The sequence below is a fragment of the Thunnus maccoyii genome, chromosome 14 (assembly GCF_910596095.1).
Source record: "Thunnus maccoyii chromosome 14, fThuMac1.1, whole genome shotgun sequence".
Lineage (NCBI taxonomy): Eukaryota > Metazoa > Chordata > Actinopteri > Scombriformes > Scombridae > Thunnus > Thunnus maccoyii.
Window position 1 is genome coordinate 5,472,856 of NC_056546.1, and position 288,358 is coordinate 5,761,213.

Sequence of the window (288,358 nt, forward strand, 5' to 3'; positions counted from 1 at the left end):
CTTAAGAAAACATGTTAATAGAGCCAAGATCTGTAAATCCTTTTATAGCAGGTCTTTGACTTTTGTTAGTTTTTTGACTTTTGTTTGTTTTGCATTTGGATATTTTGCAGACAGATTGTGCCTTCAAAGATATTTACTAGAACAGTTATTCATCTAGATACAGGTGTAAGTCCTTCACCAGTTTTCCTGCGTTGGATTTGTTCATGTCTGTCCACCTGTTCTGCTTCTATGTGTTTCTGTTTGCTCCTTAAACTTTTGTCTTTCAATCTTGAATCTTCTTCTTTACTTTCTCCTTGTTTTTCTTTCAACATCATTACATCCCGCAATTCTTCCTCGCTTCTGTCTCCTCTCTCCTTTCTTCACTCGCTCTAAAAATGTAAAAAAAAACAACCTTCCTTTTAAAAGTCTTGACAGCATGATGCAAAACTTAAACTTGTATGATGTTAATTACAGTAATTGTGGACAAATAATAAACAGTGGGAATGCATCAGCAGTCAAGCTATCCAAACTATAAAGCTACATTAAAGTCCATGTAAAGCAACAATAAATATGTATTCTGAGTTTGTCACATCACAGAAAAATAGTGTAATTAACCACCCAGCCAGATTTGAATGATTAAAAAAGTATATAAAGTTAGGTTTCAAAATTATGGGAAAATGAGCAATATTCTCTGCTCTGAAACACTGGGGGCGTTTGTAGGTTTAAGGAAAGCAACATGGATGATATTTTAAAAATTAAGTAACGTTAGGAGCCACTGTTTAATTCGGCGCATATTTTGTAGGTAAATGTGGGCTTGTTTCAGTAAAAAGTTGACTTAAATGAGTCGTTAACAAGCGATCCATCACCAACCATCATTATGTTAAATTGTTGGTTTTTTCCCCAAAGGAGTTCAGAGCACTTAACGTTACTCATAGCTCTGCTGAAACGTCCTTTGCGGCTTCATTGTGGCCGTCGCACTTAGAGCAAAAGCCTCTAACGCTGTGCTTTCTGGTGAAGTGCTGCCCAGCGAATGCTCTCCTTGTGGCCGGGGACCTCCCAGCCGCAGAGTTGATGCTAAAGCCGAAAATAAAATCAGAAGATTATCATCGAAAAACATTTCAGAATTCAAAAAATATCTCCGTGAAATAAAATAATAAGATTCCAAGTGTATTGTCAAACATTCATACATTCATATTTTATTATAAGCTTGCTTTTTTTTAATGACTTTTCTATTTTTCAGTTTCAAAGTTTTAAAATACAAGTGTTTCTTTTTTCAGTCCAGGTTTTGTTTTGATGCCAAAACTTAAAGTCACTGTTTCGGCTCGATAAACCTCCTCTGAATGCAGACTTTGTCGCTATATATTGACATTATCTGATTTCCTTGCTTCCTCACAGTTATTACAACCGCCAGTCACTTGAATGGAAATATAAGTCGTTTTGGGCCGATGGAAATTATGACCTATTGTGTTGTTTTTCTTAGGAAGGAAGGTAATTTGAGCCATTGTTGCTTCACTATCGGTATGAAACCTGAAGAGAGTCTGCAACCCAAATAATATTTTAGCACATAAATTCGCTTGCCAGGTATATAAAATCACTATTTCACCACAGGTGTGTCTCTGCCGGAGACTTTAGAGATGATTTAGGTTCCATCGGGCGCTGAGTGAGGTGACCGGCGGGCCAGACTAAAGTTGGTGTAGTCGTTTACATCACCCGGAGTCACGGGAGGTGCAGGCGGCGGTGACGCCAGCGTATATCCAAACGACTGCAGAGGAATGTCTGTTTAACACACACACACACACACACACACACACACGTACAGTATGAACACACACGTGGACACACACTAACATGCACACACAGCTAATCTCTACCCCTCACACACACACACACACACACACACACACACACACACACATAAAACTCCTCATTCTCTATTCCAGTAGCTTGCCGTCTGGAACTTATCGATGCCCAATCAATATTTCCTGATCGATTGACCCTATCACCATGGCAACCACCATTTAGCCCACTATCTTGGGCCATTCATTATAAAAGCCATTAAGCCCTGTGTGCATGTGTGTGTGTGTGTGTGTGTGTGTGTGTGTGTGTGTGAGTTATTGCTACCATTAGAGAAAGAAAGAGGCTCCTGCTGTCTGTAAACTATGCTTACAGAATCACAACACTGAATTTTAGCAGCAGCTACTTCATGCTGAACGCACCACAGAGGCATGTTTTATAGTGAATACAGAAAATCGGAGGCCTTGAGTCTCTCACCTCCCACTGAGGGCGACGGGGTCCGACGTGAATTCACTATTATTTGACAAAGTTAAATCCACACTGTCAACGGAGGTTTCAACATTTGTGTGTGTGTGTCTTCATTTTTTTTCTGTGCTCCTCTCGCTGGTTTGAGGTGTTAGGGACCGTGTTCTTCCATCTTCCAATCAGATTTTAATCATTTAGGAACGTTAATTTTAACAACACTTATTGAATTGTTCTCTTATGTTGCCAGGGAGACGCCGTTGTCAATCACATCTGATCAAACCACACACACACACACACACACACACACACACACAGTCCTAAAGAAGCATATTAGCTGTGTTTTTAACTGTTGCATCATTATAACAATCCTGTCACCTTGAAATTACATTTATATATGACTAAACTGTAGCAGCAAATATGTTTTGCTAGAAATGTAATGCATGTTTATTTCTCAACATAATGAGAAAATGTTGTCAATTAACATATTTGGCAAGTTGCAGAAATGTTGATACTGAACATAGAAGTAAAAGGTTCAGAGACAACAGTTCTTTTTTTCTACCAAAATGTATGATCTCGCAGTATTACAGTATCTTTTCACTAGTAGTATCTACAGTAACATTAAACTTTATTAGGATATGTTTGGACACTGGCAGGACTCGGTTATGGCACAGATTGTGGTCTTGGTTTAATACAATGCACTGACTTGAATTACAACATATTTATTAACAATCTTTCACTAAACCTTAACTAACCTTTGTTGCCTAAACCAAACTACACACAGGCCTCAGGATGCAAACCTGGGTCCCTGGTGTCAGAGTCCTGCGTCTTGTACACCGAACACCTTCCTCTGACTACAGTGTGATGTATAAATGTAGCGTTAAGATGCTGCCTGTGAACATAATTCAGGCAGCGATTAACTTTGCTAATACAACATAAATTGGGGAAACAATTAAGCTGTAAATAAACATAATTTCCAGGCGACAGGGCTGCTTGAAGTTATAACTAAGGAGTTAGAACTTGCTCTTTTAGTAACAAATATTTTATGTTAAAAGAAAAACACTTGATATACTGATTATGTCAACGGTGTCATACCGTTTCTCTGACATAGCGTCAGAGAAATACTGAATTTTTAACGTGAAACTGCTTCATACAGTGTTTTTATCGGTTTTAATCACTGAGTCTGTTTGTTTTAGAGAGGAGTCGTTGTAACAATGAAGACAACAACTCCCATGATCTCACACTACTTCACGACATCATCAAACTCCGTCCTTTAATATTGTTTTGATTGAGAAACCCCATAGCGGCAGAAAACATATTGTGCATTTTAAGACAAATTTCAGTCAGTTCATTGCTTCTATAAAGTTTTTTAACTAGTTTTAAGGTTAAATTGTGTTTTATAGTCACTATATTTTTATGCTAGAAAACTTATGACAAGCCAAAAAAGGCTGATACCGCTTTAAGACAACATGTAAACTGATCCTCTTCTGTCTTTTACCCTCATGTTCACTGTGTTGTTTCAGGTACAAAAAATAAAGAGCCAGAAACATCAAACTGAGCCGTATATATCAAGCTTACTGTACACGCACAGCGAGATAGGAGTAATGAGGTCCACATGCCCATACGCATTGATTATCACATTGTTAATGCATGTGATTGATTCATTTCACTGTCACTCATGTTTGGCTTGTGGTTTTAACCTACAGTTTTTGTCAGTGCTTGCAGACCTTCAAAACAGGAAGTCTATTAACATAATTGATACGGCACTCTGACATTTTCACTATACTTTGAGTGTGCAATGTGCAGCGCTAATTGGCCTGCTAAACCCTTGTCAAATTCTGCCTGCCACTACAGATCAGTGAGTATCACACCGTGGAGAATACAGGATGGTCAAATAACTCACTATGCAACAGAACACACACTAAAATGCAGTGTTAGAAACGCTTCTCTTCCTCACTTCTTTCTGCCTTCTCCTCTTCCTTCAGTCTTTCTTTTTTTTTATTTGCCAGTTCCACATGTGTTTTTTTGCCGCCCTGCTAGCAAACGGGTCTACAGATGTCACTGTCAGTTGTTCTGTCTGTCTGTCACGCTTCGGTCCAGAGTGAGATGTCCCCAAAAAAAAAAAAAAAACAGATTGCCATTAAATTTGCTCTGAGTATTCAGTCTCCAGAGAATGATTCCTAATGATATCGGTGCCCTCCTGACCGCCGGAGCATCGGGCCAAAATTTCCACTTGTACACAAAAAAAAAATTTAAATCGAATGGCCAGATTGCCTTGACATTTACTCAGCTCATTCATGACTTATTTTCACACTCAGTGAGCTGTCCTGTAGTACCGACCTCAGGGAAAAAAACTACTTTTCTTACTTTTGTTAAGGCTCAAATAATAGCGAACTCATCATGTTAATGTTCATTTCCATTTCTTTTGCTGGCAGGTGAGATATGTCCGTCTGAATTCCACCTGAATGTGAGCCTGATTCCTTCCTCGCCACAATGATGTAAGTTACCACAACATAAAATGCTACAATTGGTCCAAATCACAAGCGGTCTGTTGATTTGGTCATTTTAATCTGGAAAAGTTGAGGTAATTTAGCAAAATTGCGTGCTCAATTACTTGTGATTGCAAAATTTCCTGGAGGGACTGAATGAAATAGGATCTTTCGTTAGGATCTTTTGCACAGTATTCTTCTGTATTGTATGTATGGTGACAACATATAGAAAGCAAGAGATTTTCTTTATTTGTGGCATTCATAAGTCATACAACATGCAAGGTGGGTCTGACAACTTGAAAGGCAAAAAAAAAAAAGCTTCAGTAACCATTTAGATGAAGCTTTGGCTCGTAACATGAATCAAGCCTTATGAGCAAACAGAAGCGACGGGTGTAATTTGGTCAGAGCATGACATCGCCCAAAAATAGATACCAACTGGTGACAAAATAGTCCTTCGACCCCAAAATGATCCTGTAAGAACAGATTTTTAAATATCACTTCAAGGCAGAAGTGTGTGATTCAGAGGGGAGAGGGGGAGGTGAAGAATAAAAAAAAAAAAAAAAAAAAAGCCTGGATTGGCCTGTTTTTCTCTCTCTAACACACTCCTTTACTCCTCTTAATGCTTACTGAATAGAGAACCACAGTCAAACCAGAACTTCTGGATTCGGTTCCAGAAGTAAGAAAACCTCGTTAAAAATCCCTTTGACTTTTGTAACTCTGCTAATAACTAAAAATCCAGGCTCGGAGCAGAGCTTTTCTCAACAGTACATCATGCGGCTTCCTTCATATGTTTAGATAAGGACGGGACTTTCTGAAATTTAATATCGTAGTTTATTCAATATTTATGTTTCTTTTTTTATCTGCCTTTAAAGATCACTGTTTCCCATAAGTCCTGGACGTTTGCAGGCTAAAGCTCATAGCACGACAGAGCAGACGAGTCCATTAGCGAGTGGAGGGGTCGCGGCAAGTTCAGTCTGTAGTATATAAAAGATGGACGTAGCGAGGTGTGATGTCACCCGTTGGTTTGCATTGGAGCCGATTTCTAAGTTGCAGCATCATCTTTTCCGTTTGGAGCCAGGACCTTCAAAATAAAAGAGTGCGGGGTGTTACCGTTCATGCTCTGGAAACACGCCCCGCTACCTCGGACTGGAGCGAACGCTATCTAGTGGCGCACGCTTGGGCTAACGTTGGCTGCTACCAGGTTTCTTATCAAGTAGCATTAAACTCACTAAAATATCATGACCATAGACTGTATATAAAGATGGACGTCATGACAGCCCCCCAAAAGTGAAGCCAAAACATCTTGAACGCCCCCTGGTGGCTGGCTGCAGTATAAGTCATAAGTTGAAAAAAATGATTGACTTAGTATTTCTAGAGAGAAGTTGATGCTTTTTGAATGAGAGTCAGTTGGAGCATCTAGTGGTCGTCGATGGCATTGCACTTCACAACCTCAAGCCGTGGTAGTCGCTGCTTAGTTCAGACATGTCTGTAATAACAACAGAGGAGCTAACGCTGTCTTTACACAGCACAAATTACTACAAGAAAGCTGAGAAATTATTTTAAAAATTACTTCTTCAACGACAGCTGTATTTTTTTGATGAAAACATGAACTTTGTTAAAATGACAAAGTGAACTTTGTTAAAATGATGCTGACAGCAACTGCTGTAGTGAAGCCGAGCTGTCTGAGAATATGGAAATAAATATAGTTTCATTATAATGAAGACTTCATGATACAAGTATTGTGTGTTTATGAAACCCTTGACATGTGGGGTGGGGGTGGGTATAGGGGGTGGGGGGGGGGCATTGTGTGTGTGTGAGAGGGAAAGAGATGGCATTTAGTCTCACCAGCAGATAAGGCCAACTGGACAAGTTGGCAGAGACAGAGGAGAGAGAGAGTGTATATGTGTGTGTGTGTGTGTGTGTGTGTGTGTGTGTGTGTGTGTGTGTGTGTATGGCTCAGTGGGAGCTTGTCATGCCCAGTTGTCTATGTCCGGCAGATTTCTACTCCCCATGGGAGACACACAAACACACACTCACGCAGTCACACACACACACACACACAGTGCCCTTCTTGCTGACACTGCTTTTTAATATTTCACTACATGCAGGGCTAGCCATATGCTGCCCTGTCATTCACCTACACACACACACACACACACACACACACACACACACACACACTCACACACACACACACAGAAATATGAGCACTTGCACGTACACATGCAGCAGAATTTTTTGCATTACTGTATCTGTGAAGACACTTAATGTCATTGAAAACTTCTCCCAAAACTGTCACCTCTGTTGTCCTCAACACTAACTTCAAATAAAATCCTAAAATGCTTCAATTTAACTGCGTTTCAGCGTCATTGTGAGGACACTCGGCAGTGACGGAAACTACTCACACTCACAAAAACACACACACACACACACACACACACACACTCCTACATTTTTTTTTTTTTTTGCTCTGCAGATTTGCTGTTGCATTTTTTCTAGTTTGGTTCGTTTATGTTCACTTTGCCCAATTACCAGTAAACCAGAGCTTGTAAACAAGTGTAAAAAAAAAAAAGCTCCTGTGCTCGGCAAAAAAAGAGAAACTGCTCATTTTAAGATTTTGGCAGTGGGGAGGAGGAACCTCTTGCCATAATATCCTGAAGAGGAAACAGCTCAATACGAGCATCAGTCCAGACTCAAGTGTTTGGGTTCCTCAAGCTGCTGTCTGTCAGACGCCAACATCACTTTATTTACATTCATGAACTGTGCGTTAAAGCTGTTTTCTGTTGTCGGTTTGCATTTTATTTCTACTGTCAACAAGTTTCAACGTCATCATTCCCAACTGCAATCTGAAAATATGTCTTTTTCTTTCCGTTTTGGCCTTAAATGCACACAAAGCCGTTATTTTTAACGCCCTAAAATGAAGCTTTTTGAAAGAACACTAGAGATAGTGTGGGTAAATCCAAAAAAGCACTCTGGTTTTAGCGTGGGCGGGGAAACTGATGACGTATGCCTGCTCAGACATGGTTGGAGGCAGCGTGACAGTAAAGACGGCATTGTAATCACACTACATAGTCGTAATTAACCTCCATTTATTTTATCAGACGACTTTGTGATGATAAAGAAGTGATTTGATAGCAACATACAAACCCTTAATCCAGGTTTACATGTACATCAGTGACAGATGATTAATGATGCACAGCTGGATCAATTTGGAGCTAGAAATGTAATCCTCTATATCATCACTGTTGTATTTGTATTTTGTCTTTTTTTTCCACAGGCTACATTTAAAACAGACAATGTTGGTCCCTTTACTCACTTCACTCCTCTTATTAACAACATTACCGTCCACTCCTTCTTCATTTTACTCTTGTGATTTATCCTTTTTTGTTTGTTTTTCTTTTGACTGTCCATTTTTTTTGATATGACTCAGCAAGACTTTCTAGTGTGCCAGAACTTAATCGTAATTGTTACCTTTAAATAAATACTACAACCCAGGCAACTCTGACTCTGACTCTTTGAAATTATATTTACATACTACTACATTCTTTCCTCAATTACATTGTATGAGAAAAAGTCCTGTGTGTGGTTTGGTTTAGGCAACAAAAGCGCTTTGGTTGAAGTGGCTGTAATCAAGATGTTTCATAATAACGATGTATGAAATGACAATTTATAATGTCAGAGGCGTTTCAGCTTGTTGTTTAGCTGTCCGGCTGCAGCTTTACTGTTTTGGTTCACTCAGCGCTCTCATGGTGTCGTTTTTGGCTGCAGCAGACTCTAAAAAGCCACCGTACGCTACCTAGCTAGCTAAAGAGCCAGACATTTCCCCCGATAGAGAGCAAAAACAGAGCTGAAAGAGAGTGAATATTAGGCTTAAATTCACCAGGTGGACAGAAACACGACTCCAAATGATTGATAATGTTGCTCCGTAACTGCTGGATGTGGAAACAAGCAACTGTTTGCTAACAAGTTCAACATATCAACTTAAAAGGTGATGATATGTCAGTGTTGTGTTCACAGCTTCTTTCTGCTGCCCCCAAGTAGCCAGTTAATGCAGGTTTAAGATTGGTGAAAAATTGTGGTTTTGGTTAAATGTTATTAAATAAACATGTCAGGTCTCGTGTTTAAAGTCACTTTTTATGTATTAAACCAAAATCATGATCTTTCCTTAACCTTCACTAAGTGCTGCCAGTGCTTAAACATAACCAAACATAAGTTAAATAATGCTACCAGCGGATATTATACTGTAAGATTGGATATTTTGACAAAAAAAAAAAAAAAGAAAAAGCCATATATGTTCATTAACACTTTCTATTTATGTGACAGAAAAACTTCAGGCAGCATTATGTTCCCTTCAAAATGTTGCTGTTGCAGTTTAATAGTAAATCACCATAATTTCTTGGAGAAACAGTTGATCTGAGTCATTTCAAATAAACAACTTCAGCTCTTTAGAAGCTTTCAAACCGCTACATAAAGAGGGTTCATAGTATCTACTAATGGCTAATGTGTCCTTTATAAGCAGAATGTTCCAATATTTGTTTTGATCACCTCCGTCATGAAGATGGTTTTAAAGTAAAACTGAAAGCTTGAAAGAGCAGAACTCTTTATTTCATTATTTGTAGAAATCTCTTAATGTCTTAATGCTTTTTTTAATAGTAGCTGAACTCCTGGTTTCTGAAAGCTCATTTACTCAAGTACTGTACTTAAGTACAATTTTGAGGTACTTGTACTTTATTTGAGTATTTCCATCTCATGCAGTTTTATATTTCCACTCTACACTACTATACATTTCTGTGGGGAATATTTTACTTTCTACTCCACTACAATTAGTTTTCTTTTCTTTTCAAAGTGTGTTATGTACTTTAAGCTGCATTTGTGAGAAAAAGGTGCTTTATATATATATATATAAGTGTATTATAAATCATCATCATGATTATTATCATTATTATTACAAAAACATATGATATACTTGCAGTACTATTACTATTAATGTACCCAAAGTATCTAAAAATGGCTCAACATTGATGAACTACAACATTAATTTGTTCTTACATGTATTTGTTAGTGATAAAAACAAACAATACACTATAAAAGAAAGTTACTTTTGATACTTTGAGTATATTTTGCTGATAATACTTTGAATTCAGGACTTTAACTTATAATGGAGCATTTTTAGACTGCAGTATTTTTAAAAGATCTGAATACTTCTTCTACTACTGCATGAATATACAGATAAATGATAAAAAGGAGGCGCATATATGAGTAATACGACCAGAGGGAGGCAAAGAAAGACTGAAAGAAAAAAGCAATAAAACAAGACGAGAGAAGCTGAACGTCAGGAGGAAATACCACTCATCCAAAGTCAAAGTTTGGTCTCACCAGAAGTGCTAACGCTGGAAGTAAATGTTTTAAGTTCCTGAGTGACTTCTGAGCTTTTTTTTTTTTTTTTTCTGGGTTGAATGAATTATTGATATAAGGTCAAGTCAGTATGAGATTATACTAAGAGATGGTGGGGAATCTGTGAGCTTAAAACAGAATACCAAAGCTTCGGTGTGTATGTTTGCGCTGATGGCAGGGTGCACCTTTTCCTCTCTTTTCCCTTCACTCCTGTAAAACAAATTAAACTGTAATAACCTTTAAACATTTCCACTGTTTGTACTTATGTGTAACAAGATAAATATGATCACCGAGGGGATTAAACTGGGGAGGGATTCGCTGTATATATATATATATATATATATATATATGAGTGTGTGTGTGTTTGTTAGAGTAGAATAACTTGGTTGACAAGGTCAGAGCAGTGTGTGGTGTCAGTGCGAGAGGCTGACAGGTGCTTTAGATGGAAGAATATAAGCCTTTAGATCTTTATGGAGCAGTCAGTTAGTCGTGCTTATAGAGTCAGAACCAAAGACGGCAAAGCTGCATTAAGCTGCTATTTATTCAGGACACAGGCACAACTCAGGCCCCACTTACACTTGACATTTCAAGTGTCTCGTTTCCAGATGTACTCCACAAATATGCATCTATTGGTCAGATCCCAAATTTGACTGCAATACGTCTTGGTTTTACTGAGCAACATTGCAAAAAAGGAATCGGCTCTCTGAAGCTGTAACTGACAAAAAATCCAGAAGAAGAATAACTTGTGCACTTCAGCAGTTTGCTGCAACAATTCGTTATTAATCAGCAACTAATTTGATAATCGAACAATCGTTTTAGTCATTTTGTTAAGCAGAGATGCCAAATATGTGCCAACACGTTCTCACTCCCAACTCGTCACATATCGACGCTTTGTCAGGACCTCCTGGTGTCACGTTTTAACGCACGGGGTACCCCTTTAGCATCATTTTTCATAGCACAGTGTCACGGCAGTCAAAAATAGTTATATTTTATGGTGTGACAACGCTGTGGTTCAGGTCTGGTTAGGTTCAGGCACAAAAACCACCCGGTTGGGGTTAGGAAAAGATCATAGTTTGGGTTAAAATAAAAAAGGCGAGGTGGTCTCGAACCGTGCTCTGTGCTGACTCTGACACAACATTACAACATTACAAGCCATCCACCGACACCTCCACCTCCTAATCAGAAAGTAAGTCAGCTTATCCAGATGTCATGTGAAGTAACTTACGTCACATCAGAAATGTTGATATGATACGTATTGTTAAAATGTTAATATGCTCCGTATTACAGATGTTGAAATGTACATATTCACGTATCTGTGGTTTGCAGAAATGTACAACGCCAACGTTTTATTCTGGCGACCAGGCTGAAATTTGTCACCTTATACAGACGTCTTTGGTCTCATAGCGTCTATTTCAGATGTTGTGGGAGTTCAACAGAAGTCTACCCAGTGTGTTAAAAAGTGACACCACAGGGCCCTGACCAAGCATCGATATGTGACGAGTCGGGAGTGAGAACAGGCTGTATGTGCTGGTTTCAGCTTCTCAGATGTGAAGATTTGAAGCTTTATTGTGTCACACATGATAGTAAACTGAATTATTTGGATTTTGGACTGTTGAGCAAGACATGTGAAGACATATATTTGAAATTATTACAGGCATTTTTCACTATTTTCTGACATTATATTAAAAATAATGCATAGTGAAAATAATTGTTACTTGCAGCCTTATAGTTACAATAACAGTTTAGCTTAGCTAGCTACAGATCATTTAGTGGTTGCACTGATCAGATAAACGCTAACAGCTCGGTGCACCTTCTGTATGATCATATGTACTGAGATCACTGGAGACACTTTTATCTGTCTCAAGTAACGAAGAATGACTAATTTCAGTGTAACTTCAACTGCCATTATCACAGAGAACAGACTGTGAGTGCGTATTTACACAGTAAACAGTAAAAATACAGCGTTCATGTTACAAAGTAATCAACCAGGAACATGTGACCCCCTCGCTGGATGATGATGTTCTGTGGTCCTGCAAAAAGGTTAAACTTTTAAAAAACTTTTCAACTTTTCAACTTTGCTTTTCTTCTCAGCGACCTTATTCAGATGAACCGGGGGGCTTCGTTCTTTCATGCAGTGTTATTGTCTGTTTGAACAAAGCCAAAGACTAAATGGGATCAAACTTCCTTATAATCACCAGTGTGCACCATCTTCATCCACTTTCAAATCTAAATTAATAACCTTTTTCTCTTTCTCATCACCTCTCATGACTCTTTCTTCTTCACTTTTATTTCCTTTACCACATTTTCACAAATTTGTCCACTTTAATCGGTTTTATTATCCTCTGCTGGAAAACGTCGTTCTAATGACTTTAATGATTAATCAATTATGCTGATAAATTTTAAGATTAAATGACAAATCGTTTCAGCTCTGTAATGCATTTCCTTATTCTGCTTAACTTTGAGTCGTCTCTGTTTGAAGATGCTCCCGTTAATGTTTTAGTTGTGGAACTTTGAAAAAGATGAAAACCCCTAAAATACACATATCTGCTGCAGGTATTCAAACCCAAACGGCAACCATGACAACTGAGCGGTGATATAACTTCTGCTTGTGCCTGTGAGTTAAATAAATATAATATGAACTAATATCTTCCCAGAACCATAAAATAAACTGCTCACGATGCACATATTAAATCTTTGAGGTGCAACAGAACATCTAAAATCGTCTCAGTTGCGTCTGTATTTCCTCGTCTTCGGTTGAACCTGAGAGGAAGGAAAATCAGTCACAAATACTGTAGTTTATGTTTTAGTGGAAGGAAACTTGTTATTTCTTCACGTCCGCACCTCCCACACAGTTCTGTTCACCTGCTGGGAAGTCCTAACAGGTGAGGACAGCTGAGCAGCACACTAAATCCTCAGAGGGAGGATTTAGTGTGCTGCTCAGGTGTGATTTAACCTACAAGGTTAAGAGAGTTTATAAAAAGCTTTTAGTTTCACTCCTAGAAGTAGAACTAAATATGTTTCACTTGGAGGATTTTGAGACAGTCAGGACTGACAAAGCTTGATAAATATTGTATATTTTGTACACAATATGATCAGTAATGCAACCTGAGTGATGTTCAGGTCTCCAATCTGTGTTTATTCTTGCTTTCTATTAGTTATAAACTGTTGTTTTTCTAGCATACATAATGTCCCCTCCATTCATTTGGATTTGTTGTAGATTATCCTGCATTTTATTCAATGTATTCACAAGATTTTCTATGTGCAAGGTTAGGAAATTCATTTTGTTTGGGTTCTTTTCTCCCCTTCAGTCTCGCCTGCTTTGCTTTTTGTGAGGGACACTGAATTTCATGACCTCTAAGTGAGCACTTAGAGACATTCTGCTCCAAATTAGGGCTAGCTGAACCAAACATTACATCCGAATAAGTCAGTATTGACTTATTGAATATTGATTTTGATCATTAAAAACACCATCTTTGAATAGATTTTCAATAAATGCCCAATAATAATAATAATAGTTTGCAGGTCTTCACAGAAATCAAGGGCAGGCTGTCAAGAAAGTTTGGATTATAAGTAAATTTCACAGTGTCTCTAAATGGACAATACAAATAAACCTGAATTTACACAACTTGGTGGCGCTACTGTTCCCATGTTTTTACTATGTTAAGTATTTCCACATGGGACATCTGTCTGTGTAGTATGAATACTTTAGCACTTTTAGTTTTTGAGATACCACCTTGCAAACATTCCTCCCGTAGACTTTCTGTTTTTGGACTTTCTGTTTTTGGACTTTTTGGTTTTGTTTGTTGCAGATGAGAGATTGTAGTGTTGTTTGGGTTGTGTTGATTCATGTTTATCCTTTGGCGGTTCTATGCAGGTTGGTTTATTATGAAGAGTTTTGTGTTTTCTGGGTTTTTTTGTTCTCTTCTATGTTCCTTTGCCTGCTTCGCTCATCTATACACCTGCCCTGTATTATAAATAAACCTTTGAACATTTAAGCCGTATTTTTTATGAAAACCATGCGGTTCTCATGGCGTGCTGACACTTGTTGTTGTTGACAGTATTTACAACAGTGAATAAACAACAGATGAGACAAATTATACAACTTCAAGGTATTTCTCTTAAAACCACGTATCACTTTATTAACATTTTAAATGAATGATGATAAACATTTCTGCACAATTAGAAAGTAATAGAAAAAAAACCCCAAAGCATGGCGCTCACTCAGGTAATTAAACATTCACAAGTCATTTAAAAAGTAAATAAACAAGAAGTGCAGTCTGTGTGAATGTTGTGCACAAATAAAGACATAAAACAAAAAATATCAACATGCTCCTCTAACTGTTGCATGTGAAAAGATGCTGGGAAGCTTGAACTGGAAAAATGATATGGTTTAAGAACAATGGGACAGCTTTAGTGGGTGCATATCTGTAGGAAGCAGCCTGACAAGAATGTGATGTTTGGTGTATTATTATATTTTATTATTATTATTATTATTATTATTATATAGCACATCCATTCTTCAGTGTTGCATCCATCCAGGGATTACACGCTGCTACACAGACAGCAGTGGGACATTATCTAAATAAAATTAAGTCGTTTGGAGACGTTGGCATATAAAACAAAGTAAAAATGAATTTGGTAATTTGGAAATCAGGAAAACAATTTGAGCAAAAACTCCAAATCATCAAGATTGGTCAATAAGTCAGAAAGAATCGATCACAGGCTTAATGAAAATGTATATACTAATAAAATAGCATTTTTTTGTGATCGGATGGCATGGTACCAAATCATTATTATGATAAAAGTCAGGGCATGTAGCACAATTCAAATTGATTGGAAATGTGATGTATTTTGCCAATGCGACCAAGCAAAGCAAAAAGGACTCACCTACTGATTAACTGGATGAAGATGAATGAAAAATCATCCTCCGCTGTGCAGACACACAATGTGCCAACTACTCTACTGTAGAGAGCTGCTGCCAGCTGCTGCAACAATAGTGTGATTGCTTGCAGTCACCACACTAATTATGAGTCTTGACCTACAGTATTACATACATATATATATATATATATATATATATATATATATATATATATGCTGACACTCACACAGTTTAGACATGGGGATGAAAGGATTGTTTTTAGTACAGTCACAAAAGTTAAGAGATATTACAGCACCGTAATATAAAGCTGCCTTTACTCAGCATCTACTGATCATCACTGTCTGTCTCTCACCCCTCGTCTCCCTCATTTGTTGACCCCCCGGTGTTCTGTTCATTTTTGTTATATAAATAGATAAATGGGCAAAAACATTCAATTAAATCAAATCCTAAAGGATTTGGGGTCAAAAAGATGTTTGACGAGATAGGAAACAAGAAAAATGAGACATTTCTGAAACCCTTTCTGGCTGTTTACAATTATTTGCTGTTTTACTGTGAAATAAAGTTTTACCTGTGAGGAAGCTTTGCCAGAGTGTCAAGGAAGGTGATAAGAGACAGACTCAGAGACGACCAAATGAAAACACGCAAAATCAAACTTACCGTAACACAGCTACACTGACATCCTCTTTCGTTTCTGCTCTCTCACACACTAACATCTCTCCCTTTAAATAGGCCCTGAAATCTATCTAAGCAGAACCATATTTCTATCAGGGATGTCCTTTCCCTTAGACCAACAACTGGTGAATGACAATGTCACTTGTATCAGTTAACATCGTTTACACACAAATCAACCACAGCATTGTTCCTTACCACAAACCAAATTAAGTGCAAATAACATAAATACAAAACCAAACAGTTAACTAAATAAAATAAGTTCCCCCGTACTTGGTATAACCCATGACATCATTGGTGATGTCAGCAAGATCTTAAAATCAGGAAGTGGTTCAGTGCGTCCCCCTTTTGTCTCTTGGAAAGCACGGAGGGTGAGTATAGTAGGTTATAACCCAAGCAAACAATAAATAATGACCTTAAATACTTTTCTGTCTGGATTAAACCACCAATGCAGATGTAAATGTAACAAAACAATGATAAACGCAAACAAAATGCAATGTGACTGGCTAAACAAACAAATGACAAGTGGGGCAAGAAATACAAAGTGAAATTGAGGAATACTTTTTCACAGCCTCTAAAAACAAATAAACAAATCCTAGAACTACTTTCCTCCTTTGATCTGAGGATCTGATATATTTGATACTGAAATAGTCAAAACTAGGAAAAATTAAGCTAAATAGTTTGGTTTTAGATATAAATAGCTTGACTGAACCAGTGAACTGTGTTACTATTGAACATACTGTATGTTTGTATGGTAAACCCTTACATCTGTTGTCATGTATCTTTCCTCTTCAGTTCAACAAGACCAAATAAATTAAATTGCTCACAACTTCAAACCAGGGTTCGACTAACGATTGTTTTCTTGATTCATCAATTAATAGTTTATTCTATAAAAAGTCAAAAAGTACGAAAAAAACGCCAATTTTAGTGTCATTTGCAGAAGCCCAAGTGAACTTCTTCAAATGTCTTGTTTTGTCCGACCAACAGTCCAAAACCTGAAGATATTAATTGACAGTGATGTAACACAGAGAAAAGCAGCAAATCTGCATATTTGAGAAGCTGAAACCAACACATTTTTAAAAAAAATCATAAAACAATTATATAAAATTAAAATATAATTGCTGATTAATTTTATTCTGATAAACTTTATCAACTAAACATTGTAGCTCTACTTCAATCCCTGCAACATTTTTGACATTTTTGCTTGGCCTTAAACTAATCAAAAGTTCACATTCATGTGTTTTGTGCACACCTAGGACTAAATCACTTGACTCACCAGAAAGCAGCCATTGCATTAGTATGTCAGATAAATAGTTACATTTTGTATTTTAAAAAATCACTTAAACATTTCATTGTGAAGTCCTTGTTAACTCAGTTCACGATGTTCACAGTGTAGTAATTAATACCCTATTTTCAGGAGCTTGGGGACCCTCCCACAGACAAAGGGGTTAGAGGATGGTAGTGAGACTGCTGCAGCTTGGCAGTGGGACAGTCTAATGGATGCTGCACTCCAGGGGCAGACTAATCGAGCGTTGCCCCGTTGTTGCAGTAAACCTGACTGCCACTATAGGTGGCACAGTCTGCACGCCGGCCTCTGCCCCTTCTGCAGAAGAATCCAGGGTGAGCCGGCCACGCAGGAAGAGGCCCTGGGAGAGTCTGGATTTCATGAGGGAACAAGCTGAGAGGGAGAGAGAGGCGATAGCAAGAGGAGAGGGAAAGGGCAGCAACAGAAAAAGTGCAGCTGTTTGAGAAGCTGGTTGATAAATTCTAAATAAATGAACATATACAACACATGTGCACACACACTCACACACACACACACACACACACACACACACATATATATATATGTATTTCTAGTGAACATGACGGTTTACTGTCTAGATGTAATCATGTTCACCCAAACATGCAGGCAGTTCTGCAGGAGCAGTAAGCCGGGCAGCAAGCCTTCCTCGGAGACCGTTCCTCAACAGCTCCCTCTCATTGGCTTCTGCGTTGTCTGTGTCATCCTCGCTGTCACCTGGGCCTTCCTCCTCCTCCTCCTCCTCCTCCTCCTCCAGGATATCACCTGCTGCCACACAAATGTTGTAGAGGATGCAGCAGGCAGCAATTTCCTTCGGGGCAAACAGAGGCCGGATCTCCAGGGCCCTCAAGAGGATGGAGCGCCAGCGTGTTTTCAAGACCCCAAAGGTGCGCTCAATAATGTTTCTTGCTCTTGCTTGGTGCCTGTTATACCAGGCTTCAACTTAGCCTGTTAATCAAAGTTCATGTAGAAAATATATGGTGTATTTCAAAATGACCAAAGTAAGAATTTGCTGTGTGTGTGTTAATGTTCTTACTTGCCACAGGCTGGCGGTATGGTGTCATAATAGCAACAGGACGCTGAGGGCATGGGTATCCTCCATCTATTAGTGGAAAGTACCCAGCTGGTGCATACATGAGGGATCTGCATAGGACATGCGCATCATGTGCAGATCCTGGTTTTCCAATGTACACATCTATAAATGCGCCCTTGGCATCACAGATGCCCTGCAGTATCACAGAGGGAAAAAGTTTTCTGTTTCAGTAAAACTTCTTCTGTGGCTCTGCGGGAGGAAGAATCCTGATGTGGTACCCATCGATGGCACCGGCAGCACAGCAGAATACCTCATGGCGAGCAAGGCGAACAAAGCCGGCCCCCATCTCCTCTATCTCCTCTGGTTTGGGGAAACGAATAGCCTTGTGGAGGATGGTCAACGTTTCCTCCACGACGTAGCGGACGGTCCTGCAAACTGTGGCTAGTGGCACGGCAAAGATGTCTGCAGTTACTCTGTACGAGGCTCCATAGGCAAGCTAGTAGACGGTGGCCAGCACCTTAATGTCATGGCTCCGTCCATGGGCTTTTTGCTGGGGTTTGTTGGAAAAAATAGGCAATAAATGAAAAGTGCAAAGCAAAAGAAACATCTTTCAAGTTCCGCCCTTCATGTTACACGCTGTGCTGTATAAATAGGAAAAGGTCTGTCTGCAATGAGGCGAGGAGTAAAGTTTTAGTTCAGTATTCAGCGCAGTCGTCTATGATCTGGGAGACTCTAGTCGAGACCCCGTGTGGGGACCTCCTTCATAAGGTAGTTTATTCATTAACGCTTATTGTAACAATTTAATTTTCTAAAATTAAAAACAGGATTTTTTAACCTCTTTCCACTTTTATTCAAATACAAACACAAATAATTTTGCTGCCTCAACAAATATAGATACAAATATAAATACTGGGCCCTCTACACATCCCTAATGTCTATGCTGTTCCTGGATAGCCTGAAGACTGGTTTCATGTCCGCTCCAGTAAAGGACATGGCGAGGATAGGGCTCATGGGTATTCATTGTTCATACCTTTGTTAGGGATTTTAAAAAGAGAGAAATCTCTTTTTAAAGATTGCTTATTAATTGTTATATTTATTATGCATTTATTGCTTATTTATGTGTTTTTACTATTTAATATTTATTCACCTGCATTCCTTATATGAATTGTCTGTGTGAAAGGTAGGCTTTCAACCTAATAATGCCACCATCTCAGTTTTCCCTCCCTCTGCCTCTCTCTGGCAGACACACACTAGCCTGGAGACTATTGTCTTTTTAAGAGCAGATATATAGAGGCAGCACACAGATCTCACTCTTGATGCATTTTGTCCCATGTGGCTAGGGGAACAGGCTAGTCTCCTGGAAGGTATGTTTTAAAGTTGACTTTGTTAAACCTTGATGGAACATTTTTTGAAGACTTTTACTGATCAGTTTTACCTCTTCGCTACAGGCACTTTAAACAACCTGTTGCCCAGGCCCTGCAGGCTGGATAACCTGCTTTGAAGGTATGACTAGCGGCTTGTCTTAACGCTAGATGACACATGGCAGTAGGTGATTTTAACACTTGTAACACATTTTTTTATATATAGGTAGCTGTTGTACCGGAGCTCATCACAGTGAAGGCATTGGAGGTTGATAATGCCACTGAGGTAAGAGTTACCTTGTAGTTTCAGTCATTCAGTGTGTATATATTGGCTGTGATGTATAATTTTGGTTTATATTATACTACAGTTGCCTGTAGTTGCTTGAGATAGCACTGACCCTGGATCCAGATCTGGGTTGCCAGATACTATGTAGTTTGTAGGTAGGTCTAGATAAAGCTAATTTAGTCTAATAAAATAACCTTGCAATAAATGTTAACCTCAGCAAGGTTAATAAGTTGTTATGTAATCTGTTTTTGAGAGGTGTTTGTCCATCTCATATATATATAAATGAGGACTTAATATTAGAAACACCTCATTAAAACCCAGTACAGTTCAACAGCACCACAAACTACAGCTGACACAAAAAAAAAATAAATGAACACCTCTCTAATAAAGACTTTATGTAATATTAAACTGCATTAGTTTTTATCTAGGTGTACCAAGTGAACTGTCACGTCTACATGTAAATGGGTAGACTGGTTAACAAAAAAGCATAATGATTAGACAAACGTACAAAGTTATAGAGACATGCTAGATTGGCCTCTCCATCCTCCGCTGCATCCTCGCTCTCCTTTGATGGATTCACCTCCTCAGTCGGGCAGCCTCCTCTTCAGCGTCTTTGTAAAGTGTACCGATGAGAACGACAAACCAGCCTCTGATCCATTTCGATATGATCTGTCTAATTTTCCACAAACTTTTTCCCGCCACTGGCTGCTTTTATATGTAGGCTACAGATCTTGGAACACAAAATATATACATATTCATATTTTTTAAAATGAAAACAATAAGAGGCAGGGTTGTGTTTTATATCATATTTCGTTTTATTATAACATACATTACAGTGAAAATAACCGGAGTAGACACGTACACCTATTGCCAAGACAAGCTGAGACGGTGACGTCCATCGCCCACGAGTTTTTACTCCTGAGTCGGTACGAACGACTTCTAGTCACATTAAAATAATTTTCAGTTTGAGCGACCCGAGTCTTCAGTGGCGATACTCATGTAGGATATATGTCTGTATGATTTAAGATAAAGGAGCTGTGATAATTTATATATGACCATCATCTCTGTTTTTGACAGAGTTTCATGAGACTGTTAGACTGATAGCACTCTCTGTGCTTTTGGGTGATTTATTCAAAAACCATGAGTCCTATGTTAATGGAAGTAACATTGGATGAGAGAGGAATAGTTTGTCTACATTTCTTTGTATAAATTGTGTTTGTTGAGTGTAAGATGTGGGAGTAAGATCATAATATGTTAAGCTTTTTGATAAAATCTGAAGTGCATGTCACTCATGACATCATGCACTCTGACTCTGAACATTTCGCGCAATACACACTAATGTAAAAATCTGACAAGGGTGGAAAATTTCATGAAACTTGAACTGTGATTGTGTAAAAACCATAAAAGATATGAAAAAGCTGTACACAAGGTTAATAGCTGAAAGTCTTGTGACCAGTTTAAAGGTGAAATGAAGTCTCTAGCTGAAAGTATGTGGAGGTAGAATTAAAGTGGAGTGGGTTGAAGAGGATTTGAACCGTCTGTCCATTTATTTCAATGGCAGAAATTTTTTGAAAAAAAAGCTCAATATTTTAAAAAGTATAAAAGGTAAAAAAAAAAAAAAAAGGTTTTTAAACTATTTATATGAAAACTGACATTCTTAATTTCCAATATTGAAAAAAACTTCACACTGATTGTCTATTCAAAAACTGTGCAATGTGTCAGTATATAAAAACTAAAACTCCACTGACCGTTGAAGTTCCTTCTTGACTTTGGAAAGAGACGTTTGACCAATAAAAAAAAAAGAAAAAAAAAAGAATTCAAGGTCCACTTGACCTTGTAGTTCGACGCTTTGGTCATATGACAGCTCCATCCACTGATGAAGACCTCGAGATGCACTTGAAAGCTTTGGAAAAGCTGGTGAGTGGACCTCGAGTTAAGATTTTTGTCCGATCACATACAGATCTTGTGGGTGGTGAAGTGGATCATTGGTTAGCACTTTTCCTAGGTGTGCATGTGTGTTTTCTCTCCCAGCAGTTTCATCCCACAGCTTAAAGACATGCAGGTCAGGTGAACTGGGGAATCTCGATTGCCCTCCCAATTAAGCCCCCTTTTTGACCTAAAATTCGATGTACTTTGAACCAGAGGAACCAATGTCAAGAACTAAACTTGGAGCTAAAAGTCCTGTTTGTGTTTCTACCGCATCTCAGGAACCAGGTAGATCATACAAATTAGACCCAAAAAATGAGCGGCACTTGAAAGGCAGCATTCACACATGAGAAAAAAAAAACACAGATTGGTCCTGTTGTTCTTTGTATTTACTGCTGCATGAGTTGGATGTAACGAAAGAATGAAAAATGCCAGTTAACGTCACACACCGACACGCCGACCCAGCTCTTCATTTTAATAATAGAAAACTATAAACAATACATTATTTTTGACTGCAGTAGGACTTTAAAGGTTAGAGAACACATGCTGCGCCCCACACAGGATCAACTGGGATGGATAGACGAATGTAGTTTTTGTTTCCTATTATTCCAACCATCTCTACAGCAGTCTGAACCGCTAAATAACCTCTGGCACGACCCAGCGTGTGCTACTACAGAGTGGGAGAACTGCAAAACTCAAACAAGGCCTGAAATAAAGACTGGAAATGTAACGTGGCAGTTTCAACAGCTTATTTATTGAGCTTTCACTTTTAGCCTATTTACTGAGCCTTCACTTCTAGCCTCTGCTCTCTCTGCAGCTTTGACTGATGGCTGTAGAAATGATGGAGAAAGGAATTAGAAAACTCCCAGCTTGCCTCCTCCACTCCTAGTGAGGCCAAATAAATCAGGCAGTCACGGTAAATGACACAAGCTTGTCATAAAACTTGACTCCAGTTGGAGACTTTGCCTCCTGTCATGTGCATTTAATCTGATTTTATTTTTATGTTCTTCTCTAATAGCAATGCAACATTGCAAGCGAGTAACCACCAAGGGAGACAATAACAATAATGCCTCCCTCTGGCTCTTGCTGTCACAGTATTGCCTCCCGTCGGGTTGCGCTGTATTCACTCTGCTTAAAATTCAAACATTCTGTCTTGACATACCAGACTCTTTTATTGAAGTGTTAATAAAATTCTAATCAATTTTTTTGTTATTAGAGGAGACCTGCCAGAGAAAAAAAAAAACACACACAGAGAATGTATACAGTTGTTTCAAAGAGAGAGAGAGAGAGCTGAAATATTTGGTCGACATTCAGAAATGGAAATATATTTTTGTTAGTTTGAAGGACTAGTTTGACATTTGGGGAAATATGCTTATTTGTTTTGTTGCAGAGTTCAGTTCAGAGGATCAATACCACCATCGTATCTGTCAGCGACTTAGCTTAGCTTAGCATAAATACTGAAAACACTGTCAAAAGTTAACAAAGTTCACATGCCAACAGCCTTAAAGTTGGGCTGCAACTGTTATTTTCATTATTGATTAATCTGCAGATTATTTTCACGATTAATCATTTTGTCTATAAAATGTCAGAAAATAGTAAAAATGTCTGTGATCAACAGTCCAAACTCCAAAGATATTCAGTTTACTATCTTGTTTGACACACAAAAGGTTCAAATTCTCACGTTGAAGAAGCTGCAACCACCAAATATTTGTCATTTTTTTTAAGGATAAATGGCTACAATGATTATTCAATTACCAAAATAGTTGCAGGTTAATTTTCTGTCGATTGATTAATAGACTGATCTTTGCTGCTCTACTCTAAAGCTCACTAATTAATTAAAAAAAAAAGAAAGGTTGACCATGAAAACGATGACCGGACTGTTAATGGAAGTGTTAATTTGGCCTGAGGGAAGTACGATACCTACAGTATGTGTTTGATTTACAATAAAATAGTTGTCATAGTGAAGAGTGGTGATGTTAAATGCTACTACAACACCAAAAATGCCCATTTTGAACAAAACTACCCCAAAAAACACAGATGTAAGAACCACAAAACTAAACCAGTTGAAGTCGGCAGAATAATTGCAGATAAGAACTCATTAATGAACACTTGCACCAGTGTCTCCACCTGGACATCACACCTTTTAAGGACTTGGTTACACAATTCAGGTGTCACTTCTTACAATAATGCTGTTAATTTACACTGAAATATTATGTAATGCAGCCTTACTGGACCTTTGACATGAAGGGAATTTGGTAAGTGGCATTAGTATGTTTGTCTAAACTGTTGCATTGATGTGTAATAAAATCAGTTGTTGTATGTAAGTAGATGTAATTCTGTCACTTCATGACCACATTTTTAAAAATCTGCCACTGAAAAAGCTCCTGTTTTCTCTTGACATCTCTCAGTTGTTTTAGGACCTTTGGGTCTGCCTTCACAAGACGTTTAGAAATTCCAGACGTGATACAGTTTCATGGTTCCCACTGGTATGTAAGTCAAAATTCACCACTGTTGTCACAAGATGTGTGTACTGTACCTCTGTGTGTGTGTGTGTGTGTGTGTGTGTGTGTATGTGTGCATGGGCACCTGGTTATGTTTTAAATGGGGCAGCAAACTTGGAAAGATACATATTTGGCAGTGAGGTCTGGGGGTCCTCCAGAAAAAAAAATTGTAATTTAAAACAAATTTCCTGAATTTCCACACCACCTAACCTCTTGGATTAACCTAACCTAAAAACCTATTATTGGCAATCGCAAAAAAGTTTCAGAGCGTTAGAGCAATGGTCTGAATAACTCACTGCTGCTCTGTCTTGTCTGTCTGTGCGCTGTCGGTGTCCTCTTATCACCCCATGACGTTATAAGTTATGTTTCAGTTTTCACGTGACGTGTGGCATTAAAGCATGTGCCAATTGCTTGAGTCTCACGGTTAATGTGTGAGAGCTGATAGAGCTGTTTATAGCCAAGTTACGACTCTGATTCGGCTCCCTCGCGATCATCCCATCTGCACAGACGAATCCTGTCCAATCAGTGAGCTGACAGTAGATTGGCAGCGTGGCAAATGGTATTTTTTTTTGTAAACAGTCAGACTCCTGTTTGGACTGAGTAAATTGTGATTGACAGCCAAAGCATGCTGTGGCAACGATCGGTGATGGATTTGATTGAACCAACTCAAAGGGTGGTCCAAAAAAATGTTTTTATTACTTGTTTTTGTCAGTTGAGGAAAATAGTAAAATGATACAGGCTTTTTAAATATAATCACCTGATTGTGGGGATTATGTGATAAGCTTATTTTTAAAAAGACAAAGCAAAACCATAACTTTACTACCCCTAATTGAATAATGGGGATGCATTTGCTCCACTTGCTCCTTTGCTCAGTCACCTATGTATGTGTGTGTGTGTGTGTGTGTGTGTGTGTGTTTCCTGTGTCAGTGAGCCTGTCCTCCCTCTATATGAGCTGAATTTATGGTCCATATTTTATCATATTTATCACACTCATAACACTACAACTAACCTCGACTGACTTTGATAACTCCGCATGGTACTTATGACTTGTGTGTGTGTGTGTGTGTGTGTCAGTGTGTCTGTGTGTCTGTGTGTGTGTGTGTGTGTGCATAAGACAGAGTTTGACTTTCAGAGCATCTGCTGGGTGCGGACATGGCAGGGGGGCACAGGTGGTATATTGTTTGTACCCACACACACTGATGAAGCTCACAGATGCTGACCTTGTAAGAGGCCAGACTCCTGGACTGTCAGCACTTGTCACACACACACACACACACACACACACACACACACACACACACATGAAGACGAGGTGCCCATTTACTCAGGGCTTGTCAGAGGCTGCCATCTTTCCCAATGGGGGTACGTGTGCTGCCGGTGAGGGAGAAAGGGGGGGGGGGGGGTCGAGGTGGGAGTATTGATGAATAATGCTGCAGGTAATGAGATGGGTGATGATGGGGACAGAAACCCGAGCAGCCAGGAACTTGTTTATATGTTCTTTGCTGTCTTATAACTTCTTGAATTATTTGTGAAATTGGTGCAGAGATAAAACCTCGCACACAGAGGCGGGAGTGAAAGCCACGATGCAGGAAGAGTATTCACACCAACCCAGCAGGGTTACGATCCTTAAGGTGCTCTCAAGATAAGCGCTGCATCACACTGTGCACTGCGAGAAAGCTGAGATCCCAGCATTTACCGTGATTTCTCACCAAAATCCTCTCCTGAAACAAATATCTCCTGATTATCAACTTCTCAGCCTGCAGGTGTTTGTTTAATTTATTTATTTATTTTGCTAAAATATCAGCTTACAGCTCTTCTGTGTAAAAAACAACAACTCAGTAATCATCAGTAATTCATCAGGTGGAGCATCCGGAGAAGACAGCTGTAATGTCACAACGACATCCTCGTTTGATGCTATTGTGTGTCTGTAGCTGAAATAATCGTTTAAATTGTCCGTCCATCGACGGAAAACCAATGTTTTCTGTTTTGATAAAAGATTTCAAGTCATTTTACAAGCAAAAACATTCAGTGGTTCCTTTTGTGATAGTAAACTGAATATTTTGGGGGGTTTTGGACTGTTGTTCAGACAAAATCAATTTGAAGATGTCACATTGTGCTTTAGGAAATTGCTCTTGAGAGAAATTTTGTCTGTTTTATGAAAGAAAAAACTAAAGAACACGTTAAATAAACACATCAGTTGTTAAATTTTAGCAAACTGATTTTGTGGCTGCTCGGGCAAGATGTGTTTTTTTTTTTTTCATGCTGTGTCTCGGGCCACACCAACAGTAGACGGGGAACATGGCAGTGAGGAATTGCAGCATTAACTTTTTTTTTTTGCATAAAAGTACGACAATAAAAAATGAGAATATGAACCATTTATAAACCATTTCTTGATGAATTGACCACAATGTCTCCTTTTTTAAAATTGAACTAGCAGGTTTCTCAGGAGAAAAATATGCAACAAGTCCTCCGAATTAAATGACCCAATACATCGTTTGACCACACGACTCCAGAACGAGACATTTTCTAATCTGGTGCCTCTATCGGCAGTAAACAGCAGGACGACGTAATTTATCTGTGCTTTCCAAAACCGTTACAAATCACTGTTAAAAATAAAGATGTTTTATGATGTGACAGCGCTGTGGTTAAAGTCTGTAGGTTGGTTAGGTTAAGGGAAAGGTCATGGTTTCAGATTAAAACAATCACTTTGTTAAGGTTGGAAAAACACGGTGTGGGTTAAACTGACCACTTCCTTAAAGTTCGGTGACCTTCGTCATCATGGCTACAAGGTTAGGTGATGATTGTAGTTGCATTTTATAGTTGCAAACAGGAAACAAACAGTTAATGCTTCCATCCACCCTCTTTCCTCCTCCGAATGTGGTAATTTGTTGACATATACAGACAACTGCACCACTGCTCCAGGTCATAATTATGGCATCTGTCACTCAATTGTAACTATAGGTCGTTTTTTGGGAGAGTGACATTGCGACTTATTGTGTTGTTTTTCTTGGGGAGGACAGTCTCGAAAAGTAATATATACCCAGAAAGTAATCATTTAAAAACCACTAGAAAACATTCAAATCTTGCATCCAACCAACCGGAATGGAAGGCGAGTGAATTACTGCTGTGTTACAAATGATGAAATATTCATTAGGTATTCAGTTGCACTTTGACTTTGGGAGAAAATCTCTCGTCTTAAGAAGTTTCCAACATATCAGGTGTACCTTGTGTGCATGGAGATCCTGTCATGTACCTGAACGTCTGTACTTCTCTTGCAGTGACAAGCTCAAAGACGGACCATGTACACTGCCTGTCATGAGCAGCAGAGTAGAAATTACACTGAATCCCAGTTGTGGATTGAGACTTTTAAACGTGTTTTTGTATATTTCCCTTAACTTTATTACAATTTCAAACTTATGTGCATAATGTGACTTCTGCCTGCCCTCTCTTTTGTACCCCGTAGCTACACGTCAATCTTACTGGGAACTGCCTCCTATCTGAAAGCACCTTTTATACCACAAGAGCAACTGAAATAATTTTTATTATGCTCGATATAAACCAGACATGTTAATTACACTCTTGGTTACAGTCGAGGTTCAAAATTACAGCCCATCAAGAGGAAAATGGCAGTAAAGTTTGTCTTTGGCAGATAAATCAGTCAGGGTCAGCCGGAGCACTGACTGACTGTAAAAGTCTCTGTTATATTCAGTCTTTGTCAAACGTTGCAGACTATTAGATATCTCTCAGTCTGTAATTAAAGTAAAACAAGGACCCTGTATTAAACTTCTGTTTCCCTCCTGTATGGATGTTATCTAATGTTGGTAATGTTGATTCCCCTTAAAGTAATGTTTTGCAGAGCGCTTACATCAGTGGTGTGGGTTACAGTAAGTGGCCAAGGTTCGGTTATATTTAGCTGTTAAGTCCAGTTAAACCTGCATTTACTTATTTTTAGCCACTAGGGGGCAGCAGAAAGAAGCTGTGAACACAACACTGACACATCATCACCTTTTAAGTTGATATGTTGAACTTATTAGCAAACAGTTGCTCATTTCCACATCCAGCAGTTACCGAGCAACATTATCATTCATTTGGAGTTGTGTTTTCTGTCCACCTGGTGAGTGTAAGTCCAATATTCACTCTCTTTTAGCTCTGTTTTTGCTCTCTTGAGGGAAATATCTGGCTCTTTAGCTGAAGCGTTTGACAGCTGGGATACCCGGAGCGCAATGGGTTACAATAAACAAATGAGTGGAAATGGATTTGGCAAGCTTCCCTTAGCCAATAGCGATCATTAAAAAATGCAGAGATCGACTCTGATATAGATCCCACAGATCGGCTCTGGATGTAAAGCTCTGGGAGCTGCCCAGTCCAACCCCTGCTGGCTACTGAGCTGCTCTGATGGAGCAGCTGGAGGTTAAATATCTCAGTCAAAGCAATCCAAAACAATTGGTTTTATGAAGAACACATAAACAAGTGGAGATTAAAAAAAAACAACATAATGGATTTAATGTTCTGTCTACCTCTGGCTGGACATTTTAACGTTTTCCCTGCAGGAGAGTAGGAATAATCAGCCACTGTATTAGCTCCTCTGGGGACCCACAGTTGCTTACATTTATTTTAAAAACATAGAAAAATAACATTTCTAGGACATACTGTATACAAACGCAGGAGAACCATGTAATATTATTTCTCTCGGTGCCCAGGGTCATACTTTTCAAAAGGCATGTTCCCCTGTCTGCACATATTGATACTGAGAGCTACAGAAAAAGCCACAGCACACCAACCTTGAGTTTCTGTAGGAAAAAAAAAAACACACTCAGAATAGGCTGAAAGAGATAGAAATTGATTTTATGTACTATTATGACTGCTTGCCCCCTCACTGCGAAACTTCTGCTGCTGTCATAAGCTCAGCTGGTGACTGAGAATGAGAATGAAGCTCAGAAACAACAAAGGAAGAGTCAATGGCCAATTAGTTAACTGCAATTATGTGGCTCAGTGGTTCAGTGAAACCTGTTTCCTGAGACTCAGTCTTCATGTCATAATCTAGACCAAGGAAAACCATTTTATATTCTATGATTCAGCATTTATGTCTTTCAGCTGTCATAATATAGGAATATTGATAATAAATTTGTATTTATTAACTCTAAGGCCTATAAACACTGCTATGCAAATGCTAACATGACTCAAGAGTATGTCTCTATATTTCCTTATAGTCAACAAATCTCATGTGCAGAGCCAAACCAACAATGAATTGATCTACTCACAAGTATTGTATGTCTATCCAAAGCCTGATATATCTTATTCCTCTGTGTCGTAGTCCTCCGTTGTTGTCTAAAAACTATTAAAAACACGTCAGTGAGCCACATCGCTGCTCTGGGTGACATGTTTCTCTGCACAAAAGATTATAGTCACACACGGCTCCAAAGACTAATAACAGCGATCATGTTTTCAGTCTCCCGAGAGTAGTTCTGTGTAAGGTGGACGTCAGTACACATGCGCAGGAACGCGGTTCCGTGCACAGAGCTCCACAAGCATGTTGTGCTACATTTCACAACTTCTGGGCTTTGATGTCGCTCTTTTGTTTTGTCCTCGCGGAGCTCCACAGAAGAAAAGCATTTCAAATGTCTTCAGATATCAGCATGAAATTTCGACAATCTCTTTCTTTATATTGCTCCTCTGATTACCCGCGACAAGAGCGGCTGTCACACTGAGGTAGTCAGCGACTGTGATCACTCAGCAGTCATTAGCAGCTGCAGCAGGTACACTCGTGGAAGTGACTTCTTCTCTTTTTGTGGCAGTTCAATTTGCAGCATTTGCATCTCGCGCCTACACTCGATAAATTTAATATCAAGATGCGTTCGCTATAAATTACATCATTTCAGTGCTCCTGTTTTTGTGTTGGCGTGTACGGTCATGTTTCATTATGTAACTGATTAATATGTGTTCAGACAAATCAGACAGGTGATCTAAAAAAAAAAAAAAAAAAGTATAAAGTGAAACACTGTGTTGTTTTACCATCATGATCTTCTGTTGTTTTCATACTGTTATAATGTTGGGTGTCTGTGTTAAACATGGTCAAAGGTCCAAAACTTGAGTTGAATGTATGTAAAAACGCTCCCTGAAAGTCAGCCTGCACTGAACATTTGCAAAGTTATCTCTACTGTACTTTCCCATCGAAACTGACATCAGATCATCACACATGCAAACAAACGGCCAACCGCTCTGTAGCCTTCGTTGCTATCTTGATTTGTTGTTAAGGTTGTTCTACGGGTTTTGGATCAGATTTTGACACAAACATGTACAGATACATTTGAGAAGTAAACATTTCGAGGAAGAACGAGAAAAAGAAGTGAAATCCTACTACTATTTTTTTGTTTATGTAGGCTCTTGAGCTGCTGGAAGTCTGCCGAGGGGCAGCTTCTGGAGACAAACTAATCAGAACAGAGTGGGTTCATCAGGAGGGGGGGTCTTAAAGAGACAGGAGCTAAAACAGCCTGTTTCAGACAGAGGCTGAACTGAGAGGCTGCATAAAGCACCGGTATAAGATAAACAAGCAGGTTTTTTTAAACTATAAATCATGCAAAGATATTCCAGTAGAGCCCCAGAATATAAATATGGACCTGGAAATGTGCAGAATATGTCACCTTCAGCAAATTCAGTTCCAATCAAAGCATGTATCAAATACATGACTACCAAACTCCTCCTATCTAGAATCTTAATACACTAAAAGACCTTCAATATTCCATTATTTATTATAACTAATCCCACATCATACAGCTCAGCATAACAACAAACCAGGGAGGACAGGATTCTCACAAGCAATTATCAGACATTTTGCACAGACAATCATTCACAAATCACACACAGTCAACAGGTGACTGAACAAGCAATAAAGGCAAAATTGGGGAAATTCCAAATTCATTCACAGCCCAGCAGTCTCTGTCACTGCTTACTGCGTGTGTGTGGACAGCAGCTAGAACACAACAGCTTCATTGTCCAGACAAACAAAGCACAGTGTGTAAATTAAACTCCATAAATTCAAGTTCAAGTTTAGTTTATTGTCATTCCTCTCCTTACAGGTTATGCAAAAAGCAGAAACGAAATATAATGCACCCGTGGACCATAATGCAATACATCAAAACAACATCTCATCAACACCCCGACCGATCAGCAACTACACAGCGAGGAGGTAAATGAACACAATGACGGCGGGACGTTTAAACATCAGTAAAGACACCAGCAAGCAAAGACAGACAGACAGTGTATCTGACTTAAGTTATTTGAAGATGACGTCTGATATTTTTATTTCCTTCATGGAGTTTCCTCCTGCATTTGTTGCTGCAATACTAAATTTGTGCACTTTGACAGAAGTCCTCATTTACATCATCGCTAGCAAACTCAGTAACTGATCTTAGCAAATGCTGTAAAACTAGCTAACTTAAACTGCCAACTGTCTATTTTCTTTCCCGACCAGTCATCTGACAGTGGACGCATCTGAATGTTTGATACTACTTTGTCTCGACTTTAGCGGCGTAATATCACTTTTCAACACACAGGCTGACTTACATTTAACAGCCATTACAACCAGTGGGGGCGCTGTTTCACTACTTTAGAAAACTCAATAAAAACTAGAGAAGAATGGAGGCCCATTAGATGAAAATAAAAATACACAGAAAAAGAGTAACACCTGCACCTTTACTCCAAAGCCACTGTTTTAGTTTCACTTCACATGGACAACATTTCGATCCAAGTCGGATCAAAACGTCCATTTTTAAGTCAACTGTGGCTTTGGAGTAAGTCGACGGGCGTTACTCTTTTCCCATTGATGCTGTCTTTCAATAGTCCTGCACCTACATGATGTGAGTATAATTACACCCCTTGAGATACTAAATCAGAATTTCAGCTTTTTAAGTTCGTCCAAAAAAAAAAGTTTTGATAATGTCGAGGTCAGGGAATAATTATTTTGTAATCAGAAGAAAAGTGCACATAAAAAATTTATATATATTGGCCTCTGTGGCAGAGATCTTTGGGTCCACTCAGTTTCTAGTATTTTATATTAAATCTAATTGGCTCTGATAGGGTCTTGTTGCATTGATGTGGGCCTCAGATCTGCAGAATGTAACTCAGTACATTTACTCAGGTATTGAACTTATGTCCTATTTTGAGGTAGTTGTACTTTTGCTTGAGTATTACCATTTTACGATACTTTCTACTTATAATAAATGCAGTAAAATAGACATTTCAAAGGCAAATATTGTACTTTAACCCCACACACACACCCCACACAGGGGTTTTCAATTACTCTTGCTGATTAGACCTCTAGTCAGGTATAAGTTGTGTGGAGCTTCACTGGGAATTTGTGTGTTTTCACCAAATCTATGTACTAATAAGAATGATAACAAGGTAAACTATCCCAACGGGTGCAACAAAATCTGCAGGGGGTTGAAGGAGATGAGTCCTGAGAAGAGCTTTAATTTCACCAGTGAAAAACACCTGAGTCCGACGAATATATATGATCATCTTAAAGAATATGATGCATTATTATTGATTAAACTAGCAAACCGTATAATAGGTTGTTAGAATTTGCTCTATCTCAACCAGCTACAACATCAAAATGCTGCAGTGATATATAAACACTGACAGGGTCTGCTCTGCATAATGAGTACTTTAACTTTTGATACTTAGAGAATATATATATTTTTTAATAATCATTCAAGTAATATTTGTAATGCAAGACTTTAACTTGTGATTGAGTTTTTTTTAACACTGTGGTATTTCTATACTTTTACTGAAGTAATCATCTAAATATATCTTCCACCACTGCAGGTTTATGTGTCAATATGTCATATATAAATTATGCTATTTCCCTACTGGATCCAGGTTGACATTCTATCAGCATTGATCCTGCGGTGGATTGTAATCATCACGGGAGAAAAACATGTTTTTTTTGAGTTGAGTGAGAGAGAGAGTGCTTGAAGAGTGAAGTAAAATGACATGTATTGCTGCTTTTTCCGACTGGGGCTGCTAATTATTTTGGTGGCTCATCGTGCTGCTGTTGCTGCCAGCAGAGGTGAGACAAAGTGATTTTTTTTTTTGTAAGTAACAAGTCTCGAGTCTTGGTTATGAAATCCTGAGTCAACACAGACAAGTCCAAGTTGTTGTTTCAAGTCCTGAACAAGTCATTATGTTCCCCTTAGAGTTGATTCTCTGCACATCATTTTTGGGGAGTTTGGGGAGGATATCAAGTCAAAAGGGTGAAGTCCAAGTGAAAGTCTATATTTTTATCATGTCAAACCTGCTCGTAGGCCATGACATGACATGGCAAATAAAAGAGCAAGACACTAAAACTGTGCTGAACTCATCTATTTACAAAAAATGTAAGTAAAATTTCAAAAGAGGTGAGATTTGGAAGTCAGTGAGGTCAGTTGTGTAATGTGGATGTTAGTGGGAGAGAGTCTCTCTGACAGGAGTGAGGTAATGGTTTTTATAGTGGCTGGGAGCGTTGGTGTGACCAGCTCTGCCCACCAGTTACCTGCAAGTCATTAGATGCATGACTCAAGGTCTGACATGAGTCCACACCCAGGCGGCAACTACCACGACTTGAGGCTGTAGCCAAATCGGAAGTACCTTAAAGTGCAATGCCACCGACAGCCACTAGATGCAACGGGTCCTCTAATTGGTGGTGGTTGTTTTGGGAATTATTGCTCCATTAATAAGATTTAAAGACTTATAATAGCTTCGATGTCTGCCGTGTGGGCGTTGATTGACAGCTGTGATTGACAGTTGGGTCACCTGCTGCTCTCCCTCGGCTCCAAAACTTACACACTGAGTCGTATTGTCACAATATTTCAGTAAGTTTAATGTTACCTGATTACGATCCTTGCCCTGTTAGCAAAATTTAGCTAAAGTAGCTAACATTAATCCAAGTGTGCAGCGCTCGGTGTTCCCAGTAAACTAGCGTTCAGTCAGCTTCAGTCCGAGGTAGCCAGACGTGTTTCCAGAGCGTGAAAGACAACACCCTGGACTCCTTATTTGGAAGGTCCTGGCTTCAAACCAGTGCAAACCAGTAGGTGACGTCACACCTCGCTACACCCATTTTTTTAATGTACAGTCTGTGGTCCACACCTCTGACTGCCTGTGTTGGCGTTCTCTCTCTATAAAGGTCTGCTCAGGTCAACAACATTTAGAATCTTTGGTCTAATTATCAAAATTTGGGACACATTAAAACTTCTACTCTGCTGGACTCCACAGTAAAAACATATAGGAAGAGCGAAGGTAGCAGTCAGTGATAACACACACGTCTGTATGCTGCGGTTAGATAGACGCTCAGCAGGTTTATCAGTCTGCGTTTAATCTCAACCTCATCGGGGAGCTCGGACAGAAAATGTCTTTTTATCACCTGTTGTGATGCAACACGTGACGTTCCACTAAAAGAAGAAGCATGTCATCCAATAACATACGCACACACACACACACACACACACACACACACACACACACACACATGAATGCTCACACAGATACAAATGCAAAGAGTGCCTCCCACACATCCATTACACACACACACACAATCAATGAAGAAGTACATTCACATCACACAAGGGAAGAGATGGGAGACACTGAACTGAAACACACACTTTCTCTCTCTCTCTCTCTCTCTCTCTCTCTCTTCCTCTCTCACTCTCTCACACACACACACACACACACCATTGGGAGTTTGATCGCCTCTCTATGTCAAATCAGTGCATTCCTTATTAACGGCCTTTTTCTTCTCTTTCCTCCTGCTTTCTCTCCTCTCTTTTTTCCTCTCTTTTCTTCCTCCCTTTTTCCTCTTTCCTCGCCTCCCCTTCCTTCCCCGTTCCTCTCCTCTCCTCTCCTCTCCTCTCCCTCCTCTCCCTCCCTCCCTCCCCTCCTCTCCCTCCCACTCCTCTGTCAGAGAGCAGATCTGCCTGAATAATTTCTTCCCCCTGGACCAGCTCTGCTCTTTAATTCATGAGCCAGAGTGCGAGAGAGAGAGAGAGAGAGAGAGAGAGTGTGTGTGTGTGTGTGTGAGGGAGTGGGATTGTGTCAGAGAATATGTGTGTGTGTGTGTGTGTGTGTGTGTATTTGTGTGTCAGCAAGTGAGAGAACAAAAAAGAGCTAGTGACAGAAAGTGTGACACTGTCTGTGTGTGTGTAAGCAGAGTTTTTGTGTGTGTGTGTGTGTGTGTATGTGGAAAATCTAGAAAATGTAATTGCGATGTTTTGAGGTTCCTGCATCCGTGTGTGTGTGTGTACGTGTATGTGCGTGTGCGTGCGTGGTGACACCATGTATACCAACATACATGCACAAAGCCTCTGCGTGTGTGTGCGTGTGTGTGCATGTGTGTGTGTGTGTGTGTGTGTGATCTTCTTCAACCACAGAAAGTCTATTTTTAACTTCAGGATGAAACTGGCTCAGAGTCATTTAGAACTGACTCCCCTGAATGAATCACTTGCTTCCATTCAACATTAAGCTGCTTCCACTTCTGCTTAGATGAATCATTTACTTCTTTGCCACTTTCAAAATTAATCTTTTAGCGCTTTTTTTCTTTTTTTTTTTGAACGCTTCCAAATTAATTATTTGGTTTATTTCAGTTGTTCTAAATTGGGCCATTTAGCTGATTGCAAATCTTAACTGAAACGCTCAGATCATTAAAGCAAGAGTTCATTTCAACTCTAATCAAAATAGTTTTAAGTTGAGCTGAGCGCCGTTCGCACGAGACGTGACTGGACTTCAGAAAAGGATGATTCCCTTTATTTATTCAAAGTTTCAGAAACAGTTTATGTATGTTAATTATCAACGCTTCCATGTTGCTTTAATAAAAAACAAAAGCATATTAAAATGCAGGCATGCCTGCGAGGCTCCGACAAGCTGTGAATGACAGCAGGTGAAATGTTCATCTGTATTGTTTTATTGGCAATAACAAGAGCCTCAGTCATGGATGTGAACCTGATTTACAGGTTTCATTTCAAGCCGCAATAAATTTGTCTCCACTGTCTGAAATTCCTCTGTTAATATTTCAGAAACACAGTTTATTAAGTCCTTAAATCGTAACAATTTGTCGAGCAAACGTGACATGACTCTTAACTCTAATAGTGCTGAGTTTTACTGCCAGCAATCATCTGCTGGTAGATGTAGAAATTTTTTTTTTTTTTTTTTTCCTCTTTTTTCTCCAAGTGGTAGATGTCTAATTTTGGAATGAACATCTTCATTTCTTATTTAAGAGAAGAATTCTAATTATTTCTGGCATTTTATAATCTGCGAACACCCGACAATCATAATCTGGAGCAAGTGGACTGAGAATTGAATTAAACAAAAACATGATTTTCTTGTAGAGGCTGTTACAATATTTATTCCATGTAATACTTTTTTTCCCCCTCTTACTGTTGCATCTTATAAACATTTCCTCTCTCGAATCCATCCGCAAAGGTGCTGAGCGGTTTTTGGTGCATTATCCTCGACTGTGTCTTTTGGTATCAATAATGAAGGAGGGCTGAATTCAACAGTGAGACAACATATACATTTTTAATGTGAAGACATTTAGTTATCTGTCAAACATAATCTAATCTAGAGGAGATCTCTTACAGTCTTGACTTGTGGCTGATGTGGGGGGGATACCCCCCCTTAATGAAATTAATCACAAATTAGTTGTTTAAACGTATGCATACTGTAACACTTTGTCGCCTGACGGTCAGAATGAATCGCCTTCTTTCGCTTCATTATTCAGTCTGACATCATGTTCGTTTTTAGCCGTACATGTCCAGTCACTTCTAATTAACACAAACACTGCTGGAGCTATTAGTGGGAGCAGTTAACATGTCATTGTTCATGTCAATAGCAGAATACTTGATTGATAGATTTCACTATAGTTTAAGAATATTTTTTCTGAAATGTGTGAAATGTGCAAAGGTTTCACACAACTATCACTATAACTATCAAAACACAACATTTAACAAGCTCCTTTCGATAGCTGTTCTGGAGCTTTTGATCATATCACATGATCTTCATCAGCAGATGTTTTCCCAGTTGTCATAGAATTGTAGACTTTCAAATTGAATTTTTTGAGCACTTGACATGCGTTTTGTGATTTTATGTCATTTATTTAGTGATATAATGTTGGATGTCTGTGTTAAACATGGTCAAAGTTCCAAAAACTTGAGGTGAACGTATGTAAAAACGTCACCTTCAAGTCAAAAGTCAGGGCTTCAGCCTGCTCTGAACGCTTCATTTGCAAAGTTACCTCTACTTCCCCGTCAAACTGACGTCAGGTTGTTCACACATGCCCACAAACGGCCGTCTGTTCTGTAGTCTTTGTTGCTAAGGTTGTTCCATGTGTCGTTCACATTGTCCACTTGCATATTTCAGATCGGATTTCAGCTCGAACATGTACGGATGTATTTGAGAAGTTTCCATTTCAAGTAAAGAACGAGAAAAAGAGGTGAAATCTGACTATTCTTGTTTGTTTACAGAGCTGGAGGAAGACTGTCAAGGGACAGCTTCCAAAAGCTAACCAATCAGAACTGAGTGGGCTCATGGGGGCCTTAGAGAGACAGGAGCTAAAACGGCCTGTTTCAGACAGAGGCTGAACTGAGGGGCTGCATAAAGGATAAAGGATAAGATAAATAAGGAGTTTTTTAAACTCTAAATCATGCAAAGATATTCCAGTTGAGCCCCAGAATATAAATATAGACCTGCAAATGTACATGTTATGTCCTCTTTAAGGACTTCTTGTCCATGTTAGCTTAAAATTGACGTGCTAAATTCACCTCATGACCTTGGGAAACCGCAGCTAAGAAAACATTTAAGTGGCTGTTTTGGGGTTTTTGATTATGTCACATGATCTTTCAGAGCTGTCATCTCAATTAGTCAACTTACAACAACCTGGAGGCTACAGCTGCATCTTATCCACACTTGATGCTATTTTCATGACAATCTGTAAGTCACTATTTTTCTGGCTCTGGTGCAGGAAGATGAAGTCCAAATTCTTAATCCCATCTACTGGGGTGTGCTCCAACACCCGACGGTGCTGCAGCACGGATGTGATTTCAAAACTCTATTTCAATTCAGCACACAAAAAACGCTTATGCTGACTTCAATCAATGGCTTCTGCTGCAATTAAACAAAATACCACATGTACCGACAACACTGTGAGCGACACAAGGTAATTAACACTTCATCACATGGTTTGTGATAGCTGAATCCAAATAGAGAAAGGTAGCGTGCTGTCTGTGCAAACACTTAAAAGCTGTCAGAGGATGAAGTTAAAGTTTACCACAGCATCTCCACCACCTGCTGCTGTTTGAATATCAGCTGAGATGAGATTTAACATCATACCCGCCACCTCACATGCTGCCCGCACTCCATTTAAGTGGGTTTTTCTTACACTTGCCAGTCGGTAATAATAAGAACACCAGACTTATTTGAATCAGGCAAAACATTTTGATTTTTTTTCCCAATGCAATATCACTAATTCAGCTTTTTGTAGCTTCTTATATAACACCTTACACAAATATTCAGCATTAGAAGCATCTCTTATGCTATTACCCTCCACTTTAATGCTCTCATTGTCTCCAGTTATAAGCCAGTGTACCACCAATCCCCATTTTTCTGTGAGTGACTCAGTGCAGTTCTCTTCAATCTTTATTGTCCCCTGAGATGAATATGGTTAGCAGACGGAGTTAACAATAAAATGATGAAATAGAAAGGCACAATAAGTTTAAAAAAAAAAAAAAAAAAAAAAAGCTTTGTAGGAATGCAACAAGTAAAAATCACAAAAACCCAACCAGCAGTTTTATACCACACAGACAAGCATGAGCTGATAAAACCCTGCAGGGAGTCAATAGCTGAATATACTGCAATAAAATAACTCAGTCATCAATGCTGCTGGTGCCTCCACCAAAATGAATTGGTGGTAGCACTTATGACTGACAGTAATAAGGTTTACAAACAGTTTTATTCAATTGTGAGAAGGCGTCTACACTTGTTTTTTTTGTAGAGATTGAATAATTGGACAGCTAGTTAAAGAAAAAACATCATGCATTGCTGGGTCTGTCCTGTTGTTTGGTGCTTAGTTTTTCCTGTGATAACTGTAGATATTATGAGATAATTCCTTTGCAGCTACAATGGAATAAAAAAAGAAAAAACTACAAATGCAGCAGCAAATGTTTTCACTTATCTGAAACATCAACAGTGGGCTAAACATCCCGTTTTTGGTGTCAGGATTATCGAGCAAAACGCTCCTTTCTAGACTCCTCGTTTTGCAAAGACTTTCAACCGTCACACAGGGAGAAAGAAATCCACCAAGAGATGAGGAATACACAACAATCTCTCCACCGACAGTAGCCTCAAGGGACCGGAGTACAATGCAGCCAGCAGACGAGTTGTGTTATCAGTAAAGGCATACGATTCTCCCTTTTTCTCGGATGAAAAAAACCTGTTCTCTTGCTGTCAGTATCACTCCTGCTGCTGCTATTGCTCATTACCTGAACATAAAACACAAAGCTAAATACAACAAGTTCACACCTGTTCTCTCGGGGTTATAGAAGTCATTGTGGGAAATGCAGGAAATCATCTAAAGTAAATGTAGAAAAGGCAGGCTGAGGGATTCTCTGAAAAGGAAGAAAAAAAAAAAAGGAAATTACAACAACTACAGCACAAAATAACTCCTGAATTGGAAGAAGCATCACAGACTGATGAGATCTCAGCGGTGTGCAGGTAAAAAGCCGGTGAGGTGACGGGAGGTCTGGGTCTTTATACAGCAATACACTCTGTTTCCATCCAGAGTGAAGTTTTATTATTTTCTTTTAGAGCAGGTAGTTACCTGGGTGGGCCTGGTTGGAGGCAATCTTTCCTGCCCTTTTTTGCGCCCCTGGTGTCGTGCAGCTCCTTGATGGGAAGCAGCTGACAGCCGATGACCTGCTCAGCAGTCAGCAGTGCAGACAAGGTGCTGCAGTTTGTCCTTGGAAGCAGGAGGAGGCCGAGCCAGACAGAATACCAGGATGCTTTTGATTATTGCCTCAGAAAAATTGGACTGGAGAAGGTTGTGTGGTGTCAAGTTTTCTCAGATGCCACGGGAAGATCGACTGTTGTGCTTTGCTAATTAGGCAGGAGATGTTTTCTTTCCATCTGCAGGCGTTAGTGGATTCAAGTGCATTCATGTGTGTGCTTGTGTTTCTCTGTGTGTGTGTGTGTGTGTGTACATGACATGCATGCCCTCTGCAGAAAAGATCGATGTTTCTATGAATATGAAGAAGGTGGTTATAGGGAAAAATGGTCTTGCAGCAGATATAGTGATTTATTAGACTGCTCTCACACAGACAAAGATCCTCTCAGAGAGGGAAAAAGAGGGAGTGGGAGCAAGAAAAAGAGAGAAACACTGAGAGAAAGTTTGCTCGAGGCAATATTACCCGCCTCTGTTGTCTTAAAATCTAGCCTTCAGCCATGCAGTCAGGAGTTGTGTCAATATAGGTTATTATATACGCACGCACGCATTCGCCGGCTAACTGAGCTGCACGGTGGAAGGTGCCATGCATGACAAACATGTCATAAATAAGTATCCTTCACATCAGATGAAATAAAACGAAGCAACATCAGAGAATGTGAGCAGAGAAGATGCGAACACAAGGCTTGATAACAGGTTTGCAGCCAAGGATCCGATTACTAGAGTAAATTCATTGTCTCACTCTGGGACTCATTAAAGCACACTACTAGTACTGTCATTATATGGGCACCCAAACTGAGTAAATGTTGTCCCTTACCCTCGAAAAACCAAGCCTCATTAAAACACATGAGAGCAAATGAGAGCCCAAAAGGAGCAGGCGTGTGTGACCCATTTTGGCTCGTAACGGCGCGGTAGTTTGCCGTACGACACACACAACCGCACACACATATCCCGAGCACTGAACTAGCTGACTAACTGAGACAGGATGTGGATGCAGGCCACACATGTCAAATGCGCCAGATGAAATCACATTAGTAACTTAAATGAAATCTAATTAAATCAAGTTGAATCAGCAGCCGAAGCGGTAAATCCCCTGCTGGTTGGCTCTACGCCCTGCTGCCATGACAGGATCTCACGACTCTGGTTATAAAAGGGGGGTTTTCTTCTTAGTAGGAGTTCAAACACAAAAGACTGCGGCCCTGCTGTTGTTCCTCTTCTTCCTCTTCTTCTTTTTGCTTTTTCCTAATTTCTCCCCCAAAGCGTTTGGAGCTCAGAGACCAGTCAAACTACAGCAGTCAAGCTTTTCCAGCTGAAATCTCATCCAACAAGCAATAAAAGACATACCGGGAGTGTTTTGATAGACTGATGGTCTATTCTATCAAACTATTAAATAGAGGCAAAATGCTATTAAAACAGTCTTATGTCCATTGGCCAGATGGTGGCTCTGTAACGACCTTTTTATGTTTGTAAACCATCAACAATAGAAACACAATTATTGTTCATGATTTCCTTGCACATGCTGAATCACCAACATCAGCTTCTGCCATACTGTATTTTGCACAAATGTTTCTTTTCCTAACACTATAATAGTGTTTAATTTACTAAATACATTCATCTAATCATCCCCAACTTCGGCATGCAGGCAGCATCTAAGGACTCTCATGATTCAAGCCACAATTTTTGACTTATTTGATAATTTGTTGATCCCTTTTTCGTTTTAAGCAACATTTCTTACCCTTGTTCTCACTCAGATATCAAGCCTGTGCTTTCTAAGGGTATATGTTGGAATTTTGGTCATACTTGACCACTTAACTGGTCAGTACCTCTCTCATCTGTTACGTCTCATCTCCACCGGCAGATATTACAACACTGACACCTGGTGGTTAAATACTGAAACTGCAATGAAACACAGGAGGGCCACTTGCTGTGTGAGTTACCAAAACATTGGCAAAAAATGCAGACAATATATATAAAGCATATTTTATTATGTTGAAGATCTTTTTCTGGCACATCAATCATATAAATGGATGTTCCTTCACATTCTGACATTTCACTATGAATGTACCTGATTTTAAATCTAGTAAATTCCTTTTAATTACATAATCTATATGCTCTTTTATCCTCTATGTGAAATTATTGCCTATCAGTGTTGTCTGTGTTGTTTCAATTGCTGCGAGGCTCTTTGGATTGTAATGTCAGTCTGCCGCTTTGGTCCAGACTGAAATATCTCATCAACTTATGGATGGTTTACCATGAACATTGGTTGACATTCATGGTCCCTGGAGGACTTCGGTGATCACTGACTTTTAATCCAGCACCACCAGCAGGTCCAAGTTTTCACTTATTCTGTGAAACATCTCAACATCCACTCGATATATTGGCACAAAAATGCCATTCAGACATTGATGGTACCCAGTCGATGAATCCTGATGGAGACTTTTCCTTTAGCGCCTCCATGAGGTTGACATCTCTGGTTCAGATAGTGAAATATCTCAACCACCGTTGGACGGATTTCCATGAAATTTGGTACAAACATCACTTCAGAATCAGAATCGACTTTATTGGACGAGTGTGTTTATGCATACAGGGAATTTGTCTCCGGTTTCTAGCGGCTCACAATGTGCTTACACACAAAAATCTTCAGAAAGATAAACAAGAACAACAAACCGAACAAAGATAATTAAACATATCACTATTATGTACAAGCAAGTGGGTGAAAAAAGTAGATACATACATATAGAAGCAACATGGACAACAACATACAATGTTTATATAAAAGTAACCCGTTTTTGTAAACAGGATACAAACAGTGCAAATGTGTGAAAGAGTGCTGAAATAAATATTGTATGGTAAAAAAGTTATATACAGTATATACAGCCTGCTCAAATATATATTTAACAGTAATGAATGATATGTAGGCTTCGTGTTATTGCACATTTTGTTCTTTAAACTAAAACAAATATATATAATTTGTAGGTACAGTTGGTATTATAGTGTTAGAGAGTTATTGCACAGTGACTGAATTAACTGTTCATCAGAGTGACAGCGTGTGGGAAGAAACTGTTCTCGTGTCTGGTTGTTTTTGTGTATAGTGCTCTACCAGAAGGTGTAGCGCCTACCAGAAGGGAGAAGTTGGAACAGGTTACGTCCAGGGTTCTTTTTTAATTTAGCACCATCAACAAGTAAACATTTTAATTTGTCCAATACTTTGGTTTATGACTAAATACTTGCATAACTGATTACATTTATATCAGCCTCATCTGTAATTTGTCTTTTAGGCAACTTAGCAAATGTTAACATGCTTAGACGCTAACTTAAACTAATAACCATTGTAAACATTATATTAAATCAATGCCTGTTAGCATCAGCACAATGCTCAAAGTACTGATGTTACGTACAGGGTCACAGCTTAGCATGGCTGGGCTGTAGTCTTGTTTTTATGCTGTCTTCTTAGGCAAGTCTCTCTTGAATAAGATATTTTAAATTCAGTTACAGTTTTACTTGGTTAAACAAAGGTTTAAGAGAATAAAAGTTGCCACAAAACAAAATAGAAGAAAAAGTAGACAAGAAAAGGCAGAATTTGCAATACTGTCTTGATGGAGGTAAAATCAGTAGGGAAGAAACTGCACACTCAAAACAAAAAACAATTATTTTAAATTCTGACTTTAAATCAGTTCTATTGGTGTGCCCTGGGATGTTCAAATGATTTAATATTTCACAAAAAATAAAAGATTAGATAAAAAGTCCAAAAACTGAGAACAGACTTGTGTATCAGAACTTTGTTTTTTCTTATTTCCTCTCCCATTAATCATCTCACGGCCTCTCAGATTTATCTGGTGACCCTTTGGAGGGGCCCGACCCGTAGGTTGGGAACCACGGGACTAAACTAGCTAACTTTATATAAAGTAGTTGAAACTAGCTCCACCTCCAGCAGCTACAACAGTAACATGCTGCTCTAACACTGATGCTTCACTATTAATAATCTAATGATGTCATATATAATAATATATCAGTCAGAGGGACCAAACCACTACTTTTACTACAATACTTTAACTACATCAAGCTGCTAATACTTATGTACTTTTGCTTAAGTAGGATTTTTCATGCAGGTCTTTTACTTGTAATGGAGTATTTTTACATTGCAGTTTTAGTACTTTTACTTAAAGGTATAATATGCATGATCTTCTAAAAAAAACAATGTTTAGACTCATACAAAAGTAATCTCACCCTCTCAATCACTAGAAGTGTGTGGCAGTGTATGAATCTAAGAGACTCTGCCCTCTGCCTGTATTTTCTTATTTTCCTATTATTTTGCTGTGTTCAGGATGTTTCTAGGCGTCTATCTTTGGGCAGTGCGTGTGCAGCCCGCAGCCAATAACAGCCTGCAGGGTGTGAGGTCGGGACTTGTAGTGTAGCAAACAGGTTACATCGCTGTCTCCGTCTCTCTCCTCTGCTCTGCTCTGCTCTCTGTCGCTGTGTCATGGATGTATAAAAAGCTGCAGGTCTGTGTGTCCGCTTGACTGAGGGCTGGGCAGAGCTACACACACTCAGACCAGAGAGGCCACAACAGGATGCATTCACACAAAATCCGGCAATGCGGCACCTTCCTGCAGGGTTGTACGGATGTGTGGGTGTGTTTATATGTGCTTTAGAATGTAACCGCCATGAAACAATCAGAAAACAACATTTATTTCTCTGATTCACGGCTTTGTTCTCACCAGCACTGCTCCCTCTCTTCATTCACTCTCTAGCTTGCTCAACCACCGCTGCTTTCTATCTCTCGCTGCTCATTGAGACAGGGAGGAGGGTCCGACTTTGAATGCTGTGTGTTTACAAACAGAAACTGACAAATCCTGCATAGTATGCCTTTAAATAAAGGATCTGAATACTTTTTCCGTCACTGTAGGTTTTAGTTATCTGGATAACTCATTGTTATCATATGTATATACATTGTGTAGACTTGTTAGCATATGTATATAGTCAGCAGCCATACCAACATGTACCCTGTTTCTGCTGAATGACTGAAGCTATGCAGGCACGGGCTTGGTTAGCTCTTGGATAGGAGACCTCTTGGGCAAAAACTAAGTTGCTGCTGGGAGTGGTGTTGGTGGGCCAGTGCACCCCAGTGCAGTGATGGGAACACTGCTGTAGGAGATGCTGTCCTTCAGATGAGACGTTAATCTGAGGTCCTGACTCACTGTGGTCATTAAAGATCCCATGGCACTCATCACAAAGAGTAGGGGGCTCCCCAGCATCCTGGCAAAGTTCCCAACCTGGCTCTCTCCATCTGGCCACCTAATCATCCCTCAGTGTAGCTGGCTTGATGATTCCCTCCCTCTCCACCTCAAGCTGTGGAGGTGTGGTGACCCTTTTGGAGCAAAATGGCTGCTGTGCGGCACTCACGTGGGCGCTATACATTGGTGGTGGTTGAGGGGAGTTTCCCCCCCTTTCACTGTGAAGCACTTTGGGTATCAAGATAAAGCCCTATATAAATGTGATCCATTATTATTATTATTATTATACACATTGTGTAGATGATTCGGGTATCAATATTTAGTACACTCAATTCTGACATCCATGGGCAATCATGCACCTTACTACCACAGCAATATCCACCTGACCATTATATTATTTTTGGTCTATTTATTTTTAATATTAGAGTTAGTCTGTTTAGTTATTATACATAATTTAGCCTTAGATTGCGTTTGTTTCTTTTACCTTTTTTACCTCATTGTTGGCTGCTGTAACATTTCAATTTCTCTTTGGGATTAATAAAGTATCTGTCTGTCCGTCTGTCTGTATGCTAAGATAACTTTGATTCTCTGTAGACTACAGTACCCGTCATGCCTCTCGCCATGCGTGATGACGTCATAGCACATCAACAACTCACATGTGGCCTAAGCGCGCCGTTGCTGTGCCGCGTTAGCAACAACTGGGTTATGTGGAGCTGGCTTCCCAACTGAAACCTCACATCAAAATAAATATTACACCGCTACAAGCGCTTTGTACACGGCTAAACCTGAGCCAACATGCCTCCGAAGAAACCCGCTCCGGCCGCGGGAAGTAAAAAAACTCAAGAGAAGAAAAAGGAAAAGATAATTGAGGTAAAGAAAAACACGAGTTAGCACGTCGGCGTTTAGCTTTAGCTGAGGAGCTAACGTAACACACGTAGGCTGGCTAACACAGGAGCTGACAAGTTGACGTTTGCTAAAGTTACACTGGTATCTGGAAAAGTGTCAGCGTTTCTCAAATGCTCAGTACTCGTTTTAATGTCCTTGCCTTATAAACTAAAGCGTTAATCACTATAATTCAATCTGTAGCCAGCCAGCTGTCAGGAGGCCCACTTAGTTCATCTTTGACATGCATGTAGCAGGCGGACAAGCTGCTAGCAGGGCCGTGCCGCCTCAATAAGTGACCACACTTGTACTAGTGAGGTTCATATATGTCCCTCAAAGTCAGTGGCTAAAGTCAGAAGCTTTAACATAACGTTTTTATAACGTATTGTATGATAAGCGTGGTTGTCCTTAAACATAAGCGGGCGATGGGCCTGTTTCTGACGGGCCCGACAGGACAGATGAAGGACCAAATATGAGCCAATACATAAGTTTATATGTTATTCTTAACCTAATATGTGTTTTGTTAAAAGTAGGAGTGTTGTTAATGTCTACTTTACTCGTTAATAACCAACAGTTGACCCAGTAGCTATAAAAACATCCGTCACATCCTTCTCTCAAAACCGGCTCGTCAGTGTTGGCCGCTGTTGTGCACAGAGAGGCACAGATTGTACTGTTACTGTTTGTGAAGATACCAGATTGATTATCTGTGTAGTTAGATGTTTTGAACTTGTTACAAAGAATTTGTAGTAACTTCAAATGATGCCTTGTGCAATAATTCATAAAGGAGCATGTTTGATGTCACCTCAGTGACAGAGTTGGAAAATATCTTTCACTTGTCTGAGTTTACAACAGGTCTTTGGTAACACTGTATGTACATTTCATTGCCTGTTGCTTAAAGGATAGGTTCACAATTTCTCAAGTCTGTTTTAAAACAACAGTCAGGTGCCAAAGTGAACACTGAAAGAGGTTTTCCTCACTGTAATCATTCCTCCTGTTTATACTGGCTATCAAAAGATCCCCTTCAAATGTGCTTTAAATGTAAGTGATGGAGGCCAAAATCCACAACTTGTCCACACAGTCATTTTGTGCAAAAACACGTTTAAAAGTTGATCTGAAGCTTCTATGAGGCCTCAGCAGTCTGAGTTAGTCAGATCAAGTGGATATCTGCCACATTTACAGTCTTTTTAGCATCAAATTCCCTCTTTGTTTCCGCGGACAGTGTTTCCCTGTTAAGCTGTAGTGGAAGTATAGTAACAAAAAGAGGGACTTGGGCACTAATAAGACTGTAAAGTTGAAAGATATCTACTTGATTTGACTAATTTGGACAGGCACCTGACCATTGTTTCAATATAGATTTGAAAAATTGTGACCCTGTCCTTAAATCTGATCTAAGTGGGAACCAGTGGCCTTTTTGTTTCGTACCACAGACAGTTAAGGGAGGTCAGAAAGTTTTGAGAGACAGACTAACACACATTGATGGTTATAGTCTCAGCAGGGGTTTTGTTGACAATAAGAAAAACAAAGAATAACGCCAGTCATAACTTTCAATTTCAACAACTGTGTTAATCTAGAAGTGCAAGTAAATTTCATCACATAATTTGTGCAGTGTGTGTAAATATATTCTGAATTACAAAACCGCTCCTCTTGGATAATTGTCAGCGCCGTGTTTCCTGACAAGTCAAACAGGAAAACACTTGACTGATTATAGCTCTGCCTCCTCTTAAAGACTTAAACAATTGCTGGAACAGATTGTTGTTGGCCCAGTATTTGTTGTTGTTGCCATCTTAAGAGTTGACAGATTATAGCAATGAGATGTAATGAATGCTACTTGCAGGGTTTTTTTTTTGCTCATATAACCCAGAAAAGTATTGGAGCTTTAAACAGATCAAATCAAATGCAGTTTTACTTGAAATCTCTTTGTAACCTCTAACGTGTCACCATGTTGGTGGTAAAATATCTGAGTCATCCTACCAGAGGCCCCGACACACTGTATGATAACAGCATGTCACGTTGTGCAAAATGGGTCTAATAAAACCATAATCTGTTTCTGACTGAACAATGTCAACTTTGAAGCAGGTTACAGTTTGTTTTTTGTAACTTCATTCAGTAATGACAGTGTTGCATCAGCCTGTGTGTTTTGCCATTTTATTCTGTATTCAAGAGCTGCAACAAGCGGTCAACAAAGGGAAAATTAATCGCCAACTATTTTATAATCAATCGTTTTGAGTCATTTGACAAAAAAAGCTTCTTAAATGTGTGGGTTATGGACTGGTCAGTTATGGTCGGGGTGAAAAGAAGACATTTGAGGACGTTTTCACCATTTTTTGACATTTTAAAGACCAAACGACTAATCGATTAATCAAGAAAATAATTGATAGATAAATAGATAATGAAAATAATCGTTAGTTGCAGCCCTACTGTCTTCCTGTATTTGCTTGTAGACTTGCAGTCACCTTGTGAGAACTTTTGACGCCGTTTGTCTTCTGTCACCGATGCTCTCACGTGTCCCGCTGTGTAATGTAGAATCATTGTTCTGGATTAATAACAGCCAAAGATTTCCCCACGTTTCTGACACGATCGTCAACTTTTATCTGGGACAGCCCAACATCACAGTGTGTGTTAAGCTCTGTGCTGCTACAAGCCTCCCTGTCATCCCTTGTATGGAAGTACTTGGACTTGGATGTTAATTAGATAATTGATAATAGATTGACATGTTTTGTTTGTTGTTTTTTTTCCCCAGGACAAGACATTTGGCTTGAAGAACAAGAAAGGAGCCAAACAACAGAAGTTCATCAAGAACGTTACTCACCAAGTCAAATATGGACAACAAAGTGCCAGACAGGTGAGGAGGAAACTCTTCTTTCTCCATCTTCTCATACCTCTCACTATCTTATGCATGAATTGTCTGAGAATTTACTGTTTCTGTACTTATCTCCTCTCCTCCAAATAATTTGAAATGTCAGCTGTTCAAAAAAAGAAAAAGACGATTGACTGTTAACTAGAGTTGAGTGTATTATCTGTCAGGTGTTTGTGGTCACTTGGCTGCACGGTGGAGATACCGCTAAGGATCGGAAACATTTGCCACCCATTGAAGATCAAATAGTTTTTAAATATATCTTCTATCTTTGTGTGTTTTTTTTTAATTGCCCAGACTGAGGCAGACAAGACCAACAAGAAGTCTGATAAGAAGAAAGAGTTGGATGAACTGAATGAGCTGTTCAAACCTGTAGTTGCTGCCCAGAAAGTCAGCAAAGGTAAACAACACACAATCAAGAAAGATTAACTATTTTTTAATCTTGCTAATCTTTTATTTCAATTGTTCATGTCTATAATTATTCACTTTTCTCTCTCCGTAGGTGTCGACCCGAAGTCAGTGCTGTGTGCGTTCTTCAAGCAGGGCCAGTGTACTAAAGGTGATAAGTGCAAGTTCAGCCATGACTTGTCTATGGAGCGGAAATGTGAGAAGAGGAGCGTCTACGTGGATGAAAGAGATGAAGACCTGGAGAAAGGTTAGTGTGTTGTGACATTTATATTGTTATGTAATACAGCTGAGAGATTTCCTCATGATTGTAACTTTAGAAAAATTGTAACAATTGATATAATGGCCCCTTGATGGCTGAAATAAATGAATAAGTAGGCTGTCTTATAAAAATGTCAGCAGTTTTGGGAATGGCTCACCATTTAATATTACAACAGGATGAATCATAAGCATACTTAATGGTGGCTCTGTCATTATACGATGTTGTATTTCTGTTGATATTAATGAAAAGAAACTTGTTATTTGAAATGATAGTAAAGCCTTAGTTACATGAGACAGAGCTCATAACATCTCAAACTTAATAAACCACTTGAACAACAGTCGTTCCTGTAAACATCAAGGAAACTTTTGTTTATTAGGGTTCGAACCCCGAAGGAGTAGAACCCTTCTGTGTTTGTGCAGGTTTATTATTATTATTATTATTGTTATTATTATTATTGTTTTATTCTGCGGCGGCTCAAATTGCTGTGAGCTGGAATGAGCGAAAACCTTGAAACTTGGCCCAATAACTGGAAATGATGTGCATGTGCTTCCCAAGAAATATGAACCCAATCGGCCAGATGGTGACGCTGTAATTAAGGCCCAAAAATTCAATCTTGCAAAGACCACGCACAAGAAAGACTCTTGGACCATAAAAGTGCGCCATGATGGATTTTTTTTGCTAATTTGCATAACGTGAAAAACAGTAATGTGACATCTACTTTTTGGATTTTGACTCAATCAACATCAAATGTGGTATACTTGGTCCAAAAACATGGCCGCCATCAACCACAATATCTTTGGGTGGGGCTCAGAGAATATTGGCCATAACTCATTAACCATTTGTCCAATCATCATAAATCTTGTACTTAACTTCAGTCCATGATTGGGAATAGGTCTGTTAAAGGATTTTGAGCCCAACCCATAGGGGGCGCCACAAACGTGTATCTGAAAACCTGGTGGACAGAACTTCACCATAATTGGTATGCATGCTCCGGTATTAACCAAAATCTGAAGTGCCTTGTTGATTGGTGAGTGTGGCCTATCACATATTACCAACTAACTAACATAACTCAATCCTGATTAAACTCACTGAAGATGTTCTGCACGATCATCCTGAACACACACACACGGTTTCATTCACATCCAATAAAGGGAGGACGAATGGTGGAACTGTGAGTGTGCAGTTATTGAAATGCTGCAGGCTTTGTGATGATGAAACAAGTATGTGATTGGTCTCACTACTTCTTTAAACAGAATTAAACTAGCTGAAGTGACTTTGCTCACCTTTTGTGAAGCCTGAATCTGAAATGTAATTTTGGCCAGTTGCTTCCCTCTGTTGAGCACAAAAAGGTTTAAACCCACAAATCGCCGCTTGCAGCTGTATTTTTATTGTTTTTTTGTAAAATTTGTTGAACAACACTGTCTGAACTACTCACTTCTGTGACCTGCGATTAACATGAGGTCTGTTGTGTTTCTGTTCAGACACTATGGAGAACTGGGATGAGAAGAAACTGGAGGAAGTGGTCAACAAAAAACACGGAGAGGCCGAGAAGAAGAAAGCCAAAACACAGATCGTAAGTCTGTTCTGATCAATGAATGAAGTTGGGAAAGATGAAGAGGTAGATGAACGGAGGGAAACAGCATTTGTCATTTTCATTTGATGGAAAAATTGTAATCTGACTGTCGTAATCGAAATTGTAAATGGAAAAATTAAATCATGTTATAGACATGAAGACAGAAAAGGAAATGAGATGAAAGATAAATATGGTGTTCAGGAAGTGTGGAGATGAGGCTTCAGATTAGAAAAAGGGGGAAAAGGAAGCACAACAAATTCTATAAGAGCGACCGTGAAATAGGGTTGGGCGATGGCGGGGGGTACACGATTAGATGAATCATTACACAAATCTCTGACCTGTGATGTCCTGTTATTGCTGGCGGCATCCACAGTCGGGCCAGAGTCCAGAGAATTAAAGCCTAACTGGCCATTAACTTGGTCACCTGCGAAGCCTCAGAAAACACTCAGATTAGGGTCATTTAAAGTGTCAGAGGCGGTTAAGAGTTTCCATCAGGGATGGATTCAGTTGAATTACCAACCATATGGACCCAGTCAGTTAAAGTTAAGATTCAGCCTGTTCAATAAAGTGACAATAGAAGATGCTGTCTGTCTGTTTTCTCTTCCCCTTCTAAGGGTTAACTACTGTTTTTGTCGTCTGCAGGTGTGTAAGTACTTCCTGGAGGCCATAGAGAATAATAAATACGGCTGGTTCTGGGTGTGTCCAGGAGGGGGCGATAACTGCATGTACCGGCATGCTCTGCCGCCCGGCTTTGTACTGAAAAAAGACAAGAAGAAGGAGGAGAAAGAGGAGGAGATCTCGTTGGAGGAACTGATAGAGAGCGAGGTAAGGATGGACGCTTTAACGACGGGCAGTTTAGAGATCCGGGTGACATCATGAAGGTCCGTGGAGAACTGGGAGTGTGCACAAATGATTACAGGAGGAGGGTTTGTGTACATAAATTCATTAACGCAGGTTAGCTGTAGCCTCAAAAAGCTCTAGGTTTCTAGTGGGCAGTGTAACAGTTACTGATAGTATTTGACTTTATTAAGTTTTTACCTCACTAGAGACATCGGTACTAGTATTTATTAAGTAAGCGACTTTATTTTTTATGCACTTTTAAAAACACAAAACAAAGTGCTTTACAAATATACAGAAAAATATAATGTGATAGACTTCAGTAAAACCATTTTAAGATGAGTTGATAACAACGCCGTCCTATACAGACAGACCAGGAACACAAGAAAGATCATTGATCAGTCAAAAACAACAAATAAATCTAATCTGATAGGGACAGGTTAGATGTTACGAAATGTAACCAGATGTCAGATTTTGTCACCCAAAAGATGAGGAGCCTCCAACATGGCTGCCAGACGCGGTCTGACGTCAACCACTCTCTAAGTACTCTGACTGATTTTACCCTGGGAGCTCTCTTGTCTCGACATGTCCTGACTTCTCTCTGGCTCTCTCCTAGCGTGCAGCTCTGGGTATCAACGTGACTCGGATCACCCTGGAGACTTTCCTGGCTTGGAAGAAGAGGAAAAGGCAGGAGAAGGTTGGAATATGTTCTATTAACATCTGCATCTGATGAAACAAGCTCTTCTGATGATTCAGGACATTGTCACATAAGTTTTTATCATGACTAACTGGCTGCTGTTGGTTTAACAGGTGGATAAAGCGAGAGAGGAGATGGAGAAGAAGAAGGCTGACTTTAAGGCTGGAAAATCGCTAGTGGTGAGTTTGGCTCCAACAGTGATGCTGAAGCAGGCGTTTCCAGAGTAAAACATGATTTAATGAAATCGCTCGTATCTGTAGGTGAGCGGCCGTGAGGTGTTTGAGTTCCGTCCAGAGCTGGTCAACGACGACGACGACGAGGCTGATGACACTCGATATGCCAACAAAGAAGATGAAGACGAAGAGGAAGAGGTAATTATCAACATTTTTCTAGTGTATTTGTGGCACACACTCGCTGAATGAGAGGGAGACCTCCTGCCTTCTGAGCCGATGCTTCTCCTCTTGCAGTCAATGGTTATTTAGTTTGGCTTTGTCTGACTTCCTATTGATTTGTGCTCGACAGTCCTCGCGCTGGAAGTGAGATGTCTCAAAACAATATTTGTGCACCACTTCGGTTGGTGTCTAATATAGTTTGCACTATTGATATACAGTATCTGCAGAAAAGACACAGTGTAAATTAGAGCTGCAATGCAGGAGAAGACACTGGGGAACAGTGATCAACATTTTCTGATATTTCATAGACTAAACAACTAATTTTCTAATAAATCAAGAAAATTAGAGACGGATAATCGATCTTTTCTAAACCATGATGTGTACCGTTTTTATTTCAGATTGATACTACAGAGATCCAGGACATAGACTTATCCCGCTTTGTTCCACAAGAGGTCGACAACACAGGCATTACTGTAGCGTCCACGGACCGTTTCACTTCAAGGAATAAGACTCAGCCGACGGGAGCGGACAACGGTAAGAAAAACTCACCGATTACAAAACGTCATTTCTGCCTCGTTACCTCCTCAGTGCCTGTCAGTCAGTAACCATCTAATACATCATGTTCAAATCATCACTTAAAAGACGAAAAAGCAGAATATGAGTACTTCTGATGCTCAAATAACAAAACTCTGTCTGTCTCTATATTTTTCCTCTTTCCTGCTTCCATCTTCCTCTCCTCTTCGCCCCGTCTGCAGAGGAACAGTCAAACGGAGCTTGCGGCGGCGACGGCGGCGCCGAGGCCAACGGGCTGTCGGGCGCCGAGGGAGGCGGGGAGGACGGCGAAGAGGAAGAGGAGGTCCCGGTGGACGAAAACCTGTTCACGGGAGAAGATCTAGAGGAACTGGACGAGGAACTCAACACACTGGCGCTGGAAGACTGAGAGGGAGCGCGTGAGAAGGGAGGGAGCCGGAGATGGAAGCTAGGACGGACTAAAGTGACTAAAGGATGGACTGATGGATGCATGGAGCTAAACAACAAAGACACCCGATGTTTGAATGATTTTAAAATGACAGAGACTCCAGTAATAAAGCCTGACTATATAATGACATCACTGCCTGTCTCTGCCCCCTCTGTTTTCTGTATCGCTCCTCTCTCACACCCCCCCACCGTGTCTTCAGGTTGTCTCCATTGGGTGTCAGATTTCCTCAGCAGGGCCAAATAGGGTTTACCAGGGCCAACTCCACATGAATGTTGCTCGTCTGAATTTCCATTAAAAGAGACTTTGGCTGCTGTTGTGCACTTTCTGTTGCTCGACGAGCTCGCTGGCTTTACGTTGGAACAAATTTTACTTTCAAATAAATTAGGCTTAAAGTGCTTTTCTACCCAATCACAGTCAAATATTGAATATAGTGATTTGCAGAGTGACACGTTACAAGGGCTTGAAAATGAAAGCACTGTACTTAAAAAAGATTGTACTGGGGGAAAAGGTTTCAATAAAGTGATTATTATTGGTGGATGTTTGAGGAAAATGTTGTAAACGGAGGTTTTTACAAAGCAGGAAATGAACAGGAGTGATTCTGTTGTAAGAAATTCAGTCTGTTCAGAGCTTCACCGGTTCTCACCAAAATCAAAGTCAAATTGTTTAACGGCCTTCGCACTTTTTTTCTTGTCAAATTCTAGTGAAAATTGTTGTATTCAGCTGAAGTTAAAGCCCTATTCTTGTGTTTAATGGTAAATTCATGGAACTTTCTAAAAAAGAAGAGTTAGCTTCTGAAACGTTGGCCCTATTTCTGAGACCAGATTAGCGCTATTATTAAGCCCCAGCAGGGAAACCAAATAATCCCATTGCCAGCCCAGTATTGTAAATAACATTCTCATGAGATGCCTCCAGGAGAAATAAAATATTACTGTGCATCCATTGTGTGTCTTCTTCTTGGATGATGCCGAGTGCCAGGTTATATTTGTAACTGTACACATTTTTCTGCTCTTTATGTTTTAAAGGTTGTTTATCGTGATAGTCTATGCAGGCTAAACACATTATGCAGCTGATCCCAATAACACAAACTGAACCATTTAATAATAGTCCAGTATTCATTTTTTTTTTATATGCCCACAATCCATCCTCTCGTCCCTCAGAAGCTACCAGAGTGTGACAAGAATTTTCTCTTCACTGATTCATTTGCATGTTTTAATGCGAACACACTCATGTTTCAACACTACTGTTGCTGTCAAAATGTCTGTTTGCACCATTAAAAGGCTGCAAACCAGTGTGCTCCAGTCTCTTCTATCTGTAGTTTGCTGTCACTGATCTGACTCAGCTGCACGTTGCTGCTTACTTGCTTAAAAATGGCATCGATGTAATTTAATAGGCAGCTTGTTACGCGTCTGATCAACTCTACATCTTACAGGCTTTTATCCCTGTAATACAAAATGAAAAGTGATTTGTTGTTCACCACTAAAAATAAGCAAAACACACATCATCAAGAGATGAAAGCAAAACAAGAAATGATAAATTTAGGTGCAGCAGGAAAGTAATCAGAAATTCATTTTAAGTTGTTCGGGGAGCGTTCAGGTGATCGAGCAGACCAGATGACGCTACAAGGTGCTCTAACAGTTATTATCTTTGACATTTCAAATCATAGAAATGTGTGTTTTGTTTTAAAAACATGGACAACAGTCCTGTCACTCATCAGGATGCTACAAAATACAAGACAATACAAGCTGAACGGTGTGTTGAATCCATTTTTATTTTTACCGAGACAAAAAAAAAAAAAAAAAAAAAAAAAAAAAAGCTCACAGTCAGTCTGATAAACACCTTTGATCTGAGCTCAACATTGGATTACAAGGCATACCATATGAGAGAAAATAGAAAGAGCCAGATCAGAACTAAAAAAAAAAAAATTTAAAAAGAAACCGTCTAGATCCAGCTTGAGGAATCTAAATATTCAGCTTATCAACAGGCAGCAGCCTCCTGCCCACAATACGAAAACGCTGCCAACCACCCAAACTACATGTAACGTGGCTTTTTTTTTAACTTAAAATACAGTAGTCTGTTAATCATGTGGTGCTACTGACAAGAACCAAAAGCAGTGTCAAAGTTGAAATTATGCACTTAAAAAAAAAAAAAAAAGCATAAAAACATGACACTGACCACAACTATACATACATGGACTTAACTGTTCACAGACTGTATATAATGAGGTTCAACTTCAGTAGTGGATGCTACGGTGCACATGTTTAAAATCAGTGGGTCACAGCAAGGTCTCTGACCAGAAGTAAGGTCAGACAGTTGTCAAAAGGTCGTGTCAGAGGTCGGGGAGAAGGTCTTGATGTCTGTCGGTCGGTCAGGTCAGGTGTCATTGTGTCATGACAACAGTCGCCTGGGGAACAAGAAGCTCAAGAGTTATTCAGGAGAACAGGAAACAGAAACTTGTTGACATCTTTACGACAGACAAACAAGCCAGAGCTGTCATTAAAAAAACAGTGAGTACACAGTCACAGGTGTATGAAGAGGGAAGAACTCCCACACACTGTCTACTGCAAATGCAAATAAAGCAATTTTCACTGAGGAATGACATTATTTTAGAAAGTTTATGACAGGCTTCGTATTTTGTGTGCTGAAAGTGCATCATAATGTGCGTCTTACACCCTGTAATGAAAGAGGAATAGTGGGGTTATGGTTGTAAAGTGTCAACAGTACTGTTCAGCTCTCAGACATGCTCGCGTCCGTCGTCCCTGAACAGACATTGATATGGTGCATTTTTTACAAACGGAGGGTCACGAGTCTGCATGATCTTTCAGCCAGGAGGAAGACTCCGATACGCTCAGCTGGAGGGTCCAGTGGACGTATATTTTACCTTAACTTAAGGTCTCTGGAGTTGAGCAGAGGTTCACGCTACTATTTCACCATGAAGGATTAGAGAGTATTAGAAGATATGTATGTTCTCCACTCAGAGCTCCAGCTCTTATCTTCTAGCAGAGTCAAGGTTCCTGAGAGCAGGTTGAACATGTAATGTAGATGTTGGCCATGAGGGTTATGCAATATGTCGCCGTTATCAGTAGGTGTGTATGTGTACAGGCAAACCGTGCATGCGTATGGAAGCCATGGACTGTTAAGACATCGATGCTATGCAGTATGTATGATTTTATTTTATCTTCTGTGGAACCGAAGGACGGAGTCCAGAACTAAATTTCCCTACAGGGGCATTAAAGTATATCTTATCTTATCTAGAAGTAATATCTGTAATAATCTGGTAGGAGTCTCACTGGAACTGAAACTTGCAGACTCCTGGCCCTCCGCAGCACACCGACTGTCTGCCTTTGCTCCAAAGCAATACCTGGCTTTATGTATTATTTATATGTGACACCAGCAGACGATGCAAAGCAGTACGTTATATGTTAGTCATAGTAAGTGTGTCCTTCAGATACAGTTGGATAGGAGGGGTTTATTTTGGGTTAGATTTGGTTTTCTTTAACTGAAACTGGTTTAGATGGAGAGAAGATATTTTTATTTTTAAATTATGCATATTCCACTGCGTTTCTATCATCACACAGCTGCAGTGAGGTGTCACTTGATTGTACAGCAGGATAAATTCAAACAGTCTCCTTTGACTGTGTCACAGACAGCGAATTAGTTTGTACATGTCAAATGAACTGCAGACTTTTTTTGATGTTTGTTAACAAATTCTTTACCAGTTCCTCAGTCAGCGCTTCTACCTGACACAAACTGGTGTTGCAGAAATGTGCCTTCTCTGCTCTCTGTGTGCTTGTGCGAATTGACAAATGCTTGAGAACGAAACGTCCGGTTAATTATTCCGATTATTCCCTGCGGGAGGAAACGCGGCACTTACCAGTCATCTCCGTCACACGCTCCTAGTAGGTACGGGGACGTTTGTGAGATTCCTCTCTGGGAGGATCGGCCAGCATCACCTTCATCTTTACCCCGTTGACGATCCGACCGTGGAGCGCCGCCATGGCCTCGTCTGCGCACTGAGAGACGAGAGACGAGCATACAGAGGGGTGAAGAGGCAGCTTTATTTAGGGAGGAAGACTAGGTTTGACACTCGCTCAGCCTGCTCCACTGTCTCCCTCCAGACTGTATTTACTCAGACACACCAAATCACATCAAGTGTCACCCTTTTATCCTCCATTTCCTATGTCTTCAACTTCTTTTCCTTCAGTATTCAGGACGTTTCCCATCAGTTCAGAGTCTCACCTGTTTGTCTGCGTACTTCATGTATCCGACCTTCCTCCCTGGAACCAGATGGACTTCAATAAGGGAACCAAAGCGACTAAAGAGGCAGACAGAGAGGAGACACAGTAGGAAGAAAGAAACATTTAACGTGCAGCAGAAACATTTGTTAATGCTGATTCTCTGGAGCATTACTGTGATAGCAGCATTACATTCTCATTTAAGAGCACTTAGCTGGATGTTCTCATGCAGAACGATTCGCAGTGACTGAGCTTACAGTCGTGATCGAATGAACCCTTCACCTCCCGGCTAATGGACGATCAGTCTTACCATTTGGCCATTGTTTTATGTATTATGTGACATATATATATTATACAGCGTGTATATTTAACTCATCAGCACATTTTCACTGTGTTATTATTATTATTATCATTATTAAGTACAATTATGAGTCACTGCATGGGTCATTTACCAGAACACATCCTCTAGCACATCCATAGGCAGCGGGGAGGGGCTGAACACGACGAACAAGCGCTCCTTTGCCTTGCTGTCGGGTGGCGCGAGCTTCTTCAGAGGAGGCAGGTTGACGTCTGTCTGAATCCGAGAAATTGAGGAGACAGTCGGGTAACCCTGGAAGATACAAACAAACATTTCTAATGTTTACACGGTATGGAGATCAGTGTGCAAATAAGACTTTTTGCAGGTTTTTCTTAATCTTCACATCCAGTGTTTTTGGTCCCTTCGATACTGGTTCAATAAATGTCTTAAATGCAGGAGAAATGTGCAGGAAGTAGGCTAGTGTAATATAAGTTTGTAATTCAGGCATTGATTTAACGTGCTATATATTTATGTGAGGACTTACCGGAGGTTTCATTACTTGGCTGGTGGAAGGTCCGTTCCACACTGCTGACATCATCTGGGCTGCTACAAACTGCATGGCCATTCGACCTACAGGACTACACACAACAAAACAAACACACTGCCTGTTTAAATGTGTTTATCGATGGTTCATAGTGAGACTAGAACCGATACGGACAGAAATGGAGCCTCTCACTTACACATCTAATCTCTAGTGTCAGATACGGAGTGCAGTACTTCTGTGTACAACACTGAGCAGAAACTGTTTGTGTCCCTTGATTTTTATTTTAGCATTTTTAAGATACTTTTACTCAACATTTGTACTGCATACTAGCAAATAAGAAGTCAATCTGTGTCACAAAGACTTTATAAAAGTGTACAGTCAGTGACATTTAGTTGACTCCAACTAGACCTGCTTTTGATCCCAATTTCTTCATTAATGCATGTTTAAAAAGGACATGAAGCTTCATGAAGCTTTTTATCATACTGCAGACTAAGATGAATGTTGATGTGTATATACACATGCATAAATGTGTGTGTACCTGCTGCGATCCTCTCCATCATCCACAAAATTGACTGCCAGTCTGTTGCCTGGTGGGTATTCAAACCCATTTAGCTTTTCCTTGGCGTAAACAGCGGATCCGAGGTTACTGTAGCGAATCAAAGCATGACCTGGAGGCACAAATACAACAATAAGCTGCTTTTCTCTGTTTACTATCATTAAAAACATTTTCAACTGTTGGACAGATTAGCAGAAAATGTGTAACAGTCATTTTCTGTTGTTTTTTTATCATATTATAGCTTTCACACCTGTAGTTTGGTTCCTTCGGTCTGAACCTGTCTTTTAGTTTTGCTCTGATTTGTGTTCACAGTCTGTTCATGTTGTGAAAAAGTAAAATGACATAAACCAAGAGGCAACTCTTTCATTGAACATTTTGGTGATGTCATCATTAAAACTGGGTGATGCCAGTCTGCACCAGCTTTCACACCAGCCTAAACGAACTGAACTAAAAGGGCAAAAAAGCACCAGAGTTTGTCTGAACTAAGCCAAACTGTTTCAGTGTGAAAGCACCCTAAAGAGGTAATTATGTTCTTATACTTTGTGTTTGAAAGCTAACCTTTGCTCATCCCGTAAGCGTCTCTCTGCAGCTCACAGTACTCCATGCCAGGAATGATGTCAAACAGAGCAAAGATTTGCTCTTGGGTAAGCGCAGCCCGTGTTGACATCATCAGGCAGCGCGTGAAGTCACCGGAGCGATAGTCCATGACAGGATAGTTACCAGGATCAGCTGTACAGAAAGAGGAACAACAGGATCAATAAAAAGACACAGACAAATGATGTAAAGGACTCCCAAATGTGTTCCTTTCAAAGACCAAAGTCTACAGTTTTTGCTACACAAGATTTGCATCATTTTATAATCATTTTTTTCCTCTGAAGGTTGTTGCATGAAAGAAATAATGAAATAAAATAATCCTCTTAGCTGGTTAGACTTTGAACCTCCTCATTCACATCTTGAATCTTATTTCTCCCCAAAATGACAAAGTTTGTTTCTCTTCACAAAAACCTACAACAACTGCAGCTATGAGTGCACCATCGATTTGAATGAGAAGTAACGCAAAAAAAAAAACAAAAAAAAGTTTTTCATCTTAGCTTGAAAACAACAATATTCCTTTTTCCTTCTTGTTGGTCTTCTTCTTCTTTTAAATGAGCGCACAAATTGCAATGTGATTGTTCTGTGTACCCATGCAAATGGTGAATACTTCATAACACACTTGAACTTGAACACTTAGCTGCTTGAATTTCTATTTTGGCTGTAAATTATTTCAATTATAGTTATTATTCTTTTGGGGTCACCAACAGACTGATTTATCCTGTGAAGTTCTTCTTCTTCTTCTTCTTCTTCTTCTTCTTCTTTTGAGGCCCAATAAACATGTTAAATGCTTTTCCTTCTTTGTAAAAAGTTTGCAAAGCCAATTTAAAAAAAAAAAAAAAAATCTGAAACCTTCATTGTTTATATCTGTGTTTACTTGCTAGCTGTCTTCTTCCCTGCCTTTGATGGCGCATTGCTGCACTTCTTTGTACGCTACCACCACCTGTAGATCAGTGAATAGTGTGAAACTACTCATAAAAACACCACTGGGTACCTTTTAATGATAGCGACTAATACTTATTTTGAGCAGTCCCACAATACATCCAAGTGTGACCTTAAATATACATGATAAAGTTATAATAATAATCCCAAATGAAGACAAAAAACATCTTCCCTAGTGCCATAATGCCATCTGACAGCACACACAGTACAGTAACTGACTTGACTGCTGGTCAGGGATTCAAAAAAACCTGTAAAACTTCCACCTAGATATGACAGATTAAGTGTAAAGAAATACTAAATTACAATAATCAGGCGACTGCGTACCCATTGGGAAGGCATACTGGTTCATGGAGTCAGCACCGCTCATGTAATCACCTCTGGCTGTTCCCCCGGTGTACTCTTCTGTTGTTGAAGCCTTGGTGCGAGGTTCAGCCAGGATGGCCCTGTAAGCTAATAACAACAATGTCCACAGCGGTGAGCAGCCGTCATGGCTAGAAACATACCTCACATTCTGTTAACTGTATACCAGTTCAGTTATGAGTGTGAAGAAATTAGAGTCTCTCCTTTACATTTTCCCGTTGCTACTTCTACTATAAATAGCGAGTCATTAACACAGTTCAGCACAGTCTTACTTTTGTCACAGTTCTCTATGGCGACGGCGGCTTGGGAGGGTTTGTAGTATCTCACGTAGCCCAGACCTTTACTTTCTCCTGTGAACTTATTCTTGATGATCACACAATATTCAATATCTCCATATTCCTGAAGGAGAGACAAAGAAGCAACAAACAGGGTTAAAAACATTTTTATTCTTCCTTCTAAACTGGTTATTTGAGATTATAAGTCATTATTTAATATCTCCGGTTGGGAAAAGATGGCAATAGCAGCCGGTATGGTGTATTTTGGGGTACCTGTGAGGTTTAATCTGTCTCGCTTTATATGTTTAGATAAAAGAGAAAATATGAGACAAAGTGAAAAGTGGGTGTAGTTACTTTGAATGTGTTTTTGAGATCCTCCTCTGAGAACGTTTTGGGGATCATGACGAAGATCCTGGTCAGCTCTTCATCTTCTACGTCTCTGTGTCTCGTTGATGACCGTGACTGGGCGATAAACACCTAAACAACCAATCGGGCAAAGAAAGACAAATGTTAGAAATAATTGTCACAACAGCAGCACAATAACACATTCAGAAATTCAATTCAAAAGGAGACTGTTGTTGGTGAAGAATGTGGATTATCCTGAGCAACAGAGACCTCGTTTCTGGAAAGTCGAGTTTCTGTTGAGTTTGTGTGTGTGTGTGTGTGTGTGTGTGTGTGTGTGTGTGTGTGTGTGTGTGTCACTTCAGCCTCAAACACTTCTATTATATTGAAGTGGAAACAGATGGATATCTCAAAACTTCAAATAAACACAAAACTATCTGCCTGAACTGACCATTTTCAAAAAAGGATTGAACCCAATTTTTCACGTCTGTCTTAAAACAACAGTTAGATGTCCATTTGAACAGTGAAAGAGGTTTTATTTTCTGCAAAAAGACGTTTAAAAGATAATCTGAAGCTTCTATGAGGCTTCAGCAGTCTGAGTTACTCATATCAAATGGATATCTGACACATTTACAGTCTTTTTAGCATCAAATTCCCTCTTTGTGTTTCCTCGGACAGTGTTTCCCTGTTGAGCTGTGGTGGAAGTATAGTGACAAAAAGAGGGACTTTGGCACTGAAAAGACTGTAACATTGAAAGATATCTACTTGATTTGACTCATTTGGACGCTGAAGCTTCACATTAGCTTCAGATAAACTTTTAAATACATTTTTGCACAGAAGGAGGACTGTGGATTTTATCCCCCCATCACTTATATTTTAAGTGCATTATGAAGGGTTCTTCTAATAGTCAGTATGAACACGAGCAGCAAGAAAAACATGATTCAATGTTCATTTGTGCTCCTGACTGTTGTTTGAAGACAAACTCGAAATACTGTGAACCTGTCCTTTAACACAGGACTCGCTCTCCAACGTAGCTAACGCCACTTGTGTAGCATGTTGGTAAGCTATTAGCCTATCTCCTGGTAAAAATTGTCTCTTACAAAGTATAAACCACAAATTTACATCGTTTGTTTCAGCTAGCCCATCTCTCTAACCGTTACCTTGATAGGTTTAGTGCCGTCCATCAGCACTTTGCCGTGCATTTCCTCCATGGCCAGGCAGGCCTGCGAGGACTTGGAGAACTTCACATAGCAGATACCTTTAGACTCCTTTGTCTGCTTATCTTTAACCACCCAAACCCCCTGGATGTCCCCAAAGACGGAGAAACTGTCCCTAAGTTCATCTTCCGTTATGGACCGACTGGTGACGACGAACAGCCGGCTGTTGGGAGGGTCATCCAGGTTTTCAGTGCCTTGTTTTGTTGGGTACTCCTCCATCTTTGCTGCCTGCTGCCTGTAGCCGTTGGTGCTACCTTTAAATGCTCCCCGGAACTTCCTGTTCCAGTCCGGAACTTTTTTGCTAATCAAAACATGCAGCCCCAAACCCCCCCCCCCCCCCCCCCCCCCCCCCCCCCAAAAAAAACAGCTACAATTTCTAATGTTTAATATTTAGTTATTTATTTATTTTCTGGTGTTTGACTATGTTTGACTCCATACATTGTGTAAGAGGCCATGTCGTTCACACATAAGCCTAGATATTTAACTTTTGACACACACTTTCCAGAGGTAACACAAAATAAGTTTCATGGAAAAGTTGCATTAGCAGTGGTGGAAAGTAACTTTTACCTCTAAACTTCTTACATGGTTTCAATTCAATAAATGTTCAAAGGATCCAATGTTTCACCAAAAATCATTAGAGAAAAAGTTCAAAAACTGAAAACAGATTTGTTTATCAGAACCTTGTTTTTTCTTCTTTCCTCTCCCATTAATCATCTCACGACACCTCAGATTTATATGGTGACCCTTTGAATGGGCCCCACCCCTAGGTTGGGAACCACTGGACTAAACTAGTTAATACTGCACTTTTACTTATGCAGGATTTGTAATGCAAGACTTTTACTTGTAATGAAGTATTCTTACATTTCCGTGTTGGTACTTTTATGTAGGTAAAGGATATGTGCACTTCTTCCACCACTGATGTTATTGAGTTTTGGCAATTATGTCACATGAACATTATAATTCCCACATCGCTGAAGGTATCAGTGGAGTAGATAGTGAGCGGTTACTGCCATCTACTGTACAGGAGATATAAAAGCTGAGGCACCACCCGGTGCTGCACAATCAATGTTACAAAAGGATGCTGCAGAGACGTTTTGTAAGAGTTGAGATTTAAAAAAAAAAAAAAATCATTAAAAAAAAAAAAAAAAAATTCACCTGAATATCTGAACAGTGGGCTGTCTAGGCCTGTTGCATGACATTTTACAGTAGGTTACCGCAGAAAAATTGTATTTAATATAATAGCCTAATAATATTTAAGTAATATAATGTAGGCTACGTCTATACCAACGATTAAATATATGAATTGAGTATGTATAAAATAACAAAATGTATTTTATTTATTAAAAGTAAATAAATATGTACCGCAGGGGCGGTGGGTAATGTAGCCTATTAGGGTCGGACAGCCTCACCCGCCGCCTATGACGTATAGTAGGTTATATGTAAATTATAGTACGTCACAGACTCACGTAATACATCCATAAAACTGTCAGCTGATCATACGGCGTCACAGGCTTGTGACTGGTATGTCGAGTAGTGGGTGGTGGGGGTCTCAGGAATTTTCTATATATATGCCACCATATGCTGTGTGTGTGTGTGTGTGTGTGTGTGTGTGTGTGTGTGTGTGTGTGTGTGTGTGTGTGTGTGTGTGTGTACACCAAACAGGTTATAGGCTTGACAGACATATAAATATGAACATTATGTAAATATAAACATAAAACGTTTGGTAACAAGTGTGACATGAAGATTCTCCTCTGTACAGATGTGAAGTCTGACAGTCTAAATATTTGATAGATAAATGATGTAATGTCTATATCTGCTCCTGTTCTCTTGCATTTTGAGTATTGATTGGTGTTTTTACTTTATTCCTTCAGTTGTTTGCACATTACAAAATACATTTTTAATAAAATATTTAAAGATTTTATATGTACCCAAAGTCATTCACATATATATTACAAAAACAAACCTGCACACATTGATTTAAAGTAAATACACATTTTTGCAGGAGAGGCAGGAATCTAAAAGCTTAAACTGAGACATCTCCCAAAAACTCAAGACAAGATCAACAGAATTACATTGAATAAAAGTATCTGGAAAGAGATTTGAATGAGTTTGACCAGTTATTTGATTTATGGTCAGCATGTTAACCACCAGGTCATGGTCTGCCTGCTATTGGTTGAATTTCTATGTAAATTAATAATATTGGAGATTACAGAATAAACACTGCTTTGATTTTCACAAAGTCATTTTCATATGTCTATAACTAACATACAGAACACCGTGACTGAGTGGATACAAGCTTGAGTAGATTGATCTGAGAGCATTTTATTAAGTCAGGATCATATATAACAGGATGTAACTGTTTCTGTGACTTCCTGTATGTTCTTTGAAAGCTGCAGGAAACTGTCTGACTTGACTGCAGTTTTTTGTCACCGCCCCCTGCTGCTGCCGCCTGATCTTGTCCACTTTCCAGGAGAGGCGCAGTTCACCTCGAACTTGCCTGTTGAATGACCCTGTTAAGGACAAACTTCCTTCCCTTCCCTTCCCATTCACTGCCAGCATGTTCAATGTCTAGTTGATACAATTTTTAAAAATTTTTTTCCAACAATCTGCAACTGCATTAAGAAAATGACAGTAACAGGTTGTGAAGCAAAGTCTATTTATTACTCTACAGCACTAAACAGAATTATATGACAGAGTTATGGTAGTACAAAAAAATCTACCAAGTCACCCCAGTTGAACTTGAAAACTGAAGGTGCCTTTGAGTTTGTGTTGTCAACTTTAAAGAGCAGCTCAAGACGTTCCTGTGTAGACTTGCATTTGTTTATGTTTATTTAATTCAATCTCTTATATTATGTCTTTATTTCAAGTCCTCCTAATGTATTTTTATGTTAGTACATTGAGACGTCTACTCTAGGTGAAATGCTTTATGTACGAACTTTTACTTTACTATTACTAAAGTACTACTTCACATTTAGTATTATTGAACTACTATAAGATAGACTATAGTTAAAATATTCCCTCTGCCTGTTTTTAAAGGCTAGTTACAGTTAGGCCTGAATGCTAGTTGTCTGAAGTTATTGTTTGTGAAATGTGAATGAATGTCTCTGCTGACTTGACCATCTCATTCATATTAAGGATAATTTATCCACCCATTTAAAAAGTTTAAATGTTTTATGCCAACAGTTATATCCAAAACACAAAGACCCCAACCTAAAGGGATATTTTGTTGGAACTGGAATATAATTGAAAGTTTCTGTACAGCTAAAATGATGTTATCTACAATAATAGTAAAGAAATGTACATTTGATGTAGGTATGTATCTCCTTATAAGGCTACTCCAGCAGGTGCTTTTTGTCCCAGTGTGGATGCTAGGGAATGCGACCAGATGCGGGGCAGTACCAAAACAGACTTTTCGCCTCACTTCCTTGGATCCTTGTCTCCTTCCCTACGTAGCAAACAAATAACCGGCGACCTTGTATGATAGATATTTGAGGTATGAAAGGTTGTCAGTGTGTATATGTGCCTTTCATCCGGGAAAACAAACACTTTAAGTTGAAACAAGTTAACAACTATAAGATTTGAATATCAGGAGAGGACACATCTCTTTGTAGAAATGAGACTGGATGGGACTACGTCACGATTAAGAGGAAATCGCCCGGCACGTGATTGGACGGTGACGTCAAAAGCCGGTGCCTCTAAAGTGAAGTGACCTTCTTTACGACCGACAGAAACTGTTCATCGGCCTGGAGAGGCGGTTGTAACCCACCCCTGAGTGATTTTAATCCGTCGCATTTTCATCAAAAGGTACATTTTATTCTTCATATTGAAATGTTAAAGCAAGTAGAGAGTGTGTTTGCGATTTTTATTGTTCAAAAATGATGCTTAAATTAGAACCGGAGAGATAAAAAGGGAGATGCTGATAACGTTAGCGCCCATTGTGGTGAATAGCGCGGTTGCGCTTTTTGCGTAAACTCAAGGGCTTTATTAACCTAGCCTGTTATTCAGTGGTAATGCAGTAATTACGTTATTGATTGAATAGATTTTCTAATGTATATATAAGATCGCCAGGTGTTGCTAGTAATCTGTGGAAAGGTGGCAGTTTAAGGTTGAAGGCGTTAATCTGACACCGACATTGAAGCATCCTTGACAGCCAACCCCAGCAGCGGGGATATACAGGCCAAGATAACCGCGGATTTTATCTCACAGTACCTTATCAAATAAAAAAAACCCAAAACAAAAACAAAACAAAACGTGAGCGTAAATACAACAATAGTTGCTGTGCCTGCATATGAAAGCTGCTTTTAGTTTTTTATGGTGGGAAGTAGGCTACTGAATATCATTGATTTGCTTCATTTGAAGGAGAATGAAAAGTGGCCGTTAATAAAATGACCGTTAGCTGCGCGTTAGCTGTTTTGTAAATGAACGTTATTTATCTGATTCAAATGCAACTGAAACTTGCGCTTAAATCAATTACTAACGCCACGTCTGTCAGTCTTGTCTGCACTGCAGTCACGTTAGGTCACGTTCGGTCAGTCTAACCGCTCGTCTTCCCAGGGTGTTGCACCGAAAATTGATACCCCTCTTAATCTATTCCCCCTAAGGACTTTAAAAGTTTGATTACGACTTTATTTCAAGCAAAAATAAGCATCTTAACAGTGAAAGTGTTCACTCTTCTCAGATGGAAGTCAAGCTGATTTTGCAGTAATTGGCTTTAACACCGCTAACGCTTCCTCATCGGTAATTTGAGAGCAGAATCAGGAACGGAGACACATTTTTTCATAACACCCACCAGTCTTCTGCTCAGTCTAGTACATGAAAGTTAACGTTAGCTCATTTAAACTCTTGTATAGGCTTAACTGTAACAGCGACACATTAAATCTGTTCTGTGATTAACTTAACGCAAACGGTATTTACTCTGAAAGATGGCCGCTTTTCTTCCGTTGTAACCCCGGGCTGCGAGACGTTATTAACGGTAATATAACGTTTAACCGCTAGGCTAACAGGTTCGATGAGCGCTGTTTTCTTGTCAGGTTACCTTCAAATGACCTCAGCAGGAGTTTGCCAGGACACAGAGGGGAAATGTCATAACTAGTCTGAAAGCAAAGTAAAGAAAGAAAGCGGTGCTACAGGCGCAGACAAAGTTATCACCTTAAACGACCTTCACAAGATGGCGCCGGTCAAACTTGTCATAACCAACGTCTATGAATAGAAGCAGTTTTATTTATGGATCGAAATTCATACATGTATCTTTACCGTTGTCAGTAATTAATTTAGAATAACTACGTACTGTAAACTTCCTCTTTCCTCTCCCATTAATCATCTCATGACCCCTCAATGACCCCTTGGACTGTATATACTGTACATAAAGTAGTTGAAACTAGCTCCATCTCCAGCAGCTACAACAGTAACATGCTGCTCTAACACTGATGCTTCACTATTAATAATGTAATGGTGTCATACATAATTATATATCAGTCAGAGGGACCAAACTGCTACTTTTACTGCAATACTTAAACTACATCAAACTTTTTCTCTCTGCCTGTGTGTTTCTCCAGCTGACTATGGGAGACGTTGCAAAGGGAAAGAAGACTTTTGTCCAGAAGTGTGCTCAGTGCCACACAGTAGAGAACGGGGGCAAGCACAAGGTGGGCCCCAACCTCTGGGGTCTGTTCGGACGTAAGACCGGGCAGGCGGAGGGCTACTCGTACACGGACGCCAACAAGAGCAAAGGTCAGTTCAGTGGTACTCAGATGTGCCTCCTACTTGATATAAAATTAAGATGGGAGCAGGGCTACAAAATTAGCACCTTCCGAATGCAGGTAAAATATGGAAGCGGCTTCACTCAGCAGCCAACAAAACAATGGCTGGTAAAATTTGAGCTGACATAAAAATATTTGACATATTCTGAGTGGTAATAGTACACAACTACAAAGTGAGGAATGTCTCTAAAATAAAATGAAGCTAGAATGAAGCTAGTGCAAAGCAGAGATAGTTAAATTAAGATATAACTACCCCTTACAAAAATGCATACATGATTAGTCAGTTAATCGATTGGTTTCCATCTATTTGATTAATCACCAACTATTGTGATAATCGATTAATCATTCTGAGTCATTTTTATAAGGAAAAAAGTCATAATTCTTTGATTGCAGCTCCTTAAATGTGAATATTTCTGGTTTCTTTAGTCTTCTGACAGTAAACTGAATGTCTTTGGGTTGTGGACAAGACATTTGAGGACGTCATTGTAGGCTTGATGATCAACTTTTTTTTTTTGGACATTTTATCAACCAAACAACTACTCGATTGAACAAGAAAATAATAGACAGATTCATCGATAATGAAAATAAGTTGCAGCCCTGTAAATGATACATTCCATACATTATTTAAAATGTGTCAAATAAAACTGAACTTTATGTTCAAGGCTGCAACTAATGATTATTGTCTTCAAATATTTTTCTAACCAGCAGTTCAAAAACTCAAAGATCTTCTATTTACATAATAAGATAAGATACTGAAACAGAAAAGTCACATAATCCTCACATTTGAGATTCTGAACTTAGCAAATCTTTACAATTGTGGTTGCTATATGACTTAAATTATGAATCAGTTATAAAAATTATAGTTGAATAGTTTTTTATCCATAAATTGAGCAACTAATCATCTCAGCACATTATCAGTTCTATACATAAAGCTTTGAAAGGTTGCGTACAGGTGGAACTTTGACCCCTATTATCTGACTGTGTAATCTATCTAATCTCTCATCACTGATCACATGTCTTTTCTCAGGTATCGTGTGGAACGACAACACCTTGATGGAGTACCTGGAGAACCCCAAGAAGTACATTCCTGGAACCAAAATGATCTTCGCCGGCATCAAGAAGAAGGGAGAGCGCCAAGACCTCGTCGCATACCTTAAATCAGCAACATCATGAAGTTGACATAAATATCAGAATATTTAATGTCATTTTATTGTGTTTTTTTTGTTTATGTTTAGGCTTGCACTTGCTAATTATATGATTTTATGTTTAGACATTTGTACGAAGGTTAATTTATGTCGTCCGGAGGTTTGAAAAATGGTACTTCTTGTGAGCTGTTCACAGAAAGCTCCGCTTTCTTTTAAAGGTCAAGGTGCGAGCAAACGTACAAGTGGCCAAACATAAAACTACAGTCATCATCTTTTTTTTGTTTGTTTCTGTTTTTTGACTCAAATAAGGAAAAAAACAAAACAAAAAAAACTAATCACATTATTTAAAAATGCTAGCTTCGATAGGTTGCCTGACCTGTCACTCATTCTGTTTTCCATGACAACACGTGTCTGGCACTTTCTACTAGCCGGACCATCCACCATCAACCTCATTTTTAACTATAACTAAAAAAAAAGTGGTCTAATACCCATGAAATCAGTGAAACAGGGTGGAAATCTTGAGATTTTTTGGTGGTTAACTGGTACTGACACTGAATAAGCCCTCAGTTTTCATCCTAACTGGAGTTTCTGAGCTGTTTTTAGGAGTAGCACATGAGCACAGAGTGAATTTTCAGCACTGCTCTTCAAGATTACCACAGATCTTTTCTCTCCTGTCTATCCTTATATCTTACCAGTCAGAAACTACAATTTTCCATGAATGCTTTGGGAATTTAGGTGCAGACTGAACATTTTGTCCTCTTAAACTTCTGGATAAAACCTCTTGTTGCGTTCCAGATCTCCTGACGGAGCCTTATCTGTCAGATTACTGAAGCAGCCCCTCTATGCTCCTCTTTTTACTCCCCTGCTAGTCATCAGACTCTATATTGAGTTTTTTAAAAAGTTGTGCTAAGAGTGAAACACTGTTATCTGCCTCCTTTTATAGCTACAGGGTATAAATATGTACCAATGCCTTGAAAAACACCACCATGCTGAGATCCCAGCTGGCATCCAATCGCCAATGCTGAACAATGTTCTAGAGGTATTGATCTTATAGAAAAAACTTATCAATCGCACCACCTGGGGTGAAGGAAGATTTTGTTATTTACCTGGTTTCACAGGCCTGAAAGAGTATGTTTTAACTTATTTTACTGTAATCCGACATAGTGAAGCTGTAAAATATTGTCACGGGGCTGCTTTGCTGTCAGTATAGGCGCAGCAATATACTGTATGCACATAAATTATAATATAATGTGGTAGCTATGTTGTGTGGTTGTGGACAGGATGGTTGAAGGATCAATAAAAAGAAAACGTCCAGAAATGTAAACATGGCTGGTGTGTCTTCATTTCAAGGTGTTGATTTTTGTTTTTTTGTTTTTTTTCATCTAACTTCTGGCAAGATCAGACAAATTCTCTCAGCGACAGTTTAACAGAAGCTCATATTTTGGTATTTATTTATTACTAAGTGATTGTTCTTTAATGGTAAGAACACAGAAGCCAAAAAAAAAAAACTACATAAATAACTGGTAAAAGCTGAGCTACAAGTTTTATGTATTAGTGAGGAATAAGCAGACAACTTTGCTGCATTTATCTTATTAAACTTCTAGTTACATTTATTTGTAATTTAAACTGTAAAACATGCAGTTGGAAAAACTGGCAAAATGTCCAACAAATCATTAGAACATCAAGTAAAAAACATGAAATATGTAAAGTGGTGTGTTAAAACCTGAAGGCAATAATGGTTTAAATATGTTCAAAGTGCAAATCACTGACTGAAAGTGACTTTTATGGCTTTTTGTGTCTCAGTCAGCTTTGTTAAACTTCCTCATTTTTGACCTGTAAATATAAGATTTGTGTCTGTGGTGAAGCAAATCTGATCTCGTGATTCTTTAAACAGAACAAATCTTAAAATGTTTACTGTCTAAATAATGTCTGAATAGTCGAGAGAAGATTAAATCTCTACTACTAACCAGTCAAAGTGGCTTTTTCTGCCCTCTGTCCTGTGTGAATACAATCAGCAAAAAACTGATTTCATCACTTCTGGCTGAGTTGGACTTTACTCCGAGGGCCACACTCAATCATATACTGACTATGTTATATAATCCTCCGCTGCTCATGAAGTCTTTCTAGGAACTGAGCCAGCTGAGGGCGGCCTGAGTCCTGCTGCATGTCGTGTTTCTTGTTGGTCAAAGGTCAGTTTGCATTAGAGACATGACTGGATCTGTCCTCAAACAACCTGCCTGCTTACGGAAGCAGGAGGACATTTAAACTCAGGAGGATATAATTAAGATAAACAGCTGTTGAGGATTATTCAATTCTATCCTGATTTTATACATCTACAGTTACTATACCCGTTTTTTTCCATATTGAACATATTTTACACATGATCAGTATCTAAATGTAACTTTTAGAGCTTTATTGAAATTGATTGATGCCATAATGTGCATGGAAAAGGTAATTGTTTATTAGTTTATCACATTTTTAATGCAGCTAATGGTTCTCACATTCATTTCTAAATGTTTCTTCCTTCTCTGGTATCTTTTCCACCTGTGTAATGTAAAGAAAGGTGAGGCACATAACTGCTCCAAGGACGGACTCATAAGTGTTTAGTGACATCTAGTGGTCATACTGGTGAGTTATACAATAAAAAAAGCATTTTGTAACTCTGACACCTTTTGTAATGAAGGACAGAAGAATGCAGGTCTTATAACTGGCATATCAGGAAATAGGACCCAGAGGCAATTTAGTAATAATAGTAATTAATTTTAATCCTTGTTGCACAACATGTTCTTTCTTTTCATATGAGAATAAATCACTTTTAAATAAGCCAAATAAACACAGAGAATGAATATGTACATGTAAATTATTTCAATTGGAACGAGCTCTAAACCTGTAAGCTTTTTACTGATTTCCTTACAGACAAAGGGGGTCATTAAGAGGAGCATCTTAGTGAGTAATTACATGTACAAGGAAGAAGGAAATGTTTTTAAAATAAATACATCTGAAAAGACGTTGATACCGATGAAATTGTCATCTTGTATCAAGAGGGAGTCATTTGAGTAAAGTTTGCATAGAAGAAGAAAATCCTTAAAACCAATCTACAGACTATCATAGATGACATCTAGAGGCTGCAGGAGGAGAAGACTGACTGCAGGAGGTTGGAGACTGGAGGAGCAGAGGAAGAGGAAGATCTGGGTCAGAGGAAGGTGGAGACATTATCAGGTTTACAGCAGCAGTCAGGTGTCAGACCCCCCCAGTCGGGAATCCGGTGATCCCTGCTGGTCGAAGTGGGTGTTTCACAACAGTGAAATGCATGTAACCAAGGACAAAAGCAAAGTGATGTAATTGAACTAATTACCAAACAAAAACCTTTAAAGTTATACAACATAAACAGTAATATGTGTTTTACATCGTGAGCTGTGGCAGTTTGGTTGGCAGGATAGAAAACTACAACATGTAATTGGACATTATTGTACATCTATTGACACGGAAATGGGATTTAATCTGATAAATTTCCAGGTGCGTCAAAGGAACCAAAGTTTTGTAACGTCGTATGACTCAGATTTGAAACAACATGTGCTTGTGGTGTCAGGCACGGTACTCCAGGGCCTCCCTTTAAAGATATAAATACAGCTGACATATGACCCAAATGCAGGATTATGGGTGGCAAACAGCTGTGTGTGTGTGTGTGTGTGTGTGTGTGTGTGTGTGTGTGTGTGTTCTCAGTGGCTCACAAGACTGATAGCACAGTTGGCAAAGACCATGCAGAGACCTCAGTGTACATCTGAGTTCACGTGAGGTGTTACGAGGCCAAAATATTATTGTCACAGGTTTTTTTCAGGGTTAAAATGGGAAAGGTCAGTGCTGCTTTGTTCCCCCAGGCGGTCTGACTACTGAATGAAGATAATAAAACCTCTGACTCTTTTTTTAATGACAATATTTGCACAAATTCATGCACCTTGTGTCCACAAGCCACTCCCAGTATTCACTCCCATTAATTACAGGATGTATTTCACGTGTACATGACAAATGAAAACCTTGAAACTTGAACCTGAATTAGCTGAATCAGTGTGCTTCAATCCAAATACACACATATGTCACAGTCTTCACTTTAAAGAAAGCAGCATCAGTTTGTTGTTTTAGATGAGGTAGGATGTTCTTGTATGTGTGTCCGTACTATTGTTATTCACTGCAGTGAATAATTAATTCATTAAATATGTCTGTATTTCTGTCAACCTGGTGTTGATGTTTCATTCATGATTCATTTACTACCTGAGGAGAAATGCAGGTTCATTATATTTTCCTTTGTGTTGGTTAAAATGTGTTAAGAGTATTCTGATGATTTAGAGGAACAGGATTTAATACCGCCAGACTATACATACATACATATATATATATGTATATATATAAAGCATGGTGTTGTGTGGTCATTTTAACACTGCAGTTATATATTTCAGCCACCAGAGAGCTCTGTTGTCCACGGTATTGTCCAGTTTTGGCCAAAATCATTTTGCTGAACAGTGTTTTTCAGTGATGGCAGCACAGAAGACTCTTCGTTTCTTTATTTAACTACTAAAATGAGTTATTTTTTTAAAATAAATATTTCTGGCTTTCATTTTCCATTAGCCTATAACTGTCATTTTAAGCTTCTCCAAATTGTACATTTTCCATTTTACTGCATTGTAAATATGTTCCCTTTTATATTGCCATTTTAAATGTAAAAGATCCCCTCCAGACATCTATTACTTATGCTTGAAACAATAAAATATCAATGTCCAAATAAATTTTTTGCCCTTCCTTTACCTTTTTAAGAATGAATCAAAGCCAGACTTTTATTAAAGGACAGGTTCACAGTTTTTCAAGTCAGTCTACAAACAACAGTCACGAACCCAAATGAACATTGAAACAGGTTTTTCTTGCTGTAATCATTCCTCCTGTTCCTACTAGCTATTAAAAGATGTGTGTGTGTCTGTGCAAAAATGTATTTAAAAGTTTACCTGAAGCTAATATGAAGCTTCAGTCGTCCAAATGAGTCAAATCAAATAGATATCTTTCAACGGTACAGTCTTTTTAGTGCCAAAGTTCCTCTTTTTGTTACTATACTTCCACTGCAGCTCAACAGAGAAATCGATTTATGTGCCATTTTCTATATGTAAAATGTTTATGTTATTTTTTTTATCTTACCTTATTGTTGTGAGTAATTGCAGGTGAGCATTAGTCGTCAAATTTAAAACACCTGCTGTGACATCACTGGATGGGGAGTGGCCAGAATCGCAGCATGCATCAAAGTTTGAAACTACAGAGAGCAGGTTTGTTAGGTTATGTGATTCAGCACCAGTCTGCCTTTCAACATGACGGACAGTGTTATTTATGAACTAATATAATGGTGCATAACTGTGATTTATCTGAAGTTGTTAAACTGGAGCGTCAGAGTCTTTCTGGCTGTGAAGCAGGATTGTGGTCTGAACATGGCTGCCATGCACCGACGGGTGAAGATAAAACCCCCTTCAGTGTTTCTGTTCCCAAACATTCCTGATATATTCGGATGACCCCCCTGGGAATTTTCCCATCAGTCCCTGTTCCAAACTGGACTTTTTCCATGGGAACCAGGCAGGATTTTTTTTTGTTTTGTTTGCCCCTTTCTCTAACTATACACTGTTTCTCAGAAGCCTGTCTGTCTACTGTCTGTCTACTGAATGTCTCTTATGTGCATCTCTGTCGGTCAGAAATTAAATTCTAAGTATCTTCAGGTGATGTAAGGTATCACAGGCACGTTTTTTTCCATAATGTGTGTGCACGGATTATAAATTCATACCCTCGAACTTCACAAATCACTTAGTTTGTTACCTCAAACAAGTGTTGAATTGTTGTAGCAGTGAAGACTGAAGTTACAGGCTGTTGTAGTTTTAGAGCGTTATGTTTAAATATAGAGGTGCCCATGAAATACATAATGAATCCCAAGTAATCCATAAAGCACAGTTTTGATGCTGCAATGGTTAGTTTTAGCAATGTGAGCAAATGCTTTGTTTTTTCGCCATCTATCTTTAGCTGTTGGCTGCACATGTGTCAATGCGTGATGCAAAATAAACCAAGTTTTCAGATTGTAGATAATCTTCTGGCTTGACCGCTGTCTTGTGTGGATTTTGGACCGAGATGCAGGGAAATACTTGAGGTTTTGATATTTTAAATATGATGTTGTGTTTCTGCTCCGTTAATCATGTCACACAAGTGATTGATTTGAGAAAATAATTTATTTGAAGTTACAAATTGCTAATTCATATCCATTTAGCCTCCTCACTGAACCTGCACCTTCATCAAACAAACACTGTGAATGAACTTGGTTTGAAGTGTTACTGAGCAAAAGCAAAAGTAGCTTTGTAAATTGTGCTTTTAGAGACTTTTCCACATATATCACATAACATAATATCACAAAGAAAAAAAACCTGCAGGGACGATGCACCAGCAGTTCAAGCAGTGACAAAAGTACTTTACATTAAGGCAGCTGTTTGATTAAATACATATTAGCAATAGGTTTCAACTTTCAACAACAACAACCTGCAGAGGTACAACGAGTCCAGAGAGTTGCTGCATGTTGGAAATCAAACTGGTGAGTACTTCCAGGCTAATGTGTTTCTTTGTTCTGTTTCCACCCTATAAACAACACTGTGAATGTTATCTGTGTGTTGCAGCATTTAGAGAAAGAACAGACTAACAGTGCCAAGTTTTTGCAAAGTTTTTTTTTTTAAAACTTGTGTAACATTCACATTATTAAACTGGAATAATAAATACAAAACTAATGCATAAGAAATATTCAACAATTTTAAATCACACTGATCACTTGATAATATGTAGTCTGCTGTGCTGTTAAGCGACTGTACAGTCTATATTTCAGATTATAGAGATTGTTGTCCACTGTGCTCATAGCCAGAATGAGATATTGCCACAATACAATAAAGTATAGAGACTCACCGCTGGTCATCCAAACTGACTACAGTGTCTCACACACAATGCAGTGTACGCATGGTGAAAATATTCCGGTGGCAAGACGCCATCTGATGCATTTAAGCTTCACATTCTCATCCACTGATGAAATGGTTTGGACTAACGTCTCTATCAACCAGACACTCCTGCAGTTAAAACTTAAACAAGCTCGAGACGGGTTAGACTCTTAGGATATACAGCAGCCTATGAGTGACAAACAAAAGTTTTCTTTGGTATCAGTTTCACAGAATTATGGCAGTTTTTGTTTGCGGAACGTTGAAGTCGACGCTCTCAGACGAGTGAGCGGAGTTTCAACAGTTTCCGCAGGTATAACGCAAGGTCGCTGGAGGCATCTAATGGCTCCGAACACCTTCAGTGTCGTAACTACCACAGATATAAGGCTCAGTTGTTAATTTCCTGGGTAGATTCAAGGGCTGTAAACCATCAGAACAACCACTAAATAACAGGCATTGCTACAGCTTGTCAACAGTAGAACAAAACTAGACGAAGGATAGAAGTTATCCAGTTAGTTTTTGACCACCTAAACCTTTATAATCTATTAATATAGAAGAAATGTTTGCTTAAAGTTGCAGCATCTGACTCATATTTGTCATTTCTGCCCCGGTATGCTATGATGTGAACCTCTTACATCAACTATGAGCTGCGATCAGAAGACGTTTGAGAAAGAGAAACGGATTATGCGGCCGTATAAAGTTGAAAACTTCTCATAAAGTAAAAGTGAATCTTTGGCATTACTGTACATTTACCATCAATTCGAGTGACGCATTTGGCAACAAGGCACTTAGGTTGAGTACACTTAAAACATGATGGCGGATTCAGCTTGTTAGACTGCTGTACTTCCTTCAAACTTCAAATATTTAAAACAGTGTTTCTCAATTTTTTTTATATCAAAGGACCCCTAAACTGAAACAAAAGTCTGAGAAATGCTTGTTCACTTGTGTTTAGTCTTTCTGCTCATACAGGTTTCCTGTAAGGGGACTTTAATTCCCTGACCTGCTTAACCCTTTAAGAGAAGAAGGAGTGTACTTCCCCTTTAAACTGTCTGTGTGTAATATCAGTCAGTTCCAAAGAAGGGAATGTCTACTTCTTTATCAACCTCATTAACAATATGCCTCTTGAGAGGATGAATTTGATTAATATCATTGTAGAAATTGAGTAGAATTGAGAACCATTTGGCTCCGAATGAGGGGAGATCGATGCCAACTGGGTCAAAGTGGCACTAATTCCAGAGACTCTCCCTGTTTGGCCTCAGACAGCAGGTTAAAGGGTATAAAAGCTTTTGGAAGACAGCGAATGGGTTGGTCTGTTTTTCTCTCTCCAGGAAAATGGAGGCAGGCCAATGTTCTGGTTTTTCCTACTAATTACATGCAGAGGACCCCAAATGACAAACAATTATTGTGTGCGTATCCAGAGCCTGATATATCTCATTCCTCTGTGCCGTAGACCTCTGCTACTGTCACCCAAAAACTATTAAAAACACGTCAATGAGCCAAAGCGCTGCGCTGCGTGACATGATCTTTGTCCCCGAAGAGCTGTAGTTTTTTTTAGAGTTGACTCCAAAGACCAATAACAGTGTCAAGTTTGCACATTCAAAACGCATCAACACACTCTGCTGCGAATCTGACGAGCTTCAGTCCGGTCGGTGTCTTTGTGTCAGCCGCCAGGAATTTAAAGTCATCTTCAAGTTCTCCATTTGTGTCTTTTTTTAAGGCCACCATATATCTAAAGAAGCGATTTGTTTTAATGACAGTGAGAACAAAACAGACAGGATTAAATGGAGGTTTTGTGTAGTGATATGTATCATTTGCATGTGTTATTGTGAATAAAAAGGTCATACATGTGTGTGAGTAGTTAAATCTGTCAGTTTCTGCCTTATTTTCTAAACGGCGAGGTCGTCAGCTCTCGTTCGGCTGCTTGTTCCGCTGGTTCTGCTTAATCTGCGTTTGTCTTTCTGATAGAGCCCTCCATTTTGGATCTGAGGGCAGCTGATCTCCCTGCTCCCAGGGTTGTAGCAGCCAATGTCGGCCCTCAGGTATTCGTCGTCTTGGATCTGACCGTTGCCGGTCTTCTGCCATGCGGGCGAGTAGGAGTTCATCTGGAGGAAATTTTCGTCTTCCGCAGAGGAGGCCATTTTGTGCTTCTCGGTGGCCATGTTGTCTGAGTTTTGTTGGTCAGCTAAGCGGTGGTTGGGGAAAGGGAGCGACAGGAAGTGTGAGGAGCCAGTCACACATTGGTTGAAATCTGGAGGCGGCGTTGATGGTGGCGGAGGAGACAGAGAGAGCTGCCGAGCCGGCAAAGCATTGGCGGGAGTGACGGTCCTCCTGGAGAAGAGTAATCGCCTGCAACAAAGAGGTTCATACAATTTTTACCATAAAGAATTAGATTAATAGTGAATATGAACGGTGAAAGAGGTTTTCCTCGCTGTAATCATTCCTCCTGTTCATACCGGCTGTTAAAAGATCCTTCAAATGTGCTTTCAATGTAAATGATGGAGGCCAAAATCCACAGTGTGTCCACACAGTCATTTTGTGCAAAAATGCATTTAAAAGTTGATGTGAAGCTTATATGAGGCTTCAGCAGTCTGAGTTAGTCATATCAAGTGGATATCTGCCACATTTACAGTCTTTTTAGCATCAAATTCCCATTTTGTGTTTCCCTGTTAAGCTGTGGTGGAAGTATGGTAACAAAAAGAGGGACTTTGGCACTAAAAAGACTAACGTTGAAAGATATTCACTTGATTTGACTCATTTGGACACCGAAGCTTCATATTAGCTTCAGATAAACTTTTAAATACATTTATGCACAGAAGGAGGACTGTGGATTTTGTCCCTCATCACTCACATTGTAAGTGCATTATGAAGAGATCTTTTAATAGCTAGTAGGAACAGGAGGAATGATTATGGCAAGAAAAACCTGTTTCAATATTCATTTGGAGACTGTAGAACCCATATGTGAGGCTGATATTAAGTTATGAAAGTATTTGAAGTTGGCTAATCATACTCAGAAGACGTGGGCAGTCACGTCTCAGGTCAGCTGACAGTTTGGTCTTAAAGGTTATTGACAGGAAGTAAAAGCTGAATCACTGAAGGCTTAAAATAGTTACTTGTAACTGTAGGAAATGTACTTCTAAAGATGTTGCAAGAGCTTTGTTTTTTTATCCTATTTGAAAAAACTAATACAAAGAGCCTCTCTACCTAAATAAGCAATACAAATCCTTATATTTCTATAGCCTACACATGAATACCTTTCACTGCTTACTAATAAGGTGAACCTAAAACACCATAACATAACCATATCCTCTTCCTTAAACTAGAAGCATGTGACAAAGTAATAATCAGAATTAACCCTTTATAAAAGTTCACTCACTCTGGTTTTGCATCTTTAAACTTTCATAAAATTGGGGGACTCACAAGACAAGAGACACATTAAAGTCCACTTCCTCTCAAAAATGAGTTTAGCTTATTGTTACTTCACTTGGATGTTTGAGCTTCACTGTGCAGAGTCTGTTTTCACATTCATATGCTGAAGGTGCTCACGTCTCACCTTAACTGTGAGTTAAAGACGTATGTACATACGAACAAGATTTGTGACATCACAACTAGTCTGGAGCCAATCATGGTCCAGTATTCAATTTGTACAAGTGTGATGTTGAAACTGACAATGTGCAGCCAGTGAGAATAGACTAACTTATGTAAGTAAGAGACATCTTGTGTCCAGCTCAAAGATGATTTTTTCTTAGTGAGGGAGTAGTTATGCTTTTAATTTAACCAGTTATTATTCAAAACGTTGTGCTTTGAGCTTGTATCACAGGTTTTACAGTCTTTGCAGTCTCCAAATCCAAGCTGCGATAACCCTGATGACTCCTCATGATGAGTAAATTTACCTTCATATGTAAAACCAGTGGAGTTCAACTTTGCTTAAAAATTGCACATTGTTTACGACTGACAGCATAAATTTTAAGATTTATTTCCTCCCATTTAAATGTAGCCTCAGTTCTCATCTGTTTCAATCAAGTTTAAAAATCAACTCGAACATTTATATCACCTATTGTAAAAAAGGACTGATGACAGAGGTGTTGCACTGGTTTCCAGATAAGGTTAAACACTGCAGGTGTGCGGTCAGACACAAAGAGCACGAGATGAATCAATGGATCCCATCCAATTAATAGTTTATTGTGAAGTTTGAATATTGACGATGACTGATAACTTATTTTCTATATTCACACAGTCAAACAAAGGATTCACACCTGAACCTTGTCCTCTTTTATGGGCTGCTCACTTCCTCCTCCCTCCTGCACCGGCAGGTTAACCCTTTCAGTCTCGCTCTTCTCAACATCTATGTTTTCATTTTTCGATTGAAATAGAATTATTTTTGCTTGGCTGGGAGAGGAAAAAGGTCTGCTGGTGCTTTCAAATAAACAATTCAGCCACCAAGTTGAACAAAAGGCTGTTTTGTTGTAAAACTTTATAATTATAATAAACTTTATAATAATATATAATTTATAATTTTAGATTGCTGTTCAGCAGCAGATATTAGGTCTTGCATTTCAAAGCTTCATTTAACTAACAGACAACAAACAATGATGAATTTTGACTGATAAATATGTCACTAAGTTGGATTATTTATGTCAGATTTGTATCAAAAGTACAAGTTGATTTCCATAAGGTAAAAGCACAATCTGAAACTAATGGATGTCTGGAAAATAGTAATAGTAGTAGTAGTAATAGTAATATACTACTATATATACTATACTTGTGTTCTGTAAGTTGTGCTGACGATGGCTCTTTGACTGAAATGTTCACTTTTTGTCCCATTTTTCACCGCATCGTTTTTTGCAGATAGATTCTTTTGCATCTTCTACTTTTTCATCAGCATGCAGGAAATCTTTTTTTATGAAATGTGTCTGGAAAATAGGAAATTACTCTAAAAATCCAGATGCAAATTGACGACATCCAGAAACAGCACCCCTGGTTGGTTTTATTAGTTTGACATATAATGACAGACGACACACTTATTCTTAAACTAACTGCAGTCATGTTGGTAATATGCAGTTCCCACCTGCAGCAGTGTCTCCATGCCAGGTGATACAGTTCCAGGACACTGAGGACCAGAGAGACCCCCGACACAGCCAACATAAACACTATGAAGACATTTTTCTCTGTTGGTCTGGAGACATAACAGTTGACTGGATGTGGACACGGCCTGGCCTGAGAGAGAGAGAGAGAGAGCAGAGAGAAAACGACTGTAGGTCTGAATACGATGTTTTATAAATTCATTTTAAAATAATGTTTTGATATATATATATATATATATATATTTTTTTTTACCTGGCAGACATACAGAGGATTGAGGAAGATCCCATATAGGAAGTACTGGAGACAAAGAAACACCACCTGTATGGAGACCAGTCACAGTGAGCTACATTCATTTATAGTTTTATACACATGTTTACAGGTTTTTTTTCATTGCCTCTTTCTTTTACTTCCCTTCTCTATTTACCTCAGTTTCTGTCAGAATACTTTGGTTCAAATATGACGTCATTATATTAAAATGTTATATAATATCCTGTATTGTCATATATAATTGAATATTCGATTAGAAGATAAGATTATACATCATTTTACATTCATTTGAATTTAAACAGTTTAAATTCAAAGGGAGGAACCTCTTTTCATCTTAAATCTACAGATAAACAGATTAAAAATACTGATACTGTGGCTACTACTATGATTATTTTTATTGGACATAAAAAATATTAATTAAAATCTATTTTATAGGACCAGTGGGCTGCACAACGTAGAAGCAAACCCCAAAGCTAGAAACTATCTTGGCTTATGCACCAAGTATTTGGTGTTTTTCATTTTTCATTCGACTGATTAGGCGCCATCTTTGAGTCCGGTATCCAGTTCTTATAATGCATTAATGGTCGAGAGTTTCCCATAAGGTTCGTCATCTGGCTAACATGTTAGCAAATGTCTATTTACATCCAGCAGACACAGAGCAACATTAGCAATCATTTTTAGTTGTATATCTTGTAGGGATGTGCAGAGATCCCAGTATTTGTATTTGTATTTGTATTTGTTGAGGCAGCAAAATTATTTGTATCTGTATTTGTATTTGAATAAAAGTGGAAAGAGGCTTAAAAATCCTGTTTTTGTTTTTATTACACTTTTAATTTTAGAAAATTATTATGATTACTGAGCTAAAACTTTACTCATCACCTCATTGCAGCCAGACCTATCTATTTGTACACCCATAACACAGAGACAGCCTAACTTTGTGGAAAGGAGAAGGGGAACAACAGGTTATGGAGAGGCTTTAAGAGCACTTTGCTTGTGTCAGTAGCTCAACTTTATCTCTGGGAAACATCCCCAACAAATACTTTTTAAAATATTTGTATGAAACAAATATTCGTATAAAACCCACTATTTGTGCTTTGCTGAGTAATGTATTTGTATTCAGGCACACCCCTAATATCTTGTCACCTAATGAGTTTAAGTCCAATACTAGTTTTACTTTTAGCCCTGGTTTGGTCCTCACCAACTCTTTAGCTGCTAGATGTTCCCCTTGAACCAAACTGTAAATGAACCACAAAACCAAAACAATGAGCTAAAAGTGGCTAAAAGGTGCAGTGGAGTTAATATTAGTATTCACCTCCATGATGCTTCGTATCAGTATACTCAAAACGTAGGTCTGCAGCAGAGCTCCCCTCAGACGGAGTCGACCCGTTATTGGACTTTCTCTTTTTTCCTTTCCTTCGTCCTTCTCTCCTTTCCTTCCGTGATTCTCTCCTCCTCCTTCTCCCCCTCCCGGGTCCTCCTCTCCCCCTCCCCCGTCTCCCCCTTCCTCCTCTCTGCTCCTCTTCTTCTCCTCTCTGCGGACGATGTGCATGGCGTGGCCCATGTAGATCAGACTGGGAGTGGACACAAACACTATCTGGAGCACCTGGGAAGACATTGGTGAGATTTATAATTAAAAACATTTCAATTAAAAGGTTAGTGAAGCAAAATTAAACCTCATTTTTAGATGTTTTCTTAGGAGTTGTAGGAGTTTCTTTGAATGCATCAGTTTAGTTTAAATATTTCTGGTAGTGTTAATAGTATACACACACTGGCCACCCTATTACCCAATACAACAGCTCTGCCATTAATTCTACTTTTACAAAGCTTATACATTTTCAGTTTTTGTTGACATTGTCAGAAAGGTGATTATTCTGCTTTGTGTTTATTATTGAGGTTGTAGTGGGTGGTGGTGGTGTACTGGAGTGCATTATATTGGAAACTGCTCCTAATATTTTGTCCATCACATTGACATAAAAATAGTAGGAACACTTTTTAAATGTGAAAAATGTGAACATGCTGGTGATACTAGAGGAAAAGTCACTCATTAAAGGGGACATATTATGCTTTTTCTGGTTTTATGTTATTTATATACTGTTATGATGTCAGATGTCGTTGCTAAACATGGTCAAAGTTCCAAAACTTGAGGTTAACGTATGTAAAAATGCTCCCTGCAAGTCAAAAAGTTCTCTGAATGCCTTGTTTTTCTTTTCTTGTTGGCACATCGTCCATGCCCATGTGCTGTCTTTTTGTCCGCTCTCATATTTCGGATCGGATTCTGGCTCGAACATGTACAGATGTCCAGTATTTGAGAAGTTGACGAGTGAAGAACGAGTCTGTTGCATGGTTTGTTGACGTACTCTCTTGAACAGCCTTAAGTTGGCCGTTACGCAACTTCAGGAAATAACAATCAGAGCAGAGTGGGCTCATCGGGAGGTGAGCCTTAAAGAGACAGGAGCTAAATCAGCCTGTTTCAGACAGAGGCTGAACTGAGGGGCTGCATAAAGGGTCAGTATAAGATAAATAAGGAGTTTTTTTGAACTGTAAATCATGCAAAGATATTCCAGTAGAGCCCCTTTATTAAATATATAGGCATGAAAATTTGCATAATATGTCCCTTTAAAATTCATCCTCTGGGAACCATGAAAGTCTGTCCCAAATTTTATGACAATCAATCCTGTAGTGGTTGAGAGATTTCAGTTCTGTATAAAAGCCATGCTGCTAGCCTGCCTAAAAATGGTCAGTGATACTGAAGTGTTTACATCATCATCATCATCATTAAGCTGTCTTACCCAGTATCGTATATGCGCTATAGGGAACGCTTGGTCATAACAGACGTTCTCGCAACCGGGCTGTTCAGTGTCACAGTCAAAATCTTCCTGTTCGTCACCCCACGATGACTCAGCAGCCGTCCCGAGTACCAGGATACGGAAGATAAACAGGATGGTCAGCCACACCTGTGGAGCAAAAAAACACAAAACGGTACATCAAGCACACATGTCAAAGAATATGGGAATAAATATGGTATGCAAATAAGGATAATTTTCAACAATCTTGCTTCAAATATGAAATAACTTCTGTGAAAAAAACATTATTTAATGATTCTTATTTTGAGGGAGATTTTTTAGAATATAGTTTTAGACTTAAACAATTTCTGAAGCATTTCTAAGATGTATTAAAATGTCGCACATGAACATAAACTTAATATCTGTTTATTATAAGAAGACTCAGACACCAGGGTCTGGAATACCCAAAATAAACAGGATGATGTGGAAATATATTGATGTTTAATTTATATTGAGCGTGTGTATATGTCTGAGGAAGTCTGGAAGACTGGTGCCTCGCTGCCCTGGCATGCAACTTGTGTATAAATGTTTGTGTGTGGTTATGTGTGTGTGTGTGTGTGTGTTTTTGTGTGATACCTTGCCAATGGAGGTAGAGTGTTCTTGCACTTCCTCAAGGAAGTTTCCCAGCAGGCTCCAGTCGGCCATAATCAATCACAGCTCAGCACAGATTTCTCAGTACCACTCAGCCGTCACTCAGCAGGTTTCAAGATTCACCTGAGGAACAGAGCGCACGGGTTTCATAGCTGCGACTGGGTCAGGTGGTGCTAGGAACTCATGCCTGCTTTATTTCAACAAAATAAGTTATATAAACACACAAATACTCTGTTCATGTTTATGATTTACATACCAGAAATGTGAAAGAAGCAGAGGGAAACTTAAGGAAAGCTCAAAAAGTAAGTCTTTTTGCTTCATTTTGCAAGTTAATAACTTAAAATATATTTTTGAGAACAGACCAGTGTGACTTGGATTCTCATGCACGAAACTTAGAAATGTTCAGTCATTTGCATCCAAATTAGTTTAAATAGTACAAATAGTTCACAGTAGGGCTGATAAATGTGTTGGATTTGCAATTGTGATATGCTATCAAAGACTCAGGTGCACAGTTTTAATTGGTCTCTGATTGACTGTACATGTTGCAAATAGGGACCCTGAAGTAAAAAGATGATATTGTTGTTAAGTTTTTCATGGCAGCTCAAAATTAGCAAGTAATATTTCGAGAAAATAATCTGCTATTGAACAAACTATTGAAGAATACAGTTTGTGCCTATTGTTTAATGTAATGTCGGTTTTTTGCTATGAGTCCTTTTATCATCTTCACCCCGTGACCCCTCTCTCCACCCCGGCCCCCGACCCCATTAATAAAAACGTCTATGCCCGTGTCTCAGTTTAGCTTCACTCTCGCTTTCCCACACTCCCCCCTCTGTCTGCCTCTGGGGAAGGAAAACTACGTCTACTGTAAACACTGCTGGTACCACACACACACACACACACACACAAACACACAAACAGCCTTTTATTAATGCATTGTATACTACTACTTCTATTTTTTTCTCTGTAAAATACAAACAAGACTAAAAGTTTCACTGTGAACGTAATTTCTCAGGGACAGATTTGATACTGGACCGTGATTGGCTCCGAATTGGTTGTGATGTCAGAAATCAGATTTAAGGTGAGCACAGAGAAACTTTGCCCTCTTGAGCAACTCTGCACATACATCATTCTGCACAGAGAAGCTTGAACATCCGAATGAACAATGAGAGGAAACACATAATTGAGAGGAGGGGTACATTAAACGTCTAATTCACTGCAGCAGAATTAATCACATTGATTTGTTTCATTTTGTCTTTAACCAGGACAAACATCACTGACCATTTCATCTCGCTATAGATGCTGTCTTTTCTCTGTCTATGTCATTTAACTTCAACGTGTACTTTTAACCTTCTTAGCATTCAGTTTCTGAAGTTTATTTCAGGATCTGCGTCGTATAAAAGATGAAGAACTACGATAAGATGAACTTTATCTGCCTGCAGAGAAAAAAGCCATTTAAACCACATCTTAAGAGAACTGGAGAGTCTCGAATCAAAGATACTTTTTAAGTTGTTCTTTTATTTCTTAAATGCCCCTAAGCCTTTAATGCCCCTCCCTTCCTGTTATTGAGAAACCGAAAAACTTTTAAATCACTGTGTGTTTGTGTGTGTGTGTGTGTGTGTGTGTGTATATATACGTATTAGTGTGTGTATTTATGTCTTTCACAAGTGCTCCCTGCATCATTAATAACAATATTACTTCCTTGTATAGACTTTCGCCTGACCTTTGTGTGCATATGTGTGTATGAGTTGGTGTGTATGTGTGTGTGTGTGTCTGTGCCCATTATCCAGCACTCAGTATTGTTCTGCATCCTGTCTTGATAACATGCACACACACACACACACACACACGCGCACACACACACACACACACACACACACACACAATAGGTATACAATAATTAAGGATGGACCACTGACATCACTCAGACCTGAGGATGTTTTTAATCCGATAAAAAATATTTATAACTTACACTATTAATAATCAGCAATGATAAGTATTCATAGGTCAAGAAGATAAAAATGTGAGACATTCATCAAAAACGGGGGAGTTTAGAAACAAAACCGACAAATAAATCAAGTAAGATTGTTCTAAACAAAATTTCTAATTTAATTTAGATGATTTTCATATTTTAAATGTCAACTTTGACATTAAATTACCTGAGTTCAGTGAATTTTCTTCACTTTAAAGCTTTTCAAACCCACCAAAATAAATCAGTTTTTTAAATGTAATTCCTGAAAGTTTATATTTTGGGTTTCAGAAGGTTTTCTGTTTGTTTTATTTATTGTCAATGCATTTTAAAGTGTAATAAATTATAATACAGTGATGAGTTTTACTTTAGATATTATTTGCCAGAATCTTGTTGAAGGAGGGGTTCACAGTTTTTGAAGTCTGTCTTCAATCAACAATCAGGAGCCCAAATAAACACTGACACACATTTTTCTTGCCATAATCATTTCTCCTGTTCACACTGACCATTAGCAGATCTCATAACGCACTTACAATGTAAGCGATGCGGGCCAAAATCCACAGTCCTCCTTCCATGCAAACATTTATTTAAAAGATTATTTGACGCTAATGCGAAGTTTCAGCCGTCCAAATTAATCAAATCTAGTCAATATCTTTACGGTCGTTTAAGTGCTTAATTTCCTCTTTTTGTTATAATCATTCCATTACAGTCGAACAGGAAAACGCTGTCTGAGGAAACACAAAGAAGGAGTTTGATGCTAAAGACTGTAAATGTGGCAGATATCCATTTTATTTGCCTGACTCGGACTGCTGAAACCTCATTTAAGCTTCAGATCAACGTTTAGTTTCATTTTAGCCCAAAACTGTGGATTCTGTCCCCCCAACACTTATATTGTAAGTTCATTATGAAGGTCAGAATGAACAGGAAGAATAATTACAGCCAGCAAAACCTGTTTCAATGTTCATTACACCTGTCTGTCCCTGGCTTCCTGAAGGAAAACTGATTTGGTCTTTTATGCAATATCAGATATCAGAAAGGAACTTCTTTCATGATGACATCAGCTCCTTCCTGACCACAGCGTCACACAGTTTAACCTGTAATTGTTTGCTGTCTTTGCACATTTTATTACTGGGGGGAGGGGGAGTCTTTTACAGTTCCTCGACAGTTTGAATGATACATTGGAGAAATTTCACAAATCTGACTCCAACAGATGTCTGAAAATTCTGTTTCAGAGAAGTTTTCACCCAAACATGAATGAAATGAATCTGATCAGGTGACAAATTGATTCAATGAAGATGCTTGAAATTGGTGAAAGTGAATCTGTAAGTGAATACATGGTGACTTTAGCCTAAAAAGAAAGCTGGAGACCAAGTTGAAGACCTCATGTTATGTTAAATAATCCACCTCACACACACACACACACACACACACACACACACACACATGCACACTTTTTTACCTGATTTAGGATACGTTAGTGGGATGTGCAGATTACAGCCTTGAGCAGAGTGGGTTAACTGGCTGCTCTCCTCTTCCTCTTCCTCTCACCAGTTGTTGCTGAGCGAGGAACTTCTCAGTGACCGGCAACAGGAGACGTTTATATGTGATTTGGTTGCACAGGTCCAGATGTCTTCCAGTGGTCTTACAGTGTATAATAGCGAGTCTCCAGTCTGGAGTGGTGAAGTCCAAGTTTCTGTCTGAACTTGAGGAAGCTTCAGGATCTCAGCAGAGAGTCAGACAGCCAGAGAGATGGATAAATGCAAAGAGAGAGAAAGTTGAACTGAGTCAATTTGAGTTTACAGAGTGACGGTCCAGCAGCAGACAGATCAGAGCACAGTCTGTGTCCAGAGGTCTGAACTGAAAGGAGTGTGAGAGTGTCGTTTGTACCAACCTCCCACCCCGTCCCCCCCCCCCCCCCCCCCCCACCCTCTCTCTCCCTCTCTCTCCCTCTGTGTCTCTCTCTCCATCGTCTACATCTCCAGAGGAAGTCAGCCCGGTGCCTCGCTGCCTGCTATTCAACTCTCATGTATGTGCTTGTGTGTGTTTGTGGTGTCTGGCATCTAAAGGAAGTCAGATATTGTATTAGGACACAATGGCTGCAGGTTCCAGTCCTGCCTTCCTCTTTGTTACTCTATTCTTCTCTATACGTCTCCCTTTGTCTCCCTCGGTCTCTAATCACTGAGCTAATTGCTGTGACTGTGTGAAAACTTAAAATATAAACGCAGTTCCCACTTTCAAACCACACTGTGCGGCTTGAAGACACTCTGTGCCTGAATGTGGTTCATAATTTTCATCCAAGTTCAGCTTGTATTTTAAACAGATTTACAAAAAGTCAGTAAAATAAATTCTTGTGTATTTCTGTCAGCTAGTGTTTCTCTCAAGAGGTGATATGAGCAAATTTTCTGTATCTCTCAGTAAATCATGACAAACATTTTTTTGGCATTTTTGTGGCTTTCTCATTCTTGTTCCTTAATTCCAAAAATCAGCTTCCATCACTCTTCATCACACTTGAGGTATTAAGTTGAATCAACGAGTGTTCAGTCACATTGACAACAACTCACAGTCAGATTTGCTTTACATTTACATTTTCTCAGTTTGTCACATTAACCATAATTTCTGGAGCTGCTAGAACCACTTTGTACAATCACAAAGCTGCTGATAGTGACTTAATTAAGTTAAAAATGTACAGCGGTAGTGAATTACTGATACTGATCTCCATTGTGGTTTGCATTGTTTTCACTGTAACAAAAAGAAACATTCATGACTTATTTTCTTAAAGACACACAGCAAGTTTCCATGATGTATGTTTTCTTAACTCTGGAGAGTTTGGAGAAGTCTTAAACAATGCATGCTGGGAAATCTGCCGATATGCTGATTGTGTTTCTTTAAAAACTTAATTTAACAAGTTTAGTGAAGTCTCAACAGTTCGTTCATTAAACTCATTTCAAGTTGAAGGAATTCAAGTCAGGTGAACTCGTTTCAGAAGTCAGTTTAGAAATGGTCTGAAAATGAAAACTAGACATTTGAAGTTGAATTAACTTGAAATAATAACTTACATATTTAATGTTTGATGTTTTACAGACAGTGTTAATGGGTGGGAAGCCGGTGAGGGATTGCGTCCTTGTTTGATGCGCTGACTGCATGACTTTGGTAATTCCCTCGACTTTTCCTCAGGCATCATCACATTAGTGGTTTTGGTTGAAATGCCTCATGTGGTTCACACATTCATGCTCAGGGTGAAGTGATGATAGCAAAAAACTATCTGGCTCCAAAAAAACAAGATGGCGACGGTCAAAATGCAAACTCGAGTCTTCATAACGGGAGTCTACAAACCAACGGGTGACATCACAGTGGCTATGTCCGTTATATTTATACAGTCTATGGGCGCCAGATAAGAAAACGCTCCTATGTGTTGTTCTGGATTGTGTGGTCAAATGACATATTTGGTTGTTTAATATGGAAGACTTGTTAAAATTTGAATTTGTCTGATACTTTATGTTTATGAACAAATACCTGCAAAAGTGACCTAAAGACATTCCCATCAACCTCAGCTGCACTTTGTGTTCAGTGCTAATTAGCATATGCTAACACCCTTAACTAAGAAGGTGAACATGGTCACAATTATACCTGCTAAATATCAGCATATTAGCATTCAGTAAGTCTCATTTCAGTTCAATGCAAATCTGACTCAGTTCAATTCAATTATGAACGTATTGAAATCCAAGTGCAGTTCAACTCAGGTCACTTAGATTTGAGTTCAGTTAAGAGTCCTTTGTTTGCCTTTAAATAAAGAAACAATATCACCAAAGTTGGTATGACACACACTTTAAGTGGACGTGCCAGATCACAGCCAGTTCATGACTCTGGGATGACACAGAGGTCAAATATTATGACAGAATAAAGCTCCAGGCTTCTTTAATCAGCATGGAAAGTTTTTAGAGGCTATGTGTTTTTTTTTTCCAGAGAACTTGTGATAGTGTCAAATGCGCCCTGGTTTCCTCCGGGGCTTTTATCAGTGTGTGCGTGTGTGTGTGTGTGTGTGTGTGTGTGTGTGTGTGTGTTGTTGTGAAGGGTACAGTTCCCCTTGATTCATCTGAAACAGCGGTTTCACCATGTGACAGTAAAAAACCAGACAGGGAGCAAAACCACACAACCAGAAGCAGTTTAGTTTAAGTTTATTGTTGTATGCTGATCGTTATGCTTGAACTGTGAAGTCGTTTGTCCAAATGAACTGTGACCTCCAATCTCATGAAAGTTATTTAATTAGTCATACAGTGATCGTAGCAATGCTCCTCGAGGTCAAACATGAGCAATAAAACACTGGAAAGCTTCACATGCTTTGAAAGCTCATGTCAGTTTTTAATCTTTGGCTATAAAAAAAAAGCCTTCCTCTTCAACACATGATCTTCATCAAAGCTGAACTTTTCAACAGAGATTTTCACAAAGTCTGCACAACACTACAGGATCGACAAAAGGCTTTATCTTCTGTTCCAAACAGCTTCAGGTGATGGGTCGAACTCACAACCACTTCAATGAAACGTTTTGTGGAAGTTTCTGCCATCCTGACCTGAATTTGGGAGAATTTGATCCAACGAACTCATTGACTCATTTCATTGAACAAGATTTTACAAGATATTTGATGGTGTGTAATTTAAAACAAACACCTCGGAGAAATTTGCCCATTTTCTACTGGTTCAGCACAGTGTAGCAGTGACATTTCACAAAGAATTGTGTATAATTTTGTTTGATTCTGATAGTGACTCTGATTTCTGAGTCTCTTATCAAATTGTCTTTCCAATTCCTACCAAGAACATTATGTGAGTCTGAAAAGAAAAGAAAATATACTGAAAGCATCAGATCGTCACTATCAATGAACGATCTGGAGTTGGATGCACATCACCCGATTCAAGGGGAATCACATCTTAGTTACATTTTAATTTGAACTATTATAAGAAATACATCATGTTTACCATCAGATGTTGATGAGATTTCAAAGCTTTTACATCTCAGCAACTCAGCATCTCAAACAAAACAAAAAATACTGTCTGTCATAGTTTTGTTTTGCTTCTTATCTTGTAAAACTGCGACAAGTACTTTTATATAACATTGATTTTTATGAGCAGTGCCATTATGAGCCTGGAATATGGCATGAAAAGAAATATTTGTATATGTTGTAAAACGTGTCTGGAGGCGATCTTTAAACTGTCACAGTTCACAAGCTACAGTAAGTACAAACTCAACCTCAGGGAAGAGTGTCGTTGTTGTAGGGCTGCAACCAACAATTATTTTCTTCAGCGATTCATCTTTGGATTATCTTCCTGATTCATCTATTGGTTGTTTTCTCCCAACCAACAGTCCACAACCGGAAGATATTCGGTTTACTGTCAGAGAGGACTCAAGAAACCAGAAAATATTCACATTTAAGAAGCTGGAATGAGAGAATTTTAGCATTTTTTCTTTAAAAATGACTCAAAACAACTTGTTGATTATCAAAATTGAAACTAATTGACTCCTTGTTGCAGCTCTAGTTTGGAGCGCTGCTTTAAAACTCATTTTATACTTTCATTTGCATTTTTTAAGTAGTTTATGAAGCATACCATGACGCTTTGTGCTGTATAGCACTGAAACAATTGTCAATTATTATTATTTATTATTAGATAATTGACAGGCAATTAAATTACAACAAATGATACATTCAAGTCATGTATCTACCAAAAAAATCCAAACATTCCCTGGTTTAAACTTTTGGGATTTGAGGATTTCCTGCCTTTCTTGTAAAATGAATATCTTAATGGGCGGGTTCACTATTTTCCATGTTTGTCTTAAAACAACAGTCTGGTGCCCAAATTAACATTGAAATAGTTTTTTCTTGCTGTGATCATTCCTCCTGTTCCTACTAGCTATTAAAAGATCCCTTCATGATGCATTTACAATGTAAGTGATGGGGAACAAAATCCACAGTCTTCCTTCTGTGCAAAAATGTATTAAAAATTTATCTGAAGCTAATATGAAGCTTCAGTCGTCCAAAAGAATCAAATCCAGTAGATATCTTTCAACGCTACAGTCTTTCTAGTGCCAAAGTCCCTCTTTTTTGTTACCTATCCTTTAAGAAATTTGAAGACATGACTTTGAACAAATATACTCATTATTTGCAGCTTTTGTGCTGCATAAATGATGTTAGAAAGGTTTATAAACAGCATGTTTATAACAGACTAATAATGGATCATCTCTTGTTCTGTTTTGAAATAAAGAGAGGCTGCATTATGTAGAGACACGAGGAAAGAGTGTGAGCAGACCTCTAGTTCTTGTCATCATCTCCTCTTCAGTTATCAGACCTCACATTCATGTTTGTGTGAATGTGTCTGTGCATGTATCACACCTCTGCTATCATTAAGAAAGATAAAATACCTTCCCTTAAAAGAGCACACACACACACACACACACACATGCAAATGTGCACACACTCTGGCTGACCTCCCTGCTTTATTTTTAGGAAGCGCTCCATTGGTGTTGCAGCACACACCAGCTGGGTGGGTTTATCTGAACCTCAGCACCTCCTCTGATACACAGCTGACCGTCACCACAGAGAGAGAGACAGGAAAAGAAGTACGAAGTTGAACTTGACTGAAATTAAAATACTTGATAGAGAGAGAACAGACAAAAACATCCTGTCCACAATGAGCTAATGATTAGTTTGAATACGCAGAATATAAAGTATTGGCGCTTTAATCCTACTTATGTGGCAGGACTTTGGGAAATTTGCTCCTCAAATGACCTGTTTTTTTTATTATTTGTTTGTTTTAGGGGAAAACACATTGTTATACTTTTCTACATGCTCTCCTTCAACTCAAACTAATTTGCTCTCAACTCTCAAATCCACTCTCCTCATCTAACTAACGTTTATGTCTTTTATGTTTCTGTTGTTATCAGCAATACTGATGCTCTTGGAAATGTAAAGGTAAAGCTGCACTGTAAAAAAAAAAGTTATGTCACAGAAATGTACTGTATTATTTTACAGTTTTTTAGTGTAAATGCCATAAAAACACAGTAAATTATTTTTATTGAAAATATTCACCATAAGGCTGTAATCTGTAAATTAATATAATGTAATATTATAGTTTTTTAACGGGATTATTCAATTACTTAATGGTCTTGAATGTTAAATTACATTGAGTTCTATGTAAAAATACAAAAAATACACATCCTATTACTGAATGTAAAATTAAGGCAACTTTCTGTTTTTTTTACAGCAAAACTTTAAATTTCATGTAAAAAAAAAAAAAAAGTAAAAGAATGGTAATGGCACTTTATGTCAAACAACGGTAAAAAAGTCCTTTAGTTATTCTACAGAGAATTAAAAAAAGAAAAAATACAGATATTAACTGTAGACATTATCTGCATTTTTACAGTCCAACTGTTGTAAAATTAAAAAAAAAACATTATAAAATGAGCGGAATAAGCTGAATGAAACTTAGTAAGTCTTATGTCCACTCTACTGCTGTGTTTTTTTTAGATATATATTGTATGGTCTGAATATACGTTCATATTTCTATCTCCAGTGGATTGGAAATGCGTTTTACTTCTTTAGGGGAGATGTCAATCAAGGACAGTCTATACAGGCCCACACACTCCTAAGTAGAGGTCTAATCAAGCAAAATAGGCAAGAACACCTCTGTGGGTCTATCATTAGGGGCCTTTAAACTGGGAGAAGCAGAGGAACAAGGGACAACAACAAGGGATTTTGCAGCCCTTTAAATGTTTATTTCATAGTTGTGGTTTCAGGTTGAGTTAACAGCAAAATAACAAACAAAAGAGAACTAAAGCTAATCAACCTAAAATTACCTATTTAAACATAAAGAAACAAAAAAACAAATCACTGACATAACTCCTAACTTAACAGAAACAGGAGAAAAGATATTAAACAAAAATGCCATCCACCCTTACAGAAACTGGGCTGTTAAATATATTTGCAAAGTTATTTACAATACTGCACACAGAAACATGTTGGCTAGTTGGAAGAGTAGAGAGGAGAGCCTGCAGGAGCTGGGGAAAGCTGGCTGTTAAATCTCAAGCTCTGAGGCCCAAACATTGATGAAACACGATGCCCTTCAGCCTTTAATAATTGATGATTATAATTGAATAATAATTTATTATTATATTCTTACTGAGAGTTGTTTTATGACCTACAATGATAAAAATGTCTTCCATATCAAATGAACACGTCTTTCATTTTCAATTGCAGCGATGCAACAGTGTTTTATTATATGACTGGATCATGTGCAGCTGATTGACCATAATGCATCATGTCTATTTTGAAAACTAAAGCACTTTAGTATGCTTTCTTCAGGAAACTCTGAAGAAAAAGTCTGTTATCAATAATTACAAAAGTAAATTATTGATAACAGACAGTTAAAGTCTGTTATCTATAATTACAGAGATCAATGGCATAGAACCAACAGCAAGCACGCCAAAAGTAGTTACAAAAAATGACCAGCAGGTGTCGCACTGAGTGAACCTCCTCATCAATAGATTTGTACACTTATTGTCTCAAAAAATAAATAGAAATAATGTGGATATGTTGACAGCTTGACAAAAAACAGGCATCAAGAGAAAGGCATTTATGCAGTGACTAATCTACACAGACAATGCACATCATATGAGGTGTCAACTATTGTGCAGTAAATCAGTTTGGGACATCTCATCCAGGTAGCATCAGTTAGAATCAAGCTCTCACTGGACAGTGGCCTCCATCAGCTGTGATCATGTGGAGCCACTTGATAACTGGCAAAACACACTCAGTGTAATTCTGCAGACCGGTTAGAGATTCATCTGATTCATCACCTGACAGGAAGGGACTGCTTTATGGCTATTATGATAGGACAAATAATTTCCGCCTTCTAATAACATTTGACATTTGAATGTTGTATTGAGATAGACTTGAAAAAGTCCAAACCTATCCTTCAATCTTCTTAAATTTTAAGAACGCTATAGGAGGGATTCAAGTTTGTTTCCCATACAATATGTTATGTCAACACTGTACTGATAGATATTGACATTTCTGTGAGTGTACTGAGAAGTTACACTGCTTGTCTTGAAGAACTCAGAGACCCCTCGCGCTGATACACCAGAAGACTACGAAGGGCCAGAGTGCATCTCATTTTCATGAACATTTTGTTCCTAGACTGAAAGTGAAAAAATAATAATTATTACACAAATAATTATACATCACACAAACATCAAGCACAAAACAGTGTAACAGTTCTATCAATGTAATTTCCAAAAAACTACTGACTTGCAGTATTATAAAGTGCTATGCAGTGTTTTGGCATCTGAATTGTCTCAAAACACATGGATCTATCCCTAAAAACTGGACTTCTTGTATTATATTTCGTCATCTCACTGCTACCTGAAGCAACATGCCAACACTAACACAGACCATTTCTGGTCTGAACAGGGTTCAGACAGATTTCCAGTCTGGTTGTTTTGTTTTTTCTTGTTTCACAGGAAAAAATGCCAAAAGTGTGTCCGTTCCAGCTTCACAAATATGCGGATTTGCTGCTTTTCTTTATGTTACATCACTGTGAATTGAATATCTTGGGGTTTGAGACTGTTGGTTGGCCAAAACAAGACATTTGAAGAAGTTCCCTTGGGCTTCTGTAAATTACACTAAAATTGGTGTATTTTCCTACTTTGACGGTTTATAGACAACGCAATTAATTGATGAGTCAAGAAATAATCATAAGTTAAAGCAGTTTAAATCAATGGTAAACTATATATTACTGTTAAGTTGCACTTTTCACAAGTGGCATACTTACAGATTTTTACTGTAAACTCCAAAATGTGCAACATACTATTTGATAACAGTGAGGACTACAGTGAGTTTCAATCAACAACAACAACCCAGTTAAAGCATGTCTCAGGTTAAAAAAATGAACATATTTCCACTCTAACTTCTAACCTTTGTATCCAGGCAAGCTTGTGGCATATTTGCAACAAGGTGGTTGACTAACAAAACATATATACAACTAACTGCATCATTGTTTAATGTCCCCAGAGAGCCACATGCTAGAGGATGTGAATAAGTGTGTCATTGCTCTTCAGGAGAAAGATGTTGACGGTTTGGATTGCACCGCTGGGGCTATTCGAGGCCATGCTGCCAGAGTTGTCCACGTGGTCACTTCTACGAGTCCACGAGTCTACACAGAGAAGGTCTTGGAGGCCACCAAGCTCCTCACTAACACAGGTACCACACAAACATTATGTAATGAAACCAAGAACAGTAATGTGTTGGTTTCTGCCAATAGAAAGTACACTTACACTATTAACACATGTAAGTAACTATTATCACATGATCTTATTCTTTTGTACAGTATAAAACCAACATTTACCAGGGATCTACTGTAAATAGATTGGATAATCACATAAAATAAAAGCCTAAATCTCTCAAGATACCATTAATGGGTGGTAAAGGAGGATAATTTGAATGTAATTTTACATAATTTTTCTGTGTTTTACATCCAGAAATCTGTACTTTGATGGGGAGTTGTAGTGGATGGATTGAATAATCCTATGAATTTACCAAAGATTACTGTATAAAAAACAAGAATCTTCATTTAAATTAAGTCATTTTAAGGTAGTTCTGCCATCTTTTTCATTTTTTATGTAGATTTATACATTTGTTTAACATTCTAGCGATGTTTTATAATAGATTATTATTATAGATAATAGATTTTCTTTTATTTTACAATGGTTGGACTGTAAAAATGCAGACAATGTCCATCGGAAATACCTGTATTTTTTAAAGCAAGCCCCCATAATGTAAGTGATTACATTTTAGGGTTTGTGTATGAATGAGACAGTGATTACAGTATTGATGAGAATAACTACCACCATGGAGACTCTGCTCTCTGCTGGTCACAGTGTGATACTACAACAGACAGACTTTGATTTACTGGAGGGTTTAAAGGATCAGGCTGACAATTTTCTGTATTTTTCCTTATTGTCAACAAATTGCTCATGTGCAGAGCCAAACCTACAATGAATCGATCCTACTCACGCTATAGATAGATAGATAGATAGATATGTGTGTGTCCAAAGCCTGATATATCTTATTCCTTTGTGCTGTAGACCTCTGTTGTTGTCCAAAAACTATTAAAAATGAGCTACATCGCTGCTCTGTGTGACATGCTCCTTGTCTCTGAGGAGTGTGGTTGAGTTAGTTTGTTTAGAAATGGCTCCAAAGACTAATAACAAGTCAAGTTTTTGCTCACTGGAAAGTATTTCTTTGTCAGGAAGAGGCCCAAAGCCAAAAGTCTTGACTTTGTACTAAAATTCTGTATAGTGAATGTCTGGGTCAGAGTCTGATCAATATGATGAGGTGATTGTTTAATGTAAAGATGAGCGGTGGCCTGTTCCTGACATGGAAATACTTTCCAGAGAGTGAACAACAACACTTTTGTTTGTTATAAACTGGTGAAAAAAAGGTTTACTTGCACCCAAATTGCTTTGTTTTGTATAATTGTTAATATTTTATTATTTTTTTAAGTGCTTGGTTGTCAGGTGACTGCTTGAGCACTTGAATACTCACTGAATGAAACTCAAACTTCTCTCTTTTATCATCCTTTAATAATCCTTTTCTTTTTAAAACAGTTGATCAAAAACATCCACTTTGACAGTATTATATTATTGTGTGTGTGTGTTCACAGCCTCAAGAAAAATGTGAGTAAAAAATGTCACAAAGTTTTAAAACTGTACAGCTGGTCAGAGGATTTCATTTTGTTTTGTCAGTCGGGACTAATAACTTACCGCTGCTCTCTCCCCTCGGCTGTGTAACGCTGTCTGAACATGTCAGCCGGTCGCGTGCCTTTTCCTTATCATTCTTCAAGAAGACAGCTCATGTGTGCTCATGGGGCTGGAGGAAGGAGGGGGGGCGGTGTGACTCTGGACAGCTGGTCTCTTTTCCAGCATCTCTCCTCCTCCTCCTCCTCCTCCTCTCTCCTCTTTCTTTTTGTTGCTCACTCAGACATTGTTTCACTGCAGAGCAAAGCAGACGCTGATCACTGGCTGGATATAAACTCTCTAAATGGATTCTTGTGTGATTTATTTTTCACTGCTCTTCTTTTCTTGACTGCTCAAAGAGGAACTGAACAAAAACACTGTGGAGTGACTGATTCCCTGGATTCTGACTGACAGGTTCTTACAGTTTTTAATGTGGACTGGTTGATTAAGGATTAACAGCAGAAACTTAAACTGGCACGGTATGGCTGCTTCATTATTATTATTGTTATTGTTATTGTTATTGTTATTGTTATTGTTATTGTTATTGTAATTGTTATTGTTATTATTATTATTATTGTTGTTGTTGTTATTGTTATTGTTATTGTTATAGCAGTAGTATGAGTATTTTATGTAATTTTATTGTCATTGCAATAGTGAAATATTCAAAGAGTTTCATGACTATATTATTAAAAACCCTCCTCTCCTCTCCTCTCCTCTCCTCTCCTCTCCTCTCCTCTCCTCTCCTCTCCAGATGTTGACCCTCTCTGTGCTCCTGCTGCTGCCGTTGCTCCTCGCCTCGCCTCCTGTCTCCTCCTCTCCTCTGGTCAAGGTAAACTCAAAGTGTGAATGATTTATTTATTATTATCTTACAAACAAAAATGGCTCAGATAGAATTTCAGTATCTGCACCTCAAAGCTGAAGATGATGTGGATAAGGACGGCATTGATGGTGATGATGATCAAGTTGTTCTCTGGAAGAAGATGAGGTCAAGGTTGAACGTTCAAGCTCAACTTGAAAACAAGGTTGTTTTTCTCAGATCCTGACAAGCTGAATTCATATAATATTACTTTAACTAATCATTCAAGCATCGCAATAGTCACTGCAGTGTGTTTATATGGATTTTAGCTGAATTCCAGTAAACCTGCACAGATTAATGGGCAGGTTCCTATTAAATCCTCAATTTGGTGTACATACACAAGATAACAGCAAGAGCATCTTCATATATCTTCTGTGGAAAAAAACAGATGGCTGACAGATATATTGATGACTCTAGGCAGCTGAAATGCTGCTGAAATGTTCCATCCTCCAAAACTGGTGTAAATCCATCACTGATAGTCAGTCAGGAAAGACTGATGTTCACCTCTGACTACAGGAAAAGAATATAGAATATCCCCTGGAGTGTGTGTGTGTGTGTGTGTGTGTGTGTATGTTTTGGGGGTATAAATGATCTTTTTTTTTGTTTTGGCTTAAAACCTGTCCGACAGTGAGCAGGTTCTCAGGTATGTGTGTATCTGCTGATTAGGGCTGTCGGCAGCTCATCTCTAATCTCGGCCCTCCAGCTGTAATTCTAGTTTAAACACACTCTGTGTGTCGGTTTGTTCAGACAGTGTCCTCTGCAGCTGTTTTTATCACCTCTGACTCAAAAACATCTATTAAAGACAATCGAGATGTGGATTCATACAATGAAAAGTCATCAAAGTCGGCTAAAACTAAACATTAGATGACAAAGACGGCTGCTGCATGTAAAACTGAGAATAACTTGTGCTGCAGCATTTTGCCGATTTAATGTTTTCTGCAGAGAAATTGTGGATAGTTTTACTGAACTGAAGTGAAAAACGCATGTAAATATGCATGTAAATAACAATTTTTAACACAAAATGTCGTTGTCTGAAATATAAAATAGCTGGTCTCAACTTTTTTTTTTTTTTTTTTTTTTTTTAAAAAAAAGCCTTCCAGGAAGTATTAAAACCAAAACTACCAGCATGCAGAAAACTCACTGAAAGTAAACATAATTTAATAAAAATATTCAAAATCCTTTCAGGCATTTCAGCCCATGACTTTAAGAGATAAATCTTAATGATCCTGTGGGGAAAATCATGGGAAAAAATCGTTCAAAAGAGAGAATAATGTGGAGGAAAAGATGAATGTAAAAGTGAGAGTGAGGGAGGAAAACAGAAGAGAGAAGACCGAGAGGAGGAAAGATTCAGAGCGAGGAAGACAAATTGCTCAACAGCCAAACAGGGTCAGACATGAACTCATAATTGCACCCAAAACACAACCGTGCATGTGTGAGTGTGCATGTGTGTGTGTGTGTGTGTGTGTGTGTGGTTTGCTCCAGTTGTCTGGTCGCTAACAGCAGGTTTGCAGCGCAGCAGATGTCAGCTGGAGAGCCAACGGGTGACAGATGTGCTATCTATTGTGTGTGCGCTCTTGTGCATCTTTGTGTGGAATAATTTGAGTTTTTCGGCCGTGGGACTGATCTGACATTTGGCTGATCTTCACTTCTTCAACATTTAGTCTCAGGTTCATGTTAGAGGAAGAGTTGGAGTCAGCCTTGAGGTTATAATAGTTGAGTTCAGAAGCATGTGTCTGGTTTTCTGACCTGTAAATGGAGGAATGTGTGCAATGCATTTTTGGGAGGATTTACATCTCTAATCTGAAGCCTGTGTGTGTTTGTGTGAGTGTGTTGAAGTGTGTTTCTACGGAGAGACAAAGTGTTCAAAATTCATCAAACTCATTTCATTTTCCTTTATTTAACCAGGTGAGAGTCTCGTTGAGATCAAAATCTCTTTTTCAAGAGAGACCTGGCCGAGAGGGTAATAAACATTATTAGACAACGAAAAACAAAACACATGAACAGACAAAGAAACTGTCACATTACAAGCAAGTAAACTCAATATATGTTAAAATGCAGTAAAAAAGGAGACAAAATCCAGTTAAAATGCATAAACAGGTATGAATTTTCAAAACTACCTAAAGTAAGAATGATACATTTAAAAGCAACTACAATTAAATAAATAAATAAGACATTAAGAAATAAATAATCATATGAATAAATATATAATATAGCCATGAAACTGTGAAAGTTATTTCAAAATGCCACTTTTCATCATAATAATGAGCTGAATTTTGAAAATGTGTTTGATTATTTTACAATTTCATGATAATATTTTTGATTTGTTTGTGTTTATCCATATGATTATTTATTTATTTAATTTTGGACACTTTGGGACTCCATATTATCATCACCTTGGTTATCATTCCTTCATTTCCTTCTGTATTACTGTGCAAAACACACATAAGAAAGTGATATTCCTTATGATGCTGAGAGCAAGAAGAGAGCTGCGATAGGAGCATTTTCTATATTTTACGACTTACACTGAGAAACAGCAGGCACCAGCAGGTCAGAAAACACCTTTATTTGAAATGTGAAACCAAAATCAACATCGAAGTCCAAAGAGTCTGCTAAATTTTGTTGACCTACTACATCGTTTATTAGTCCAGTGGATTGTTGTAACATCTTCATGTGCTTTTACATTTAATTTCATTTTCACATGGTGAGTCAGGTGACTGGGTTTTAATTAAAACTTAATGGTCTGACCCTTCATGTTACTTTCCTTAATGGACTCTGCTGATGTCATCACATCCTCTGATCTCAGTGATGAACTTACTGATTGAAGTTTTATTACAACTGTCAGGAATGATGACCAAAGCACAAAAATAAGATGAAGATTTTTTCAAAATGACCTCTACTGCTGGCCAGCTGCCTCAACAATGAGTGTGCGTGTGTGTCTCTGTGTGTTGATTCATTGTCATTCAAAACAGCATGTGTCTCTCCCAGTGGGAGGTTAAAGGTCACCATCTGGAGTCTGGAACACACACACACACACATAGGCTGTGTCCGAAATCACTGCCTATTTACTATATAGTGCACTAAATTTACCCTTCACCATTTTATTTGAGTGTCCGAATGCTGAGTGTGTAAATATATATACATATATATGTAATAAAAACAAAAACAGGATTTTTAAGCCTCTTTCCACTTTTATTCGAATACAAATACAAATAATTTTGCTGCCTCAACAAATACAGATACAAATACAAATACTGGGCTCTCTGCACATCCCTAATTGACACAAAGTGATGATGATTAGTTAGTGTCCGAAATCTTGATTTACTGCTCACTATTGAGTAAACTATTAAGTGTCTATTATATGGGGAATAGTGAATAAGGGAGTGATTTCGGACACAGCCATACTCGTATTTACTATTTCTTTGTTTCTATTAACTATATAAAATCGAAATACCATGAAAATGCAGTGACGATAAACTAAATAAATTCTCTCCTTCTATTTTGTGTGTGTGTGTGTGTGTGTGTGTGTGTGTGTGTGTGTGTCAGGAGCAGTCAGTGTGTGCCAGGACTTCCTGCGGTGCAGGTAGAGAGTGTGTATCCACTGACAGAGGAGAACCAGTGTGTCGCTGTTTACAGGTAAAATTACTGATTGATTTCTACACTCGTTGCACTTTTATTTAACTAATTATGACTTGATTTCTGTTCTCTCAGGTCTAAAATCACATTGTAGTGACTAAAAATTTTGCCTTAATTATCTTTTACAGAAATTCATCTGTTTCTCTTTAAAAAATTTAAAAATTCTCTTTAAAATTAAAATGATGATCTTTATAAATGTGTATAACATTTTTTAAAGGGGACACATCCTGCACATTTGCAGATCTATATATTTATTCTGGGGCTCTACTGGAATATCTGCATGATTTAAAAAAACTCCTTATTTATCTTATACTTGCCTTTATGAAACAGGCTGTTTTAGCTCCTGTCTCTTTAAGGCCCAACTCCTGTTCTGATTGGTTATCTCCCGCAAACTGCTGCTCAGCAGACATCCACTGGTGATGGAGGCCACGTAAACAAATCATGAAACAAACTATAGTAGCGGGATTTCACTACTTTTTCTCATTCTTTACTCTTAATGTCAGCTTCTCAAATACATCTGCAACAAAGGCTACTGAACGGATGGCCATTTATGGGTGTGCGCCATGAGCTGCTGTCAGCTTGTCTAAGCCCTGGATTTTGACTTGCAGGGACCATTTCTACACACGTTGACCTCAAGTTTTGGAACTTTGACTACATACAGTAGATATCCAACATCTTAACAGTATATAAATAACAGAAAATCACAATATGTCCCCTTTAAGATTTTTCTGCCAGTTTTGAGAAATATGTTTCTCTTATAGCTGTAACAATGTCCACTTCTTTTGAGTTTTGTGCCTTATGCTGTTTCCATATAATTCCACAATTTCTTGTCTCTTTTCTAGTCGTAGTAGAAGTGGATATTCCCTGTGTTCTGCTCTGCAGGCCATATGTGAGACGTTTCTGGTCTTTGTTCTCTGCAGCAGTGTGATGTGTCAGAGCACTGGGTGTGTGGCAGTAATGGCAGATCCTACAGAAACCACTGCGAGCTGCACAGAGACGCCTGCATCACCCAGACCAAGATACATGCGGAGCACAGAGGACATTGTCTGGGTCTGTACATAAACACGCTCTTTTAAAAAAACATGTGTTTATGTGAGTTGTGACTGTATTCTGTGTGTTTTTATTTGCAGAGAAACCAACAAAGACAGGTGGTGTGAGTCCCAGTAAGTCTGCAAATGACACCACAAAAACATGAATTTTAATTAATTAATGAGTTTTTCAGAGTATTTTCAGAGTTTAAGGCATTCAGAGAGCTCACATTGCAGCCATGTTGTTTTGCCTGCTCATGCTTGCAGTCGTGTGTTTCCTGCCTGATCGTGATTGGCTGAGAGAGAGAGTGATCCAGTGGATTCAGGAGGAGGTGGAGTCTGATAACTTGGCCTCAAATGTGTCTTCAGCGCATGATCTGCTGCAAACATACTTTCAGGTTAGACCTTTTCACGTCCTCTTACTCTCACTGTTTTATGTGACTTGTTTACAAATCACATGAATATATTCTATTGGAAAATAACTGAGAAATGTTTTTTTTTAAAATGTGTTGTGTGTTACAGATGTACGATAACGGGGATTTACAGCTTGATTCAAAAGAGTTCCTGAGCTTCCTAAAACATAATGACACCGCCCTCAACCTCACATACTCGAATACTGTGGAGACTAACCTGCTACTGAGGTTTGGACTAAGAATTTCATTTGTTTTAATTTTCTGCTAAAAAAAAAAGTGCATATTTTGTGAATAAATCCTTGTAATCAACATCCATTAAGTTCTCTTTCTGTCTCTCAGGTCTCTGTGTGTCGATGCTTTGATTGAGCTGTCGGATGAAAATGCAGACTGGAAGCTGAGTTTAAATGAGTTTATCAACTGTCTGACTCCCAGCTACCATCCGCCTGAGAGAAGTAATCACACACACACACACACACACACACACACACAAACACCCGTATCATCCCTGTTATCCCTAAAGAATCTATTTATGAACAGTAATCCTGATAGTTGAGAAATACTTTTCACTTGTATAAAAACTTTCCTGCCTCCAGAACCTTGAGAAAATCATAGATAATATTTGGTAAAATTCCAACATTATAATAAAAATAATAATAAAGTTGGTTTATATAGCACTTATCAAAAAAGTGAGTTTCCAAAAGCAACTTAAAGGAAAAAAGTGTGAGATTCTCAGACAGGTTGTTCCCTAATAATTGTGCCCTGACAGAAAAAGCTCCGTCTCCTTTAAAGGTGCAGTGTGTAGAATTAAGTGGCATCTAGCAGAATGGACTTAGCAGAAATGGAATATAATATTCATATATATGTTTTCATTAGTGTATAATCACCTGAAAATAAGAATTTTTGTGTTTTTGTTACCTTAGAATGAGCCCTTTATATCTACATAGGAAGCGCCATCATGTTGCACCACCATGTTTCTACAGTAGCCCCGAGTGGACAAACCAAAGGCTCTAGTTTTTTGCAAGTTTTGTGGCCACCATAGGTTCTCCTAAATGCTTGGAGGGGGGGGGGGGGCTGGTGATGGTATTCAGTGTGTTGCAATCTGCAACCTCACTGGTAACCTTTAAGTCCTCAACCTTGCATTAGTGAACAGCTAGGAGGTTCCTTCCTGTTGATAAGGGGAGGGTAACTCAGAGATGTAATCTGGGGTCATTAAGTGCATTAAATGCAATGAGCAGGATCTTAAAATCAGTTCTAAAACGAACTGGCAGCCAATGTACGAACATTAAAACAAGAGTAATATCTTTTCTTGGTCTGTTGTTGAAGTCTGGCTGCTGCATTTTGTGCAATTTGTGAACTGATTTCTGTTTTATGCCAGCTAAGAGGCCATTGCAGTAATCGAATTGTGAAGAAATGAAAGAAAACATTAAAAAAATATTTAAATCCAGTCTGAATCTGACAAATTAAATCGTTAGAGACACATTTGGTTCGGATAGTACAGAAAATTTGGTTAAACACATCAATATCTGATTATCTTTTCAGATTTTTGTTTTTATTATATGTCTGTTTACCCTCTTGGTTTGTGTGTGCGTGTATGCGGTGTGTGTGTGTGTGTGTGTGTGTGTGTGTGTGTGTGTAGAGTGTGCTCTGGAGGATGAAGTGTTCGAGGACGGAGCTGAGACTCAGCTGGAGTGCAACATGTGTGTGTGTGCCTGTGGGAACTGGGTCTGCACCGCTCTGACCTGCAACGGTGAGAATACACACGCCACAACACTCCGACATTCACAAATCAATCCACACGTAGACGCGCTCACACACTCTACTTTATATTTATCACACGATCCTCTATATATTCCAGCAGAGCATCAGGTCGAGGAGGATGTGAAGGACGGAGGAGAAGAAGAGGAGATGACGGAGGAGGAGTGGAGCAGGAGAGTGGCTGAACTCAACGCGTTACAGGTGGACGGTCGACACTGAACTGCTGTGTTGGAGAAATGTAATAAAATACTTATTACTTTCCCTCAATTTACATTAGATTACTGTCCTCAATACTCACCATTTTACTTTTAGGTGGCTTTCAGAATGTCATTCAGATGCCCGCAGACACAATTTGTGTTTGTAAAAAATTGCCTGAAACATAATTTAACATAAAGTCCTGACATTTGAACACAATAACAATGTTGGTCCGCCCTTGAATGCGATACAAAGAAGAATTTTATTCCATTTTCAAAGGATGATGACACAACTTTGAGAAAAAAGTAAAGCTGATGGGTCAAATTTTAACCCAGTGATTTTTAGTTTATTTTAAAATGAACTTCTTTTATTGTTGAACACAAAGGGAATGAGCGATACTTCCTTCTTATTTTGACAATGTTGCTTCCGTAAAATCTTGTGATGACTTAAACTTTCATAGTGTGTGGAAGTAAAGACCAATCAAGCGGTGTCTAGAAGTAAGCGAATGTCCTCTTTTACCTCTTCCTCCAGGAGACCTTCACCATGGAAACCTGAGGTCACACCCACTGCACCCCAACCGGCCAATCAGCAGCCAGATAAGAGGAACAGCTGATGTAATCACAAACCTCTGCAGTATCAAGCTGAATCAGATTTGTATACAGACAGATTTTTTATAGTGTTACCATGTCAATATGATTGATGTCAGTACTTCTATGTCTCAGCCTAACATACAGAAGGTTTTACTTTTTACTTTAACTTTGTTTGGTATGACTGTTTCTATTTTATCATTTTTAGGATATTTAAATCTGTTAAAACTTTGAACTTTTTGTATTTAAGAATAAATATTTACAGCATAACTTTTACATATAATTCAAGCCCTTTAAACGAGTTCACACAATGCTGATTACGCTTGTCACCACCAGGTAAATCTCGCTGTATTTCACAGTTTACTGGAGTTTTTAAATATGGCGTCTTGTGGCAGACTCAGTCCTCAGTGTGCTCCAACCACGTCGTGTCACAGGGTCGCGTTGTGGTTTTAAACTTTTAAAATTTAAGTCACTTTAGAAAATGTTTGTGAAATTCCTTTTAGAGGCCGGTCAAAGACTCATTATTCAAGGTTCTGGGTTCATTGTGAGATTGTTAATGAGATGCTATATTTTGTATGTTCTGAATGCTGTTTTTTAACTTGTTGCTCTAATAAACTCTTCTGGTTTGAAATGTTTACGCTGTGTAACAAATTCATTGTAAAATCCTTCAAGACTTTAATAGAAAAGTAGAAACTCCCTTTATCACTTTATTAGATTATTTATTTATTGTTAATGACAAATTCTAATTAAATTGATTAAATAATCAAAAGTAATAAATAGATAGATAAATAAATTATAATAATGCAATAAATAAGAACAACTTTATCAGTGCAGTGTACACAGATAACTGAAAAATGTCAAAAGAACAAAAGTTTGAAGATTTTTCAGGTTTTAAAAACAGACTGATAAAGAAAACAAAACATTATCTGTGTCCCAATTCAGAGGCCGCATCCTTCGAAGGCTGCATTTGGAAACCGAATGTGTCTCACGAAGGGCATGCCTTTGTAGACCGCGTCCTTCGAAGGATGTGGCCCCTGAATTGGGACGCAGTTACTGGGCAGTGATCAATAAGGCCTCCAGACAGGCTCCTCCCCTCTGCTAGAAAGACACGCCCCTTCAATATAATTGGTTAGCGCAGCGGCAACATTTCGGTCCTCCCCCGCGGTTTGGAGTGATTGGTTCGGTCCGTAATAGAAGCTGCCCGGCTGGAACGGACCACTGTGGCTGACTGAAGGAGGAGGAGGAGCAGACAGGTAGGAGCTGTATGGCGGAGGCTGGGTGGAGTAGGAGAGGGCAGGAGGTACGTGGTGCATTCTGGGACTTGGAGTGAAAGGAGAAGTCAGAGAGGTCACCTGACCCAGGAAGGATGGCTCATTGGTCCAGAGAGAGGAGGAAAAGGATCTACAATCTGGAGAGAAAGAAAGACTTTTAAAGTTGATTTAAATGTTTTTTTTTTTATTAAGACAGTTTTATTAAATTTTTTTCCATTTTTCCATAGTTCTAAAAGTAAATTTACTCCCAAAATTTTTCAAATCCTACAGCTTTAAAATAAAAAAATATGGATTGCAGTGCCCTCCTCTCATACCTGATGATGCTGCGCTGCTGCAGGATGATCTGAAAGCTCCTGTTTTCACCTCCTTCTGCCTCTGTCCTGAGAGACAGGAAGAAATGAAGAAAGTAAGAATGACTGAAAGCTCGGGGAGGAAAAACAAACAAACATGTGAACATATGACTTTTTCCGTTGTGTACTAACGTCTCGGCAGCCGTGGTCCGTCCACAGTGACCTTGATGGCGCTGCGTAATGTGGCGATCTGAGGGGGCGAGGTCAGTACGTTGATTGAAAGAGTGAAAGTCTTTCCTGGAAAAATAACACAAAAAGACACATGTACAGGAGAATTAAAACAATTTAAAGAGATTTAGCATACCGTTTGATACAGATAGTTGGAGGGGCCCTTATTATTTCTGTTTATATTGTGCTCATAAGTTGCATATATGTAAATAAAGATGTCAAATTACCACAAACAAACTGACACACAGTAAACATGGGACCAGGTGAGAGTACTGGTTGGTCTTGTGTGGGGTCCACAGGGGCCCAACAGCAAAGTTTTGCTCTTGGGTTCCCTAATAGCTTAATCTGGCCATGTAGATTACTCTAAATAGATAAGACAGCAATTAGGATCCTGAATGCATAGTTTACTTTGAATTTCACAAAAATCTATCCCTTCTCCCATTTAATTTAATTTAATCATAATTTATATTTTCATGTATTTATGTATTTTAATGTCTGTTGATATTGTATCCCTGCCGCTTGTCAGTTACCCTGTATGGTTTTTAACTCTTTGTGGTGAAGACCTTTTGATGTTGAACCTCCAGTATGGGGTCTCTTTTCTCATAACATCCAAATACAGGCCTCTGTTCGCTGATGTTTATGTGAATCAAACATCGCTTCAGTCTCTCTACCTCTCCCGCTGCGACCTATGAAGCGGAGGTCATTAAAGTGGGCGTATCCTTGCTTCATGGTCGCTGTGGCGTTGCGTAGCTCAGCGCTGCTGTTGTTGTCGTTGCCAGCCATCAATGTGACAACCACGCCGTCTGGCACGTCGTTGCCCAGGGAAACCACCTGGAGGACGGAGAAAAGTTAGGACTGGTCCTTTAACTTTGTGAAAGGGGGGTAGGGTTTGTGTAGTCAGCCTTGAAGGCAAAAACTGGAGGCAAAAAGTATCTCTGACTTTTTTAATGACCTTTAAATTGAATTAAAGCAAGTGTTGATTAGATGGATAGATGATTTCTCACAGTGAAGGTTCTGGGAAGGGTCTTGTTACACCTCCAGTGATGCGGCAGGCTACTGCAGAGGAAGTTCGGGCTGTCGGTCTGCACTAGGCCTCTGGGTGGCGCTGTGCTGCGCTGGTGGAGGTTGTCCAGTTGGCGGTTAGTGGGCGATGGTGGTGGCCGACGTTTCACTACAGAATCTGAGAGGGAACAATTGACAGAGATATTGTTTTTTTTGTGCCTTATCCATCTTTAATATATATATTTTTGCTGAAATCTAAATTAATGTGGTAAACACTGTCTAAAGAGTTATAATACTAAGAAATAAATACAAAATACATCCAAGTTCACATTTACACTTTAAATGATTGTCAGATAGGCTAAATGACTGTAATCTACCAATAAAGAAACATAAAACAGCAGAAGAAGAGACAGCTAGTCTCCTCACATTTCCAAAGGGTTTTGGGTGGCATGATTTAAAACCTTTCATACTAACATTTAATTCAGATAAATATCAAACTTTCTTTTGCATAAGAGATCTAATTGTGAAGTACTTTCCCTAATTGTGGTTTGGAGCCTTTCTATAATATATAAGTATTTTCCTGTAGGATCCAAAACTGAGCAAATCTGATTTTGTTGTGTAGGGAAACTACACAGTCCATGGATGTATCATAAGAACTTCTTAAAATACATTAATGCTTTGTCTACAGAGAAATGTAGAATAAGTGTGATAAAACTCACAAGTTCAAATGTTGATAGACTGGATTATAAAATTATGTAATTTAGTAGAAATTATGACCTGCGTTTTACAAAAGATATAAAGTAATAAAACACATAGATTAATACCTCGGGCTGAAAACCTGATTGTTATTTGTGTTACTGGTCATTAACAATCGTATCAAGCTAGTTTAAACGTTGAATTGATATAGTATTGGTTTGGATATTGATACAATTATAGCTGCTAAACCTGGTGTATTTAACATATCGCTTAGTTACTGGGTGTTTTCTGCCTTCATCCCTCTTCCACTCGATATTTGTGCAAAAATACAGCGATAAATATATTATTAATCAAGAGTGAGAGGACGTTTTTGATACCAATCGGCAGAAAACTACAACTACCAGTGTTCCGTGGCGCTGCCGAGATCGATAAACGTCATCAAATCGCGCCGAAGAGCGAACCAAACGAAAAAGTATCAACAACAGCAGCAGCAGCAGCAGCGGCAGCGTTTTCCTGAACGAGTCTGGTGAGTATTTATACTTATTTTGAGCTCAGTCTCTGGTTTTCTGTGGTTCTCCTCCTCTTCCTCCTCCTCCTCCTCCTCCTGTCCGCCTTTTTGTTTCATGCATTGTGTTTTATTCCCCGCAGTGTTTGAATAGGAGGGAACTGCGCTGTATTATCATTCAGATTTCACTGCCGGAGGGGAAGTTACTGCGGTCACACCACCTGTCCCGTGTGTGTGTGTGCTTGTGTGCGTGCGCGTGCGTGTGTGTGTGTTGATTCGCCTCAAATCTATTCTGCTACCTTGCTATTTTAGGCTCTATTATGCAGAGCTGAATAGTTTTGTTTTGGTTAAATTATCCCAAAAAATATCCAAAGTGTTATCAGCACGTTTATAATAGTGGTGGAAAGTAACTAAGTACATTTACTCAAGTACAACTTTGTAGTATTTCTAGTATTTCAATGTGATGCTACTTTATACTTCCACTCCACTAAGTTACATTTCAGAGGGAAATATTGTGCTTTCTACTCCACTACATTTATTTGACAGGTTTAGTTACTTTTCAGATGAAGATTTGACACAATGGATAATATAACACATTGTTAAAGATGAAACCAGTGGTTTCCAACCTTTTTGGCTTCTGATGTCTTACAAGAAGCAGTGTGTAGTCTGGGTCACATTTCACGTGTCTATGAGTTGTTAACAGCTCCACCAAATAGTGATTTTTCCCTCTAAACTTCTCACATGCTTTCAATTCAGTAAATGTTCAAATGATCCAATATTTCAGCAAAAATCAAAGATTACAGAAAAAAATCCCAAAACTGAAAACAGATTTGTGTATCAGAACTTTGTTTTTTTCTTCTTTCCTCTCCCATTAATCATAAATTTCTGTTTATGTGTACAAAAATGAGTCTAGACATGCAAAATATTTTTTAGATAGAAGATTAGACACAGAATATGTACATGAGGTGTGATGGTGAGTTAAAAGGCTTCTTCAGTTCATTTCAATTTCTGGTTTAATGCAGCTTTATTTCATTGTTGTGTTTTATGTCTTAAGGTAGGTGAGGTTATGAGCAGTCCCATGGCTGGCTCCACCGCCTCCAGTTCTAAAGACCGTCCTGCATCCAGGACCAGCTTCATCCCCGAGCTACAGAGCATGATGTAAGACACACACACACACACACACACACACACACACACACACACACACACACACACACACACACACACACACCTGCTTTCTCTGTGAAATTGACAAATGAGAGTAAACTCACCCCAGTACAGCATCGGGCTGGTGCTGCTGAACAGACTGTTGGAAGCCATGGCAGCCTGTTAAACCAGTAACAGAGCCACAATAATTACACTGGGAAGTGTTTTGGCTCATGATGCAAAAACAAACAGCCTCAAGGAAATACAGGAAACACAGATGATGTAAAAACAATACACAATACTACAAATTATGTTACAAACCATATAATAAAAGGGAAATATTGTTGCTCAGTGAAATAGAACTAGTTCATGAGTATGTTAAAGAAATCTTACAATAACATCTTTCCTAATCAGAGCACATATAAGGTATCAGCAGTAGACTAAAGGTCACTAAAAATGACAAATAACTAACTGATAGAAGAGCTACAGCTGTGCAAACAAATGTTCAGTAACATTCCTGAAATATGAAACAGTTTAACAGCAGCAGGCAGTGTGATGGTCAGTGGACAATAAAGGTGATTCTGATTCATGAGTCTGAAGAAGAAGAAGAAGAGGAAAGACCAAAAAAAAAGTTATTTCCTGAAATAATAAGAAAAATAATAAGAAAATGAATTTGCTGAGAGATTGTGAAATTGTAAATGAACTGAAAATCAAAATCTAAAATGAAAGAAAAAAGGTAGAAGATAAAAGATGTTGGTATAACTTCTTACTTTTATTTAGTGTTTTAAATAAATGCAGCTTTCCCTTTTTTTAAATAACTTAAAATATTTCAGTTAAATATGTTGGTATGTAGTTTACAGATAATCTTAACACAATACATATTTGCAAAGTGCGGAGAAACCCCCCCCCACATGGAAGTGTTTTTATCTCACGAATTCAACCTTTCTGTTAGTTTTTCTAAAGAAACCACACACATTCGTGGCCTGCCACAGGTGTGTGTGTGTGTGTGTGTGTGTGTGTGTGTGTGTTTGTTTTTGGGGTACTCACCTTGTGTTGTGTGTTTGCTCTCGAGATGTGTTGTTGGTGGTCAGAGAGGTTGAAACCCAACTAAACCCCAAAACCTAAACCAACACTCAGCCTGAAGCCAACCTCCGAACCTGAGGCCAACCTTCCCACAACCCCAAACCACTCACCTCTGTGACTGACAGCTGCAGCCAGCCAATCACAGCACATGGGTGGGGGGGCAGGGGCGGGTTGATCGGAGGGGGGTGGGGGGTGTTGTGGTGAATGTATGGAGAGAGACAATAGGAGGAGAGACAGAGAAGGAATGAGTGAAGGAATGAGCTTCAGGATGTGGGTTCAGGTGAGTCTGTCATCATGGAAGTGGCTTCTCTGGATGCAAATTGAGGTTTGACCAAACTGTGGTCAAACCGTGTGTGAGGCCCCCTGGACCTCACCTGTGTGTATGTGTGTGTGTGTGTGTGTGTGAGAGGGCAGGAGAGAGTGAAAGATAGAATGAGATAGACGGAGAAAGACATGTACGTATACATTTGTAAGAACTGTATTTATTTGGACAGCAACAAAAATTGACCTTTTAAGATGTGAGGTGACTGTGAGGATGCAGCCTTGACTTCAATTTTTATTGTTGTTTCTAATTTGAGTGTGCATGTTCTCCTGTCTTGAGGTGCTTAGTTTTAGGCAGATAGAATAACTTCATTGATTACTCGTTTTATCTATTTAAATGTCATAAAATTGTGAAAAATTCCCGTTGTAGTTTGTTAGAACCCACGGTGACATCTTGTTTTGTCCAACAGTCAAAAATCCAAAGAAATTCAGTTCACCATCACGTGACAGAAAAATAAATACTCACATTTGAGAAGCTGCAACCAGCAAATATTTGGCATTTCTGTTTAATAAATGACTAAACTGATTATTTGAATATCAAAATAGTTGCCGCTTAATTTTCTGTCGCTTGACTCATCAATTAATCGCCTAATTGTTGTAGCTCTATTTTCAATACTTGTGGTGATAAATACTCTAGTCTCAGAAGTACAGATACCAAAATTCTACTTTTTCTATACTATATATTCAAATCAGGCAGAAGTTGTGCTATGTGTTCTTCAAGAATCTCCACCACAGTTCATTCTCACAGTTTATTAAGTGCAACTTGGTTATTTCTACTGTATAGGTAAATGAAATAACCCATATATATATTTACATATAAATAAATGTAATAAATGTCTACATTGCTTCTATTTAAGGACCTTCATGCTTGATGTTTGTTGTATTGATGCAGTTTTATAATCTGGCAGCAGTTTGAATGAAATAAATGGATGAGAAGTGAGCAGTGAGCATTAACATGAACATCCAAGTAAAAACATGACACAGCACTATTTGATTAAGAGGTGATCTCTTGGAGCTGTGGTGTAAAATCACCACAGCAGTGAACGTTTAGCACCTGCGATGCTGCACAAATAAATCCAAACAAAGAGCTTTGAAGGTTCTTAATGAGCAACAACTTTTTAACGATTAGCAGCTCATTAACACCTGCAGACTGACTGCGTCTCTCAGAGGATTCACTGGAAATACAGCTCGGCTCTGCAGTACTGTGTGTGTGTGTGTGTGTGTGTGTGTGTGTGTCAGTCAGGCACTCCTCATGTTGTGGGGACAAAAAGCAAGTCCCCTTATCGTAAATCATGAATTTTAAGGTGAAGTTAAGTTTAGGGTGATGTTAAGGTTCGGATACGTCTCCAGGAAATTGATGTAAGTCAATGTAATATCCTCTGTAGTGATGGAAACACGACTGTGTGTGTGTGTGTGTGTGTGTGACAGGTTCGCTCTGGGAGATGCTCGCAGGCCACTGCACGAGACAGCAGCTCTGGTGGAGGACATTGTGCACACGCAGCTCATTACCATGGTAACCTACACTTGTCTTGACATAATAGTAGAAAAAACAATGAGTAAAGTCAGAGGGAAATATTTATTAAGGCCATAATCAACTGTAAATATAACATTTTAATCAGATTTTACAACAGAATAATTTGTCATTTTCCTTTATGTCAAACTCCTCTTACAATCTGAACTCATCCTTTGAAAGTGTCTGACAGATTTTTGAGATTCATTTTATGCCAAATACCTTTTATTTGCATGATGCAACACTGATTAAAACCTCTACTATCTATACAGATTTCTATGTGGTATCAATTGAAAGACTAAAATCCACATTTATAACAGGATTTCTTTATACTTTTTTATATATGACTATATATGAATGAGACTGTTTGTTAACATTTTTACTGTGACTTCAGGAGAACAGCAGCTGCCTGTAAACCATAGATGTCTGTTACATCTGATGTTCTAATGGCCAGATGTTCTTCTCTCTGAACATTTGTGTAACTCACACTGCGATGCTAACTGGGTTTATTTATTAGCTGCATCAGGCCTGCGAGGGGGCGTCTCTCCGTGGGTCGAGGGTCATCTCAGTGGAAGACATCTTGTTCCTGATGAGGAGAGACAAGGTAACTAAACACACAAAAAGCTCCCGAAAATACGCTTAAGACACAATTTAACGGAAGAATCGCTCTTGCTGCTGATAAATTCTAACTTAGAAATAATATTGTGTGTTTGTAGTTATTGACATGAATGACTTTGTTATTTCTGTCTCTGGTTCTCTTTCTCTCCGTCTGTCTGTCTTCTGTCTCTCGACCAGAGGAAGGTGGCACGGTTATTAAAATACCTCCAGTTTAGAGATTACAAATCCAAACTACTCAAAACTCTCGAGGATGACGACATGCAACAGGACACAAGTGTGTACAAACTCACACATACACACATATGAGTCTGTTGCTACCTGACGCATGTTTGCTGTGTGTTTACATATTGATCTACTGGACATTTTCTCAGGTGGTGCAGGTGCTGCTGGTGGTGTTGCCGGCGGTAACCAGCGGAGGCAACGACTGGCCCAGGATTTCCTGGTGTGGTTAGATCAGACGGGCGAGCTCCTGTCATTGGCCGATCGACAGGAAGTAGACCCCGTCAAACAGGAGCGGATGGAGGTCAGAGGTCATCATGATGTCTTCACAGGTCAGTTTTTATTGAAGACAGGGATTATTATTATTTTATTAACTGTGTATGTGTTGTGTGTCTCTGTATCTTCAGCGTTTAGAGCGTCAGACTCGAGCTATGGACCAGGCTCAGTACTCCGAGTTCAGCGAGAGTCGACAGCTGAGCTTCGGTAAGATTTTTAAAGTCCCCCTTCGCTTAAAATGTGTTTCACTTGTTACTTCACCTGGATGTTTTAGCTTCACTGTGCAGAGTTGGACACTAGAAATTAGTTTTCACATTCATCTATTGAAGGGGAGAAAGTTTCTCTGTGGATTTGTGACATCACAGCTACTGTCCTATTCCTAAACGGAGTTACGCAAACGGTATTTAGCGTTATTTTTGGCATTAAAAAATATTTTTTGGCCTGGCGGGGGTTCGTTGATATTATTACAGTAGAAACGTTGATTCAGTAAACATTCAGTAACCGTTGAGTACAGTTAGACCTAACGGTCCCCATTAGTTTGGGCGAGTTCAAAGTTGTGAAAACAGCAGGGGTGTTTTGAATACACCCCCTTTTTCACAGGTAATTTGTTAGTCTGTCCCTCCTACCGCAGGAAATAATGGATTAATCCTGGAAGGCTATTGATGTAGCACTTTTCTCCTTATGAAAATAACACAGAGATTATTCGACCAATGAGAATTTAGTTGGACAAGAGCATATCGACCAACTAATCGACCAGGAGACTTCTGCCCTAGGATCTTTAAACAAGTGATTTCATCTCTTTCTAATAAAGAATAATGACAGAGGAAAAAACTAATACCGACACCAAAACTTGTGGTCCTGCAAATTACAAAAAAAATCTTAATAGAACTGATAAAACAAGGACTCAATGGTTTTGACTTGTGTAGTTTCAAAGTTAGTATTCTTCCTCAATTGAATGGAGATTAATTTCATTTAAAATGTTTCAACATGTTGGGAATCAGTTGTGTAGTTTTAGCATTTTAAACAACACAGCTCATTTAATTTCTTGCTTTTATGTGTCTTCTTTTGTTTGTTTTGTGTGTAAATGTGAGTCCAGCTAAGAAAGCGTCCAAGTTTCGAGACTGGTTGGACTGCAGCAGCCTGGAGCTGAAACCCAACAGCATCGCCATGGAGATACTGTCCTACTTGGCCTATGAGACGGTTGCCCAGGTAACTAATGATCCTGTGACTGTCTCCTCTCTACTTTAAAACATTTCTGTCATTAAAACCATCTCCTGTCATTCTCTGTCTCCAGATTGTAGACTTGTCTCTGTTGGTGAAGCAGGAAATGGCCGCGAAGACCAATCCTATCAGTCATGTGATCTCTGCCAGCTACATCCATTACAGCACAAACACCGAGGTACACACACACACACACACACACACACACACGTAATTCTCTTAAATAATGTTGTTTTCAGTCACTTAAACCAGAGCTTTGGAGCCCACAGTTATATTTTATGTTAGTACATCACATCCTTTTTTCTTCTTTACCAGGTAAAGAAGGATCCAGACTCACCTGAGGCTACTCCTCCCTCTACTCCAGGCTCCTCCCACTCCGCTAAGCCCCTCCAACAAGGTAACGGCAGTCTGGACGGCCGAGCAAGACAGAGGAAACGCAAGAAGGTGTGTGCGCCTGCTGCAGTCGTATTTGTGAAATATTGGTTGTAGGGCTATTTATTTGTAGGAGCTATTGTCTCTATTAATCATTTAGTCTATGAAATGTTAAAAATTGTACAAAAAAAAATGCATTTACAATGTCTCAGAGGCCACAGGTATCTTCAGTCTGCTTGTTTTGTCTGACTAACAGTCTAACATGTTCAGATATTTAATTTACTCATATATCATATATGATGAGGAAAGACGTTTTAGAAGCTGGAACCATCAAATGTTTTGCATTTTTGCTTGAAAAATGACTGAAACGATTAATCAATTATCAAAACAGCTCTGTTAAATGACTAAATCAGCTTTAATTGGTTGTTCTTAGGTTTGATTGATGTCACACTGGCATATAAATACACTGACCTGGATATCAGGAGACACTAAATTCTGTTATATGATAAAAACAATGGATGCTTCTGCCACAGTGGTCAGTTTGTAACCTCAAAATATGTGTAATAGATGTAATAGTAGAGGGTCAGCTCCTCCTCAGTTTGTTAAAATCCCACATTCCCAGAAACCGAGGACATGACCTCAGCGTGTCCTGAATGGTGTCGTATTAAAACCGTGTCATGTGTTTCAGAGCTGTCCGGCTACTGTGGAACCTCCCAGCGGAGCCATCCAGCCCTGTCACATCAGAGAAGCTATTAGAAGATACAACTACAGACACACAGTATGTACAAACACACACACACACACACACACACAGCTTGGGTTTGGGTGTTTTCAGGTCTGTCTTAATACAACTCATCATATGTACATTGAGTATTATTGTCGCTGTAATTATTCCTCCTCTCCATACTGGCTGTGAATTGATCTCTTCAGTCCTCATTCTGTCCAAAGATGCTTCCCAAAGCTAATATGAGGCTTCAGCAGACTGCGTTTGTCAAATCAAGTCCTGTGTGTCGGTTTATTTCTACTGTTCCATACTGGCGACAAACCTGCATGTGATTCAGCAAGGAAGCCAAAGATTTTGCACTGGAAAGATTAACTTTGAAAGATGCTCAGTTTATTTGCTGAAGTCTCGTATGAGCTTCAGCTAAACCTTGAAATGCTTTTCTGCACAGAATGAGGACTGTGGATTTTATCCCTCATCTTTTATAGTGTAGTTCAGTGTCAGTATGGACAGGATAGATGATTAGAGCACCAGTGACTCCTGCATTAAGACACAAAAATCTGGACTTGTCCTTTAAAACACAACTAATTTAACTTACAGTGAAATTTGACTGATACATTGAATCCCTTTTCTTTCTGTCAGAGTTCATACTGGAGGAGTGGGATGGCCTTCCTCGCCTGCTGAGGATGCAACACACCTTTTCTTACACCTACCTGTACACACAATTATTATTTTTTTTTGTCCAGTCATTTTAATAACTTTCAGTAAGCCTGTCCTGTTTTTTTCAACTAGCTTTGTATCTGTAGTTTATTTATTTTTATATCGTCTTCTGTTGTGAAGCACTTTGTGACGACTGATCCAGAAAGTTGCTTTATAAATAAATTTTCCTTGCCAACAGTATGACCAATCAGATTATAACTCTTTCAGTGCAGACAATCCAGAAAAATTACAATATTTCTTCAAAACTAAATAAAGAATGTAAATTTTGAGTTTTTACACAGCAAGGAAAATCCAGCTACAGTCACACAAAGAAACTACCTCGCGATCTTGCGAAGGAATCCAAGTCCAAATTCCCTCAAGGCATTCCTGAGATATCACGTTCACAAGAATGGGACAGATGTACGGTCAATCTGTCGCCAGCACAGAGGCAGTATGAAGTGGTATCTAGTGGTATGAAGCCATGCAGATAGTTTCAATAGATTTACAACAGTTTTACATCAAAATAAGTTCTAGGGATTTCCTTTACAACATGGTTTTGGATGTTTCTGGTTCTCAAATGTAGTTTTTTCAATGCTCTAACCATGACATGAAATACAATTTATCACTTTGTTTAGATGTGATGTTTCAAATGTGAAACTATCTGCATGTCTGGATGAAAATGACTTTTCTGACCCTTCAAACTTTACTGCAACACAAACCAAAAACACCTCCAGACAAGATACTTACTGCAAGGTTGTTGTTGTTGAAAAAAAAACTTTAATGGTCACTATTACAGAAAACACAAGGGAATACTGAGCATGCTCAAAACTCAGCGTGTGACATCACTGCAACATGAGCACATGAAGGCGGGGCTTGTTTCTGGAATTGCCGCAATAATCAGAAAACGACAAAGTTTCGATTCGACGACTTAGAGGGCGGAAAAGAGGAAACTCGTGTTTCTCTGTATTTGTTTCTCAGAATGGCTGTGAGCTTGATATCAACGTCTCCATGGTGTGTGTGTGTGTGTGTAGCATAAATGTGTGATTAGATTGTGTGTCGCTCAGTATTTCTGAGCACTATTAATTAATGCCTCCCGCTCCATGAGCAGCTCTCCGTATCTCTGCTGAAGTTCTCTCTCTCTCTCCATCTGCCTCTCCACGTCCTCCCGCAAAGCCTAAAAAAATAAAAATAAAATCAGTGATCATTCATATTAGTTTTTATCATCGCTCTTAACCATCCATGAAAAAAAATACTGCAACAGCTAAATCTAACAGTGATAATTAGCTCTTTCTCCATACCAACAGTTTTTTTTTTAAATTATCAGAGTTCTGGATGTTCGACGGGAGCAAACAATCACTTTAATACACACTTATACTGTAAATATATCTGAAATATATTACCGCTTGTCTCCGGGGAATTGCAGTATCTTCTTGTTTCTTCAGCTGAGTGAAGGTCTGGAGCTCTGTGGCCGCTTGCTCCACCTAGTGGACACAGCAAGTATAACACCCTCGTCATCTTCACGGTACAATATTTCATTACGGTGTCTTAGATATGACTGTTAACCACAGCCTGCAGACAAACTGTTTACAACCTTGTCATAGACCGATTATCAGTTCACTCCATATTCAGTCGATATTTACTATTTTTACATTAGTAAAAGAAAGTTCTGCAACTGCACTTTCTAACCTGAACAGCTGATCTGTGGCATAATAAAGTGTGCGGCACGCATAGGAAGGCATGCATAGGAATAAGGAAGTTCTGCAGTTGAGAAAATGCAGTGCTAAAGGAAAGGGCTGTCTGACGGCTGAATATAGTCTGCACTTAAACTGATATTGATTTTTTTTACGTGGCTGCTGGTACTCCTGCCTGCTGCTCCAAACTGGGAGCGTGCCGACCCAAATATACTGCAGGTAATATGCTGACTATTGAGAAGTACCTCATACAGCCTGCAGAGAGCTGCAGAGTTGCTGCTAATTCATCACTATGAGCTGCACCTCTGACATTACTAATTAAATTTCATATATTGATTAAGGTCATCTTAAGCTATAATGTGCAGTAAATAACATGTCAATGGCTGTTGAACGCCAACAAAACTGACTGCAATGAGTAAAAACTTATGTTAATGTGCTTGTTGAGAATCACAACATCTCACACAATGGCCTTTAGTTAACTGGAGAAGAATAACACGTTTCCCTCTTCAGATGTGATATGGCTGTGCACGTCACATACGCCAAGACCGAAGAACAAATAATCCTACAGGAAGTCCTGATAAAGACTTCAGTACCTGTTCCCAGAGTTCACCGTGCTGCTTCAGTAGCCCTAGCGCTCTGGACTGAAACCCTCCCAGGAGGATTTTGAGTTTCTTCTCCAGTTTAGCTGCTTTCCGAGCCTCTGCTGTCATGTGACCACGGTTCACCTGAGGAGGACAGACAGGACAGAGCACATAGTTTTTCGTTTTATGAACATCTATGTCTGGGTTTCTGACACATTTTGTCTCGCAGGTGCAGAGTTTTAACAGATGTAGCTGTTTCAAAAAGGACAAATCTGTGTCTGTTATCAGTCTTCATGTGTCTGTGTGTTTTCTCACATCTAGTTTCTTCTCCAGGCTTTCGATTCGGTCTTTCTTTGATGCCAGGTTAGCTCTGGTGTATCTGTTCTGACTGGGCAGATACAGCACCTGTAGGAAGAGAGAGAGGCAGAGCAGATGAAATAACATTTATTGACAAAAAGGTAGTTTTCATGTGAGGAGAAACGTGGCTAAAAGCGGTTTATCTGCTGGTACTCGACAGACTGATGCTCACCTGTCCGTAGCATTCCTCCCACACCTGGCTGTAGGCCTCCATGCTGAGATCACCGTGGCCCATTCCTGACTTCACCACCTCCATTTCTCCTGCCAGTATCAGCTTAGCCTGTTCATTCACATGTCACACAGGTTACACTGTTAGATAGTGATCAATGTCACCGTCTTTAACACACCTTACACATTGTTATGATCAAACTAGAGCTGCAATGATTAGTAAATTAATCTATTAGTCAGTTGACATCAGTCATTTAAGTCATTTTTATAGCAAATGTGCCAAAAAATGTGATAATTTAATGCTTTTCTTTATCACACATGATAGTAAACTGAATATTTGGGGTTTGGACGGTTAGATGGTCAAAACAAGACATTTAAAAGACTCTTTGACAAAACAAAACTTAAAATTTTAACTAAATTGTAACATTTTACAGACAAAGCAATTCATCAAGAAAATAATTGATAATGAAGATAATCCTTAGTTGCAGTAAAACATCAGTGTGTGTTACCTGCTCCATCTCCTCTGTGCTGACCGGCTTGTAGGCGTGCGTTTCCAGGTACGCTATGTGTGAGGCGTTATTCGACGTGGAGGCGGGGCCTCTGGCCTTGCCGCGCTGCAGTTGGCTGCCTGCGTTGGCTGATGGGTGGTGCAGGCAGTCATGGTGTAGCATGGTGATCATTTCCTGTTTGATCAGCTCCTCTGCCAGCTGGAGGTCGGAGAGGGGCTCCATGGAGCCCGGACGCAGGACGGACTCGTTCACCTGGAGACACGAGCAGGAACAAACTGACATCATCATGCTAACACAAACAAAAGCTTTAAAAAAACAAATAAACAAACTGTGTCTTAAATGCCAAGACTTAGAATTTCTGCTTTTGTTAAACCTTTTTAATGTAAGTTTATTTATTTAGGTTTTATTTAGTTTATTTTTTATACTTAACAGCTACCAAGACTGCATGAGAAAGCTCGACAGCTGTATCGTGTTACGCTGGAGCTGAAATGTTTCCCCGATAGGCTTTAAACGCCGCCGCTTAAATTTCACATTGTTCATAATAATCAAGACGAATGAAAACCAGGCACGTTTTCTCCGCTTCAAGCAGCTGACTGGAGCTAGCGGTGAGCGAACGGGAACGCGGCCCACCAGAGACCTCCAGAGCCCTTCTGCTGTCAAAAGCTCCTGGTAAAATGAATAAAACTATCTGGAACAATTCTATGGTAGTTTTAAGTTATTCCACTGCAGGCGTGCCTGAATATATGAGTCCTGACGTTGTGGGCTCCGTGCACACACAAAAAGCACAGCTGCTGAAAAATGTCCTCGAGGCTGTGGCAGCTAATTTTTAACAGCTTTTAGGAACTTGAGTTTATCACTGAAAAATGCAAACGCAGGTTTCTGCTGATGAAATCTTAACATGATATAACTTGAACGTGAACTTGATCAAACCATCTATAAGTGTGTCTGTTACCTCAGTAGGTCTGGGGAGACTCCTTTGAACAGAAGTGTGTCGCAGCTTCAGCTCCTTCTCTCTCTCTGCATCCCGCTGGGCCTGTTACACACACACACACACACACACACACACAGTAAACCTGAGTGTGACATGCTCTATGTGAACTACATGAATACACGTTCTGAACTGGGGTTTTATGCATTTTACATGAAGTTCTGCACTCAAGAGAATCATCCTCTACATCACTACAGCCTCGTGTGTCTTTGTATGCGGCACACCCACCTGTTTGCGTGCCTGTATGTCGGCCGCATCCTCTATGAACCCGGTCTCTGTCTCGGTTTCTTCAAGTTCTTTCTCTGCGTTTTCGGGAAGAACGATCTCAAAGTCATTTTTGGGAACAGGAAGCGACATCAGGCCTTGTCTCAGCTGCTGCAGGCTTTCCCTTTGCTGTGTTTGACGGGGGAGAGAAAGAGCGGTAAGTTCGCAGGTATTTTATTTTCTTAATTTGTATTTTCCATGTAATTAGTGTTGTTTTAATTACACAACCAGTAGTACAGTTGTGATTTGTTTATGCAGGTTCTGTTTTGCTTGACTACATTCATTACTTATGACACTGTGTGACATTAGAACATCTGTTCAGTTGTTATTTCTTAGAAATGGAAAAGCAGCAAACGTAACTTTATTTTTATTTTACAAAACATTTTTAGTGTTTAAATTGATGTTTACATTTCATATATTCAGAGTTGAGTGACCGTGTGTGTTTACCATGTGTTTAGCGAATGCAGGGTCAGCCAGTTGCTCCTCACTGTTAATATTCAGTTTGTCTCTCAGCGGTGTGCGGCCGGGGGTCAAACCTGGGGTCCCGGCCCCTCGTGGGGTCATCACTCCTCCGGCTTGAGGGGTCATCCCCTCCGCCCCTTGACCTGGTCCAGGAGTTCTGATAGAGATGAAAAGACCACAAATATTATTATTTACAGTTAAAACGGGCTAGTTTGTTGCACGTGGTTATATCAGAATAAATGTGAGTGTTACCTGAACGGGGTGCTGAGTACAGTGTTGGGTGTTTGTATCTGCTGGCGCTGAGGAGTCACTCCACTGAAGTCGCTCTCATGAAGCGGGGTGTTGAGTCCTCCCTTCAGCGGAGTGTCGATGTTGGTCAGAGCCATCAGATTCTGTGCTTCCTGCAAAAATACAGAGAGAAACACAGTTGGTATCTAATGATCTGAATTTAAACTATTTATGATAAATACTCGAGTCCCACGGATTCAGGATTTTTAACTGATACTGATCGTGTGTGCTCCTGTTACCTGCAGTATCCGGTCTTGCACGGCAGGAGTGCGGGGGGTACGTAGTCCTGTTGCCATGGTGTTGGTGACGCTGTACTCTGACAGGAGGGTGGAGGAGGCGGAGTTGCCGCTTTCGCTCTCCTCCGCAGCTTGACGGGCGACCTCACTGGCAACACCCAGCTTGACGACTTCCTCCAGCTCAGCATCACTGATCTATAAGAGAAGTTTAGTTAAATATAAATAATTAACAGGTAGCAGAGAACATTACTAAGAACATACAGAGGGGGTTTACCTCCTCTTCATGAATGTACAAAGACAAGAGTGAAAAAAAAAGAGATTGGAGGAAAACAACAAAGAACTGGAGTTTTTGATGAGACCTGGGATCAAACTACAGCAAAGCTCCCTTTGTAAGTGATAATTAAAGTAGAGTAGTAAAGGCTACTCCAGCTGGAAGGATGTTTATCAGGATAAAAGTACAAACCTCTCCCCATACAATGTGTCCTTACAACTACCTGCTGTGTAACGGTAACAGACCAGTTTGTATGAGCTCCACTGGTCTGAGAGATTTATTGGATATTAAAGTTAAAGATATCAAAGTTAAAGATGTACATGTGCACCAGTCGGTGTGCGGTGGTTTACCTGGGGTGCGGGTAAAACCAGTTTGGAGCGTTTCTTGGTGAACTCGGCCACTCCGCTGGTCTGCAGGATGGCAGACGGCAGATCGCTTTCTTTCTTCTTCTTGATCTTCTGTTTGTCTTTCTTCCTGTCTCTTTCCTCACGTTCGCTACAGACAAACACAGACAGAAAAGCAAAATGTTTTACGAATGAAAAACTGTGAGGTCAGATTGTATTTAGTGTCTGTCTCATGATGTGAAAAGTGCATTTCCATCTCTTGTTGCTTAGTCATGCATGTTTGTGCACAAAGTGGAACCGCATTTAAATGAGGGTGTTATTTAATGGTAATTTATAATGTTGTTTTCTACTGTAAATATAACATTTAATATTACTGACTTGCGTAGTTCTCCATCCAGGTGCTGCTGCCTGAGTCGTTTGAAGTTTGGCTCCAGAGCGTCATACTGCTCCATGCTGGTGTCATAGAAACCCTTAAAGTAAACAAAAGTAAACAATTCATAACTTACAACATGATGTCTAGCTCAAAGACTCATTAAAATGAGCAGAACAATGAATAATAATTACTGCTGTGGGTTTCTTTTCGAATGGGATTTCAGCATTGTAGTCCACTCCTCTCTTCTTCTTCCTCTTCTTCTGAACATCGATTCCTGCTGCTCTCAGCTCTCTGCGCTTCTGCAGAGCAGCCAACCGTCTGCAGCAGAAAGTGAAGAAAAACTCAATTATGCCTTTTTTTTGTACTTGTCAGCAACTTTGTAGGCTTTCTCATCCCTAGAGCTACAACTAAGAACATCAGGCATGAGAAAATATTCCAATTAACATAAAAACTAAATTAATTATGTCATGGCTATCTAAATAATTATAAACAGGGAATACCCCCCAAATTAGCAAAACAGTGGATCAACCAAAAACTTAAATGTTTAACTAACCTGGCAAATTCATACATCAAGCCAACAAATGAATAGAAAATGAGTAACCAAAACTGTGTAACTGTAAATACAGCCTGTGTGTTTGTATGTGTATGAACTTAGTTCAACCTGGCTTCCTCCAGCTGTTTCTCTCTGGCCTTCCTCTTGGCTTTCTTGCCCTGGGTGTTGGCCAGTCGAGCCCTGGCCTCTGACAGCATCTCCAGCTCATCTACAGATAGTGAGACAAACAAAATTATTTAGTTAGAAAACATACAAAACAATATTGTTAATATGAAGCTACCATCTCCTACAGCAACAAACTTAATTTATCGAAATAAATATGACCTAGCATGATACTTAATTCTTTATATGGATAAATGAAAACTTTCACTTCTAGAAATAAAAGAAGTCCACTGTGAGAGAACAGAAGTGGATATTTTAAGGACCGGGGTTCATTCTGTCCCTCTGGTTGGAGAATCCTATAATAAAGCTTATTTGGATGTTTAGTTCAAACAAAAGTTGCCGAAAAAGTCTTGTGTTTATTGTGTATCAAGTGTGTTACTGTACCTTCATCCATGTCCACAGGGTCAGGTCTGGCAGGTTTAGTTTCAGGATTAGGGTCGATCTCTCCTGGTTTTAACTTCCTGGGGTCCTCTCCCACCTCCTCCTCATTGTCTCTTTGCGCTGCTTTGTCTCTAAACACAAACAAAAACAAGAACCATGAGCACACAGAAATACATGCACAGGTAAATCATATGATGAAGCTCAAGTTTGTGTTAAATACTTCTGTATTTGGCATCTAATAAATGATGTGTCGTGGGTGAACCTCTACTTGAATCTGTAGGAAGTTGATATCTAGAAGTTCTTCAGGGATTGTGCTTATGTGCGAGTGAGATATCAGTTCTTTAGAAAGTTCCCGTGCTGAGCTGCAGCACATCCGTGGACGGGATTGAAGTATAAGTGAAATAAAATGTACATGGGCTGTAAGTTTATGAATCATGCTGTTATGTCTTCAGTATTTACAAATGTCTTAAAATTATAAGTGCTAAGCATATGTCGTGTATAAATGTGTGTCAGCTCATATAAAACCGTACAGCAGGTATTCGTAGTGCTCCAGACACTGGGCAGCAGTGCGTCCTATGATGGGAGCGATGGTCCTCCACTGAGTCGGCATCAGCTTGGCCAAATGAAGCAGCTTCTCCTCCTCTTCTCTGGACCATTCTGTTTTCTTGATGCTGGGATCCAGCCACTCGTACCTGTAGGCAGACACAAAGCAAACTTGAGACAATATAGTTCAACAAACACACAGCAGATGATTGAGAAAGCTGTCTCTTTTATGAATGTCAGTTAATTACATCAACTGCAAGCTAAAAATTGTTACTACTGTTAAAAGCTACGTCCTCTAGACTTGTACTTAATATTATAAGAGAATGACTGAAGGGTAACTACTGTTGTTACCATCACATTTGTGTCCAAAGTATCAGACTCACCATCTTGCTTTACACTGTTTAGCAGACTTGCGGTGCAGTAGGGAGGCGATACGGGACCACTGGTTTTTCCCATATTTCATCACCGCTGCCTTGAGGATCTCATCCTAGATAAAGAAACAGACAGACATAAACTCTTAGCATCGTCTTACCAGGTATTTTATGCAAACCTATCGTACAATTAAGTCTAACTTCATGTTGTAAACAGTGATCACAATCAGATAACACCATTGCTACTCTTACTTAAAGGATAGATTGACAATTTTTCAAGTCTGCCTTAAAACAGGTGTGTATATGAACACAGAAAGAGGTTTTCCTCACTGTAATCATTCCTAATGTTCATACTGGATATTAAAAGATGTGTTTTCAACTGCACTTTCAATGTAAGTGATGGGGACCAAATCCAAAGTTTATCTAAAGCAGTCTGAGTTAGTCATATCAAGTGGATATCTGCCACATTTTTAGCATAAAATGCGGTGGAAGTATAGTAAGAAAAAGAGAGACTTCGGCACTAAAAAGACTAACGTTGAAAGATGTCTACTAGATTTGACTCATTTGAACGGCTGAAGCTTCATATTAACCTCAGTTAAAACTTTTAAATACATTTATGCATAGTAACTTACACCATAGCACACACTTATGAAGGGATCTTCTAATGGTCAGTGTGAACAGGAGAAATAATTACAGCAAGAAAAACCTATTTAAATGTTCATTTGGGCACCTGACTAATCTTTTGGGACAGATTTGAAAAACTGTGAATCCGTCCTTTGACGTCTTGCAGCCTGTCTGCAGTAATGTTTGCTAATGACATATCTAACAATTATTAAATTCGTAATATTGCACTTTAATTATGTTGTTTGTTGTTTGCGTGTACACAGCTTTACACAAGCGGTAGTAAAACTATTTGGACATAGTTGGCAGCAACAACAAAACCAAACTTGCTTAAGCGGGCTAAATCTCGTTAAGTTAGCAGCTAGCTTCATGCTAACGCAGACCCATAGGTTTACTACTGGTGGTTAGCATCATGCAAACGCAGCTAGCCATGTAAACACGTACCTCAGTGTTGCGCCAAACGCCTCCTTTTATCATAATTCGCGGCATCTTGGCGGCTTGTTTCTCTCTCCTCCTTCAGTAAAAAAATATAACGGATTCACAGCCAGTTATGAAGATAACTGGTGTTCACTATTTACACTTCACTACACAAAACCTCACAGCCAGCGCAGAACGAGCACGACCGTGGACCACACCGGAAACTCAACGGTCCACCGCAATGCGTTATGGGTAAGAAGGCAGCAGTTGGTGTTACATCGAAATCAGTATCCCCATCGCTTTTTCTATCCCCTTACATCAACCTGAGCCCAAATTTGTACCTGTCCCCCAACAAGTTGTTTGTTTTCTGTGATACTTAATCTCAACTCAACCCCGTTTTATCTCTAAAAACGCTATAAACACTCTAAAAACTATAACTAAACTAAACACCAACAACATAGGCCAACGGTACGCGGGAGACTGTTTGAATGGGAAACAGACTTCGACGTAACACCTGCAGACAACGTGATTCAACGTGTGATTCGTTTTCAGGCTTTTCACACAAATATACAGATAAACACCTTTAAATATACAGACAAGAGAGGAATTTCAATTATTAAATTAAATTATTAAAAATAGACTTATATTTTGGTGTTTACACTATTCCAATAAACCAAAACAGTATTTTAACTATATTGAAGGCACAATTTATTTGTTTATTTGGTTGACGATGCACTAGGAATTTTATACATGTTATAACACCGTTTATACAACTATGCTCATCAAGCTGCCGGTTACTGCCATTCAGCCTCATTTAGTTATTTAGCATCAGTTGCAATAGCACCGTCTGGTGGTTGTAGAATAAACCTGCCAATGCATTTGCTTTAGACCTACGCAGTAATAAAAATACAGTTTACATAGAATATATGGACTAAGGATGGGCAATTGTGTGCTTTCGAGACTGCAGGGTTTCATTTAAAAAAACCCTCTACCTGCTGTCACCTCTCAAAAGCACTCCATTAGCAATCTCATAGGCCTATTATTTTACCATGATTTTACAGTTAAGCGCTGCTTTTAGCCTATTTGCCTATAGTTTCTCTGTGCGGAGGTTAAATGTTAACCAGCAGATACTAGAGGATCCTCTAAAATCCCCATCTGTATAACCTAAAAGCCCCTTAAACAGCATATGAACTGAATAAATACATTTAAAGGCTTAACTGAATGTGATCCTTTTATGTCCATATTCAGATTGTTCTCAATCAAAAAATGATTTAGTGCAGATTTCAATTGTGCTTTTGGGATTACTGCCTGACATCATGGCCTGCTATGTTCGTCACTGCATTAGGTAAAGTGGTGTCAGTGGTACAGTCATGATGTGACCTTGGCTTAAACTAGTCACTCCTATAAACTCTTCAGGCAAGGTACATCCACCTCCAGCCCGACCGATATTTTTGGCCTTTTTTAGTTTTACGCAGATATATGGTGTCGGTATTGGTATATGTCAGTAAATAAATACAAGCACAGTCAAAATGCTGTATGTTTGAGGTGATGTACGGTAGAAACAGTGTCTCTATGACAAATATTGGCCTCAAGAATCCAGTGTTGGGGTCTTGTCTGTAGATTTGATGCCTGAATAAACACTAAAGATCAGCCAGACATCTGGTGCAATGATGTTTTTATTTCAACTTGGTTTCTGAGGTACATATTTACTGATTTCACACAAATGATACCTGGCTACATGTATGTTCTTCACACGTTAGCACAACACAGAGAACACTTACATCAACATGACAACAGACATGCACAAACAAGGCAGGGACGGGAGTTAGCGCTGGTGGCTAACTGTACCGACCAACCATTGGCCAGAACACAAAGAACCAACCAATCACAATGGGTGATATCACTGACTTGACGGGGGGAGGGGGGGGCGTAGGGGTGAGGAGAGGACGAGGGGAGAGAGAGAGAGAGAGGAGGAGGACGATGGGGGGGATGACGAGGGAGAAAAGATGAGGAGAGGAACTAAAGGAGAATAAAAGGAGGGGAGGAGAGCAGAGGGGCTAATACCTAAAATATTAAGACGAATCGTAACACTGAGCACCATAATAAACAATAAATAATATTTTCAGTATTGACAATAAATAACAATCTCAGAAATAACATTATTATCCCTTTTCAATAACATATATCCTTAAATCTGATATAAGTTGCACACTTTCCCATCAAATAGTATGATTTACCTTACTGCAGTGGACACACACACACACACACACTCTCTCACACACTCACACACACACACCGTCTCTGTTCTCTCTTTTACTTCAGTTCTGTCCAGTGTTATGAGAGCAATACTGTAGGACCAGGGACACAGGGTCATCTAAAGATGGTTTAAAGGTGATGCTTAGCTCGCTGGGGGGTCACATGCAGACTGATATGTACAACTGTAAACTCCCGCAGTCCCACCCACCCTCCCTTAATCCCCCCACGACATCTTTCCGCTTCTCTTTTCTTCTTTTTTTACCTTTTTTCCACCTTAACACATCTTTACCATCCCTGTCCTTCTCACTTCCCCCCCATTTAATTACCAATCCCCTGAACCCTGATCTTTCTTCCCTCTTTCACCCCAGTCTCCCCTCCCTTTCTCCCCTCTTTTTTTTTGAAATTTGTCTACTTCAGGTCCCCAGCGTCTCCCTGGATGGTCTTTTTGATGCGGAGGAGCATTGTGGTCAGCCACTGGTCCAGACGGGACACCGAGTCGAACTCCTTGACGGCCTCTGTGAACGCCTCGCTGTTCTGCTCCTCGTGGGCTTCTAGGAGTTTCTGTTGTGACAAAACGTAAAGATGATCCGATACATAAGCTTTAATAAAATACTTGTGCATACTCGGATTGTGGGTTAAAAGCAAACCTGATAATAAAAACTCTATGAATATTTTGTGGCTATTGTTAAGTGAACTAGAAATCAGATATAAGGTCGGATTAAAGTGAAAGTAGGATTTAAAGCTTCATCAGAGGACAGATATCCACTGCAGGGCCTGGTTATAGGTAAAACCTCATTTCACATTAATACTAGGCTTCTATACGTATGCTCACCCAACTTTAGGCACATTAACAACATTTAGCTTATCTATAAATCATCTTTAAATCAATGAAGTGTTCATTTGAGCTGAGCATGTGTTACGTTTACAAAATGTTAGAACAGAAATGGAGAGAAACTGAAAAAAAGGGAGATTTACCTTTAACAGTTTGAGCTCTCTTGAGTCTGAGAAGGCTGGAAACATCTCCTCATATTTCTCTATGGCCAACTGAAACACAAACATGCACATAAAAATGTATTAATGCAGTATTCAGTCTCCCTGTTTTGCTACTTACATTCACAACTAAGGTCACCTTTCAAAACCTGTAAATATGTAATAATATGATAACAGATCATCATGTATGTGACATATACTCATATTCAGTAGCGTGTGTGTGTGTGTGTGTGTGTGTGTGTGTGTGTGTGTTACCTTGGCATTCAGTTCGTCCACTATGAAATGACACAGTGAAGCCTTGAAGAAATACTCTTTAGCGTTGTACTTTAACAGAGGATTGTCCATGGTGCTCATAGCGACCTGAAACACACACAGTCGTTGACTTTTAAAGCTGCATGTAATCACATATGATCTTTATATTCATTCTGTATATTCATCGGATGAAAATAAAAACTGTTCTTCATTAAAAAAAGTCATCATTTTAATTTTCTTATGGCCGTTCATATTTTTTACAGTGTGATTGGTGTTTTAATTTGTGCTGTCATTTTACTCGCTCGCTCTGCTTTTACATATCGTCTAACACTTTGTAAATGTGTTCAGAAAGGAGCTACATGACTTTAAAAAATATATTGTAATTATAACCTTATCCATGCTATTACACTTCACAAAGCAACACTACCAAATAAAACATCACAAATAACCATTAAAGGTGAGTCAACAATAAGAAAACTGAACATTAAGAGTATTTAAGTAACATTTTTTGAGGGGATATTGTCTTGGTTTGCACTACTTTGCACAGATGTTATAAACTCAGCTGTTACCTGTTCGTAGATTTCAATAGCTTTCTGGTACTGCTCCAGCTGAGCGCTGTAGTGTCCGACCTTCAGGAGACATTTGTTGGCTGAGCTGAAACACACGAACAAAGCACAAAGAAAAATGAGTTAACAGATAATGAACAGATGATGTTTGTACCGCTGTTGTTTCCATCAGGCTGAACTTTCACACAGAAGCCTAATTCAGACAATGGATAATGTATTAGCCTAAAAAAAATGGTGACTTTAAAACACCCTCATAAATCCATAGGAGTGGCTGTCAGCATAATTCATTGGTCACCTCGTATTATTACAGGGTTAAACCTTTAAGTGTGACTCACTATATCTGTTGCATTGTCACCATTGCATTTAATAACGGCACAACATGTCCTCTTTATGTCCTCTTTAACCATATATATGTTTATACTGTTCAGCTCTTACAGCAGGTCCAGATTTACCTGTTAGATTCTTCTCCTTTATAGTAATCAGCTGCCTGTTCATAGTGGGCAATGGCCTGAGAACAAATATATATATATATGACATATACATCACATATTTTTAAAAAAATCTGATGAATTTTATACCAACAAAACACACTAACACACTCTGCAGGAATAAACACAGGAAGTAGAAATAAATGATTTAGTTTCTTACCTTCTCAATGTCAACCAGCTCAGACTCGTATATCTCCGCTATAGTGATGTGATGTTTGGCTGCGATGGTAAACCGACCCTGTAGTCACAAACACACACACACACACACACACACACACACACACACACTTGAAATATATCATTCAAAGATAAGAATGATTGTCACAGGAAGACGTTCAGAGCTTACCATGTCAGTGTAGATGTCAATGGCCTGATTTAGACAGTTGATGGCCTCTGGAAGGAGACAGATAAGACGGTAAGGAGGGTTTGTAATAAATACAAGGAAACTGTTCAACTAACAGGAAGGATTTATAGAAGAGAAAAAGAGTCCACTGAAGCCTTCTGAGTCTACTAAGTCAAATTAAAACTCTTCCATTTCCATTCCCTCCCCGTGTGACTACTAACCTGCTAACCCACAGTATTTTATTAAGCTCATCGCTGGGAGCCGGGAGAGCTGTTGCAACATAACCCAGATATCAATTTTCCTAGAGCAACCCAGGGACCCACTTTAATCTTCTAACAATACCACCTCAGGGTTCTGAATCCAAATGTGAAGTGCAGAGATACAGAGGCTTTCCCTCATTTTTACACTGACATGCCGGTCTTATAGTTATAAAAGAAGAAGGAGGCGGTGACTTACAGTAACACTTAATATAACAACGATTAATAACGTTACTACACTTGTTAGACTATATAGGAAAACATGACATCACCCGTCATTTTCTGATCATGTCTAGAGGCTTAAAATGTGTCTCAGAATATAAGAGAAAATGCAGATGACTGTAAATAAACTACTTTCACAACCTGCATTTCCTCTCTCTGCCCTCTTTCTGTGTCTGCTTTGCCCTTGTCTCAATGCATTTGCTGTATTATTGGATAAAGTGAAATAAAAACTCATTAAAACTAATTCAACGAGCTATCTTCAACATCTCTACTGTGTTCTGGTGTTCATCATATTCACTCCAAACAGCCTCATCCTCTCACAGACTTTAAAAGTACAATATGTAATTTTCTGCGGCTAAGGAGTCTCTCTATCAAAACAATAACAAAAGGCGGAGTTTGATGATGTCGTTAAGTAGCGTGGGATCATGGGAGTTGTTGTCTTCATTGTTAAACAATCAGCTTCTCCCAGCTTGGATTCCTTCAGTGTTCGTTGTTCAGGAGGTTTTTAGCAGGAGCCGAATTATCCGCCGAAATCTCCTCATCTGAATAAAGCAGTTTCACGTTAAAAATCAGTGTTCTATGACGGGGAGGGGCTGCGAGCCAAGCTGCCACTAACATTTGCTCAGCTTATTTCTCTGATAAGATCCAGATGTCCGATGACTAAAATCTTCCGGTTCATCCGGTTAAAAGATATACTTAAAGATGACCAAGATCTAAAAAGTGTATCATAAAAATGTGTCTTAAAACTGGATAAAAAGTCCATTTATGACAACTTCTGGCAGACAACCATTATGTTGACGGGGATATGACGCCATGGACTGCCGACCTGATGAAACAGACTGTTACCTTCACTGAAATTACGTATTTCTCTGGGTTTGAACATTGTTGGAAACATTTGGGATAATGTAAGTAACCAACTCAACAAAATATATATAACACAGGTCTAGTCGTGTTTAGACATGTTAATGCGAAAAAGTCACATATTGAGCCTTTTAATGATAATTATGAAAGCTAGAGCTGCAACTAACAATCATTTTCAATCAGAAAAGCTTCAAATCTTCGTATTTGAGAAGCTGCAATCAGGTAATGTTTAGCATTTTACTAAAATACTGACACGATTATTCAATTATCAGAATAGTTGCTGATTTATTTTCTACTTATTGTTGCAGCTCTAAAACTTCAAGTTTAGTGATGAAGAGTAGACAACTGAAGAAAATGAAAAGGAGACACTTATAGTGAGCCAAAAACAGGAGTAATTGTTATATGTGTAATGAGAAATCACATGTTTAGACACGTTAGCTTGCACTTAAAAGTATTTTACATATCTGCGTTACTAAAGTTAGGAACAGACCACTGATGAAACCTGCGAGAGACAAACAAAGACACACACAAGGACATAAATACTGAACAACTGAGTAAATACAGAGGACAGACAGTAAAATGAATGAATGAAAAGAGGATTATAATTAAGAACTGTTTCACCAATAATCACATGAAATTTGATTAAAACAAAGAGAAACTGAAAAAGGGCAACAAGGACTGTAAACTCTGAACTCTGAACAACTCTCCTTTTGCTTTTTGCCCTTGCTCTCTCGCCTGCTAACAGCTGACGTGATGCTGATTGTCCTGTTTCTACTCTTAAAAGTATCATAACAGGAACTTTTAGCTGTTGTTTTCTTAGCAACAACTAGATCAGGAATCGTTAAACAACACTAACTCTCTGATTTTATCTCCTAACTGTGAACAGCAGCTGGTCCAGACCGGATGTCACTCGCTCCATCTTGAGTCTGATAAGGAGTGATGTCCAACTTTTTATAATCTTTATTTTACCAATAAAACCTCAATGAGATTAAAAATCTCTTTTGCAATAAGACAGGCAGCAATGTAAAGTTTCAGACGAACAACGTAAAAACAAGTAGTACAGAGAAATCTATCCCAACATCTTGTTAATCAATATAAATAATAAAATCCTGAATAAAAAGAAGGTAAAACAACCTTAACACAGACTAGAACTGGACCGAGAAACAGCAGCAATTTGAAGCATTAAAAACCTCCCAGCGAGCACCCCGACACTGGCAGATAAATGATGACGCAGAGTTCCTGCAGCAAAGCTTTAAATCTGCCCAGAGAAACCAGTGACTGTAATAGGGAGCAGCATACATAAAAGCTCTTTTTACCAAACTCCCCTTGAACCTTCAGTACAGTCAGCAAAAAGATGCTTTTACCTCTAATCAGCCCAATAATCTACTTTATCTGATTTAGAAACATGATGGAAGGAAACAACATGAGATAAGCTACACCCTGAGTTGAAATATTTCTCTAGTGGTTGCATGAAACTAGTCCTCATCTTTAACATTGTAGACAGAAAGCTGCGTATCTTTGGGTACCGGTACTGTGTGTGTGTGTGTGTGTGTGTGTGTTGGTGTGCGTGTGAGGCGGCGCCGCTCACCCTGTGGGTCGGCCTTCTTGTAGGCGTTGCCGGCGTCGACGAAGCTCGTGGCGGAGTCCAGTTTGTTCTGAAGCTGCATGTGGAGCCGAGCAGCCTGACAGAATGCGTTCCCCGCAGCTACACACACACACACACACACACACACACACACATCGAGTTCGAGTGAGACAGTGTTAAATTCATGCAAGTTAAATTCATTTTCTAGTTGCTCTAAACCTGCATGTGACAAATCATTCCTGTTAAGATTTTCAGGTGTTTTTTCTCACGAATCTACTGGTGATTTAGCGTGTCGACACACATCAGGCAGCGTGACCGAATTCAAAACACACATCAAAACAGCTAAATTCTGCTCAGCATGAGCTATTATTGGCTCATCTGCCCTATCTAGATCACACATTGATTTCTGCAGCGATGAATATTCCACTTATTGGTCCACAAAGTGCATCATCAAGTTCATCTATGAATCAACTATATGTGAGTGTGTATTTAAAAGCTTTTATTGCTGTTCACGGTAATCTAAAACTTTCTGCAGGCTGTTGAATCATTTATATGCTGTGTGGGTGGTTTTATGCAGGAGTTTGTTTATTTGTGCTCAGATTTATGTGTGTAGTGGTGCAGTATGAGTCTGTGATATACATGTGTGTGTGTGTGTGTGTGTGTGTATCACCTACCACTCCAGTTCTTTGCCATCTTAAACATGTTGGCTGCTCTGGCGTACATTTCACAGGCGTCCTCCACCTTATGGTTTCCCCTATAAAACACACACACACAGATACATAAAATCATAAAATTAATCACTTCCTTTGCATTTTTTTTCTAATTCTATAACCTCTCCTTGAGATCATATTTTGGGGATGTTGCGTCACACTCTGACATTTAAGTCCAGTTATTTTAAACCAGCATGCAGGGTTTTCCAGGCGGCTGAGACTGTTCACCTTGCAGCTGAAAGCCTCTAAATTCACTATTTTCCTCCTCTACAGTATCTGATTTTGCATCCTGATGAAACTAAAATGAGTTCTGTTTCATATTTTGTTCATGTTCATCGGGGCGTCTGTATCTTATCTACTGTATATCTGATTAGCGGTCCTGTGAGAGCAGCTTGAACTAGTTCACACAGTGTTTACACTCACATGGGACACAACACCAGAAGAAACACACGGAGGACGACGAATCAAGCAGCCGGTGTCGACGGAGCCAATTAAAAATTCATCATTTTGGTATAGAAATGCATTTTCAATTGCCATAAAAGATTTTATCTGTTTAATGTGACACTTTGTTAACATTTTATTATTAAAATAGATAAGGTTCATGTTTACTAGGGTGGCAACTAATGATTATTGTCATTGTTGATTAATCTGTTGGTCCAGAAAATATCAAATGATGAAAAATGACGTCTTCAAATGTCTTTTTTTTTGCCCACAACCCAAAGATATTTAATTTACTGTCTTACAAAACTAAAGAAACCAGAAAATATTCACATTTGAGAAACTGGAATCAGAGAATTTGAGATTTTTTTTTATCAGAATAGCTAGTAATTAATTTCATAGTTGGCAACTAATTGATTAATCAACTAATAGATATACTGTAGTTAAAGGAAGCTGCTGTCACTTTAGGTGCAACAGTTGGCATCTTATAGGGAAATATTTAAGGATCCGCTGCTGTAGAAAGACATCAAATATATTAAAATGATACAAACACAGTCTGAGGCTTGTAAACTACAACAGACACGATTTCAATCCAATAAGGATCTTTAAGATGGAAACATTATCTGTTTGATAAATAAAGTTTGTGAGCCTCCTGTGTGGAGGATATTCTTCTCATTATTGACCTTTGGTGGCTTTTTTCCGACGACCGTCTCCCCTTTAAGATTTCTACAAGAAAGCAAGACATCGTTTATAAAAGATGTCAGATAAGTGCTAAATAAATGTCACATGGTTTCTACATTTGTGTTAAACACCTACAGAGATTGCAGATGTTTAAAATGTTCATTAATAATACCTGTAGCTGCAGCAGGCATCAGAGCTAAATTGTTAGTTTTCACTGATGAAATAAAAACATATCTCTTCTGATATCATAACATCAGGTGAATATACACACATTTGTGGATGGTGACGCTGCAGATCTACAATCTGCCACAAAAACAAAACAAAACAAAACACTAAATGACCCCAATTGACTTTCCTTCATCTCTTAACTTGGGGCTGAGGCTCATTAAAAAAATACACGCTGGTGCTCATGAGGGGCAAACAGATGTGACCTGGTTCAGTTCTCACACTGCCTGACTACACAACATATAATCATGTTATTGAGCTGCATCATCGATTCCAATATGTGGACAAATATTAAAGGTAAGGGTGGTAAAAGTGACAGACAGTATGATGACGGAAGAATTTCAAGGGATAAAAGAACATTACGTAGCGCCAAGCTTAAAGCAACTACAGCTAAATAAAATGAGTTTGGGTTTAAAAATTCATACTGATCAATATTGGACTGTTGGACAGTTTGCACCACCTGTTACTGATACTGATGTTACATCTACGGTAAAGATCTGCAACAGTTGAAGATTGATTCATTGCTTTTTTCAAGCAAACTTCTCACATGCAAAGATTTGTAGGTTTCTTTTTGTTTTGTAGTTGTAAATCAAATATCTTCTGGAGTTGACCTGCTGGTAGTTTGAGGACGTCACCTTCTGTATTTTCTGATGTTTTACAGATTTAATAATTAATCAATTAATTGAAAACGTCATTGCTAGTTGCAGCTCTATCTATCTTTTTCTTTTTTTAAATTAATTTTTACTTTAATTCCACTACATTTATTTATAATTCATGTATATAAACATGGAAAAATAAGATTATAAAATGTGAGATATTACATATAAGGTAGCCAACAGTGGAATGATGAAGCAGTTAGACGATTAATGTCTCTCTCTTAAAAGGGATCACTTTAGAATCAGCACTCTATCGATCAATAATCTATCTATCTATCTATCTATCTATCTATCTATCTATCTATCTATCTATCTATCTATCTATCAGGTTACATCACTACTTCCTTCATATTCCAGTGTTTCCATTTTACTTGTAAACATCACACACATGTAGGCCACCAGTCCACTCCCATCCCCTACCACACACACACACACACACACACACACACACACACACACACACACACTAAAAAGGACAGGCCCCCGCATCACCACATCACCACCGACTGCTTCCCTGCTAGGAGCCCCACAGACACACACCGCCCTGACTGCGCTGCTCTCCCCGCCTCACTGCATCTCTGGCCCGGCCACACGCTCCATCCGAGCCCCGCTCACATCCCGCAGCAGCAGAAACAGCAGGAGGAGGAGGAAGAGGAGGAGGAGGAGGAGGAGGCGATGTACCACGTTTACATTTCTCTTGCGTGACAGGCCACGGCACGCAGGCCACATTATCTGTGATGACAGCTCATATTTTCTTACTTACAGCTGTAGAAAAAGACGCATCCTTGAATAAATCTATGAGAAGGACACAATGTCACTGCGAAAGTTACCAGCTGCTATAAGGATGTATAGAATAGATCATGAGGATATTATAGTGATGAAACACAAAGCTCATTATTGAGCATTGCAGACACGTTGTGGGGAATATTATGATGCAGGAATAAGTCTGTTATCATCGTGATTTCTCCGTGAGGAAAAGCTTTGGTGGGCCCTGCGTGCAGGAATCCCTCCCCCCATACCAAAATGACACACACAGAGAGAGTAAACAGAGGCAGGCAGAGAATAATGACAGCATCCTTTACCCGAACATCCCACCGAGGAAGGATCCGGACGCTTTGACCTTTTTGTCGGCTTCAGCCATCAGCTGCATGGCCTCCTTCTCTTTGCCGGAGTTGTCCATGGCGAGCTGGGTCTGCCGCTGGAGGAGGGATGGGAGGAAAACAGGCCGATGTTCCGCAGTGGACGGAGAGGAGGAGAGCAGAGGAGATGAAGAGGGAGTACGTCTCTGCTGGTGCTGATGCTGATGCTGAGAGGCTGCGGATCCTCCTCTACGGCGAGTGAGCAGGGTCATTTGTAGCTCACTGCCGCCATCTGCTGGAAAGGATGGGGGGGAAAAACCCTGGCCTGCCGGCTTGAACACAAATTAAAGGATAGATTCACATTTTTAAAAGTCTTTAAACAACAGTCAGGAGCCCAAAGGAACATTGAGACAGATTTTCTTTCTGTAATCATTCATCCTGTTCATACTGACCATTAGAAGATCCCTTAAAATACGATGTAAGTGATGGGGGGACATGCAAAAATGTATTTAAAGTTTATCTGAAGGTAATATGAGGCTTCTGCCGTCCAAGTTAGTCAAATCATGTAGATATCTTCCACAGTTACAGTTTCTTTAGTATAAATTTCCCTCTTTGTGTTTCGCAGTGTTTTCCTGCCACTGTACAGTGGAAGGATCGTAACAAAAAGAGGGAATTTGGCACTAAAAGACAGTTATTTTTGGATTACTTTACTGTTTTCACTCTTAACGCCCATCGGTGTCATTTTTTGTCGCAATTGGCAGCTGTTTTCATTCAAAACACTCTAAACTGCTGCTGCTGCAAATGAAGTCAATGAGACGTCAATGAGAGTGGACCAAATGTGCCATAAAACCGAAACAATGAGCTAAAAGAGACTAAAAAATCCCCCCTGTGTTCTTCATATGAATGTCCTGTGCCACATAATATACTTTCATTTGATCCATTGTTAATATAAGAATATTGATTTGAGCAGCTTTAAGGTGGGCTAGATTTTTAACATGTAGTTTGGTGAATCAGAACAATCTTGAACATAACTTGAACCACAGAGGGTTTGGTTAAAGTTGCAGATATATGAAAATACACTCTTCAAAGTAAATATCAAGAATAATAAAACAATGCAAACATGTTACGCGAGTGAGCTGAGAACGGTGACAGGTAAATATATAAATAGATAAATAAACAGGCCAGTTATACAAAGATAAAAAACACAACAGTAGTCTGTGAACTGTATGCTGTATTTAGTTCATGAAATTTCTGTATTGTCAGTTAGATCAAAAAGGCTGAAACTTCTCTGTAGTTCCAGCAAATCAACTCTTCTTCGTGCCAACAACAAAAAAAACACAACAGACCATCTCTCAGCTTGATAAAAACCTCCTCCACGTTCCTCCACGATGACAGCAGAACAATGCTTCTCTGTAAAAGCCCACATTATCAGCCTCTCACACAAAATCACAGCAACATTTTGTGAACAGACACGAATGCAGCGGGTCTGTCTTGATGTGGTTGACAACAGTAATGATCCGTTACATGTCTGATCAGCGCGTCTTCCTACAACATGTTGAGCTCAGACAGCTGAGATGTTAAACTACAGCACAACAAATTATGGAGGAGAAAGCTGAATCACGACTGCTTCTGAAGTCCTATATACATTATATTGTACTCAACTTTATCTCTATTCTCTGAATTATTACTAATGTGCTTTATTTTTCTCATCAAATCCATCAGAAACATCTGACTATGTGTCATCTGACCAGGAACAATAAACACAATAAACAACTTCATTCTTAGATCAAATATTTTTAATAGTTTTTCACTCGGTCTTAAAATAGCATTCAGTAAAATCAGTGAACAATTCAACCGGTGGACGATAAAGCATGCTCAGTTTAATCACGTGCTCGGTGCATTCAACAAGGCATTTTGCCGGAGAACCTTGAGCCACTTTGCAGACACAAACATGATAATTTTGACCTGATGTAGTCGCAGGATAGTGAGGTACCTGACTGTGAATATTAACGCACCGAGTAAGCTGCTGAGTCTAAAATATTGCCATTAAAATTGCAGTGTAGGCTACCTTTATGAGGTCAGGTACAGACGTGATCATCCAATCAATCAGCGGTGGCTTGTGTTTGAATAAAAGGTTCCCCTTCCAAAAAGGTTGTTGAACGCAGCTTTTAAGCCATAGTTGTGTAAGTTCAGAGGAAAAAAAAACAAAAAAACAAACAAAAAAACATGGAAAATGTTCCAACATTTCTGGAAGATCACTGTACAAAGAGTGACGAGCTCCATTCATTTTACATTTATACAAAAAAAAAGACTATGCACTCTGAAACTATTTAGTAATAAATTACGTTCTTGGTCCTTAATTATCATGAAAATGACAATTCAGAAATAAACAGATCAATGATAACTATGTTAAAACAACCTTTTCACGTGGAAAGAAATAAATAAATCATGCAGGGGGCGGCAGACTCCGAGGCCCTTCCACCTCTCACATCAATCTGTCAGACCAGTGAACTGATGGGATGTTGTGCTGCTACTGGTGAGAAGAAACTCTGATCCGTTTTTTTGAAACTAAAAACAGGTGAATGCATAAAAACTTATCACACAATCCCACAATCCGTCTGTGTGAATCCTCTCCCCTCCCTTAAACAGTATAGAAGAAGCACGTTGATCCAAACAGTCATTCTATTAAATATATTTGTAAAGACTTAGTCAGAAATTCCCCCGTTGTCTCCAAAAACAGAGAGTAAATAAATAAATCAGTGAATAAATAAATAAATAAATAAGTAGATAAATGAATAAGATAAAAGCATGATTAAAATCCATTATTTAATGACTTAAAGGAAAAGGAAGGTGTTATTCTATCTTGTTCTTATTGTCAAAAAAAATCTCATGAAAAGATCAAAACCAACAAAGTGTGTCGATACTTTCCCATTCGTTTCCTTCAACAGCTGGGCCTTGTAGTTTTTAGCAAATCTTACTTAAAAGGGTGTAAATAGCTCATTTCTTGGGGACTATTTTCAGCAGCGAATTAATACACATTTAGTGCTCTAGTGAGTAAAATATTGGCCTGATTATAAGACGACCGCCTCTTTTCCAACAGCTGATTTTGCAAAAAAAATCAACTGTTGGACAAGTTTTCCTGAGATACTATTAATCCTTGAAGCCTTTTCTCTTGTAAAAGTGAAATAAAACCATTAAATCAGAACGTCACACTCTCATACTCTCTCCTGTCAGGCTGTTGGAAAGTTGTCAAAATCATCTATTTAGCATTTATGAAAGTGTCTTTGTGAGAACTTCATCATCTGTGACAGCTGTAGCCTCATTCTCAGCTGCTTGACAGATGATTCAGTCCTCGGTGTATTTCTGCAGTAAAGATGTCAGAAGACGCTTTGGACTCGTTTTTTTTTTATTCATCATGAAGTGAAAATGTTCACCTTCCCGCCGATCTGTCGATGCGGGAATTTAAATGTGCGAAAACAGGAATCAATTAGGAAACGTTGTCGAGGCAGCGAGCGAAATCACTGGTGTCTCTGTCAGACATTTATAACAGTCAAATTACACAGAAAGCTAAATCCATCCCATCAAATCCAGGCCATCCTCTCTTTAAGGAATTACCTTCCTGCCTTCTGGTCAGACATACAGATTTCGAACAACTCTGTACAACAGGTTCAAGTTTTCATAAATCCCGTGTGCAATAAGTGATCTTCATCCTAATACATTATAAAACAGCTTAGCACTTCATTTATTTCCTTGCTGTTAACACACATCCTTATTGTCTGAATTGCGTGTAAAGTACCAGCACTTTTACATCATGTCTTTTGTTGTCTTGCTGTTTTTTTTGATTGTGTTTTTAATGAAAAAAACACAATCAAAAAAATTTCCTCTTGTGGGAGAATAAAGATTTGAACTGAACTGAATTTATTCCCACCGTGCCAGAAAAACACGTTAAACTGAGCAAACAAAAACACTTTTAGGCGTGACTAACCTCGAAAAGATTCACTATGAATGAACTCGGAAACTCTCTCTTTAAAGCTTAGTAACATTAAGGTTACAAACAACCCAGCCAGTGTTCAAATGTAATTTCCCAGATGAAATATAGTCTTATAATGAGGTTTTCCTGCATGTGTTCATCGTGCTAAAGGAAGATGTCACCCAGTGCAACAGTTTGGCTCTTTGATTGTGTTTTTTTAATAGTTTCTTGGACAACAAAGGAGCTGTATGGTGCAGAGGAATACGATATATCAAGGTTTTAAACTACCAAACACAGCTAAATCCTTTAAAAAACAAAACACGGTGTGTATTTTCCCACATCAGTTCATTGGGTGTTCACTAGTGTCTTCTCTGTGTGTCCTTCAGTAAGACAGTAAGCAGTGATCCTGTTATTAATTTTAACGTATTAGTATCGATTCTGACCATTTATGAGACTGACTGCAGAAAAGATCACATGTAGAAGTCGCTATATTCACCATCATCGCTGACAGACTACAAAGAGGTTAAAATAGCAGCTCAGAAATGAGTCGTCTCTGCCGAAAAACATGGTGTTTGGATGCAAAGAGGGGATTTTTTTGATTTTTTTTTAATAGTTGTTAACCATCACTCCATGCAAAATGGAGCCTTGAGTTTGATGTATAGATAGATAGATAGATAGATAGATAGATAGATAGATAGATAGATCATGCAGTACAGACAAGTTTGGGTTTCAGTTGTCTGTCAAAATAACTGATGACAGAAAATAAGACTAAATGAATCTGAATTAAACGCTGAAGTACAGCAAAGTGCATGCTTGGATGGAATTAAAAAATAAATCGTTAAAGCATTCTTCCATTAAAAAGAAAAGTAACAGTCTTTATAATCTGGATTCTGTGTCTCCGTCTCTGCTTCTATCGACTCCCTTCACTATCCTTTCATCAGTGTTTCCCTCTGGTTCTTTTTCTTACTTCCTTTTATTTCGATCCTTTCGCTTCTTTGATTCACTTCACAGATCGATTCTTCTTTGTATTCTCTCGCTGCTTTCCGCGTTTTTCTCTTCGTCGCCTCCCTCAGTCTTCCTCCGACAGAGTTTCGTGAGGGGTCGACGGTCGGGACTTGCTGTGACCTCTAACCTCTGGCTTCCTGTCCTGCAGGAAGTCTTCGATCTCTCCGGGCAAACACTGGAACTTCTCCTGAAACTCGGCCTCCACGGCCCCCTGCAGCTGGAGAAAAAGACGAAAAGTGTGACTCACAGCAGCCACGTTTCTGTTCAAATGTAGAGTAAGTCTGAAAACAGCAGTCAGGTGTCCATGTGAAAACTGAAATAGGTTTTTCTCACTGTAATCATTCTTCCTGCTATTATTGTCCATTAAAAGGTCCCTTCCTGATGTGCTTACAATGGAAGTGATGGGGGACCAAATCCAAAATCCAAAAGTATTCAAAGTATGTCTGAAGCTAATATGAGGCTTCAGCAGTCTGAGTTGGTCACATCAAGCGGATTTTAGTCTAAAATTTCTTATTTGTGTTTCCTCAGTGTTTCCTTGTTGAGCTGTGGTGGAAGTATAGTAAGAAAAAGAAGAAATTTTGTACTAAAAAGACTTTAACTTTGGAAGATATCCACTTGATTTGACAATTTTGGATGGCTTAAGACTCATATTAGCTTCAGATAAACTTTTAAACAAGTACTGTGGATTTCGTCCCCCATCACTTACACTGGATGTGCATTTGGAAGAAATCTTTTAATGTTCTGTATGAACAGGAGGAATGATTACGGCAAGTTTCAATGTTCACTTGGACACCTGCTTGTTGTTTTAAGACTTTGACTTTTAAGAAATTGTAAACCTCTTATTTAACTTTAATTTCCAGAAAGAAATTATGAATTAATCAACTACTGCTATGCAAACAGGGTCATCGAGATAAACAGTTGAGGGCGCTAATTTTTCAGTTGGGTGCCGTCAAACCGTTGCAGAAGAAGAGAGCGCCACAAGATGATGTAATTAAAACAGTCAAACTCAAATGTTTTCGTCTGCTGATATTTTTCGTGGAAGCTTGAGTGGAGGTTTAAATCGTCATGACACGTTCGTTAAGTCTGTTTCCATTGCACTTTCTCTAATCTTGCTTTTATCGTCACACGTTTCCAAATTGTAAATGTGAATAACAACAGGTGGATGAAAACCCACATATTGATTACAGATCACTTCAGATTCATTGCCCTGTGAGGGTTTCTTCAGCTCGTACCATGATAGGATACTGCAGCTAAAAAGTTCTGATTACGTAAACACAGAATCAGTGAGATACATCCGAGATGAATCAGCTCCCAGTCAAAAACAGCACAGACATTCGCCTTGTTTAGGTGCTACTGTTGAGACAGATGGGCTGTACATATGGAAATGCAACCAGCTGTTGTCAGCCATTACTGCCAACAGTTGAACAGCTCCAACATGGCTGCCAGAGGGCATGTTACATCACTCAAACACGTCGACGTCAGCGCTGATCCTAAAACTGTGTGGGTGCGAAAGCAAAAAACAGCAGCAGCTTGGAGCCCCACGTATAAGAAATCTCTTTCTGTGTCAAGCGTGAAGAATGCAGAGTAGTAGGTGGTGCGTTTCACAGAGGTGAAACAAGTAATAAATTAATTTCATAATGAACAGAAACAGGCTGTTTAAATATGCTTTTTACCTTTGGTTTCTGGTCTTGAATCTCCTGCAGCAGCTCATTGTGTTGTTCCACCAGCTGATCGTGGCGCTTCGCCTGCGTCTCCTCGAGCTGGAGACAGACAGAAAAAGAGTCTGAAGAGGCGTTTTATGACTGCAGAGAGTCAGAGAAGACGGTGTTGCATCCATAAAAGTTTCATCATCCTCTATGCATTATTCAATCTATAGAAAAGCCGATCAAAAACTCTCTGCGCTGCTATAACCCAGATTCTTCATCCTCCGCTCACCCGTTTTATGTTCTGGACGACTTCATTGACGTAGGACTTATTGATCTCCATCTTCTCCCTGGGAAGACACAGACAGATGGGTTGAGCTCCGTTGGTTTTGGGCTAAATATTTTTCTCTTTTGATAAGATTAGCAAACATTATCGGCGCATGAAGTAAATGAAAGAGCTACAGCAGGTATCTAGGGGGAGATGGTGGGGGTGTTTATGGATCGTACTCCTCGGCCAGATGTTTCTCTTTGGTCTTCGCCTGGTTGATCTTCTCTGTTCTCCTTCGATCCATCTGTCTCTTCAACTCTTTCTTCTCTCTGAAGCAGCAGGAGAAACATTCGAATGAATAATAAGAGAGATGTTTGAAAAGAAAAAAAGTGCAATTTGGTATAAAAAAGTTTTTCTAACTTGGATCTGCAGCAGGTAGAAATGTTCTACAAGGGATCTGCCCAAAATATCAAATTTGATGTATTATATTGAACGAATTTAAAAGATTTGCACCTCTTATAATAAAACCATAACAGAATAATAGCCTCAAATCAGAAATGTATGATGAATATGAATAGTGTCCACACATTTTGACACCTTCTGCAAAATGTCCTTCCAGTCACTTCTAATCCAAAGCCAATAAAAATATATATATTAATAGCTTTGCTTAGTTTATTGGCATCTGTCTTTTTTCCTCAGACATACATGAGATACTGTAAGAGTGAAGTTGTGTCTTATGGGCAAAAGTTGTGTAAACGTAAGGTTAAACATCAGTTTACTGTGTTTTGTTGAACATTGCCTGTTTGCATATGTTTAGTGATGCAGTGTTTGGGTGATATTGTAGTGTCAGCCGCTTGGCGGCGCTGTTCAGACAGTGGGTAGAGTTTTGGGGGGAGAGAAGAAGAGAAGGAGAATGAGAAGTGTGTGATGACTGGACTGAGCTGTTTTGTTGAAGGTGACTAAAGTTATGAGGAGAACCCAGAACGTATTGGACTGATTTATTCCCTCACTCACACCCACGTCGCTTACACTGGTGGCAGCGGTGGGATTTCCTTCTGTGGAATATAGTCCTTTGGGATTCTGCTCAACTTTTGAGTCCCTAAAGCTATAGGCTAACGATAGCTACGCTAACCGCTAGCTTAGCTTTAGCTTTCAGTACAGTTAGTCAGCTAGTCGTTACCAAGTCCGTTTTTTTTTGTTTTGTTAGCTTCAAGTGAGTTTAGAAACCGTGTTTCGGTCATCTAACTCCGTCCGAGGGCTAAAGAAAAAAATAATAAAAGAGACGAAGGAAACTCATCATGTCTGACGAGGAAGCATTTTCCACCGGTGAGCAGCGAGCCAGCACAAGCACGAGGGGGGCCTCAGCGCAAGGTGTGCCGCCATCTAGCAGAACACAGGGAGCGCCCAGGGGCATTCCCTTACCGCCACCATTTCACAACGATGGCCGTGAGTCTTTTCAACTATGGGCTCGCCGCTATGAGGTAATTCAAGAGGCCCGTTACAAGGACAGTGGTGTGGACATGAATACAGTATTAGCAGCTGAGTTACCCACTAGACTACCACCAGAACTGTTCATTGTATGGGATAATCTGCCCCGGGAAACTCAGGACTCTTATACTGAAGCAAAAAAGCACTTGCAGACAGCTTTTGGCCAAAAGGATGTAATTGCATCATTTCAGACATTCCCTAATGCCCGGCATAGACTACCTAATGAAGCAATGGAAGTTTATGCTGCAGACGTATGCAGGCTTGTCAAAGAAGCTTTCCCAGATTTTGAGCACAATGCTTCCGAGTATATGAAAATGTCTCGCTTCATTGCTGGTCTGGATCAGGAACTTCAAGTCAAATGTCATGAAAGAGGGGTGAAAACTTTCACTGAGGCTTTTCAAGTCGCCTCCCAAGCTGAACGGGCTCGCCAAGCAGCTAGATTAGTAATGCCAGTGTCCTCACCAAATGTTACCATCAGAGATATTGGCACAATGCAGTCAGTAAATTCAGTACGTGAAAATGACATTGAACTCGGGAAAACAGTTCAGAACCTCACTGCTACTGTTAAAGACTTAAGTAAGAATATGGATGCACTGAGACTGAAGCTGGATGAGCGAAGCAGGGAGCACCACCGTGACAGGCACATGCATGTGCGTCCTCAAAGATCTCCCTCACCTTATGGGAGAAGCCCAGATAGGGATGCAAATAGATGGAGCTCAGGCTACAGACATTCCCCCTCCAGATACTCACGTTCCAATCATTCCCCAGAACACTATTCTCCTCAGAGGACTCGCCACCATCAAGATCACACCCGCAGGGAGCCTGACAGGTACCGACAACCTTACAGAGATACTCACTACTCAGACCATGCCTTTAGCCCTTATGAGGAAAAGAGAGGGAGGCAACCCTCTCCCAGTAGACCCTACTATGACTCTCACCGCCGAAGCCCGAGTCCCTATGCCAAGCATGTTTCATTCCAAGAGTATGGGGACCAAGGCCAAACACGACAACCAAAGGACTGGGACAGTCAGTATCCCACTAAGAGTGGTTACGAAGATCATGGCAGATTTCCACAGGGAAACTGCCGTTAGCTGATGATGCGGGGTGTTCATCAGCTACTTCTCTGGAAGCCCCAGACATCTGCCTCACTGAAATAACAGACTGCATCAGTACACCACCAACCCCTAGTGGTACTACAGATATGACAATCCCCCTGACTGAAAGTGTGAACATTGAAGCCACTGTAAGTAAAGACTTCACCTCCTATGTAAGTGGAATTGTCGAGGGCACTAATATGCACATCATGCTAGATACAGGTTCCACTATTTCGTTCATCAGTGAGGAAACCAAAATGTCACTTCCTTCCCTAGCAAAAAGACCCATTAAAAAGAAGTTTATCATGTCACAAGCAGTGACTGGCCAAACTTTGGATACATTGGGTATGATAGACATCACCTTTAAACTAGGGTCTCAAACTCTGCAACATGAAGTGCAAGTCATCAGAAATGTCAGTCAAGGCTTTATATTAGGTTTTGACTTTCTCAAGCCTCACTGTGTGATTCTGGATATGGGGAGAGGACTGTGCTATCTGGGTGATGATGTCCTGCCCCTACTCAGGAAGAGTGACCTGGCACCTGCTAGTTGTACAGCACAAATAATGGAGAACACCACTGTCCCGCCACGGTGTGAAATGATTTGCAAAGTTGCCCTAATTCCCCCTGTAATCAATGCAGGCATACCAGGCAGCTACAGTGGCTGTCTTGAACCCCGACGATTAGAGATGGATGGTATCGCAGTTGCCCGCACACTGTCTACTGCTAGAAATGGCTGTACTGTTGCACGCATCATCAACCCAACACATGGCCCTATGGTGCTTCATTCAGGTATGCAGTTAGGACAGTTTACCCCTGTATCTGACACTGAGGTAATTCAGGATTCAGCCCCAGTATGTAAGGTGTCCACCTGCCCAGTACCACCATCCAGCCTGCCAACTAATGTCACGCATTCAACCAAACTGCCTTTTGATGTCAAATGTGGAGATCTGACGAGTGCAGAGAGGTTTGAACTTCACAGCTTGCTCTCATCTTACCAGGATGTGTTTAGTAAAACCAGCACAGACTTTGGTAATACAGACATTGTCAAACACAAAATCTACACAAACCATGCACCCCCAGTTAGGAAGCGTGCATATCGCACTTCCCCAAAAATGCAAACACTGATCCAGTCACATGTGGACGAAATGCTGGAAAAAGGAATAGTGGAAGTCAGTCACAGCCCTTGGGCAGCACCTGTGGTGATGGTCAGGAAAAAAGATGGCACATGGCGTTTCTGTGTGGACTACAGAGGCTTAAATGCAGTCACTGTAAAGGATGCACACCCTTTACCCAGAACAGACGACACCTTGGATGCTCTCAGAGGCTCATCGGTGTTCAGCACAATGGATCTTTCATCAGGGTACTGGCAAGTGCAGCTAGAGGAGCAAGACAAAGCAAAGACAGCTTTCACCACAGGTAGAGGACTTTACCAGTTTCGTGTCATGCCCATGGGCTTGGTAAATGCACCCCCCACTTTTCAACATCTAATGCAGCTAGTGCTACAGGGTCTCTCGTGGAAGACATGCCTGGTATACCTAGATGACATTATTGTCTATAGCTCCAGCTTTTCTGTCCATCTCCAGCATTTAAGAGAGGTGTTGGATCGCCTCAGAGCTGCCAATCTGAAACTCAAACCCTCAAAATGCTGCTTTGCTCAACAGGAAGTGGCATTCCTGGGACATGTTGTTTCTTCTGCAGGACTAAAACCTGACCCAAAAAACATTGAGAAAGTGAGAGACTGGCCTGCGCCTACAAACCCCAGTGAAGTGAGAGCATTTCTCGGGCTATGCTCTTACTACCGGCGCTTCATCTACCAGTTTTCTAAAATGTCAGAGCCCCTGCATGCTCTCACTCAGAAAGGAAAGACATTTTTATGGACTGAGGTTGAGCAGAGAGCATTTGAAAGACTCCGTCATGCTCTGTGTAACACACCCATCCTCTCCTATCCAGATTTCACACGCGAGTTTCTACTCTTCACTGATGCATCCAACACAGCTATTGGATGTGTTCTGTCACAGATGAATGCTGAAAACAGGGAAAATGTCATTGCATATGGGAGCCGTATTTTGACAAAAACAGAGAAACGGTGGCCTACATATGACAGAGAACTGTGGGCTATCATATGGGCCATTCGTCACTTTCGCCAATATTTGACAGGTTACCCCTTCCGTATCATCACTGACCACAAACCCCTTCTCTCCCTGAGGAAGATGGCTCTGGATTGTGATCCTACAGGTCGCAGGGCAAGATGGGCTCTGGAAATTGATCCTTATGACTGGACAATTGAATATAGACAAGGTACAAAACACGCCAATGCTGACTCTATGTCCCGTCGTCCCTTTACAGCTGAAGGCACCACCCCTATGGTTACAGCCAATCAGGTGAGATGTGTTTCCATTCACACTCAAACAGACCCAATAGAGTCATCCATGTGCACTCCAGCCACTGAGCTGGCACCCTGCTCAGAGACTTTACCCACTGCTTCGACTGCTATGGATTTAATATCACTCGTGCAGTCTGCTTCACCAGATACTGCAGCGGTAACGGTGGACAGTTCACTCCTGAATATTGACAGGCAGTATTTCCTCCAAGCTCAAAAAGCTGATCCTGAGTTGCAAATAGTCAGGAGCTGGGTGTTGACTGACCATAGGCCACCATTCTCAAACATTAAAGCAGCCTCACCTGAAATGAGACAGTACTGGAGAGAGTTTCCTAAACTCACCCTTGTTGATGGTCTTTTGTGTCGCAAAGTCAGACCTCCACCAGGTGACCCTGTTTTACAGATTGTAGTTCCTAGTAACTTGCAGAAGGAAGTGTTTCAAACTTTACATGGACATTCACTCTCGGGACACTTCAGTTCACAAAAGACATTACAAGGGGCACAGATCAGATGCTTTTGGCCTCACATGACACGTGACATAACTCAGTGGTGTCTTGAATGCACAGCCTGTGAAGCACGGCGACCACAGACACCACACCAACAGGCCCCTATGCAAAACATAGTCACATCCAGGCCTTTTGAGAAAATTGCAGCAGACCTGACGGAACTGCCACTCACACGCCGTGGTAATCGGTATGTACTTGTTGTAATGGACTATTTTACTAAGTACCTCAACTTGTATGCGCTTCCTGATCAACGGGCAACCACTGTGGCTAAATGTTTGTTTGAAGATTATATCAGCCACCATGGTGTGCCTCAAAGTTTGCACACTGACCAAGGCCGTCAGTTCAACTCAGATCTTGTCAAAGAACTGTGCAACCGTCTGGGAATACATAAAACGAGGACATCACCTTATCATGCTATGTCAGATGGCATGGTGGAACGAGCAAACAGGACCATCAAGGACCAGTTAGCAAAATATCTGTATACCAGAGGAGGTGAATGGGATGACCATCTAAGGCAGGTTGAATTTGCATACAACACGACTGTTCACTCCTCCACAAAACACACTCCTTTCTTCCTGGCCCATGGCAGAGCGGCCCACCTGCCTGCAGATCTCCTCCTTGGAGACTCACCAGGACTTTCAAACGCCACACCAGGTACTCCAAGTGAATATGCCAATTCGGTATTACTGAAACTGTGTGCTGCTTTTCACTCTGTTGCACATAACCTTGAGGCAGCAGGTGCTCAACAAAAGCACTACTATGATCGTCGGATGAAACACACAGCCTATGAGCCAGGTGACTTGGTGTGGGTTGACCTTCCTGCCCTTGCTAGACAAAAACTGTCACCTAAGTGGACCGGCCCTTTTAAAGTTCTACGACGGCTTGACTCAGGCACAGGTGACATTGGAGTAGACTATGAACTTCTGGATCAACGGGACCCTAGAGCTAAACCTAAGATCATTCACTACAATCGCCTGAAACCTTATCGTTCAGCCTGGTCAGCTGACAGACATCCAGTTCCACCCTCACCTTCAGAACTGACTGTACCAGCAAACGGCCCAGGTCCCCCACGGCTCACTGCACTCTCAGGCTCCAGACCTTATGTATACAGGCACCCAAATAAGCCCGGGTGCTCTGTGACTGCGCCTAGGGATCAGACAAATGTTGGCCCTCTGCCCCAGAGTGCTACTAGCACCACAACACAGGTGGGAGACAATGTTGCCACAGGACATTCCAGTGAACTGTCTCCGGCAGTTCAGCCTTTCACGGGAGTAAGGACTAAGTCAGGTCGTTGTGTACGTCCCCCAGTGCGTTACAGGACTGTTGAATGAACTGTGGTCTGTGTCATATGCTTGATTGAGAAGTACAAGTAAAAAAAAAAAAAAAACAAAAAAAAAAAAAACACTGAGATGTTGCAAACACAAAGAAAAAAAAAAAAAATGTATCCTGTTCCACTGTTCTTTGTTGTTGTTTTGCCAACGTCATCTGTTTATATTGTGGTTAAGCATAAAGTAGTGAAAATTTCATTACACCTATTTGGAAGCGAGGACGCTTCTTGCGTAAGGGGGGGACGATGTGTAAGAGTGAAGTTGTGTCTTATGGGCAAAAGTTGTGTAAACGTAAGGTTAAACATCAGTTTACTGTGTTTTGTTGAACATTGCCTGTTTGCATATGTTTAGTGATGCAGTGTTTGGGTGATATTGTAGTGTCAGCCGCTTGGCGGCGCTGTTCAGACAGTGGGTAGAGTTTTGGGGGGAGAGAAGAAGAGAAGGAGAATGAGAAGTGTGTGATGACTGGACTGAGCTGTTTTGTTGAAGGTGACTAAAGTTATGAGGAGAACCCAGAACGTATTGGACTGATTTATTCCCTCACTCACACCCACGTCGCTTACAATACTCTGCAGAGATCCATCTGCCACAGCCTGAAACAGCTTAAGAGAAACGCTCTTCAACGGCTCTACGGCCGTTATGAAAGAAGCCGTTCACAGTGTAATTCTTTGTGTGATTCCTCGCAGAGATTAAAGACCCAACAAATGTGATGTAATTTCAGTCCCAGATTTTCATCTTACTTGTCGCAGATGTCTTTGAGTTTCTTCATCTGTGCGTTGTGACTCTCCTCAGCCAGACTGCTCAGTCGCTCCGTCAGCTGGAGGAGAAAAAAGGAGCTCATGTTGGTTCATGTTCAAAAAACATACTGGGATGAGTTAACACAGAGCATGTGGAGCATAAAACAAATTACTTAAGAACTTGAGTTTAAATTCTAAATGTAAAACGTACTGTATAATCTCATTTTAGAGCAGGGAATCTTAGCTTTTTGATTTCTTGATTGTAATTATACTGTTTTTCCACATGTCCATCATTCAGCGGCACTTATTGAGGACATCAAAACAGACTGGTGTAAAGGTGAGGGGTCATCAGCAGCAGTTAGTTCTGTTAGATTTTACCGTTTTGATATGTTCTCTCTGTAGATATTTCTGACTGTAGTACTGTTCCTGCCTCAGAGCCAGAAGCTGCTGCTGCTGCTCGTCTTTCAGCTGCTGGAGGCGGTCGTCTTTCTCGCTGTCCGAACATGAACCCCTGATGAGCACGAACACAAATAAATACCCCACCATGCATGGTACAAAAACACAGGAAAACAAATAGATTAGTGATGAATTGCAGACTTTTACATAACAATAATAATAAGATCTCACCACATACTGGTGTATCTTTATTCCATATAGCTGAAATATCTTGACAGTCTGTACAACGATATGATATTTTTCATGTTTAGTAAGAAAATGCGTACCTGCTCTTGCTGCACTGTCTGGCTGTCTTCTTGTATTTGTTGTTGAATTCTCGGAGGAGCTCTGAGGTTTTCTTCTGGTGTCTCCTCACTAACTCCTTCAGCTCCTTAAACTGACGTCTCTGCTCCTTCTGGTAAAGCTTGGACTGCTGCAGACTCTCTATGGTGCACACTGGGACATCTGCTCACACAGGTTAGGATACAGGATGTGTTATAATTGATCTAGATAATTAGTAAAACTGACTTTTCGTTAGAAAATGTGGGTTTTGCGGTTATTGCTGAAGAGTTTCATAGGACACAGAGGAGAAAACTGAATGTAATGGGAACCATATAGATGTGTGCACATGAATGTAGGCCACTGTAGGCTTATCTGTTATATACTAAACTCTGGATGATGTTATTTTTACTGTTGTCTGTTTTGTTCTGTCTCTCTTTGCCGTTTTGTGCGGGTGTGTGAATTATTTTTGAGCGCACTGTTGTGGTTTCATGATTCATGTTTTACCATGTCAACATAAAAAAATTGACTTAATTTATTGTACATGACTTTTATTCCCTTAAAATCTTAACAAGTTGGTTTTCCGACTCATTTAAACTCAACCAAAGTAAAAACATCTCAGTCATGACTGAGTTGTAAGATATTTGAAGCAGTTGTTAGCCACATTTCCAATAAATGTCAAAGCATGTTTAAGTCAGATTATATAGTAAAATACATATTTAAAAGCAAGATATCTATTTTTTAATATGAGGATTATTATGTGTCACTTTGATCTTGCATTTGGAAGTATAACTAGTCAACTGATATCATATTTATGGTTGGAACTAATTACCTAAATGACTTGAATAAGTTTGATCATTCTGTACTAAATGAATCGCCAGTTTGGGTTTGACTCACTGTACTTCTTTCATTAAATATACATTTGAAATAATAATGGTGCATTTGATATTGTTGAGAGTCTTTAGAAAGATATACTTCACCTGGATGTAACAGATGAAGTTCATGTGTGTGTTTCTACACTTTTTGTAAGAATCAGTTCTGCCCGATAGGAAAAATGATTAGAAAGCTCTATGACAATCACTGACCTATCAAAACACTTAAAACCAGATCTTCAGTCTTTGCTGCTGGTTTGGCTGCATCTAAGATACAAAGAGAAGATAGCAACATCATTAACAACAATAACATTTATAATAGTATTTCTTAATATTTGATTGGTGCTAGCATTATTAATGCCTCAAAACCTTTTCCGATATTAACTTTGAGCACCCTTTCTATTCTAGGGCATCTTTAAATTAATATGTGGAGTCTTTCCATGTTAATAAATGATTGCTACCAGTTGTAGCTGCTTGCTGATTGGCTGCGGAGGCTTTGGGCGTCGTGGCGATGGGGGTGTGTCCTGCAGGGCCGGACGCGAGGCTGAGTCCATTCTCCAGTGGCGCTGACTTCTGATCGTTCTTACGCTCTGCACAGCTGTCGGCTTCATCCTGAATATAGAGAATTACAGTCATAAATGAAACTTTCAAGACAAAGACTAGAGACACTAGAAAGAGGACTGACCTCGGTCTGTGTGTCCTCCTCTCCGTCCTCCAGCGTCAGAGCCGCCAGCTGTTTGGACCTCTGCTCCAGAAGGTTGACATATCGAATGGGGTTGGACAGAGCCTCTATTACATCTAGAGAGGAAATATATAGAAATAGACACTTACAGAGCTGCTAGCTGTGCATCAGAAGGTCTGTATGGACATAGTTAATCTCATGGACATGGAAATATTTAAACAGGGCAGAAACACATGCATTTGAAGTTGGAACAATTGTGTATATAGCAGCTGTAGATACTTTTTGTAGCTGCTGGCTCAAAAATGCAGAATTTTTTTAACTCAAACACAGGGAGATTTTCTTTTTTGTTGTTGCTAAATATGAAGGACTAATATCTGGTCAGAGGTGAGGAACACAAGAGTTTAAATGCATGAAAGGAGCTCCAACTACTTCAGCATATTGACATATAATGGACAAAATATAGACAGTCTCTATCTTGCAGAAGACTGAGAGAATAAAGTATAAAGTCTTCATAGATGCAATAATGCTCATCACCCCAAAAAATGTGTTTGCATTGTGCCAGTTTTTTTAGATTTAAAAAAACTAGGCAAGAGAGAAGGAATTATTTGAATCAAAATGGTTTATTCTGTTGAAATCATGATTGTGCTCAGGAAAATGGTTCAACATCTATCTTTTATGTAGTGTTGAGTATTCATGAGTTGAAAGCTGGGGTGCATGAATGTGTTTTGTAAATTTCACGGCTATCTGCATCTTTGAATTTTATATTTTTTTGTGTACAAGAGGAAATTTTAGCCTCAACATCAGAGCAAAAAGTCAGAAAATTTGTTTAAAAACGTATTGTCTGTGGACCACGAATATCCACAGCAAAGTTCATGGAGGTCTGACCATGAGACACCTCGTTAAAGGCGAAAGTGTTGCGAAGGAGAAAGTTTGAATTGACAGTAGTTTGTACCTGCAAAGGTGTCTGGAACGTAGTCTTTGACTTCGATGTAGACAAACACAGCCGGTAGAATCAGAGACTGATTTTTCTCATTTCTCAGGCCGATATAACGATATCCTTCAAAGAAAACATGTACACATGAAGTCTGATGTAATCATCGTTGGGGTTAGTTAAGATAAACAAGATGTTGAAAGACTCTGGTGAGTTCACACCCAACATGTAGTCAGTACAATCACGCAGAGCAAGATTACTAAGAAAATTACAAGTTATTTCATTTAAAGTGGTGTATAACATTTTATCAAAGCAGCAGCGCCTCTGCAAGCTGTTTTAATGGGTTTTTGTGGGAGGCAGGATGTGTCTCCCAGTAGGCAAAGCAAGCAGAAGAAGCCAGCAGAAAAGACAGCAGCAGCTGCTGAATAATGTGACAAATACATCAGCGGATTTAGAGTCTACACGGGTGTTAAATGAGACAGGAAAAGAAATATGCAGATATTATCCTTTCAAGTTAGGGATTAAAGTAATAATGTGTGACATTTGCATGTAAAGAAATGTCCATTATTCTACTGTCTACCACATTTTAGCATAATACAACCATTTTCCTCATGATTCAGGAAGGTTTTTACACTTTTAAACAGTAGTCTAATGAGTATTCTGGCATAATGCTGCATTTACACAAGCAAAAACCACTTTTTTTTGGAATAATAGAAGAAAATCTAGTGTGTAGAGTTATAGAAAGTGAAACTGACAGAAAAAAAACTAAACTAAACTAGGTACCTGGTCTTATGGCAGACACTGGGATAATTCGATGACCAATAAACTTCCCTCCTTCCTCAAACGCAGCGATTCTCAGAGAGGCCAGAGTAGGAAGAATCACCTGTCGGAGTCAGACCGTTAACAGGGAGATTATGGTAGAATAGCAGTAGATTCTCCCTCCTGTTTCTCTGCAGGTATCTCACCTTTTTGAACACGATGGGCTCTTCGTCCCACACTGGGTTGATGGCGTTGTTGTTCTGAGAGGTTTTGGTCTTCAGCGCTTTCCTCCTGGTGTCCACAGGAAGTCCAAACATCTCCACCTCCACGTACACACCCACCCTACGTTCAGTCAGGAACTGGCCTGAAATCACCTAAAACAAAACAGAGAGAAACATGTTTCAGCGAATAAATACACACATGTAGTACAGCAGTGAGAGTCTTCATAACAAACTAATTGGTTTATCATAGAGGACTGCAGAAAAATACAAGTATACAGTCAAAATGTGTTGCCTTAACGCCACTATATGTAGTATTTGAACATTTCTGACTTTGGTGACTCCTACTGTCTCTTTCTTCCACAAACAAAATCTTATTCCAGCAGAATAAGTTAAAAGATTCTATAATCACATAAAGACTTCGACAAATGGAAACTATCGTAGCCGCACCTTCACAGAGAGGGTGTTAGCTACGATGCCGTCCACTGTGTTTTCTGTAAAAGGGTCAAAGTGTTTGTCTGGCCGCCTCATGAACTCAGGCTTCAGTCTGTAGCCGCTCCGACCGTTGTACTCAAACATGAAGAGATTCAGCTGCATGGACAAATCTGGAAGACAGGGATGATGGTAGCTTTAAGGCTGATCTATGGGAGGTTGCTGGACACTTTTGATAAGTAGTGACACATTTTCAACTTTCTTTCATGTTGCGCACCTGGAGCATATTGTTATGTTGCAGACACTGTCATATTTTGCTGCAAAAGGTGATTGGGTAGTGTTACTAACATCGCCATGGAGATTGTACTTTTCACTGGACTTCATTATTGATATTTTGGTCTTTAACTTTAGGTAACTTGTAACGTCCTTGTTTAATTAGTTTAATTAATTTAGCTAGCTCACCAAAGTATAAATTGAAAACGTTGCACGACTCTTTAATTTCTGTTGAGCCACATTTATCAAAAGAGTCGAGTGATGTGCCATAAATCAGCCTTTAGAGTTGTTGAGAAGTAAAGTAGAAGGGGTTATTTGGGGTTTTTGGTTGATTGATTCATCAGTACAAACAGAAAGAAATCAGGTTTGTTAAAAGTACAAAAGTACAAGACTGTGAGTCCAAAAAGAAATGCAGCACAAAACATGATGTCACTAATGGGGTTTAATTGAAGTTTTGATGTTCAACTTTGAAATCATTAAATACATTTAGGAGCTTGAATCATGGCAGTTTTAGATTTTGGATCAATGTGGGGATCAGTTAAGGAAATATGGCACATTGTTTTCAGTGGCTGATGAGGCTAACTGTAATATTTACATTTGACCTACTGTACCAAAAAGAAAGTTGAAATATTTAGAACCACTGGCTTTAACATAACCTGTTGGTGTTGATAAATTATCCAGGTGAGTACTGTACCTTTGTTTAAAGGTGCAGATTTAAAACAGTGAAAAATATACAGTTTTTTTTTTTACCTATAGTTTGGTAGTTGAGAGCCACCAGCTGACATCCAGCGTTCCAGAAAAGTTGAGGCATGAAGTTGGACGAGTCAACTCTGGTTCCTTTAGGATAGATACGACTCAACTGGGATTTATTATATCTGGTTGATGCAAAGTTAAGGACAGTTATAGAATGAGTTTGTTCACTTTTATCCCCTTGTCATCTTCCAGTTGCACATGACCAAAAGAAAACCGTCACTCATAACATCATATAAACATATTCTTAATTTCAGATAACAAATGTTACTGTCGAAAAATGGTCTTTATGTATAGATACAGCTGCTAAAACACTTTATTATCATCTTTATTAAACTGTAATGTATTATATATATGTATATCTATTACACACTGGTAACTGCAATTATTGAAAATAATATTATTAAAAGTCACTCATTGACTGAGACAGATTATGAAGGTGTTTTCTTTTTCTTTTTTTGAGCATCAGAAGAGGAAGAAGAACACAAAGAAGAAGCGGTTGCCATGGTACGGTGTAACTGTGGTAACTGTTGCCAAGGATACTCTACAAACTCCACTGGCGACTTTGTGAGGTGCTCCAAAGCTTTGGTCTCCACAAAAGACGACATGTTGTAACAGCGGGCTGCCTCTACACACACACACACACACACACACACACACACACACACACACACACACAGACACACACACACACACACACACACACACACACACACACACACACACACACACACACACACACATTTTCCAGTTACCAATTATCTCGGTAACTACGTGATTCTCTTTTGACATCAGTTTCAATGTCTTTCTTCCTTTCGGTGGTTTTTAGATCTTGTTGGTAAAATGCAAGGACACATGTCTTGAGTTAAAACATTATATTGATCAAAAATACACTTTTATATCTTATTTTTTTACTCCTAAGCTTGTCGTTTCAAGAAAGAAATAATAATGAGATCAATGACTGGAAACATACTACTATATCACTGAGAATTTTCATCAGATTATCCTTAAAATGTGAAATGTACAGACAAATCCTGAGGCATTAAATGATATTGAAGAAAGAAACATTTAGAACAAATCATTCAAACAACCAGTGTGTTTGTCTCATCATGTCAAACTACTGGGTTCTGATCTGCTTTTCTTACTCTTGGAGGCTTCAAAGGAGTTGAACTTGGTTGGTTGGACGTAGTTTACCAGAGTCGACATTTCCTCTGTTGCCACGGCTTCCCGCTCTGCTGAACCCTGGAATAAACAATGACAGGAAAAGGGAAGTTTGGATCTAAATATTCACCGATCCAAATCAGCGAGCTGGGTTAAACGGTGCAACACAAGGTGTCTGCAAGTTCAATTTAAGACCTTTTTAACACCACATATTATGCAGTTTAATACTTGTTTCAGGATCATACCAGACAAAGATATGAAAGTATGGAAAACCAGTATGGATGATATGACCTTCAAGTACTTCCCAGCAGTATAATTCTTAATTGATTGATATAATGTGTCCTGGACAGAAATAAGTGGTAGAACATGGATAAATGAGTTAACTGATTAATGCATTTAGGTTCTTTTAAGTTTTTGCCAAAGTAAACACCATGTGTAAGCTTCCTACAGCACAATCTACTGTTGAAACAATCCCTCCTTTAGTTTATAGGTGTATAATGTCTCTAATTTTATAACTTTATAACATTAGTGCCTACTGGAGGGAAGAGAAAATATGTAGGACTTTTGCAAAGTAAACTTTATAATACTTTTTAAGGCCTTTTAAAGAATTAGAAAACTAATTTCAACGGTTTTTAAGGCTGTTCAAGACCCGCAGATACACAGTTTTCATTGTTTTGGTCCTGAACTCCGACAAATTTTAGTTAGGAGTTTTCAGCATGTAGTAACAAAAAAACAGCTTCATCATCATGGAAACTTAACAGTAACACCAACGTAACATAAAAACAATAGTAAACAGCAAAACCAACACACACACACACTAACCTCCTCTCACTATCACACTCCCACAACAGGCCTTTTCTTTTCAGTTTTTTTGCTTTTCATGTTTTCCCATTCTTCTTCTCGTCTCTATAATGAATTCCATCTAGTCTGTTTAATTCCTTTCTTTTCTTTCAATGTGAATGGTGACATTTTTATCTCCAGTTTGTGATTCTGTTTCTTTTTGTATTTGCCACCAAATTTTCCAGCTTATCTGTTTGTGAAGATAAATAGAGACTGAATCGAGCCAGTAAACAATAAGTCGTGGCTTGTATGCTTAAAGCTGAGGCGTACTGTGAACACGGGAAGGACAAGGAAACAAAACATCTCCGACACAACACATTAAGAATAAACAACAACAGACGGCAATGACACCATAAGACGACTAAACAGCGACACACTGCAGTGACGACGGCGAAATTAAAACGACAACAAGAAGCAGCGAGAGTCAAATATAATAAAACAGCCTCGATGGTAAAACAATGAGAATAAACAACACTTGTTAACGAATGGAGACAAGCAGTGAGGGTGACTGACCCACAGCCACTAACCTTTTTACCATCATCATCTTCATCATCATCATCTTCCTCACTCTCAGCTTCCATCTCTGTTAAAATTGAAGTTAAACAAGTCTTCATCTTTGGTTGTTCTCTCTGTCATCGCTTCTTTTTTTTTTTTTTTTTTCCAAATATCAAAGACCAGATTAAAAGCAGCAGCATAGTTATGATCACGCTCATGTCATTCTAACATTTATTGTGCATTTTTAATATCATTTCACCACATTAAATTGAGGTTACATTTACATTATTTATGTTTTATGTGATATTTTTAACGTATCAAAAGAGAGGAAGAGGTAAAAATGTTAAAATCACTTTATTAAAAGTGTTTGATATGCAGTAACACCTCAGTTAATGACAACTCATGGTTGCCGGTTGTCATAGTAACATGCTTTGTGGCTTGCAGTGGCTAGTTTTTCAGGTGCTCAGCAGAAAGGAGGGGCTCCATGATAAAAAAAAAAAAAAATCTTAAGGACGGGTGCAGTGCAGTAAAAAAAAAAACTTTTGGGAACCACTGTAATACATCATCAGTGACTCAGACATTAAAAACTGTCCTTTTGACAACACATAGATGTGCAGACGAGGTTTGTAGCATAATAGAAACACTTAAGTTTAACAAGAGCAACCATAAAGCCGACCAGGATAGATTTAGCTGATCATTAGCCAGCTCTGATTCAGAACATCATCTACACTCTATAACACGGTGCATTACTGTTTTTTTTTATTAATGAACAATAATGTTTCTTTGTTTTTAAAGAAATTGTCTGAAGCTGTCTATCAAACATTAAAATCAATCCACAAATAAACCAACAGTAGATATTCACACACAATATCTGAGTAATGCAGCAAACTGAAATTTGTGATTTGTAACACAAAAAAAAAACAAGAGAATAAACCAGATAGATGCCTTTAGTTTTGTAAACAAGCAGCTGCTTTAAATTCTCACATTCAGCCCACTCAAGCGTCCACTGACTAAAGGGTCACGGCCAGTGTATGAGTGTCTACTTCAGCACAGATCGTCTGCTCTTTGTGTACAGCCGGGCTTTTAGCAGACAAGAGCGATGGCCTACGTGGCGGACTCGAGCCTGTTTTTAGGATTTGCATATCAGACGTGTCAATAAGGTTCCCTAATTCACCCCCCCACCCCCACCCTCCACCCACCCTCCTCACCCTCCTCACCCTCCTCACCCTCCCCGCTCTGCTGTTTAATTGCTGCTCTGGGCTTCCGACCTCATCTGGGATGTCCTGCTCATTACTGAGACCTCCCAGATGAGGTGCAAAGGAGCGCAGAGGAAAATATCAGCATGAGTGGAACAAGTTGCTTCGTCATCATAGAAATTATAGCTGAGTAATTTGAGGTGACATCTGACAGACGATCCGAATGCGACAAAATCATAAAACAGTATATGTGAAAACCATATGACCCAACTTTTTTGGTGGTTTTCAGCCTTTGGTATTAGCCCAAATTTTTCCTGCCACTCTCTCTAAATCTGTTAAAAAAAAAAAGGCACAAAAACGATCTTGGTGATCTGAATTTCTATTAACCTATCACACTCACTGCGGCACTGAAGCTGCAGTGCTTTCATTGATTTGGTGGTGACTCATGGTTGTGAAGACCTACGTCTCAAATATGTGAAAACAGCTCAAAAGATACACAAAAACACCAATAACCCTTTGGTGTCAACATTTTTTCAGCCATATGCAGCCGTTGTAGCTTCTGAAACCACAGAATGATTATTGTCCATTTTTTTAATTGATTTGAATATCAGGTGTCACAGCTGAACACATTTCACATGTATTTCAAGGCTGTAAAAAGTCCTTTTGTCTTTGTGTGTGTGTGTCTTACCTCCTGTGTTGTTGCTAGGAGATACTGGTTCGTTGCTCTGATTGGCAGGCTGGTCCGTCAGTCTCTTGGTGTCGGTGTTATTGGGCGGTTTGTGAGATTTCTTGTTCTTGATGAGAATTTTGCCCATCAGCTCTTGAGGACTGGGTAGGGGGACACCTGACTCCAGCTACACACACACACACACACACACACACACACACACACACACACACGCTCATACAGCCAATGGATATGACAGTATAGCTGCTAGCTGCAGCTACCTAATAAACATGAAATTAACGATTATTTAGCAGTTGCTGCAATCTTTTGACATAACATTTGTCCTGTGTGTGTGTGTGTGTGTGTGTGTGTGTGTGTGTGTGTGTGTGTGTGAGGGAGTGTGTGTGTGTGTTCTTACAGGATATTTGTCCAGAGGGTCGATCAACAGAGCTTCTCCGAAGATAGATTGACAATATTCAGCCATCTTAGCCTGTTGCTTCAAACTACAAGATAGAACATAAACATAACAGATATTTTAATAAATCACAGACATTTCTGTATCATTTTATACACCAGCTGACAAGTAACAAGGACTTGTAATATGAAATGCCAGAGATAAGCTCGAGCAATTTATCTATCAACCAGAGAGCACTGACATCTTTATTTTTCAACTGTAAAAATGTACCACAGTGAACATATTTTGATCACAATTATTTGATAATCAAATCCTTATCAAACTTTTTAAACTTCCTTTAAAAAGGAATGTTATTAGTGTCCAAATATAGTCAGTGTAGATCGAGCTCTAATAGATCTTTATATTATAAACCTGGTTAAGCATCTTACATTGTAATCTCTTTGTACAAATAGATAAACACATTAGAAATGAGAGAGAGAGAGATTCTCACGAGTCCACGTGATTTTCAAAAGACAGTATGACGGGGAAAGGTGAGGTCTTGAAGGCGCACTCTGAGATGGCTTCAATCACTTCCTGGAAAATAAAAAATAAAATCAGCACATCAATAGTAACAGCGACTGTAACCACCACATAAGACATTCAAAATTTGCTCTTTTGGGGGAAACTTTGCTGTTTTGGCTGAAGCACCTGATGTGTACTCACCTTGAAGGGGATTTCTGATGTCATGGTGAACCCGTGTGTGATCACAGGTTCTTCCTCGTTAGTTCGTCCTTTCCACACATCTAATTCCACACAACGGCATCCGGCCAGGAGAACCTGTCTGTACATCTCCACCGAGGAGCTCCCTGCCAGCTGGCCCGCTGAAACACATTTAACCTCTTTAACGACCTGCTTAAACCAGTTGTAAGCGGGAGCATCACGCAGTAATGAGTAATGGCAAAATTTGGCCAATTGGAGATGATTGGAGAGGTTTGGGGACACCAGTGATACCACAAACTAAAAACTCCCGACCTCCCGTAAGGTTAGGCCTAGAGGTCTGGAGTTTTATACATGTTGAAGATGTAGAAGGTTTATGGAGTTCTGAATAGTCCTGGTATAAAGCATGTCTTGATTATTGTTATTCAAATATGACTCATGATGTTTGTTTAGCATGTGTTTTAGCCACATGCTAAACAAACACATTTCCAGAAACTAGAAGATGTCACTTGTTAAATGAAGCCTAATATATGCATCATGGCCTCACAGTTCTTCTGTTATAAGCTTTTCCATTTGGCCAAATAGGCAAAAATTCTATGAAAAGGGAGGATGTTAAGGGGTTAAATACAAAGTTATCTCTCCTAGACTACATGGACAATGATTACTGCTGGTTGGATAAAGAAAATAGAGGAACACAGTATTTTAATGAGTTTCTTTGTTCTGAGCAGAGAGGAAAAGCTTTAATGCCTCGGACAAATAATGGACAACAAATTCAATGGTCAGTTTTTATCTTCTGTAAAACATCATCCTCTCTGCTACTGCTAATATGGAAGCAGAGGAGGTACAGTAGGCTTATGATCCCCCTCAAAAAATCCAAGACATGACCAAAACCAGCTCTCAGATTGTCCCTTTCTGGTCTAAAATTTGTACCGGAGCCAAAAATGGTGAGTTTTAACCACATTGTCTGTTTCTTCGAGTCCTTTTGTGTCCATTCAGGATCAGATTTTTTTTTAAAGGAGGAGCCAATCACTGGTTCTAGTAACATAGTCAAGGGTCCTTTCAGGTTAGATAGTGACAAATGCACACCAGGTGTTTAGTGGAGGTGATAGAATGATCTACAGAGGACGATCATGTTGAGGCATTTTAGATGAGGCTGGAGTCAAAATAAAGCCGAGCATGACGGTCTGTGTTCTTGATGGTTTGTATCACATGAATAAATAGCTGAACATTAGCATCAGTCCAGACTGTGCTTCAGAGGTAAGCATGTAGTAGTGTGTGTGTGTGTGTGTGTGTGTGTGTACCTGTCAGATATGTGTTATGTGATGAGTTGATGAAGTAGTGAGACAGCGGAAAGCTCATATCTTCAGACTGATCCAGTTTTTCCGGTGGGATGACGCCGTTCTCATCACTAGATAGATAACTAGCGAACGCCTGGAGGGAGATGACACCTGCACAACACACACACACACACACACACACAATTATGAGGAGGAGGACAGTTATCAATATGAATGAGTACATCTGCCAAATGTTAGAAAAACATTAAAGAAAATAGGATTTGTGTTTAATCTTCCTGATTGAAACGATCTGCCATGTTTCCTTGCTGTAAACATTTTATACATCCTCAAGTGCCCCTTTAAGCCTCTTTCTTAACATCTTATTGGTTTTGTAATATTTTGGATCTGAAAAATACATATTATTAAACTTGACAACAGTTCAGTCATGCCCAACAAGTCCTATAATCTAAACAACTTTGCCTTCGACCTGTGTAAGTGCTTTTTTGGTCTGCTGCCTCTATGCTTGAGTTTCAGCAAATAAAACCACTCGGTTCAGGTTAAGTCACTTTTGCTCCTCAGCTGTTTGAACAAATGACCAAGGACATGTTTTTTAACAGGAAAAAGACAGTCTCCTCATGTCTGATGGGAATCTTTTGAGCTAAAAGTTGAGCAACATATTAATACTTACAGCTTGTTTCACAATGAAATCACATTTTGGAGATTTTTTTTTTTAAATATAGTGTATCTTGATATACAAAAAAATCAAATGAAAAAGTCTAAATGAGCACTAAAGCAATTGATTCTGGCCAAATGATCAGTTGGGGAGATATACAATAGGATTTGCCACATCTAAAGATACTGATTCCTGAAAAAAGTCTATTAGATATCATGATGTTTAAGTTTTTTTCCTACATATATGTGTATTGTCGACAAGCACCAGTAACGTACCAATACAAGGACCGACATGTAAATGATCTAAATATAAAAAGTGTCAGTTTTAGTCAGTTTTCAGAAGTAATAAATCAGAAGAGAAAAGACAGAAGAACTCTTACTTGTGTTAACGGATTACATGATGTTGCAGATGGAAAAAAATAAATATATTATTATGCAACATCATGCTGGATTCAAAGTAGTTGCCAAATCATCTTTTTGGCAGGATCCACCACAAATGTGAGCACCTTGAGTGCCTGTTTTAGCAGTTTCAACTCTGTGTGGGTGGATTATTTTGATATCAACTCTTGTACACACACACACACAAGTGCATGTTGGTAACAAACGCAGCTGACTAGCTAATGGCATCTTCAGCTATTTAGGAATATTAAAATCTCAGCGTGACCCCGAGGCTAAAAGGGCAACATCTGTCCTTGTGTGAGTTTTTTTTTACCTTGTTTCAGCAGCTCCTGGTCATGTTGGTACCTCTCAATCAGACTGTGTGTCTGCGCGGGGCGAAGAGGCGGGTAGAGGATTTCGTTCAGCCTCGGGTCTCTCTGCTTGTTGTTGATGAAGTCTGTCATCTGGTCGACTGACAGCGACCCGTCATTCGCTCCTCTACGGTGCACAGCGGGGTCGGGGATGAGGTTAGAGGGCATCATATATCTACGGCTACTCAAAACATTTTACATCTGCCACATTTGCAGCCTTCAAGAGTGTCAAAATATGTTGTATCACAGCGCATATTTTTATTTGAGGAGTGGCAGCCAACACTTCAAGGCAAAAAAACACTTGTACAAACATACTTAAGTGCCTTGAGTGATTTAAAAGTATATATCTATCTTAAAAGTTAAGTAGTTAGTGGTAAAAGTTCATTTACTTACTGGTTCCAAAGCTAAAAAACATTGTTTTGACAAATAAATAGATCTATTTCATTACCCAGTTATGAAAATCTATTTTTAAGAGCTGAAATAATTAGTCAGTTAGTTGACAAATGATAAATTGTATGAGGATTTGATCATCAAGTCATGTTCAGACAACATGATTTGAAGATTAGACTCTGGGAACTTGTGATGTATATTTGTCATCATTTTCTGACATTTTATCGAATAGTTATTTGAATAAAATCATTAATAGATTAATAAAAATGACAAGAATCATTAATTGCAGCCTGATTTTGAACATACAGCACTAAACTTGATCAATTAAAGCGATTAACACTCGCAGGTTAACGATACGGTCGTTATCTCGCTCCTTCTTTGTTCATAAGTGGGACAGAAGATGAATTATTACTCATCGTTCTTCCCGTATCAAAGAACGCAGCCTGAAGCAAATAACAAAAGACATAAAAAGGCTCGTTTTGTAAAGCGTCTTCCTCCCAATTAAAACATCTCGAGTGTAGTTCAGGTGAACGATTTTTTCTGAATACTTACTGCAGTTTAAAGATGTTGCCGAGCTCCGGACGAGGACACAGACAGTCCAAAAAACTCCTGTAAACTTCCAGAGTAAAGTCCTCCAGTTTGACGCTGTCGCCCTGTCAAATATACAAGACGCAGAGTTTAACACAAAGACATTTTTACATTTATAACAACTGAAATTGGCAGTGTGCATGACTTTGAGCGTCCAGCATCTTCCTAAACCTTAAAAAATCATCAATTTTCTCCTCATCTTTGATTTATTTCTCCATCAAAATGAATCTTTCTATGCTCAGAGACTCAGTGTGCACGGATAAATCTGACTCTCGCTTTTTCCACTGGTTGCTTAAAAACTTGATGACCCAGATATTTGAGCTCATTTCACCTCACCATGCACTGTGAGTCATTCTGGACAAAAAAGCACCAGAAAGAACACCTCAACTGTAAATAGAAAAATGGAGGAAAAAGGGGAAGGATAAAGCTTAAAAGGATGTGTCTGTGTGTCGTATATATGTAGTTATACGAAGTGAAGGCAAAAGCTTTACACAGTTTTCTCTACACTGTATCGAGCAAAAGGTCTGTATCCTCGCCATAAAACTCTATTTTCTGCCGCTAATAACAAAAGGAACATATGTGAAGTGTGTACCCGTCCGTAAGGCAGTCTGCAGTTCTCCAAGGCATTCTCTACTTTCTTCCTGTCTGATGAAAACAGCCGAACGATGCTGCAATGAACAGTGACATCACACCGTTATCAGCTCATCCTTAACAACAGCACGCCACCAATCCAAAACCTACATTTTTTACTTCTTAAAATATCTCCCCCTGACTCCCCTCCTCTATTTATAATACCCCCAAATTTACTCCTGTAACTACTCCAAATATCCTGCTCTAACTTTACAATTGTGTATTGGTCTACCAAAATTTCACTCAATAATTTGCAGTGTGTTTCTCAACATCCCCTTGAATGTTGAAACCATCTCTGCATCCTTAAAACGTCTAATCCACCGTCGACTTCCAGGATATATCATCTGACCTTAATTCAGCTCTTGGTTTGCTTCTAAAATACCGCTTTCCTTCATAACTGTATTATCCATCTCATGCGCCAGCAGTAGTTGATTACCAGGTCAGTGCTGAATTAAGCACCTTCCTGAATCCTGTCCCTGTTTTTGCTTTCCCAAGTGCACATGGAATTAAGTTTATTTTTGGAAGCAAGGGACAGAAAAGAGCAAAGTTTAAGTTTGTTCATGTCTCTGCAGATTTCTTCAAGCTATTTCTTCACTTTCTCTAACACGTGCCTCAAACTTAACATTCAATTAGAGCCATTTACTGAAAGATTAGAAGGGTAATAATAATCATCAGGAACTCACTTCTTGACAGGAATTCTCCCCTCTGTGTTCAGCTGGAGGGTTAACCTGACGTACCTGAAACAAAAAGAGAACAACAGTTTTTTTTCCCGCCCTCCGGGTCAAAGGCTCCCGAGGTCCACAGACCTCATGGGTGTGACAATATGAGACTAATTATTGTAATCGTAGACTTCAATTATTCTCCTTCAGTCTTCCCACTTACAGTTGAGACAGACAGCAACATTTGTTGGAGGCCTTGAGTAAAAAAATCTATATTCAAGCCCTCTGTTTGGTCTCCTTGTTGCATTTATCCTGAAGATCAGAGTTATTCTGAGAAGAACTACATGGAGCAGTATCACTGGTGCCATTAATGTTGAGAAAATTTGGTGCAGCCTCATTCAAAATTCAGTTTTCACCATAGCAACCTGCACTCTTTTAGCACCCTTTATATAAGAGTTTGGGAATTTTGTATGATTTTATGCTTTCAGCCTTGAGACCAGCTTTGAGAAGCTAAATATAACTTGCTTGTCATTTTACAGACATAAATTAGTAGACATATAGTAGATGTCACCATAGCAGCATCAATCTTGAACCAAACTTACGTGAAAATTGAAATAACTTCATGAATTTATATGAAGTAAAAACAGATCCCATTAAGACTAACAGTAGATTTCTAGAATAACTTTAAAAGATAACTAACAATGCATTAGTCAGAGCATATTTCAGATGTAAATCTATCAAAATGGGTCACAAATGTATAGTTCCAGTAAAAAAAAAAAACAAATGACTTCCATAAAACAGCTGGGCACTGCAGTTTTTAGCAAATGTTACTCAAACATGAGTGAATAGAACATTTTTTTGCGGATTATTCTCAACAGCAGATTAACTCACATTTGATGCTCTAGTGAGTGTTTACTGCAGCCGGACGGTGTATGTGGGTTTCACTCAAAATAAACTGCAGTATGTGCTCATAGCAATGAAGGAACATGTCACCCGGCGCAGCGGTGTGACTCACTGATGTGTTTTTAATAGGTTTTGGACAACAGCAGAGGTCTGTGGCACAGAGGGATAAGATATATCAGACTCTCTGGCTACACAGACGATCGTTAGTAGATCAAGTCACTGTAGGTTTTGGTCTTTTCTTGGAATGTGATGACAATAAGAAAAGTAAAGAATATCACCAGACTTATACTTTAAATAGACTGAAGACAAAGTGTGCTTAAAGTGTGTGTATTCATGTCTTGTGTGTGTGTGTGTGTGTGTGTGTGTGTGTGTGTGTGTCTTCACTCACGCTTTCAGCAGACTTTGGTCTCTGTTGAGATTGTAGCTCAGCAGGTTGGAAGACAGAGAAAACAGTTCCTCACACCACACCTACCGAAATCACACACTCCATCATCATCATCATCATCATCATCATCATCATCATCATCATCATCATCATCACCCTCTTCCTCCTCCTCACCAGTCCCTGACATCATCACTGTACCTTCGCTTCTTCCTCCTGCGTAGCTATGAAGTTGAGCTGGTTGACGTTTACATGGTCTGAAGCCGTAACCACGGTAACCATGCGGTTCTCGAGCCGGCCAACGAGGTTTCCAACATCAAGCAGCTCCCGCAGCTTGGCCTCCTATTGGACGATACAGAATGTCGGCTTAAACGGAGGCATGCCGGAGGCACACGGAGGTGACAGAGGGAGGTTGAGGCTGTTTGGGACAGTTTGTTTGCTTCTCGTTTATCAAAAATAAACATCTGCTCTTAAGGTGACAGCAAGATATATCTCACAGACAGTTAAAGTTTATATCCAGTGTGAAATGTTATATATATTTGCTGCATGTTATGTGGTGGCAAGGATGGCTGCAGGTAGTGTGGTTGAAACTGTGATAATGCTTCTCTTTGAGGATGGTCAGGTAAATATTAGATGGTACAACATCAAAAAAATGTTTAAACTGCTGTTTGTTAGGTTGAATGTTACCTCACTCAGGCTAAACTTTAACTTCATCTTTGGACAGCTTGCAAGAGTTGGCAAAGACAGTACAACAGTTTTTTTTTTCCCACTTGAACTCAGTCATGACAAGCCATGATAACCATGTTGTTTATCATGCTGAGAGTAAACATGGCATGTTGTTTCTTGGCTGAATCAGCCGTCCGTAAGTTGGCACAAGTGGCGTGTGCTATTTCATGTGGAAACTCTGCTGATCCGGTGCAAAAACTGGCGATGTCTTGGGATTTGGAGCACACACACGATTTACCCTGGACTATCCATCATGCGCCACAATATATCATTATGCAATATACTGCGTTTATTTACTCATGAATGTGTAAAATGTCAGACAACTGTCATGTGATTTTGTCAAAACCTTGACAAACGAATATCTGCAGCATTCTGGCTTTCAAAATACTGCTGTTTGGCCCTTTTGGGAACTACAGCTCAAAATATGGTAACATGTAGTCCAGCCATCCATTTTCTATACCACTTATCCTCTAGAGGGTTGCGGGGGAGCTGGAGCCAATCTCAGCTGACATCGGGCGAGAGGCGGTTTACACCCCAGACAGGTCAACAGTCAATCACAGGTCTCACATATAGTAAAGAGACAGACAAGCATTTACACTCACATTCACCTATGGGCAATTTAGAGTCATCAGTTAACCTAATCTGCATGTTTTTGGTCTCATAGTGAATACCCCAAATACATTCTGATCATGAAATAGCAATTAAATGTACAACTGTTGATGTAATGTTAACTTAGTCTTTTATTAGTGGACCTAAGTCTAACAAATTGGACTTTTCACTCTTGGCTTTTATTTTATAGTGGAATTAAAACAGGTCTCTCTTAATGTACATATCATACTCCATTGCTGTTTCCTGCTTTACCTTATCCTTTAAGGTTTGTTGATTTAATTTTAATAATCTGGTGTGTGGTCACAGCCATTTTAATTCCTTCCTCTGCCAAATCTGAAAAAGACTTCCTGGGGAGGAGTCATCGAGCTTCTAGGAGCTTTTCCTCCAACACAGCGGCCAATGTGACGACATGTACGCCTGTTTCTTGGCAACAAAATATATGCAGAGGTAGTGGAGGAGCAGAGGGTGGAGATTATTTAAGATTTGTGATGCATCTGCCTTAAAACAGCAGCAGTAAAATAAATAAAACGTTAACACAACAGCAGACAAACACTGTGAAAGGATAAAAAAAAATGTGATTATAATTGAATAAGTAAAACATCAGTTGCTTCGCTGCGTAAGAGGAGCTGTTATTGAGTGAGAGGTCACTAAGAGGTTACAGAGAAGCAGTTAGTGAGTAGAAAGAGGTCTCTAAGGGGAGAGGTAACGCAGGCAGGAGACGGTGTAAACCTTTCACTGAGAGGTGAAGAGGAGGTGAACGGAGGCAGAGAGGTGATGGTACCTTTGGTGTTTTGGTGCTTCTTCCCGTTCTGACATCTTTTATGTGGGTCAAGTCCAACAACTCTGTCTCCTGAAGGAAACACACACATATACACACAACACAAGCACACACAGTCAGTCAGCTAGGAGGTATGTGCACCATCCTGTTTCCTGCTAAGGATTTAAACCCACCTGGAGAGAAAGTGTGCATGTGTGTGTGTGTGTGTTGACAATAAATGATCACATGCTGTGTATATGCTGGCTCTCTGCAATTCCTATTCAAAGTCTTATGACTGTACATATGCAGTTTTTATTTATGTGTGTTTTTACATTCACATTCACTGTACAGCATACATATCCAGTTAATGATTTATGTACATACTATATACTTGTTTGCCAGTATGATAACAAGCTGTTTGATTTTTTTTTGCAAGTTTTCCCTTAATATGTATTTGAGCAGTGGTTAAACTGTTGACAGAGACAAATGGTCATGGTATATTTCAAATATTTACTTTGACTCAGACTGACTCTAATCCCAAATTTTGATGACTCGACCTGAATTCTGATGCTAGTTAATAATGTAGGCCTATGAGTATGATGTGTATGAGTATTTGTCCGTATACAGTATGTATGCGTGCTTAACCTTGTTTTGGTCCGTCCAGTAGAGGTAAAATCCATGTGGATCCACATGCAGAGTCACTGGAGTCACAGTTGACAGATCCTTGATAGGAAGAAAAAACGAAAAACATTATAAAATAATAATAATAATAAAAGCAAACAGTTTTCAAACAGCAAATCATTTCTGCACGATAGAATACATTAAAAAATGTAACGTCCATAGAAAATACTACTTTATGTAACAAATCCCATCTCACAATGCAGTGGACAAGGGAATGATCTTTGGACACAGTGTATTCGAAATCACTATTTACTATGTAGTGCATTATATTTGAGTGTCAAATTCTGAGTGTGTAAATGCATTCACCACTCCATTAACATACATGAGGGAAGCAAAATATTAGGAACACCTTTCAATATAATGCATCCCAGTATACCACCACCACCACCCACTACGACCTCAATAATAAACATAGAGTAGATTTATCACCTTTCTGATGATGTCAACAGAAACTGAAAATGTATAAACTTCATAAAAGTAGAATTTATGGCAGTGTTGTTGTGTTGGATCGCATTAGATCCTAATAAAGCGGCCGGTGAGTGAATATAGTTCCCTCAAAAATGCCAAAATGGAATTTTAGAGATTTTTGTGCAAAGTCCTTGGACTTCATTATACGATTATATAAATTATATTATACAATATTTTTTGGGCCAGAATCAAGTAGCTTTTCAGTTTCAGGCAACTGGTTTCAAATGATATGTCTAGAGTCGAAGATTAGAAGTTATTAGTTAACAAGGTTTCATGTGAGAGGTCAAATATAAGATTTAGCCACTGTACAGAGGCAGTAGTCCATTCAAAATAAACATAGTATTTAATGTATTTTAGGCTTGTGACAAAATATTAAAAATAAAACAGGATCCAGGATGGAGCCCTGAGGTACCCCACAGCTGATCTGTGCTCAAAATAGAACAAAACAAACAAAAAATGCTGTCTGTAATGTTTAAAAAACAGGTAAAGTTAAAACTGAAATCTGTAATTGTCCATCTGTTCAGAGTAGAGCATAAAAAGGAATCAGGTAAGCTGAATCTATTATTTACTGAAGTGATGAGGTTAGTTCTCAACATTTTAGTGATATATTAAAGACGGCATCGCCAACCAGATTTTTGTTTATGGATAGATACAATAATGATAAAAAAGCATCAAGAAGTCATACCTAAATTAGAACGTAGTTCATTTTTCAATGCACTTAAAATTACCCAAATTAGCATTTTCAGATCCTCCAAGGTAAGGTTTTGGGAAATTAAACTATAATTAAGGTTAGCGAAAAGATTGTTATGGTAGAGAGTTATGGTATAGTTATGCAACTATCACAATCGGTTAAAGGAATGGCCAGACTGTTTAATAAACCGAAAACAATGTTGACTGTTAAAGGGAGAAGGGATGTGAGCTGGGGTCTCCAGTGCTCAAGTTGAATGCATGTTTTCACTGTGTGATAAGACTCTACTTCACACTGAACAAAAACATGCAGTTAGTTTTTTGAAACTGTCGGAACAAACAACTAGAGCCGCCATATTTCTAGAGGCAACCGTATCATTAAAGATATTACAGCTTGTAGCTTCAGCGAGGAGCATCTCGTTCCATATAAAATACCGTTACCGTGCTGTGTAGAGAAGAAAATGTAAATTTATTTTGGGATGATTTAAGATTACAAATAGTAGAAATGTCCACATTTTCCATATATTGACACTCCCATGACCAGTTTCAGGACTACAGCTGCCATTTTATCCTAACAACATCTTGGTGGACCCAGTCTGCTAAAATATTTGTTTGGATGTCAGTGCGCATGAAGTTTGGTATATTTCGTTGCATATTTGGAAAGGTCATGTATTCTGCTGCCTGATCTGCTCCTCTCATAGTAAGGCAGACTACATTCAGAAGAATAAAAACTAGAAGAAAAAGCTTGGAAGATGGTTAACTAAAGCCCTGTCACTCGTTGGCATAGCAACGAATTCTATTTTTCATAAAGCTCTGCTCTACATGTTGAAGAAATTCGAATATCAAAAAAAACACACACACACACAAGCTTCAGACATGGTGTATAGATCCAACGTTACCATGGATCGGTTCATCCGTAAGTATGATTCATGATATCATATGGATCAATAGATTGATTCATACACACACACACACACACACACACACACACACACACACACACACACACACACATATACACACATATACATACACACGACCAAACAAACATCCATTCTTTCTCACACACATATCAGATCTGTTTAGGTGGTGGTAACCATGCCAGTTACCATAGCAACCGGACAGCACGTTTCTCATTGTCAGGGCTCCGTACTTCAGCATACCAACACAAACACACAGACACACATACACACACACACACACACACACACACACCCTGCGCATGCACACACACACACACACACACTCAAACACACACACACGCAGACACAACTCCACAAATACCTACAATTATGTGTTTGACTGTGTCTTTCTTGACTGCGACTGTCTTTTATACACATTTAAAAGGCATATAAATAGATTTCATGCCAACAGGTGGCAATACATTATAATTGTATTTCTCTCTCTCTCTTTCTCTCTCTCACACACACACACACACACACTTCTCTCTGTCTCGCTGGCGTCTAATCCACAGGTACTTACTGCCAAAGCTCAATCAACAAATGAATAGTAAACACATCTGACAACATGGCACACATCCTCCTCTTCCTCCTCCTTTTCTCTCCCTCCAATTCTATTCAAACAGATTTGATCCATCTGATAATGATCATTTTCCTACATTGCCAAAACAGATGTATATAGTACAAAAACAAAAAAATAAACCAAAAAATTGAATGAAATGAAAAAAAGCATAAAAATAATAAAGGATTGTATTGAGTGCTTCTTACCTCGTCCCATTTAGTGAAGTTGCTTCCGTTCCTCAGCGTGTGAGAGACGGAGGGAGGCTGGAGTTTCAATGCATGGACCCCCGGCTGAGCACTCGCCATGGCTTCACACACATTAACACACACACATACACACACAGACGCTCTCACACACACACTCTCACACACACACACACAAACTACAGATGCTCAGGCTCAGACACTGAGACTCTGCATCTCTGTCATGTCCGAGCCCAAACTCCTCAGAAGTCAGGCAGAGATGCTCGGCTGCAGCAGCATCCTCTCCACCTCAGATTTTTCTCTATTTTGTCTGCACTTGTTTTGTCTTCTCTTCCCTTTATGTTCCTTTTTTTTAAATTTCAGTCCCTCTTCTTCTCTCTCCTCTTACTATCTGCTCTGTCTCCTTCCTCTCTCCTCTCTTTTTCTTATCCCTCCCTCTTCTCTTCTTCCTCCCTCCCTCTCCTTGTCTCCCCCTCTCTCCTCTGTTGGTGCTGCATCTCACAGAGAGACAGACTGAAACAGATGCCTTTGTGGGAGACAGGATACATGTGTGTGTGTGTGTGTATATATGTGTGTGTCCATGTGTGTGTGTGCGTGCGTGCACTGCCTCCACAAATTGACTCATCGGTGACATGCGCACAATGGCAGCTTCCCACAGATGGGGGAGGGATAAGAGAGGGAGAACAGGAGCGACGGAGAGAGAGAGAGAGAGAGGTAGAGAGAAAGAAAGACGAGAGTGGGAGAGATGGAGAGAAATCAAAAGAGAAGAAGAGAAAGAGAAGGTGTAGTGAGAGGGAAAGGGAAAGGGAGTGGGTGATTTAGTGCATGGTGAATCAAACCAAACTAGGATTACGGTCAAATGAGGCCAATTTTGAACACTAAATGGCCAAAAGTATGCGGACACACATGTGTGATTGTTTAATATGTCATTCCATTTGCAAAACTGGCGTTAATCTGCTGCTATAACAGCCTTCAATCTTCTAGACAGGCTTTCCACAAGATGTTGGAACCTGGCTGCAGGGATTTGCTTCTGGTCAGCATTAGCGGGGTCAGACATTGATGTTGGTCTGGCTCTCAGTTGGTATCAAGTTATCATAAAGGACGGATGGGGTTGAGGTCCGTTCAGTTCCTCTACACCAAACTGGGAAAACCATTTCTCCACCTGGCTCTGTAAACAGGGTTAAACAGGAAATGACTTTCCCCAAACTATTTACTCAAAGTTATAAAATATCATTTTACGCTGTGACATTACGATTAACGTTAACATTAACTACAAAAGTACAAAAAAAGCATGTTACAAGGGTGTCCACATATTTTTGGCCATATAGTGTATTTAAAAATACATATTTTGGCATTAGATTTTTATGTTTACTAACGCTACTAATTATAACAGAGGAAGGAAGAGAGTGGGCGAGACAGTGGAGATTTAATAACTGAATATTGGAATGATGTTGTAAAAAAAATGAAACGGTGAAAGACAAACAGGCAGAAAGAAATGACAACGTGTCCCTAAATGAAAAAAAAGAAACTGGCAGTTTTGTTGTAAATAAGAGAACATGGTGTGTAATAATTCAGAGGAACAAGAGGCAAATAAAGACATTTAAGGATTACATTACAGGTAATGTATGTAATATCTGCCCCTGCTGTGGATTCAAACCGAGTCCTACTGTGTAAAACACTCTCAGTAAAACATGTCGTTAAGTGTTTGCAGAGCAGCAGACGACATAAATACAAATAAAATGCTCATTAAATTGTATCGTTATCGATTTCACAGAGATGTCTGTGGAAAAAGGTTTCAAGATGACACATTTCTCTCTGATTGTGGAGATGCAACAAATGATTATTTACTATTTCCATTTGAAGTGTTTCTTTGGTAGAAAATCAGATCTGATGAAAGCTTTTCACAAGGAGGTTTATCAATGAACCGACTAACAGAGACACTGTTTCTGATTGAAGCCAGACAAAGTGAAACTAGGTTGTAAAGAAATGATAAGACTTAAAATATTCATAGTCAAAATGATGGAAAAATAAAATGTATACTTTGAAAATCACAATAAGCAGTCAAAATGATGAGATAGTAACCTACAAACTTGCTCGCTCATAATCTTGATTTAGCATTAGTATTGTTTTTGCTTTTTATAACATTTAATCTTGTTTTCCTGTTGAAAATGGGCTTCCATATTCTCCAAGATAAGAAGGAAATCTCAGAGACAGATCCAAAACCACAAATAAAACCAAACTCTGCATCGTTATGACTGGAGGTAAAGGAGAAATAATGTAATGTGAGTGAACTGCTGCTCTAATCTGACATCATTTTTCATTTAATGATTGATCATTATGTCAATAAAATTCCTAAAATTCACATCACATCTCCACAATTTTCTCAAACCCAGAGATATCCAATTTACAGCAACATAAAACAGATTAAACATGCACATCCACATATTTGAATAGCTGGAACCAGAAAATCATTATCATATCTATCTAAATGGTTATCAGATTACCAAAACTGTTGTTGATTAACTTTAAATTAAAAAAGAGACTATTATAGAGAAAAACAATGATGCATACTGGAACAACAACAATGAAATGTAGTTCTCTTCTTTTTCATCCTTTCAAGTGCTATTAGTGTTTGAGCATAAAGACACGAAAAGACAACACTAACAGACGTGGAAAACACTGATTCGTACACATCCAGACACAAGAAGATACAGGCATTCTCCTAGTGCCACAGCGTGACCTTTTAACCTTACGAACAGATATAGTACATTAGATTTTTGATATACACTCTTTCAAGGCCCACTTTACCATCCTGCAGCCTCCTACACACTCACACTTCACTGCATGAACAGACACGTGCAGAGACTAATGTTGCCATGATACTGTTGGTCAGATAGAGCCAAATTTATCAGCAAATATCCAAAATTAACATATTGTTTTTACACAAACTTGGCACAAAACCAGAAGACGGATATATCAAAAAGACAATGTTCATGATCGATGTTATCTGTCATCACCGGATCATAATTATGGACAATTATTAAAAGGAGATTTTGAATTTTCAGGGGAAAAAAAAGGTGTAAATGCGGTTTAGTCCGGAGAACACTCCAGGATAAGCTCTTTGCTTCGGTAAACACTGGGGAAGCGCTGAGCAATTTTACGGCTGTCAGCACAAAAGAGCAGTTAAGGTGCCGTGTGTTGCACCTCGGTGAGATGAGATGGAGGCATCGAGGAGCTCCCGCAGCAGGGGTGGGAGGTTTTGTCTCGGATGGAGTCAGTTCAGGATCTTCCTGCTGAATTTGCATACAGAAAGTCCGGTGAACAGTGTAAACATACAATACTGTCGGTAGTTAAGTACTGCCTGCCAGACATTATCTGGTTTTATTCTCTATATCAATAAATTAAGACTAAATATTTTGCGGGCAAAGTGTGAATTTTGTCTATAAGGACAAGCACCACGAGGGTTCAGACCGTCAGACATTTGTACAGTAAATTAATCCTCAGTTTAATTATGTAATTAAGCCTTATCATTTGTAAATTTAACATAAAACATTTGTTATAAAGGAGCAGATTGCTTAGAACTTCTTTTCAGATGTGTACACAAAATTTGGTGTGTTTCTTGCTGCAATCACAATCACAATCGCTAACGGTAAACAAGGATGTCCTGCAGCAAATATGGCTCAGAATATGTTTCTGGAAGGTGAGTCTCTCTATAGAAGTAATAGAAACAATACACAGTTAAACTACAGATTGCTGGATTTTTCTATAGTTTTTTCTTTTTTTTCTATATGAAACACAAAAGCTGAAAATAACAAGCCCAATATCATTTATTAAAAAAAGTGACATTGCAATTAGATGTTACAGAGTTTGGACAGCGGCACTTGCTGTAGTTGTGTTTCAATGTAACGGACAATTATAATCCATATGTGAGTGTATTTCCTTTAATTTTTATTTCCAAACATTTGCTTTTGCTAACCGTCTAAAAAACAAGGTGTGTTTACAACCTGTATCATCATCTGACTGAATGTGTTGTTCACCCTGATAGACTCCATTCTAGTGATGTCACCAAATATCAGAGGTATCACAGCAGATTTTGCCAATCATCGTAACATATGATTGGCAAAACTACAAAATTAAGACCCAGACTGTTCAGCAGGTTTTTTTTTCCTCCCAAAAAAACAGTTTTCTAACTGGTCGCACACTGTATTACTAACAGAAACCTTCTGACGGAAACACACACGCAAATGTTTCCACACATGCACACACACACGACTCAAGACACTCCTACTGCCCACACACTGGCACTCACACAGACAGAGGCACACACGTGCACACACACACAAACAAGCACATGCACTAACACACACACACACATACACACACTTGCACACACCCCAATCTTCACCAGCAGATCTCCGTGTTGGGAGCTTATATAAGGGAGAGTGGGAGGCTGAGAGCTATTTCAGGACCAGAAAAAGACGTAAGTGTGTGTGTGTGTGTGTGTGTATGGCTATAGTACCCATATGGGTTTGTATGTGTGTGTTGATGTGTGTAGGACTGCTGTAAGGACTATAAGGACTCTGATTCAGTGGGTTTCATAACCAGTCAAGTTTGAAGTGAAGTTTGGCTCAGAACCTCTGGCAGCTCAGAGAGTCTCTGTGCCTACGACGCGTTCAGTCACACCCCGGAGCTGCCGGTATTTAAAAGCAGCGATCCCACAGAGCTGCGTAGCAACTGGAAAGTGCCTACATGTTTACTTGTTGTAGCCTCAGACGTGTCAAGTGCACCCGGATGTTGTGGCAGCAGCATCCTTTCTCTCACAGCTCTGATAAGAGGCTTTCCAAAGCCTTCTTGTAATTGCAGCTTTCTCCTCAAAAAAAAAAAAAAAAAGCCCTCTGAATTTCCGGAAATCTCTGGGAAAGGTTTTAAAGGGTCTGTTCACTACTTGATGTTGAAGAACTAATACTTACAAACCTGTCCACGGGGTTTACTGTGGGTCTTTCAGAGTAAAGGGGACACAGTCTCTTGAAAAATACATGATGCATTCTGAGTTTTTGTTCAGTGGTGTGAGCACCACAAACTGTATTTTATTCAGCTCCATCATATCGAGGTGCAGGTGTATGACTCCAAGCTGCATTAACCCAGAACAATCTGCATAAATATTCACATCCAGAAGGGTAAGAAAGAAGTCAAGAGATGGCGTTTGTTCCATCACTTTTAGTCCAGACTGATATCAATACTGGATGGATCGCCATATAATGTTGTACAGACATTCATGGTCCCCAGACGATGAATCCTAATGACTTTGGTGATCTGCTGTAAGACAGGATCAGGAAGAAGAGGCCAGAGACAGACTTTCAGGATCAGGATTGTCAATGACCACAACATCAAAGAGACATACCAACAAGTCCTCCAAATGAAATGACAAAATACATCGTCCACACACTCATAAGTGACACATTTTCTGATCTGACGTCACTATCGACAGGGCGACATTGTTCGTCTGTACCTTCCAAAACCATTACAAATCCCTGTTTCAAACACACAATTGTTTGAGTTGAGTTGCTGTGGTTAAGGTTTAGGGTTCGGTACATCTTGGTTAGGGTTGGAGAACAACAGCGGTCATGGTTCAAAGAAACAAATGTTGACTGTCAGTAAGAAACAGGAAATGAAAAGCAGTTGCCCATTTAAAAGTCAGAGGCGTTGTTGACCCATCCATCCATCACGACCTCCTTCCTCCGCTGACTTTGTTGCTCTATAATTACATCACAATACTTCCTCTTTTTAATCCCGACAGACAAGAGTCATAACTCCGATGAAGACTTTCCCACTTGAGCATAAACATATGTTGTTTTGGGGTAAAAAAACAAAAAAACAAACGTGGAAGGAACCGGAAATCCTGCACATTGTTGGCCACTTGTTCTATTATTTGCAACGTTTTTATCAGAAGACCTTCATTAGGTAAGATCAAGACCAGGAGCCCTGATGAAAGTCTTCTAGAGCTGCAACTATTAGTTGATCGACTGAAAATCAATCAACAACTATTTTGATAATCGATGAATACTTTTTGAGTCATTTTCTTAAGAAAAAGTACCCAAATTTTCTTGTGCCAGTTTCTCAAATGTGAATATTTTCTGGTTAATTTAGTCCTTCATTATAGTAAACTAATATCTTTGGGTTGTTGACTGTTGGATGGGACAAAAACAACATTTTGGGAAACGGTCATCAACATTTTTCACCCTTTTCTGACATTTTATAGACCAAAGGACTAATTATCAATGAATTGGGAAAATCACCAGATTAATCTATCACAGTCTTCCATATAAACGTACAAAAATAGGTGAGTACAAGTGAAAGACAGTGTGGGAGATTTCTGGCTCCTTTTAAAAAGCCAGACAGAGAGTTGGAAGTGGGAAACATCTAAGACAGAGGTAGCGCTGTGAAAGTGCAGACTTCCTGATCGGCTGGTTCGAGCATCCGTGCCCACCGTTTCACACTCGTCTTCTTGTTTTATGCTCGGCGAGATAAACCGGATGACGAAGACGCTGTCGAGCAGAGCTATGCTTTCTTTAGCTCTGGACGAGAGACAGGATTCTCACACTTGATACAGGACTGACTGAAACAGTGAACTGTAGCCAGAGGGCCGTGCTGACACGAGTATACAGATCCAAAGTTTGTCCTTGTTAGTGTGATTCAGCCTGTCTGTGGTTTTCTGGAGAGCTGGTCTGTGAAGTGTGAAGACACACTCAGCTGCTCTCGCCTCCATCACTAAATCATCTGTATCACTGTTACACTCTTGTTCTTGCAGCTTTGAAAAGCTAGCCTCATTTTCTCAAAAGAAGGGATGGTCTCTTGAGATCTAAATCTTTTTTTTTTTTTTCAAGTGTGTCTTGTCAAACATGGCAGCACAATTTTGTTACAGAATACCAACACACAAATGTTTTGAACATGCAGAGTTTTGGCCAAAATAACAGTTTCCACTCTGTTGTGACAAAGAAAGCATGCAATTTGCCTGCAGCATTGCACTAGTCAATAAACCGTGTTGGACCATATTGACTGACACCAAAATCCTTAGATGGAAGTTGCCCGTAGTTGATATTTTGCACAGATACTCAATGCCTTTAATTATGAACATTATCAGGGCAAGCAAGCAAACTCTTTGTTTCACTTGTAAAAGAATTGTATTCCTGTCAAGGTGAAACAGTCTCTGAGCAGCATTTGGACCAAACTAAAGTTCAAACCATAACTCTTAACACATAAATTTGAGGTTTATTTACACGTAATTGGAGATTTTGTGTATTTCTCACTTGAACATTACTGCCTATCCTCAGATTCAACAAAAACTCTGAATCAAAAGTGTTAAAAACTAAGATTTAGTTGTTGTCTACTGTAAATTGCTGTATTTAGTATTTAGTATGTTAAATGTGCTGAGAAAATATCTTGCTGCAATTTTTCACACATCTTAATACTGCTACTGGAATACACTGTATGACTAAATCCAATATTCAGTATTTATCTAATATACATAAGTTTAACATTTCAGTAGATTTAATAGTACGACATGATGTGCTGTAGCGTGTCTGTAATCCTGGTCTGAGCTGTGACTTACACATAATAGACCAGCAGATAAAAATCTATGAATTTTACATTTAATCTATTTAAACTCCAAGAGGCGAGTGGAAGTTATTTGCTGAGATGAGGGCATTGCTTCTATTTCAATAGAAGCAAAGAAGATGATTATGTGAACAGGATTTCAAATTACTATAGCCTACTATGATTTCATAACACGGAAGAATTTCTTAAGGACGACTGATGGCTTCACAAAGTGGCCAGAAGAGCTAAAACCCAAATTTGAAACATTTTATTCAATTCAATTTTCAATTGAATTTTATTTAAAGTGCAGAATCACCACGCAGCATGGTCCCAACACACTTTACAGAACGAAAAAAGAACAACATACAGCAATCAATTAACAATAATAACAATTAAAAGTGGAACAACCACATTAAAAACATCAATGTTAAATAGATGTTAACAGGAGATGGGCCCGACAAGTTGTAGTGAATGCACCTAACAGTTAAGAAGGACAACATACAGTAATCAATGTACAATAATAAAAAAATGAATCAACCACATTAAAAACATCAATGTTAAATAGATGTTAAAAGGTGATTGGCCCGGCTGTAATGTAGTGAATAAAGGTTTTCAGTCTTGATTTAACGATTTCTACTGAACGGGCTTCTTTAACATGTAATGGAAGGCTGTTCCAGAGATACGTTAAATGAAGGAACGACCGGGAGACCAGCATCGAGAGAGCGCAGAGGGCGTGCTGGTGTATATGGAGTAATTAGCTCTGATAGGTAAGGTGGTGCAAGTCCATGCAAACACCTCCTAAAGTTCTACAGTAACGAGGGCTGGACTATACTGACCATACTGTGCTCTCATACGCAAGATTGAGTACATGAGAGATGTTTTTCAGCTTCAATTTATACATCAGTTCTTTATAGTTTACTGACAGTGAATCAAAAGTATACAAATAAAAACTGATGTTTGTCACCGATGATCATGTGTAGCTTGATAAAGTACAGGATCACGACTGGGAGCTTGGAAAGAACAGAGAGGTTTGATTTGTTTTAAGCTTTTATGTCTGAAGCACTACTAATTAAAAAGTTTTTTTTTTCCACAAACACTTCATGAAAAGCCTGAGGGGCATCGCCCAGTACCTCCAAATTATACACTTCCAATTTCTGTTATCAAATATGGACTTAAGTTTCTATCCTTTGAAAAAAAAAAAGCACCAGAACTTCTGTAAACAGTCATTTAATGAGCGTAGGTATCAATTTGTTCCCAGTGATGGATATCTCATTTTAGAATGAGACTCTTTAAATTATTCAGTGAAGAGATAATGATCAGACATCCCACACGAGGCCACAAAAACAACTCGCGCAAGCCTGGCAGTCATCGGCACACTGTGGGTAATGAAACAGCATCACCCGAGTGGTGCTGGAAATTGCAGGGAAAAAAAGTGGAAGAGTTGAAAAGGTTACGCGGCAACGTTTTCCCTCATCATTCTAGTTTCCTCAAGGGTAAAATAAAAAGCGGAGTCTGATACAACCACCAAAGGATTTCAGCAAAAAAAAAAGGTCCAGAAGTAGCTAGTCTACTCTCCGAGCCTCTAAATAACCTGAAGATTATTGTGTTTATTGATCCTGAGACTAGAAAGACTTGAAAGGAGCGTTGCCGCATCTGTGCTTCTTTTAATAATCCTAACAGCACAAAGGGAAATGAGCAGGATTCAGATAAGATCGCTCCACCTGAGCAACCATATAGAGTTGTGCTCAATTGACAATAGTTACTCAGTTTAAGTTATGTATTAAAACACAAACTTCTCCTGGTTTCAGCTTCTCAAGTGTGACAATTTGAAGACATGACCTTGCACTCTATATCAGGGACAGTGCACATTATTCAACATAAATGTCATGTAGATGTGGCAGGTTGATGTCACTGAGCACATTTTCTATATTTTCTGAGGATTCATTGAAACAAATTAATGACAGATGAGTCAATAATAGAGGTGACACTAATGATATTTTCATCTGCCAGTTTATTTTAAATTAATTTTGTCTTCAAAATGTCAGAAAATGAAAAAAATTACCATCAGTTTCAAGGTGACTTCTTAAAGGTGCAGTGTGTAGAATTTAGTGGCATCTAGCGGAACAAAATATATTATATTTTAATTAGTGTATAATCACCTGAAAATAAGAATCATTGTGTTTTTATTACCTTAGAATGAGCCCTTTGTATCTACATAGGGAGCAGGTCATCTTCCATGGAGCCTGCCATGTTGCACCGCCATGTTTCTACAGGAGCCCAGAAGGGACAAACTTAACACCGACTCTAGAGAGGGCTTTTTGCATGTTTTGCAGCCACCGTAGTTGGTTGCAATCTGCAACCTCACCGCTAGATGCCACTAAATATTTCACACTGGTCCTTTAAAATGTCTCCTTTTGTGACTAACAGTCCAAAAGCCAAAATTTATAATATAAAACAAAGAAAAGCAGCAAATTTCAGAAATTGGACCAAGCAATTTTTTCCCAATTTTGCTTGAAAAAGTGACTAATGAGTAACTACAAATAAATCGCAGCCAATTTGATGAGTCAGGACCACCACCTGGACCAGGATCAAGCTGATCCTGTGCAGCACTGGTGGAATATGAAATCATTTTTATCCTCATTGTTTTCTATCTTCTGACCTATTCGTTCTGATGATTATCACATGGATAAATATTCATTGTATCTCATAAGATTAAATGTTGAACTTTTTTCCCTAAGAAAAAAAACAGCCCTTCATCCAAAACACACACAAACACACAGTCTTAGGTCACTTTTGGGGACATTACATAGATTTACATTAATTTCCAGTGACCCCAAAATAAGCTTTTTCCCAATTGTTAACTGGTCTTTAGTCTGAAATTTATCCCTGAAAGAAGCCTATATCAGACCCACACACACACACACACACACACACACACACACACGCACACGCACACGCACGACATCAAAGCAAATTTTCTTTTTTAATCAATAAATCATTGGTTTACAAAACTGACAATCATGTGACGATGATTAGGATGACATTGCAACATCTTGATTGAAAAACTAAGAAAAAATAGAAGCTCTTGCCAGATCAGTTGATATATACTTGACGTGAGTATGTGTGTGTGTGTGTGAGTGTGTGTGTGTGTGTGTGTGTGTGTGTGTATGTGTGGATAGTTTGTGTTTGCCGTTTCCATCTCCGTACATGTGTCTCTATTTCAGTCCAGTGGCAGAGCTGCTGTTAGGCGTTTCTGTAGTGTTGCAGTAAACCATCTGCGACCTCGGTTGGTTTCCGTGCATCATTGCCATGGCGACTCATAAATGGTTGTCACAGCTGCTTGGTTTCAGTCCTCCCGGCGATCGTCCACCTGTCCCGTCCGGCTTTTGCCACGGCTGATCATTGTCTCTGCGGCGACATTTCGCTGCTTTTGTTCTTGCTTTCTGGGTGTTTCCTGGTGTGGTTGTCATGGTGATCTGGTGTTCAGCACCTGCACAGTCTTGCGGCCGTAGTGCCAGTAGCTATAACCCGACACTGCTGTTGTCACTGCTGTAACATACCTGCAATACAATATAATACGTATTATAAATCACAAAACAGTTTTATTCAAACTATTTTATTAAAAAAAACATTTTTTCAGCACACCGTGTTATTATTGTATTGTGTTAGGAGCAATCAATCATTCTCCAGTAGTTAGTTATATTTTCATTTTCTGATAGATTTAAAAATTTTTTTTTATTAAATTTGCATTTAAATTGTGCTATTAAATTGCATTTAAAATGTGTAGAATTTGAAAATGTGTGACTTTTGCACCCTGCAGTGGTAGAAAAATGTATATAAGTTTTTGAAACATCATTTTATAATGTCTTTTTAAAAAAATAGGTTTAATTTATTTAAGAATTAATTTATGATTTAGTATACAAATTAGTATACAAATAATATTAATGGGTACATTTAATGATAATTGTATTACTTTGTCACTACTTGTTTATTTTCAATTGCATAATTTAAATGCAAGTTTTTATAAATATATAAATTTGACGCAATCATTTATAATTAAGGACTGAAAAAAGGCTTATGACGTCAAATCCAGTAGTTATAGTTCATTTTCTGATTTAAAAACTATTAATTAAATTTGCATTTACATTGTGCTTTAGATTTTACGTGTAGAATTTGAGAATGTGTGACTTTTGCACCCTTCAGTGGTAAAAAAACCCAAAAAAACCTATAATTTTACAATGTCTTTTTAAAAATTGGGTTTAACTTATCTGTAATTTAAGAAATAGAATACAAATAATATTAATTGGTACATTTAATGACAATTGTATTACTTTGTCACTATTTGTTTATTTTCATCTGCATAATTTAAATTTTTATAAATATATAAATTTGACGCAATTATATTATATTACTAAGGACTGGAAAAAGGCTTTAATTATTAAGAAGTCAAACATAGATTTCATATATATAAACGTGTAACAATCCTGATTGTGAGGATTATGAAAATTAAGCGTAAATGTACGACAACCAGACAAAGAACAATTCCAGCCGTGTCAGTCGGTTCAACAGTCTGCTGAAGTACATTTGCATGAAAATGTAGGTTACTATGACAATAAAATGTTTGTCCTGAGTCTGATGTTTTACTCCAGCACCAGTCAGAGTTGTAGAATGAAATGAGTCAGAACACTTAACCTGAACGAGCCGCTGGAACAAACCGTATTTATGTGCTTGACATTGATGAAACCATTTGCGTTTAGAAACCCTTTGTAGGATAAACATTTTTTTTCTAGTTATAACCACTGTGCTGCCGGGAACCAAAGTACATTATGGATACTAGGATCAAGTGGATGAGGCCAGTGTGTGTGTATAATGTAATGTACATGTAATATACTGAATGTGCATTTACCATAAACACTGCAGCAGGACGCTGTCTGAAAACTGGAAAACCGGAGCTGCCAGAGAAGCTGCGACCAGAAGGAGTTGGATGGCTGTGTTCACCTAAACAAATAAATACAAATTACACACAGAATCACACTCATTTGTCTGCATATGTAACAAATAAAAATTAGCTCGTTATTTTTGGGTGAACATATGAGTTGTGGCTGGTTCACAGAATAAAACAGCTGTTTTTGGCAGCTATAAAACTGCTCCTGTCAGCCAACATTTTCCCCAAAACTGTATTCAATAAAGTCAAATTTATCAAAATAAGTTAGGAAGATTTTTTAGCGAACCCAACACTGAACACTTTGGGCACTCTGATCCGTAGTCTGTTAGTTTTTGCCCAACAGACGTCTGCTGCAGAGTTTCCTCTCTTGTGGATTGAAAGCAATGACTTTTTTGATAATCATTTCCACCAGCACTTTCAAATCTGTGGGTTTGGGCTATTTCCTGGATAAAGTGCTTGTAATAATTACATGCTCAGCAATAATCAGTTTACTAGGAGTGATTAAACTGTGAATTTGATTATGATATTTGCATAGTTTGAAATGCTTTCAGTTCTGCAGGAACCTGTGTTGTACAGATGCTGGAATGAAAAAAAAAAAAAAAAAGATACAAGAAACCATGTCTGTGTGTAGATGATGTAATGCATTGTGCCAGCGTTTCCGTTACTGCATCTGCTGGAGCATCATCAGACTCGTCATGCACAGGTTGTCAATAGAGATGCACCGATACCGATACTGATATCAGTATTGGTCTGATACTGATCTGGTATCTGATGCCGTTATTTTAATAAATAACAATTCAGTAAATTTATATCTATGTATTTGTTTTGCTTTACAAAGTTAGGAAAGCAAAGTTTAAGTCAAGCCTGATGTTGCCTTACATGTAAAAGAATGATCTCAGTCTCTTCCACAGCTTACATACATACAGCTTCTTAATAAAACACCGGTACTGGATCGGTACTCGGTATCAGCTGATACCCAAAGCCCAGGTATCAGTATCGGGACTGAAAAAGTCGGATCGGTGCATCCCTAGTTGTAAAGGTGTAAAAACTAAAACTAAAACAAAAAAAAACCTCAGTATATCCTGTGTATGTGAGGCTCCATTCTTTCTAAATCTTCACTTTAATACAACAGTGAACAAAATGTTCAAAGTCCAGAGTAGAGTGAGAGTGGGCGGTTTGTGTCTCACCTTGCTGAAGAGTGTGGGTTTGAGCTGAGCTGTGGTGTAGCAGGGGTTAAAAAACTTACTAAGGGTCACCTGCAGAAAAAAAAAGAGGAAAAGATTGTAAAGTACCTTTATTTGCCTTCCTGAATAATAACGGTCATGGTAATCCAGATAAAACTTTTTTTTTATCTCTGGCAGGTTTTGTACCAAATACCCTTAAGTGTTAAAATATTATTAAATAAACAAAAATACTGGTGCTTGTAGAGTGAAATGAATGAAATGTGTCTCACCGGTGGAGGTACAGTCTTGTATCTGACCCAGAAGACAGCAGCTATCAAACCAATGTCTCTGAAAATCACTAAAGCTGTCAGTGGAGCTACAACAGAAGAAGAAGAAAAAAATGTAATTATGTTGTAATATTGTGTAATCATCACTAGAGCAGAGTTGCAAAGTGTGAGGAGCTATTTTAGGTGCCTCTGGTTCCAAGAAGTAAAAGTTTATTTGTCCCACAGACGACATTACGTGAGTCCCAGTTTGAGCTCTTCTACAGTTCAACATGAAACTCTCCCAGTTAAATCATCCATACAAAAGATGAACAACTGAACAATATCTGATTCTTTGATATAAAGTTGAAGGTACAAGACTGTGAAATTTGGCGTAAAAGTTAACTACGACTCCCAAGGTGCTTTTTGGCAAGAAACAGCCAATCACAGAGCTTAACGCCGCTAATGGAAGGCGGAAGATTACGTTGTTTAGAAAACTGGTTTTACAATCAGCAGTGTGAATAAGTTCACTTTTAATCTCTGGGTCATTTTTGAGTGAATTTAGCAACTATGGTGCCTCTGACTGGCTTCTTCTCCATAGCGATGGCGGCAGAGGCTCATGGGTACTTTTAGTCTTCTGCAAAGCCAAAATCACAGACAAAACATGCTTTCTCAGGAATGAAGGTGAAATACTTTGAACCGGTGGTGAAAATATAAACCTAGAGGAACGTTACATTATCCAGGAGAGTCCTGAGTTTGTAGATTAAATAATATCGAGGATATAATTTAAAGAGAAATGTATGAAATGCAATGAAATGTGATTACAGAATGAGGATAAACACCTCTGGAACCAGCAGCCTCTTCCACTTCACAACTCTACTGTCACATAAAATACAAAAACAAGGAAAAACAACTAAAAGGAATTGCAGCAATGATCGTTTTGTTTTTTTAAACACTGAAATTAGAGTTTATGGGAAAAGAGAAAACACACACATGCACACACACAATCTTATACCTGGTATAATTTCAGCATAGGTGAGGCTGACATATAAAATACTGATGAGAATTTTATCAGCCAGTGGGTCCAGAGCGCTGCCCAGTGCAGATTTCTGAGTGGGCCACGTTCTGGCGATGTAACCATCCAACTGAGTTTGACAGAAAGACAGACAGACAGAGAGGAAGAGACAACAAACTTTAATAAGTGTTTTTTTATATTTAAAAGTCTGAAAAGTAAATATGGCAAACTTCTAGTTTTAATATAGGTGACTGCACTGAAATACAGGCCAATAATAACCCATCAGACATTAATCTGCTTGGGGTCAAGGTCACTTTATGCTTAATCATCATGTAATGTGAGAAGAGCAGAACTGGTCATCTACGGTGAGCTTTCAGGGTCTTTATGGAGCCTTTTGTTAATCATTTTGTAGGCCGACTTGTAGTATGTCTGGTTGAATGAGCCGATTTGTTGCTTTAACTACTGTCAAAAATTAACTTTGAGCAGAGACAGATACCAGTACAAAATCATATTTCTAAAAAAAATATCTTAAATGTGGGTACTGTGTTTCTAGATAGAATATCAAACATTGTTAACATAAACTGTTAATGGGAGTATAATAATCAATATGAACAGATGAAAATGGACTGAGGTCAGCACAACGGTCTAATCTGTGTACGAGGTCTGCAGACTGGAAAAAAGCTACACAACGAGTATTTTAGTGAAAGTGTGGTATCTGCATTATTACCAAGTCAGTAGCTCCTGCCAGGGTAAACAGAGCCAGACTGAGGTGAAAGTGCTGCTGGATGATCAGGTGACCCAGCAGCGGAGCCAGCGAAATCCGACACACGCACAACAGGTTGGGGATTGTCCACGGGTTCTCGTACTGCGGACAAAAACAGATCAGATACATGTGTTATACTTCACAGAATGACAGAGACGCACAATAGCATCAACCTGAACCCATTTCAGCAACATGTCTCCATTAATCAACAGAGACTGATGTGACTAATATCAGTTGTATCGACCTACTTTTCAAGGCGGTGCTTCTGATTAGATTAATTAATAGAAGGAACGTAGAGGCTGAAATTTTCAGTTTCGCAAATAAAATTAAAAATGAAATGAACACAGCTTCAGGGATGTGCTGACTATGATTATCATAGGTAAAAATACATGATAAACAGTATTATCATGTATAATAGTATTTCCTGAAATCCTGTTAGTACTAAAGTGTAGTTTAATGGCTTCACACCATGATTGCCTTGGGTTTTATTCACTTGACATTTGTCTGTATGTTGCAGCTTTGTTGGACTCTGCATAAGAAATAATATCAAAAACTGTTTCAACTCTGTAAAAAAAAAGTAGGTTGTTCAAAGTTGAAAGAAAGTTGTCTAGAAATGACTTTAAATGCAGCTCAGTGTCTCATATTTTGGAAATTCATTCATTTTTCCTGATGAAATTGATCCATTGATTCCTGGGGTGCAAGAACTTTGTAGTAATTGTTTTATGCTGGATCTGAACTGTTCAATAATTTATTAAAAAGGCACAGAACTTTGTAAACACACACAGATTATAATAATGGTTATACTGGGCTCTTACTTTTGGTTATACTAAGGAGTCTGTCATTTTTTAAAATACTGTACAGAATGAATTTGAGGTACTTGAGTCTTCACTAATCACTACATTTAAGAGGAAACTTGTATCACTCCACTACATTTATTTCCAAGCTGCACTATACTATATACTAGATTTGACCTATTTTACATAAAAAACTAATTATCAGTTTGACATATCATTGATTAAACTACCAAACATATAACGTAAGGCTGCAACTAATCAATATTTACATCACTGATTAATTTTCGCTTATTTTTTTTCGTTCATGTTTGGTCTATTTTTTTGTTCTTCTGTGATGATTGCCTGCTGGAACTGTTTGGTTGCTCTAAAAATCCGAACCATTCAAAAAATGTTTTCACACTAGAAACGAACCAAACCATGGTTCAGTTTGATCCGGACTGAGACCGCCTCTTTTTGTCGGACCAAGGTTCAGCTGTTTGGTCTGGGGAAAGTTTCACACCTGTAATTTTGGTTTGGATCAAACTGAAAAGTTTGAAAATCTGAACAAACGACCCGGTCTACCTCCGGCTGTGGCTCAGGAGGTGGAGCGGGTCATCCACTAATTGGAAGATCAGTGGTTCGATCCCCGGCTCCTCCAGTCCACATGTTGAAGTGTCCTTTGGCAAGATACTGAATCCCAAACTGCTCCCGAAGGCTGTGGTAGTGAATTATTAGATTCTCCTCCTGATGACACCTGACACCTCGCACGGCAGCGTCTGCCATTAGTGAATGTGGCCTGTCGTGTAAAGTGCTTTGAGTGGTTGGAAGACTAGAAAGATGCCAGTTCATTTACCATCCCAGTTATAAAACATCACAATATGTGAAAAATCACAACCTCTCACAAACAACTTCCTAAAGCTCAACATGAGGTCCTTAAACATGCATTTTAGTTCCATCTATAGACTAAAGCCCCAAACTACTGTTTACTATCATATAAAATGAGGAGAAGTAGCAAATATTCACATTAAGAAGCCATAACTAGAGAATGTTTGACATTTCTGCTTGAAAATGATTTAAAACTAAAATTAAAACTAAAAAAATATCAATATGGGTGATTAATTTTCAGTTGGTTGATTCATTGCTTAAACAACTTATTGTTTCAGCTCTTATATTAAGCATTCTGGTTAAGGTCAAACTACTATATTATAATTATATTTACATGGTGAGATATTGTAATAAACTACTGCACATTACATAAACTGTTTACTCCATTTCACTTCATCCTCCTCTCTTCATTTTAAACCTGTAGCAGCTCTTCAAACCCAGAATATATAGGCCATAAACCTGGTTCTGGTTCTGATGTCATATAATAATAATAATCAGTCAGAGGGACCAAACCAGTACTTTTATACTAACTATATATATATTAACTACATTTTGCTGCTAATACTTATGTACTTCTACTTAAATAGGATTACTCATGCAGGACTTTTGGACTAATAGAGTATTTTGGTATCTTGTAGCTCGGTACTCACCAGCTCTTTGAACTTGAACAGTCCTTGTCCCGGTACCGGGGCGCCTTCAGCCCGGTCCGCCGCAGGTGGGCTGACCGGCGTCTCCTCATGCTTTCCGCTGCAAAGCCCTCGAGCTCCTGATGACAACAGGGACCGGAAACTAGCCGCTGACGACCTCTCGTGACCTCCCCGGTACAGTAGTGCGGTTCCGTGCGCGTGCCACGGTGTCGGTTTGACCTGCTGGAGAATCCCGGGCCAGCACGCGACCCGGCTGTCCGTCCCTCTGAGCCTGGAGATCCACGAGCCGGTCACCGGCGGCTGTATGGACCTCGGCCCCCCGGTGACAGGTGTGTGTCTGTGCCGCCATGACGCACCCTCGAGCCAACACGCACCCGCACACCGCGCGGACACAAACCAGCGAACATCCCTCCGAAAACACATCATCATAACGCTCACGAGCCTCCCGTTACCGACCTGCTGGCCTCGTGCCTCATGTCCCCGTTGTCATAGTGGTGAAATTTCAGGTTTCTGACGGTCAGAGCCGACGGAGTCACAGCGCGAGCCAGCAGGCTGCCATGATGCCGTAAACAAATACGGCGTGTCGTAAAGTGCCGGTGACACATTCACTAACATTTTGTAAATAGATGATCTGGTGATTAAGATAAGTCGCATATGTAATGGCAAAAGCAAGAGAAAGAGATCAGAAGGAATCCTTTAAAATAGTTTTCACATTAATATTATAAAATTACAATTAATATCACTTAATTATAAATAACGTTTTAGATATTTGCTGGTAATAAAAAAGTATTTTATGTATTTCACAACCTGGTTCATTGCCAAGTAGGTTTGCACAAACAAGGAATTTGCCTTGGTGTTGCCAGTTAAAATATACACAAAATTAAGTAATACTAAATAATATTTAAAAAAAGAAAAGAAATTTACAATAAAAAAATATGTAAAATATATTCAAAGTGAGAAGAGCTGCTACAGCTTTAAATTTAAAATTGAAGAGAATTAGATGAATTGTACAAAATATTGACCAGAAATGTGCAAATGGTCATAGTAAAACAGTGTGCCATTAATAATAATAATAATAATACAAGTTGTGTTAATGTAAGGCACCATGTTACATCTAAAATTACAGATGTGCAAATATAGGATTATGACATTGTACGTTAATATAACTTGTAATATTCATGGGTGGGATTGAGGGCCTTGTTGATGAGGCAGCTGCAGTCGGGCAGAAACTGTTCTTGTGGCGGGACGTTTTGGTCCTGATAGACCTCAGCCTCTTGCTGGAGTGGAGTGTTTCAAAAAGTTTATGTTCAGGGTTGAAGGGTCGACCATGATCGCACCTGCTCGCCTCAGTGTCCTTTGGTATTTTTATTCAAAACTACAAGTATTTTTAAATCAGTGCCACACCCATTTTAATAATAGTGTAAAAACAACAAAACACCAGACTTTACAGGAAAATAAAATGATTTATTAACTCAATTAACACAATTTTGTGTTAACTTATAAAGTGCATTCCATACAAAAAGTAAACAAACAGTAGATGAAACAGAACATTTGTGAAAGTGCACAGACAGAAATGAGAAACAAATAATGTAAACTTTTATCTTTTTGGATGAACATACTGTAGCCTGACCAACAGTGAATTATTGAGATACTAATAACTCAATATTTCAGTTAGAAAAACAAACAAAAAACCCCCCAATATATCCCATTTTTAATTTTTTTTTTTTACATAAATGCACATATTTGGATAGGATCCCTTACATTTGTTCTTCAAAGACTTACAACAAAGATATTTGGCATTTCCGTACTGCAATTTCTTGTTTCTTATTTGCCGACACTGATACAATATATCAGGAGTAAGCTAATATAAGTCGATATATTAGAACAATTCTTACTTTCTTACTCAAAAACATCTAATATCACAGTCAACTGTTCACTTAACTACTCACTGATGTAATTAAATAACATCCATTTCAACAGTACTGTAACATTATGGCTGTAGTTGTTACACAATCTGTGCAGCCTGTGTGTTGTTGTGGTTGTACAGTCTATTACCTCTCCAGCAAGACACAGTGTAGCCTGCTGGTCGCTGGTTTCGTCACTCAGTGGTGTGGACAGTGAGCTCCCCATCAGGTTTTATTTCTTTTCTATAGAGAGATACCCTGTGTGTTGATCCTCAGCTATGACCTTGCTGCGAGGTCTGCAGACAGGTGTGTATTCTGACTCTGTTGTAGTCGTCAGTGGTCAGATGGTCTGCAGCTGGTACAGCTTGGGTCCTTTCTTCAACAGGAAACCCTGTTCATTCAGAGAACTCACCAGACCTTGAAAGTCCATCACCTGGTAGGAATAAATCAATGACTGAATAAACGATCACACACACATATATGATGATACTGTTTTTTGTGAAACATCAGGTTTTACAGCATGAATAACACCGACTGAAGGCCTGAATTATTAAGCAACTACAGTATGTGGTTGGAAGAGACACTGTAACATGTATTCTACAGACAATGACAGCAGACAAAAAGTGAATATTTGTGGGGGAGCTTCTCTACATAACTTTAAAAGCTTCTTGTAAGTAATAACCAATAAGAAATGAACAAAAAGCTCACCATCTGTGATGAGGTGTTGAGACAACTGCACTGTTTTAAGGAGACATTTACAGATTTTAGTGGGATTGTTGTTGCTAAACCAACATTCCAGTCTGAACGTTCACTGAAATAGTTTCTCTTGTCTGCTGCACTGGTTTGTAAATGTATTATATATTTTTCAAACATTCTCTTTTATGACAATCTTTATGTGACTCCATCTCTCTGTCATTTCTTTAGAAGTCGTTCTTTGACTCCTAATGCCTTATATTTATAAGTAGTAGAGGCCCAAATATTTTTTCTCAGGTGGAGCTGACCTGCAACCGTGTATAATGTGGTGTCTCTGTACTTCATCAGTGTTTCTAATTCAACATTGTGACATTTTTCTTTTATTTTCTTTCACAGCTGGTTGATGGCTCCATCCTCTGTCAGTCCTGCTACTTAAGTGTGTCCCTTTTAGGTGGTTCTTCATTTGAAACTATTGCATAAGGAGATTTTAGTTTCACAGACTTGTGCCATTCATGTCCTGTATGTAAATCTGAGCCGCTGTGTCGTTACCTTGTCTGCGAAATATACATGTGTGTATCTGAGCTCTTTCACCTTTATGTTCAGTTTGTCGGCCACAGCTCGAAGCGTCTGCAGGTCAAACTGCGTTTCGTTGGTCTTCTGAGCGTGTGCGTGCAGTGCGTTGACCAGTCGTTTTCCAGCGCCGCGCTGACTCATGCCTGATCCATGCTGAGAACGCTCAAAGTCCAGATTGCCCAAACCATCTGAATATGTATCAGCTAGACTGCAAAACACAAACAACACACGGAGGGAGAGAGAAAAATTTACCCTGACAGAAGACTATAAAGCTGCACAATTAAGAAATCATCATGATTTTGTTACTATATGTGAACAATTATTAGTTTTATAAAGGTATGGATACTTTTGCATACCTTTATAGAAAGTGTAATTTGCAGTGTAAATGCATATGTGCTATGTTTTTTATTGTAAAGATTATGCAGCATAGAAATATCAGGGCATTTTGTAGTCATATGGAAAAAAAAGAGGCAGACTAAGAAAAAATGAAAACATATGCATGTGTGTCTGATAAGAGACCCTGGAAACTTGACTGAAGTCATTTTTACCAACTTTACACTAAGATATACACAAATAAACACACACTCAATAGATTTTAACCAGACTGTGTATAAAATTGTTACCTCTGTAAATTCAAGTCTCCTCTACACATTTTTCTTGAAGTAAGTGGCACATACACACGATTAATCCTGTAATGTTACCTGTGTTTCATGATCTCTACCACATCCTCAGCATCACTCTTAGTAGCTGTTTCTCTGAGCTCCAGCCTTGCTCTTGTCTGCACAAAAACACAATATAAACTTTAGGACACTGGTGGGAAATCAGTTCCTTTTGTTAGACACTCATCAACAGTTTTACTAAAGAGCTAAAGAGTTTGCTGTAGCCTGAAACTATACTACTATCTAGTGTCACATGTTGAAAGGTGTGAGACACAAAAGACACAGAAATGTACCTCAGTTAGTCTAATTAAAGACTCCAGTTGTCGGGTGGTGATGGGCGTGGCGTCAGCAGAGTGCGCCTGAGATCTCAGCGACAGGTAGAAGTCCTGGAGGATTTGCGCCGCTTCGGGAGAGAGCGACGGATGAACGTACTGACGAGCGTAGCTGATGTACTTCCTTAACAAGCATGCTGGAATGGGGTCGGCAACTTCACCTGCAGGGATCTTAATACATACACATACGTTTTTTGTTTTCTTTTGACGAGCAGGTACTAATCTGCTCCCTGTGTGTAGAGTTTGTATTGTCCCTTTTTACCTGCAAACGTTCAGACAGCGGCATGTCTGAGTGTTCTAGTAGGATGGAGGTCTCCAGTTCACTGTTGTTTCTGGTTACTGTGGCGCTGCTGGTTCTACCTTTTCCTGCCCTGTTTGCCATGACGTGCTCTGATAGGCGGCGGTCATGTGACTCGTCTGGGATGTCCAGGAGGAGGAAGACGACATCGAAGCGAGAGAGTAAAGCTGAACCCATTCTAAATACAAGAACGATACTGTGAAACACTTTTATATTTACACATATACATAGTGTGTCTGTACATATTTACACAACATAGTGCATCTGTCTGGATGTATTAACACTTCTGCTGATGTTGATTCCACTGACTGACTAACAAATCGTACAATCTGGGATATTTTATGACTTTTAAATGAGTAATAAACTGATGCAGTAACTATATTGCCTTTAAATGTGAGTTTGGAGAAGATCTGCCTGTGGGGTCAGCAGTACTGTAGCTATGAAACGCTATTAGGTAACTTAATGACTGATGACCAAACTTACTTCAGATTCTCAGAGACAGTCTTGCCTCTGTTGTAATGTCCTCCGACGGGGTTTGCAGCAGCTAAGACTGAGGTTCTGGCAGGAAGAGAGGAAACTATTCCAGCCTTAGCCAGACTTACAGACTGCTGCTCCATGGCTTCTAACAGAGCCTGCTGCTGGTTGCCCGACTTATCAAACTCGTCAATGCAGCACAGACCTAAAAAGCAGAAAGTGAGAGTCTGAGTGCTCGCAACCCTGACAGGCAGTGGGAGCTAACGCTGTGTGGAGAGCGTGGATCTCCAATTCTGTTGATTTCTCAGGTTTCAGCTCGAGTGTTTTTATTCCTCTGTGAGTCGAGACGTTTTTCTGACACCTCGGGCCTTTCGACAACAATGAGACACCGAGAGGCTGTTCTGCACCGGGGAAAAGAAGTGAAGGACTTTTTTTTTTTTTTTTTCGGAGAGGCAGGTTAACCTTGAAACCAAAAAGTGATTCAACATGAAATCTTCTGTAAAAAAAAAAATCCAATTCCAAATCCAATCAGTGATATTAAAGCAGATATTTTTTAAAGGGCTGTTGAAAGTACATTTTAATGTTTTTTTTAGTGTGTAAAACACAGTATTTGGGCTGAGATGACTTCACACAAGTATCTACAACTGGTGTCATAAATAGGTCACCTCAATAAATCAATATACATTATATATTCATACACAAGAGAGGCACAAACACACTTTCCTACCTTGGTCAGCCAGCACCAAGGCTCCAGCCTCCAGAGCATAATCCCCTGTTCCCGAATCTCGGGATAAACTCACTGTTAATCCTAAAGAAATAAACATTAAATATTAAATTCCCCACTTGAATATGTCGCTGCAGATCTGAATAACTGTCCAGAGTGTAATCACCACCTGCATATATAACATAATATATGAGAGAGTAGTACTGTAAGACTATTTACCTGCGGTGCTGGTACTGTTGCCACATACATAGATTCCTCTAGGAGCCACATTGCACACTGCCTACACACACAAATACAGAGCACACATACATACAGTATGTTAGTATTAGAAAGAAAGTAGAAGTGCAAGTCGAAGAACAACATCTCACAGCTTCAGAAAGTATAAATGAATGAGCATCTCAGGTAAAAGAATCACAAAAACGACATTGTTGGATGTGATAATCTCTGGTGTTCACTCAGTGTTACCTGTAACATCTGACTCTTTCCCATGCCGGGGTCTCCCACCATCAGGATGTGTGGGTCTCCTCTGACTGGGACGCTGTTCTTATCTACGTGTTTCTGTCTGCCTCCAAACAATATCAAGGCCAGAGCAGCTTTCACCACCTAGAGACACACAAGAACACAGGACGTTATAGACTTAAAACCTAGATGTCAATATTACTATACAAACCATTTTTAACAAATCAAGATTTGCTGTATTTAACCAAATCATTGAGAAAATATTCTCAGTCTTGTCAAAAGTGCAGTGCGTCTCTGAACTCACCAGATGGCCGTAGATAACAGGACACAAAGAGCTGAAAAAGGCGAGGAGAACGAAGGTGTTAGTGATGTTGTTATGCGTTAGTGGGACTGTGTTAAAACATGAGTAAAAGTCTACAGCCACAGCAGCAGCCTGTGAGGATGTAATGTTCCTCACACACCAGAAAATATAACTACTAGATGAATGAAACATGACACATTTCCTGTTACGTGATCTTTATCACTAGTGGGACAAACAGCTCAGCTGTACATCGACAGACCAGAGTCAGCTGTGTTTAGTCAGCATCAGGTCTACTGAACCCAACAGTGCAACTCACAGAGAAATAATTTATCTTTTATCTGAAGAATTAACAGGAAAATCACAGTATAATTATATGTAGTAACTATCTTACTGCACTATAAGTCTCAGCAGGTCAGGCTGGGACTGGATCTCCTGGATGGCATACAGCTCTTTCAGACTGAACTCTTCCCCCCCAGAACGATCTTCAAGTGACCCTCTTGACCCCGGACCTCCTGATTTGGACTGCTGACCTAAACATTCATTCATTCATTCAGGAAATAGCATCTTATCGACTTGTTACATTTAAGTCATTCAAATCCAACTTGATAAAAAAAAGACAATAAAAACCTTTAGTGTTGCTGACTGAAGTGGCATCAATGTAGAGGAGGAACATACACTGATCCTTATTCCCCCTGTAACTGCCTGCACACAAAACATACACAGTCAGATATTGTGCTTGGTGCATGTTTGTGTTGTAACCACAATTTATCTACAAAAATTCAGACTTAGTGAGAATGTACACTATTCTCCATAAATGAATGCCTCACATGAACATCTCACTTAATACCATGGAAGAGAAATTTACTTGTGTGTGTTTGGTTTAACTTCCTACCTTGGTTAGAATCGTTGGTAACTCTTACTATCCCTGTCACGGTAACCGTGTCTCCAGGGACGGAGCTGTCGCAGAGGTCAGAGGTCAGGTGACATTCCACGGTTCGTGGGATTCGTCCAGCCTCCCTCTGCTCTCCGCCCATCATCTCCTGCACCCTGCAGGGACACGAAAAAAAATGATTTTAAGTGTGTTGTGGATAATTAATTCTCATACAGTATAAATCAACATGTCTGTAACCACCTAGTACCTCATTAAAACAGCTAACTGAGCAGTTTACTTCAGTTGCACATCATTGTTTACCAAAAATTTTTTAAGAAACCGTCTAAAAATACACCAGACAAAGTTCCTTCCACCTCTACCTGTTACGCATACAAAAGACTTGCAGTTTGATAAAAGCAGAATGTGAAAAATGTATCCTCTGTTTTAGCCATCCATAACTCTCTGATACCGAAACAGAAGGATTGCTAATCAGTCAAACCTCGCCACTGCTGAATTTTTACACAAATACACGCATGATTTATTTGTAAGTATGTGTGTGTACTTACTTGATGATCTGCCAGTCCACAGTCTGTGTGAGGGGAGAACTCCGGCAGGGGGTGAAGGAACGACCGCGACAGTCCGGCTGGCCACACTATGAGAGAACACACACGTTAGATTCAACAATGTTCATATATAATGTAAAAGACGTTGATACAGTATGTATACAAGTGTGAGCTGGAGGTGTATGTGTATGTGCCATGCATACCTTGGTGGGTGCAGCATACTTCCCATGCTGCAACGCCAGAGACAGTGTGTTCGAGCAGGTCATGCACGTGAAGGCCAGCCTAGTACACTGAGGTCTGATATTGCTCACTCTGACCACCGTTCCCCTCACGCACACCAGCAGTCCGTACACACTGGCACGCAACATCCGCAATGGAGTCAACGGTTCGTAGTTGTACAGCCTGTGGAAGATTTACGCAAATAAAGTCATCTTCATTCAGCAGGTGTCGAGCAAACAACCGGTCGTGCTTCTCTGTGTGCGTTACCTCGCGCTAATGTGAGGGATGTTGATGATCGGTGTAGCTACAGGAAGCTCTTCCCCTTGTAGCTCAGCAGCTTGTTTCTCCAAATCTACAGTCAACACCTGAAAACACACAGACACAGACATACTATCAGTCTGGTATTTGATCTCTCAGTGGAGCAGTCACATGCTTTGTGTCCTCACAGATTAACATTTCAGTTCTCCAGTTTCCAAAGTAGCTTCTTTGACAGCATACTGCACATGTACCTGGTGAATGGCCACTCCCAAACAGCTGAGGATGATCTCCGGTTGTTCTTTCAGATCTGTGGTTAGTTCAGGAAGAGCTTCACGCACCCGCTTGTCTCCAATCAAGTCTGCATAATCCACTAGCACACTGCCCTGACGCTCAATCTCATCCTGTATGCAGACACACACACACACACACACACACAGGAATTTGAACACTGTATCATAATGAGAGATGTTAACACTAATATTAAACAAGTACACAAGCAAACAAACAGACTGACCTTGTCATAAAGGTGAATCTTAGATGTGAAATATTTCTCAAACACTTTAATCTTCTTAACACTGGGTGAGCTCTCTATGAAGCCTGCACATAAAAAGACATCAAAACGTCACATCACCATGGTGACTATATGTAAATCATGTCAACACTATGCATTATCATCATGTGAAAGAGATGTATGAACACACTAATACCGTCAGTGAAGTAAAGCGTCCATCCTTTGTAGGGACATAAATCATCTAGAGTGGACTGACAAAGGACTGAAGAGGCAGACAGGCAGTTAGGGTTGTGAATTGTGACACATATTGTTGCAGTTTTTCATGTACATCTTCATTTTCATGAGTTGAAAAGTTAGAGAATATTAGATGCTAATATTTATAATGTCTTCAGATCATATAAAATGAAAGGTTATACCCTGTTTAAGAGGCTGTGAGTGGATTTTTTTATATTTTTGCAAATATTTATGTCTTTCCTAGATTTTCTTCAAAGTTAATATGTTACATATTATGTGCATGTGGAGCTAACCTCTCTGAGTGCTATAGATTCCCGATCCTCCTCCACCTCTTCCTCCTCCTCCACCTGACGATCCTCCTCTCCAAGGTCTACTCCTCCAACCTCCTCTCCATCCTCCACCACCTCCTCTCCATCCACCACCACCACCTCCTCTCCATCCTCCACCACCACCACCTCCTCCTCCTCTCCATCCTCCTCTGCTTCCTCTCGATCCACCGCTGCCTCCTCTCCATCCTCCTCCACCTCCTCTCCATCCACTACTACTACCACCACCACTTCCTCCTCCTCCTCCTCTCCCACCCCTCCATGACCCTCTCCTGGATTCCTCTCCACTCATTCCTTTCCTAAAACAGAGCAAAAAGGAGAGACAGAGAAAGGATGGGTAAGCAAATACAAAAAGAGAGAAAGTACAAATTTAGTGGTAATTTATTATCTTAAAGCAATTTTAGTCATATACATTTATTTTACCAGTCAGGCATATGATACCAACCACAGTGAGGTGATGTATCCATGAAAAGTTATCTGCTAGCTACTAGCTTACAGTACTTGGCTGATGATTTCTTTCTCATCCAGGTACCAAAGCAGAAACACACTGACATTAACTTTACTGCTCTAATAAACTGTCTTCTCCGGTCTTTCTCCAAAAGTTCTGAACTCCATGTAAAAAAATGTGAATTTAACGTCACTGTCATTTAAATATAATTGTGCTGAATGAATTAAAGCCTTCAAACAAAACCTTAACACATACGAAACACTCGACATATCGGCACTAAGAAGGCAAACCGTTACAGTTATTAACGTTACAGTTATTAACGTTACCATCAATATCAGTCTTGGCAGAAAGACTGCGGAGATATAAGTTATGTAAGTAACACTGAAGTTTGTAGGAACAAAATGCCTCACAGTGTACTACAGTAGTTAGTTATATGCCGACGTCAGACACAAGTCTTCCTTAAATATGCTAAATTCAGGTCTGCTTTAACGTTAATGAGTTTGTTTTGATTTTGGTCTGTTTGTTATCAGTTACGTTTTACAAAATGTTCCACTGAAACCCAAAGAAAGTAACGTTAGTGTAATACAAACCTTTCGTTTTGCCTTCACGTTAAATGAAATAGCCTGACAATATCTTAAAGTCGATAACTAACTCAAAACGTTAACCGAGTTGTTTTTATTATACATGCTGAAAGTTCCCTCCACTGACGTCAAAGCTTCTTCTTCTTCGTCTATTATTTGCGGCAGCTCAGGCTCTGGAGCGTGTCGCTGCCCTCCAGAGGACACCGACGCTACTGCAGATTAAAATACAATACAACCTTGAAACCAACAAAAACAAACAAAAAAACATATAAATATTATTTTGCGTAATGTAAGTTGTTTATGGATAAAAGTATCTGTACTTTATGAAACAGCACTAAAAGTTCCAGCAAATGATGAAGCTATATAGTAAAATTTGTCCTCATCATGAGATGCTGCTACAACTCTTTGTTCCTGTCTTACAGTGGTAAGTTCATTCAGAACTGGTTAATTTAGCTCAATAAAAATATGCTTCCATGGGAAGAATGTAAATTGTAGTCTTCACCATAGAGAATAGTGTCTCGAAACACTTTTTTTTCTTGCTTATTAGTATTTGGATTCTGATGCTTAAAATGGCTTTTTTGCAACTGATGACTGATATGAATACATATGTTTCTGAAAACTGACTTTTATTGTGAGGCTTTCTTATAATCTTAATTTATTGACATATTTATATTTTCTCATAATTATATATATGTGGGAATGTGTGTGTGTTTGGTATTTTATTCTGTTATTCTGCTCCTTTTATGTCTGCCTTGTAAAGCACTTTGTCATTGCTGGTTTTGATAAGTGTTATATAAATAAACTATTATTATCATCATTATTATTATTATTAGCTGTGTTCATGTGAATAAATCCAACACTGTTTCTTGACGGGTTTGATATATCAGTGATTCACACAGTGATTAAGACAAATTATTGACTTCTAGTCTACCATTTGTATTCAAATTTAGCACTTAAAACATGACAGTGTGCCTAGTTATAAATAGTTAATTATCAGCTGTATCTCAGAATCAAAATCATTAAACTAACCATTCTGGAAAGTTATTTGACTCATCATGTAATGCAGCAGACGATCAATCTGTCAGGTAGAATGACTTTGACGAAGATGACATGAGTCTTTGAAGGCATTTATGACAAATAACCTTAAATTAAAGAACAATTATAAATATTTGCTCTTATTTTGCTTTTTTTCTACATAATGATAATGACCCTCACAGAAAAAGACACATTTACACAGTCCTCTGCTGCTGTCTTCTGGACAATTAATGTCATTACATTTTTTTTTAGCTTATACATCTTCACAGGCTGACACAGATGCTACCCTTTAGGTTTCAAGCCCCCCACAATAACATGACATCAAATACATGCATGTCTGTCTTTGTCTATTTCTTGTTTTTTTGAACTCTCCCTTTTTTAACTCTCTCTCTCTTTCTCATAACACACCACACATCACATACCTCAACTTGCTACTCTAATGTCATAAACCTGAAACTGACTCTATACACACATATAGGCACTTATTATAAAAACAATTGAGTTCTGAGTTCACAAAACTACACACTCAACAAACTGACAGTGAATCACAGACTCTTCTTTTCCCCTTAAGTAGGATAAACTGCTGACACTCTGTTCATTCTCTGACATCCATCATATTTCTTACTTATCTCTGTTCATCTGTTCATCAAACGATATTAACGATCCGTTTACACTTTCAAACCAACCTTAAGTGTTAAATTTTGTTTGTTAAATTTTCCAATATATTATGATTGAGCATCTAAAGCGGAAAGCGCAAAACGCTCCGACACTGAAACAAAGACAGATGTACAAGAGCGCACACTCATACACTCTCTCAAGGGAGTGGTTTGAAGGGGACAGGAAAGACAGAGCGAACAAGGAGAAAAATCAATACCTGAACTACTGTGGCCTGGAGTAGTTAGTGGTAATAGCAGAGGGCTGAGAGGGATGGTTACACACACACACACACACACACACGAAAAGGGAGACAGATAGTGAAACAGGTTGTTGGTAAGGTCAAAAACAGTTCCTGTGGGGGAAACAGACAAAGAAATAAAGACAGAGTGAGAAAGAGATATGTCCTCTAATTCTGCCCTATTATTATCTTCACAACACTGAGAAACGAAACAATTCTTCTTCCTCTTCTTGTCCCACCTCTTCATACTTACTGATTTGATCTTTGGGATGACAACTGATGCTTTGTGGAGAGAGAGAGATGTAGGAAACAAAGGCCTCGAAGGGAAGCTGAAGTGCTGACAATCACCACAGAGCGACGGATGTAGAGATGACGAGAAGTAACGCCATTCGGAGAGACATTTACTTGATCAGTCAACAGCAAACTTCCCATAAAAATCGATGCAAATTCAAAAACGATTTAGAGATCATTTTTCAAGACAGTTTGTTTTTATCAGCCGGCGTTCGGGACCCCGAGCAGATGGTGAGTCACTGCCGGTGGGTTGTGACACGACAGGAGTATCGGCATGTTTTAAATTAGTCTGGGTGTCAGGGTGAGACACTTCATTACTTATGTGTGTGCGGACGAGGGGACGAGTTGGCATAAGGTCAAACTGAGTTATTTTCACAGCGGCGAGTCCTCTGTTTTGGATGCTCTGCTTCTTTCCTGAGCTGTTTGGAGACGTTCCACACAATGATTCAATCAGATTCTCACCTGGAGTTTAAGTTTTTGACAGTGCTGCCCAACAGAGTGACCATGATTTTTTTCTTTTTTCCTGTTTAATGCTCCCACTGACTTAGAGGGTAATGATTTATATCAGATATATAATTTCCTTATATGCTGAATGTCTCACTGACTTTGTCTGCAGGTATCAGGTCAAAATTTAAGTTTCGAGTATAAAGTATCAAATTTTACATGGACTATAATCTCTAGTGGCCACACGGCAGCAGAAAAAGAAAGAAAAAAGGAGGATAAAATGGCAAAAAAGTAGTTTATTCTTTATCATCTTGTGATGATGTACATTCAAGGACAATACGTTATGTTTGTTTGTTTGTATGTGTCATCACCCACTGGGTGTTATGCTCGAATAAAATTCCTGAGTGCAGTAAGATGTGGAGTGCAATATCCTATAGCAATGCGTACAAAATGACTCCCCACAAGTATTGCATTGCACAACGATCAATTGTGGCTCCAGGAGACCAGCTCAGGTCGATAGGTGCAGGCATGCAGCTGTCACCTGTTTGCTGCAAAGAGAAATTAAGCTGTCAAACCTTTTTCTTTTTCATTGTTTTTTAACATCTTTCTCTGCGGCGAGCCATCTATGTAAATATACTGGCAGGAGAGGCTGAGATTGTACAGAAAATACAGTCAAATATGATTTAACTCCAGGGACAAAGTCTGCTAATAGAACTGTGGGAACAGAGAAATGATCAAAGCCAATGGAGCTGGGAGGTCTGATGATGAAGAGATGTGATGCCTGGAGGGAGACAGTCCGTCAGTCAGTTTTACTTCTGCAGTATTGCTTGATCAATATTAGTATTTGTAGCTACATTTACCAACGCATGCGAGTGATGATAGAGCAGTTATGATAGTGGCATCTTCCTTATGAGGCCTGGACTTAAAATATTGGTGGAAAAATAGCTCAAATACTTAAAGCTGCACTAATCATAATTTTTATAGCAGAAACATGGGACAATAACAGTAAAAACTGGTTAAAAAAAATGAGGGAGACTGTCTATCAGACGACCACCAGGAGGCGCCAAAGTCAAACATATTCAAATCCTACACATAGTGACTTTAACTGCACCACAATGTTTTATCTACACTTCCACTTCTATATACAGTGGGAAAAACAAGACGCTGCATGTACACAGCTTTGTAGTTGTTTAACAGAGCTGGGCTAGCGGTTTCTTTTTCCAGCACTACACCCTGGAAATAATCTCATACAGGACATATCTTCCTTTAAAATATCAAAGAAGTGTATTTCCCAAAAATGGTGGATTATTCCTTCTACTTAACCCCAATCAAATACCGATGCAAGAATGCAATATGAAAGCAAAATTGAGGACAATAATTGTGTGGTTATTTAGACAGCTGTCCTTGATAAACAGCTCACTCCACACAGCACATACACACCACCGAATAAACATGAAAACACTCTCAAAAGTAAGAACTCAACACACACACACAATCTGGAAAAAGCTGCTCTGGAAATTTGCCATCATTCCCTGTGGACATTTCTGTCTTTTCTAGCGTTTCAGCTATTATCTGAGAGTATATATACATATGCATGGAGATAACAGTAGTGACTTTGAAACACAGACACTGAAACCTGCCTCCTATGGCTCTCGGCTCTTTTCTTAGCTTCACTCTGATGGGAACGTCCAACCCAGTCTCACATCAAAATGTGTAACAGCTACGTCGGTCCACAGCGCAAAACGTATTAGTTTCACAAAATGATGTCAAGGATCAAGGATCGCACAAACTAGTTTCTTTTCATTTCCCTCCAGCCCTCTGCAATTTGAACACAAAATTACTCTGATGACACTTCTTTGCTTTTTACTTTTCTCTTGACACCTGTGTTTAAAAAAAGTGACGCATAATCATCCATCCTTTTCACTCCAAGTGAAAAAGAGCAATTAATGAATTCTGTGACCTCTCTCCTCTCCCCCGCCTCCTTTCTCTCTTTCTGTCTCTCAGCAATGCAAAAGGCCAGACAAATCTCTGACAGTTGTTCTTATTTTGCATTTTTCTATCACCTTTGTTTCTCTGTGGTTACACACACAGACACACACACAAATGTAACCTGTGCATACTGATACACTTGCACATGCATGAAATATCCTGTTACCCATGCCAACCTAACACACACGCATATATTAACACAGAGAGAGGGGCTTTTGAAAGAAAATTGAATATTTAACATTTCTGTGCAAAGTTATACTTCAGTTAAACGTCTTTATTGACACACTGTATGAGTGTGTGTGTGTGTGTGTGTGTGTGTCTGTGTGTGTTTTATGACTGCGTATTAGCTCTGAGCCCCAGTGGGTCTGTTTCTTCATCTCAACTAATTTGTGTTTTTACTGCACACTAATGGACCACTAGGAAAGACAGACACACATAAAGTTGTCAGTATTGTGTGTGTGTGTGTGTGTGTGTGTGTGTGTGTGTGTGCGGCTGGCTGAATGTGCGTGTGTCAACTTAGCCAAAGAGTTTCTTTCATATCATCAGTTTCAAGCGGTGAGGATAGATTGGTTTTAACTGAATATGCGAAATGAGCCCCTGCTAAACTCATTCAATTAGATTTTTACATTTCCCAAGAGGCAACAATTAGCTCACACCAAGTGCCACTTTACAGGTTGCAGATTACAATTGCAGAAGTGGAATGAAATGTTTAATTAGCAGTACACTGCATAGATTCTGGATGAAAATGTAAACATGTTACTCAACGTTATATTCACGTAGTGATGAGGTTGATATTCTTTGCAGATGATTGAAGAAGTTTGAGAGAATTTGTCATGTAGAGTGAATTCAAGCCATTTTTTATCATAGACAGATGCTGTTCTTCTGGTTTGGAGTACCTGGCAGTTAAATACAGGCCTAGCATAGCTTTAGGCTACCACCTTAGTGCTACAAATTCACAACAGAGCGCTATCCTGAAGCAGCCCATGCAGATTTAAAGGCAGTTCTTCTGAAATTTGAACAACACATTAAATATGCTACACCAGACAAGGAAAAATACACCAGGCAGGATTTATTATTTTATTATTTCTTATTATTATTTGATATATTTACTGTTAGACTAGGCTCCCACCTCTCGTTCATCCTTACACTCAGCACCGGCTCCCCACAGGTCTGTGTGTTGAGCCCCCATCTTCTGCGCCCTCTACACTCATGACTGTGCCCCCATCATATTCACCAAACAGCTCTACAGGAGGTGAAACAGCCTACGGGGATGAAAAAAACAAATAAAACAAAAAATTCATAACAGACTCCTGGAAGAACAGTGCAGACCTGGATCTACTATACATCAATGGGGACTGTGTTGAAAGGGTCCCTGCTTTCAGGCTCCCGGACTACCAACAGCACTGAAGTAGTCAAGATGGCACGGCAGCAACTCCATCGAGAGTGTGCTGGTGTACTGTATCTCTGCGTGGTATGCCAGCTGCTCAGCAGCAGACCAGAGAGCCCTTCAGAGGGTCATCAATACCGCCCAGAAGATCATCGGCTGCTCACTGCCCTCTTTGGAGGACTTATTCAGCTCTCACTGCCTCAGTAGAGCAGCCAACAGCAAAACATACTGAAAGACCCATCCCACTCTGGACATCATCTGCTAGACCTGCTGCCCTCTGGAAGACACTTCAGGTCCATCAAATCACAGACAAACAGACTTAAGAACAGCTTCTACTCCAGAGCCAAACACTGACACTGACTGTCTGGGGCCTGTGTGACATACAATATCTACAATTTACAATATTTACAGTTACATTTGTAGAACATCACACACACTCCTACTGCAACTTTGTTATGTGCATATTCATCACTGCTTTACTTGTATATTGGGTCACTGCAATCCAGCAAATGTGCAGTATCCTGAAGTGCAATATCTCAGCTGCTAATAATTGTTCTTTTTTTATTGTATTGTTTTATATCTTATTGTTTTATAGGTTACAGCAAAATTATATATTTTATTTATATATTTAGAACCTTAAATTAGTTTAGTTCAAACTCTTTTCTGTTTTTTAATTGCTGTTTGTTATGCGTGAATTCACCGTCAGGGTTGCTACTCAATTACATCGTACTCTGTGCAATGACAATGATAAATTCTATTCTATTCTATTCTATTCTAATTTAATAATTTCTTATTAAATATACTTGTTCACTTTCTTTCTGAGAGTTATATGAGAGATCGATACCACTCTCATGTCTGTGCGTCATTCAGAAATTATGCTAACCTATCTTAGCATAAAGACTGGAAGCAGGGGGGAAACCCAGTGTTCACAAATATGCCTACCAGCACCTCTGAGGATCACAACTTAGCACCTGTAGCTCGTTTGTTTAATCAGAACCAGGCTTGTTGTTTCCCCTCGCTTAGTCTTTAATCTCTGAAGTCTCTAATCACCTCTTGACTCCAGCTCAGTACACATATGAGATTGATCTGGATGTTTTTTTTGAAACTTCAAATACCTGTCAGTAGGCTACACCATAACTAGGCTGTTTTGTGTAGTGTCTAGTTGTTACCTTTGCCTAATGGTTTATGTCATCTGTAATGTATTTACTATCATAACACTGTTGTTATTTATGCTCTTCTCTTGTTGCTCTTTGAAAAACAGATTCACTGGTTTATCATTACAAACTCATACTGTGCAGCACAACTTAATTTTGAATACTAGTGGAGGTTCAAAGTTTTTATAGATGCCAATTATGCCTGGGAAACATATATAAAATGATGCAAAAAGATGAAATGGTGCAGCCATTAAGAACATGTGGGTTTGAATATGGCATTCAGTGTAAACATCATACAGCTTCAATGAAGAGCTGCAACAAACACAATACTGTAGTATAATGATGGTGTCAGAAAGTGTGGAATAAGATGAGTTTTCCAACCTTAATGTGCACACTTTTGCTGTCTGTTTTTACCTGTTGCTGCTAGCAAACTACTGTAATATTTATCGTATTAATATCATAAACACTGTTAACTGTTTACCCGATAATAAAACTGCGAAGCTCATGTCTCTCCAAGACTGTTGTTAATTGGTTTGATCTCTCCCAGTGAAGAGATAAATCAGGAAATCCAATAACAGTGAAATTAGCTACTGCATAATTTATCTACTGCATAATGCTAAGACAAAAAATTTCACCCAAAATCAACTAAAACTCGAAAACTGCATGTAAGCAATAAGAATATCAGAAAAAAATATATATGGATAAGAGTTTTAACAAGAATAGACTCTTGTTTAGAATGAAAAAAAAAAAGCTTCATGCTCACTCTGAGCTTATTATGAACGCACGGATGTGACAAAGTTTGTATGGTTTCGGGGGATAATCCTTTCGTTTCTCTCTGTAGGTGTCAGGTGATTGACACTAAGCAGAGCGTAACTTAATCCACACGCCGATATGAAACGACTCTACATTGGCACATTGGAATAATGATGAAACAGAAACTCTGACAAAAATAAATTAGTACTTCGTATTTGGTGCAACGGATTACCGAGCTCAGTCAATTTTCATTCTGTGGAAGTTGTTTTTCACACTTTACAAGAATAAATGACTTCTTCTGAAGCTAGAAGAAATGAATCTTGATTTCTCCACCTGCGCTGTGCAGACAACAGCGGGAAGAATATAAAGGGAAGGAGTGACCCGGACGATTGCTATTAACCTGAAATCACAAAAACAAATGCTGATCAAAGAGCTTTTACAGAGAAGTTAGACATAATCGTAAATAAATAAAATTTAAAAAAGTGTAAAGTGTTATCTTCTCAGGTCACAGCCCAAATCTTCCTAATAGGCTGATTTGTAAAAATCATCACATGAGCCGTGATCAAAAATGCTAATCACATTTTCTAATTATGACTAATCTGTAATGTCTGTAATTAAAACATCAGTTTAGTCAGAATTATGCTATTATTGTAAAATGACTGATAAGAGGCAAAGAGCTGTAATGTAATGGATTGAGTTACAGCATGCATATATGTGTGGGTTTATAATCTATTCATCACATTAAGGGGACTCACCTCCCATCTGGAGACAAAAATTCTGTCCTAACAAGGTTTTGCCATTTATTTTAGAGTTAAAGGCTGAAATTTCTGTTACTCCAGATAATCCATATTCTTTTCTGTCAACAGTTCTCACAGCAACTGTTTCCTTTGTGGAAAGTAGTCCCTATGACCCCATGAAGACTATTGACAGTTAGGTTGTAATTTGGGTGAATTAACCCTTTAAAAGTTGGTAAAGGTTAAATATATGACCGGAGTAAGATTAGGGTCTTGAAAGGAAGTCGATTCAACATCTTTCAAATTCAGCACTGGATGTTTGTGTGTGTTTTAATAGATGTCGTTTCAAGTCGTCTAACAAGGAACAAAAAGCTAATAAATGTTACCAGCACTTGAAATAATAACAGCAAACACGATGCCAGTTTGTTCAAAAATGTAGAGAAAATATAGAAGCAGTGAGCCATACTTTGAAGAAACACACACAAAAGGAGTTCAGGATCATTCAGGGTCCAACACCTCCTCACCCAGTACATCTAAGCATTCATCATTCCAGAAACAACTCGCTCTTTCCTGACAAAACAATCTCAACTTAAAGGTTCATTTACTAGTTTTTTAAGAGCTTTGGTCATTCATCATTATCATCATCACGGTCTCATCATTAGAAACAGTTCTGAAAACGCTAGCAAGTGGACCTTGAGTTCAGACAATTTTGTCACATGTACAGTTTACAAGGTAAATTATAAACTTCGGTGAAGTAAGTCTGTGTATCATAAGGTATCAAAGCATATAATAAAAAGAGAAAGTCTATGTTAGTACTAAGGAACCAAATCAAAGGCAACAATAAGAAAATGTTTCCAATTTTCTGTGTCATTTTGGAGATAATCTCTTTATCCATTTTAATTGATGCTTCAGTTGTTGTTGGGTGAAAAGTCAGCACAGCACATGAGCTATAATATCTATTTGTCGTATGTGAAACTAAGATATCAATAAAAACCTACTGTATTGCTTGGCTGCTGAAGAGATTTAAAGTCTGCTATCCTAAACTGTGCTGCTGCATTGATTTCTCACGCTGAGAGCTGTTATCTCCTGCTAATAAAAACATGCTTGTATTTGAAGCATGTTTCCCTAAGTCAACCCAATATTTTAAACCCAACGCTGGAGCTGTATTTTCAAGGTGATGAGAAGCCTATGAGACTGGTGACTGACAGCACAGAGGATTGCTACAGGTGGAAAGTAATTTGGTTTCAGGTGCAGTATATATTACTGTATGTAGTATTTCTTACAGCCTAGGAATTATATCATATTTAAGTCTAAGGTTGGGGTGGTGAAAGGGCCGAAACATGTTTGACTTTCATGCAGGAGGCAGGAGTTCAACTTCGTACCGTAACTACGAACCATGTGTCCCAATCCTAACCTTTCTCTCTAATCTTAACCATACCATTGCTATGCTCAGATATTGTAGAAAGCAAGAATATTAAAAACATTTGCACTGTACATAATCCAGGATTTTGCAGAATCATCCAACATTGACATTCCTGTCTGGTGATAGGCCTGATTTGTAAACATGGATCGACTACAGCAGGAAATTAACTGTGACACTCAAAAACAACAATGACACAGTGGCTGTGATAGTTACTGTAGCAGCTCGTGTCTAATGCCAGTGATATTAGAGCTAGTCTGTCTAGAAAGGTATATCCAACTGTTGCAAAGAGGATGTTGCTGTTCAAGGCTGTCCCCAAAAAATGTATATAAATTGATTATTAATTAATATAACTTGTTTTCCCATTTATGTTGAGTTGGCAAATTTAATTGCTGCCTGGATTATGTTCACAGGAAACATTTTTTTGACTGAATAAAACATTAAATTTATATACCAGGAAGTAGGCGGAGTGGACGGCGGGCGCACAAAATGCAGGACTCTGGCATCGGACACTGAGGGTTTAGGCTAGGGTTAGGGTTATGGTTAGGATTATGGTTAGGGCCAGGGTTAGGATTAGGGTGAGGGTTAGGGTTAGGGTTAAGGTTAGGGCCAGGGTGAGGGTTAGGGTTATGGTTAGGGTTAGGGCCAGGGTTAGGGTTAGGGTTAGGGTTAGGGTGACCTCCTGAGTCCTGCGTGTAGTTATATTTAGGCAACAAAAGCACTTTGGTTAAGGTTAGTTAAAGATCGTGGTTTTGCTTAAATGCTAATAAACATATTAAGGTTAAAGTCTTTTTCCTGTATAACCAAGAGGAAGATCTTACCCTAACCTAAACCAAGTGCTGCCAGTGCTTAACACAACTGTAAAAAAGTTTAATAATGCTGTAGGTTACCATGAGTGGACATTATGCTGCACAGGTGCACTGAACATTTAGTTCAGTGTCAACATTTTTGCAATAAAAGTGTAATTTGGCCAGCATTACATTTCCTGCAAAACTCATGTAACTTCTAGAAGATAAGGTTGTGCTGTTATGCTTTAATTTGAAATTTTCACTTGAGTCCTTTGTGCTGGAAGAATTGTCCTTTGCCATCCAATTGTTTTATGCCATTCAAGGATATCTCATTGTGCTGTAACACATCGTGGGTCCCAGCCTCTATGTGGCTTAGTGTAAGTGTGTATCTGTACTGTGTGTGTAGAATTTGTGTGTCTGTGTGTGAGAGAGAAATAAGAAGAGGTGTTTGTCTTTCCAAAGAGCCTTTTGTGTGTCTATACAAGTAACTGAATACACTCTGTGTGTTTGTGTGTGTGTGTGTGTGTGTGGGTTTATTTGTGTTGTGATTTCAAGAGGCCCTCTCTTGTCTCTTTCTTGACGGTCTAAACTTGTCAGCTGCTGCACTTAGGCAATGAAAGCCTTTGTTAAAACAAACACTAACTGCAAACTATTTCTGCCTCTGGAAACCATGCTGCCTGTTAGTTGAAGGTAAACACATCGTGGGTGTTTTGTACCAGGAACAAATAGCAGATTTCTCTGCTTAGGGCCTTGAAAACAGCTGGGTATTTTTTTTTGTCTCGGTGACAAAGAAGCAGACATTTTTTTTGTTTGTTTGTCTGCGGGAATGGCAAGCGAGAGCATTGTCACACTCACTGGCTGCATCTAATTCTACTAACCCCTGTTCCCATTAAAACACTAGTAGCTAATAGCTTCCATCTGTGCCAGCTAACCAGGTCAGGGAGCCCTTGAGAGATCAGTATGTGTGTGTGAGGGTTGCCTTTTGGTCTCGGGGACCAGAGAGTAACAGCACTGCCACCTTCAGGGACCTCTTCCATTACAATAGAGAAGGATAGATGCTGGTTAATGAGCCTGTGGACCGGCACCGATTCCCGGCCTTTACCCAGAGATGCTAACTGAAGGGGAAAGTGACAGCACGGTTCACTTCTCAAGCACAGATTTCACTAAAAGCGACAAGCCATTAGCGTCGTGATTCTATAAATTGTCACATCTGTCGCGAAGTTGTATGGTAGCTGGTTATTTAATGTAAATACGAGTCATTTCATGTGTGAGGCTTTAAAGGTTGGCTGCTGTGACTAAGTGGCAAGGAACAGGAGTTTTGTTTTGAATGTTTTGAATACATTTTTCAGTGTTGTCTGGTAAGCCTGCTCCGCATCTCTTCAGGTCTCAGTTCGACACAGAAAATAATGTTTTTCACTAGTTGCTATTTAAATAACATTAATGATGCTGCAAGTTGTTTGAAGGCCCTGCACACCCACACAGGTGTTTTTAATTTCCCCGGCTGATTAGACCTCTAGTCAGGTGGAAGTTGGGTGAAGGGAACTGCATGATGTCATGAAACTTTATGTACTGAAAGAATGATAATGATGTAAGTTGTCCCGCCCTAATGGGTGCAACAAACTCAACAGAAAATGTCTATGAAGAGCAGTCCACACAGTGGCTAATCAGGCATGATAATTAAAAAACGCCTAGATAGATGGATTATGGGTGTGAAGGGGCTTTAAAGTAAATTGAGTTTTGGATGTCACTGCTTTGTGGAGAGCTGTAGGACCTGAGGTAAAATGAGGATGTACGTGATCTCACTTTGCCCATAGACTGTATATAAAGATGGATATAGCCATTGGTTTGCATTGTAGCTGGTTTGAAGCCCAGAATTGCTGCTTATGGTCAGCACCATCTTTTACATTTGAAGCCAGGACCTTCCAAATAAGGAGTGCAGAGTTTCCAAAGCCTTTCACACTCTCGAAACACGACGCTACCTCGGACTGAAGTGAAGACTAGCAAGCAGTGCACACTTGGGCTAACATTAGCTATGCGAGCAAATTGTGCTAACACAGTAGGTATCATAATCAAGTAACATTAAACTTAGTGAAATATTGTGACAATAGTTCAATTCAGTTCGAGTCCTGGAGCCGAGGAGAGAAGCAGGTGAGCCAACTGTCAATCACAGCTGTCAATCAACACCCACATGGCAGACGTCAAGTTACTATAAGTCTTCAAATCTTATTAATGGAGCAATTATTTACAAAATGACCACCAGCACACTTATTAGAAGGCCCAAATTTAGAGACTGAGACCATAACGAGTCGATGAAAAAATATTTGACTTGCAAGACGTTGATGCTTTTTGAATGGGAGTCAGTTGGAGCCGTCTGGCACTTCAAGGTATGTCCACATTGACTTCAGACTCAAGCTGTGTTGCAGATTGATTTTGCCACATCAAGCATATTTATATTAGTGTGTTATAATGACTTCATATAGCTGGTATTATAAAAAGGAATTCTCTGCTGATAATGCAAAAAAATAAAAAAATAAAAAAAACATAAGTGACTTTACTTGTATATTCATTGTAATTCCATCAGCCAGCACCTGAATAAGAAGCAGACAGCGCTTCCATGAGAACAGCCTGTTAGATTCATAAAAATGGGTTTTATTGTATGTTTTTTTCCCCCCCAGTGTTAGAAATATTTGTTTCAGGGCTTGGGCTTTGTGTTTGAGAAAAGTGGCCAGTAGGCCTTGAGAGGAGACATTTTTTCAAATGCATTGTTTTCTGAATTCTGCTGAGCATTAGAAAGTTTTGGAAATGACATCTGTGTTTACATTCCTTCTGTCCTTGAATGAGCAGCACAGAGTTTCTTTGGTTTGAATTATTATACTCTAGTGAACTGATTTGGACCCCAGAACAATACCTCTACAGACTGCAACTATGAATAAGGACTTAAACCTGCAGCCTATACATACAAGGAAGTTAGGTGACTGTCCTGTACGATTAACTTTTGTCTGTCATTTGCACTTTAACTGCATAAACACAGTAGAAATTAACATCAAATATGCACACATACATTATTTGTACAGCAGCTGAAGCTGTAGCTAACACCTGGAGAGGTGTAAAATCCATCAAATCTAGATTATGATAATGTAAGAACACATCAACTCTCAGTTGTTGTCACTTCATAATAACGCCTCACATGCCAAACTTCGTCAGCAGGCGATGAAAGCCTCGGGTGTTTGCCCGACGTAACATTTAATCCAAAAATTCATTAAAAGACTTACTTTAAGGCACGGCTCTGTTTGTCAAAGTTTTTTTTTATTGTGTTGTACCCAACACTGCTTCTAAATCCCCTTATTTCCCAAAGTTAATGCTGAGGTTTTGAAACTTCTAAAAAGTATTATTATGTATCCAAAAGTTCTGGTATAGCATATGGATTCCTCTGTGCCGTAGAGCTCCGTTGTTGTCCAAAAACAAGCAAAAACATATCCTTCATTACCATGAACACACACACTGTAGTTTATTTTGACTTGAATCCCTCAAACACTGTCCCGCTGCCAGAAACACTGACTAGCACACCAAACTCACTGTGTAAAATAGTCCCCAACAAATGCCCTATTTACTCCTGTTTGATTAAAGTTTGCTAAGAAACTACAGTACCCCGCTGTTTTAACAAATTATTTAGCCTTTTTTAATAAATGAAAGTATTAAGATTCATGTCTTCATGGCGGTTGAGTGCAACAGGCATGCTAATGCACTGTTGGCTTTGGTCTCTTCATGGGATTTGTGAACACTAACAAAAATAAAGAATATTGCCAGCCTTTTCCTTTAAATACATTGATGAGGTGAATCTATATATATATGTTGTGATGTGATATAGATTTAACAAAATGTAGGTTAGATGACTACTTGCAGATATATTTTTCAGACACAAATGTGTCTTACGAAAATGTGGCTTCAACTTAATGTCACAAATGTTGATGATATTTCAAACATTCAGTACATTTTTCGTAGGGGTGTAAAGATTAACCGAGAGTCAGAGACCACAGATACGACCCAAATTCTGCACTGCACTTGACACACTGAGAGAAATATCGGTTCCACCATGTTCACCGCTGCCTGGCGTTTACATTTGTGGGAGAACCTCACATCTTGCTACTAATTTATGAGGCCATGTGTGCACTGACAGAAAGGAGTATTCAACACGAGGCGAGTAGCTAATGTTACTTCCAACTGACAGCTAGCTCCTCTCGGCTGAAGTGGTTCTCAAAGTGGGGTCCTTGAGGCAAAAAGGAGAATAATTCACCATATTTCACTATGATTCCATCCACAAGTAGCACAATAACAGAATGTATGACTATTTAGGTCATGGGTTCATAATCTTTCTGTAATAAAACATCTCAAAGCCAAAATCTTAACAGATGGGGGACCCTGGGACAAAATCTGATCTTATCAAACGGTATCTAATTTCTGTCAGTTTAGGAATCCTTGACGAGAAAAAAAGTTTGAGAACCGCTGAGCTGTTTCATTAAAATACCAAATTCAGAGGGATGATGCTGCCCCAGAGACCGAGGTAAATAATACACAGTCAGCAGCATTTTAGTGACAAATGGCCTCAGCAAAAAGGTTATCCAGTTCCCCAGTGTTGATGTGGCAGAAGACATACTTTTCCAGAGTGTTTATGATTTAGTAGTTGGAATAATAAATGAAGAAATATGTGTCTAGATGCAAAAACGATGCATATCATTACAGATATATCTGTATTGTCTTTGTATGTATGTGTGTATCTAGATACATATTGAATCATTGGAGATGGAGAGATACACACACCCAATATTTAATTTTTATGCAGCTTTAGTAAGTCCTAAAAACATAAAGACATCTTATTACTTAGATTCTTGTTTCACAGTCTTAAAACCTGTGTTAAAATCCGTGAAGCTTTAATTCTCCACCTTTCATCTCCCGTGTTTTGTTCTGCAGGCTTCCCCTCGTTCCTCTAGTAACGGAGCCGAGGCACAGCGGCTTGTTTCGGCTGCGCGGTGAATCATGAATGCTGACTAAGTCTCTCTTCTTGTTCCACGTTAAGAGTGTCAGACAAATGCACGCGCTAAATGCCTCTTCACTTGTGATCTTAAGTGGTGTGAAGTAGAGGGAACCCCTCACAGAGGCGGATAGCGGTATGAATTATCTGAAATAAGTTGCGTGGTTCCATTCTGTTTGTTTGTGGTTATAGCTTTGAACTGTGCCGGGCTCCTACGGGCTCTCTCAGATACCACCAGTAATGTATTGTTTATGGCACCGGGCCTCAGGCAGACAGAATGATGGATTGAGCCGTTCTGTTTTCTTCTCACAATCCGTCTTCAAAGAAACAAATCGATCTAGAACAGAGAAGTAGGGGGATTGGGGAAAAAAATCACACAAATAGACTTACTTTATGGTGTTTTGATGTTGTGATGTGTTACTTTATCAGGGAGCATTTTAGGGTTGAAATCAAACTTTACCTTTAGGAGCAGAAAAGAGCAGAGGTTTACATATGTATGAATCTTTAAATGAGTGTGTGTGTGATACTGTAATATTAGGTTGGTGCATGTGTGTATATTACAGTGTGTAAGCAGCAGAAGGGAGCTATTAGTTACAGGAGCAGTGCTGCATTCAGGGTCCCCTTTTTTGAAACAAAATGTCAAATATTTTACCCACTCGCCTGTAAGACATTTGACAACTTTTACTCCAATTTTCTGCATTAATATTGATTTATGTTTTTTTTTTCTCGCAGCACTTTTTTGTGCACAAAACAAATTACTTTTTAGCAGTTAAAGTTCATCGAGCTGTTCCGTATTTTGTGTGACTGACAGCTTCTTAGCTTGTTTGTTGTTTAATAAAGCATATACCGCTCGGACCCACAAACAGATGAATGTCAAAGTATTTCTTTCAAAAGAGTTTATTTATATATTATAGTGTCCTGTATTATAGCAGTATTATCATTTCAGTTTCACAACTTTTAGGTGCAGTGGAGAGAATTGTAAGGTGAAGTCATTATGCTTGGCCACCTTTAATATATCCCTCAAAAACACAACAGTGACTGCAAAGGTCAGTGATAATCTGTAAGAACAGAGTCTAGCAGTCATAGCGTTTTTCCATAACACTTCCCAGCAGTCGCATTTCATTTCAACAGTTTGTCCACAACTGTGATGTCTTTTTTCTGTTGATAAAGTCACAGTTTCTGTAGATTGCTCTGTTTTCTATATCAGCTGCACCGGTTATTGTCGTTTTCTTGTGTGATAAAGAATGACATACCAGAGAAGATGTACTTGAGCGGCAAATGGAAACATTTCACAAAATAGGTATTGTAATGTGTTATATTGAACATTAACTTAAGTGACATTATTAGTTCATCTGAGGAAAGCAGAAAGAAACAAAGGAATAAATTGAGATATTTTTCAACAGAGCACATTTGCACATTGTTTGCATCTAGATGGATTTGTATCTGACAATACAGCTGCATAACAGACAGTATGTTTTGAGAAAGTGTCTGTGGGATGTAGCATTTATTTCAAATAATGTAATCAAGGCTGTAGGACGGATACGGAAGATGTAGTCTGGCAGAATATATTGTTTAGGGTATTATTGTACTTTAATTTTGATATGATCTTCCGGTACAACCATCTGTCATAATGTTCCATAAAACTTTATTCTGATAACATTTTCAAAATCCTTCCAAGAAAAGTAAAAGTTAAGCATTGAAGTGAGACTTTTAGGATCCTTCACAGCGTCAGCATTGAGATCAATAGTAAAATACAACAGATTGACAGCAACACAGGTTGCAAAGAGAAAACTAGAAACATGTATAGAGCAGTCACAGTATGGAGAATAAACATATAACATTTTAATTTCAATATTAGAGAAGCTTAAGTAGAAAAATATAAAAAATGTCACTATAAATTAACTGCAAATGTTATTTAGGCAAATAATTTAATCCACAATATGCAAATAGCAAACAATATTATACTATATACATGCAGTATAAAGACTTAAAAGCCTGGTCAAATTTCAAAATTAGTGCTCATGGACTATAACAAGCTAGTCAACTTATAACCACTCACATTCCCTGCTGTTACATACGCTGTGGCTCAGCTGCTATACTGCTCATCACCTCTGGAGGGCAGAATTACTCCACAGTAAAATCAAAAATCAACATTTTAATCATTTTTTTCCCTTTATTTTCTTTCTTGATTTTTCCCTCTTTAGTCCCCTGCATCTTTCTTTCTTCTTTTCTTTCTTTCGACCTCTCCATTGCTCTCTCTCTCTCTTTCTTTCTCCCCCTCTCTGTGGTGTGCCACCTAACAGTGTCACAGGCTTCACTACTTTACCAATTCCATCAAAAAGCTATTTAACAAACCGCAGACCTGGGCAGCCGTGCCTGCAATGCCTCCACTATACCTTTATTTTCCAATCTCTCTCTCTCTCTCTCTCTCTCTCTCTCTCTCTCTCTCTGTCCTCCCACCTTTCTCTCTCTTACTGTCTTTCAATCTGTCTCCCCTTCTTTCTACCATCTCCCTCCACTTTTCCTCAGCATCCCCAATCCCACCTTTCTCTCTGTTTCTTGGTTTCTGTCTCTGTTTTGCTGCTCCTTCTTTCTTTAACTCCCCCCCCCCCATCTTCATCTCTGCTCGCTCTTCACCTTTCTCCACTCACCTCTCCTGTGAATTCTGTCACTTTCTCTGTCAGTTCAGTCAATTTATAACAGTTGGCATGAGAGGAAAGAAACCCAAGTTCTCTAACCAAAACCTTTCATGAGCTAGCTGTAGATGAATAAGCAATGAAATACAAACTTAATCAATAACATTATAATCAAATACTACAACCATTGCATTATTTTATTGATACTGTAGACACAACTGAGCATAAAGGAAATTATATTGAATTTAAGACTGTAAAAACCCTTTTTTAAAATGCACCATTTTGCAGTAAAAATACAGCAACATGAGCTCATTAGACGTTCATTACAAGTGTAGGAAAACCTCTCAATACAATCACATGTGCAGTCTATAAGCATAATAAACTACTTTTAGTTGACTTTAATATCATGTTATGTGCTACAAAACTGCTGCTACAACTGTGATAGACATAGAAACTTGCTGTACAAAGTAGGATATAATCAGAGACCCACTAGCTAAAACCTATTTCAAAAATTCAAGGATAAACCTCTTGAGAAGAGCCATCTTGTTCTGAATATTTCAGGATACCTCCTAGCCTACTAAATAAGAAAAGAAACTGTTAATGAAAACGTTTGACATTTTGGGAGACATGCACATTCAATTTTTTGCAGCGAGTTGGTGAGATGATCAATGCCACTCTCATGTTTGTATGTTAAGAATGGAGCAAGCTGGAGGTGATTAGCTTAGCTTAGCATAAATACTGTAAGCAGGGGGAAACAGCTAGCCTGGCTCTGCCTGAAGTTAAAACATCTGCGTAGCTGCTCTAAAGTTCACTATAACATCTTGCTTGTTTTGTTGCATACACAGACATGAATATAATAATGACAATTTGTGGTTCAAGAGTGAGTTATATGCTTTAGCTCAAAATTGCCTCCAGTTTTGCTAAAATAATCTAAGCTAACCTCTCGACTACCCAATGCACAGACGAGAGAGTGATGCCTTTTTATCTTACTCTCTTCAAGAAAGGGAGTGAGCTTATTTTAAAAATATATTTATAACAATATCTAGATGTTTCATCTCAAGGGGTTTATCCTTGAATTTTTGAAATAAATATTTACTTGTTATTCTACTCTCTACAGCAATTTTTTCTTGTGTATCACAGCTGTAAAAACAGCAGTGGGAACATTTTCTACAGGCTAATTTCTAATGAGACATGTTTTTTTTTAAATATACAGTACATTTACATATACTTACATATATACAGTATACACCTATATATGTAGTGTATTCAGGCTTTGGCTTGCTGACAGTTAGCATCTCTGCTCCACAGCTGCCCTGAAAGGAAGGAGCTGCTTTCCTCTGCTTCTCCAGCACTGGATTGAGTTTTTTTTTCAATATTTGTTGATGTATTTTTTGTTGACACAGCGGTTTATGTCTGTGTGGTTTAACTTTCCTCTCGCTGCTGCATGGCTGCATGATGCCAACATTTCCTCCGGCTTCAGGCTGTGCTCTCGGATGTTTTCTGATCCATTTTTCTCGCCCAGAACTGCCAAAGGTAATGCAGCCAGCCGGAGTTGAGTGGTCAATCTGGACAGCATGTAGTTGCCTTTGCAGTTACATTTATGTATTAATATGAGACAGACCAAATAATATAATGCAATGTGAGATATAAAGGGTTATAATAATACTGCAGGCTTATATGAATTTTCTTTTGCTCCTAGAAGGCTCAGCGGTAAGCTCTGCAGTCGTCTTCCACACAAATAGTCAATTTTTGTTTTCTCTTTCCAACTGTTTCCCTGTTTTCTTGTTGCTCTCAGTGCAGTTTTCATCCACATTAATCTTGAGGACCATTCAGTGGTGCTGGGTCACTCTCTGGGTAGCAGTCATTACTCAGAAGTGCACTGTGGTGTGAATATTTTGCTTCCGATTGTGCCAGGTGACACCGCAACCTGTGGAAGATCACTGAAAGTGGATTGTAAAATCAAACGTCTTAGCTGTTATCGTTGCCAAGAGGTTGAATGTTTAGGTGTTTTTGTGGAGACACAGTGTGCAGCGTATATTCAGCACAGAGTATGGTTGATTTTTTTATTTCTAGAATTTATTATATCCTAGTTTATTGTTCATTTATGTGTGTTTATAACTCAAGACAACGGATCACATGGTGAAACACATGTTCATCACATGCAGAGAGCCGTTTCACATGAGATAAATTCAAATTCAGGCACATGTGGTTTTCATTTATTCCAAGTAAAACTGACATATGAAAACATAAATTTCAGATGTGCTTCTTTGTACGGGCCAAAAATTGTATTTCATACGGACAGTTATTTCTTGTCTTTGAGAGATCAGTTAACGAAACAGTCCTGACTCACTGAGTGCACTTCCTTGTTTGTACCAGAGCAACTAACCAAACTCTATCCGTGTAACCAAACCCCAAGCGTTTAAGTGGACCTTGAGTTCACATTGAGGTGTGATACAGCATTTCACATGTGTTTTTGGACACGTCACATATGGAACCATGACTTTCACATGTTCGGTCAACAAGGAGTTTTAAACAGATCTAGAGGTCTAGGATGTTTCGCCCTTGGAGTGTAACTCTCCTCACGCTATTGTGGGATTATATGCACGTGTGTGTGTGTGTGTGTGTGTGTGTGTGTGTGTTTGTGAAGAGGAGAAGGGGGTGATGTACAACAGGAGGCCTGAGATTGTGCTGAGACAAGGGGGAAATGTCAGGGGCACGGACAGTCTGGACATCCTGGCTGACAGCAGGGTGCAGTTTGTTTTTGGTACTCATCATATCTCTCTCTCTCTCTCTCCTTTATCCTGTCTCCTCTCCTCTCCTCTCCTCTCCTCTCCTCTCCTCTCCTCATCCATCCCTAATTCCTACTCTCTCTATAATCTCTTCTGCATCTCTGCCTCCTTCCTTCCCTTTTCTCCCCACCTCCCTCCTTCTGTTTCTCTCTCTCTCTTCCTCACCTACAGTGTTGGCTTGAACTAAGCAGCACTGGCAGTAATAGACATTGAATTACAATTAATCCTGCCTCGCTCGATTTGCCAATAGTCACCCTGCTGAGAAGAGAGTATGAAAGAAGGGGTAGGGAGGAGAAGAAAGTAGAGACGAGCGAAGGAGGGGAGACGTGAGGGGAAATATAGTATATGCGAGTCGGAGCGAGAGAAGGATAGAGAGGATAAAGGATACAGTAGCTCCCCTAGTTTTTCTATTTTTTTCTATGCTGGATTAGTGTTTGTTTATTTGTCACAGTCATATCACAGTATAACACTTATTTGAATTTGAGAGTGTTGAGAGAGAAAAGGAAAAGACGAAGGAGACGAGAACGGGGGAGAGCATGCGGGATAGGAAAACTACAACATTGCGTGTGTGATGGAGCAAAAACAGAAAAACAAAGTGCTATTTGCTGAGGTAATATAGACAGAGGGTGTAAGTTAAAATGACAGCAAGATTTAGAGGGGGGAAAAGAAAGAAGGGGATAAAGACGTAATGGCGCTCTTCCCTTCAGCAAGCTAGACTCCACCTGGCAAGGTGATGCGGGTAATTCCTTAAACCTCAACCAACCAGCTGTGAGCTGGCTCGTGCACAGCTGGCTGGAGCGTGATCGAAGAGCAGATCTGAGAAAAAACACTGGCAGTTAGGAGAGAGAAGAATAAGGAAAAGAGTGTAATCTGTTCCTGCAATGTGTGAGGCCTGGGAGCTCGTCTTCGGTGGCCAGTCTTTTCCACTAAGCTAGTGGTTTCCTGTGGATAAAGGCTTTGGTTGGAGCAGGGAAGCAGAGTGGTTCTGCTTGTGGATGCTGAATTTGTAGCTTTAAACAGGTGGCACATTATTTGCTGGCATTTGGAGAGCAGCGCTGCAGGGCAGCTTTCGCAGGCTTCTGGTTTTCCATGCTCCGGGCGTAGTTTCCTGGGATGGCGATGGGCTTTTCCTGGAAGTTTTTCCTTTTTCTGTGGCTCTCCTCTCCTCTGCACGGGTCTGTTTTGTTGCAGGAGGAGAGCAAACCCAGTCCTGTCCTCGTTTTCAGCGTCTAAAATCATTGCACCGAGCAGAGAGCAGAAGCTGAAATGTAACCTTGTTCTCTTCTGTTATTATCACTGTGTTGCTTTTTCAGACAGCCTCTTCTCTGCAGATGAGAGGTTTTGTTGGCTTATTTGCTGTTATGTGCTTTTCGCGGCCGTTATGTCCTCTACATCACTCGCTCTCAACCATGTGTCATCCAGACCCGAGAGTACGCCGCTTTTCATCCCAAGCAATAACTGCAGCAGCTGATTTCTCTGATTAGGACACCTTCGACCAGAGCAGGAAGCAAAGCATGAAATCGTCTGCTGCAGTGTTTGGTTGAAATGAAAACCTGCAGTCTCTTGGGTTTTCATGACACACTGCTCTCATATGGTGGTCTGCCTGTGTTCTCAAACACTGTGATGTTACACCTATAGCTCATGTCAATGTGTACAGACAAGATTTCTGAACATGTTCGTGTATAGTCTCCTCTGAGGTGTCACAATTCATTTTTTCGACCAGCTGAAGACCCCCGAGGTGTTGTCAGCCTGTTTATCAGAGTATTATTTTGTTACTACATGTTGGATTCACCTCATGTTGCATATTGTAATACAATGCAGTAGCTGTCTGGCTATCTCACTATTCTACTTTATGTATCTATTTAATTGTGGCCAGTATGGGGAAGAAGAACTCCACATCACACTGATGACATTATTGCCTTAGTTATGAGTAACGTGTTTGGAAACAATAGCCTCATAACAACTTTAGCATTCATTTGGAATCTATTCACCTCATGAAAGTCTAATATTCATTCTTGTCATAGCTTGTTTTAGATCAGTGGTTTGGTCTCCACCAACTCCTGTGAGAAATGGCTCCGGATGTTCCACTTTCTTCACCAGCTAGTCACTAATTTTCTTCTGTCTTCTGTCTTGTGTACTCGCTGCTGCTGGAAACAACAATACAATCAATGTGCAGTAAACCAACACTATGAAAAAACTGGCTAAAATGCTCCGTAGGTACAAAATTTTGGACCTGATCCAAAACAAAGCCAAGGTCAGTAAGATCCAGTACAAATCAGAACTGCAAACAAGCAGCAACGTTTAATTTTACCTGCAGTTCACAGTTCACATCCAAAAAACACATTTTTTTCTCCTGTGATGATTATGATGCACCACGTGATCACAGCTGACAACTATCGAACGCCAAAAGAGTCATTAATCGCCTTGTTTTTTTGCCGTTGCCAGGCGTGTTTGTGTTAAAAAATGGCGTACAGGATGGCGCGAATTGTTGCAATACGCCGTTTAATAAACGTCATACGCCGGGTGGCGTTGTATACGTCTGCCACCACCAGGCGCTTATTAAACACTGCCAGGTGTCTGTCAGGCCAATTTTCACTGTACTGCCTCCCTCCCAAAAAGGCACCACCTACTGGCCTCTACGGAGCCTCGCACATGTGTGGATTTGAGAGAACAAGTGAATATGGCATGAAGCAACTTTCTGCATAACTGCAAAAGGACATAGAACGACTGCATGAGAATTCTGCTGTCGGACAACGTCCAAGCTGACACAACTCATAAAGACACTAGCCAGATTTAGAGACTCACAGCTGTGACTCTTCAGGTTACTGACTGTCATACAAAATTTAAGCACAGGGTGGAGCAGTTGAGTAAACACTTATGACAAGACAACCTGTATTACCGGCCTCACTGAGGGAGAGAGCCACGGGGGGCTGTTTGTCTCTCCGGTACCCGAGTGGTGTCCGCTCTCCTCTGGGGAGGAGCGGCAGGTAAGGGTGTACATTCAGAGGAGATGGAGGAGTAGTAAACCTTCAGTAATTAAAACTGGCCCCTCCTCAATAAAATACGATAAAAGAAAAAAAACAATTGCTGTTATAAAGCATAAGGGAGTTGCTGTTTTTTGTGATCATGTCCTGCATTTTTGTATAAATCTATATTTGTCACTCTGAGAATATATTTTCAAACAAAACTATCGATTTTCACTGATATACGTCACCAAAGTTTGTTACTCAGTTGTTGTTACTGAAATCTTAAAGTGCATCACAGAGTGTGTGTTGACAAGTCACAGTATGGTGTTCATTTGGAAATGTCATTTTGATTAATGACCCATTTGGCATCCGATAGTTTACGACATTTTTACAACTTTTTCCAAAACAGCCGTGTGTGTTAATCAGCGATGAGGCAACAACACGGCAATGAAAGTGAATAATAATGACAGCAGCCCCGTCACAATTATAAATACAATTTGGTTGACTAGTAATTGTCATAGAAGTAACTGAGATCATATCACAAGTTGTGTAAGTTGCATTTTGGACCACGACTGGCTTCGAAGTTGTGATGTCACAAACCGTTCTCTTAGATCCACCGCTTAAACGAGAGAAACTTTCCACTTTCAGCAGACGTACGTGAAAACAGCCTTCCAGTGTCAAACTCTGCACGTACATCATTCTGCACAGTGAAGCTCAAACATCCGTCTGAACGAACAATAAGCAAAACACATTTTTGGTTGGGGGTGGACTTCACATAAATGACTGACAGAAAGTAACTTTTGTTTCATTAACCATCACAGTGGCCAGTTTTTGCAGCAGCCTCTGCATTAGGATAAGCAGGAGAAGATTTACATTCCTTCCTCTCTACAGCCACACTCTGTTTTTCTCTGTAGATTTTTTTTTTTTTCTATCTGTTTACACAAACAAGACGGCTAGTCAAACTTTGCATGCATGCCTTATACAATTGGACGTGGTATGTAAACAAAACAAGCAGCAAAGCAGACATCATAAATTGGAATAAATCATAGTTTAGAGCGGCAGTATGTTTAGTTTCTGGTTTTCTGCCAAAATTCTTCTCTCAAAGCCCAACACGCTGCTTCATTTTCTGTCTGTTGTCTTTGCCTTTACACTCAAGAAAAATAAAAATAGAAATTCATTATCTTGTCTTATCGTTCACAGGAAACTGTCAGAAGATACAGAAATGACTGCGGTCACACCACATATCATGAAAAAGCGCTGGCTACATCACTGTCATGTGAGCCTCGGTTTTCGATTATATATAATTTAGTATATCCGTGTTTTTCACTTAACCTGCTCAACATAATATGACTTAAAAATAGCAACAAAGGCGTAGACGAAACGTGCAAGATGAAACATAAGGGCTTTTTTGTGATGAGTAGTTACAAGTAGACATATTGCTCACAAGCCAAAATAGGATCAAATCCAATGCTTTAGATACATTAATCTGTCCTTCTTGTATCTATCATTGTTAAAATCTATGTATCTTTCCTGTATTACATCCCTCAAACCTGCTTTAGCTTGAAGTCTGCAGTGAGAGCAGATAATTTCAAGGTTAACATCTCTCAAACACCGGCTTACATGCAGCCAAACAATGGTTCAACTGATGATTAACACGATATTATACAGTGTTTATTGAAACCTGAGACTTGGCCCCAAAAGGCTAAAAGCAGCTCTGAAGCCGTTCAACTTAATGACTCTCGTATAGGTTAGCGTTCATGTTATCAGGTCAAGGGATTTCTGTACTTTTCTGTACATACGAACAACAAAAAGATGAAATGACTTAAAAAAATGTGACACTACAGATGCTTCAGCAGGCAGGAAAAAAAAACAAGTATCACTTGAGTTTCAAGATTCATTCTTGACCTTGAAAACAGCAGCTGAAGAAACATTATCACTTCAAAATCCACGTAGAGTCAGTGTGATGTACATTTGATGGCGGTCGTGTGGTTTAGGTCCTATCTGATTGGCAGCCACTGGAAGTTGCTTCCTATGTTTTATCAATCCATCTATAATTTTGTCATCCTGTTTTATTCATGCTGTATTTATGTAATTTTTGCCATCTGGTCTATTCTGTACACACAAAAATCTTTCTTCTCTGTTGCTCTTCTTGACATTTATTGAGTTTCTTGAGTTTCTTGGGGGAGTTTTTCCTTATTTGAATGGAGTATGTTGCATTGCTGTACAGATTGTAAAGCCCTCTGAGGCTAATTTGTGATTTTTGATATTAGACTATATAAATAAAACTGACTTGATTCGACATGTAACAGTTTTGAAGCTTTTGATCATATCAAAAGACCTTCATCATCAGAGTTTGCTCAGTGTGATGTAACTTTAAATGTTCAAAATAACATTTTTTTTTCTGTAACCGCCGCCGTTGATATTGAAAATAGCATTGTGTTGCAAAAAAAACGGCATCGCTGTGTTGCTTGAGGGACCGGCGCGAGGATGAAATACGATCCAAGGAAAGGCTGGTTTGAGTAAATGATGGACTAGTTTGAAGGCTTATTAGATGCCAAATCACTGCACAGCTGTTTATAATACCATGAGGAAGGATTTTACAGCTCTGGAAAGCTACCACGGCAGAAATCATTACATCCTCTGATGCGACGATCACCGAGTATAACCTTTTTGACACTTACCGAGTAATCTACCAGGAATGTGCACTTGCATTTAATTGGAGGGCCAATGCAGCTTCTTGATTGATGACTTCATATTTTGCTGCAGCAAAAATTGAGCAAGGTTCAACAACTTTGCATTTTTTTTTTTTTTGTCAGAGCCCTTTGAGTTGGCAGATGGGGTTTCTAAAATTAATCAGCTATGTTTGACATGCAGTGTCTAAATGAGCAATAACAGTGCTGATAATCAGGGAAGTTAGCTATTTATCTTTAATATTAGCTTAATTTTCAGTTTAACTTATAAATAATTGATGTTAATAATTTGCTTTCCTCTCTTTCTTTTTTTTTGTTATATTTTTAGAGTTTTGGACTTGCGTTTTTTCAGCCTTGAATATTTTATTGAAATCCTTTTAAATCATACTTTAAATTACACTCTTTGTACTGACTGACAGCCTGATTAATGATCACACAGCGGCAGGTAGTAAATAGAAACAAAGTCATTCAGTATGAATATTTCATGAAAAGACAAATCCTGAACTTGTGTACATTTTTATATATTTTGAATAATGAAATGTTAGCATTCAGAGAAAGTCATTATGGACTCTTTAATGCACTTCAGCTTGAAGACAGTTTTGTCTGTGTCTGCATCCTCCCCGCAAGGCCGCTTTAGGTTTTTTTTTTTTCCCTCCACTTTACTGGTGGATTTATACTTGCAGATGTTATCTGTTTGCACTTAAATAAAAGTCAAATGGATAAAGTTTGAGCAGGCCTGGTGGAAAGCTGAAAGGCTTTGAAGAGACGACTCCTCTGATGAACAAAGCAGACAGAGAAAGCAATAAAAAGTGTAGAGCGTAAAGTGTAAAGTGACATCAGGTGAAACTTTCATTCCTGGTTTGCAGCCAAAATTGTGCTCTTACAGTCCAAGGTCCGCTCTGCTTTTTCTCTTCTCTGCTAAAAGGGTTCTTATACTATGGGTCAGTAAACAAAATGGATTGCGGGCCGATAAATGGTCCCTACATGGCAGGAGTGGGACTATTTTTTCCACAAATTGCTCTGGGTGTCAGAGAAAAAAAGAGGTTACACTTCTCATTTAGTTTCTGAGTTTTAAAACTACTGATGCTAAACTGAAACCCTTTTAACTTTTTATTTAGAGAATTGAGGCTCTTTCTCGCAACAATACAGCACACACACAAGTGCACACACAAGTTTTTATCTAACTCTCAGATTTTGTCAAGTGAGTCAAGTGTTGTCAAGTAAGTTTTATGTGCTTTTTACACACATAATAGAATTTAAGCTATACTCTTCACAGAATTTGTGGAGTTTTGCCACAAACTGGGCATGTAGTGTCACATAACTGACAGCAGAGATATTCAATATGAAATGTATTCTTCTCATTAATATTATTATTTTAAATGTTCATTCATTTTTCATTTATTTGCTTCTTTCTTTCTCTTAGTTGTAAATATACAGACTCATACTTATACACACGGGTTCCCTGCATAACCATCAATCTCATCAAGTATAACTGACTATATATTATCGTTATTGTTTATATTATTGTTTTGTTTTATCATATTTCCTCCATTGGATAATACATATTATGTTATAAGTTGTTTGTAAACCATTTTTCTTTGTGTGTACTTTATGTTTGTTACTTGTTACGTACTCACTGTCGCTCAACACCAATAATAAAAAAAGCAAGTGCAACTATTTCACGCTCACAATTTGTTTGGTCAAATTGACACATATGATTTTAACAATGCATTTGGCAAATTGTATAACTTCTATTAATTTCTCATTACTTATTTGATGAGTTGCTTTATAGTTTTTTCTGTCACATTTATTAATTTTTATATCTGCAGCCGGGGATAAAGTCAACACACAACTTCAAATGCAAATTTGTGGGGGTTTTATTCTCCTTGTTTTGTTATCCAATTATGGAGAGCAACTTACAGAAAAATCTTGGCTTCCACCAAAGGCCAGGTTGTGAAATTTTACAAAAGAAACATTTAGCAAAAATAAACAAATAAATAAACGACAAATAAAACTCAGTACTTCTTCCAGTACAGAAAACAGGTCACTGAAATTGTAACAAAAGCGGCACAAAAAAGGGGCTCAAATACGTCACAAATATATTTTATATAAGTGCATCCATCATCATTAAACCACTATTTTACCGAATCATGCATAATAATCTCAAAACAAGATAAGATAAATACCCTCACCATTGGAACCAATGGCTATTGTCAGCAGGAAGTAGCGCGTTATGTTGTACTTCCTGTATTTTTCCCAGCGTTCCCTGTCCACTCAGCGGTAAACTCACACCCCCTGCTGTCCAACGTGAGCATACCCAGCTAAATAGCAACAATGGAGAAGTTCTTCAGCATGGATTTTATTTCCATAGATATTATTATTTTACCACCTGGTTACATATCAGTTAAATGTATTTGAAAGCATATCAAAGCTTCTCTTGCTGCTGATGAAACTCAAACCACAAATTTAAAGATAAGCAGACAAAAATAGTCTCTCACAGTCACATTGTGGGAATCCACCTACTCCTCACAAGGTGAACCTTCTATTTTAGGGTTAATACTTGGTTTTTGGATAAGGGCAAGTTTAGGATTATGATTGAAGAGTTCAATATGTTTAAAACAAACCATCTCATATGAGTGGTCCAAAGATGAAACACTAAAAGGTATGCACACTTCGGGCAGTGTCTACAAACCACAGAAACGTTGAATATATACGTTTCAACACGTGAAATATGTATCATATCAACATTTCTACAAATGTAGCATATTAACATTTCTACCTGTTGAATAATGATGTTTTATGGTGTGACAACGCTGTGGTCAAGGTCTCGTTAGGTTTAGGCACAAAGACCACTTGGTTAGGGAAAGATCATGGTTTGGGTTAAAATAAAAATAAAAAATAAAATAAAAACGGCAGATGTCTCACTAAAAAAAGGCTGGTTTTCTCGCCAGAAAATGTCCTGATGTCTCGCTAAAAGTTGGTTGAAATGGGAAGCGGATATTGGTTTCGAGGTGGTCTCGAACCATCTTCTCTGCTGATTTCCAACTTGCTGCCAACAAACTTACAAACCATCCACCGGCCCCTCCTCCTCCTATATAGGAAAAATCAGCTCATATAGATCACATGTGAACTACGTCACTTTAGAAATGTTGAAGTGATACATATTTTGGAAATGTTGATATAATACGTTTTGTTTGACATTTTGATATGATACGTATTGTTGAAATGTCAATATGCTACGTATTTCACGTCTTGAAATGTAGATATTCAACGTTTCTGTGGTTTGCAGAAACGTACAATGCCAACGTTTTATTCTGGCGACCAGGCTGTGGTTTGATAAAGTTACAAATATTGTCAGATTCAGCCTCTTAATTATGTCGGAAAGGAATGGAGGGATGGTGTTTCAGATGCTGTCAGATCATTCGACAGGTTCTTCTGTTGAAGTATACTAGTGCCTTTAGGGTAACTGGTTATGGTATGGTCAGGGTAAATTTCCAGAGAATTCATGTACTGTAAGTACTGTAATGTCCTCTTAAATGACTAAAACAAGTTTGCGTATGTTCACATCTTACACCTGTGTTTGCAGCAGAAGTAAGTCAAAGTCTAACTCTGGGGGAACAGCAGGGAAAGAAATGACGCGTAAGGTGGGATGGACCTGATTTAGGCTGACATGAACAAACTAGTCTTCAGCCTGGACTCGAGACAGATTTCGGCATGAAGCAGTTTCTGGAGGGAGGGGGACACTGCAGGAGACGGCTCTGCCCCCTGCTGTTTCCTCTGACGTGTGGTGAATGAGAAGTGGTCCCATAAGCAGTAAATCCAGGCTTGGGAAGATTTATGTGAAGTGAGTCAAACAGTGATGTATTGTGAAGCATTTTATCTTAAACGCCTGAATTTGACTAATACTGATGTGATAATGTTTTCTGGCAGAAAAAGGAGACAAAAGACCCAAACCTGGATTAATGCTGGGGTGAAAAAGTGCTACTTCGACTCATAACATGATTGTAAAATAAGAACTAATACTCTCTTCTGTCAAAGTCTTATCTGTCTCAGTGGTATTATTTATGATTAAACATTGTCTGAACTTGTGTGTGAGAAGAGAAACTTGAGAGTCCCTGTAAAATCAAATAAATAAATGTATTTTACTTATGAAATATGTTGAAATCTGGACCAAAATGCTCATTGTGGTAAACACGAGATGCCAGATTTTTTTTTAGTTCAAGTATAACATGTAGGAGTTAATGGGAAAATAGCAAAAATGCTCAGGAAAAACCCCTGTCTTACAAAATAATAAAATCCTGGATCCACACCAAACACTAATCACTTGTTCCTTGGCGAGGGAAACGTTCTACCAGATTTAACTGAAATCTGTTAACAAGTTTTGGAAATAATATAAGTAACAAACAAATAAATGGTGGACGTAACAACGTTGGGTAATTGAAGCAGCTTTGGAAACAAACTGTAAAACCATATTGTATAAAATCCTCCTGCTGAAAAACAACTTCAAGATTTTCTTTTTTTGCTGGTTTTGGCCTTTGCCATTTCTCAAAAAGATACGAAACAAATCAGAACAAACCCGCAACAACCCATCTGAATGAAAGGTCAGATCACGGTTTACCTTGGAAAAGTAAATGGTAATAAGAGATGCAATGAATCTCATCAAATAAACTGCCGGGTTTCTGGTTCCTTTCCAACTTTCTCTGCTCCCTGAGCTCAAGGTCCTGCCAACTTTTTGTTCTGCTTCATTGAACCTTTCTTGAACTATGTAATGGTGATGGGTTTCAACTTTATTCATTCAGATGTGGTGGGAAACTACAAAAAAACCCCAAACAAACAAACAAAAAACCCTGCTGAAAGCAAATAAAAACATATAACTGCACATGCAACACAAAACAAAAATGAGCCCAGATCCAAAGTGTGTTCATAGTTGAAGTGAATAGGTCATTGGTGCATAAACTAGAGAGAGAGAAAAATCAGAATGAACCCTGACCTGCGGAAGAAGAGCTACCAGTAAACTGCAGCGATGAGCTGAAATTATGTGGAAACACCAGCTTCTGGGGTGCAGCTAGCTCTCTGTCTGCCTGCTGTTTGGCTGCAGCTCTTCCCCTTGTTCTGTTTTCAACCATCATTTTCAACAACATTTCCAATATAGTCAGAAAAAAAAGCCCAAAACAATATTTTCTGGAGTTACATAAAGCCCACCAGGTCATAACTGACTAGATACTGGCAATGCTGCACTGTTACATAAGTAATAAGGAAATGAAATGTACTGTAGTATTTTAGTAAGAAATTTCAGTCTTGGAGTGGAAGCAGATTTTCCAAACACTGTGATATTCCCTGTCAAGTAAAACAGATCAAGATTTCTTTTTGAACTGCAGACGACTATAGCGCTGTCACTTTTAATTTGAAATTTAAAGGTGACATATCATGCACATTTCCAGGTCTATATTTATACTCTGGGGCTCTGCTGGAATATCTTTGCATGATTTAGAGTTCAAAAAAACGTCTTAATAATCTTGTACAGGTCCTTTATGCAGCCCCTCAGTTCAACCTCTGTCTGAAATAGGCCGTTTTAGCTCATGCCTCTTTAAGGCCCGCCTCCTGATGACCTCACTTTGTTCTGATTGGTCAGCCTCAGAAGCTATGTAACAAACAACAGTAGTAGGATTTCACTTCTTTTTCTCATTCTTCGCTCAAAATGGAAACTTCTCAAATACATCTGTTCATGTTTATACTCCAATGTGATCCGAAATATGCGAGTGGAGAATGTGAACAACCGTTTAACAGTGGAACAACCTTAGCAACAAAGATTACAGAATTGTTTGAGGGCGTGCATGAACAATCAGACTTCATCAGAGGAGGACATAGAGGTAACTTTACAAACAGAGCAGACTGAAGCCCTGGCTTCTGACTTGCTGCACTGTTTTTATGCTCACCTCGAGTTTTGGTTCTTTGATCATGTTTAACATCATAACAATATAATATGGGTTTCAAATCAGGCTATATTAAAGATGTTCACACCAAACGCTGAGACCAGAGAGATGAGAAGACAACCAACAGGAGTTTATTTCATAACACACGAACATACAAAACTCAGAAAATCACCAATGCAGCAGCCCCTTAGAGCTCACACCCAACCCATATTTATACCAAAACAGATGTGACTTTTGGCACTTTCATGAGCCAAATGATCACTTGGACTTTGACCAATGGGTGTAGATGTCTCTGCACCATTTGGACATTTCGTGATTTCTGCTGTGTGTCTCCTGTTTGTCTGGTGGCCTAATGCTTTGTGGATAGGTCAATGACCGGCGTAGGTCAAGCCGATCTGGTAAAAGTTTTGTTTTCCCAGAGATTGTAACCAGAACTTTTGAAAACAACTCCTTTAAAGGAGATTGCTTTCGCCTATCCATCGGTATTGTGCAACCCTTAGTGTTTTGTGTATTACTTAGTACAATTCCACATGCTCATCATATTTTTGCTTCTACAAAACTATTGTTTTGTAATATTCATTTGTGAAATGCAAGATAAATATGTGAGTGCCATCCAACTTCTCATCTAACTCCGGGCAAGAAAACAAATATGAAAATTTCCCAAAATACTGCACTATTTCTTGGTGGTGGAGGAAATTAGTCAGTCATGCTAAATCGATAATCTGACAGTGGGAACATTTTGGATTCAAGACCATAAATGGAAAAATGGTGGATAAAGGTGAGGCTGTTAGCTGCCTTTTAAAGATGCAGCTGCAACCATAATGTCACCAGGACAAAAAAGTCTTAAGTAACTTGTTTGATTGCCACTCAGTGAAGCGCACAAGGTTTCTACAACATTGAGCTTTTATTCATTCAAACAAATTATGTGTTCATTTTCATTTTTGCTAAATAGATTTTTTGTGACACCCATAGAGAATAATCACTCTAAAAGAAATAAAGAACATATATCACAAGCTATATACCTAATGGCAACTCTATCATGCACAAATCACAAATATCTTAACTTTGTGCAAAAGCCTAAAGTAGCAAATAACTAAAAAGCGACAGCAAATTACCAATAAAAACAGCCACATCAGTGTACTGTGTCTATCCATGTCACCCATTACTGTCTCATTCTCGTGGTTTAGGAGTCTTTATGGATAAAGTAAAACTCTGCCAAAGTCAACAATTTAAAAAATATCGACTTGACTAAAAGATAAGACTTGCATCGAGCCTTCAGTAATGACTGATATGAAGTGGCATCTGTTTTGTATTCAAATAGACCCGCTTATCTGTGAGAACACAAAGTGGAAGACGCAGTAAGTGGCTCAAATGGTAGTTACAACATCAAGTAGAGGAAAATCTATTTAACCTTATGGACTCGATTCATAGCGGCAGCGGATGCCTGCCGCTTCCTCAAGAGCCGGGTTTCTTAATGTAGTGATTTATGGCACTTAAGATGTTTAAGGTATACAATATAATGTAACTGTTCCATGTCGCCCCAGAATAACCTATGACAACACACAAAGAGATTCAGTTTCTCTCAATCTTTTTCTCTAATCCCCCCCACCCCTCCCACCTCCTCCCAGTGTCCCCCTCCATTACTCTCACCCCTCCACTCCTCTTCTCCTTTCATTCCACATCTCTCTCTCTCTCTCCCTCTTCTCTGTCTCTCCCTGGTTCTTTGTCATCCGTCTGCCGCTGTGCCTGAGGTGCCGGGTGCTATTTGGATGATTTAGTCCGAGAGGGAGAGAGGGATTTCATTAGCTGTTTACCTGAGGGCCTCTGGTACCTGTGGTGCTATAAGGCTGCTTTATTAAAAAAAAAAGAAAAAAAAAAAAAAAAGGCCACATTCAGCTGTAGAGGAGCGCAGTGGCTCAGCGGGTTAAGGTTCACTCTGTGCATATGGCCATGGGTTCGAGTCCTTGGAGTGGGTGTGCACCTTTGGGCCTGCGATACCTACAGCAGTGCGAGGATGCTTTATTTATAATCCTAGATTTGACAGGGGAAAAACACCGGGGCTCAGCGGGTTAGGGTGCAATACGTGCTGTGGGTTTGAGTCCTCCGAGAGGGTGAATACGCACCTGTGAGCGTCTGTTGTCTATGGTGCTAGAACATCGGTTTATTGAAAATCTAAACCGCACTGTGAGGGGAGTTCACTTCAGGTTACGGTGCACAATTTGTGTTCAGGCTTTGAGTTTGTGTCCATTTCAGTGAAAAAAAAAAAAAAAGATCTATTTCATTAACTACCTGAGGGTCTATGCTGCCAGTGGCACTTCAAGCCTTTTTATTAGTTCTGTTCCGAGTTATTATAGAAAACTTCTGGTTTATTCCAACTATGGCCTTATTTTCAAAGTTTGACTCAACATTTCTATCAGTTATGATAACAGTGAACAACAAAATTTGACTGATCGGCACCGCTGTCCCCTGAGAATTCTGTTTATATTTACTAGTTTTGAAATAAACATAATGCCATGAGGGTTTCTAATGAAGCGTAGCCTGGAAGCTATATACATGGCATACTAATCTCACTGCAACACATTATCCAACACACCCAGTTTACCTCTTACCATTAGATTATCCATCAACTGAATTAAAAAAAAATCCTCAAAACTCACTTATATTCCCTCACTTTTTAAAACTGATGTTTGCTGTTTTGTGCATTTTTTTTATTCTCTATTTCATAAATATAAATCTTGTTGATACTATCATGCTTGTTTGATGCTTTTAATGTGAAGTACCGCCGCCTCCACTGCAGCATCCACCTTCAGGCTCTGAGTCTCTCCTGACAACGTTCAGGGAAGTTAGTATTGTCACTCCCGACTCCCTGCTGTGCTGAGGTTGGTGTTTTCTTTTGGGGAGAGACGTCGCTGTACATTTGCATAATAATAATTTATTCCACGTGAGTTGTCTGACTGAATTTCTTTTATTTTTTTCTATTAACATAATAAGGAAATGAATACAGTGAATATATCTGCAAAGCTACAAATGTTTATGGTTTGTGGCAACTAGAGGTGTACGTTATTCGGCAAAGCACAAATAGTGGGTTTTATACAAATATTTGTTTCATACAAATATTTTAAAAATTATTTGTTTTTGGGAAGAAAAAAACAAAAACATGTCAAATACCAGTTTGCAGGTCGGTTACATCGTTATCTCAGTCTCTCTCCTCTGCTCCACTGTCACATCCATAAGGGGTAAGTCCCGAGAGACTCTCCATAACCTGTTGTCCCCCTTCAAAGTTAGATTGTAAAGAAATAGGCAATGAATGTAAAGTGCAAAGCAAGAATCGCCTTTGAAGTTCTTCATGTTACATGGTGTGCTGTTTTATGAGTGTATAAATAGGTAAAGGTCTGTCTGCAATGAGGTGATGAGTAATGTTTTAGCTCAGTAGTCAGCGCAGTCGTCTATGATCTGGGAGACTCCAGTTCGAGATCTGGTGTGGGGAACCTCCTTCGTAAGGTAGTTTATTCATGAACACTTTTAGTAACGCTTGAATTTTCTAAAATTAAAAGTGTCATAAAAACAAAAACAGGATTTTTAAGCCTCTTTTCACTTTTGTTCGAATACAAATACAAATACAAATAATTTTGCTGCCTCAACAAATACAGATACAAATACAAATACTGGGCTTTCTGCTCCCTAGTAGCAACTACCTCAGATCTGAGGTATTACAATTTTAAAGATAACAATAGCGATTGTGTCAAAAGTAGAAAAAATAAGCATGATTCATGTTTTTATGTTTATATTTCAGCAGTTAAAATCACTTTGTTAAAGCTGCTCTGATAAATATTTTCATACTACAACATGGAGGGTTATGTTTGCATTCAGTGTTACTCATCAAAACACACTCTGTGTATCCTTGAGTGCTAACAAAAGTGTAAAATACACATATTTTAAATCCTGCATTGTTTACATCCATGTTTTATAGCTCTGCCTTTAGTGGCATATTTCTGCATTTCTTGGTGCATTACAGCCACCTGTAGATCAGTGGAATTTAATTAAACCATTGGCAGGACTTGTGTATCACGTTGTATGTGTGCACTAAACAAAATTAAGACCCAGTCATAAAAAAACTGCTCCATGGCACTACTAGAGATCAGAAACTCCACAGGGTATCTTTAACAATGGGCCAGATTAAGTGATTAAATGAAGTTAAGAACTCACAGAGAATTATTGCCCCAACTGTGCTGTTCCCCTCAGAGCTGTACAGCATCTTTTACCTTGTTTGTTTTGGTTGTAAATAAGGTTTGTCTAATCCGATATGATCCTCTGACTGCTGTTGATTCTTGTCCTGGAGGTATTTCTTTTTAGCTATATTGCAGCATTCCCAGATCTGAGGTATTACAATGTTAAAGATAACGATAGCGATTGTGTCAAAAGTAGAAAAATAAGCATAAAACCAGGCATTCATAAAGAGGTGTGTTCTGGTTGTGAGTTTAATAGAAAAAAACAACCTCAGAGAAGATTCATTACCTTTTCACTGAGGGCCTTTGCTGCCAGTGTAACTTCAATTTTCCTCTTTATTAGTTCTGCTCGAGCTTATTAAGAAACCACATGGTGAATTATTTCTTACTCACTGGTCATGTCATAACTTAAAGTTCAAGTGATGACTGTGTGAGTTGTGAGGCAGTTTCTTTTTGTTTTTTTGTTTTTTTATCAAGAATCTACATTAGAAAAGCAAACACGGTACAAAATTAGGAATCTGTTTTTCTGAGCACAATTAATCAAACATGGATCTGCAGCGTTTCATAATGAATCAGCAGTATTTGTTCAGCTGTCAACCTGTAGTAAGTGGCAGAATTAATCAAGCTTATCTTTGTAACGTCAGCTTTAATCAACATTGCTTGGCATGTTCTATGGCCTTTGACATCATTTGTATGCTGCAGTCAGCTCTCTGCTTGCAGAGACAGCTGTGGATATAATAGGTCACACACAAAACCCTTCACACACATATACACACACACACACACACACACACACTGGCCCCCTGCTGCACATACAGATATATGAATGCACAGATCGCATGTGCAAACATATACTTCATATGTCTGCACACACTCTCATAAGCTCTCACACGTGCATATGAATGGGTAACATACAGCTACATAGAGAGCATGTAAACACATTAATCTTTACACCAAACACTAAAAGACACATAATGCATGAGGGAGGAGAGAAGTTAAGGAGAGTTGGAGGAGGAGGAGAGGGTCACAATGCAAACTATACCTGTAGTGTTGCGTGTCTTCTCCAGCTGTGATACATTCAAAGCTTGAACATTTTATGAACAAGCAGCCATTTCAATCCCACAAGGATCTTCCTAAAGTATAAAAATCCTTTGCAGTAAAATATATATATACTGTAAGAAAGCTAGATACTAGATAGATACTGTAGCTAGAAAGCTACATACTATCATATGTGAGCAAGTGTAAATGCTGTATAAATCTATAAATACACATCCTTGTAAAATAACAGGCCAATCTCAATCAACTGATCAAAAATGATGATATGCATAACCATTGTCATCACCAGCATTACACACATAATCTAAAGAGGGAAATTAGTCGTTATTTAATGACTGCCGCTTATGATTTGACTAAATCTTTAAAAAAAGAAAGGTCAGAACACACTTAAATAGACAAGGGACATGTACAAAAATATGCTATATTCAATAAAAATAAAAAAAGAAAGTATTGTAAGCATTTTAATAACAACTAACACACAGATTAAGAAATCAATCAATGATAATTTAAATAAAAGGTGGTTTAAGGATAGGTTGAGAAAACTTACATACTGCAGCTTAAAGCTTTTGTCCCCATTTCTTACAGATTCTTCTATTATTCTTCTATTCATCATATATTACCAAATTCATCAAATGTTTAGGTTATTGTTTCTTCTCCTGTTATGTGTTATATTATTTTTTTCAACCTGACAGAGCCATCAGCGCAAACATCTGGCTCATGCTTGGATAATATACTTACTACCAGTGCTGGTTAGGAGCCAACTTACAGCTCTATCTCAGCAGATCTCTCTATTATTTGGTACCTGCCCCCTGTGACACTCTTGAAATAATCTGTGTACATCCCAGTTTACTTTAATGTGTCTCCAGAAATAAGAAAAAAAAAAAAACACTTTTTATAGGCGTTATCCTTCCACCACCAAAAAGAAACTCGCTATTTCTGTGAGTCTTCCTCTTGGCGTCAGTTTGAAGAGATAACGCTGACTGACAGCAGGCCTGGTGGAAAGGTTGCTTTGGAGGCCCATCACTCTGGGAGAAGCCTCTGAGCTCTACGCTGCCTGAAAACCATCAGCGCTACAATAGGGCGAGCATCCTGGGAGGCCTTTCCCTGCTCGCTGATGCTCCCCTCTCTGCTCCCCACACCTCAACTGACAAAAAAAAAAAAGGATTTTTCAACACCCACACATACACAAACATACCTGGTAGCTACGGGAGACACAGAGATCACAGGAGGTGAACGGTGTCACAGCTGGAGCTGAAACATCTCTCTTCCGCTCCCTCTTTCTTTTTCCCTCCATCACTCTTGGTGTCATTGCTTACATTTCTCCCCCCCCCCCCCCCCCCCGACCTTTTCCTGTGACCTTTTCGCCAGACCTCCTTCTGTAATCCTACCACCTGCTACTCTTTCTCTCTGTCTCCTTCCCTTCAGCTTCCTCTTCTTCCTCTCCCTCTTGCAGCTACACCCCCTGTAGCCCCTTTCTGTCAATTTCTCCCTCCCCTCACCCTCATCCACTTGTCATGCCCAAGTACTCCTGTCACCTTTCCGTCTCCCATCCCCCTCCCCCGCCAACCATCCCTGCTTTCACCCCTCAGGTCCTTTTCTATCAACCTCTCCCCTCCTTCCTATAACCCCTATCTTGTAGCCTTGAAAACCTCTTGCCTGTCACTTCACCTTCCCTCCCATCTCTTATTTTTCAAACCCTTCCCCATCACCACCGCCACCTCCTGTCAATCTACCTCGTTACATGACCCACTTACAGTAAATCCTGCAAAGCTTCCTCCTCTCACCATCTGTAATATTTCCTCTTTCCCCTCCTACTTTTTCAGTAGGAGGGGTAACACACACACACACACACACACACTGGCACCTGCAGTACGTACAGATGTGCAAGGTTGTGCAGCTATCCTTCTTGGGACATCGCATTGACTTCCATTCATTGTAGACAGCATAACCCTAATCCTAACCCTAACCAGGATCGCAGAAATTATGTTTTGCCTCATAAGGATCGGGCTTTGGTCACCATGAGGACTACTGGTCCCGACAAGGTAGGTGTTTACACTGGAGAAGGTCCCAAAGAAGCTGTCACACATGCATGCACACACACAAACACACAAACACACCTGCCTGTCTGCTTGACCTACATGCACAACTGTGTCCTACCTTTGCACGTGAAAAGCCACTGGCTAAACAGTTGACTCTGGTGTCTGATTCTTCTCGACAAGGTCATGTAATAATGAAACAATGCACATTTATGGTGCTTCCAGCATACAAAAGCAATTAAAGTTACTGTAAATACATCTTGCATGATGTGACCGACATGAACTCACCCAGCTGATTCCAGCGCATAGACTGTTGCCACAACACCATTGAACAATGTTAACTGGAGAAATAGCAGTCAAATAACAGAAAATCAGACAGGATAAGGATCACACTTCTGGTAATTCTTTGTGGGGTTCCAGCCCCATCTATCCCATGGATGTATAATAAGAGCTGGATAGGGTGCTGCCGCTCAGCCTTGCAGCCAATATTTCCCAGTGGCCACTCGCAGTATTGCAGTGAAAAATCCCCCTGCGGCCCAAAAAGGATTTTGCCCATAGACCACTATTGTAAAACAGACGTCTGTAAAACTGTTGACAGGACCCCTCAAACTGCAAACAACGTCAATTATGACTCTTTCTATCATTAACTTTTGATTCATGGAGGTTTTATATTTCTAAAACTTTCCTCAAGCCGAGAAAAGCGATTTAAAAATCTGTGACGTCATCACAATGTAAAGTCTATGGCCTTTACATACAACTAAAGTGTTTTCCAAATTATGTTGCATTGGCAAACATAATCACTGCCTGGATTTTGTTCACATTTTTCCGAAGGCTACACTTAGCTTCCCGGATCCAGAATAAAGTTCATTCAATTAAGACAACAAAGACCTGACCGGCGAGTTTTTATTTATCCATCAAGGGCCAAGGAACATGTCACTTAGTACAACTTTGTAGCTCATTGATGTCTTTTTAATAGTTGTTGAATCAGTTAATTATTGGTTTGGCTCTGCACATGAGGTTTGTTGACAATAAAAAAAAATATAGAAAATTGCCAGACATATCCTTTAAGTTTACAAACTCAAATAAATAACAAACAAACAAATAATGGGAAGATTGTAGCCAGTGTTAAAAGAAACCAGTGTTGACTGTTGAAAGGAGTGCAAACCACAGTCTCAGGTGTCAAAGTTAGACACTTTGTTCATCCAATCATCCACTGCAACCTCCTCCTTAACGAGGGTTTGTTGTGATGTAACACCATCACACTAGTTGTGCTTTTGCTTTTGTGAGAGGACAGTCATTTCCCACATAACCACAAGAGATCATTTGTAAGGAAACTGTAAAAAAATACGTCATTTTAAACATTTGAACAAACAACCAAAGCTGTCATTTTTCTCGTGTGGACAGGATCTTATAACGCCAGCTTTTAGCCAAAAATAAAAAATATTACTTTGCTTATCCGTTCCAGTGAAAACTAGACAGAAATCTATACAAAACCAGCACCAACATGTGTTATTCATTGTGCCTCCAGTTTGGTTTCAAATTCCCAAGTGTTGCTGTGCACATATTGCAGCCTTTTCATATGAAACTCTGAAAAAGCACCTGGCAAAAAGCACCTAGCTACTCGCCAGCCACTGAGAGCCACTGCAGTCTTTTTCACTGCCAGTCGGCTGTTTGGTTCGAATTTCTCCCCTTTTTTTCCTTTCAGCCATTTGAAACTTTTCAACTCAATTCAGGCTTTCATTCATGTCATACAGCCCTTTTGTGCTGATGTAGGGAGAGGAAAAAAAGAAATGTATTTGAGCGCTGATTCTCTCCTTTCGCCTTTGCCTTTTGTGCGACAGCGACAACAGAGAAGAGGTAAAGATGGAGAGGAGCTAGAGAGGTCATTCACTGCTTTCTTTCACTCAAGAGGAAGGAAAAGGAGGGATGATTATGAGGCCTGGTGGATCTTTTACTTCATTCATTTAGGTATTCAGACAGCATTACAAAAACTTACAAAAACACCATCTTCCATTTGTAATATCAGGTAATATTAGGCAGATATACTGTATGGACATAAGTATTTTCTGTAGCAACAGCCGTCTTTTGCTCTCGCTCGCTATCAAAGGTCACTGTGTGATCATTTAAGAACAGAGATTTTTATTTAATACTGAATAATGAAATAATTCAGACATAGTTTTCTATGTTAGTACAGTATGCATTTACTATGTTAGTACTAATTACGTTCTATGTACTAACTATGAGGACAAGATGCCCTTTTCCAAGCTGCACGAGGGCGCACAAGGCGAACATGAATCAACGCGGACTGAAACGCGTGCAGAATGCCAGAGGTAGGCTTACAAACGGAGGTTGAACGTCTCCCCTGCTCCTCACTTGTTGGCGTCAGACACCGTACTGAATTTTTCGTCACCTGATACGTAAAACGAGCGGCAAAACAGAGCCGTATCACTGGCAGACTGGGCTGGCGGGGTGTGGAGGTGAGTAAAAAAAAAAAACACAATATGGGCGATCACGTAACATAACATAAACAGAGTATGGATGTATGATTTTGAGATGATACATAAAACAAATCATATAGTCATGAAAATAACACAAATGACAAAGAAATAAAAAACCATTATTTACCAATACCCTGTATAACATAGTATGTTAATTGACATAACTATCATTAATTATAATTTGGGTGATCGCCACATAGTAAATGCACTTTATGTATGTACTGAAGTTTGTTAACATTTACTTTTTTGCCATTTTTCAGAACTTGCATAGACTAAAGAGTTAGATCCTCCACCTCAGCAGCTATTCTGTCTCCTTGAAATTACAATGAAGCATAATGAATTTATAACAACAAATGCATTTTTGTCGACATAATTGCAGGATGTTTTAAATGATTAATCTGCCAGTTTTCAAAATGTTCATAAAGAACTGAGGTATCAGCAAAATATTCACAGTCAATGTTTTTTCCTATAATATCCCTTGGTAGTGACTGAAGCATAATTCAACTTTTTTTTTATGTTTCAGTGCTCACAGGATTTAGAGTCAGGGAATGATTGTGGTTTGGTTTAATATTGAAAAAGACAAAAGTGACTCAAAACATGAGGCAGGACGTGTTTATAACCAAACCATGTTCTTTCCCTAAGCTTTACCAAAGTGCTTTTGTTGCCTAAACCAAACCACACGCGGGATGTGAACCCCAACAACACGAAGTGTTTACTGCCATGCTAGTGACTCAGCTGGGCTGTAAACCAAACAAAAAAAAACCCCCAAAGTATTGGACAAAGTGGACTTGATGATGCTGCTACATGAAAAGTCAGAGGATCAGAGTTGTTATAAATCATCCTGAGGGAAGCAGAAATGTCTAAATTGGATGGTAATTTTAAACCATAAATGCCAACCTCATGGACTGGCTGGAGGAAAAGTCAGGGGAACACCAACGTTATTAGGTTACATGTCTGGGAATTATCTTCTTCTGGGAATATTCTTTTTTTTTTCTTCTTTATTTTGCAGTAGCCTTTCCACCCTTTGTTGTTTTTATTTAATGAAATTCTGTTAATTTTGTCTTGGCTTTTAGCTTCTCATCTTCTTGTTTACTTTAAATCCATGTACAGCTGAGTATATGTATGTAAAAGTGTGTTTTTCTATGTGTGAATATCATAAAATAAACAAATGTACAAAGTTTTGTGCCAATCTATTCAGTAGATGTTGAATATGTCATTGAATAAGTTAAAGGAAAAGTCAGAAGTCATTAGAATTCATCCTCTGAGGAACATGAATGTCTGAACCAAATTTCATGGAAATCTATCGGATAGCTACTTAGACATTTCACAAAAAACAAACATTCAGTGACATCTGCTTACAATTTTTTGAGTCATGTTAATTGACAAATATCATAAACTTGTTTCGCCAGCTCTCGTTAGATTCTTGCTCATCACAGGCCACAACAACATATAGACCAAAAAAAAACCCCTCCCTCACTGTCATTGATAATAAGATGTATACATGACAGGAGGGTTTATGTACTCTTGTAATGTTTTTATATTTAATTGAGTGCGGGGTTGTGAGGCGAGGACATCTAAATCCATTTCTGTCACGGCTGACTGCATCTGTTTGCCTCCTGTTTGCCACGACAACAGACAGAGAACATATAGAGTGTTTGATGTGTAAAACATATATGTTAAAAAGAAAATATAACCTGAGAGTGGAACAAAGTAACAAAGTCTAACATGACTGTTTCAAAATTCTCAGCATCATCGTAGGAAGGGTTAAAAGGGAAAAACTGAATAAAAGCTCACAGTTCAGGTTCAGATTCTCTGTTTTGACGTGACCTTTTCGTTTTTTTTCACAACAGCTGCATTTTCTTTCTCTTGCAGGGAGCTCAAACAGTTCACAAAGACTGAAAAACAGCGTGAGAAAGAGATTTTTGGGGTGTTTCAGTCGGATTGATTTCCCCCAAGCAAACCTCTTAATAGGTCATCGTTCTCACTCCATAAATCCGATGCGTGTACAGAACCACAAGCGGTCTGTCAAGCCGTAAAAATTATGTGAAAATGAAGGTTTAAAGCATTCAGACGTTAAAGAAGGTTATTATGTTTTTTTATATAAAGAGATTTTGGGTACATCTATCACACTTTCCTGGCTAAACTCTCCTGGCATACGTGCAGAAAAAAACACCACAGACCACAGAACAGAGCGCTTATCAACCAAAAGGTGTTGCAAAACTACAAATAACAACAGCCTCATTTAACTCAATTTAATCTCATGTTTACAGACGACACAGTACACACGCATGCTTTTTCTGAAGCTTTGACATGCATGCAAACAAGTTTAGTGGATGTACGCTGTCAAGACGATCAAAACAAAACAGAATGAAAAATTGATTGGATTCAGTTACTTGGTATGTAAACAAAACCAGAGTGACTGTCGCAGTGTTTAAGGAGAAAACAAAAGTGACAGGCAGTTGAAACTCAAGCTGCGCTGCAATTCCCTGTACTGTATGTGTGACAGCAGCACATTGCATGAATGCTATGGGCTGTAAAACATTGTTTATGTTAATGTGTGTGTCCTACACTGTAAGCATATACGTATATGAAGATATAATTATTTGAAACATATCTGTCCACTTTTAAAATGGAACCAAAGCTGTTTCTTCTTCAAAATCACCTTTGTCACTTTCCATGTGTTTGTATGCAGAGTCATGTTCCTCCTCTGTCTGTCCTGTCTGCTGCTCTCTCTCTGCCTCAATGACTCTCAGTCTTTCTGGCTATATGTAAACTACCCAGCATATGCCGGACCGTTTGCACGCTCTACCTCTGTCTGTCTATCTGTCTGTCTGTCTGTGTTCATGCATAAGACTATGCATGTGTGCGCATCCATGTAGACAAACTACTTATGGAGATCCCGCTGCTCCCCCGTCTCTCATTCTCTCTGTTCTCTGTATGCGCACAGGTTTTTCTATTTGAATGCATCTATATACGCATTCATGTACATCCTTCCATCTTTCTTTCTCCCTCCACAGTGTTACAGCTTACCTGAATATCAATGGTGCCCCACAGTAAAAGCCTTGTACTATATCTCCAAAATGTCAGCTTGTCAGGAAATATAAAATACTGCCTTTGTTTCAGTGTAACCCCAGTGCATTTTTGAGTTTATCAAATTACATTTTTAAGTAGTTTAAAAGCAGGATGGTGCCAGAATTAGATAAGAAAATTGAAAGGGATTGCTCAACGAGACAAACCTACACAGAATTTACCCCAATTTGGCACTTTTTGGGATCTTTTTAGTCTCTTTTAGCTCATTGTTTTGGGTTTGTTGTACATTTACTGTGTGGTTCAGTCTCACTGCTCTTATCAACCTGTTTCCAGAAGCAGCAGGCAGCTGCTTTCAGTAAAAAATTCCAAACATCTCTGATGTGAAAGTGGAATATCTAGCAGGTCAGGAGTCAGACATTTTTCTCAGGAGCTGGTGGAGACCAAAATCAAGCTAAAAGGAGAGCGAATATGGCATGTGCACTCTTCATGTGGACAAAAACTAACAAAAATTCCAAATAATTGCAAATGTTGTGCCATGTCTGTATAATGTGTAAACAGGCAAGAGGTTTCTGACAGTTAGCCAGAAAAGCTATGAGTTGATAATGTTGCAGTTAAGTGTCTGTCAGGTTTAATGGTGTTCCTCTGCCCCCTAGTGGCAAAAATCAAAATAAAAAATTTTGTTATATAGATTTTGCATGACAACGATAAAAACTTGTGTCCATCTGTACAGTAAATTGAAAATATTTTGTAACTTATCTCACTCTCTATTGATCTTTCGCTTTCCCTCCGTTACATACTGTTGTTACTTGCATTTGTGTGTATTTATATAAAACTTTTTTAAAAGCTCTTTCTCTCCTCCTCTCGATGTGTTTGTGTGTATTTATTGAAAAGTGACTTACATTTTTTTTTTAAAAAGCTGTTTCTCTTCCTCTCCATTTGTTAATAGCGTTCTCTCCCCCTTTCTTTCAGCACGCTGCAGCAGGCTTTTGCTTTTGTGTGCATTGATGTATATATTTCACTACTTTTAAAGGTTCCATATCTGTGCCCATCCCTCCCTCCATCTTCCCTTCCTCCCTCCTCTGCTCTCAGGTGTGTTATTTATGAGTCAGCCTGCTGGCCTGTGAATGTCTTTCTCTCCATTTTATGCTCAACTCCTTCAGAACTCATTAGACTGTGAAGGGCAATCTACCCAATGCTGAAAGAGAGCGAAAGCACCAATTTTTTTCTCTTCTTTTTCTGCTGCCTTACAGCCATTACACACGGACGTCTGTTTTTTTGAAGGTGTGTCGCTTTCAGCTGAGGCAGGAAATGGTAGCTGGGACAAAATTGTTCTGGATAACATGGCTGAGCGTTATAAGGAACAACAATGACAAGAAAAATACTGTTGGGAGTGGAGTTGCTGCTAAGCTAGCTGTCTGAATTGTCTCAGGCGTTGTGTTGACCTCTCTGTCTCTGCTTTTTTAAATTAAAGGTCAATCTCAGTGTGTTAATGAACAGAAGAAAGCTTTTTTTAATATGTATTCATTAATTTACTTCACCTGATTCTTATTCAAGTTCACACATGACTTTACTTTGCAAATTATTTATTGTATATTCATATATTAGTATAAATTCAGGGTCTCAAACAACAAAAGCTCAGATTAGCAGTCAGATTAAACTCTGTGTCCCAGGTCAGCCTTTCTTTTAGGTTTAGAAAGAGACATTTTGTTGTCTAGTGAGCTGTTGGTTGCTGTTGGTTAAAGCTAAATATAGACAAGTTAGGTGCAGGGTTTTTGCAGCCTTGCTAAAAATAAATGATTACTCTATAATTACTGAAATGAAATAAAAAATATTTTATGGGCCAGATCTGACAAACAATTCTAAAGATGTGGGGGGTCTTATGAAAATGTTTCACAGGCCAAATCTGGCCCCAAGTCCCCTGCTTTACTTACATATATAATTATTTACAGTACATTCAGTCACACAGTCCCAACTGCAGCTCATCTGTTAAAAACTGAAAGTTGCAAAGAAATTAAATTATTTCAAGACAATGTGACTTGATTAATAATTCATATTTTAAGTACCGAAACAGTTTAACTATAGTAAAAAAAAAAAAAAAAAAAACTACAGTTGCTATTTATTCTGCTACACTTTGTCTGTTTTGTGACATTTACCTACTGAGTATGGCACAGTAAATGCCATGGAAAACATGTTTTTTTTTTCTCTGCGCTGTAGGTGTAGCACATTTAGCTTTCAGTCTCTCTGATTTACTTACTGTTTGCTAACCCATTAGCCACATCAAACAACCTGTGTTAAACATGTTTCTGAGTCTTTGGAGCAATAAATTCCAAAGCTAAACACATTGTGTGATGTCAGAGGTTGCTAACGTGAAGTGTGTTTCATTATTGAACAGAAACATACTGTCTTGGTTTTATTCCAACATCCTGCTGAGCTAAAACTCAATACCTTGATTTGATGTGTTCAGGTGAGTGGACACAGTGTTCCTGAACCACACACACACGCACATGCACACACACACACATATTCACACACACAAACAAAACACTCATGCATGATTACACGCGTGATTACAAAAACATAAACAAAGGTTTATACACATACAAATAGATAAATATGGCAGCATCTCATACTGTGAGTGAGGCTTTTCTTTACACCTGTTATTAAATGTTAAGTGTGTGTGTGTGTGTGTGTGTGTGTGTGTGTGTTTTCACCGTATTGAGACAAAGGTCAACTTGTAAGGTGAGAGTGAATCTGGAGAGAGGCTGACAGAGAGAAAAACATGGGGCAGCTTTCCTTGTGGCTCACGCCACAAAGCATCTTGGGATTGGATCTGACCCATGACCACGGTCACCCGCCACCTTCTCTCTTGCCAAGCTTTTGCTCCCTCAACGGTAAACCAAAGCAGAAGAGCTGTACACATTTTGTACACTCACATGTAGGCTTTCGGTACTGATGGTTTGTGTCAACATTCTCAGTCTTTAAACACGAATACAAGTATTAATGTGTTAATGATTCTATGCTTTATTTTATAACAGGAAAAGTATCAAAAACATAGTTTAGACTATTGTGTGACATGTCAAGTTTGCTCCTAATCTCTGCTGGCTCAGGCTGACTGGACTCTCTCAGTCCTTCCATAAACTAGTCTGCATATGTGGATGGTGCAGATAAAAACAGTCTCGTCTGCACCAGTCACCTGGGTGAAGAGCGAGACCTGGGAGAGTGGAGGTGTGGGGCTGTAGCCAGTCGGCTTAGGGCGCCGTTGGTAGAGGACAGAAGGTATGAAGGTTCCAGGAGTGCTTTAGAGATTTATTTATACAGGAAACAAAACCTGGGATAGTGTGGTGGAGACAGTATGTGCCAGGTTGTTTAAATGGAAATGATTGTTACCCAAGCTGTTGTTCTGGTTGTTTATAACTCGGCACAGGCCGGCTGTCCTCCTTCCACCAAGGGGCCTATAGATGAGCGGTTGCAGAAGGCTCTTGTCAACTTATTCTGGTCAGGGTGGTATTGGACCTGTGCAGGTGATGTTTACCTGCCTACGGCTGCAGTTGGACGACGTCCACAGCATCTGACTGCATGGCATTCAGGCTCTGTCATGGCTGGCATTCTAGCTGTCGTGTGCATGTCCACCGTGTCTTAGTTCACTGAATATTTCTGTTTACGTTGCGATCGCCACAATAGATTTCCACTGTGAGTTGTCTCTGGGTATTATAAACTGCTGTGCATCTGTTTGGCATCTGATAAACCATAAAACTTACATATGTTTTTACTGGACCTTTTGGATAGTGCTTCATGTCTCACTGGCACATAGACTTGGTCTGAGTGCCCATTATAGCTGGTGCCAGATCTGTATCAAAGTGTTCAATCTGTGCTCTCTGGTAAGGATTAAGGAGTCGAGGTGGGTTGAGGTTTTTGGCCCAGATTTTACCCTGACAGGGTTGGCTGGTATTCCGTGTACAAGCAGGTAGCTGAACACTAGTGGAAGATCTTACATGGGGCGATAGCCACGAACAGACACATATCTTATTAAGGGTGTAGTTTTAGGGTTTGTAGAAGTTTTTTTTCTTTTGAGTTATTTGTTTTTGGATCTAAATCATGGTCTTTAAAATGTTTATACACTGATTAACTTTGTATCAGGGCTGGCTAAACAGGCCATCTGGATATCCAGGAACAATAAAGTATGGTGTGGGTCGTGTGGACCCTGAGCAGATGACTGAGGGCCTGGTGGCATCTCGCCTCAGGGTGAAGCATGTCCATTATCAGGCAGTGGATAGACTGAGGTTCTTCAGCCTTATATATATGCTGGGACAGTGTGTTAATAGTTGTGCCAGTGGTTAAAGTTTCTATTGTTTCTTCACATGCAAAATTTAGAAAGCGTCTCTGTTCATGTGGCATATCCCTCATAGTTAAATAAAGGTCATTTTAAAATTAAATTCTCCTCTCTTCTATCTTCATCTCTCCTGACATCTCTTCCCCTCATCTCTTTTTACTCAATCCCTCTTTGGTTTCCTCATTTCATTGTCTTCCACTCCTCCACCTCCTCCCTTCTGCTCACTTTCTCCCTGCTTCTCCTCCTTCTCTTCCTCTGCTCTTGTTTACTTTCCTCTCTTCTCCCCCTCTCTCTCTCCTGCGATCTTGCTACCTTGTTTATATATTTTTTCCCCCTCTTATCTCCTGTCAGGCAGGAAAACAGCCATTTGGGGTCCTGCCGACACCAATTTCCACCACCAGAGCGACACACACAAACACACACACACACCAATTTCCCCTGCCATATAGCCAGACACCCTGCTCTGCCTAATATAGCTCTCAACACAATCTCACATCATCTTCTCATCCCTCCCTCTCTCTCTCTATCATCTGCAGATCCCAGCCGGCTTCTTCCTCCTCTTTACGCTCATCTCGCTACCTTCCTTCCTCCCTTTCCTCCCTCCTCGACTGTTTTCTTTTCCTTTTTTCTCCTCCGTCTTTCCCTCCTGTTTTTAGTGCCTACACCCCATCACTTCCAACCCTCCCCTCCCCTCCCTCGCCTCCACCATCTATCTATCCATCTGCGGTAATGAGAAAGCAGGGACTGCTCAGCTGGCCTGTTTGTGTGTGTGTATGTGTGTTTATAAGACCATGGGGATTGCATTTCAGATGGGTTCATTTGCCTTGGCACGGCTCTGCTCTGGTTCTTGTCACTCTGTGTGTGTGTGTGTGTGTGTGTGTGTGTGTGTGTGTGTGTGCGGTCTCCCATCTCCTAGGTGATCTCTAATGTCACACACACTCACAGCTTTCCTTCTCTCATCCAATCAATCTCTGTCAGCGCGCGCGCGTGTTCGTACGTGTGCAGTTTGCACTTCCTTTAGCCGTTTGTGACAGATATCTAACACAATTTATTGTGTGCACGAGTCAGTCTAAGTAGGGGACACAAAGCGTATGTGTGTGGCTGTTTAGGATGCCAGCGGCAGCAGTCATCCTATGTTCTGCTTGAGACCTGCCAGCAGATCTCTAATGAATCAGAGATCAGTGTGTGTGTGTGTGTGTGTGTTCGAGTGGCTGTGATTACGTCTGTCAGTTTGAGTGTGTCAGTTTTGTGTGTGTGTGTTTGAGTATTTCAGTAGCAAAGGACAAGTTGTGTTTAATGCCAGCAGTCTTTAACTTTTCCTCACTAACTCAGCTGACAGCCAGCAGCTGAAGGCCTGCTGTGTTTGTGTGTGTGTGCGCCAGTAGAAACAATCCTCTCTGTTGTTGGGTATTAATAGCAACTAGGCTTGCTTAAATTGGTCATATGTGACACAAGTAAGTAATGGAAGCAGTGTGTTTATGTGAATACACAGTGAATACATACGTATACATACAAAGGGACAGAGGAGAATGCTGTAGGAGGTGTTTGGAAGTTTCTTTGGAAGTTTTGATACTTTTTCCAGCACAAACCTGATGCCCATTTAAAGCGATTTGTGACCACTGCTTACATGCAGACTGCAAATGTATGGAATTTGTTAAAGAGGACATATCATGCTTTTTGTGATATTCTGTTTGTTTTTTATATTGTTATTATATCAGATGTCTATGTCTATGTTAACCATGGTCAAAGTTTCAAAACAGTAAAAATGCTGCCTTCAAGTCAAAAGTCAAGGCTTCAGCCTGCTCTGAAAGCTATGTTTGCAATGTTACCTCTCCTTCGTCCTCATTATGTCAGATTGTTCGCGCAGGCCCACAAACAGCCGTCCGTTCCCTAGCGTTTGTTGCTAAGGTTGTTCATGTTGTCCACTTGCATATTTCGGATTGAATTCGGTCTCAAACATGTACTGATGTATTTCAGAAGTTTATATTTCAAGTAAAGAATGAGAACAAGAAGTAAAATCCCACTACTGCTGTTAGTTTACGTAGCCTCTGTAGAGGGCGGCCTTAAAGAGACAGGAGCTAAACAGGAGACTGTTTCAGATAGCACCTGAACTGAGGGGCTGCATAAAGTGTCAGTATACATTAAATAAGGAGTTTTTTGCTGCAAATCATGCATACGTCAAAGATATTCCAATAAAGCTCCAGAATGAAAACATAGACCTGGAAACATCTATGATACGTCCCCTTCAAATGTGTCAAAATTATTAATGCAAGAAAATATCTCATGTTGCATGTTGCATGCACTTTTCTAATAAAGTTCATTGTAATTGTAATGAGTCAAAGCTGACTACAAGAATGCTCCCCAAATGTATTTTTCATGGAGTTTCCTTTAGTATGGTTTGTAGTCAGCACCCAGTCTTATAACCCTGACAACAACATGCTATTTCCACACCGTGTGCAGCAGTGGTGTAGCATTACACTGGAGTACAGTGATTAGATCACAGCTCAGTGTGGTCAGGTGTTCTCTTTTGTACTTGTGATCACACCAAGGTGTGATCATAGGTGCGGTTAGAGGTCAAAATGTTGTACATCACTGCAGCAAGAGAAGTTAAACCACCAGAGCTCAGAAAAAAAAAACAGATTTTCATCCACCCACGCAAAAACACAGATTGTGGCAGACTCTGGCCTGCTCGTTAAGAGTAATTTATCGCTCATTGTCATGTTCAAGGACACTTTGACATGTCGTTTATTTTTTAATTAGAGAAATTATGACATATAGTGAAAACAAATTTCTTTTTATGGGGACTGTAACGTTCAGGTGACAGGTCAGCAGCAACTTGGAACGACAGGAGTCTCGGTTCACTCACTCTGTCTCACTCAAGGACACTTTTGAGTGACAAACAGGTTCAAGCCTACGAGCCTATTTGGTTATGACATCGTCACTGGGAAAACTTTTCAGCCACTTCATCTCAGGTAAGACAGGATATCAGACAAAACTTTATTATCTGCTACTGTGCATGAGAAACCTCACAGTTTGAAATGTTGAGTAATCTTCACTGACCCTCAAAAGTTTCACAAACGTGAGTTTTATCAAGTGGAGACACCACAGGTAAACACATGAATAACAGTTTTCTTCTAAGGTTGGTGTTTTTCTATAATATATACATGACAATCATTCAGAAAACAATTATAAACAAAGGTAGTTTCATTAGTATAGAAAATATAGTTTTACTTGTAAATTTGGCAACAAATTTTGACGTTATTTATGCACATTTTAGAAAATAGAAACATTTCAATTTACATTTCAGTTAGATGAATGCTAATAAGAGATGCTTTCAACCTTCATACTAGACTACCACAATGTCTACTTCACCCTGGTGTTTACATAAACTCATCGACCCTCCACACAAACTGAAACCTTTCTGTGTTCGTAAATTCACCAGTTTTCAAGAGAGATTTCAACTGCAGTAAGAGCAAACATATTGTAAATAACATTGAATCAAACTGCTTGTGTAACATGTTTGTCTCAGACATAAATCAATTGTGAATGAAGGTTGTGCTGAAACACTCCCACTGGACACTGTTTCATATAACTAGAGTGGGAGTTCAGGGAGGTTACACTCATGAGGCTGCAGAGAAGATGGGACATGTGATACTAATGTGACTTTGACAGAGATGGTGAATGACACGTTTGTAGGGCACAAAAGGTGAAAAGAGACGACAGGAGATGATCAACTTTCCAACAAGGAGAGAATGTAGGTTTGGAGAGCTTCGTACAAAAGTCTCTCCTATTCATAGTGGGGAAGGTGTTTGGTTAGTTCTTACCATCTGGATGCAACATGGAGCAAAATTTAGTGGTGGCACAAGTGCATATATTGTCATTGGAAAATCCCTATTGCAGAAAGTCAATATGGGAAACCCAGTTCAGTGAAGGTTTATATTATCCAGCGCCAATGTATTTTTAATTCTCATTTTCTACAATATAGAAAATGTGTTTGGCAACAATGATATTTTTAAATTAATGTACTAAAGGTTTGGGAAAGATTGCAGTTAACTCAAGCCACTTCTTGCACTGGCACTGAATATTGGCATTGGACATAAATCATGAGGTGCAGAATGGTTCAGTGGACATACTGGGCATACTGGGCTGGAGCAGACACAAATGAAGGCAAACAAATGCAGATGCGCTCTATAGAGAGCACAAACTGAGCCAAAGACAAACCTCTTCGAGATGAAAAATGTTTCAAAAAATATCTTTCGGTGCAGTGTACGCAAACTGACAGCTAACTTACATACTGGGCTATTGGTTCATAGCAGTATCCTCACTAAAGATTAACACATTTCTATTTATTCATTTGTGCGACGCAAGGTACAAATCAGGTATATTCCAAGCTACAGTAGAACAAGGAGTAGTCTTCAGGAAATAAGTGAATAAGTGCCTCAACTGACTTCATGTTTGTAGGTGAGTGAACTAACAAATTTTTGAGAAAGCGCTAGTAAAGGATGGGGAGACAGAGAGAAAGAGCATATTAGATGAGTGAGTTCAGAAAGGGATTCTGCTGACTGAATACATACAAACATTCCTTGACAGCTAACAGCTCCCACTTGTGGAGAATCTGCAGCCTGCTAAATGGGAGTTTGTGAATTTGTGTTTAGTAAAGTTGCTCAACCGACTGCAAAAAAAACTCTCCAGTGCTCAAATTTTCACACTACATAAAATAAAAACGTTTTTTTTATTTTTTATTTTGTATTGCATTTGAAGTGTTCAGACTCTACACGGCTCACAAACCTCAGTCTCATCCTGAAGTTGAGCCACAAACGGCCACAGCTTTCTCCCTGCCTCATCATGTCTTAAAGCCCTGCATTTCGAATGAAATATTGACCTGATTCATGTCATTGTTAAAGAAACGCTCTACTTGCTGGTGAGATGGAGAGCAGCTGCTATATGCCGCTGACGTCAAGGTGAGCGTGACAGAAATCGACAATGTGGGGGGGGGGGGGGGGCACAGAAATACGCCATACATCACATGCATAAAGTGAAATACAACAAATGCAAAATACTCACATGGGGTGTCAAAATGAGCATTTTAAGTTTGCTCTGTGGATAGTGACAGACTTTCTCAGGTTGAAAACGTGGAATGTTTTATTCACCTACCTTCCCTCCTTGTAGATCACCTTTTCCTGATAAAAATGAGTAGAAGAAAGAGAATTGCTAATGTAATTTACCAGGCTTTGGAGTGTCATTTCTATGCCAGACACACTGTGTGCCCTATGACACACACACACACACACACACACACACACACACACACACGATAATGTGAGTCATTCTCTGATGGGCAGAGTGAGACACCGGCCAGTATAAGACTCTTGGAGAAATAAACCCTGCTAGCAGAAGAAAGGTAGAATCTAACTAGACAAAACAAACACCAGTTCAGGCTTTTGTCTGTTTTCACTGCTCAGTGTCAACTATAATTGACCTCTCTCTCTGATAAGAGACACAAAAATAGAAGAATGGAGAGAAAGAAGCAGGAAACAAAGAAAGAAAGAAACCCAATTTCTTTGAGAACCCCAAAAAGAAAACAAAGGTTAGTGGTCTCCACTCCTGTGCAAATCACAGTTGGAAATCGGGTTTAATATATATATATAGCCACCCCTGGCAAATCAATACACTCCCACGGATGGATTAATGGAAAGCCAAAGCTGAGAGTTAATTCAGTGCACAGGGATAATTGAAATATGAATACACAGTATTTCAAAACACGGAACTAAATCACACTGCAGTTAATTTGGAGCCAAACACATTTTAGTTAGTTTTATAATATGTATTAAAATAAAAAGACATACAATGAATTTTACTTTCACATTTACAGTTGCAGCTGTTGAGTCTTTTCAAAGGAAAATTTCTGCTACTTTGTGACAGACAATAACGTTATCTTATCTTAGCTTACCTTATATAACCAAATCACATGACCTGTAGTGCACTGTAGAGCAGCTTCAAAGGATGCAGCCTTTGCAGGTGTGTCCTTTCATTGGACTGAAAGCCGGTGGGATGAACCTGCATTTTCTCCTCACATAAGGTGATCTTTAGAGGATTCAGCATCATCCCACAGCTGCCACCTTCAAACAGTTGAGTTTATACAAGGCTTTCATTAATTGCATTTTACAGTGACTTTTTTATTCATCCAGTTGATGTGATGTGTTTACCAGTAAGTGATAACACTGAACAACTGACCAGAACGCAGTAGATTTTGAGATACAGAGAGCTGTGAAGGATGTACCAGCTGTCAGGTCAAAGGCTAAGAAAACGGCAACAAAGACAACTGATCTATCCCAGTAACCACAGTTGTGGTCTTGCGCTTTTAAGTACACATTCACACACCGCCAGGTAGTATGTCTGAAATACAAGAAAGAAATATATAGAAATATAATATAACACACTCTACACTTAACTCATACTTAATGGACTCTTCTGCTAATGCTGATTGGAAGTGATATTAAGGGCCAGTTGTATCCGACAACTTTTGTCTCAGTATCGTGCAACACCAGTCCAGTTGTTGGTGGTGGTGCACCAAATGGCTGGTTTTAGGACCGGCAATAATCAACAGACAAGAAGAAGTGGAAGTTGTATTTAGTGTGAATAGTATTATTAATATTAAAACTCTTGCAGTCTTAACAGGTACTTGGACATTGTGGGAGTAACTGGAAATAGGTCACACAAGTAGGGGTGTGCCCAAATACAAATACATTATTCGGCAAAGCACAAATAGTGGGTTTTTTTATGAATAGTTGTTTCATACAAATATTTCAAAAATTATTTGTTTTCAGGAGGAAAAATAAACCATGTCAAATACCAGAGTGCAGGTCGGTTACATCGCTATCTCAGTGTCTCTCCTCTGCTCTGCTGTGACATCTATCAGTAGGTCTCAGGGAAGGGAGTCACATCCACCTGCTACATGACGCATTTCCTAATTTGGACATCACTCCCAGAGTTTGGAGTGTTCCCCAGAGATAAAGCTGAGCTGCTGACACACACTTCATGAACACTTATTGTAACACTTTAATTTTCTAGAATTAAAAGCGTAATAAAAACAAAAACAGGATTTTTAAGTGTCTGTCCACTTTCATTTGAATACAAATACAAATAATTTTGCTGCCTCAACAAATACAGATACAAATACAAATACTGGGCTCTCTGCACATCCCTACACACAAGTAGCCCCTTGACTACTTGTAAATACAGCAAGTGTGGCTATTGGGACTGACCCATAATATGTGTATATACAGTATGCTTGATGAGGGAATGAGGTACAGGTGTGTCAGTAGGTTCAGGTGATGGCTGAGGCAAGACCACAATCAGGACAATTGATAGACAGATGGGAAAGAGCAGCTTTGAAAGCACAAGAGAGGTTATTGATGAACAGCGAAAACAGACAAGGCCGAGTAATTGCAGGGAAGTCAAATTGCAACCGTGACAGACGAAGCCTCAGGAAAAGATTTTTAGCTTTGCAAATATCAACATGCAATTAACGTGTTGTTTTTTTGACAAGAAATATATTTGGAAAATGATTTTTGAAGCAAATCAGAGATGATTCATATTCCTTAACCTCACTTACATGATAATATTTGTTAAAGGTTTTCCAAATTAATATTCAGTCAGTGAGTCTGTGCCTGGACATACTAACGAGCCCTGTCAAGATATTTCACATTTGTATGTGATACAGCAGGTTTCCTACTTGGTATTGACATGCCAGTTTGGATGTGAATTTATGAACTCCCACCAATGCACAAATAGCCTCATGGTGAATTGTATTACAGTTTGCAATTTCATGAAAACCCCCCAGACACCTGCAGAATAAGCTGAGCAGGACAAACATGACTGTGTATATATGTGCTAATCAAAGCCTGCACAAGGTTTCTCCTGTCTGATACAATTCCCAATGTTCTACCAGCTGAATCTGTGAGCGCTCATGGCATATATACACAAGTCAGATTTTCATTCTATATCAAATCCGGGTGTTACCTGGTGATGTGACAGCAGTGTTGTACCAATGAGATGAGGTTTCTGGGAGACAGCTGAGGATAGCGATGATGCTCGGCTACATCATCTTTCATTAAAGCTGCAAGTGAGCGCTAATTGTTGCCTCATTCTCTTTGAAAGTAAAGTCAACATTTTAGCTTGCATCACTTCCTTCTTCCATGCAGACTCAGTGTGGGCAATCATGTCGCCAAGTGAAAGTGCGAGCGGCTAGTATGTCTGTAAAATGTGTGTGCAGCAGTCTATCAAACAAGACCCATAGTACTCATTACGTCTACAGAGTATTAGGGAAAGCACAGAGAGGTCTGAGAGAAGCAGAGTGAATGAGAGCGGCTGGCTTGTGATCAAAGTCTGACAATACTATACTACAGGGAGATTACCATCACTGAGATAGGTGGGGGTAGACTGGGAGGGTTTGAGAAGAGAGGGTGAGAGAGATAAATTGAATCAATGTGAGAGAAATAGAAGGAGAGGAACAGAGTGGAGAAAGACTAAAAGAGAGGAGGAGGAGGGAGGAAAAAAAAGAAAGAGGTAGTTAAGAGAAGGGGAGAGGGGCAGGCTTTTGATCATGTGTAACAATACCCGGCTGTGTAGGGTGGTATATCGTTGCATCAGCTTTGCTTCATAAAGAAGTGACTGAAAGATCAACCGCCGAGGGGCGTGACAAAGCGTCGGTATTTGACGACCTGGGAATGAGAACGAGTTGGAAAGATATAAGCTCAATACAAACCGAAAGTATTCCCCAGTCTCGAGCACACACACACACACACACACACACATATACACACACACACACACACACACACACACACATATATACACACACATATATACACACACACACACACAAATTTTCTGCAAGTCAAACCACATGCTGTGCTCAGCTCCACTATGTAAATTCAATGAGCTCTGTCTGCTTGCATTGATTTAACACCCTCTTACAATGGAAATGTGGCAGGTGTGCAGGCGTACGCTTTCATGTCTATGCACAACGCTGCCGCAGTCAAGTAAGAAGCCCAGGTGCTGGAGAGCAGAGCGAGACACAGATCAGCATGCAACAGGATGATTTTTTTCTTTGCTGCTTCTCTTGTGGCCCCAACTGCCATTTTGCAAAAGCAATAACAGTTTTATACACAGACACAAGATGTTGGACACATGTTGAACAGCTATATCATGTTGACAGGTAAGTACTAGGTGGTCACCGTTCCCACAAGGGCTGGGTTGTTCTGTACAGATTGCTGTATGAGTGTGTTTGAAGGCAGCGTTGTAAAGGTTGATGCCTTCACACGAATGACAAATATTGTGTTTTTTTTTCATAGATCCTCGCTTCAGTTTGAAATGGAAAGTTTTGTAATAACAGACCTTTCTCATATATTACATTCTGACTTTCAGTTACAAGTTTTCCAACTTGTAAATAGCATTCACGTAAGCCTCTAAGTGGTAATTTATGACTTTTCTGAAAGCGCCGATATATCCAATTTGGCACTCAATAGTGCGGAAGTGCCTGAAAACCAAGCGAAAATGAACGTCGCATGAGCCAAAATCAGTCGCACAATGTAATCAACCCACATTTCATGGATTTAATAACATTTTTCCAATGCATAGTATTATAAACCCTCATACAACCAACTTAGTTATCATACAAACTTCCTGCGCAAGTCCTTAACATGGGAACCTTTCTGATCCTTTGCATCAATCCCACATAGCGTGGACGTGGCATTAGTAGCACACCTAAATGGAACAATCTACAGGTGTAAATAATAACATTGATTTTATACGGTACACTTATGTTTGTAAAGCCAAACAATTAGCTGTGAGAAATGTCTATTGGAGGCATTTTGATGCTGCAGACAGCGGCTTTCACATAGGTAGTAGACAATTTTTTGCACATCAGCAATATCATTATAGACCCTGTATTGCTCTCTTATACTTCTGAAATTGTCGTCAAGCATATCTGATATTTTGGTTTTGTAATCCGAGCAGCTGAACAATCCAAAGTTTAGTTTGATTGATATCTAATAGGAAATTATGCTGAATAATTTAAGTTACAACAAACCACATACAGTGGTTGTCTGGCCTTTAAAGTGAGAAAAAAATGCCAAATATTAAGCACAATGAATAAGCTGATGCAGCAGTGAAGATGGATAACTGTTCAAATGCAGTGGTTACTCTAACAAATGTAAGCAACCCAGGCACATTACGGTGTCCTGGTTTATAGACTTTTTATTTGAAATAGGGTATCGGCAGGAAATATGTCTTACAGGACGAACTCACCTCTTAAAATTCTTTCATTTTTCTCCCGTAGCTTATAGCTCCCTGGCAAACTGTCCTCTTGACTAGAACACCCAGCCTTCAATGATTTAGCAAGGATCCATCCTTGAGCAAGACACAACAAAAATAAAAAATTCTTTGGGGAGTAATACACTGTCACATTATTCATTGGGCTTGTACTCTCTGCTCCAGAATGTTTCTGCCATCTACTGTTGCAGCTTGAGGAAGGACACTGTTTTGATACTGCAAGCAACTTTCACCAAAACACAAAGTATCTACATTCCATATTGTGCCTGAGATTAAATCCACTGATTACACAGTGAGTGACAAAATAGCAGAAGAAATACCGCCACGGGGACGAGATGGGTTATCCACATGGCCACACAGGGTGCTTCAAAATGACTCATGAGCTTCAGAGAAACCTTTAAGTCGTCTCACACCTTCGAAATGTGTTTTTTTCTCTGTCAAGCTGCTGTCAGCTCCTCATCCCCTCCTCCTCACTGCCCTCATTCCACCTCGACTATCACAAACAGACACACAAATATTACGGGCACACATCCCACGGCACCGCCACCTGAGCTCCAACACACACTCAAACGCTCACAAATTGAGGATATTGCAATGATGGACACAAGAGCTAGAGGGTGAAAATTGAGGCCGGACGTCACGTCAAACCAAGGACTCATAACAGCTCAATACATCAGCCTGTGTGTGTGTGTGTGTGTATACATTTTTATTCCTTGCTAAGATGACACCACTTTTGAGCAATGTCCTCGATTGCACACACACTAACTACTGCTTTCACCCTCATAGTCACCTACCCGCATGCGCACACACACAAACACATACACACACACGGATAAACACACAATCAAACACACTCTCCATCACAGATTGTTACTGACAGATGAGTCGCTCCAGACAGCCCATTGAATCACGGAGAGATGACGTGATAGTTGTCACACTTGTTTACGGATGCCTCTCCATCCATCTCACAGCTCATGTGTCTATCTTTAAAGAGATGAAAAGAGAGATGAAGGTGTGACCTCTCGCAGATTGTCTGAACCCGTCCCTCTGTGCAATCTCACTGTCATTCGACCTCCCCGTTTTTAACTCTTTCCTCTCCGCTCTCTCGCTTCAGCTTCCTCCCTTTCCCCCCTTTACTTTTCTGTCTCTTTTCTGTCAACTCCTTTTCCCGCTTTGTCATTGATACAGCACTTCAGAGTGGAGCGACAGGCTTTCTGCACTTGGCTTTGCTGTGCGGAGGAAATGCAACCCTCTAAAAGCCCAAGTGTGATACACAATGCAGAGGCTCCTGCGTCACTTTGAGATAGTGAACAAATAACCTGGAGAAACCCGTCACAGCTGGAGAGATCTTAAGCTGCGCAGTGTGATCTCATGGTAATTTCTAGAAATGTATACAAAAAGCAGCTCAGACCAGTTTTGTTAGCACTGTATGAAAAATTGAAAAGGAGGGAATGGCTGCAGAATCTCATTATGTGAGGTACCCATGGGGCTGCTTAGACAGTTAAAAAACAATGAACAAGGCATTACGAAAGGTCCTGAATTTTATTCTTGCAACACTGCACCTGCTGAGGTTCCAAGATGATGTGTCACAACACAGTTTAAATGTGGTTTATCAAGCTAAACGAGGCGAACTGTGTTACTATGCGTCACTATTTAGACAGGGTTTGTTTGCAGGAGAAAGCTGCATGAATTTTGAGGTCATTTTCACTGCACCATGACCTCCAGCGCATGCTTGGTGGTTTGCACAACAGTGTGAAGAGGTTAGGTTGAGGACCAGCTCTTCCAAGCCTTAGGCCATTGTACTCTCCTCCTTTGTGCTTGTTGCTGTCCGAGTGAAGGAGGCAGAAACTCTTGTTAGAGAGGGTAAGATGGTGGATAAGGTTAACAAGTGGGTCGACGTTGATTTGGCAGCAAAATGCTTGCACCGGACTGTCATGGTGAAGATGGAGCTGAGCCTGAGGGTAGCGCTCTTTCATTACCTTTTGATCTACTGTGCATTCCAACCCTTACCAATAGTTTGTTACTTAAACAATAAGATCGCAGATTAAAGTGTGTGGAGTTTTGTTAGTTTTATTCGCACTCATCAGGCGCTCAAATTAGAACCACTGCTCCGTCACGTTAAAATGAACCACTTGAGGTGGTTTGGGCATTGGATCAGGATGCCTCCTGAATGTCTCCATATGGAAGCAGACCCAGAACACCTGGAGGGATTATAAGATGTCCAATTTGGCATGAGAATGTTTCTGGGTACCCCATGAAGAGCTGGAGGATGTGGCTGGGGAGAAAGATATCTGAGCTTACTCGTTTACTTGCCGCTTTGAAGCCCAGAGTTGCAGCTTATGGTCAACTCCATCTTTTCCGGTTGGGGCCAAGACCTTCCAAATAAGGAGTGCCTTTCACAGCCTGGAGACACGCCCCGCTACCTCAGGCTGAAGTGTATGCTAGCTTAAGGGGAACACCAAGTGGTGCACACTTGTGCCAACGTTAGCTGCTTTACACATTAAAAAATCACTGGGTTCAATTTTTATCCAGTTTGGGTTAATATAGCACCCATACAACATTAAGCTAACTTTACCCAGTAGCAATCTGTAACTCACAACTAGCTTTAGCTAAAAACTGACTCAAATGTATTGTTTCTTGTACAAAATGTGCATTCAAAAGATACATGAGTTATGCTGATCACCGGGCAGGTATCATAATCAAGTAACATTAAACTTATAGAAATACTAGAAATAGTTTGAGTCTCGGAGCCGGGGAGAGCAGCAGGTGAGTGAACTGTCAAACACAGCTGTCAATCAACGCCCCCATATGGCAGACATCAGAGCCTACTATATATCTTCAAATCTTATTAGCGGAGCAATAATTTTAAAAATGACCACCAGCGCACTCATTAGAGAGCCTGAATTTAGCGATTGAAACCATAATGAGTCAGTGAGGAACTGAAGTCAGGGATCAGCCTCAAGCCGTGATAGTTGCCGCTTGCTGCTGCCGTTGCAACACAGACATGAAGAGTGTTAACAAGTCTTATATGCAAAATAATACTCAGCAGTTATATGAAGCACAACTGTCTCTTGAATTTCTCTATAATGTTTAATTACTGTAATGTAACTGGAGGAAACCATGAGTTGGGTTATTCTGTCCGGTTACAGCATCATCATCCTGTTGGTTGATGCTCTGCGTATCTCTTATTATGCAGTCATGGTCACTCACTTCCTCCTGATTGACAAGCTGGAGGAAGCGCTTAACCACAGTGATTAGTGTCGAGGTGGGTGATGATCTTCTTTCCGTACTCACACACACAGTGAGGTCACGTCACCAGTTGCCACCAGGACACGAATTCCTGCTCTGTGTTTTGATTTTCATCTCTTTAGTAATATCTATATTTTCCAACCCCACCCCATCTACTGTATGTCCTCAACTTACCTGCTCAGACCTGCTTCTCTCTTTACCCCCCCCCTCACCCTTTCTCTTTTGCTCAGCCAGAATGGAAGTGGTCTAATTGAATAATTTATTAGTTGGCCGCTCCACAATTTATTACCTGGGTGGACGTTAAACTACCTAAAACATACACACATTACTGCATCCTTAGAAAAATACAAAGAAGGGGAACAAGTGGAGCAGAGAAACATATATAAGTAAGATTTAGGAAAAAACTGGTTCAGATGGTGGGGTAAGTGTTGGGAAGACAGATTGATGAAAGGTTAAATAATTGAGGAAGTATATATAGTAGGGAATGGAAATATGGTAATTGGTGGCTAAGGGGAAAACTTAGGGAGAGGAAAAAACATATGTACTTGGTATTAAAAGAGTTAAAGTATAAAGTCAATATGACTATTAGCGGTAGCAGTGGGCAAAAATGACTAATAATAATAGAAGCAGCAGCGACGGGCGTCAAGCTGGACAGCCGTCCGTCACAGCTGAAGGTCTCCAGCGAGACAAGAAAGCACAAAACTACAGGGAAGATGCCAAGTTAGTAATTGATGGTACATGAATGCATACAGATGAAAAGAGGATGAGGTGGAGAGAGGAGCTCAGTGCATCATGGGAGGTCCCCCGGCAGTCTAGGCTTATAGCACTGGACTGTCCCTATAGCACAGAATTAATGCAGTAGAGCAACCAACCATTGCTTTAGTACAATAGGGTTGCTACAAGAAAAACAGACCAATTTTAAACAAAGTATATACAACGGCTCAGCATTTCTCTTTAGTGTACACACTGACTCAGCATTCTGCGGGTAAGGTAGCAATAACAACCCAAAAACAAATCACCTACTGATGTTAGTAGACCTTGTGGTAATAGCTTGCAGGGATTATTTCAAGGACATAAGAGGAAGATGGTAGATAGATAGATATATAGAGATGTGCTCTTGGCTAGAAGATCCAACTTTAAAAGTCACATTATTTATTGTGCATGCAGTCCCTGATCCAGGATGTTTCTATCATCTACTGATGCAACAGAAGAAAGACTGTTTTGATACCGTGAGCAAATTCCCCCAAAACAAACATTATCATTCCATATCGTGGTCGAGATTAAATCCATTGATTACATAGCGAGACACAAAATGGCTGCAGCAATATGGCCACCAGGATGAAGTGTTGTATCCACACGGCCACACAGGCTGCTTCTAAATGACTTATGAGCTTCAGAAAAAAAAAATCTTTAAGTCATTCCACACCTTATGAGAATAAATGGGCTCGGGGCTGAAGTGCCACGGACAGATACCTGGAGACAGACTCACACATTGTTTGGTTTTGGTCTATGGGATTTGTTGATGATACAGAAAATATAGAATAACACAAGCCAGATTCTTAAATGTAGATATTAACTGTGACTGGAGTGAATTGGCCCAAAATATACATTATTCTTTCAGTAGGTAGAACAATATTAACATTTAAAAAGCGATTCTCTGGCACTCATTTTTTGTATTTTTCCTTCTTGGTCTTCTATTTCTCTCTTTGTCTTCTGTCTCTCTCATATTTTTCAGACACTATCAGTCTGTCTAGCTCGTTGTCCAATTCTCTTCTCCACTGTTTCCACTTCTCCCAGCCTCTCTTGCACTCTGTCCCTTCATCTATCTCTACCCATCTATCTCTCACTCTTTCCCAATGTCTCCCTTCCTGGCTCGTTCTCTCCTGCCTCACAGCCTTCCCTCAGGCCTGTTTGTAGTTTTCTGTCCATCAGCACTTTTGGGAAAATGAGAGAGGGGAAAGATGAGAAGAAGCAAGCGCAGGGCCTTGAGGCCTGCCGACAGAGCCGCTGAGGGGCGACAGGAGAGGAGAGAGAGAAGGAAAAAAAAGTCAGAAGTAGAGAGAGAGGGGCCATATATACACAGACCTTACACTCCTCGATGTCTGGGCGTTGACAAATGGCTGTCTAATGACCTGAGATTAACTGGCTGAGAGGTCAAGATGAAAAAAAAAAAAAAGAACCCCTGAAGACAGAGGGGAGAAAAGGAGTGAAAAATATCACGGGGAGCGAAAGAGTGAGTGAATGAGAGTGAGATGAATAGACTTCCCTCCTGAGAACAGAGAGTTCCCAGCTGTTGGGTGAAGACTGTTAGCAGTGTGAAGAGGAAATAGATGGATTGCTGTGTTTGTCTTACTTAAGCTTTCCTCAAGTTCTGCAGTTTGGCTGGTTAAACTGACAGAGAGAGACAGTTCAGGGTAGTTTAGCACAAATAATGTTAGACAAAAGGCAAAATCGTGGGTACAACAGTGGCTAATGATGACTAACTTGAGCTAGATGTTGCTAAGTAATGAACCTTACTGAGTTGGTTCGGTCACTTCAGGAATATCTGTGCCACTGAAAAGCTGCAAGATTGATATTCGTCTTCCACAAGCAGCCAAAACCTGTCCGTTAAGCTGTTAGCCAATCAGTGTTGAGCCTGGTTTTAGTTTTATCGGTCAGCTCAGATTCAGTCGTCTGTGTGTTGAGAGCTGAGTTGTATCAGCAGCGTATCAGCTCCGATGGTCACAGTTTTGTCCGACTGCTGAGATCCTGCAAAACTACTGAGCCGGATGTGTTACCATGACAACTGGCAACCACAAGTTGTCATGTGATTGTCTACGTCATACTTGTATATTAAACAGAATTTTTAATACACTGATTTTAATATTTCTTGTTTTTTTATTCTGTTTTGATGTGGTTGAAAATGTAACATAAAATCTAGTTTATGTAAATGTGGTGAAACGTTATTAAAAATGCACAATAAATGAACAATGATGATTAATCTTCCAACACTCTTGGATTGTCCTCTAGGCACCACTTTGGGAACCACTGCACTAGAGGACATATTTGTTGTTTTATTGATTTTGATCGTGTTCCACTAGCGTTCTTGTTCAAGAGCATCTTGGGAAATTTAGTGAAAATCAAATTGTGCTGGTATCCCGTGATTACCACTTGTTGCCACAGTTATATAATCTTGATTTAACATAGTTAATATGAATAAACTGTTAGGCCATACAGGTCCATACTCATAAATACAGGGACAGGAGATTTTTTTCAGACAGATAAGACAAGTAAGACTCTAGAGGTAAACCAGAAAGCTCTGCAGAGACGTGGCTTCAATTCCTGGCTGCAGAGCTTCTGGCGTCCCTGTGACTGAACATAATGTAATGTGCTCACATGTGGGAAGCCAGTGAGGGATCATGTCCTTGTCACAGCTACTGGTCATGTTGATAAAGTAGTGTAAGATCACCTGTAAAGTCATATTTCCTTACTCACATATACTGCCAACATTTTTTATCAACTCATTCCAACCTTAAAATGTACAATACTTTGGTAACTCTTTATTAATTGTCATTTAGGCCTGGTGACATATTTTTTCAGCTGATGTTCAGAAGAATTGTGTGTTTTTTTTAAATGTATTTACTAGTTTCACTGTACACTATGTGATATATGAAAATGCTCCTTAGACAAGCAGACAGCGAGGGACAGACGATCGAGTTGACCTGGCTTTATGATCGTTGCCATAGAGACAGAGCTAAAGTAAACAATCTTATAGTGATGTTGTGACTGGGGTCAAGGTTGCCTGAATAACTGAGTGTGGTTCAGCTCTTTTCCATTATATTTGCTGTGGCATTTCACTGGGTCTATACTGGCACTTTGAATTGTAACTGCCGTCTCCACGGTCAATCAATTTTGTGTTTGTCAATAATTCTCCTGGAGTTTCTGAATTGACCAGCTCAAGGTTTCTATAACACACTAACACTATAAACAAAACCAAACCAAAACATACAGTTCTTTCGTTCATATTTCTAAATAATTCAGGCAGGAACCTTGTCTTTTATTGTATTTTGCCATACATTCTTCTTCCACGTCTTCATGACAGCTGTAGTATTTCATACATTAATAATTCAGGGTAACTTTCTGTAGTTTTTGTGTTTATGACTTCTTTTTCTTTTGTTTGCTTGTTGCTTTTTTTGTCTGAATGCATACGGTGTACTTGTGCTGGTAATGCTTTATTTTACAGATCCCTTAATTCTATAGTAATTTCCTGGAAATGTTCTATGTAATGTATTCAATGGTTCATTTTTAGGACATCTTACAGAAAGGGTGGTGCAATAAGAAAGTCTGTTTGGCTGGTAATTACCCACTCCTTATATTTGGGTTCATATTACAAAATAAACTTAGACTCTTCACAGTTCTTTAAACATGCTTTTCAGTGTTCAGGGTTCACTTTCTCACTAATTTGCAGGATATTGAAGGGTTATGTAATTTGGTAATGTATGAACTCATTATAAAGTTTTTTAAGAAATAAACTGAAATACTAATATATCGGTTGATACACAAAACTACAAACTGAAGTATTTTTGAGGAATTGTTAATAGTCTAATTTATTATTCTTTCTTGCGAATTAACAACTATGAAGCCAAATATAATGACCAACTAAACCAACTTAACACTTTTTTTTTCTAATTTTCTTATAATTTGTACCAAATGGCGCCACACTTTCTGTAAAAAGTCCTAAAAATTAACTGTTAAATATCTGCAAATTATTCTGGACACTTGCAAGAAATTAGCATAAAATTAAAGGACCTGTAAAACAAAGTGTTACCATTGTGCTCACTGAATATCATGACTCAAGCAACAAATCTATCAGATTTTTTAATATACCTCCTCACTTAAAGTGACTCATAAACAGTTTATAGTTGCTTGAAAAACTTTGGTTTTTCATTTTGTATAGTTAATTATTTCTTTGTCCTTTGTCTCAGTGCTTTCGTCTTTTTTATTGTGTTTGTTCTGTCTGCATTCCCTCCTGTTCTCCTACATTCTGTCTGTTTATTAGTGTGCATGGTTGTGCTTGTGTACTCGTGTGTTAATGTCTATTCAGTTTGGTCCCAGAGAGAGAAAGAGAGATCCCTTTGTTGACCCAGGCTGATAAATTATTTAATTCGATTACCACCATCTGTATAGAGGAAGTCAGAGGACAGTGCCTGGTAAGAAAGCTTTAGCATTTAAGATGTAGGGCACACTAGGGTGCAAAGTGAACTTTGACCCACGCAGAGCACTGTGGCATGTAGGGAAGATTCCTCACTTTTGGCTTAAAATACCTCCAATGTGTGAGCAGCATTTCTAAGCCATGAGAATACAAAAACCTCCGCTAGGAATTGAATAGGCAATGGGAAGGTGATGATAGTGCTGTAAGGCCACCGGTTTGTTTCCCACCAGTGTCGGTGTTTCCACCAACAGCCGTGAACCCAGACAAAGCGCCACATGGAGGCTTGGAGTGCAAAAATATTCACAGCATTACACCGCAGGTCAAATTCACACAGGTTGGATTTGAGAGCCCTCACTGATGCATGGCTACTCTCTGCTGTATTAATAATAGTAGGAGGTAATCCTTTTACATTAAGTTTTTCATTTCAGGGGCCGAGCCCACACTCAGCTCTGTCAATAAGCGCCTTTGGCTCTGTGTGCAACAGAGATATTATTTCTAGCACAAAGGTTTCTTGAGCCAGCGAGAAGTCACTGAAAATGGCTCTGTGAATGTACTGCAACATAGGTCAAAAGCACAGCACTTGTGGGAATACATAAAACAGGCTCTGAAGCTTTTTCCTATACTTTCATACCAGTAGTAGAAATGACAAAAAAAAGGTAAAATACAGCACTGGAACTACATAAAAGATAAGCCTTTCTTTGGGCAATATCTTTTCATACTGTGCTTAAAACCTGAGGATGAGGTCAGTTTCCCACCAAAGAAAGTTTATCATTTAATGACAAAGTGTCTTTATGTAATACACTGTAATGTTATCTACTCAATAAAATTGAGACAACAGGTTACACGCAATATTATTAATTAAATATAATTGTGTTTGGTATTGAGTAAATATAAATTAAATGAGACCATTTATAGTTATCCATTTAAAACTAATAGATTCAAATGGAAAACAAAAAGGAATTAATTAAAAACTAAACAAAAATATTGAGTACATATGAATCACAGAAACTTCTAAATGTGTAAATAGTACTAATAAAAATTAAATTAATTCTGCATATCAGTATTATATATTTGAATAATAATAATCTATTGATTTGAAGTAAATTAAATCTAAATATTCTTCTTTCTTAGCCAACCATTGCATTTCTTAACATCTCTATATGTTTATGTCGTGGCCTACATTGTAAGTTAAGATTACAGTCTATGTCCCAGATAGTACTGTAAATACTACAAATGACATTCAATGTTTGACAAAACACTTTTAATCATTCAAACTTTGATATAAGTAAGAGCGGGTGTGACACTGCATTTCAAACCAACCTGACCACAAACAAAATTCTTGTAAAAACAAAAATGAATAAAACTGCCATATTACACGATCTGTCCATACACATATTTGTTTGCATACTTTCTCAATTAGATCAATAACGATCTTGAAGAACAATCCTCCAGAAGTGTATGTACCACAACATAAAACATATAAAAGTGCAATTTGTACATAGTAAAGCATTTTTACTTTGAACTGACCACAATTGAAATTTCACTTACATTCGTGGGATAGAGTCAAAAACAGTACTAACTTACAAACTTGGCACTTTCAAATGTGCAATTCTCAAGCAAAGTAGAAGCTGAACATTGTGTAGCACAAAAGTGTGCACTGCGACCACAGTCTCATTTCAAGCCAGACGTTTGCTCTTGAGGGACTGGACTTTGTTTGACAGCTTTGAAGCATCCAGTTCCAAAAAAAGTTTTTGGTATACCTCAAAGGTATACTTCAGCTTCCTGGGATAATCAGTATTCATTGTGTAGGTCAAGCCAAGGAGTGGAGAGCAAGCCCTGACAATACCTTCAAGTCCTGTGATGACTTCCACTCCCTCAATAACAGTTCCAATGTCCTTTAGGCTGTCACTTGCAGAAGCCCCGGCCTTCATGATCACAGTAATTGCCACTACGAGCTGTTCAAGTTCCTCCAAGTTCTCAGTGGCCTGCTTGTCATCAGTGTCATATAGCATATAGTAGCATATCACATCACTAGATGATACATTTTTAATAAAGGGCCTCTGTGGATGACAAATTAAAGCAAAATTTCAAGTTCAAGTTTATTTAGAGCCCTAAAAATCATCATACATCTGCATCACTCTACTTGACAACAGCATCTAATCAAGGAATTACAGTCCTTGAATTAGTTTAATGCAAATTAAGTTCACCTACGTTGAATTCTTTGACGAGATGTTCCTCATGTTCTGCAAGGTATTGTATAAGGCACTGAAGGACAACCTCTCTAGTCTTGACAAGTATTGTACCTCCAGCAGTTCCATTATGATCTTCAGTTTTTGTCCAAATGCTCCACCTTTGGCACAAAATAGTGCCAGTAGGTTGTGGTGTAAAGGTCCAATGCAGACATAAATTTAGGTTCCAGATGCACAGTGGTTATTCTCTAAGATTCTGCACTGATCTGAAACACAAAGGCAACAAAAGTGACAGAAAGGTATCAGCTCAGGTATCACATTGTTGTCTTTTTTATTTGATAAACGTGGACGCTTATACTAAAAAATGAACTAAATGGGTTTTATAATATAAAAAAAAGCAAAACAACAGCATGGGCGATGGGCAAGTAATGTAATCAGTGTATAACCGAACACCATGTATCACCAGTAACATGTTTTGCTTAGCCCAAACCCTCCCCTGCCACCCAGCCTACCAACTTTTCTGGCAGGGACTCCACTGCTGGCTTAACAACAATGCCCCCTCCCCATTTCCATGTTTGTACGTTTTACACAGAACAGCGAGGTGGAATAACGGCACAACATTCCTGCCTTGAATACGCTGTAAAAGGGGCTACAGTCTTTACAGTACACCTAGCCTAGTGTGACAAGCTAACATACACAGGCCTCGACACACTTCTAACACACTAGTTCCAACACAGACGTGCGGCATCGCAGTTCAGAAAATAAGATGCTTGCTATACTTCCGGTGATAACCCCCAACATTTCCCTTTATCAAAAGGTTTCTAACCCTAACATGAAACCCAATAAACTTATCTACACATATATCATCACACATATCAACAACACTTAAGGAAGATATGAAGCATGATAGCAGAAATGCTAATATTCTGCTGAGTCTCTCTCTCTGTGGTCGCTCATTTTGTATTGTAATATAGCATTAATTATTATACCACCATACATGTGTTGTCTATACCAACCCAGTGAAAACAAAATAAGTTTCCTTACCTTAGATGAGTAATGTGGAAGAAGAGGGGCACTCGCCTCCTGCGCTTTCTTCAAACGTGGCTAGATGATAGCCTGCTGCATTCAAAAAAGGCACTTTGACAGTAAGTGCTTTTCAATTAAAAACTGCCTGATTTCATTAGGTTGGATTCAGTCAATATTCTCTCTATTTGGAATCATATAAACAGGGTGCTTATGTTTTATTTAACTAGAATAAGTGGATTTTATTCCAAACATTTTTATTTGATACTTACTTAAATAATTGCCACAAAATCAAGGACATAATCTATCTACATGACCACAGAACCATTTTTTACAGTGTAGACAGACTTTTACTTTTAAATTCAAATATGCATTAAAGAGGAAAAGGTTTAGGTTTAGATATTCATTTAAAATCCTCCGTGATGCATTTATCCAATGTCTGTTCTGAATGTTCCTGAACTAAATATATGTTTTAAAACAATATAGCATTGTTTCTCAGTCATGTGATTATAAAATCAGTCATTTTTTAAAAAGCAAGAAAGAAAAACAAAACATAATTTTTCAAACAAAGGCTGATGGGGATTGTGCTAGACACACAAACAGTTCTACAATATGTTGATGTATCTAATGGTACACTTAAAGGGATAGTTCACATTTTTTGAAGCGGGGTTGAATGAGGTACTTATACATAGTCAGTGTATTATCTGCAGTAGACAGAGGTCTGCACACCTCCACAGTTTGGAGAAGCAGGCAGGAGTAAGAAAAAAATCAATATCAGTTTAAGTGTTCGCTATATTTAGAATATTTTCACTGCTTTACCTTGCTGTCAGACAGCCCTGATGGCAACTGGTGAAGTACACACACAGTGTGTGTGTGTCTGTGTGTATTTTCTCATTGCTCGTACCTAATGGTTTGTTAGGACTGTGAAATGATCTGTGTCTTTAAATCCTCTCCCTCAGCTCACACACACACACACACACACACACACACACACACACTTTCATCTCAGTCATATTGTAGAAGCAGTGAAATGTCATTTTAGAGGGTGTTGAAGCGGCTTCTCTCCTGCAAGGATGCACTGTGTCGGTTTGCCTGCCTGTCTATCAATATCACCATGGCAACCTACATGACTTGAATTGTGTCTGCTTTATAAGCAGGTATAATCTTGACAGAATCTCTTTATGTACTTTCATTTTTTTTCTTTTTTTTCAGTGGAGGAGTTGGTCTCAACTCACAGCTGCGGGGAGAAACCTGCACGCAGCTGAAAAACAGGTGAACACATAAACACCTCCACGGGATTTCACATCTTAACTGTAGTTCCAATTAGCAGGGCACGAAAAAAGTTCTCAGCGATGTTCATTGTGGTTTCACCCAGCAGGGGCCACGTTTGATCACAGCCAAGAAAACTACAAACCGGGTGTTTCTAAAGAGTTCATAGCTACAGTCCATTCAACCAGCCTTATGCCTTATCTCACACCATGCTGCCTCACTTTAAGTTCACTGAATGGAATATTAGAGTCATTCACAACCTGGTTATGGTGACATTTTATGTACCATATCATTGCTGTTAATGTGGTTACTATATACTGCTGGGCACAGCTTTACAAAAAAGTAGAGTCACTTAAGTTTTTATGTCCCAAAACATGTTTTTTTTTTTTTTTTACCTTGTATAAACAACTTAATCCCAAGAGTTCACAAGTTATTGTGTGCACACAAGATATTATAGATGTTATCTTTTTGCAAATATGGTAATAAATTTTGCATACAAGTTAATAAAATATATAAAAAAATAAGAAAGATATAAAATAAATAGAATACAAGCGGCGTAGATTATAAATAAAGATAATAAATTCACTTTAACCCAATTGTTTAAGATACATACTTTTTAGAATAAATTTGGTTTAACTAGTATTAATAATTATCTTTAGTTATTAAAGCTGCATTCATTGTTTTGTTTTTGTTTTGGAATGAACAAGCTGACAAACACTTATCTCATACCTCCATATGGGAGATTATATCCTTATTAAATTAGATGATTGTGATAACCTTTCTTTACACCTGACTTATGTAAATCCAATATTCAATTTCCATGTAGCTCTGCTTTGGTCACCACCAATTCCCATCTAGCTCTTTGGTCTTATTTTGACAGGTAAATAAAGTTAGTGACTACCTGATATTTAACCACTAGCTTCTTTAACAGCTCCTTGGATGTGTTCCAAAACCATATGAGCTTTACTGTTAAAAATGACTCTGCCATCAAAAGTACCAGCGGAGGTTGTTTACTTGGTTTAGCCACTGGATGTTGGAAATTTCATCAAATCAAATGGATGATTAAAAACAATAAAATAAACAAAAACAACTCAAATATGAAGAAGTCAGGTGTGTAAGTTAGTTGAATAAAAGACAAGATGTTGATCTGAAAGAGACTGAAGTTACCATGAGGTGTCATAGTTCACTGACAATACAGCAACTTATTTGTAATGGCTTTAAATCCTGTCTAGGAGGCATTTGTATTACCATTGGAGGGCTGCAGCCTAATTTGATTTGATTTGATTTCACAACATCACTACAATAACACAGCACTAAAATAATTTACTAGGGGCAACATGGAAATCTAGAAACATGCCACAAAAAAACAGCAGAGCAAAACATGCAAAGCCTTCTTCAAGTGGCTCCAGGTAAGATACGCTTCCTCCAGTGTTTTATTGATTTTTTAATTATGTTTAGAGATATTTTTTTCCCTCAGTGAGCCATTTGTGGCACACTTGAGTATTAACAGTGCCACATGATCTCATCTTGCCTTTAGTTATGTGTATTAAATTATTCAGAAAATAACAGTTTCTCAGAGTAGAGAGAAACATTTCTGACTTCTCTACAGTTGCATTAAAAATACATTTTTATTACATTGAATTGAATCATTTTGTTAAGTAAATATCACTTTGCAGATAAACAGGAAGTTGTAAGACCTTTTGTTTATGTTTACAGGTGCAGTACACACTTGAAAATGACTTTTGAATGTGAGTTCAAGTACAGAATCACTGTTTATTTTTCCTTTTTATTTTTTAAAGCATAACATGATTCCTTCAAAGTGCTGAGAAAAAAGAAACATGTCTATGATACCCAGCCTGGTCGCCAGAATAAAACGTTGGCAGTTTACATTTCTGCAAACTACAGAAATGTTGAATATCTACGTTTCATCACGTGTAATACGTAGCATATTAACATTTCTACAAAACGTAGCATATTAACATTTCCACAAATGTAGCATATTAACATTTCTACAAACATAGCATATTAACATTTCTGCAAACGTAGCATATTAACATTTCTACAAACATAGCATATTAACATTTCTGCAAACGTAGCATATTAACATTTCTACAAACATAGCATATTAACATTTCTACAAAACGTAGCATATTAACATTTCTACAAACATAGCATATTAATATTTCCACAAAACATAGCATATTGATATTTCTACAAAACGTAGCATATTAACATTTCTACAAATATAGCATATTAACATTTCTACAAATGTAGCATATTAACATTTCTACAAAACGTAGCATATTAACATTTCTACAAAACGTAGCATTTTAACATTTCTACAAACATAGCATATTAACATTTCTACAAACGTAGCATATTAACATTTCTACAAATATAGCATATTAACATTTCTACAAATATAGCATATTAACATTTCTACAAAACGTAGCATATCAACATTTCTACAAACATAGCATATTAATATTTCCACAAAACATAGCATATTAACATTTCTACAAAACATAGCATATTAACATTTCTACAAATGTAGCATTTTAACATTTCTACAAATGTAGCATATTAACATTGCTACAAAATGTAGCATTTTAACATTTCTACAAACGTAGCATTTTAACATTTCTACAAATATAGCATATCAACATTTCTACAAGACGTAGCATATTAACATTTCTACTAACGTAGCATATTAACATTTCTACAAACGTAGCATTTTAACATTTCTACAAATATAGCATATTAAAATTTCTACAAGACGTAGCATATTAACATTTCTACTAATGTAGCATATTAACATTTCTACAAAACGTAGCATTTTAACATTTCTACAAACGTAGCATATTAACATTTCTACAAAACGTAGCATATTAACATTTCTACAAACATAGCATATTAACATTTCTACAAAACGTAGCATATTAACATTTCTACAAAACGTAGCATTTTAACATTTCTACAAATATAGCATATTAACATTTCTACAAAACGTAGCATATTAACATTTCTACAAACATAGCATATTAACATTTCTACAAACGTAGCATTTTAACATTTCTACAAATATAGCATATTAACATTTCTACAAACATAGCATATTAACATTTCTACAAACATAGCATATTAAAATTTCTACAAAACGTAGCATATTAACATTTCTACAAACATAGCATATTAACATTTCTACAAACATAGCATATTAACATTTCTAAAAACATAGCATATTAACATTTCTACAAACATAGCATATTAACATTTCTACAAACGTAGTATTTTAACATTTCTACAAATGTAGCATATTAACATTTCTACAAAACGTAGCATATTAACATTTCTACAAACATAGCATATTAACATTTCTACAAAACGTAGCATTTTAACATTTCTACAAATATAGCATATTAACATTTCTACAAAACGTAGCATATTAACATTTCTACAAAACGTAGCATTTTAACATTTCTACAAACGTAGCATATTAACATTTCTACAAAACGTACCATATTAACATTTCCACAAAACGTAGCATATTAACATTTCCACAAAACGTACCATATTAACATTTCCACAAAACGTAGCATATTAGCATTTCAACAATACATATCATATCAACATTTCCAAAATACGTGTTACGTGTTGAAATGTACATATTTAAAGTTTCTGTGGTTTGCAGAAAGGTTCAATGCCAACATTTTCTTCTGGCGATTGGGTTATGATATCAGATGGCTTCCTGGCTGTTGTAATGTGTTAATCAAAAAATATGACCTATTTAATTAATTTGAGATGATGTAGTTCAAACTTCTTGTGTTTTCATCCGGGATGGCTTTTTGCTCAGTAGTTATAGAGAGTGATGTAAAATGAGGCTGCAGGGCAAAGGTTTTTCTGAGCTGTAACAGTTAAAAAATAAAGACCACAGCTGAAGTAATTTGTGCTTTTGAATTCTGACCATTAGTTGGCTGGAATATGATATAAAATAGCAATGATTCATTGCGTTATTTGTGTTTAAGTGCCACAATTTCAAGCAAAAATTGTGTTTTTCCTTGAGATAAATTCTCTTGTGGCCATTGTCTCATAAAAAAGATAATTTTCAACAATAGCATGTTCACAAAAAGTGCTTTTCAGAATCATCTGTTCCCAAAATCAAGCTCTTGTCACTAGTGACTGTACAAGCACACCTCTGCAGTACCCGTACCCATAACAAGCGCCTCTCACCCGCGCTTGTCCACAGAGCAAGTGCTCCTGAGTGGTGCCTGTCAACAAAACAAGCGCCCCGTTGTGCGGGGGTTACAAACAACAAGGGCCTCTCAGGGGAGGCTGTTGAAAAATCAAGCCCTGCTGGGATGTATCTGTGTATGAAAGAGGCAGGCCTACGCACTGCAGATACAAAATAAATAAATAAATAAACCAGTGTGTGCAGATAAATCAAGCGTCCCCCACCAGTGATTGCGCACAACAATCACCCCTCAGCCGTCCCTGTCTAAAAGAAATTACCTCTCAGAGAATTTGAAGTAAGAAAACAAGTGCACTTGTGTGGGCTCACTCTGCACAACAAGTGGCTCTTTCTTCCTACTGATTCTATACATCAAGCGCTCCCTCAGTCCTACCTGTCCAAACATTACAGTGATATTTCACTTTAATAGTTCAGTCTCTTTCTCTCTTTTTTCCTTTTGTGTTATTACACTCACACCTCTGCAGGAGTTCAGACATGCCTTCATCGCTGGCTCCTGGGATTCATCGTCACCACTGACATCCAGGATTTTCCTCCACAGAATGAAATATTACCCGGTTCTATTTTTTTCTTGTAAGGATTACATATTCTAAAATACAAACATGTGAACATGGTGATTACAACAAGTGCAAAATGTGTCCCATTAATACCTCTAATGGAAAGTAGGTATACAATTACTCAACTACTGTAAAATTCTGAGGTACTTCTACTTTATACTACACAACATTTCAGTGAGAAAGCTGAGAGCTGTACTTTACATACAAAACATATGATAAAAATGTTTTCTTATACATTAAACTACCCAACAGAGACGTTTTTGGATGTGGGGGGAAAACAAAGTTAAAAGACACTTGTGGGTTTTTGTTTTTTATTCAAAAATGTATTCAGTGATCATGTTTATTATGTTTTGCATATTTGTTGTTTGGGTGGGTGGGTTGAATGACTTATCTTTGTTATATTTAGTATTTGTAATTTAAGAATTACTTAAAAAAAATCCTACATAACAGTATATAAAAAAATACATAGATTGATACAGATTATATAGAAGTTGACCACAAAACAACAACAAATATATAAAATATTTATATTAATATTAATAATATAAAAAATAATAATAGGCTAAATCAATAGATATAAAAATATATCACTCTGAGGGGGGTTATTCTGCATAATGAATACTTTTAGTTTAATAATTAAAAAATTTTACTGATAATACCTATGTGGTGTTACTTAAGTAATATTTTGAATGCAGTAACAGATCTGATTTTTTCACCACTAGTTATCCGGTCATCAAACGCCCCTTCATACTTAAACACTGATCTTTCCAGGTGTACCTTGTACATAAGAAACAAGTGCCCCTCATAGAGTGTTTTGTAAAACAAGTGCTCAACAGTGGTACTTGTCAACAAGACTAGCACCCCTCTGTTGCTGAGGTTAGAGATGACAAGTGCCCCTCAGGTATGGCTGTCTGAAAATCAAGCGCTCCTCAGTGGTGTGCCGGGGACTGTCTGTGTCTGTAATTGCTTTGAGCCGTCAACTCAGTGGTAAACTGAAAGGACCCAATTAAATGCCACCGACTGGTGTCTGCGAGCGGGCGAGCAGGAGAGAGGGAGAGAGATGGGTTGACATGGTAGAGCTTTCATATTGCTCCCAGCAGACTCTAAGCAGATTTGTAGTGGTGTCTTGTCACCATCTGAGGCCTTTGGTGTTTGTACATATGTGTGTGTGTGAGAGAGAGAGAGTAGTAATCAGTGTTCACCATGTTTTTTAGCCCCTACCTCGGCAGCAGCAGGACAGCAGCGCTCCTCCTCCATCTCTCTCCCCTCACCTGCTTCCCGTCTTCTTTTGTGCTTTTTCATCCCTCTCTATTACAATTTCATTCACATCACAGCCAAACAGTCTGGGTTAGATGTCATTTACACCTGCTATCAACATGCAATCTGCATCTTGATATCTTATCTGGAAAAGGGGGAGAAAAATACGTGTGTTAATGCAGGTGTGATGCATGCAGAACGCAATCGAAATGCTATCAGATCGGCTCACATTCTGTAGTGTAGACACAATCTTAAGAAAAACATCTGCCTAAGAAGTCGAAAGGTCATTTAGCATTTCAAGCAAGAAGGCTACAGATGAGCCCTTCATCTACAAAGGACAAATTCACACAACAGCACCGCTTCCCATGACCTTGAGCAAAGATGGCAGACCAACATTGTACCAGGACTTCCTTCTTTGCTCCCATCCCAGACACATACAACCAACGAGCAGAGTGGATGTGTCGATGATTTAGTGATTCGTTTTGGTTTGCTTGGGTTTTTTCTGTGTGAAAAGAAGGCCAGAACAAACGTTGACATTGAACGTTTCTGCAAACCACGGATATATTGAATGTCTACGTTTCAATATTGGCCATTATCCGTTAACTAATGATGTTTTATGATGTGACAACGCTGTGGTTAAGGTCTGGTTAGGTTTAGGCACAAAGAAATGTTACTATACTACATATTATACGTGTTGAAACATAGATATTCAACGTTTCTGTGGTTTACAGAAACACATAATGCCAACGTTTTATTCAGGCGACCAGGCTGGAAACGCTGTTTACTGACTCATTCAGTGACTCAGACCAGGCAAACAAACTACACACAAACATTTTAATGATGTATTCAGTATACAGTAAACATTTTGAGACTTGCCAGATATGTCAATTAACGACATTTCCTCTATGTCAATAGAAAATGTAACCTGGGCGGCATTACGTTCATATGTGACAGATTCCTACATATACATATGGGCTAAATATACTAATAGTCTCTTCTCTTTAATGTCAATGTGATGTTTTGCTTTGTCCCTGGATTTAAATTGAGGAAAGCAACAATTATATCGTAAAAAAAAGTAATAATAATAATAATCTGAATGACAAATGCAGAAAGTACGTCCATACTGATGAACAAGAATTAAGTAAAAATTACCATATGAATATTTCACTTTATATCACTTTAAATGTCAGGCTGCAGTCTCTCCAATCTCTGTAACTCACTGTTTGACACTATGAATAAGCTCCTGATCTGTTTCTGCTCTGTTCATGGG

The 288,358-nt window shown here is 39.1% G+C and overlaps 12 protein-coding genes and 4 long non-coding RNA genes across 22 annotated transcripts; 7 read left to right on the forward strand and 9 right to left on the reverse strand.

Moving 5' to 3' along the window:
• The first annotated feature begins 17,707 nt into the window (after positions 1–17,707).
• Positions 17,708–19,653, forward strand: LOC121911268. The gene is made up of 3 exons (XR_006099807.1): positions 17,708–17,859; positions 19,454–19,508; positions 19,593–19,653. It is a non-coding gene; the product is annotated as an uncharacterized LOC121911268 (long non-coding RNA).
• Positions 19,654–45,921: 26,268 nt separating this feature from the next.
• Positions 45,922–54,281, forward strand: zc3h15 (zinc finger CCCH-type containing 15). The gene is made up of 11 exons (XM_042433471.1): positions 45,922–46,141; positions 48,894–48,995; positions 49,305–49,407; positions 49,510–49,662; positions 51,156–51,247; positions 51,890–52,072; positions 52,701–52,781; positions 52,895–52,960; positions 53,042–53,152; positions 53,572–53,707; positions 53,929–54,281. The coding sequence occupies exons 1-11, from the start codon at positions 46,067–46,069 to the stop codon at positions 54,111–54,113; spliced, it is 1,287 nt and encodes a 428-aa protein (XP_042289405.1). The 5' UTR covers positions 45,922–46,066; the 3' UTR covers positions 54,114–54,281.
• Positions 52,092–63,788, reverse strand: rbm45 (RNA binding motif protein 45). Of its 4 annotated transcripts, none has more exons than XM_042433470.1 (11): positions 63,453–63,788; positions 62,305–62,427; positions 61,948–62,074; positions 61,691–61,765; positions 60,341–60,511; positions 59,765–59,894; positions 59,227–59,320; positions 58,837–58,994; positions 58,389–58,464; positions 58,024–58,162; positions 52,092–52,752 (listed from the first exon to the last, which is right to left on the reverse strand). In XM_042433470.1, the coding sequence occupies exons 1-10, from the start codon at positions 63,726–63,728 to the stop codon at positions 58,046–58,048; spliced, it is 1,347 nt and encodes a 448-aa protein (XP_042289404.1). In that variant the 5' UTR covers positions 63,729–63,788; the 3' UTR covers positions 52,092–52,752; positions 58,024–58,045. The 4 variants fall into 4 exon arrangements, with proteins under 4 accessions (XP_042289404.1, XP_042289400.1, XP_042289403.1 ...); XM_042433466.1 differs by having other exon boundaries at positions 52,093–52,752; positions 61,640–61,765; positions 63,453–63,786; XM_042433469.1 differs by lacking the exon at positions 52,092–52,752 and adding an exon at positions 56,425–56,822 and having other exon boundaries at positions 61,640–61,765; positions 63,453–63,787.
• Positions 63,789–67,186: 3,398 nt separating this feature from the next.
• Positions 67,187–71,737, forward strand: LOC121912261 (cytochrome c). 2 transcript variants are annotated; one of them, XM_042434440.1, is made up of 3 exons: positions 67,187–67,313; positions 69,065–69,239; positions 70,296–71,737. In XM_042434440.1, the coding sequence occupies exons 2-3, from the start codon at positions 69,071–69,073 to the stop codon at positions 70,439–70,441; spliced, it is 315 nt and encodes a 104-aa protein (XP_042290374.1). In that variant the 5' UTR covers positions 67,187–67,313; positions 69,065–69,070; the 3' UTR covers positions 70,442–71,737. The 2 variants fall into 2 exon arrangements, with proteins under 2 accessions (XP_042290374.1, XP_042290375.1); XM_042434441.1 differs by lacking the exon at positions 67,187–67,313 and adding an exon at positions 67,744–68,481.
• A 4,954-nt stretch (positions 71,738–76,691) lies between these two features.
• On the reverse strand, positions 76,692–89,984 carry LOC121911783 (gap junction alpha-5 protein-like). Its single transcript, XM_042433625.1, has 7 exons — positions 89,614–89,984; positions 86,174–86,311; positions 85,544–85,708; positions 84,067–84,357; positions 82,740–82,805; positions 82,471–82,619; positions 76,692–79,751 (listed from the first exon to the last, which is right to left on the reverse strand). Exons 2-7 carry the CDS (start codon positions 86,240–86,242, stop codon positions 79,292–79,294), a joined length of 1,200 nt encoding a protein of 399 aa, XP_042289559.1. The 5' UTR covers positions 86,243–86,311; positions 89,614–89,984; the 3' UTR covers positions 76,692–79,291.
• An 8,232-nt stretch (positions 89,985–98,216) lies between these two features.
• LOC121912125 (follistatin-related protein 1-like) lies at positions 98,217–108,528 on the forward strand. The gene is made up of 11 exons (XM_042434209.1): positions 98,217–98,363; positions 100,684–100,761; positions 104,332–104,421; positions 105,342–105,471; positions 105,552–105,584; positions 105,717–105,847; positions 105,972–106,090; positions 106,202–106,314; positions 107,499–107,609; positions 107,718–107,855; positions 108,344–108,528. Exons 1-10 carry the CDS (start codon positions 98,217–98,219, stop codon positions 107,834–107,836), a joined length of 1,071 nt encoding a protein of 356 aa, XP_042290143.1. The 3' UTR covers positions 107,837–107,855; positions 108,344–108,528.
• Positions 107,461–130,381, reverse strand: cdc5l (CDC5 cell division cycle 5-like (S. pombe)). Of its 2 annotated transcripts, XM_042433263.1 has the most exons (20): positions 130,185–130,381; positions 129,132–129,235; positions 128,736–128,897; positions 128,209–128,336; positions 127,771–127,870; positions 127,301–127,427; positions 127,115–127,206; positions 126,743–126,887; positions 126,125–126,316; positions 125,850–125,998; positions 125,583–125,754; positions 125,100–125,264; positions 124,836–124,916; positions 123,884–124,135; positions 123,379–123,486; positions 123,165–123,254; positions 122,862–122,993; positions 121,978–122,058; positions 121,589–121,751; positions 107,461–107,478 (listed from the first exon to the last, which is right to left on the reverse strand). In XM_042433263.1, exons 1-19 carry the CDS (start codon positions 130,227–130,229, stop codon positions 121,638–121,640), a joined length of 2,439 nt encoding a protein of 812 aa, XP_042289197.1. In that variant the 5' UTR covers positions 130,230–130,381; the 3' UTR covers positions 107,461–107,478; positions 121,589–121,637. The 2 variants fall into 2 exon arrangements, with proteins under 2 accessions (XP_042289197.1, XP_042289196.1); XM_042433262.1 differs by lacking the exon at positions 107,461–107,478 and having other exon boundaries at positions 121,332–121,751.
• Positions 109,262–112,511, reverse strand: LOC121912126 (runt-related transcription factor 2-like). Its single transcript, XM_042434210.1, has 6 exons — positions 112,427–112,511; positions 111,193–111,368; positions 110,860–111,019; positions 110,153–110,257; positions 109,985–110,050; positions 109,262–109,807 (listed from the first exon to the last, which is right to left on the reverse strand). The coding sequence occupies exons 1-6, from the start codon at positions 112,509–112,511 to the stop codon at positions 109,464–109,466; spliced, it is 936 nt and encodes a 311-aa protein (XP_042290144.1). The 3' UTR covers positions 109,262–109,463.
• supt3h (SPT3 homolog, SAGA and STAGA complex component) lies at positions 112,311–120,814 on the forward strand. The gene is made up of 12 exons (XM_042433265.1): positions 112,311–112,412; positions 113,446–113,549; positions 116,370–116,454; positions 116,969–117,055; positions 117,247–117,343; positions 117,441–117,592; positions 117,696–117,771; positions 118,661–118,773; positions 118,859–118,963; positions 119,101–119,229; positions 119,846–119,935; positions 120,521–120,814. Exons 2-12 carry the CDS (start codon positions 113,458–113,460, stop codon positions 120,560–120,562), a joined length of 1,068 nt encoding a protein of 355 aa, XP_042289199.1. The 5' UTR covers positions 112,311–112,412; positions 113,446–113,457; the 3' UTR covers positions 120,563–120,814.
• Positions 130,382–132,640: 2,259 nt separating the features above from the next.
• napba (N-ethylmaleimide-sensitive factor attachment protein, beta a) lies at positions 132,641–142,032 on the reverse strand. Its single transcript, XM_042433266.1, has 10 exons — positions 141,770–142,032; positions 138,652–138,731; positions 137,981–138,097; positions 135,056–135,102; positions 134,870–134,947; positions 134,674–134,729; positions 134,225–134,309; positions 133,659–133,763; positions 133,389–133,457; positions 132,641–132,974 (listed from the first exon to the last, which is right to left on the reverse strand). The coding sequence occupies exons 1-10, from the start codon at positions 141,865–141,867 to the stop codon at positions 132,822–132,824; spliced, it is 888 nt and encodes a 295-aa protein (XP_042289200.1). The 5' UTR covers positions 141,868–142,032; the 3' UTR covers positions 132,641–132,821.
• Positions 142,033–145,584: 3,552 nt separating this feature from the next.
• Positions 145,585–179,290, reverse strand: LOC121911402 (1-phosphatidylinositol 4,5-bisphosphate phosphodiesterase beta-1-like). The gene is made up of 32 exons (XM_042432831.1): positions 179,192–179,290; positions 176,274–176,351; positions 175,653–175,721; positions 173,738–173,878; positions 173,543–173,622; positions 172,276–172,329; positions 171,555–171,630; positions 170,927–171,027; positions 169,948–170,111; positions 168,588–168,734; positions 167,293–167,450; positions 167,081–167,163; positions 166,594–166,678; positions 166,197–166,362; positions 164,345–164,400; positions 162,962–163,058; positions 162,360–162,444; positions 161,817–161,941; positions 160,812–160,966; positions 160,350–160,517; positions 160,168–160,267; positions 159,406–159,510; positions 158,457–158,569; positions 158,233–158,383; positions 157,985–158,038; positions 156,908–157,085; positions 156,564–156,696; positions 156,189–156,265; positions 148,892–148,981; positions 148,677–148,734; positions 148,415–148,501; positions 145,585–146,958 (listed from the first exon to the last, which is right to left on the reverse strand). The coding sequence occupies exons 1-32, from the start codon at positions 179,288–179,290 to the stop codon at positions 146,806–146,808; spliced, it is 3,486 nt and encodes a 1,161-aa protein (XP_042288765.1). The 3' UTR covers positions 145,585–146,805.
• A 10,455-nt stretch (positions 179,291–189,745) lies between these two features.
• crls1 (cardiolipin synthase 1) lies at positions 189,746–197,830 on the reverse strand. The gene is made up of 7 exons (XM_042432833.1): positions 197,239–197,830; positions 194,895–195,032; positions 194,168–194,297; positions 193,180–193,265; positions 192,914–192,982; positions 191,688–191,779; positions 189,746–190,341 (listed from the first exon to the last, which is right to left on the reverse strand). Exons 1-7 carry the CDS (start codon positions 197,662–197,664, stop codon positions 190,248–190,250), a joined length of 1,035 nt encoding a protein of 344 aa, XP_042288767.1. The 5' UTR covers positions 197,665–197,830; the 3' UTR covers positions 189,746–190,247.
• Positions 197,831–198,678: 848 nt separating this feature from the next.
• mcm8 (minichromosome maintenance 8 homologous recombination repair factor) lies at positions 198,679–206,743 on the reverse strand (the record flags this gene model as incomplete). Its single annotated transcript, XM_042432832.1, has 20 exons — positions 198,679–199,572; positions 200,424–200,613; positions 201,107–201,183; positions 201,358–201,567; positions 201,659–201,872; positions 202,178–202,373; positions 202,896–202,976; positions 203,112–203,172; positions 203,358–203,495; positions 203,656–203,686; positions 204,044–204,182; positions 204,280–204,354; positions 204,545–204,699; positions 205,090–205,175; positions 205,290–205,488; positions 205,573–205,670; positions 205,815–205,964; positions 206,078–206,160; positions 206,271–206,336; positions 206,602–206,743. Coding segments are annotated over 20 exons (2,484 nt in total), but the record flags the coding sequence as incomplete, so codon positions are not given.
• Positions 206,744–238,003: 31,260 nt separating this feature from the next.
• Positions 238,004–238,751, forward strand: LOC121912185. The gene is made up of 2 exons (XR_006100023.1): positions 238,004–238,507; positions 238,594–238,751. It is a non-coding gene; the product is annotated as an uncharacterized LOC121912185 (long non-coding RNA).
• Positions 238,752–247,718: 8,967 nt separating this feature from the next.
• LOC121911329 lies at positions 247,719–251,588 on the forward strand. Of its 2 annotated transcripts, none has more exons than XR_006099833.1 (4): positions 247,719–247,920; positions 249,756–249,882; positions 250,159–250,391; positions 250,936–251,588. It is a non-coding gene; the product is annotated as an uncharacterized LOC121911329 (long non-coding RNA). The 2 variants fall into 2 exon arrangements; XR_006099834.1 differs by having other exon boundaries at positions 250,165–250,391.
• Positions 251,589–277,859: 26,271 nt separating this feature from the next.
• On the reverse strand, positions 277,860–279,873 carry LOC121911261. The gene is made up of 3 exons (XR_006099802.1): positions 279,781–279,873; positions 278,759–279,002; positions 277,860–278,607 (listed from the first exon to the last, which is right to left on the reverse strand). It is a non-coding gene; the product is annotated as an uncharacterized LOC121911261 (long non-coding RNA).
• Between the last annotated feature and the right edge of the window lie 8,485 nt (positions 279,874–288,358).

Bases quoted from the DNA above. Each gene is read 5' to 3' on its own strand.
- LOC121912261 (XM_042434440.1), top strand. From the start codon at position 69,071: ATGGGAGACGTTGCAAAGGGAAAGAAGACTTTTGTCCAGAAGTGTGCT. The intron at 69,240-70,295 runs GTCAGTTCAGTG...GTCTTTTCTCAG, and splicing joins GGACGCCAACAAGAGCAAAG to GTATCGTGTGGAACGACAAC.
- cdc5l (XM_042433263.1), bottom strand. From the start codon at position 130,229: ATGCCGCGAATTATGATAAAAGGAGGCGTTTGGCGCAACACTGAG. The intron at 126,888-127,114 runs GTCAGTAATATT...GTTTGTCTGTAG, and splicing joins CTGGATGGAGAACTACGCAA to CGAACGTGAGGAAAGAGACA. The intron at 123,255-123,378 runs GTGAGCATCAGT...CTCTTCCTACAG, and splicing joins GGGAGGAATGCTACGGACAG to GTGCTGTATCTGCCCAGTCA.
- LOC121912125 (XM_042434209.1), top strand. From the start codon at position 98,217: ATGCTAGAGGATGTGAATAAGTGTGTCATTGCTCTTCAGGAGAAAGAT. The intron at 100,762-104,331 runs GTAAACTCAAAG...TGTGTGTGTCAG, and splicing joins CCTCCTCTCCTCTGGTCAAG to GAGCAGTCAGTGTGTGCCAG. The intron at 105,848-105,971 runs GTTAGACCTTTT...TGTGTGTTACAG, and splicing joins TGCTGCAAACATACTTTCAG to ATGTACGATAACGGGGATTT.
- rbm45 (XM_042433466.1), bottom strand. From the start codon at position 63,728: ATGGAGGAGTACCCAACAAAACAAGGCACTGAAAACCTGGATGACCCT. The intron at 59,321-59,764 runs GTACACACACAT...TGTTGTGTGTAG, and splicing joins GATGGAGAGGATCGCAGCAG to TCCTGTAGGTCGAATGGCCA. The intron at 58,465-58,836 runs GTAAATGACCCA...CTGCCTCTTTAG, and splicing joins GTGCTAGAGGATGTGTTCTG to TCGCTTTGGTTCCCTTATTG.
- LOC121911783 (XM_042433625.1), bottom strand. From the start codon at position 86,242: ATGGCCGACTGGAGCCTGCTGGGAAACTTCCTTGAGGAAGTGCAAGAA. The intron at 84,358-85,543 runs GTAAGACAGCTT...ATGTCTTCCCAG, and splicing joins TAGCGCATATACGATACTGG to GTGCTCCAGATAGTGTTTGT. The intron at 82,806-84,066 runs GTGAATACTAAT...GTCTCCATACAG, and splicing joins TGATACGAAGCATCATGGAG to GTGGTGTTTCTTTGTCTCCA.
- supt3h (XM_042433265.1), top strand. From the start codon at position 113,458: ATGAGCAGTCCCATGGCTGGCTCCACCGCCTCCAGTTCTAAAGACCGT. The intron at 117,344-117,440 runs GTGTGTACAAAC...ACATTTTCTCAG, and splicing joins CGACATGCAACAGGACACAA to GTGGTGCAGGTGCTGCTGGT. The intron at 119,936-120,520 runs GTATGTACAAAC...TCTTTCTGTCAG, and splicing joins GATACAACTACAGACACACA to AGTTCATACTGGAGGAGTGG.
- LOC121912126 (XM_042434210.1), bottom strand. From the start codon at position 112,511: ATGAAACAAAAAGGCGGACAGGAGGAGGAGGAGGAGGAGGAAGAGGAG. The intron at 111,369-112,426 runs GTATAAATACTC...GTTCCCTCTCAG, and splicing joins AGAGACTGAGCTCAAAATAA to ATTCTGTAGTGAAACGTCGG. The intron at 111,020-111,192 runs GTGAGAAATCAT...TCCGTCCTCCAG, and splicing joins CCCTTCCCAGAACCTTCACT to GTGGTTTCCCTGGGCAACGA.
- LOC121911402 (XM_042432831.1), bottom strand. From the start codon at position 179,290: ATGGCGAGTGCTCAGCCGGGGGTCCATGCATTGAAACTCCAGCCTCCC. The intron at 166,679-167,080 runs GTGAGAATCTCT...TCTATCTTGTAG, and splicing joins TTTGAAAATCACGTGGACTC to TTTGAAGCAACAGGCTAAGA. The intron at 158,039-158,232 runs GTAGCAATCATT...TTTGTATCTTAG, and splicing joins TCAGCAAGCAGCTACAACTG to ATGCAGCCAAACCAGCAGCA.
- napba (XM_042433266.1), bottom strand. From the start codon at position 141,867: ATGGACAACTCCGGCAAAGAGAAGGAGGCCATGCAGCTGATGGCTGAA. The intron at 134,730-134,869 runs GTAAGAAACTAA...ATTTGTTCTCAG, and splicing joins AGCTGGTTGACATTGAGAAG to GCCATTGCCCACTATGAACA. The intron at 133,458-133,658 runs GTAACACACACA...TTTGTGTTTCAG, and splicing joins TGGACGAACTGAATGCCAAG to TTGGCCATAGAGAAATATGA.
- zc3h15 (XM_042433471.1), top strand. From the start codon at position 46,067: ATGCCTCCGAAGAAACCCGCTCCGGCCGCGGGAAGTAAAAAAACTCAA. The intron at 46,142-48,893 runs GTAAAGAAAAAC...TTTTTTCCCCAG, and splicing joins AAAAGGAAAAGATAATTGAG to GACAAGACATTTGGCTTGAA. The intron at 49,408-49,509 runs GTAAACAACACA...CTCTCTCCGTAG, and splicing joins TGCCCAGAAAGTCAGCAAAG to GTGTCGACCCGAAGTCAGTG.
- crls1 (XM_042432833.1), bottom strand. From the start codon at position 197,664: ATGATGATGTGTTTTCGGAGGGATGTTCGCTGGTTTGTGTCCGCGCGG. The intron at 195,033-197,238 runs GTGAGTACCGAG...TTTTGTCCGCAG, and splicing joins TGTTCAAGTTCAAAGAGCTG to TACGAGAACCCGTGGACAAT. The intron at 191,780-192,913 runs GTGAGACACAAA...TTATTTGTTTAG, and splicing joins AACCCACACTCTTCAGCAAG to GTGAACACAGCCATCCAACT.